The sequence below is a fragment of the Ylistrum balloti genome, unplaced genomic scaffold (genome assembly GCF_031769215.1).
Source record: "Ylistrum balloti isolate Yb309-2 unplaced genomic scaffold, AGI_CSIRO_Ybal_v1 Utg370052, whole genome shotgun sequence".
Taxonomy (NCBI): domain Eukaryota; kingdom Metazoa; phylum Mollusca; class Bivalvia; order Pectinida; family Pectinidae; genus Ylistrum; species Ylistrum balloti.
The window spans coordinates 422,017-710,374 of NW_026782104.1; the positions used below are offsets into that span (position 1 = coordinate 422,017).

The window sequence follows — 288,358 nt, forward strand, 5'->3', positions numbered from 1 at the left end:
AACAACAGCATGTATTTTCGGTACGACAAACCATGCACACTACCATAACTAGTTAAATAAACATTGACAATGATGCCCTTACTAATTAATCCAGAAAACGAAGTGCTGTGCCCGACCAATGGTTTCAGACAAACACTACTAATTTGTTCGTTTCTACTCGGCTGAATTTATAAAGACGAAAACATCAACCGGCGCCATTGTGGTTTTGTTGTGACGTCACGGATGGCGATCGCTGGACACGAAAACAAGAGAACCAAAACCACCGAACATCTTACTCCCGATTGAAAAGTCAAGTTTTCTGGGTGATTAATATTGGTAAAAGACACAGTCAATACAGCCTGCTCCATGGTGGTGTTCTGTTGCCTTGGATCTTTTATGAATTATTGTCAGTGGATAGCGGAACGGACATGAGATCCGCTTGACGTAGAATCATGTCGGAAAGTGAAAACGGTCATTGTATTATTCCATTTCGTCCTGTCTAGTTTGTTACCACACCATAAGGTAGCTTTGGAAAATATGCAGTTTTCTGTCTTATACAAAAATATCGTCAACCCGAATTTTTGTTTTAAAAATGATACAACACCCATGTCATGTAATATTAAACAATGGTCGGTTACAATTTTATGTGTTTGAGAGATATGAAAACTGTGAAACCTTAAAACAAGCGTTATATTACTAGCGACCGGTATTGATGATTTAGTTCAATTTTTGTTGTTAATGGTTTTGGTTTATTAACTGAAATTACATTTGCGATGTTAAAAAGCACGTGATATACTTTGTTTTTTTTCTGAAATTTGTCATTTGTCGACAAAATTGTAAGGTCACTGGAAGTCTATTAAAATCTTCCTTAAAAGAGGAAAAATGTTTCATGGTGTTACAACATTTTCCCTACCATAACGAATATGGTATGTTTTAAGTCAGGTATTACAATGTAACTGATTTCACAAAGGTTTGATCATCAATAAATAAACCAAAGCAATTGACAAGAAGTTTGATTTCAACTTAACGAAAAAAAAATCTGGTATCTTTGAGAAATTGCCTTTGACTAATGTTCATCACACAACAGAAATGATACTTAAGTACGAACCTGTCCGGTTTATGTCCTTTTCGTCCATTTTAAACGACTGGAATTGTTTATATAGGTAAAACGTCACATTTCAGTTTATTTCACCATTAAACGATATGAATTAACAACACGTTGAGGCATACACATTGTTCTGTCTAACTAGGATACGTTGCCTTCATGTGTATTGTACTGGGCTTTTCACATTGTACTGAAATAATCATGTTTTTCAAGAGGATGTTAAGCGCTTTGTTATATTTTATAACAATGTCATTTACTTAGAAAGGAAATTTTACTGATATTAAACATAGTTAATTTTAACTTCTTTTTCACAAGTTCATGAATTTGTAAACAAAGGTTAAGTTAACTTTACTCCGTCAGTATATCCGCTCCATCAATATAGGTTAACTCCTTAATATATATTCTTTAAGTAGGATCGTATAACTCAAAACGACCTGTTTGTTTATAAACATTTTTTTCTTTTTCCACTACCCAGAGGTAGACAAGTATGTATTGCTTTATCCAGTTATATCTCATTTTGTTAGTTTAAATGTTATATTGACAAAATTTTCAATGTTTATGGGTTTTTTTATTATTTGTTGTTGTACGTAATGTATATTCACCTATTTCTGTTCCCCTATTCAGTAGTATGTAGAGTAACCCACTGACACACCGACAAAGGTCCAAATCAGTTACGATCTTGTAATGCAATACACACAGAGAGAACTATAATGTTTAGTAAACGGATTCCGACAGATTAGGAAAAGCGATATTTAGTTAAAAGTATCAAAGGCCGATATTATCTGTTATTTATTGATGAGATTTTTCGTTAAAATACTGCTGATGTTTTATAATTTTCACAGCTATCACTGTTACATATAATATTACAAAAAATGTAAAGTAACATTATATACTTAAGCTAAATCTCGTCGCTGTTTTGACGCATATTGATATCATTTTCATGTTTTGGTTTTTACGAATATAGATTTTTTTATGAATCAGCTTTAACATAACAGAAATGGACAATGGAACGTGTAATATACTAACAGTATTAATGTTTCGAATATAATGTTTATAATGTAGCATTGGGATATTCTAATGGCTGTAATTAATTATTGTCACCGAAGAGGAGTTTTAATAACAAGAACAGCGTTACACCAGGAGGAAATGGCGACGATTGAGGATATTTTAGGTTTGGTACTTGGGGAACAAAACCATACCATAGAAAAAAGAGAATTCTCGGCAGTTACATCCAGTTATGTCGTTTAAGTTCACTGCAGATATAACATTTAATGTTTATTATAGCCAATAACGAACACCCCCTCCCCTTATATGAAGTACACATTGTCATATAAACGGGCACCTGCCACTGTCCATAATCAAAGCTGTCATCAGAAATCCAAATGATACATCGGACTAAGATAAAAAACGAAACTGGATCCGGAAAGCGTTTACCATCAATTGAGCGAAACAACAAAGCATATGGTAACTATGTGTGTGGTTAAGAGGCTCCCTACGGTTTACCGTCATTGTGGTTGTTTTTAGTATTAAAAGTATGGTATTCCTTGAATTATTCATTAAATAGACAACAAAATGTAAAAGTAAATTATTTAAAGTAGTATAACATCAAATAACATCAAACAAGGTATCAATTAGACATTCCTAAGGGATCTAGAAATGTGAAATACAGAGTAGCTCCCACAAAGACTTGGTAGTAATATCTGCGTCATCGGATGAGTACAGGGAGAGGACACAGGTAACACCAAACCCGGAGACTGGTGAATTACCCGGCTAATTAACCTCAAGTCAATGTGTGGCTCAATACAAAAATCTCTTTACACTTTATCAATATGATTTCACTTTCAATGAACATTGCTCTACTCGTTTACATAGCTAATATCAAAGATAAGGAATTGTGGAACCCGTGATTGTAATTTAATAATTGATGATCAGTGAAAAGCCTTAAAAGTCAACAAAAATAACATGACCGATTGGTATTAAACCGGTCATAAATAGCCTGCCGCAGTCAGGGTTCGATCTCATACAACCTCTCTCTCTTATCTTTCCTAATTTAATTTAGTAACGATGGAATCAGTTTCATGGAGAAATCGATTATCTCCCCTATTCACACAATGCCGGTAACGTTTTGTTTGCTCGGCTTGTGATAAAATTTCATCGTTTATTATGTAGTCGGTTGATATCCGATGTTTATCAAAGTCATTACACCCCTGGTTGGACAAACAGCAGTAGCTACCCCACTATTTGTAAATGATTGCCTTCTATATAGACGCTTCTTTTATAGTTTATTTGTTACGGTCATGCTTTAAAGCAAAACACCAATAAATAATGGTCTGGAGAAAATTGGATGTTGGCGGGGGTGAGGCCGATAATACGGTTATCACGATCACAGGCTATCATCACCGCCCTACACTCGCTCAGGTGAAGGAAACGACACCTCGAGGAATCCGTAAAGGCCTTGGATGCTGCATGCCTGCTGGCCTTGGATGTCACGTGTTTATTACATCCTGGACGGATACAGAGGCTGGTAAGGGAGAGCCTATAAGTACATGTGATACTGATACAGTACATTTACCAAAGTACAATCTAAAAAATAAGATTTTTTTATCTATATTTATCTAAAGTCCTGATCATTAGCTCATGCATTGTCTGCGCACAAAGGAAGGCATCAAAGGGCGCATATTCTACGGATTAAAGGACTGGTGGCCTCGTATTCATGTCATTCTCAAAGAGAATTCTTACCCGGAAGTTGGCTGGTATCTACAATATACGATGTTCATTGCATAAACAATGCGTCATTTTCGTTTGTTCCATATTGTTGCCTGCACTAATCTTTATACAACGGAAACTATTAATAAACTGTAGTCTTTAATCACGCCAGAAAGTTCAGTGTACATGAATCACAAATAGTTCATGCTATACTTGTTTATATTAACATGTTCTACAATGACTGCCCAAGTCCCTTCAAAAGTGGCGTTGTAGGGTTATTTAAGGTCAAGGTTGAGACAGTTTTTATTTTGTTTTTTTGTTTCAGACATTACGACTTTTTTGTGGGATATTTCGACTTTTCTGCGGGACATTTCAACCTTTTCTAATGGATAATCCCAACTTCTTCGCGGGACACTTCGATTTTTCTAAATTTCTATTATGTACGGGGTGTAGAAACAATAGGAATTTCTATCTAAACTTTATGTATATACCAATCTACCATATCGCCGTAGTTCTTTCTGAATGCAATATACAGTGCAAAAATATGATTCACTTGGGGTTCGGGAATAACAAGGGTTAAGTGAAAGGATTGCGTTGACAGTAATGATACCAGTATATGTAGTGAGTACGTTTGTCAATCACTATTCATGGTAGCGTGACGATAGCTCTGTTAGTTAGATAGACCGAACCCTTAATTGTCACTGATGTCATCGAAAAGGATTTGTGACAGAATTCCCAGTTTTCTGTGTTGAAGAGCTCTGATGTTTCAGACAAATAGAGTTGTGTTCGGCCCGGAGCATCGTCTTTTCAAACTTGGCTTCCACAATGACACAGAAGTTAGGTGTTACAAAGCTGTCCGCTGGTGTTTGCCTATGTAATTAGCGGTGGTGTAACGATCCGGACGGACCCTGTCATTACCGATAGTTGTTTCCAGCCACTATTGTCAACCACGCAAAGCACCCTACCGATCAAGGCACGCCCTTGTCATTAAGACGTTTGCAAAAGGGACAACGAGGTATTTACAAACGGACATTCGAACATAGCGCCTTTCCTAAATACAAAGTCACAATGACGAATATTCACAAGTAGAATGTTGGTTAGACTCGGTGGGACTTTATGAAATATAATTTCTAACAATGAGAAATCAACTTATCATATTACATCGTGGTAATTTTGGTGACACTTGAGAGCGTGAAAGTATTACAAACTATTTTAAAGGAAGGCGTGTCTGTTGTAGAATTTATGCAGTGTAAATTTGTTCTGGGGATTCGAGAAAATTGTCGATTGTGGGAATAATTGTTGTAGTAACCATAAACCCCTGCAGCACATCTAGCCCGAAATGTTAACACTTTGGTCGAAATAAAAGTTTTCATTTTCATAACAAACAATGAAGTGATTCTTTTGTTTTGTTATTCACTGACAGCACCGAATTGTTAAGTTTTTACTTGCTGAGCATACGACAGCTTTTTCTCTTACGGTAGCATGTTATAAGTGTTCAGAATGATATATAGTTTTCAATCATATATAATATATGTCATTTATTTCAATCAATCAAGGCGGTATTAGGCAAATATGTCAGGTATATTCTATTTTGTAAAGACAGTGTCAGTAAATGAAATTGTTATAGGAAAGAAACCGCTATATCAATGTCAATATGCGAGAAAGAAATATAATATTGAAAAACGGAACATGATTGTTCAATTTTACCTGTCCTAAAGCCTTACAATCTCATTATCAATGTGTTCGCCTACTCTGATTACCCTATAATATGAATTGAAGTGTAAATAAGAGAGTATTTGGTGCTGAAGTCAGTGTGCGCCCGGTACCACCCGATATCCGGCATCTACCCCTGCCCCGAAACTCGCAGATCCTGTCATATTAGCCGTTATCCAGGTGACACTATAACCCCGTATGTAAACATTACTGTCGATTTAAACTGGTCAAATTAAGATTTTCAAATTTGATAGGCTTTGTGTTGACATAACATACGTAATTATCGGTGAAATATGGAAAAAAGAAAATTGATTCCTTTATTTATATATCAATATAACATGGCGTAAATTACCTAACTTACATTTGTCAAAACGTTCATTGAGAATGATGTAGAACCGTCGAGTGCGATGAATAGTTGTGACCCGAAGGGTGGATTGTGCCTGGCACCAGGTGGACCATCGCTTCCCGTATCGCGGAGAACCGACGACAACTTAACCCCACACCGCTAATGACGTCACACATTTTCGGTACATCAGTAATATAGTCAATAATTATTTAATTGGAAGTATGCTTTCCAAAACGTTTCAGTTTCGACAAGAATAGAGGATTGAAATTAAATTTCAACGAGCAGGTGTCATGCACCAGGGTTCGATTCCTTGTCTACTTTTATTACTGCCGAATAAAAAATAAATATTCAGTGGAAAAACTTGTCAGATTCATTTAATATGAAAAAGCTAATGAAATATAAACCAAGCATTACATTATAAATGTAAGCACAGAAGAGAAGGATCATATTGCATTGCATGCACGACTTGTATTTTGAAGGTTACCGGAGATTTGCTTTTGGAAGAATTTGAATTATCTTCGCCTCATGTGGAATTTCTTTGTGAACTGTTACTTGTGTACAAGTGTACATATATTTTTTGGCTGGTGTGTACACCCTCTATGTTATTGTTTACCACTTAAGAATCAGCTAGAACAAATGATCGGATGAGTCTGTAATTATCATTTTTAAAGTTGACATGCAATGACCCAGCATTATTTCCATTAAGCCTGTAAAAAGTACACGTGAAGTGTAGAGACCCAAGGTTTGTATCAGAGTCCAAAGATTGGTATATTTGCTTGCTTTTAAGACGAACTCTTTACAGTACCACCGTATATTGGATTATAAGATGCATATTCACGAGTTATATTAAATGTGTTGGTTATGTTACTTATAGTCAAAACCAATTCTTTATAAATCCAATCACAGGAACGATGTATTGCCATGTACTCCAGCTGGTTAGCAAACTGTGGTTAAGATAGATTTAGACAATATTGCACTCTAGCGTGTATAAATAGCATTTTATCTCTTCAACAACTACTAAATACGTTCTAACAATCATACATACTGCTTTCTCATTCAAAACAAGTTGAATAATTTACGCAAGATAAATCTTGATGTCAACAATTTTCTAAATTTTGTAGAGTCAAGAATATCACCAGGAACATAATTTATGAAATATAAAAGGATATGCGATCATTAAATGACAATTTTAGATATACATTCTGGACTATACTTGTGGTAAGGATGCATTTTTGTTGAACAAGACTGTAACTATTCACTCTGGAATAGGTATAAGAATGTTACTAGTCACACTGGAATAGGTACAAAATGTTACTCTGGAATAGTTGACAGAATGTTACTATTCACTCTAGAATAGGTACAAGAAAATTATTAGTCATTACTAGCCACTCTGGAATAAGTACAAGAATGCTACTAGTTACTCTGTTAAAGGTACAAGAATGCTACTAGTTACTCTGTTAAAGGTACAAGAATGTTACTAGTTACTCTGGTAAAGGTAAAGGTACAAGAATGTTACTAGTTACTCTGTTAAAGGTACAAGAATGTTACTAGTTACTCTGTTTAAGGTACAAGAATGCTACTAGTTACTCTGGTAAAGGTACAGGAATGTTACTAGTTACTCTGGTAAAGGTAAAGGTACAAGAATGTTACTAGTTACTGTGGTAAAGGTAGAAGAATGCTACTAGTTACTCTGTTTAAGGTACAAGAATGTTACTAGTTACCCTGGTAAAGGTACAAGAATGCTACTAGTTACTCTGTTAAAGGTACAACTCTGTTAAAGGTACAAGAATGTTACTAGTTACTCTGTTTAAGGTACAAGAATGTTACTAGTTACTCTGTTAAAGGTACAAGAATGTTACTAGTTACTCTGTTAAAGGTACAAGAATGTTACTAGTTACTCTGGAATAGGTATAATCTGTGGTTGATCGATGCCCGGAAGCAAGTCAGCTACAGGCCGAAGTCGTGCCGCTGTGTAAGCCGGACACTCACGAAGATATAGTCCGAAGGGTTCTGACTATCTTTCCGCGATAATTTATTTTGTCTACGTAAAAATCGATAGGCAGCTTTCTCCTTGTGTAGAAACATAAAACTTTAATTATGCTTGCATGGGTCGGCATTCCGACAATAATCCACAGCCGTGCGAAAGTTAAACATCAGATATCGATAGAAAGAACAAATATTGTTATATCGGCTTTCGCCTGTGTAATCAAAACCATTGACGGTTATATCTTGTTTACTGAGTTTTGTTAAATTTACAACCAATCTCGCGAGTTTACTTTTCAATAGGTTTCTAATGACAACTCTTGCGAAAATTCAAATCGGCTGTTGTTTTCAAAAATGTGCTTGAAGCTTTGGTTGTCCAACAAAATTATGGTTATATATATAACAGAAGTGATTTCTATCAAACGGTAGCTAAACCTGCGTATTTTATATAAAGGGTATTTCGTTATATCGAACGCGACAATGACAAAAACTAAAATAGATCGTATAAAAATTGCCTTCTCGTGCAGTTTCGTGTTATATTTTCTGTCTTTTGAAGTTGTCGTTATTAACGTGTGGGCTTGAATTCGGATTCGCTGATCTGAGACATTATGGTACACGTTTCCTCTTTTTATTTTGGCGTGTACATAGAGCGAACTATAAAGTCGTAATTTCATCTTTGATTGTAGTTTATCAAGTGATTTTTTTCTATTCTTTTCCCTTTCTGTTTTTTCTCCAGATAGAGTAAGTGAAGTGAAGTTGTCTAAAATTGAAAAAATTGATTTGATGAGAAAGAATTTTTTTTCTGTTTTATTTCCTGCAAATCATGTGATAAATAAAACTGAAATATCTAAAAGCAGAATCATATCGAATCTATATAAATATTTGTCACTTAATTGACTTAAAAACAATCATAATGGATCCATTCCTTTGATAAACTAGATTCAATAAAAAGATACCAGAAAGACGATGTTGTTTTGCTGACAGTTATGGCGCGTTCGACATGCGCAGACGTTAAAAAGTATTTGGTCCTTTTTATTCATCACGTGACATGTGCTGGTAGGGTGTTCCCTTAGAGACTGGTAAGGACCCCGATCTTTCGCAGAAATCTCACAATATTTCATAACTGCAGTTCGAAGGCGCCAACAGAATAAATTGTGTCGGAATTTGTCCTGAGCATGCCACAACAGCATGGCTTAGTCTCGCCATTTCTGTGGTAAATGTTGTTAGCAGTGACGTTTCAAAAACAGTCTTTGCGTCTTGAAACAAACAAAACCTGATTAAATGTGAATAATCGCCCCTGGCATCGCTCTTTTCTGACGGAGATTGTTTTTGCTGCTTACTCATGCCTTTCTACATGCTCTGTGTTCCAGTTGAAGATAATAAATCAACTTATCTAAACAAGGCAAACAAAACACAAAACTGATAAGCGCTCGGAATTAACAAAAGTACTCGAATCAATTGATACAGTCACATAGGTATACATTCCTGTGCATCAATTTCTAAATTGATACGGAATATCATTGTTCTATCAAAGATGTGTGTTGCTGTTCGGAAGATGTCGCGATAAATCACAGTTCAAATCGCATTCTGTAACACAAATTGTAATAATAGTGGTTCAAAAATGATTAAAGTCATCGAGATTATCAAATCAATGTAAAACGGAATTAATTAATTGTTTTAGGAGACAAGTGATTGTAGAAGTTTCGGTAGTAACCATCAGCAATCAGAACAGTATCTACAGTCATGAACCTGTTCCTCTGAGATTTCGTCTATTTCATAATTGTACAACAGGTTGACAACACAATGATCTTGTTGTTCTCCAACTTTACACATGGCTGCCATCTGCTAAAATGTAAGTCTAAAAACGAACACTCCAGGTTAATTCAGACTTAGTTTTTGACGAATCTTCGAAATCATTCGATATATGAAAATTGTGAAATTTATCATGTATCATAGGGTTTATGCACCTCCTTTCTGGATTTGATATTTCTTTCGGCCATTTTTTTTCTTTTGTAGATATAAGCAACCTTCACCACATACGGCCCATAGCATCACTGACGAGTCCTAAAAGGACAAAACAGTTTTATTTATCGAATTCTAAATTTGTTTCGAAACGTGTTATTCTGTGTGTCTTCTGTACAAACCTCCGATTATTACATTGGATAAACATAAAAACGTCCCAAAATGGACAACATTGTTATTTGTTTACTTGAACGTTGGATTCGTTTGGTATAACTTACTGTATCTTTAGAAGCCATCTCCTGTGTTTCACTTAAAGTTAATTCATAATATTAATTCACGGAGCAGTCCGACACGTAATGTACGTATTACGGAGAACAGAACCTGAATACTCGAAGATGTTCTCTGTCTACTCCTAGATAGTAAAATTGTAATTTGATTAGTATATTGGTATGTTAGATCTACAAGATCATTTGAAAGAATTCCTTTCTTATTTGGAAAAGAATTAAAGTTGAAGTTCCCTTAGCTATCGGTTCCCTTTGTAACTGGGCATCCACCAAACATATATCATTGATGTCATTTATTGAAAATTATCAATAGGCAAGCGAATGAACGCAAACACAAACGTCTGACATTCATTTCATTTTTAAACAATCTGAGTCCGACAGGAAGGAGTGGTACCATGGGGCAATCGTTTCAAGATGCAAAGATTATTTTTGAAATCTCATACATGTAACTAACAACATATATATATATATATATAATTTTTTTTCAGAAAGCAAGTTATGTAGAAAATTCGAACTTTGCTGCAATATTTGAAATGCATGTCATTTTGACATATTCTTTGAAATAGGATATGAAATTAGAGGCAGCATGCAGTTTCTATTCGCCTGACCTTGACCCAGTATATAAGTGTACTGGTACGCGTGTTGCCATGGCGACCAAACCCGTCGTATCCATGTTCGTTTTATCTAACGATCAAGGGACAGCTTTTAACATCTACAGATACGATTTTGTTCCTTTGAAGAAGCAGCTATCTATAATTCATTATAAAACGAGGAGTAATCACTGTTGATCTACGACCAATGCATAGTAATGAGCAGAACAAATCTCTGGCTAATTACCGCGCACGTGACGCTGACCTTTTACACCTGCGCACTGACCATTTGTTTGCAGAGGAAGGCGACGGTGCGTGCTGACCTTCCTACATGAAGGGTTGTTCATCCGGACACCTCCCATGCTGCACGTGTTATACTTACCCCGGGGATATGTGTGCGTGTACATATGTTTATTGAGTTGTTTTAGCTACATCAGGTAGTACAACTGGAATAGATTTGAATTGGTGCAGGGGGGCCGGGGGTGGGGTGGGGATGGGGATGGGGATGGGGGCCGGGAGGAAAGGGGCAGGAGGGAACAGGAAAGTTCGGAAGATAAAGACAAAGAGGGTGGGCTTTAATCATGAATCATGATTTGTACCATGTAGCAGCCTGCATCGAACGAATGGTCTTAAATTGTGCAAAAAAGCTCAATATTACACAAAGGCATAAAAACAGGTCATCGTCGTATGCAAATGATCTACGGAATACTTGTCCTATGCAGAAGAACTGACGTGTGGTATCTCCGTGCGTGTTCTGGAATGTCGCATGTCCAGCCTTCGTTAAATAGTTGAAAGTGCAGGTGCGAGCGGTTTAAAGGACTCCACGTCTGATCTTCGGAATCAAGGACCAGCCTTGGTAGATTTCTACCTCGTACAATACTACGAACTATTTGATAGTAACTGTTAGATCCTCATCAGTACATGTTATGATAGGACAATGTTATGATAGGACAATGTATCCACAGATAATCATCCCGGGTGCATAAAGATACTCGCCTTTACATGTTCCCTATACCAACCGTATTTCATTTCCATCTTTCAGCAGCAACATATTTTTCTAAAATCTCGACGAACACGTTTGGTGTTAAGGATAGAGGGCAGCATGTCTGACGTATCTATATTAACCTATTACACAATTCCAAATCATGCGTCGAAATATATTGTTTGTTTGATGTACATTTTGTATTTGTATCCGGCTGAGGTTTGCTCTACCACGCCCTGGTGTACCCACCCAATACCTGGTATATCCTCCCCCACCCCACCCCCCCCCCCCCCCTCTCTCTCTCTCTCTCTCTCTCTCTCTCTCTCTCTCTCTCCCTCCCTCCCTCTCTCTCTACCAATGTCCATTCCATATACACAATAGATAATACACAGACTACAACTACTTTCTTTTTCTCAAAAATATATTTCCTCGGCAAAATGATGCCACGTTGCAAAAGGGCGATAAAATGTGGTGACTATGATATGCAAAGAAATATGAATTCTAACGCTAAGAGAGAGAGAAAGGGGGAGGGAGAAAGAGAGAGAGAATTCTAATGCTTATTCATTTTATCCTATATCATTTTACTGCCAGACCATACGAAAATCAATTTAGTTACATATTCTTGGTATCCAAACAAGATCTCAATGAAAACTGTTTCATTTCATTGCTTTTGCTGTAAAGTATCACACCACTACCAACCATCACATTGTTGTAACTTTAAACTACCTGTTTCAATCACATGGGAAGTTAAGGTCATTCATTTCAAAGCATGTATATCATTCTTCCCATTAATTTAATATGGTTGTAACCTTTTTATACAGGACTTAAAAGGTATTTGAATCGTTATTCTCAACTCGATCGGTCAGTCTACAGCATGTAGAACTATAAAGGTGTTTGGCGACATGTAGCTGAGACCAGGGTGTAATATATATACCCGGATTCTCGTTAATTTCTCACCTGACATTTAGCGGTTCCTTTGATCCCTTGATTTTTCACGGTAGCTATTGTTACTCAAAACATATCTTAACAACTAAAGCACAATATTAAAATAACCTGTATCGTTACCTGTGCAATATAGGTACAGTATTCAAAGCACAACGACTTTTTGACCGCTGGTCATCGCTACGGCCAATTGAGATACGGAAGATATGGAGTTCCGATAAGGTCCGATGGAATGTTGCCCGGGAGAATGAGTGTTTCATAAGAATGTTGGACACTGGAAAGACGCACCCCAGGGCACGCTTTGGTCGTGACTGTCATAGTTTTTGTTGTCTTTTCTGTGATGAACAATAAGTCAATTATCTTATTCCGATTAACTCGAATACATTCCAATCGATAGAATTTCAATTGTGAGTCACTACATGACTAAATGTCGTAATGTTGCCAAATACCGTTTAAACTTTTTGAGAAAAAATCAAAAGATTAACTATTGTGCTATTTTGGTGAGATCTTTACATTTCATGGTAGTGCATTGTTCGGCAGATATAAACGAGCTGTAAGGTATGTACTTGTCTGGCACTCGATACCAGTACTAAGGTGGGAACAGATATTTGTGGTTTACAGTTCGGCAAAAACAAAGATCTGTTGACAGTGAGACCAAATATTCCGCGACAGTGCGCCGTCTGTTTACTTCCTATTACCTAATTTAAAAACAATATCAACAAAAAACCTTAAACGCGTTTCTGTTTATGAGGATATAAGTATCATGTTACTACAAGGAAAATTGTGTAAGGAAAAGATAAGACTAGAGTAGATACATTTAATTACTCAGAAGAGACATTAGTATTACTAAAATGAAAGTTGTTTTACGGAATACGTTTAATTCAGATATGTTCACTGGCTAAGGTATATTCAGAATTGGTACAAATATTATTAAGTTATCTCCACATTAAATACCGGGTAGTTTTCCATATCTTAAACTTATAGTTTGCATCTATTTTCATTTCAGTTGTGATAAATTTTGTATCAATAGGACATATGTATGTCTACCGTATAGCTTGGATTCCCCTCCCACATACGCGCACGCGGATCTGGAATGAAACAAATAATATTTAGGAATTGTTTTTTTTATTCACTCACGTGCATCCAAGTGTATTATATTGTTTGGTTGTCATTGACGACACAATTATAAGAAAATGCAATGTAATTCAAATTAAAGCTATTGTTTTTATTTACTATACATTTTGCAAATAGATATACAATATAAAATCACTTTTTTAGTGATTTAGAAAATACACTATGTCAATCAGTGGCGTAGCAAATGTTTTTAAAGAGCGTATGCTTTCAAGAGAGGGTCCAGAGGCGAAGTCCCGGTGAGGAGACTAGAGGGCGAACCCTCCGTGAAGCTGTCCTGTTTTAGCTAATCAGAAATATCTGTTCTGTTTATACCAGCAGTATCCCACTTTGTCGTCAAAAGAGAACGACAAACATTGTCATCCTTCAGTTCATTTTCTGAAATGACGTTGATATCATAATAAGGAGGTTTATACTCGGAAAGCTGAGATTTTCCTTGAAATGTGTCACTAGACAAAGTGTTAGAAAGGCTGGTCTTCTTGTTTACTTCCTCAATTGTCTTGTGATCCCGAGACACATCCACGTGCCCGGTAAACGTTAAAAAGTTCAGCAATTTAACGCTGTGCCATTTTGGAAGTGTAGCTGGTAGAATACTTACAACAATAACCAGGATCGAATATGTTTAAAGGACTAAATATTCCGTATCAAAACATGTTCTTTATACGGAATAGAAATAATGGTTTGATGTTAAATATATACACACATGTATATGTATATTTATTGAACAAAGCAACACGATTTTAGAAGTAAAGTAAAAACCAAAAGTAAGAAAAAATATCACTTTGGAATTCGAGTGTATGCTTAAGTATACAAACATACATTATTGATACGCCTCTGTCAATAATGCTCAATTTGTTTTCAATTATAGATTGATTTGATATTTAAAAACAGACGATAAAAAATAAAAAGCCCAGATACAGAAATAAGTATCATGCCATGTATATAGATGTAGCTTTTTTCAAAATCAAGTACCACGTGCAGTAAACAAGTGTTGATTCTACGTCTTTTCACCGTTTGGAATCATTCAACACCAATCACGCTCTACCGCCAAACTCGTTCTACCACCAAAATCTTATTGGACAAAAAATGGCGGTTTAAAGAGGTTACACTGTATAAATGTATGTACATCAGCTATTGCAAAGCTGTCTTATCGGTCACATGTTCCTTATACAAGCAGTAAAACAAGCTTACGTGGAAAAATCGTTATGTTTACAATAAACAGTGTAAATGTTGCAAGAATTGTGAAATTTGAAATGAAAACGCAATTGAATCAATATCATATATAGTAATATTTAAGGTATATATATCATTACCTTTATAATCTTATATCGTCCAATAACTCTCCATAGCGATACGAAAATTAACTCCCGACTGATATATAATTTTTTGTCACTTAAAGAGTATTCTAGCGCTCCAATGAAATACTATTACAATAGTTGACTCGATTGATCCGCCATTATTGTTGTTCTGGAGGCGGTAAAGGAGCGACAACTCGAAAAACCGGCTGTGTTTTGAGCTTTAACATTAAAACCTCATTACATTAGCAATATGCAACATTAGAACGAAATCTACTGTGGTGATATGAAAATAACCTACACTGTACGCGCTTTATAATAAATTGATCGGCGGACAGTTATGTAGTTTTGTTGGTAGATGTCTGAAATGGACATTAATCATATTTTGAGAGATTGGAAAATGACAACTGATAATGTTATGTCTGGTGTTATCATAAACATGAGGTAACCGGCAAAAACACTGCTGATATATATATGATATATATATTTTATTCTGAATATTTACCTAAATTTAAAAAGTTATATGCTGTAGCATACGTACAAGTTAAAATGATGATAAGCGATTCCAATAACATTTCTTGATAATCTTTTTCTGTAATGAAAATAATACTAATAATATACCTGATGATACGACGGTCGAAACTTAAATATAAGTCTTAAATATATCCGGAATATATTTTTAAGTAGTGTTGTAGAGCTAAAAAAAAAAACACTACAACACTTTTTAAAATGTATACAAATAACATTTTGATTAAGTTTCAAGACCCTCATATGAAATAGAATTTCTTTTCTCGAATTTTCAGACTTGATTATACTCGGTTGTTGCCCATAACAAACTGGCATTAGGGCAAGTTGTTAACCATACAGACATAATAGTGGCACTAACTGATGATAACACCGCGGACATAGGATATAGATGGATGACTCTTGTCACGGGAAATTTCTTCCTAATATTTCCAGTCTCATCGCCCGAGATTTCACGCTATATTTCTAGATTTAAGACCTTGATAAGACTATTAATTTCGAGAAAACAAATCACAAAAGGGGTCTATAATGTATTTATACACTAGACTATCACATCGCTACTCGGGGCATAACAAATTACCAGAGACTAGCAGTAGAAGCGAAAGTGATAAATTTATACATATACCTAATACATACAATTTAATAACAAAAATCTAAGTCCGTGTAAAAATTGTACCTATAATATCAGCAATGACAAGCAATTGTGATTTGTTTGTTTTGTTAATTATGTACCATATATAACGTCTAGCCACAAAGACGTAATAATGAGGCTGTACAGTCTAAGACAAGAGGTGTCTCGGTAGGTCTCTCAGTAAATCTTAGGTGGTATTTCTCTATAATAATAAGAAGAAGAAAACAAAACACAAACAAGAAAAGCTGAATCCTGATATTGTAGCTTTGTTATTCAAGAGTTGTACAGGAAACTTGATTACTTCCAAAAGTTCGCATCTTAAATTAAATTTACCACTACAGTTTTATTTAATCTCATTACATGATATTCGTACGAGATACATTAGTACATGTAACGTTGTACGGGAGACAACTCCTATTAATGCTAAGTTATCTCCCTTCCCGAGGTACTCTTTAGTGTGCATGTGTATTTGTTATGCTTCACTCCGAGATCTAGGACTTGCTGATGCAACAAGGAATCTGCTGCAATGCTCTGAGGAGTTTTCGTCACCTTCAATTTTTGGTTAACTTTGACATATAATGATGCATTTTAATCATATCTCTCTAGACTTATTTCCACGTGAAGGTTTAAGTCTAACATTATTAGTGTTTGGTCTCTAAACAAATCTCCTAAAATGGACATACAAGATGTGTTGAACTGTACGTTTTCAGCGTGGTATCCCAAGTTCAAAGACGTAACGATTAAGAGGTTTGTTCCAATGCGTGATCCTACACTATAAACCCTTATTTTCATAACAGAGAGAGAACCGTTGTATAGAGAGTGGAGGATTTATTATTATTATTATTATAAATCGAGCTGCTTCTCCATGTAATACATGACATATACACCTAGAACGAAAATCTCGGTCTCAAATTAATGAAATTCGTAGCAAACTTATAAATGTTAATATTGAGATTAACTTCTCATTTTAGAGGCGTATTTTTTTTATCTAGTACAACCCCAATTTTAATGTGTATATAAACCCTGTCTTCTGATAAAATCATCTCATCTCTACGAGGGATTCTTATTCAGAGAGCGTTAACTTTACATCAATCTATTTCAGTTCCTTTACTTAATTATTCTTTCCAAAAGTTTATATGACTTTCTTTAGTTAGGAAGACAAAAATTCTTGATGTTACATGCTGTACACATATAATTGTTAATGAATTGTGTGTAAAACATGTTGGTCACCATATCAACTTTTGTCTTTATAGAGTGTCATCTCTAGTCATGATAATATCACTCCATAAAAAACGCAAACAATGAATTTTAGCACAACAAAAGTTATGAAAATCTGTATATGTGTGATCACTTTGAAAGATCAATGATATGTGAAGTGTAGATTTTTCTGTATGTTCTTTCCTCTGCACAAAATTATTTCTGAATTGTATTCTCATCAGTTACATCCTGCCTCTGCCCAAAGAGTTCCTGGACTATCTACAAGCGGACGGCATTGTTCTTCCAGAACAGTAGGTTTCCATGCAAGAATGGCCAGTAACATATTACATTCTGGCTCCATAATATCATACACATGTCCAATCTCAAACAGTTTCTTAAGTAAACTCTCTTGAAACTTATATAAGCTTATATTAATGATTGTTATTGTTTATAGATTACTTTATGAGATTAGCTAAAAGAATGATAATGCGTTAATTCAATGTTATGTTATTTTTTGATGTGTGGTTCAAGATAATATGCAAATTATCTTTTGAAAAAATAAAATGTGCTAAAAGATGACATTAGGTATACTGAATAAAAGTTGTTCATGTAAATGTCTTTTCTAATTTTAGATGTGTTGCAGCAGGTGGAAAACATGATGAAGATGATATTGAGGGAGAGGAGGTAAAAACCTAGTTCTAAATTATATATAAATCAAGTCCCATTCTAACAAAAAATATTCTATACCTGCATATACTTTACAGAATTGCAGTCCTTGTCTATGGCAAAAAAATGATACTGTTGTGATCAATAGATGACAAGTCGACTTTGTGTAAGTGGAATGGTTCATGTAAGCTCATCCCACAGGTGTTGTGCAAAGGTGTACTACAACACTCACCAGTCTATACTGCTGTGACATGTTCCACACACAAACAGTTCAGCCGCAGACCATGCTTGCCATTTATGGCATTTCATAGAATACTAAATACTAGTAGATTAGATCATAACAAAGCTCCAATACAAGAGAAATACCAAGTTTTCATTCATAAGTAAATTTTCATTGCTTCATAATAAAGATAATAAAAAAATGAGTCTGAAAAAAATCAGACTTGACTTTCAAAATAAACTGGGTCATTACATCATGACATTGACAAAACAATTAGTCTCATGTTAGCGGAATAGGATATCTAATCCAGTCTTTATAAAATTGCTGAAGTTATTTAAAAAAAATGAAAATTTTGCAGTTTATATATGGACATGACTTGAACACTATACTAGTTTACACTCTCAAATAAAAATGTAGGAATATCTTTATAACTACCAACACCTACACATACAGTTTCATTTCAAAAGTAGACATTGTATATTGGAGAAAAATGGTGGTGTTACCATATGATAGATGGTGTACTAAATGGTTGCTCAGTAGCTATACATAAACTATTTGTGTCTCTCCCCAGGCAGACTGTTGCAGTTTATTTCAGAAAGTTAAAACATATGTTTGCTTAAAACAACTAAACAGCTGTCTATTCAATTATGGTACTCCCTATTTTGTCATGAACCTTTCCAGGACCACAAACAAGCTTGTTTTTTTTTGTCTGGATTAATGCTGATTCAAAATCAGACATGGAAATTTTTGCTATTTTTTGTACATAATATGTGGTGTTTTTTTTTTGTGATATTTGTGTACTGATTTATTTTGTTTGAGTGTTTTTTGTTTTGGTTGTAGCTTGATGTTGACTGGGAATCTGCTGACATTTCCGAAACAAAAGTAAGTAGTAATATGAATTCTTTCAAGTGTAAATGTCTGACGACAACAATATATTCACTTTGTAATACTTTAACTGACAGATGAAATATATACTACTGTACTGATCTTCTAACTGCAGTTTTTTGTTACAAATAAGGAAATGAAACTTTTGTCAAAGACACAATTTGGGTTTTAAAAAAGTTGTGGAGGGTTGGGTGGGGGAGGTTTGGGGAAGATATGGAAGAGCAGTGAATTAAACAACTATTTTTTCAAGACTATAAATAGTAGTGTACATGTTGACTTTCCCAGCAAAAATGATTACAAGGGACATGTGCTTTTGAAGGACAGTGGTAAACAATTTTTTTTTAAACAATAAATTGATCTCTTTCTATGATTATTAATGGAATATATAGGTATTGCAGTGTATTTATTGTCACATTTTTCAGATGCCCAGTTTTCCTGAATTTGAGAGTTTAACAAAAAAAATTATCAAGAATTTGGGAGGTTCTGCTTTCCCAAAATTAAACTGGAGTGCCCCAAGGGTAAGGTTGTTTTGTTTGATTTATATATTGAATTGACGATTAATATTGTTTATTTAAATGCATTTGAACATTATTTGGACATTAATATTTGGTAATGAATTGTTTAATGATTGTTATTATGTATGTAGTCTATAGTTGAAATTTTTGGAATTTGAACATATACACTGTTTAAATGCGGGTGTAAACTGATTGTAGGTACCATATTTGACCCACTGAGTGTACAGAGCACTAAAATAATCCAAAATTAGAGGAAACTTGATGGGTCTATTTGTGAGTAGCGGAGATCAGAGTCATTCATGACAGAAAAGGGTACACTTTTTCACTAAGGATGTGTAAAGTTATAAAATACCAGTGATAATTATTAGTATTCTTCTGATGCTGGGCTAGCAGATTTGCTTAAACAGACTCCAAAACATTCTTGACTGAGCATAATGGTGATTACAAAAACTGAAATGAATGTTTTGCTAGATGTTTATAAATAGATAGATGCACATTTCTAGATGGAAATAGTCACACAAATGTCTCGGTTGATAGATCTGAGATCTGCTCCTTAAAGCAACTACTATGCATTATTTTTTGTTTTGTTGAACTAAATTTCTGATACTGAATATAATCACATCTCCCGTAATTATTTGCCTCTATGTACAAGGAAAATCCTTTTTTATTTTTATCAATGATATAACTGTGTTTCACTTCATTATGAGACATGTTGGTTGGTGACATTTTATGATTTGTGTTGATTGTTACCAGGATGCCACATGGATTTCCTTTGATAAGACATTAAGGTGTACCTGTCCTAGTGATGTTTACCTCCTTTTGAAGAGTTCAGAGTTCATCACGCATGATTTGACACAACCGTAAGTTAGATCTCAAATTTTTTTTCCTGTCAGAATTGAACATGAAAATGTAAAGCTAAAAAATGTTGATAATTTCATTATTCTTATACACCTACATGTTTTTGTGCCTTAGCTACCAAGTTAGAGGGAAGAATTTGACTGCCGTTTCCCTCTCATCCTGTTGCATATATATGTTGAAAGTTTTTCCTTTATGCCACTGATTCATTTGTGTTGGGGAAGATAACTTTGGCGTTACATACTTACTGAAAGACAGCTTACAATTTTACTTTGTTTTCCTTACTCTGAAAATGTCACCACACACGGAAGGTTCCTGTCATCATTTCTATACACTGAGGAAAGTCCGGAAGAAAAAGAATAAATTTCCTCTGCACAGCCTCATTATTGATTAAAAAAATCTCACCCGCATGTTAAAATAAGTGTCTGCGTCATACAAAGGTGAAAAATTTCTCTGACGCCAATCTAGGGTAAAGATGTATAGACGATGATTAGTTATCATAAAAACATTTATCTGGCATCATTCAACAATGGTAGTAAGTAAAAGACACTTGTATATCAAACAAATGTTTATATCTGATTAGATGAAAGATTTGTTTAGATTTGAGTGGTACTTCCATAATTGGGTTGTTGCATTTTACTAATGTGACATTTGAAAGTATGGGACTGTAATAGCTATGTCATTAAACCATTGGTCCACACATGGTGAAGATCCGAGGTGTGCAGTTCTATACTTCCTACCTGTGGCAGTTTATATGTTCCTCAGGAAGATGGGAAAATGGACTGGTCTGAGCTGTGATTGTGATGTCCTTTAATTTCAGTACTCTTCACCCCAACTGCTCTGCATGGCTTCATTTGTGTTATACATTGAGGTAACCACCAGATACTATAACCTTGACTGTTCACATAGCAAATGAATACATAAAAACAAACTTTTGAAAGTTAATGTTGTGACTCCATTAACAGTGGTTCAACAGTTTGCTTGCAAAAGTTTTTACTCAAATCAGGTTGATGAGAGGATGAACAGTTGAAGTGAAACTTTATTTATATGGTAAATCTGCCGTAATTTTGTTATAAAAGTAGTAATACAGCATTGTATTGTATTTACAGGTTTTCACATTGTAAGGATTGTGAGAACAGTAACAATGTCACAGTCAGCTACGAACTTATTCTAAGAAAGTGGCAGAGTCTAGCTTCAGGAATGGAATTTCGTTGTTTTGTACGAAATGGAAACTTAATAGGTGAGAACCATATATTTCATTCTTGTAATGAAATAAATATATAAACATACTTGAATTTTAAATGAATATCTTCAAAAAACAGGAATTTATTGATAATGAAGAAAAAATTGAAAATCAGTGAAGTTTCATTTCACTAAAGAAAAGACAGCAATAGCTCAGTCAGTGAAGATTTGAGATTCTTGATTTGACACTCTCTACCTTTGACAGTTTGTGTTTCTCAGGAAGTTAAGACACAGATTTGTCTGTTTATTTGGTTATGTCGTTAGGCAACATACTTAACCCTTATTGCTCTGGAATTGCATCCGATGGGCCTCCCATATGTCGTCAGTAATATAACCACCTCAGAATGAACCTGTCTGTTCACAGATTGATAAATCAAGCAAACAAACAAACCATTAAGTAAAAATTGTCTGTTACTAGCAATCTGTCAGCGAAACCACACAGAACATTATGAATTTATATCCAAGATGAAGGATGAAATAGTGTCGGATATCAAGGCCTTCTTCTACCATATGGTGGCTGGCAAGTTTCCTAGTAAAAACTGTAAGTTATGTTTGTGTTGGTCAGATATCAAAGAAAGACATAGAAAGAATAAGATTTTAAAATTCTATTAATGATTTTTTGGTGTATAATAATTTTCTGTCTCCAAATACTGGAAAAGATAACATCAAATGTTTGATTTTCAACTTATCAATTATTGTGATGTTTTTAAAGAAAAACAAATTAAGATTGCAAGTTTGTTAATTGTCAATTTTCCTTAAATATTTGACAAGTTCAACTATGATAATAAAGTTCAATTTAATCTACAGCGACTGAATTTGTTGTTTTAACTTCCAGATGTATTTGATGTGTACAGGAGAGACAAGGTGAGTTTCAGAGGCTGAACTTGAAAATGATCAGGCAGTGTTTAGTTTTGGTAAAGTGCATGATTTTTTTTAATGTTTTGATTTAATTTTTTTTCAAATCAAAGTTTTAATTTTAAACTTGTAAAATCAGCTGGGGTAGTTGAAATTATATACTCAAGATAAACTTTATGAGAATTCTCTTTGAACATCAGTCAGCATGATGATTAAGGTTGTGTTAGATTTCAAATTAGAGAAACATTTAATAAGAAGTAAGAAATGATTGCCATTAAGAGGTAGGTAGTCTGTATGTCAGTTCTTTTTATCATTTTGTGTATGTAGGACTTTTTCTTATACACATTTATCATGTCTACCAGGGATGAATTGGCACTATCTCATCAATGCCCGCACTAGTCTGAATGTACTGATCTATTTCATCAGGGGAAGCTACTCTTGATAGACTTCAACCCTTTTGGTGCTGTGACTGACGGCTTGTTGTTTACGTGGAAAGAGCTTGAGTGTTTGAAGGGAGACAAAAAGGAAGGACAACAGGGAAACAACCAATCACAAGATACCGCCAACGCAGCTCATCCCTTGGATACACCAGACAACGATCAGGTACTAAGACAACAAATACTATTGTAACTGTTTTTATACACTCAGACTTGATTATCTTGATCTCTGATACAGTCAGATTTAATTATCAGGATCTTTTAACAAGTTTGACTTTGTTATCTAGATCTCTGATACAATCACACTTGGTTTTCTGTATCTCTGATAAGCTTGAAATGTTTGGCTGATCCCCTAAGGATGGAGGGGTGGTGCCCAATGGGGAAAAAGATATAGTGTGTGTTGTGTTCTTGAAAATTAAGAATTTTTCTTTAGTTTTTGATGAAGCAATTTCATCCAAACAAAGCCATGTGATTAATACAGGTCCTAAGGGCCTCTTGATAAATGAGATGCAGTTGTGAAATTATCAATGAAAAATTACTTGTGATTTTTACCTCGACAATGAATATTAGTAATAAATAACTAGCTAAATATGTTACAACTGATGATAACTATTCACTCAAATTACTTATTATTTTAAAATTAACCTTGAAGATCCTGAAAGTAAAAAGACATAAAAAAATATAGTAAGTATAATGAATTTCTTTATAATCTCAATTTGGATAAAATAAAAAAATTGTCAAAAATTGGCACTGCAGCTTACATACCAGTGTGGTTTATATCCTGGAAAATACGGTATTGAACTGATTTTTCTTTATCAGGAACCTGTATTTAGGTTTGTGGAACATCCAGAGGGTGTGCAGCCTCATCCTTATTCTTGTTTTGGTATCCCTGAGGACATTAAGGACCTTACCAGTGGGGAGGATCCCTACAAACTCATGGACCTACTTAATCTGGTAGGTATATATAGTTTTATCACAAAGCATTTCATATCATGAGTGTTCAGCAAAAATAAGATACTGTGTTTAGGTATGCTAAAACGCATTCACATCAAATCTCTAGAAACAAGATTCTTGAAAGGTTTGTTGTACACTTATAACAAGTTCAAAGAAATGGTCATGTGGTTTACTTTCTATTTCTTTCCTTGTAACTAGCTGCACCATTGTGGCGAAATTAAATCAGTTCTTAATATTCCTACACTACCCACCAGGGATACTTTTAAGAAAAGATCCCCACATTTGTATACCTAGTCTAACTCCCCCAGGGACAGTGGTAACCCATGGGATATCAATTGAAGGTTTCCCTGTTTTTACCTGAGTCAAGACCAAAATTAATGGGCAATTCTTGTAGTATGATATTTAGGTCACTGGTTTTAGGTTGCCTTTTGTCCCAAGTCATGTGTCATAAATTCCTATCATTTTCAACTTCTTCTGGAAAACTCCTTATTGATTCAATAAGATTTTGTAGAAATCGTCCATGGGCAAAGGTGATGTATGATTGTAAATCATAAGGTCTCAACTCCCAAGGAGTCTGAGTGGTGGGACCAAAAAGAGATAAAATTTACTAAAATTCCAAAACAAAATCTTCTTCTCATCACCCAGATATGATAGAATCAAATGCTCTTAATGGATGGAAGGGTGGATCTTGAGGTATTTCTTTCAAAACTGTTTTCATGTTCTTACATGACCCCTTTATCTCACTTTAATTTGTGAATTGCATGACCCCAGGATCTGATCTTTTGCCGTGGAGAGGAGTACAGTTTACTATAGTTTTTACATGATAATTCCATTTTTAAACACAATATATTTCAAATCAAATTATTGGTCGATTGCAGTTACTGTAATGAATGGTTTACCTTTGCATTACATGTACAACGTGGTTGAAGTTATCTTATCTTTTTTAACAAGATCATTTCTTTTACACATTACAAGTATAACCACTGCATTGGGATTTAGATGATTGTTAAGGGCCTTGGACCTTTTGGATTGTATTCATTCCGTAGCGAAATGAATGCTTTTTAGGTTGAGGATGTGACCTCACATGACATCACTTACTGACCTAGAAGTAAGGGCTAATCTTTTTAGCACAAGTGTATGGGTCTATTTGAGTATAACTTTACCTTCAAATTAGCAATGTTGGCTCTCAACCACCACTGGAGTTGTTTGCTGAAGGATATTTCAGAACAAGCATGGTCAAAATGATTGTTAAAGTATGAAGATACTAAGACTTTAGTTTACTCTTCAATCCACCTGTAAATTGCATTCTCTGTACAGTTCCAAAAGATATCTCGGCCCATATTTGTCTATTTCTATATTATGGTGAGTTCAAGAGTAGAAGACCTACCCCTATCTATTTTCAAGCATAAAAACTCCGCTTCATAAAATATGCATTTGAATTTCCTTGACAACATGATAAGAATCATATTTGTATCTGCCACAGAAAATTCAACAAATAGGACAGGAGGAATCGTCTGACGAGGAGGCCAACTGACAAGTACTGATCTACATGTATTGATAGAAAAACACCTAATTAGTGTGATTCTGTTGTTACAAATGTGAACAGAGGCATCCCTAAGTACTTTAACAATTATGTTACTGGGGATATCTTTTGTTTGTCAATTGTTCAATAACAGGAGTCACCTTGGACATAGAAAGTTTTAATAAAGAAAATTTTGTATTAAATTTAGTTTTAATTCGTCCACTTTCAGTTTAACATCATCTTGTATGATAGATAAGTACATTCTGTGAAGGACATACTGGTATCATTTGCTATAACTTTATTCCTAGTCATATTCTTTCTGTAGCATAAGTTTTATAACGCTGAGTGATAAACTTTTTAATCATTTCAGGATAACTAGCATGACAGTGTTTACATCAAAATTTTGGTATTTTGTGTTATCTTACAGATACTAGGTTGTGTCTTAAGCATTAAACATCAGTCACATTGTTATGATAGTAACATACTGTAAAATGACGCCTTTTACTTTTATGAAGAGAAGTACAATGTAAAATTTATTACACATGATCACTATCAAGAATCATGCAAAATTATATATTGTTTTTATATATTATCAATAAAATGTTCACAATTGATAATTGAATTTGTTCTTTCTTTGTAAAGAATGTTTATACTAGTAATAGTAGAATAATGTTCTCACTCATATTATGCTTATGTTGTCTAGTTCTTAGAACAAGGGAAGTATGACTTCTAGCCTTGTTACTTGTGAAGTTCTTATTTCTAAATGATCTACTAAGTAGCCACTTAGTGCCTGTATAGATATTTAACTTACCTTGATTACTAGTCTGGCCTCAATTTCCTTATGTAAGTGTGGCTCCCATAATGTGGCGAACATGAATTTTCCTCATCTTGAAGAATTTTCCTTAACTTAAAATTGCCCATATGAAAGTATTACATTAATTCCCTTAACTTAAAACTGCCCATCTGAAAGTATTACATAAATTACCTTAACTGAAGTTTTTACCTTTATCTAACATAATGCTTCTTTATGGTAGATTTCTTAAAGGTAGATTCGTGAAACTGGAACAAGGTAACGTAATACCCCGTAGGGTTTAACTTGGCTATACTGCCAACCTGGTCTTACAGTATCATTCTTCATAAAGGGGTTACCTTAACAGCTACCCAGCTTCCGCAGCCCTAATAATGGTATTCATCTTACCTTCTAGTCTGGCGACTAGATTACATGCCAAACGTAAGACCACATTAGACATGTTAAAATGATTCTAGTTGGCATTAACATAATAAATGGAACTTAATGTGGCAGAGTTTGAGTATGCAATATTCAGCTTTTAAAAATAAGAATATAGCAAATTGATGATGTAGATTGGTAGTGATTGCGAGGATAGATGAAATAGCCCTGTTTTACTGTAACTTATTTAATATTGATTTTCAATTTGCGTCAGTCCCTCTAGATATCCTAATTGAGTTCACTTGTCGAGCAAGACCGGCATACCTGACAGTCTGCAACAGATCAGTCGATCAGACTGGGTGTATTGCAGTTTTACATAGATCTGTAATCCATCATCTGTTTTAGGTCCGAATCTTGTGTAATCTTTTAAATTCTTTTGTATACGTGACTAGCCGTCACTTGTAACATTTGCTATATTTGAGTTTTTGTTAACATGAAAAGTTTTAGTATAACTCTTAAAAGTATTAACGATATTTAACGACATGATGTATAGAATATTTTGTCAATTTAGGGGTTGTACTATGCTGTTTTTTAAGTGTTTTTTAATACATCGTAAATTATTTTAACGACAAAATTGTCATAAATGTAACACCGCTTTAGTGAACCGGAGTAGTCTAGCAACACCTTTATTATATTGTAGTTTTATGGTGCCAAGTAATAACTACTAGATATGACTTATTATTTCCTAATCTAAATATCAAAATCGTATCGATGAATCCAATTGTGGTGGTTAGTCGAACGGTTTATTTTAACTACCAATTAACTATGAAAATATGTTCGACATTATTGTCATGACAGATTATAACGAGAAATTTGTAATTAACTTTAATAACCTTACACATTGACGAAACTACATTCCAGAATTCATCTACATGTATATATAATGTCAACAGTAATGACTGTTACTCTCAATAAACCTGTCGTTTAGGCGATAATAAATTCGCCATAATTACCGGTATGATTTTATGAGTGTGGCATTGCACAGGTCAGGTCATATCATTTCACATAGAAACTGGTACATAATATAACAATTTATCTTTAGTTTGGGTTACAACGCTACAATAACTTGAGACAAACAATTGCTGTGATTGGAACAAAAGAAAACGTGTTATTAAGAGTCCGATGTAATTTTGGGTGTAAGTAACAACACAACACTCGTTTGGCAGTACACCATTTTTAATGTACATTGTAGATATGTGATATATACCATAAGCAAATGTACAACACAAATAACATACAACAAATGTTGGAACTGTAAACTTCTAATACTGCAACATATACACAGGGACTTGTTGTTTATACATGACATGCCATTTGGTAGCACCAACAATAATGTAAAAAGCATCAGCCAAATACACGTCTAACAATAATAACAAGCATTAACAATATAGCATAATAAACCACACATATACACCAGTCATTTACATAACAATACTGTAGAGGAAACCCTAGCAGTGCCTTATTTGATTTTCTTGATCTTTGGAATTCTGGTGAAGATTTATTTTTTGGCGTTAGAAAACACTGAAGTCTTTCCTTTATTTTGTATTTGTAAATCAGTAGTTGTAGAATCTACAAGTAATGACAGAGAGGAAGAATGCACCAGTATTGGGGAGGATAGTATTTGGGGATCACTAACACTGGTAAAGCGAATCTACTTACAATTCTGTAAGTAGGGCGAGAACAATAGGTAACTAATGACAACTTTCTATGATCTGTAACACTACTGACTGGGAGAAAAGGCCTTACTGAAGAGAGGTTGGGAGGTATCGAATCTACCGACAAGGTCCATGGTAATAATAGTGGAGTGGAAATAGTTCGACTGACAAGTCTACTGGCGGGATAAGTTAAAACATACAAGAACCTATTGGTAACTATAACTGCTAACTCAGATGAGAAAACAATATTTAATAAGTCCTTATTTAGAATTAAGAGTGGAAGGAAACGAACCTAGCGATAATAATACTGAGCGGCGAAGGTAGATCGTATCTAAACACATACAGCTAACAGACAGTAGAGCTATTCTTGTGTACACTTTATCTAAACATATAGGTAACTATACAGCTAACAGACAGTAGAAATTGTTCTTGTGTATAATTTGCTACCGAGTATGAGAGGAAATAAATCTACCGACAACTTATTTTGATTATCTACCGACAACTTGTTTTGATTGTTGGGAGAGTTTACTAGTGATAACGAATTGAAAAACATTTTTTACCATATGAACACGTTTTCTATGCAAATAATTTGGATAAATTTTCAAAAAATTATATAAATCACTCAACTTTTTTCTCGAAAACTCAAATTATGCCTGAAAAAGATGTTTTTGAATACGGTAACTGGAACTCCTAAAAAGTGTAATTAAATATCCAGTATATATCTTTGAAGAAGCCAATATTTATGCTTGACAATCAAAACACTAATTCAACACTAAACCATAAAGCTTCTTATTCACTGTATACTAAATGTTGAGATCAACCATTCAAGACATGAAGTTAAGCATACCCACACTTCCTATCTACTAAGTTTGGTAAAACATCCACTTCAACCGTCACCTTTATCATCAGAAAGACATTTACAATGTATGATGAAACTAAGCTAACTTGCATCTACAATAGTAAAAATATCTAAAGAAACACTCCATTATTTACAAGTATTGTATAGCAACACACTTCACATTCTGTTTGGTAAATGGTGTTAATGAAATTGATGTTTATATACCAGCTGTGTAAATGTAGGTGTCGATGATTTCCAATATCACAAGGCGACAATCTTGCGATGGTAGAATGTGTACATTTTCCACAGTTATACACTTTATCAAAGGTAGAAAACAATTCAAAGCAAACTTATTGCTGGCGATTCATATTTCCACGAATGATATCATGATTATAATACTCACTGTAATGTTCTTGGCGCTCGCAAAATTGACAACAACGTAAAATATATTTCGAGCAAAAAAAGTGAATTGAACTACCGATGAAAGCTCTATCTTTACAATATTGCATCAGAACATTGTTAGTGCATCAGTACATCCAAGTGACATGGATTTTGTTTTGTCGCAAATTTGTTGTCACCATTGTATTTTGGCACAATCAAAATGATCAGTGATCGGTTTGCTACACTTGAACTGAGGTCCAATTATGGAACAGTACGATACTTACAAAATATACCATTCAATGTACAAGTGATACAACACAAGTGACAAGACGCAAGGAATTCAGAATATTTGTAACTGAGTGGTACTTGTTACTCGTGTTCATAAAATGACCACTGCTTGTTATATTACACTGATACTCCACTCATCAGTACACCCATTGTACATATTCACAACATCTGACATGATTTTTCTTTCATGCTAAATTTCTACATGTCATAAAGGTGTATTTTGGTGTATTGACCGTCTAGAAGTTTTCTTTTACAGTCGAAATAAATCACATAGCTTCACTGGTAAACATCATATTACCAGCTAATATGGAATGCTTGGCAACAAATTTTTCATCTATATAAGCCAATAAAGACATTGTAAGAACGTTCATCAGAATTCGATTTAAATATGAAAAACAACATTCGTTTCCGTTAGCATGACTAATGTTATAAAGAAAATTCAATTTCTAAAATGTGTATTATCTTCGTCGCCTGGTTTGTATATATGACGTCATAATGGTCGCTGGCGGAATACCACAACGTTATAATAAATAAAAACTTCTGGATGCGGGCATGATAGAAAGGACAGTAGAACATAAAGTCGATATACTGTTAGTGAAAAGTATGGCGTATATATGCCCAGTTATGTAATAATACCATGATTAATTCCGATGTACTTTGTAAAAGATAATGATATCTAACACATCTACCTGGTTGTATTTTGGGGTCTACTGAAAGCCTCCGATGAAAACACTGACAATAGATTGACCAAAAATGTCTCCAGTATGAATTACAGTATCAAACTATGTATTTATTTTATGTGAAATTCTCGATGGAGTCATGCTTTCTAAAGCCTCTACATCAATTCTAAAGTCAATTCAATCTTACAATGGCTATCACCATTGCCAATGAATGGCTCAGTAGCACGCATAAAATCGGGTGGAAATTGCTGATACTAACCTATTGAACTCAATTTCAAAAATAAAATGAAAAGTTTTATAAGTTTTTTGACGACCTGAAAATATGACATGTAAAGGTTTTACAACACATTTCTTCCTCTGCACTATTTTGTGCATCCTTTATGACACACTACAACAAACATTAACACGACCGGAATATTATCAAACATTACATGATGCCGGTTCAGTGAACTTTGGCATCTGCAATATAAAAGAACCTGCTCGTCATAAAATCACAAAAATGAAATTCAAACTTTAAAAGTTCATTTCAATGAAAGTACAATAACTTAGAGAAATTATATTTAAAACATGTATGTAAAACAAAACCATACAACATAAGTAAAACAAATATATACATTTCCTGTATATGAAATATTAATCATAATTAATATGATGAAAAAGAGTAAAATCTTTACAAGTCAGTAATAAAGTGACAAAAAGAGTCATTGTACAATCAGATCAACCTGAAGTTGTTACTGCATATTTTCAAATTCAAATAATTCAAGAAAAATAAGACAAAATTGAAAACAATTCAACAAAAACTAGAACCAAGTCATTTTACTGTTGTTCATCCAGTCTCCTTTGTTCAAAATCCTCTTCCACTCAAATCTTTGTTTTCATGGTTTTATCTTCCCTTCTTGCTAACATTTTCTTAGCTGCAGAAACCAATGTTCCCATTGTTTTATTAGCCCCTTCGCTTTATTGCTTTATATTTATTAACTCCTTACTCAACATGTGTCATCTACAATTTGTGTGAAAGACAAAAAATCAATTTGTCTTTGTTTTCACTGGCTTAACTCCTTACTTATTCTCAAGTTGTGTATATTACCTATAATTTGTTGCTGCGTGAAAGACAAATAATCCATTTGTATTTATTTTCAATATCTCAAGTTTCTATGACACTGAGCTCTAGGTTTTTTAACTGTTAGAATCCCGAAAGTTAATAAAACCAGGTTCCATGCCCCCCTGTTCACTACCACCTTTCCTTGTTTTCCCCATGTATATCTTTTCCCTATCTCGTTCACTATTTCTTCTCCCTTGTTTATTGTGTATTGTTTATCAATGCCCACTCCTTAAATACCATTCATGTTATTCATTGATTACTATTGCCCCTCCCTTGTTCACCTTCCAATGTATCTTTGTTATTTTGTCTCCTTTCTTGTTGCCTTTTTAATGTTGCATGTTAAACATAGCCCCCAGACTTGTTCCCTTTGTGTTGTTTCATGTTTACCATTGACCCCTTGCCTGTTCTCGTATTTTCTTTAAAGTTTACCAATGTCCCACCCCTTTTTCTCTCTGTATTCTTCAATGTTTATCATTAAATCCTCACTTGTTCACTTTCTATTGTTTCATGTTTACCCTTGCCCCCTCCCTTGTTCACTTTGTATTGCTTCATGTTTATCATTGCCCCCTCCCTTGTTCACTTTCTATTGTTTAATGTTTACCACTTTACCCTCCCTGTTTCTCATTTTATTCTTTAAAGTTTAACATTGTCTCATCCCTTGTGTACTATCCATTCCTTCATTGCCCCATTGTTTAATTTGTATTGTTTAATGTATACAATACTCCCTCACTTGTTCAATTTTCTTTGTTTCATCTTCACCATTGCCCTGTCCTTTCACTTTTCCCTTCCATTGTTTATCACTCTTCTTATTCTTAAACTTCCTCACAACTCGTATTCTAACCCCTACCCTGCGCCTATTTTCCCACCTTATTTTTTACTCTATCTGCATTGTTAAGTCCTTTGTTCCCATGTTAATCACCCTTTTCTGTTAACACTTCCCCATGTAATATCAGCACCCTCTCGTTTGATTGATCTGCTAAAAACTTCTTCAATATTTGATCCATTATTTAAACTTTCCCCAGTTTTCTCCTTTTATTCACATATTATGAATGTACCACTCTTGCATTTAATCAATTGTGCAATTTCACAGTAGAGTGTAAATATTTAACCAATGACAACATTTAATTTTACAATTTAAAACCCATTGACAACCAAAACCGGAGGATCAGATAATAAAAGTGAAGTTCTTAAGCATTATGATCAAAATCAAAATTTGGATACAGTATCTATGCCACACCTACCAGACAAACATATATCATCAAAATCAACACAATGCGCGAGGACAGGTGATATTATTGCTCCTAACACGTGAAATATACACCATTCACTCGACTGCACAGATTATTAACTCAACAATGCTCATGGGAGATCAAATGCAAGTTTTTTCGAAGTAAGAAAATACATTATACAAATCTTATGTGTTGAAATTTATCAAAACATTAGGTCAGCAACAACAGACTTTTTTCAAAACAATAACTAAATCCCTGTCCCTTTACGTGCAATGACCAGAGGACGAGTATACCTAGATAAGGATACAATTAGTCTTTAAAGACAATTATGATTAGTATATCGAGACATGGAGTTGTAAGAGGATACCCGACTTCCTACCGATAAATTTTATAATTCTGAGACAGGTAAACAAAGTTATTCATTTGATGCTATAAAAATTGTCCAAGTATAAATTTAACCACGACCCCATCAACACAAGTGTGCTTATTAAGATAGTGTGAGATACCAATAACGCGATAATTAACCCAATTAATTATGACACGGATCATATAGACACATATGCAGGTGAATTACAACATTGGTCAACCTATAGCTAGCGTCTTATACCTAGTACGATGCATGTTATCATAATGTTTGGTCCTTGTCTCAGGTATACAAGCGAAACACGCGGTATGATTTAATGTTCTGTAAAGGCAGTGGTGTCATGACTGGAAGTTCAGAGCATTAGTGTCTATCAACATAGTATTGTGACTTGGGACTGTGTGAGGATGCTTGGACTAACAACGTAACTTAGTGTGACAATAGTGTCTGTGATATATTTTGGTATGTCCTTTGGTTATGCATAAAATATGATCGTTGCGTGGCACAAAGTCAATTTGTTTTGATGTAGTGAAATTATGTACCCGTAACTCGTAGTTATGGGCAAGATTTAGCCTGTGTTAAACTAACAGTAGCCCAAGATAATGTAAGTTGGCGATAAGACCTGGTAAAGTGGTATCATCACTGTTTCCATGAGGTCATGGAATGATGATTAAAGTTTCGTGGTCTAAAATGGTTGTGTTGCTGTGGTTGGACTTTGGCAAGGTCAGGGTATTGCCTTTGACTGCATTGCATGTTTTGGATCTGTGAGGTCGTTGTGTGGTCTATGGTTACACAGTATTTCCTATGGCGCTCAAAGAGATTGTGGTGTTGCCTATGGTTACCTGTTACTGTTTGGCTTTGTACAGTCATATCATTACCTATGATTGCGGGGTACTACATATTAAAAGGTTTTGTGAATGCATGGTATGATATGTTTCGTTGACGCCTATCTTGCGTTTTTTCCTTTGTGTTGTCCTGAGACACCAGCTTTCTGCAGGCGCTGGACCAACTGTTTACACGGAGGTGGGAGGGGAGAACCATCCCTCAATTGAAGGACAGATTTTTGCATGAAATTATATGTGTTATGGAGTGTCTTTGGATACTGCATGTTGAAAACCCAATATGACGCAAACAGTGTAGCAAAAGCTATGGTAAATTCTTCAAACTCTTGAACGATCTCTTCCTCAACGACTAGAACAAATTCATCACTGTGAAACAAGGGACCTTTGGACACAAGAATAGGGACGATTTTCCCTTTAGGATCCACAGTGTCCTCTTCCCCAATCTCACGCACCATTTCTACAAGGTTCTCCTTCAGGAGAAGCGGCACCAGACACAGCGCTGTCACCATGTCCCAGTACTGCTTTAATGCTGCATTCTGTTGTTTGATGGTCTCCGCCTGGCGGAGAATTGGGTTAGATCCTGACACGTGCTTGGCGATATCTATAATTGTGTTAGCATACTTGACACAGTATTCCTGTATGGTGTGGTCTATGTCTATATTGGTCACTCGTTGGAACTCAGCTAACATTTGCCTACCCTGAAATAATTGAGGGTAAGTCTCTTTTAACGTTGCCACTGTGGGCATCTCCATGGTTATAAATGTTCTCCGAATGTCAAATGTTTCCTCCATATAAAGCTGAATTTCCTCTGGACTCTTTTCTTCGCCAGAAGAGCTCGACTCTTCAGAGGAAACTTTGGCTTTCTTTTCCGGAGAAATTTCTATATTAACAGCTTCCTTAACAGTGCGTTCGAGCGCGGTCGTGGATGGACCGGGCACAACCTCAGCAGTCATCATGGCAGTCTTCCGCTTTGCTCTCTGGGACATGACCTTGACACGGCCTTTAGGATTTCAGTCAGGTCAAACGACCATCTGAAAGTAAAAAAAAAATGTGTTTCAGATTTACAATTTATAACGGATAAGTCGCTATATATGCCAATCCAGCTTTGGTCAGAAACATAATGATACCTTCAAATTAAAACAGAAATCGGCTCATTGCCGTTTCAATTAATGAAAAAAGGTTTTATCACATAACCGACCATTCTATTCAGGGATTGAATATATGGATGCTATATTGTTTTGGTACTCTCATAAAAAGATAACGAAGTGAGGCCATACTCTTGTGAATTACCCGTGTGTAAAATTTTGATTACGTAGCAAATGTTATCTGAAAGTCAATCAATTTATTCAAATTTTCGTTTAATAAAAAGCTTAACATACAACGTGCAATTTTTCCTCTCAGAAACATATATGCGTTTTAATTCTTTAATCTTGAATATTATGTTAGATCCTGCACATATGACTTTAAAACATTTGAGAACCGGATATACCTAAAAATGGCTAAAGATTATCTCAGCAATGATAACATAATTACTAAGCAAAATAAACCATGATTTTGGATAGTAATATCGTACTGTTTCAAAAAACCATACCAATACAGAATTTGTTTTTGTTTCTGTTTTGTTTGTTTAGGTTTTTTTGGTTGCTAATTATTATTTTCATTTTTGTATATTTTTTGTTTACTTACTTTCCTTTTCATTTATCTGCTCTTGTGGTGTCTGCCAATAATGGCTGAGGTATAGTGAGAAGTGTTCGGTAGGCCACTTTGTAATTTAATATGATTAACAGTTACAGAGCATGCTGCATGTCTAGTTTATTGGACTTCAGCGACAAAACAACAGAAATATGTATTCTATTCACACTCTGACGAATGTATATTGATATTACATCGATTAACATTTTTACAAAGGCGTTCCAAACAATCAAATACGTGTTCTTCAGAGTGGTACTAAGGCATTCTGTATTTACTTTACCATATCAGCAAACATCTGGACGAGAAAACCAGACATGTCCACCTGACAACGAATTTCTCATTAATTCAGATATGTTTTCCTTAATCTTTTACCTAAACGTGCATGAATCTTTATCACTCATATGTTTATTTTAGAACCACCCACTGATGTGTAGAACGCTATTCTTAGATAGTTAAGATAATACTAGTAGAGTTAAATTAAATTGAATATCAGAAAGTATTACAGTGTATAATTAATGTATTGTTCAAAATAAATAGCTCCTTCAAGCATTTCTATCTAGATATAAGAGGCCGTCTATTTCTATCTAGCCAGATTGTGTATTATGTGTATATCTCTCTTTGTCAATGTACATATCAGGTCATTTAATGTCACTTATTTCTATCTAGCCAGATTATGTATTATGTGTATATCTCTCTTTGTCAATGTACATATGAGATAATTTAATGTCACCTATTTCTATCTAGCCAGATTATGTATTATGCCTCTCTTTGTCAATGTACATATCAGGTCATTTAATGTCACCTATTTCTATCTAGCCATATTATGTATTATGTGTATGCCTCTCTTTGTCAATGTACATATGAGATAATTTCATGTCACCTATATCTATCTAGCCAGATTATGTATAATGTGTACATCTCTCTTTGTGAATGTACCATATATTTCTCTTTGTGAATGTACAATGTCTCTCTTTGTGAATGTACCATGTCTCTCTTTGTCTATGTACCTTATGTCTCTCTTTGTGAATGTACCATGTCTCTCTTTGTGAATGTACCTTATGTTTCTACTTGTCAATGTACCTTATGTCTCTTCTTGTCAATGTACATTATGTCTCTTCCTGTCAATGTACCTTATGTCTCTCTTTGTCAATGTACCTTATGTCTCTCCTTGTCAATGTACCTTATGTCTCTCCTTGTCAGTGTACATTATGTCTCTCCCTGTCAATGTACCTTATGTCTCTCCTTGTCAATGTACCTTATGTCTCTCCTTGTCAGTGTACCTTATGTCTCTCCTTGTCAATTTACCTTATGTCTCTCTTTGTCAATGTACCTTATGTCTCTCCTTGTCAATGTACCATATGTCTCTCTCTGTGAATGTACATTTGTTTCTCTTGTGTGTAACACCCGAAAATAAGCTGCTTACCTGTTATTGTAGGGTACTTATAACGCTAAAAAGCATACAGACAGGAAACAGAAAACGGTTAATATTTTCACATCGTTACTTGTAATACCACCAATGCCAGAAGTATAAACCATTCACAATATTTTATTGACTTTACACTGTTACCCGATAGTGTCCCAACAACCGTATCACTAAACAATATGTGGAAGATAAAATCAATCGTTCACTGCAACTAAAATGAACTCGAGACTATCAATCATTTAGTTAGATACAAAATACATACGGACAGTGCAATGGAATATAACTGTCTATATAAGCATATGCATCTGGTTTTGTCAAACCTGAGATAGACAAAGCCGATGACTAATGATCCAAGACATACTTACAGGTCAAATAAATCTGTGTTGAATCCAAATTAGTCCAAAAATACCTGATTTCCCTGCAGAAATCACATACACACTGTGTCTCTGACGACGACATATCAAACTGCGTAGTAGATTTAACACGAACGTCGAATGGTTTACGTTTGCGTTAGGTTGTCATTTGATTGGAGAATCTTAAACACGCGCTTCCAAAAATGTTTGGGGCAGTGTCATGGGACGTGTTGGTCACCTATTCATTAAGATAAATCAAATTGTCGAGAAAATCCCGAGTGGGCGTGGTCAATACCAAAACAAACCAATGATTTACACACATTTCACTTAATCTGCCATGGGGAAATGCTCTTTCAGTGAAACAAGGAATAGTGTCAATTAATTAATGCTTCATTAAATTTAGGATGAATTCTAACGTATATATATATATATATATGAAAATCTTATTATATTTCAATTTTCAAATATATTTAAAGAAACATATGTATAGTTTCATAATAAAAAAGCCACACAAACGGGTGTTCCGATTGGCATCCAAGTTTTGTAGTGTGCTTAGGTATACGAGCATGTGCGTACGTTAGACATATCCATGTATAGATTTTAAACGTTTGTATACTACAGATACACGTGCCCATGTTCTTGCTATAGTCGGTGCATTGGTACCATTGATTAATTGACACTTCTAAGACAAGGGGAGACGACCAAGACTCATACGTAGCAGACTTTAATATTCTGGTACCAGGATTCTGCTAAAGGCGCAGAAATCAATAAAATAGTTATTCATTGCAGCTGTGGTATGTAGGAGTCGCTTTACAGCTATGCCCAGGACACTGAGTGATGGTATGTGTGCTAAAAGGACAGATGTGGATATGGTCACTTCATATCCGTCCTAAATGCCCGGACGATTAAACGACATGAGGAACGGTCAATCCATGTTTTTGTCTGAAACACTACTACTTGTTACGGCCAGTGTTTTTTTCTGGAAACGAATGTAGCGAATGTGGGAAAGCAGCGGTCCATGTCTAAGTTCAGTGATAGAACCGTGAAAACCAGAAAGTATCACTGACCTTTAAACTGAAATAGGGTACATTGTATGTGTGACAGAGAGTGTTAGACCCTGTTAACGTCTTAACATATAACTGCATATCACCTTGCATGGTCTTTAGATGCCATTTGTGGGAAACCCGTCGAGAAAACCAGTGAAAAAAGATGTATACATTTTAGGAAAGTACAAGAAGAAGCTCATGTGATCCTGAAGAGTTAACGTCTACTGCTTCATTGACGACATTCGCCATGTAAATATTTGTCAATCCAAATATGTAGTTATAACAATGAAACCATAGGCAAAATGACGGCCATCTATATTAAGAAATATTAACAGTTCCCATTGTAATTGATTCTGTAGTCTGTAATAACGCTGGTTATCATTACACATGGATGATGATAAGTCTCTCTCGAGTACGAAGGGATACAACGTTATCTTTGAAGGACTGCCGTGTTACGTCATCGTATCAGGTTGGAACAGACACTGGAAATGTAAGTCCAAAACACTGTCCTGAACTTTATGATCCTATGATCCACGGGCAGATTAAAGATGTAAAATAAAAAATACTACTGGTTGGTGTATCTTGTTTTAATGACAATACATACGCTGTGTCATTATATAACCTACATTTAAATTGATATTCAAGATATAAATGAACCACTGAGTAGATAGCAGCAGGCTCCCAATGAACATCAGTTTGCCTTCTCTTCATTATAATGCTATTTAAATCCCGTATCAAGACAACCTGCCAAGAAAACAGACTGTTTACGTGTAGTGATACGTATGGCCAGCATCAATACATACACGCTGTAGTTCTGCAATGTATCCTTAATACAAATGTACTGTACATGTAGGTGTGTAGCAGCTCCAGTAATGAATGCATACAAAAAACCCACAAATCACAAAATTGAGATAGACAGGAAAACAAATGCAATTAGGACATGTGTACCGGAAATAGGAGATACAAAATTTGGTTACATATCCTGTATGCACCATACAGAATATTAGGTGTACACGGTCAAGTCAATTAGACGTGTTCACAGTTTAAAGTATGTAAAACCCTATCCTTTGCCAACATCAGAATCGATGCAGTACTTGTGATAGGCAAGTGTAAATGAAATTAACAAGCGAACATAGTTATGTTCGGATAGTAAAAGACTAGTTGTATTCTAACTATCCACTAATATTTCAGCACAATACATTTATATAATGATGTGTAAATCAGAGAAAGCGACAACATTCAATCCCTACCTTTGCCATGAGCATGGTATATATTAGCTGGTGGGTAATACCACCATGTACCACTGTCGTTTACCTTGCAAAATGGATTCTGTAAATACAGGTGGGAAAGGTCAGAATCTGTAACTGCTGAGAAGAGTGTAAATTTATCAATATTGGAATACAGTTCAGAATATGTCACTGCCGAGTACAGTGTAGAATTATATATGTTGAAATACTGATGGTACAGGTCAGAATATGTCACTGCCGAGTACAGTGTAGAATTATATATGTTGAAATACTGATGGTACAGGTCAGAATATGTCACTGCCGAGTACAGTGTAGAATTATATATGTTGAAATACTGATGGTACAGGTCAGAATATGTCACTGTCGTGTACAGTGTAGAATTATTTATGTTGAAATACTGATGGTACAGGTCAGAATATGTCACTGTCGTGTACAGTGTAGAATTATATATGCTGAAATACAGGTGGGACAGGTCAGAATATGTCACTGTCGTGTACAGTGTAGAATTATTCATGTTGAAATACAGGTGATACAGGTCAGAATATGTCACTGTCGTGTACAGTGTAGAATTATTTATGTTGAAATACAGGTGATACAGATCAGAATATGTCACTGTCGTGTACAGTGTAGAATTATTTATGTTGAAATACAGGTGGGACAGATCAGAATATGTCACTGTCGTGTACAGTGTCGAATTATTTATGTTGAAATACAGGTGATACAGATCAGAATATGTCACTGTCGTGTACAGTGTAGAATTATTTATATTGAAATACAGGTGGTACAGTAAGAATATGTCACTGTCGTGTACAGTGTAGAATTATTTATGTTGAAATACAGGTGATACAGGTCAGAATATGTCACTGTCGTGTACAGTGTAGAATTATTTATGTTGAAATACAGGTGGTACAGGTCAGAATATGTCACTGTCGTGTACAGTGTAGAATTATTTATGTTGAAATACAGGTGATACAGATCAGAATATGTCACTGTCGTGTACAGTGTAGAATTATTTATATTGAAATACAGGTGGTACAGTAAGAATATGTCACTGTCGTGTACAGTGTAGAATTATTTATGTTGAAATACAGGTGGGACAGATCAGAATATGTCACTGTCGTGTACAGTGTCGAATTATTTATGTTGAAATACAGGTGATACAGGTCAGAATATGTCACTGTCGTATACAGTGTAGAGTTATCTATGTTGAAATACAGGTCAGAATATGTCACTGTCGTGTACAGTGTAGAGTTATTTATGTTGAAATACAGGTGATACAGGTCAGAATATTTTCACTGTCGTGTACAGTGTAGAATTAATTATGTTGAAATACAGGTGTAACAGGTCAGAATATGTCACTTCCGAGTACAGTGTAGAATTATTTATATTGAAATACAGGTGGTACAGTAAGAATATGTCACTGTCGTGTACAGTGTAGAATTATTTATGTTGAAATACAGGTGGGACAGGTCAGAATATGTCACGGTCGTGTACAGTGTAGAATTATTTATGTTGAAATACTGATGGTACAGGTCAGAATATGTCACTGTCGTGTACAGTGTAGAGTTATTTATGTTGAAATACAGGTGATACAGGTCAGAATATGTCACTGTCGTGTACAGTGTAGAATTATTTATGTTGAAATACAGGTGGTACAGATCAGAATATGTCACTGTCGTGTACAGTGTAGAGTTATTTATGTTGAAATACAGGTGATACAGGTCAGAATATGTCACTGTCGTGTACAATATAGAATGGTCTTTAAACATTTTCTTTGTCCGCTCTTTTTGTTGTGTATCACGAGTTATATTTTCCACGATACTCCAAAGGTAAAGATCACTTACGTTCTCTGCACCCCTGTAATAGTTCATGGCAATCCTGGATGCACAAACGAGGTAATTTGACTGGTCTAGAGTGGGTTTCAGAAGGGAAAACTGTTTAATCACAGACGGAAGCAACATCCAGCTTCAAAGCCATTACAGCATACCGTTATGCGACTCCGAGATTCGTTGGAATCAAACTAGTCTGCTCGCCTTATCCTCAAAATGTCGCACATGGAACTTTCAATTTTGCCATAAAATGTTCCAAGTGTGCAGAGAGCGATAGTAATCGAAGATGCTGTTCCATGTTTATATATTACGTTTTGGGATTTGTGCTCTTTTGATAAATAAGTTAGTTTGATTCGCAGTAATTGACACAGATGCAAAATGTATTATAATCATGAGGAGCATTTTTAACGCTAATGGGTATACAATGTATATTGTTTACAATAGACGATTTCCTTGATAATGAAAATAAACAATGTGAACGAGAACTTGTTGGTAATTACATCACCCAACATAAATATCACAGGAGGAAATGTGATGTTTAACAACATTTCAATCCGGGCACACGTAGTGATTTACAGTAAACAAAAATTCCGAAGCGCCATTTCAGGTAACCTGCCTACTGCTTTTAGTACTTACACGTTGGTGATGTATCGATGATATCGGACCTATGGAGGCTACTTCGACATAACCGGAGGAAGCCTCTATTTATTATGGGCGACAGTCCGTTCCAGCGATCTGGCCAGACTCTGGTGACGTACCGGAGGGACAGAGTCATGTCTCGTCAGAGGTGGGGATAACACGGGACACCCCCTCATGCCTGCTGAGTACTGATAACATCGATTGAAGTGGACGTTCAACTCTTTAACCAAACAACCTTAAGCTGGTGCCCATATGATACAAGTTTTTATCCTTATTTTAGAAAGACGTGAAATATTCTCCATTATACTTATGGATTTATCGGATTAGTATCGATCACATCGGCAAGGAGTTGTTGCTTTACTAATCAACGCCATTTTAAGACAGGTACAGAAAATTTCTCCTTTTACCTCCTCGAGTTAATCCCAACATCTACCGAAAAACAATACCAATTCTGCTACGTCTACTAAAAATAGCATTAATCTCATCGCCACGACACACTATTCTCACCGCATCCACTAAAATCTAAAGGAGTCATCAAAAAACACTAATTCACACACACAAAAAGAAACGACGCTGATCCCGCAGCGTCCACCAAAACACAATTCTAATCCTATCGCATCCAGCAAAACACAACTCTAATTTCTAAACCCACCAGATCCACCAAAATGCAATACTTATCTACTCGTATCCACCAATAATATTGCATACCTCATAGCACACTTGTACATGTAGTCATTATAATCTGATATAGTAATTAATACATATCAATACTCATGATGTACAATCGTACGATGATATAATTAAATTAACTACACTCATGTCCTTAGTCAGAAAATGAAATTTAATCCCTCATTAACTAGCCATACAAATGGCATTGTTATATCATTTAAGTGACATGTGTCCAAGCGGCACTACAGTTTCAAACAAAAAAAACAATTATTTTTATGGTGTAGCTATGTTGCTGTAGCAACGGTGACGTATTTCAGCCGTACACAATTCTCGACCGTGTGGGAAATCCTGCTCAGATTCCCGGATGTTTTTAGAATAGCTAGGGATTTTTTATGGATATAAAACAGTATGTAACGGTATACGCAAAAGAGTGCAAATATGCATAGTACAGATATGTCTTTTTGGCCCATCACCGAACAATCAACATGAGAGCATACTAAATATACCACGCAAATTTCCTTTGTACCAACATAACCGTTAGGCGGGCGTGATGATGGACCGTAGTACATGTTCGACAGCAGGTGCGTGTAAGGCGTTAACACACCAGTCAACTGCTGTGTAGACAGGTGTAAGCTAACGCTTGATATAGAGGTGTACATAGAAGTCGTTGTATTAGTACCTACCCTCGACAGCGTCCAGCAAACTACGTATCCACGTACAAGTGGTTTGCATCCCAAACATCAGCAGTCGCCATTGTGGTTTTACCATAAGGAGCACGCACTGTAAACGTGTACTTCGATTCATATGCTGTATCCACACAGCATTGCTGTGACGATCGAGTGTCGGCTGTTGCATGGTGCATTCCCCAAAACGATTTGCATCATCGGTGAACGACTATGTTGGTAGATTTTTTTATATATTTTTTTTTATATTTTCAAACATAATGCCAATTCAACAACTTTTTTGCTTGATTTAATGCATTTGTTTTTGTATAATATATTTAACAACATATAATTCCCACACATGACACCTGATACACTAATAAATATATATACATTATCACATAAAAGGAGAAAGAAAACCAATAATGGAAACTAACAAACAAACACACACACAAACTATACACTGCTATATATTTTTATTATATCTAGTGAAAAAGAGAAAAAAATATATGTACCGGAAATGTATATGTCTCGTCACGCTGTGTAATCAGTATATTTTTATGCAGGAAAGGGAAAATTGATTAATTGTATATTTGTATAAATATGTTTGAAGTTATAAGTTTACAAGATGTTCCTAATATATACGTGTGTAGTGTTTATATGTGACTTCCAAGATGTAAATGTGATGAATATACTTCATACTATGGATACATTATTTCAAAACATATCTGATTTTATATTGTGATATTTTTAGTGTTTAAAAACAAAAGTAAGGGAGATAATCTAGAGGTAGCATGCTATCTTTGTAAACATTTAATACATAGTGTAGCTACAGATAACAAACCAGGTAATAATCACGGTACAACTTATAGAAGGGCGATATTTCAGTAGCATCAAAGGTTATATGTGTAATGTAACAGAGAGTTTATGATGACATGCCAAAGTACAGATGTGATCAGCGATTGTCAAACAAATAAATAAGTTTTGCCAACCTTCCCATAGTGTGTTGAATTTCTCAATATATATATATGTTTTTGAATGCCAGAGTGCGTTCATGATTAAAACTATGTAACAATATTTTTATATCGGTCATATAAAAACACATTTTATGAATTTTTTAGAGGTAAAATATTTAAGGAGTATATGCGAAATTCTGTGTATTTTATCAAAACATGTATTGGAAACCTTGACTGAAAGTCGGTTTTCGCAAAAAAAAAAAAAAAAAAAAAGAACTGACGGTAATTCACATCTATCTTTTTTCTTTCAATCTTTTGAATCCACGTTTTTTACTGCTGTCAATGGATAATGATTTCTGCTGTCTCTTAACATCATTTATAGATACATATTGGTATTTAAAGACAAAACAATGTTTTGTAACGTGTATTTAGAAATTTGCTCAAGAACTTTGTAATTCGATTTTCAATCCGTTACATCAATATCTGGATTTGAAAGTTATTTTAGTTCTGCCGGTTTTTTTTATTATTATTATTACTATTATTATTATTATTTCTTCTTCTTCTTTTTCAAATACTAAATTTTTATTTTGGTAAGCACTTAATATACACGTATACTACTGTATTCCTTACTTACGTAGGTGTACATGTACTGTGTTGATATAGCTCAGTGTAAAGAGTTTACTTTTAATATAGTCTGTATCGTTTTCAATTTTTCAGTCCTTACTGATTGATCCATTCCTCCATAAGATACATGACCTGATATATTTTTTATAGATTAGATAAACTTAAAAATTGAGATAGGCACTTATACAATAAAGTATTGTTACTATGATTTTTCCTCTCCATCCGTACACCAAATATTTTTTCCCAATATCTTTTTCTATATTTTTTGGCTGTTTATATCGCTTGTTCCCATATCTGTGTGGTTTTTTTTTTTATTTCACAATGAACTTATAAAAATTGACCGCTTTTTTCCCCCACGACCTCATTTTCTTTCGAATCGAAATTAATTTGAGACTATCCTCAAATTTATGAAGATCATTTTAAACCCACCATCCTTATAATTCATTAGTGCTTGCTAGACAACACAGAAGAATTTTCTGTTCAACATATAAATGTACATACATGAATCTGGGTTTGGGATTGAGATAAATAGCTTGTTAAATGTGGGTATAATAATCGATTTTAAAACACCAGAGTTCTATCAATAAGTGTAGGAATTCTTTTTTACCACTGAACCTTTGTTAATAAAATAACGTACGAGATTTTTCATAATTCAGATTTATCATTAACTCACGATTCACAGAAAATGATATTCCTAACAGAGTAACACTTTGTCTTTTTTTCCCGTTTCAATTTCCATCTTTATGTCTTACATTCGATACATGGTTACATTTATTTTGTCATTTTTTAATATAATTTATTTCTCCACAACAGTGTATCGCACTTTGAGCATTATTGAATGTTTACCGAGATCTAAGGTGAATGAAATATCATCTGCGATCTGCGAGAGTTTAAGTGTGCACAACTAGTCGACCTGCAGCCTGTGTCCCATAACTAGTTGACCTGCAGGGTGTGTCCCACAAGTATTACTTACATGTATTACGTCATGCTGTAAGGTAATCTTTCTCCTCCGACATGGATCAAATGCTTTCTGTCATTTTAATTTAAAATTTACATGTAGACTTTTACGGGCGTTTTTACTAACGATTACTGTGGCATTTTTAGTGACAAATAATATCTTTATTATGCATCATCTCAAAATGTTCTCCGACAATTTAGTGAACTTTCCATCACACTAGAATTCATTTTACCTCCTAAGAGAATAAATAAAATGACACATTTAACATACAGTCGTCATGTAAACCAGAACAATATGAATACACAAAGTTACTTTACACTTCAAAAATATGAAAGGATCAATTATATTAAAGTGGTACGTATTGTTTGAGTGTGTGATACAAAAATCTTCAACTTGCTTCTCTGAAATATTCAATATCATCATTAGAAATTTTATAATCTAATATATTTCCTTGTACGGTATTGGCTTACTAAAAATCTGATGGATTATGCAGGTTCGCTCAATAATTCATATCTAGCTTAATGATTAAATGACACCAAAATCTATCATGAAATCACAATGTAGAATGATATGTGTTGAAGTATTGATGTATAATATACCACAGTAATGACGTAGTTATGACTCATCATGCAAGCACGTGCACATATTCTACGATCAACAGATCTATAATACTGAGGATACATAAGGATGTTCTCATCTGAGCAGTGGAACCAATATTTTTTTTTCTGATGATGATCTTTTGAAAGGTTTGATTTTGGAAAGTAAGAAATCAATATGTTGTCTCACTGCTTCTTCCGCTACAGACATCGGTATGTGTGTAACAGGAAATAATTAATTTCACAGAATATTCTTATTTTCCCCCTGAATAACAGACATTTTCTGTTATTGTCGAGGCAATCTTTTTAGAACAAACTTTCGTCTATCATTACAAGGTAAGGGTATGATATGTGTACGTGGATATTTAAAAAAAATGTGAAAATGTCTAGTTCTCAGTTCTCATTTAGTTTAAACAATATTTTATTCAATAATTATCATTTAAATACAGACAGGTACATTTAATCTTATGGGATGGGAAAACAAGCTTAAAGCTTATATTAATTCCTTTCCCATGTACATACAAAGAAAAATATAAATCGGAAATGGAACACCTAACATCGACATTGGACGAAAAAGTAATATTTACACATAATAATATCTATAAACTTACGCACATGTGGTGGACAGAATTACAAAATGTAATTTCTAACTTAAGTAGTGGCATACATGATGTGCAGTTTGGTAATAAGAACTAAAGGACCAAAAACATTAGGTAAAAAGGTTTACTGAGCTTGATATAATTTTGCACGGTGAAGAATGTTTGTTCATTTTTCTGTTTAGAGTAAGTGTCGTTTCCCCATAATAGAGTTTTTTTCAGTTAGAGTAATATCTAGCTGAAGTTCTCATTTGATTTAAGAGCTATTAAAAAAGCGACGAAAAGATGAAAACATTTCAAAATACTTTAAATCAATGATATGACAAACTTCTAGTATTAAACCTTCTTAATACTGTCAATTTGGATGGAGAATTTAAAGGATACTTTTCGTGACTTTTTGATCGTGAGCGGTAGGGTGGGTGGGGGGATGTCTTTTGTGCTTTAATTTTGGCAACTTTCACCCCAATAGTCAGTTGTTAGAAGATCAAGAAACAAGCTGAACTATTTATTTTCGGTTTCTGACATTCCGGGAAAGTCATCAGCCAATTCGGATTTCACGAATGTGAAATCCTTGATTTATGATGATAATATACTCAAGTGAAGTTCCTTAGTAGCCATAAAACATGGAAAATGTTGACACTTTTATCAAATCACACAGTCAACTACACTGTCAAAATAATTAGTTAACGAGAGGAATTTCTTCAAACTGTCAGTACAATCGTCGTTTTTAAGTTTATAGTATAGATAGCAAAGTGTGTAGAACGCAAAAGTCCAAGATGTTATGTTGGGATTCATGTGTATTAGTAACAAGAACCGATATCATGAACTCGTCCTATAAGATTTAATTCGAATGCTAGTTTAGCTGAGCAATGGTGCACACGTCTGTTATATTTTTTCAAGGGTTTATTCAATCACTCTGACTAACTGAAGTGTGTAACAAGAGGTCATATATATATATATATGACCTCTTGTTACACACACACACACACACACACACACACACACACACACATATATATATATATATACACACATATATATATATATATATATATATAGTTAACATGATAAATGGCGCGTAATAATAAGTACAAAATTACAATATTTTCTGTAAATAATGATTATTTATTTTAGGCATGATTACATCTCAAGCCCTGGTATACATTGACAGCAATGTTTTGTGGTTATTGGAGATAGCTATTTCTCATATCCAAATAGAACGGGATTATATGCTTTTATTTAAACTAATTTAACAACAGTGAAAGGAGCTTAAAAAGGGATATAAAACCAATTTCTAACTTACAACGCACAATATGCTCTGGTAATTCTTTCGAATAATTTTCCTTTTCAATTCAGTAGTATGCCTACAGATTTAATTCATTCAACTACTGACAAAACATATTTCCAAAGGTAAATATTTTGTTCCTTACGTAAAATATGTTTATTAGAAAATAATATAATTTTATCTTTGGTTGAAGAAAATGGAAAACGCCATTACTTATTATAGATTTTACATATGGTAACATTTTCTTGTAAACTCTGAAATCTTATACTTACGAGGCACGTAAATGTTGGTTTGTATTGGTATATATGTATTTGATTTAATATCAACAATTCCTGCTCATTTTCCGCATGCTTCTAGTTCTTTCGATATTGCAGACAAAGATACACATACACTACAAAGATGATTCTGATAAGCAGACTGCTGTCTGCTGGGAAAGGTGTCTGAACATATAACTGGACGGATTCTACTTGATATGTGATATTAAACAGCTTTAATGATACTGGCAGTAACGTCATGTCCATATAACTTTGGTCTTTCTCATTGGCTTTTAATGTATTCTCTTTCATTTATCAAATTGAATAAACTTGATTGATGTTCAAACATCTGATAACTGCTATACTTCAGATCATCGTGTAAATTTTATTTATAAGTGTACAATTATCTGATAGATAATTCTAATTAATTTGTGTATTTTTTTTATTCGTCTCACAAGTAAACAATACATTGCAAGATACTGGTGGCAAATTATATAAACGCGATTTCGAAAAAAAACTTAATTATAAACATATGTAGTCTTCAATGGGTCATGTTTCTAAATGAATAAACGTCCTTGGCATATCGAAAGGTCAAATTGATTACACACTAAGAATGTTAGAGCGATACAGCTTTCGGAGCGAAATGTATTTTTTGGAATTTTGGTTCGAAATGGTTCAGGTGATGTGAATAAAATTTTGGGCGTAATAGCGGGAAACTGTATCTATCATCAAAGCCTACAATAAGACTGTTAGGAAAGACCCGGAATTAGATTTTTGCAGGTAACCAACTTACACTCTCATTATTATTTATCCTATGAATTCCTAACACCGGATGGGAAGGAGCTAGTTATGAATGATAATAGACTTGGAATTGTGACGTGTTCTTTGTGTAGTAACTTTATGCTAAGGCTACTTTGGCAAGAAGTTTCATTTATTAGTGTTAATGTTTTGATAGATAATTCTGATTGATTTGTGTAATTTTATGCTTTAATATACCTCACATGTCAACGAGTATACTTGGACTATCCAAGGTAGACGTTACACAAGAACAATGCTTGATAAGACTGTTGAAGTGTGTTTTCTCGAAGGGTGATGCTGTTGATTTTTTTCGGCAACTGTTCGTTTCCAGTCAGGGACCATCGAAACAATAACATGGAAAATTCCTCCACCTGTATATAAAGAAGTATATGATCATTTACATCTTTATTATTGCGCATGTGCATCGATTTCAAGGAACTCATCGAGAGAACTGTCAGGGACTTGTATGTCTTTCCAAGGATTGGAGAGATATTTGACTGCCTGACGACTTCAAGATACTTCAGCATATTGGATGTGACGTCTTGTAGCTATCATCAAATTGGTATAGTAGAGGGTGATAAGGAGACAACAACTGTCATTGTATGCCTGTTAGGGTTTTATGAATTTAACTGGGTCCATTTGGTTTGAAAACTATTCCAGAAACCTATCAAATATTGTTGGAGGAATGTTTAGGTCATTTGCATATGATAGTGTGTCCAACATAATTAAGAGACTTAACATCTGTCCCCGATGCATACAAAATCAAGAAAATACCAACATACGAAGAGCATCTGAGAAGAACTCTAACAGTATTCAGGTGGTTCAGGGAATATGGCTTAAAGTTAAGCCTGAAGAAGTGCAAATATTCGTTCAACGTAAGATAGTGTATTTGGGACATATGGTCTCAGAAATGTGTATTGATACAGATCCTGAAAAGGTTGCCGAATTTCAGACATGACCTACACAAAAATCACTTGAAGATGTTCGGTCATTCCTCAGGTTCTTATGTTATTGTCATGAAATTGTGAAGACCTTGCAAAAATAGCCTGACCATGGAGTGATCTCATCGTGTCCAATCGCCTCATCGGGGTCTTCAAAACGTTTACACAGTGTTGTGCAAATTGAAGCGTGTAAAATGAGGTCAGGTAACACACGGATTCCATAGCGTTGCAAATAGGATAATTTTGAACTTTTCTTATAGAGCACAGACAGCAGCATACATCAGGAATCTTTTAAGTCCTGTATGCTTAATCCAGAATGCTCGACAAAGATTGGTCAGTCAGAACAAATGCATTTATTTTCAATTTTCTTTGTGAAAGCTTTCGTTAGTGATGTCAATTATATTTACCGTGTTCTGTCTTAGTTCTCCAAATTGGATTAGTACAGATAAACTTGGATAAGGTCATTTCCTTCCTATACATAAATTCCAAATTTTATCGGCAAAAACGAAGTTATTTACGATACAAAAATAGCTTTAATTGGCAATGTTGGTCAGAAAATGGAAAATGTCGGTTGTGTTTAGAAATCCCCTGGCTCACACTTTTGGAAACCCCTTTGTCCACATAAAATATCGAAGATAGATAATCATTGTTCTGAAATTCTACAACCGAAGGAATCGTAATTCATATTCAGGTGTGTTCTATATACAAAAGTCATCATACCTAACATGTAATGATGCATATCTCAGAAATGAGAGGGAAGAGAGTTTTGCCAAAAGTAAAATATGAAAATTTATTCTGACTGGCTTATCTTTGTCGAGCATTCAGGATTAACAATACATATATTTGGAACGATATAAAGTCCGTTTCTTACCTGACCTCTTTTTTTTTACACTCTTCGACTTGTACAACCCTGTGTTTACATTTTGGAGACCCCTATGTGGCGATTGGACGCTGTGGATCTATTGCCAGCCTGTGATGCGAACTTCGAGCATCAAGCAGAGTTAGAGAAGGAGAGAAAACGGAATCACAATCTTTTAATGTTTAAAGAATATCCAGTATGTAAAATGTAACTTATCTGAGTATTATAATTCTTAAGTTTGTTTTCATTTTATACATATGATTTATGAAACTCTTCGGGAATTTAATGTTGAACTCACCAAGACTCGTTAAAAAGATTCGTTTCATAAAATCTATATATATGTACATATATATAACTAATAACAAGAAAATACCAACATGTCAACATGACCATAATGTTAACATATAAAATATGAACAAGAGAAAGCGTTAAACGGAGACTAATTTTAAAAAAATTAAGGAGAATAAGACCAGGTGCTCCAGAAGAGTAACTGTCTTCTGCTCCATCGACGATAGCCGCTATGTAAATCTTGGCCTATACGATTAATGATGTCACGTTTTCAAATAAGAACAATGTATACAACAACGGAACCAACAGGCAAGTCAACGAGTATCAAACATGTCCAGTTCCATATCAAGACGCAGGATATTTCTCATTGAAATCACTATGACGATCGAAAAACTACAATTTTCATCAACCTGCAACTTTTAAAATCCTGTGTAACGAGTTTGCACGTATGATGACGACTGTTTGTACAAAAACAAAAAAAAAAACCCGCATTATTGGGAACAGGCCCTTGAATATTGAACTGCGACATCTCACGAACATCATAGGTTTGGGATGCAGGTATGTTGCTATCTGTAAATGGAAACTTCACAATAGGAAAATTGAAATCATCACGCTTATCCTACAGTTTGGGCAAGTGGAAAGCTTTCTCCATGTTGCTTCTGTTGTAGGAAAATATCGGGAGAAGCGGCTTATGCCATGTGGAGAAAAAGGCTTGCTCAACTCTTTTAATATTCATGAAGTAATGACGCCAAAACATTTTTGACATCATCAAATATTGAGAGGCGGCAAGCATGAAAACGGGGGTCATAAGGGGGTACAAATAGATTTTTCTTTATTATTGACTTTGTATCCAATATCAGATATAGAGGTAAAACTAAATTTAATTTGTATGTCTTGCTTATCCTTGATTTCCAATTCTGATGGGTGTATACGATTTACACGATCAATACATTTCTTGTTATTCAAAGACACGACAATACGTCATCAATTTTATCTGAAAGTGAAATAAAACGACTTTTCAAGGTCTTTGTGACATGTTTTGATAAGTTCTTTGATAAATTCAGTCTCGCATGACGACAATAACAATTTTAAAGTCACCCAACAGAGGGGCACAATTACCATTGTACATGTAGTTCCCATGCCAATAGTCTCGGTTTGGATATCTTACCAACAAACTCGTTGTCAAACAAAAACTCGATCACTTTATGATGTCATCCCTTGTATATTTATTCTTTGATTTGGACGTATTTTTCACGAAATACACACCAGTATACATGCAGTCCACAACCAAATATTTGTATCTCCTGTCACCTTTCCTAGAAAAGAAAATTTTCATATCAATGGAACAAATACTTTCTTTCAAGTTATAATGGGGTATGGCGATGTACTGAGTGGGAAATCACATACACGATTTTTTTTGTATGTACGTGTTTATTACTTTACTTTCTAATTTATATTTCATCATATCAGTTTGTTGTATGAAAATCAGTATGACGGACACGATTTATATTAAGACAAAGAAAAATTCTTGTATGTATGTATATTTTTTATGGAATGGGCTTGAGCAAGTCTATTATTTGCGCATGGTTTACAGAGGCGTAAACTAATTTAGTCTTTTGAGGAAAACCCATCACACATGCGTAAACAATGGCAATTTTTACACTTCCTGGTGTCTAACATCCTGTTAGACAGGTGTAATACAGGTAAATATTCATTCGTTTTGTTTATTTAGTATGTAATTCCATTGAAATTGTGTCTCTCTGATTGATATGTAAAATAACATGCTAAAATATGCGATATGTATAGATCCCAAGTAACATGAATCTTAACGTGATCTTTCGGCTTCACTTGTTTGACGCAGACTGTCGCGATCGTCCATCGAAATCTTTTCAAACAAACGTACTCGATGCAACTTTTCCATCTGCTGTCTACATTTAGCTGAATATACGTCTACGGTGCTGGGTTTATCGCTGTTGGGATTCCTCCCTGGGACTCTGTTATACCGGACGTCTGTCATGTTGACAATTCGAAGAGGGACATCGCCAAACTTCCGATATAAATAAGTTACAAGGAGGAATACCACCAAAAAATAGGAGCTGAGTGAACTGCATTGACCAGGCTTGCACATGCGGTCATCACAAAGCCACGGGCAAATAGATGTGATTGTGGTTGGTTTGTGTATTCTGACTCGTCCCCCCTCCCCAACCTACCTCTCTAGCCATGCTTAATAAGGAATTACTGTGATTTATCTTGATATATAACATCTCCATTTATACGTCATAGATCGCAAGCTGGTAGACGAAGAGCACTAAAGTCGTGGTGCCAAATGTATACACTTCATACCAAGAGATCTATACTTTATACCAAATATAAAAAGTCGCCCTAACCTGGTGGTGTGCATCCCAAAGTTGTAATATTATCAGACAATGTCAGGATCTAATGAGTATCATTTCCAGCAAGTCATTCCAATCATGTTTGTTATAATAGCATTATTTAAGAAGCGTGAAATCATCACCATGAAAAGACTTTTTTTCAAAACTTTGAAAAGTTGTCATATAGCAGGTTAAGATAATTTCCAATCAGGTTGGGCGCAACCCCACATAGGTAGCACATAATATATAGACAACAAAAATCATCGTACATTTAACTAACTAATTGATTATTCAAAGCAGTAAGTATAAGTTTCCCTTAAATGTGGTACTGTTATCCTGATGTAGGTTAGGGGAGGGGGACCTGTTAATGATAGAATGAAAGTATGAGTGTTCATGTGGACAGGCCTTTAATGCTAGCACAATGTCACATGTGGCATTCTTCAGGGTTCTGTACTCTGACTCATTTTTAGCAGGCTCATGATTTTAGCTGCATCCATGAACAAGTGTTCTCACTAAGATGACAAAATACTTGAATGGTTCACAGTAAATAACCTATCGTAATTAGCTTTTAAAAAAGGATGACACCAAACTATACTGGTGCCAATGATAATGACTTGATATAAACTCTGAATGACTTAGACCAGGACTAAAGCAAAACAGCTATCTGAACGGGAAGTAAGTCTGAGACTTGTTCAATCACCAGCGAAAAAAACAACCACTTTGACTTTGATGAGTATATCAAAAGCCTAGTAAATTTAGACCAGGACAACAGGTCAGACTCAAACATAGACACTGTGTGTGGATAAGAGACCTTTGCATTGTTATTTAAATTGTTAGTGCAACCAGGAATGGATTATGTAAGCTTTTGTTGGGGCCCATACTTACAAAACATAGTATTGAGGATGTCCGAAGACATGCTGCAAATTAGATGCTTCTAGGATTCAGAGAACTAGTAGATTCAAATATGATGACAGACTGAAATTATGAATATCGATCTTGAAGTTTTGTAGATTATGTAAATCTTATAAAGGTTCTGAAATTACTAATTGGTGTGTATGACAAGATAGTATCCAATGAATCACTTGCACTAAATGGAGCACCAACATGAGACCCTTCCCTTAAAGCACATGGACAGCAGTGATGAAGAATGTTGTCTCCTCTGGAATATGAATTAAAAATAAAGCCAGGTTTACATCATGAAAACCAAGCAATGAAATAGACAAATCAAACAAAGCTACATATTTTCCTAATCCAAAATGGCAAAAGTAGATCTAGAATACAGAAGTACACCAGAACTTGCATTCAGAATGAACATCTTGAACGTAGGGTAACATTATAGGACCAGAAGTTTGTCATGGTGCAGTGGATGTTTCTATCAATTTCTTGTAATAAAGGTTATAACTCTAAACTCCTTTGTGGATGTAAACTCCATTTGGTCTGAAACATCCAAAGGGACTGACATTATCTTTTTATCATACCAGTTGGTAGGAGGAATTTTTCTATTGAATCCAGAGCATCATTTCCTAAATGTTTAGGAGTCCAGTTACAAAGCCATATAGTGGAATGTCTTAATTTTAAAAAAATCATTGAATCCAGAACTCATACATTTGAGTCCCAAAAATAGCTGGACATATAGTGTTTCCTATTTCTGTTTGTCCCATCATTGTATATTGTCAGTTATGTTTCAATAATTCTATGTACATTGTGAATTGTAGATAATTTTAAGCATGTAATGGGAGATGGTCTGAAGATGATGGATTCAGCGGTTTAGTACTAGCTAGCCCATAAGTTGTGTCAAAATGCAGACTGAGGACATAACAAGCAAACCATACTACTTCGCCAACTTCAGGAATACCACCGAGGTGAGGACAAAAAATGTCTGATTTAGCTTCAAAGTATGTGATGCCATATAACGTTGCACTTATCACATGCAAGGTGTTTTTTATAATAATAAAGTAAGTTAATGTATAGTTGTAGACAATTGTTATCAATTAACAACTGACCCAGAGCTGATAACTATCGTTGTAGACAAGACATACTTAGATAGATATAACACTTAGTATTATTACTGTTATTTATGGTAAGTACATATTTTGTGTTAATACATATAGGATAGTAAGTTTGTATGTCTATAGCTACAGTTAAAGGTAGATATAGGAGCAATTCTATATCAAATATGATTGGATGGGTGACAGGTATTTCATGGCCTAGAGCAGAGAATATTCAGGTATTTCATAGCTAGAGCAGAGAATAGACAGGTATTTCATAGCTGAAGTGGAGAATAGATAAGTATTTTATAGCTAGAACAGAGAATAGATAGTTATTTTATAGTTAGAGCGGAGAGTAAACAGGTATTTTATAGCTAGAGCAGAGAATATTCAAGTATTTCATAGTTAGAGCAGAGAATATACAGGTAATTTATATCTATAGCAGAGAATATGCAGATATTTTATAGCTAGAGCAGAGAATAACAAGTATTTTATTGCTAGAACAGAGAATAGACAGGTATTTCATAGCTGAAGTGGAGAATAGATAAGTATTTTATAGCTAGAACAGAGAATAGACAGGTATTTCATAACTAGAGTTGAGAATAACAGGTATTTTATAGCGAGAGCAGAGAATATGCAGATATTTTATAGCGAGAGCAGAGAATATGCAGATATTTTATAGCGAGAGCAGAGAATATGCAGATATTTTATAGCGAGAGCAGAGAATATACAGATATTTTATAGCTAGAGCAGAGAATATACAGATATTTAATAGCTAGAGCAGAGAATAACAAGTATTTTATAGCTAGAGCAGAGAATAACAAGTATTTTATTGCTAGAACAGAGAATAGACAGGTATTTCATAGCTGAAGTGGAGAATAACAAGTATTTTATAGCTAGAACAGAGAATAGACAGGTATTTCATAACTAGAGTTGAGAATAACAGGTATTTTATAGCTAGGGTAAAAGATAAGATATTTTTCCAAGGGTTTTTCCTTGGCCTGCAAATTAAGCATAAAGAACATGCATTTATTTCGGCTTTTCTTTTTCTTTATTCCACGCATTGATTCATTAAAATAATATTTCTCTTTTTTTAGGTTGCGGATTATCTGAAGCTTAAAGCAAAGGGTACAGTAGGGGTATTCCTGGTGCGACCAAGCTTTAAGAACCCCCAGAACCTTACTGTGTCTGTGGTGTAAGCATATTTTATATCTAGGTGTCAAGGAACTCTATTCATTAGTAATTACTATAAAGACTATATACATATTACAAATCAAAGAACCCGAAAACCTTATTGTGACTGTAGTGTACATCCAAAAAATATGTTATATTATCAGTATTTGTCTTAGTTCCATGGTTATCCCATATTAGTGTGCTGACATGTGTGAACGTCTTATCTATTGTGAGCTGAGGAACCAGTTTGTGTCTTTACACATAAGAAAATATTGTTACAGAATAATATATGCTTTCTCAAATGAGTGGAACAATGCCCTGACCTACCCCGGCCGGCCTATGATCATAATATTTAAATATCCCGGAGTTCTCGAAGATATCTACTTTAGTTAAAACTACCAGATTTATGACAATTAGTACATTTATGATGATAAACCCACTCCTTTTAATAATTTCAATTGTGTCACATCAAACACTCCACCTAGTATGAATCAGAGTTACAATATGCATTTTTGAAAAAAAGAAAGATATTTACAATATTATAACTTTTGTTTTACATACATTCCTGTGGTAGATTGAGAGCTCAGAAAACACAACAATACTAAATATTAGTCTTGCATTATATTGATGAGGTCATGTTAGCTACATTGATAGGAATTCAGTTTGTTTAAAATTCAACACTGTGCTTAACATATGATGACAGGACATTTATCTCTTAAGTAATATATCCTATCTGTTTATATAATTGTAATAATACAGCATTTTTCTGTTGAATTTTAATATCATTTTCCAATTTTTTATGAATCTAATTACATGTATTATAAGTTGAAATGTCAAAAAGTTAAAAGAAAAATTTTGAAAATTGGAGTCTGCAGACTCAAAAGTCTATGTGTCAAAAATCTCTTTCATTTAGAATTATCTGTATAAGGAATGTACATACAGTTATGTAAATCAAGGAGCCTGTGTGACTTGTACAAAGCGTTAAATAGAGTCTCTGAATGTAAAGATTATCAGAAGCTCAAACACTCCTTGTTGATGGTAAGTTCTGTGAAAAATGCATCTTTTATACTTGCATGACAAAAATGAAATCAAAGTATTAATGGCATTTTGAGGTATCAACACAGATCACAAATGTTAAAATAAACTTAAGGAAATTTGATAAGTGATAAATATGTATTTCTTTGAATTGCAGTGTGAAGGATAAAACAGTGCGCCACACCAACATTATAGTTGACTACAATGGCAGCACTCGTACCTACTATCTTGTGAAGGAGAAGCAGTTTTGTACGTTACAGGATTTGTTGGAATATTACAGAACTAACGATGTGAAGAATCTTGAAAAAGTGAATCATGTACGGTTTCTGAAACCAGTGATGCGGTCTGTCAGAGGAAGTAGTCATGATGACAGTTCCTCAAATTCTAGCAACACATTATGCCCACCACAAGCGCTTGCGCCTGTCCCTTTTGACAGACCTCCCCTTCCAAGCCGTCCTACTACCCTCCAACGTCGTCATAACAACAGCAGCAGCAGCCAGAACAGTTTGTTGAATTCAACTTCTTCAATGCAAGATTTATCTCCCATGGAATTTGCTACTGGGTCTTCAAGGGGATTTGCTCAAAACTACTTCCCTGACACCTTTTCTCCTTCCTCACCAGGATCAGTTGATGATCGCCCTCCAGCCCCCCTCCCTGGAGGTCACAAGACTGGTGGTCTGTATTACTCCACACCCAGGGATGTGGATGTTGATATCAGTGATAGACTTAAAGAAGTATTAAAACAGAATGACAGATGTGACTGTGGAATTCCTCGTGAAATGGCAGATATGCCTTTAGGTTGGACCGTTCACAAAAGTAAAGATCCAGGTACCTATGGTAGACTGTTTTTTCAAAATGTTCAAGGTGTTACGACATGGAAGATTCCCGCTGAAGTGCAGGCAAATATGACAGTGCAGCAAAACTACAACATCAGAACTCTTACTGAAATGTTTTCTAACCGTGAGCCTAGGCCGCCTTACTCACCTTCCGCCTCAACTGGGAGTGACATCAGTGATTTCAGACCAGATTCTGGACGCAGGTCCAACTTTACTGTATATGGTGGCCAAAGTTCAAATATGACCACAACACAGTTTTAATGATTAAATGGTGATCCATATATTAATGAAATTGGTGGTATGGAAAAAAATCAGTTTGTGCTGACTGTGATGTGATACAAGGAGAATCATGTATGATATTACATTTTGTTCACGGCAGTCTTAGTCATTTCCATGAATTGTGTTCCAGCAAGAGGTTGAATTTGTTATGGTAAATCACAGTAATGTAGATTGTTTCAGGAGGTAGTTTAATTGTGCAATGTGAAATTCACTCTAGATACGAAAAAAAATTTTTGCAGATCTTCCAGAAAAGGAAAATATGTTAAAAATATTTACCACATTAGAAAAATTCCTATTTTATATAATAAGAAAATGATACTTGCTCATTTGCTTTATGGTATGACGTTGCTTTTACAAGGAAAAAAATATATTGTTACATTATATAGTACCATCAGTACCCAGTTATTTTGTACCATTGATTGTGTCTAAATTCAGAGTTACTTCCCTTGGCTTACTTCCTCATTGAGGTTTGATATACAAATAAATATAAATTTAATAACTGAATTGAAATACAGTCTACCAGCATTCAAATATCACTTTTGCTTAATATGTATCGTATATTTATATATTTTTAGATTTTTGTTTAACTTTTATTGTATTTAGGTTGTATTTTAAGTTGAGTGTATGGTGTGTGGAGTAAATGAGTTATTTGAAGGATTTTTTCAAACATATCAATTTAAAGTTTAAATGTATCATTTTTTTGTTTTTTTTTTTGTTTTTTTTTTTTTTTTTTTTTATTAAATTTTTTTTTATTTTTTTTTTGTTTTGTTATTTTTTTTTTTTTTTTTTTTTTTTTTTTTTTTAATTTTCACAAAATCATCCAGGAAGAAGCTATTGATTACAGCTTGCTATCCAAAATACGACTGAACAAAGTAGATGTATGTAGATATAAGCTTGTCCATGTTGGTGTCCATACAAAACATGCAAGAGTTTTACATAATCATATATAGCAAAGAGTTTCCCAACTGAAGTTTGCATGGATAACTGGTGTCATGAGATATGTCAGCAGTAATATGTTATGATATATATTTATGTATATGCGATAAATGAATAAGAAGGATATAAAGAAATACACATGTACTTTTGAAAATAACATTCAGAAAAGTTTACACGGAGTACTGAAAGATAACAAATGGTCTATATAATTAGACAATATAAAATAGGTGGATGATATTTGCTGTTTTAGCAGTTCAGTTGCTTTTAGTTTTGTAGGCATTGTATGAACATTTGACCTATTGGTTCCGATAACTATTTCATTATCAATGTTGTATACAAACTACAGAATAATTCAATGTATTACCAGTATTCGTAGAAATTGTGCCAACCTAGCAATAAAAATATTGCCAACAAATACATATCTTAGTATATATATCCTTCAATGTATGGTTCTGTTTTATATCATACATATATATTGACACGGTGTTGGGAATCATGAAATACTTTTATTGATGTATTTACAGATAATGTTACTGTGACAGAAAGAAATCAATTCAGATTTTAAAGAATTTTTGATACGCACTGTGCTTGTCTGCATTTTTTTCTTATGATTTCTCAATGATACAAAGATGAATGAAAAAAAAAAACATTTTTTTTCTGAAGATTTTGTATTCTGTCAAGACCCTTGGTATACATTTACAAACTGTTGTTTATATCAAAAGATAAGGAAAAAATCAAGAAGAATCAGTATAAAATTGAATGTCTTTTAAGGGGAAAAAAAGAATAAAATGGATGAAATTTGCAATTATTATCATTTGAGATTTGATTCTGAATTTATCAAACTCAAAGCATAGCTCTGGATTAAAGGCAAATGATTCACAATATATTGACTCTGAAAACTTGAAATTTTATCGCATGTTAACAGAGAATGAACAATCCAAGAGCCTGGTAGAAATATTTTTTGATTTCATGTAACAAATTTTTCCTTCTTTTTCAGGAAAACTTGTGCATTCACTTACTACAAATCAATCTTTTTTTGGAAAAAATAAGTAAACACTGAAATGGAAATACATGTCTACTATATATAGCCAAGGTCAGTCAAATTTCTGTGATAAATAACATGCAACCTGTAAATATATATATACCAAGCCGAGGATATTTAAGCATCATCTTGTACATATGTTATTAAGTAATGATACAATGTCTCATTTTAAATTCACATTTTAATTATGATATGTACCATATGATTTAGATGTAATTTAAAAGGTATGTACATATGTTAGAATAGACATGTTTTTATAAGTTAAAGATTTTCTTATGGACGCCTTCACTATTCACGATTAAAATTGTTAGTATTAGATGCTGATTGTATGATGTATTATATGAATACAAGAGTAATATATATGTATTCAAATTGTTAACGGTATACCAGTAAAAAAAATTTTTTTCATATAAAGAAGAGGTTTAAAATCATTGTTCAATTTTGTTACCTAAAACCTTCACATTTTGTGTTGCTATTAATGATGTGTAATCTGTGCTCATTCCTATAATGAGATGAATTGATATCATTTAGTGACTTTTTTTGTTTTTTTTATTTTATTTTATTTTGCATATTGGACATAATAGTTATACAGTATTTAGTTATTATACCACAGATAAAAGAACTGTTTTATTTTTTGCATTAAGTAGCAGATCCAGACCACTTTTTTCACTTACTTTGAATAATTAGCCTTGTAGTCTGTATATCTGCCAATCCTTGTATCCATACTGAGGATAAACTACTTCATTTATAAACAGCTCAAAATAAAAATCACCGTGCGTCACTATTTTATCATACATGTTTTTAATTTTCTTCCTGCACTTTTTTTTATCCTCCCTTAACTGTTTGGAAATTTGATTTGTATGGAATATGGCTTGAATGCCTGAATACTTGATTAAATGTCAGCTTTTTTTTATTAGTTTATGAATTGCAGAAGAGCGATCAGAGGTAATCAAGATTCATGAAATCATCTACCCCTGGTAAATATTTAACAAAGACTACGTACATGGAACTGATTTATACAGAATGTTGTACATTGTATTAACCATTTTCTTGCCCAGGGTACTGATTTTGAATGTCTTCTCCATACCAATAGAAAAAATTAATAGCCCAGAGTAATGACTTAAATTATGTACTACATACAGATGTAGAAAGTTTATAGAACATGACAATTTATACTAGTTAACAGGGCACTGTTGGAAACATTGACAAGTAATTATATCAAGACGTCAGTATGTTGTGATATGTGCAGGTAGTTGTGATCCCATGCGTAACTGGGATGAGGAAGAGAAATTAGGGGTGCTGTGGATGTCGTCTGTCCTTTATTTTGGGTTTTGTTTTTTTTTTATGAAGTAATTTGACATTTTACAAGAGTATGGTCCTTGAGTTGTTGGAATGGTTAACAGTTTTAAACAGGCACAAACAGTTTTATTTAATGGAGCAGTGAATGTAGAGAAACAAATTTGCAATTCACACTAAGTTTATTGAAAAGATAAGTGAAAGACATTTTAATTCTGTAATGGACCAGATACCAGTGGGAAAGGATCAAACTATATAATAAATTGTCAAAATAGGTTTTATCAAAGGCAACTGTATAACTGTGAATTAGAATTATTGATTCCGTTTCGTTTCCTTTTGTGCAGTGAAGTACTACTTTGTAGTATATTTTCGTGAAAACTATTTCGAGATCTTTGACATGAAAAGGGAGATAACAAATCTACGTCTGATGGGGAATGTAGATTGTTAGTTCGTCATTGTCTGTCTATATGATCCTGGTTTTGTCGTGGTGTGGTTAATTTGGTGATTCTGGGTTTCTCAGCTGCTCTTAAACAAAATTTCATTGTAGCGAATGAGAATATGTTTTCTGTGGAATGTTGAAGATGAAATATAACGACTTATGCTCATTGCTTTGTTTTGTACATTATAAATATATATTTATCCACGTTGATTTGATGACAGATCTATAACAGAAGTGATATACATTAAAATTGACTAAACCAAAAATTAATTTCATGTTTGTGATTATTTCAGTAGCCTTTCAAATAAGCACGGCATGCAACTATGAAGAACACCAAATTATACACCATCACACACATAACATCTGACTAATATAGGAAAACTGGCTTAGGCGGTCTTCCCAGGCATTTATAGAAGATAACTTTTATTTAACAATCGTAAAGAATAAGATCCGTATACAATTATCAAGTACACTTAATTATACACTATGACGTCACATACAATTCTGATTTGCACGTTGTATAAAGGAAAACTGGTTTAGATTAGACCGCCTTCCCACGCATTAGAATAAGTAAAATGTATTGTTAAGTTGGCCTGTAATAAGAGTCTGCATACTTTGTTCCTCCACAACCAACCTTCATGTCACCTGTCGACTGGCTGTGTGTATTTACTAAAATGAGTCATTGGCGAATTATGAAATACGCAGTGTTCATTTCTAAATCTGGATCTACTGACGTAAACGTTATTTTAATAGAATGAGCATTATTACGACATCGGTGAACATGCATTATCGGTATCACAACAGAACGCTAATCATTTACTGAAAAGTGTCGATATTTCCGAATCATCATTGGAATCGGAAACCTAAATGGAAAGATTTTCAAATCGGGAAAATTAAAGTTTGAAACTGGCATTTTGTCAACTTGTTTGGTGTTATCTCTTTGGTGTTTTCAGTCGGCACGTACATTTGCTAACGAAAGGACCTGAATTACAGTTTCCGCCTCCCTAATGTTAAGATAAAGAGACTGCCTGTTGGTAATTAACATACCTTAGAATCCGTTAGCAAGTGTTCCTGTCGACAGATATACAAAAAGAGAGCACATGCTTCTTCGTCAAGTAGTTTTTAGACAGCGATATTATCAGAACCCTTGATGCTGAGGTTCTCTTACAAACGCGGTGTCCGTTTCCATTTTCATGTCTACAGAAGATATTTTTTTTATGTTGATGTGTAAAATTTCCCCTCTCCCGATCCAAGGATTGTCTAGGGGCCGTTTTGTGTCTTTTTAGATTGGTTTATCCAGGGAGAGTTGGTGAGTGGCACTCATCGAAATGAATTTTATGTTGATAGTGACCTTAACCTAAGATGCATTTTAACCTGAAAAGCCGTACAAAAATAGCATATGCAGTCGTTTAATACAGCAGTGTGGTTTGAGATAGATCGGTCCATGGGAAATCAAATCATTGAAGGACACCAGTTTCCGTTTACCGTCACTTTCAACCTTTCACGTCAAAAATACATCCCTAGCAAGCTATGTCGGTAGATTCGGTCCAAACGAACTTGAGTTATTGGGCGGTAATAAATTTGTACTGTATTTTGTTTTAGTACGAGTGGCCTTGCGTTTGACCTTTTGACTCCGAAAGCAAGCCCTCCCGATCTGGAAGCGGCGTGTGAAGTTTGTATATTGTCTTGAAATGGTGACGCGGACTGACAGCGACATCAGACTATCCTCTCCCGATCGTCATTGGTCTGGTGAATGATAAATTAAACAGCTATTTTTTCACTGTTTCTAGTTCTACATTTTATTGAAAGTTGCCATTCAGTTGTGTATCTTTTGCACGCTCATCTATGAGAGGGGTTATTTTATAAATGATACATTGTCTGGCGCAATCAGTTCTTGTGGTGTACAATGATAGCGATGAATGCCGACCTCCGCCGAATCTCCTTCTTTCAGTTAAATGCATTTTGTCTGTTAATAGTCTAGACCCGGAAGAAATAGAAGTGGAAGAGGGTGTGTTCGTTCGAACGTACACAAGCATTTAAATATCTTAAACAACACATGTTATCTACATGTGAGCCTTCCGATGAATTGGTTACGTCACTACGTCACCAGGGCGATATATCAACAACTGTATTTGTTCCCATTGTTGGTGTTCGAATTTCGGTACACGTATACTTGTAGTGTATACAATAAAACTACGCATGATAGCATAAATGTAATAGAGGATGTATGAAAAGACCGTAATGTAACGTGATAGGCCGAGTCAATAATTATGTCTCAATATATACATCCTGTTAAAGCAGACTTATACGCAGACCGTGTTTGTCAGGGAACCTTCTTAGGTATATACACTGAACGAAAAGTTACAAATAACTGGCATTATGATGAAACAGGATCATTTACGAATGCTTTGTCTCCTGCTTGTTTTCTTTGCTTTGCTCGTTTCAGGTAAGTTGTATTATTTCAGTCTCAAATTAGTGTTCTTTCCTGATCAATGATAAACACAGATATACTTGTAAAGACACTGATCATAGTTTTATCAGCTGTGTTAAATGACAAAAGTTGTTCACGGTCAGGTACTGAATGATTCCGTGCATAACGTCCACTTCTTTCGGTTATCACCATTTTTAAATCTGTAAAATCGAAAATTCCGAGGGCTAAGATCCTGTAATGCCCTAACCTCGACTAACGATCTTAGCCCTCGACTAAGATATCCCGATTTCCGCTTTGATTATTTTTGCGAGGAAAGATGTGAATTGTTTTTGTGATAAGAGAATTGTTTTATTTTCTATTATTACATATTAGAAAATTCCACGAAACAAAAAGACAGCATTTTTATGATAAAACTACCATAGGTTTTTAATTTCGGTCAATAGATTGTTTTAGACTTATGAAAAAAATATCAAGCGCGGACTCCACCTTCGGTCGATATTTCTTTCAGGTTGATAAAACTGTTTTTGGACCTTGTCAAAAGGTTGTAATTGTAGATGTATATTTCCAGTGTTATGCGTAAGAAAACTAGGATTTGCATAAAACTTGATCAGGAATATGTTTACACGTGTCTTTCAGTCCTTATTACCACCGAATTTTATCTGTGCACATACATTGTTTCAAAACTACATACATAATGCTATCAATTCACATAAAAATAGGAGGGAAATGAGTAAAATTGTAGAATGAAGATTAATCATTACGACGGCTGAATGTCCACCTACATGTTATGCATAAAACCAATACGGAAAAAAGTAGTTTTGTGAGTGTTGGCTCATCATTCTAACCTATTTCATTTGAGCATGTGATATGAAAATAAAGAACTCTCAATGTTATGCAAGCTACGACTGATATCATTATATACTCACACAGTGGAATATTAGATTGATAAAAAGCTTAAACTATTGTAAGTAAAATGGAGGTAAGATTTATTTATCGCATTATTCTTTATTTCAATGCCTTCATTTTCTTTACCAGACGTTGATGGTCGAACCGGACATCGGGCCGCACACTATAATTACGGTTCGTATAGTGGAGCTCCGGGATTGGCCAGCTCGTAAGTAATTATGTTCCCCAAACGAAGTGGGGGGACATATTGTGTTTGCTCCGTTTCTTATTATTATTATTTATATTATTCTTATTTCTTCCACTTTCTTCCGCCGGCGAGGTTTCCGACGCGTTTCTCAAAAACTATTGCATGGAATTTAACAAAATTTTCAACACATATTCATACATGCGAGGCGGAGTGCAGGCCACTTGAATTTTTCCAATCGGTCATCTGAGCGGTCAGCTGTGGTCAAAATGTGGCCAAATTTGAGATATTGTCCGATTCTCGTGAAAATTGGTATATATGTATTAGGTGGCACTATAGGAGCAAAATGGCGTAGTCCATGTTTGGCATGACTGCAGGTCTGATTATTGTGATCATTTACTGCTGAAGGGGTCGTTTGGGGGACATTTGTAATGGTCCCCATTACAATTAGTACTTGTTTGATTCCGATTTAATATCTAAGGCATCAGAGAGACATTTATTTCAAAAGCGTGGAAACGAATGAAATTATTTGATATATCATTTATTTCCACATACATTTGAATATACTGATCAGGGTTTGTCTTTGACTTAGACTGAAGAATTACTAGCATTACTTAGTTTTTTCTTCCTTTTATTTGGCTGGTGAAATTTTTCGCCCTTTTTCCTTTCATTGTATTCATTTTTCCACGATTTAATTCCATCATAGAGAACCAAGAGAAAATTAGAACCCCTCGACACAACAATCTTTAAGAGATATTCATAATCCATGTTTTGAAAGAAATTACGCTACAACTGATGTTAGAAGAGGACCATTTTGCGAGCCACTTTTGTCTTTCTGTCCCGAGCCAAAATATAGCTTACATTTTAAGATACTGGCCATGTTTTCTCTATATCTTTATCCATAACTAGTTCCAATGAACGCATAACGTATTTTTTGTGTAGCAGACGACGTCAGAGCAATATTTGGTACACATGACTGTATTTTTCAAACTGGTAGTCCCCGGATAAGACAATGAGTATTGGGATCGGGTGTGATTGGGGAATTTGGTATGGTAACAAATGACGATAAACAAACCTGTCCAGTGTGCTGAGTTCCTCTCTCTATTTGTTTTATTTCCTTTTCGCAACTTTTCATACAAGAGTTCCAATATAAGTAATACTAAATGCTGAATCGTACCTAATCCAGTGAGCGATGGAGCGATAAGACCAAGCAACTATCTCCCATCTCTTCACCCATTACATATACACAACACAGGCACATTGTGTCTTTGTTTAAAAAACAAAAACATTGCCTTTATGTATAAGATCTTTAAGCTCACCAAGAAGTATTTATGTCTAAAAAAGTGGGATTGACTTGTATAATTTTTATAAGATTATTAATTCACTTTAGATTATGAAGTTTGTTGTAATCTGCATGCCATTTTAAACTAGTGCATTATTTGAATACTGCCACGATTTAAAACACAGTATTCTTTTGAAATTAGTATTTATTGGAAATTGTAAGATGATTAGTTTATTGAATTTTTGGTTTAATGCATATCCTGGTATGGTAAGTTACATTTATTCCCATCAACTTTAGTTTTACTAATTTTTGTTATTGGTTTTAATAGGTTAAGCATCGCTGACGAGACCGAGAAAGAGACCACTGTGTGATACAGTTTGATTCCTTATTGATAATGACGTTAATGTAACTATTTCCTCCCTATTGGAAGGTGATACTCACTTCTGTATACAATGGTACGAAAAAAATATTTAGGGAATATTCATACAATATTGTGTGTTTTAGATATGGAGGGTTGTTCCTCGGGATTGTCAGCGTAATACTTGGGATGGCAATATGTATGCTGTACTTGCCGCCAAGAGTACAGATCAATCACACGTAAAGGTCCGATGGAAAGCAAATTGTAAGTAGACCGGCTTTTTTTATCATTAGACACATGGTTTAATGGGAATGTCATGACGGGACAAATCAAAATAAAGGATTTAAAAAAATGTTTTATCTTTGTGAAGAAAAGCATCCTGTAATACGAATTTACTTCATTTTATGGTCAATGTAGACTGGAGACCTGACGATTCCATGTAACTTCGTCACATACGGTTTGCATAGTGACAGGAGAAAGTAATTAACACCTTGACAGCTCTATTGTATCTTATTTGTTTTCTTGTATTACAAAGAGTAATTTAATGTGGAATCATGAAAATAGAAGCTCTCATGAAAAAAACTAAAAAAAATAAAGTCATATCAATCGGCATGATTAATAGATGATCAGAATCATATAATATATCAAGATTGACTTTCTCTTCTGGCGAGATATCGGTTGAATCAAAACGAGGTTGAAATATAAAGCCGGTCTTTGAAAAATCAGTACGCAGTGATTTATCAACATTAAGTTTTAATCTAATTATACAATATATTAAACTACGCTGTATATACATGTGACAATGATGTTGTTTCATATTACTTAAGGGATATGACTTTTTGACAGTTATATACATATGTCATTGTAAAACGGCGACATAACGTAAATACACTGTGACTCAACGATATTGATAGTAAAATATGCAACGATAAGGCATACTGTGTCAATAAAACAATTCCATTATCTATATATGGATATCTTAATTAGGAATAAGCTGATTGAATGGAGATCTTTCGAAACATTCGTTATTCTTATTTGTCTTATAGTTGTAATCCGAATGTTATCTTTTTATTCATTTCAGTATTTTTTTTTATTTCAGGCCCAGCACATGTAACAATAACTCCCGATAAACATTTATTCTTCCTGTGAATCTTTCTTCAATTAGTATTTTTGCATGTTTATTAACACCGAGTAAATTTTTTTTTTTTTTTTTTTTTTTGTGTGTGTGTGTGTTTTTTTTAATCGCTTTTGGTTATTAATACATTCAGCTTTTCAACGTAAGCGTTACCTTCAGGACAATGCTTAGAATCATTTGTTTTTGCAACTTTGAAATTTTGGGTACAGAGAATTTTCGAAAACAAAATCAAGATATCTACACATGTTACTTATATATCTTGTATATTGCATACTAGGCACAAATGCCTGTTATGATACAGGCTATATAAATCATATTGTCTTTTCCTCGTCGATACACAAGAAGACTGTAGTTTAACATACTAAACATATTTTATCTGTACATCTATATTTAACATATGAACGTGACGATATCCAAAATGGAACGCTACCAAAACTGGAACACTTCTCAAATATGTGATGCAGACTTATTATTTTGCAATATAAATGAATACCAAGTATTCTAAACAAGAAATAATGTTTTAATATATAATTTTATATTATTTATTAGCCTAGCCCGTGTCTTCTATGTTGCTTATCATCTCTTATTATCATTTAAAAAAATAAATTGTTAAAAAAATTCCTGGAAATGATGCCATGCGATAATACAATATATATGTTTCTAAACAAGGAACATTATTGTTGATAAAAACAAATTAATGTTTTTGATAGACAAATTCTGTGATAAACTTTTATAGAATGAAAAAAAAAAAACATAAAAGATTATGTGTGTTATCTCTATTAATAAACAGAATATAAGGAACGTTCCATTTTCGGTACTCCTAACTGTTGAACCACATTGTAGAAAATAGCATGCCTTGTTGCGTTCTATCTATAGACACGTGTGCTGCTGACTGGCAACCAAAGCACGGAATTAAAGTTGAAGGATCTTTTCTTTCTTAGTTTTTTGTTGTTGTGTGAAATATTAAGAAAAAATACACGATTCAAACACGCACTAGCAAGTCTTCTTCAAAACGTGTCTCAATTTGGATAGCGTCATGTTATACGTTTGTACATTTTCTGTTGTAAATATGACGTTGATAAATACCGGTGATAAAAAAATAGTTTTGTATTATTATCTATTTTGTTTTTATTTAATGTTTATACTTTCATAATTTTGAAAATATGCCATAAAATTGTGAACCGAATATGACAAGATATAATATTGCGATCTTAAGTAATCGTGCCTTGTTACTAGTTGATTTCTGTGTTTACATATACGGTATATCGCAATTAACTTTTAGCTAGTGTAGACCAGGGAAGTTACAAATACTAATGTGTCTGTTTACTTGTTGAAACAGTTTACTAAATATTTTCAGTTTTACAATCTTCATCTTCTTTTCATGTATAATTCTTTATATCAGGCATCTTGTGGATATGCCAAATTATTCTGTATCAGACAAATGTTGTAGTATTACTTAATTTGTTGTATACGATCAAATAAAAATAAAAATCCTTAAAGAACGATTATCTTGTTTGATTAAAAATCTACTGAATGACACACACACACACACACACACACACACCCACACCCACCCACACACACACACACACACACCATTTATATACAAGTTTCATATTCAAAGCTCCTCTGATCCCTGTTGGTGAAATCAAATTCTTTACACAGTCAATGCTAATAACGGAGGTATTTCCAACCAGAATAATGAACAATTAATGACCCCATTCCTACTACATGTACGCGTCTGTATCAGTTTGCTTATCCGTGCTTAAGAAGATACTAAATACTTACGTTAGTACAAAGATATAAAAAAAAAAAAAAAAGTACTATCGTTGACGTAAACTTTAAAACTAAGGTCATATTTGGATATTTTATTTCGCACTGCTTTAACGTCCAAGCTAGGACCATTTCTCAGACCAAAAGACTCATCTTGATGACATCAGGACCTAGAAAAATTATGTACATGATGTATGATTAATAATGTGACGTAACGATAACTAATATTTAGATAACGGAGCATATGTTATTAATTCATCAGCATTACTGAGCTGACCTAATTATGTATTTGTGACATTATATTTTTTCTCTAGTAATACCAAATTGAAACCTGTGATTAGTGACAACATTGAATTTTTGTGTTGCTATTTACTAGCAAATATCACATTGTACTCCTGTATGACATGTACTAATGCGACAAAAGGATAGATATGGAAGACACATGAAATCAGACACAGTATGAGGCAAAGGAATAAAGCACATAGAAAATTTTGAATTGATTAACCAACTCACCAGGAAAAAACTACAGACTTATTAGAAATAAAACCATTACAAATATAAGACAGTCAATGCAGTAAATGAAGAGGATGTCCAAGGACTCATTCTTAGGTCCAACGAGGTTTGTTCTACATTAATGACACAGCTAACTGTGTTTTTAAGTTTTACTGTCATAGTCTGATACATGATTGTATGCTGGAACTGAGGATAGTCTTGTTGAACTAGCTCAAATTCTGACTGATGATTTATCTAATATTGTACATTGGGGTAAGAGGTTGGGTCGGAAATTCATTCAAATAAACCAGAATCAGTGCTTTTAGGAGGTGCGGGGATAATAGCAGGACAGCAAAGATACACCTCTCTTGATATTTTGTATAAAGAATTATGCTGGATTCTCTAAGATTTCCGAAGAAAGCAACATAAATTAGTAAGATGTGTAGAATGAAATGCCCAAAACCTGAGCTGTCTGAAAGAACTTATTTACATGATCCAGCACTACCTAGATATCATTTCCGTATTGTTAGAACATTTGACTTCAGGTTTGTCGCACAGACACTTTCTTAAATTAATTATTGTAACAGGATGCACTATATCGGTCATACTATTTGTGATGGGGATGAACCTGATCATCAAGGCGGCAGACCGGGAGACTAGAGGACCCAAAACTTCATCAGGAATGCGAGTACCACCAAACAGAGGGTTCATGGACGACTTGACCATAACAACTACCACCCACGTGCAGGCGAGATGTATCCTGTCAGCACTCGAGGAAACAGTTGGATGGGCAAGGATGAAGTTTAAACCAAGGAAATCTCGATGTGTTGTGATAAAGAAAGGGAAAGTGACCAGAAAGTTCAAGCTCTCGATACAGCAGGAGGAGATCCCAACAATCGTAGACAATCCAATCAAGTGTTTAGGAAAGTGGTTTGATGCTAGCCTGAACGACAGCAAGAATATCAAACGTTTGCAGAACCAGGTGGAAGAAGGTTTGAGGAGAATTGACAAATCAGGACTGCCCGGTAAATTCAAATCGTGGATGTACCAACACGGGCTCCTACCACCTGTACGAGGTTACCACTACCACAGTGGAAACCCTGGAAAGGAAAATAAGCAAATGTCTACGACGTTGGCTTGGAGTCCCCCCAAGTTTCACCAGTGTGGGCCTTTACAGCACCACAGGCAAATTACAACTCCCATTATCATCGCTGGTAGAAGAGTTCAAGGTGGCAAAGGTTAGGCTGGTGATGATTGTTAGAGACTCCAAAGATGAGAAGATCCGGAATGCTGGAATTGAGACTCGAACAGGACGCAAGTGGTCAGCAAGCAGTGCGGTACAGGAAGCAGAGAGCAGGCTAAGGCACAGCGACATCGTTGGGACTACCTGTATAGGCAAACAGGGGTTAGGGTCAACGCGGGTGGAAAGGTGGGGAACAGCAGACACGGCTGGTAGGAGGAAGATGGTTCAAGATAACATCAGGAAGATGGAGGAAGAGATCAGGAAGGTTAAAGCTGTAGAAATGGGAGCACAGGGAGCATGGACCAAATGGGAGACAACGGAAAGACGTCTTACATGGGCAGATATCTGGAAGTTGGAACCATGTAGAATCCAGTTCCTCCTGCGATCAGTGTATGATGTCCTACCAACACCTACCAATCTTCACCGATGGGGGATGACGGAAAACCCCAACTGCCCACTGTGTGACCAACCGGGTAACCTGGCCCATGTATTGTCATCGTGCAACACCGCTCTGACCCAGGGGAGATATACATGGAGACACAACAAGGTACTGCGAGAGCTAGCAGACACCCTTGAGAAGGAAAGGCAGAAAAAGAGGAAATGTACCAAACATCAACCGTACATCAACTTTGTAAGATCTGGAGAGAAAACCAATAAGAAAGCAGTGCACCAAGGAGGGATACTGGATGGAGCAAACAGTTGGGAGATGCGGGTTGACTTAGGACAAAGACTAGTTTTCCCAGAGGTCGTCCAAACCAACCTTCGTCCAGATATCCTGCTATGGTCACAGCAAGGGAAGAAAATGGTAATGATTGAGCTAACTGTCCCATGGGAGGATCAATGCCAAGAGGCTCATGAGCGGAAGAAAGGGAATTACGCCGATCTTGCAGACGACGTGAGAGCAAAAGGATGGAGTGTGTGGGTCTTGCCAGTAGAGATGGGGTGCAGAGGGTTCCCTGCACAGTCCATGTGGAGGATGTTTTCTACACTAGGCATCCAGGGAAGAGATCGAAGGGCACCTGTTCAATGACTATCAACAACAGCAGAGAAGTCGTCCAGCTGGCTTTGGTGGAGAAGAGAAGATTTGAGCTGGAAGCCATCCATCGACGGGCAGTGATTTGGCCAATCACTGTCGACTCGCCAACTTGAGGAGGTTTCTGCAGTCTAGCGATTGTTTTAAGGTAATTATATGTTTCGTGAACTCAACAATATTGCTACAGATTAAAAAAAACAAAAACAAAAAAAGCCGTTCACTCACTTTCTCAATAAAAATCATCACCAAATCTGGTCTCAAACACAAGAATTACAGACGGGTTTAAAGTTAAAGTTAAAGTAGAGAAAGCAGAAACTAATATCATATAATGACAATTAAGAAACAGATGTAGATAATCTGTAGATAAAAACATTCTAATGAACAGATAATATTGCATGCGGTATCGCTTTGTTTCTGCTAGATTCGGAGGAAGCATTATGTTACTAAAATTGACTTGTGAGTGTATGACATAAACTGCTGATAGTTGTTTATCATAGTGTATACTTGTATATATCAAATGTATCAAAATCAATGTACATGTGCTGGATGTTTGTATATATGAGTGTTTGTGCGGGTAATTCATTCTATAAGTTATCTGTCTTTTTCATATATTGTAAAAAATCATTTGCACTTGATCTTGATATTTCTATAATGTTTTATTTCGTACAAGTATGGTTTACTTATATACATTGTGTTATTTTTATACTTTCTGTTAGTGGATTGGTTAGAATAAACCATATTAATCGATACGTGTGTTTATAAATAGTAATGAAAGCAGACTCATACAAGCACATTTTGTAATGGGAAAACTTTCAAATTTTACCAATTAAATACATTAAATGAAAAATGAAGCCGAATAACACACGAATATTTTGCTTCCCGGTTGTTTTGATGGTCATGTTTATTACAGGTAAATTTATCATTGTACTTATTTGGAATCTGAATTGGTTGGGTCAGTCAGTGACAAGGCTTCCGTAACAAATAACAGATCAATATTGTCATCTATGGAATTTAAACAAACGAATAAGGACTAGGAACATCTCGAATTCCACTGGTTCAATTGAGCTGAAAATCAGTGGAGACCTTGTGACTTTTTCGTTCAACAAAGCAGCCATGATGGCCTATTTATAACATGATTGCGCAATACTAAGATGGATCTAACCGAGCGTTCTTATTTTGCAGCCGTCCTAAAAACACATTTCAAACTTCTGAAGTTCCACTGGTGGTATTGGACTGCAAATTGATGGCGATGTTAGGAAAAGAAATCAGATAAAGCAGCTATTCTTCATACCATTGCGAAATTTTGTGGAAATATTGGAAAACTGAATTATGATGGTGACCTTGTAGTTATCGAAACGTGACACTCAAATATTCTATAAGTTGTGTAATAAGAACTTTAATACTGTTGGAATGAAGAGTTTTGTTCTCCTTCTTTACCGCTTTGCCGGTCCATTATAGTGATCACATCAAAGCTTAACATATGTTACAGACAGCCAAGCAAACAGGTTTACATAAACACGGTCATGGGTCACGAGACACGTGTACTGCATAAACTTCAATGAAAAGGCTGGTGTGTATTTATTTAATCGAGGAAAACAGAAAGCACCGGGCAATTTTCAATAATAATAATTTAAAAAAAACCAGATGGCAACAGACACAACATCGATTGTTTATTTTAAGGTCTTTAAAGTTGTCCGTCAAGACAGGATTCGTGTGTTTTAAATCTGCAATAGTTGGCAATAATTCAATGAAAATGAATAACTAGTTACTTAAAATTTTCAATTATTCTCGAGAGAGGTATATTAGCAACGGAAAACCGTTGAAAAGCGCAGAAATTCAACATAACGTTTTGTGAGTGTTTTGCGTGAAGTAAGTAGGATATTTTTCAAATTTAATCGCACGCAGGGGTTGCAGCTTAAACACGTATGTTTGTTTTCGATGTTTTGCGTTAAACATTGATGCAAAAGAAGTTGTCAAATGGACTTTTTATTTCTATTTCATTAAAACGTATTTTTAACTGTTTGTTTCCATCCAGGAAAAATCAACAAAAATCGAACCCCTTGATATGGTAAAAATCACTATATGCTAAGTATTCACACTTCAGAACATGAAATGAATTTTGCTACAGATGCTAATGCGATTCTCTAAGGACTGTTTGACGTCACTAAATGTCTATATCCCGACTCCTGTCAGAGAAAGCTATGGAAATATTCTTAAGATATAGGGTAGGTCCCCTTACAATTTTGATTTTGCCCGTTCGCTTCTTTTGTTTCAAGCAGTCCATCGGTTTAAGCCCTTATCATCACCAACGAGGCCTACAAGGAGGAAACCACGGTGTGACGCAGTCAGAGCCATAATTTGGTTTTATTCTATCTTACTCTTTACCATTTGAAGACACTCTACAGTTATGTGTCTTTTGTTCAATGTTCGGATGCGAGGTACTTGCCACTAGGAGTGCAGTACAAATAAAGATACGAATGAAGACTACGTAGAAGGCTGTGGTTATCCTTAGACACATTGCTCATTGAAAATGGCAAGACGAGACAAATCAACACAAAGCAAATACATAATATATATACACTAATCATCTTATCCTTTTTAAGTAATCTGTGATACGAGTTTTCCGCGTTGTATAGTAATAAGATACATATGACAATTTCATGTAAATATGGCACGTGATGCACATCTATAATTTAAATCAAGTAGAGGGATTTATGCGAAATATTACTTTACAGGAAAAACATCTTACAAGGTTTAAGATTTAAATCTATGTATTACCAATCTATTTTATGTCAGGAACACCATATCAGTAGTTATCACGAAAAAATCCTTTCCAATCAGCAGAATTTTAAGATGATTAGAATTAGAACCCCTTTCTCTTTATATAAGAGTTCGATATTGCCAAAATGATGAGGTAAGTGTGAAACCAGATGGGAAAAAACATTATTTACATCACAATGAGTCATTACTTATCAAAAGTGTTTTTGCTACAAACAGTTGCACAAATAAATCTATCCCACCATTGTAAGTGTATACCTTCAACAATAACTACTAATCGGTTAATAAAGGTTTGGCTTTTGTGGAAAATCTTAGATGTAATAGAAAACTATGTAAACATGTTGAAGAGAAATTAAATGGTAACAAACTGTCATTGTCATTATGTTCAGTCAAAAAGAGTTATTAGAAAAACATTAGTACACACTTGTTAAATACATCTAACTTGTAGATGCTATTTGGTAACCTAACGACAATACGTGAACATCTGAGCTGATCCAATGATCAACTGATCATCAATGAATAAAGATTTCTAGGGACACTCTTTCTGTGCTTGTCCGTTACACTACATACATAAGAATGAGCGAGTGGTCATTTAGCTGACTATACCATTGACTTGCAAAGTTTAATCGAGTCAAGACCTTGGTAGGATGATGCTTTGTGAATATGATTTTTTTTATATCCAAATAGATCAAGGGTAAACTTTGGCCTTTAAACTTGACCGATGATCACATAAACCTAATCAGTGGAAGACCTTGGTTAGGCTGTGAATATTATGTAAAACTAATAAGGTATCACTGGGGCGTCTTGTTCAAAAGGTTTCCGGATGGCTTTGACCTTTAATCTATCTTAACCAATGACTACCAAAAATAATCAAATGTTATTATTATCATGACATTGTTAACGACCCGTAAACACATAAAAGGTCATTAGAGCCATCAAACGGTAAAACACACAGCGATCCAAAAAGAAAATGACATCAAACAAACTAAATGGTAAAAGACTAATGCTAAAAAATTTAAAATGGCAAAGTCTATAGTACAGACCAACATATTTCAGTTAACCTAGAATTTTATTAATCTGAACAATTTCAAAAAGGGTCAATAAAAATGTTTAACGGTGAATGGCTCATCACATCCTATGAACTGAGGGTTATCTTCGCCTTTCAACGAATGCGTAAGGTATGTATGGCACACCCGAAGACGGGCAAGGGCAACTTAGTCTCGGTGGTTGTCTCTATAGCATGGAGACATGAAGACCTTGGTTGGATGATATAACGTTGTGAATAGGAATGGATTTTTTTGCAAAATACATCACACAAAAATTCAGAAATTTCAAGGAATTTGCTGTAAGAACGTACTATTCTAAATATGTAATGATATATGAGTATTGCTTAAAAACTTTTGCTCCTTCTTGGTTAGGCCATAAATATGTGTGTGTTCTGCATCTGAAAAGGAAAATAATACTAAATCTAACATATGTTAATCAGTGGAACATTGAACAAGGTGACTCATGCTATCTATGTGTTTTTGTATCGGTGCTTGGCAGTAGTATCAAGTATCGATCATGCTATGGACGGATTACATGTTTTAATGTATGTGCAGTGGTAATAAAAAATTCTTTCTTTGAACTCATTAAAAAGTATGTGGATAGGCCCGGGGCATTCAGTAACTGACTGACGCAATCGATTACATTCAGTCTGTTATGCTCCTTTAGATTTCTTGGTATGATAGAATTGCATACCAAGCGGCACGTATACGTAATACACACAGATCAATTTACCAATGACTTCGCGACGGTCATAACAACGCAACGACAGTATTTTATATACAGTCTTTCATATACAAGGCATTTCTGCCTAGTATGAAATATACGAGATACGTTAGTAAAATCAGTACTTGCACAAAATAATACCTAACATAGATAAAAAAACATTGTTTCTAGATACTGTCTTGAAGTTGAAAGTTATGTCTAAAATATGTTCAATTTTACAAAATAAACCATAGTTATATTGTGCCTTGTAGATGTAATAGACCTTTACAGTGAAACCTCACTTAACGACCACCTCAAAATTACGACCACTTTTTTCAGTCCCGACCATCCCGCTATTTCGTATTACGACCACTTCTCACAGTCCCAACGACCACTAATTAACGGTTATTTACCTCACAATTACGACCAATCTCTCACCAGTGATTAAAGTTTACCTGATTGGCAGTGAACCGCGAGCATGTGTGTCAATGTGGTAATGTTGTAGAAATTAGGTTTTGTAGAATGTTAACACTAAGTGTATTAGAGTGATCTCCCTTGTTAGACGATCAGTGCATGCAAGTAGCGTGTTGATGGGCCATGTACTCTCTTAAAAGACGTGTTATTGGAAGATTAACAAAAGACCACAGCGTATTTATAAGTTAGCAAGAACTATTGGATCTCCCAAATCGGCCTTGCGGCCAGACGTAATTATGTCAGGTGGGTCAGATCTGTCTGCTCTCTTTCAAGAGGATTTTGCTTCGGAGGAGGAGACTGACGAAGTTGGCCATTGTGAACATAGAGCAGGTGAAGTTGACGCATCATGGCACTCGCTTGACTCCTAAGTTAACGGAACAAGTACCAAGACTACCATAAGGTATGGCATCACCTTCGGCCTCTAAACATGAACTGGACGATTTGCCAGCTGAGCTTGCAGCTCTTAAAATGGAAGAAAAGAAACTTCAGCTAAAATGGGAAATAGCGGAAACAGAGTCACGGATTTAGCGCCAAGTCTTCTCGGTGCCTTCACGGCTACATACACGAGGTTACGAACGTGAGTATGGCTCGGACATTATTAATGTGTTGAAAGAGCTAGTTGAATACACATCGGACACGGAAAAAAAGAAAAAATCAAAACCCTTAAAATTAAATGATTTTGTGTTGGACGAGCCTCCGGCGAAACAGGACAATTCGGACACAATAACAGTAAGTAAGGCAATGTGTGTATTCAAAAAGCTAAGCTTAAAGCCCCAATATACGTAACATTCACCAAAAAATTAGTGTAGAATCACACATAATTATTGAGATATTCTCTAAGATGTAGTTAAAATTAAGTTATTCAAACATTAGTTACCATGACTTTGTGCATAAAGTATTGATATATGAGCAGTTGACACTCGCTATTTGTAAACACACCTCCATTTTAAACACGCGCCATCGAAATTACGATTGTTTCCGAACCACGTCGGAAAGTTCATGACCTGATCTCGCGAGAGTTGAGGTTTCTACTTATAGAGCAATCACATGCAGATATGTCTACGGTAAGTTTTTGTTTACAAACATTGTTTGCGAAGTCTTGTCGTAGACTTGATGTATTCCTGTGATAAACATTCAGTTTTTGGGAAATTATTAGAAGGAATAATTAGTTTAGAAACGATATGACGCACAATTATAACGTAAGAATTGAGAACTTGCCTGATGTATGATTGGAAAAAATGGAAGCGACTGGTGGTCGTCGGTACTGTGTCTGCCATGTTTACACACGCGGATATTGCGCATGCGCAATGTCATCGCTACGAGCGGTAATGTATGAATTAGTGTGGGTCCCACATTGTTTATTTTCCGATTTTTTTCAATTTTTATTTAAATTGAAAACAGTCAGTTTTATTTTCTTTAATTAAAGGAAAGTATTTGTTTTGTTACATATATTACGGGGAAAATAAGATAAAGTTTGTTTTTTTATAGTGATTTTTACGTATATTGGGGCTTTAAACCAAACTTTTTGGACATGTCCGTAGAACAATGGGGGTATGCTGCCTTAGCTATCTTATTTCACAATGTCGAGCACAAGGAAACAGATTTAGCCGGCATACTAGACTACCTGCGTTATATGCAGACAATATTTAGATTCTTCCATCGGTACACGAGTACGAGTCTTATTATATGACAAAGAATTCAGAGAATCGCGAGAGGGCTTTCCGTGGGCGTCCTCCAGACGCGATATTCAGGACTTCCAACTTTCACTCAAAACCCACTGTTTCGCAGATACAGGTACTATGAACGATAAAAAGCAACGAAGACGTGGACCGTTCTTGCCTAGCGGCAAAGAGATTTGCAAACGATTTAATGTAGAATCATGTGACAGCGAGCGCTTCAGCTACAAACTTGCCCATAGCTGTAGTCTCTGTTTTGCCAGCGATCATCCAGCTGTCAAGAATCCTGTACCGGCTGAAAAGTAGTCGTGGCCCAGGAGGTTACTCCTGTGGATGGACCATTAAAATATGAACATTGGAAAGACTTGCTTCCCGTGGACAATTTTGATAGAAATTATATTTTGTCGGGCATTCAATATGGTTTTAAGTTATTTGACCAGGATCCAAATTTGCTAATATACGTGGAATGTAACAATTATTCTTCATGTGACAAGTATCAGAATCTTGTTGAAAGTCAAATCCGATATAAAATAATACATGGTAATTATATTGTGACGGATTTGAAGCCAACAATTGTGAGTGCTTTAGGCGCAATCCCCAAAACCAATTCCAAAATACGGTTGATACATGACGCGAGTCGGTCACAGTCTAAATCCCTTTACGACAATATTTGGTCGGATGCTACAAAACACATCACCCAAGGCTGCTTCATGGCCAAGGTGGACCTCAGCAACGCATATCGCTCAGTGTCTGTCTACCCTTCTAACTACGCTGGTACCGGCCTAAAATGGGCCTTCACTGGGAAGGATAGCCCTACGTATATATATGATTGCCGTCTGCCTTTCGTGGTGTCTAAGTGTCCCCAAATTTTTCAGCGACTAAGTAGTGCTGTATGTCGTATTATAAAACAAAAATATGGCTTTACAGCAATTGCGTACTTGGATGACTTTATCATATTTGGAGATACTGTTGACCACTGTACACGTGCATTAAATACATTGATTTCACTACTACGTCACTTGGGTTTTTCGATCAACTGGTCAAAGGTGGAGGGTCCGTCTACCAGAATTCGGTTTTTTTGTGTAATAATTGACTCAATAAGTATGAAAATTGAACATCCGTCAGATAAATTGCTGGAGGTTTCAACCCTATTGAACTCTTTCACTGCAAGAAAACGTGTCCCTGGTTTTTCAGCCGCCTTATTCCCCGGGATACAACGTAACTGAATATGTATTCAATGTCATGAGACAGAGGCTTCGGGCAAATACCCGACTTGTGTCAGAATTTCTGGAACTTGCAGTAGTAAATGCTCTAGATATTCCGCCCAACCAACTTCAAAGTTTTTTCACATGTTGCGGATATGTATAATTTTCGATGGAAAGATAAAAAATAAAATAAAAAATATATGGGACCACAGAATTCCTTTACTTTTTAATGCAGTATGAATTATCGGCATATATCAGGAGGTCCCAGGTAAATCGTTATTCTTTGTTACATTAATAGAGCTTGGGCTTAAACCGAAATATTTTGAGCCAACCCTCCCCCCCCCCCCCCCTTTCAAAAAAATAAATAAATAAATAAAACTAGTACAGAATGACTATATGACTGTATTCACTGTTAAGATGTTATGAATTCTCCGGTCCCAGTGATCTAACCTGTTGATATATATTTTGTACGTAAATTAGTTTAGTACTGAGTAACTTTCGTTTTCTCGTTGTACCATCGATGGAAAAGCAAGGTATCATTGGGTGTAGAACGAAACAAATGGGACAACCCAATTAGGTCTGATCTGAAGCCACCTGTGACTTGGACTCTTCCAATTAACCTCTCGCGACAGTCGAGTGTTTGTAAAATGCCGATGTCTGCACAGTATTACTGGCTCCACCCACAATCGATCTAGACTTGGCTCTGCCAATCAGAGAGCTTGTTGCATAAATTTAAGGAATGGTGAAGTACTTCAGTACAATACTATCAATACTTTGTTCAGTAATACAGTACTTGAAACGTTCACACCTTCCCTTCATCGGTAGTAATGGCAGTCGGCAGTTGTTTGATACAAAACCAGTTACCTCCCTTCAAACTGATGCCTGTACTGAGGGTGCTGGTGCGAACTATTACGGTGACTTCTATTATGTCAAATGGAAGTGTGACATGCCTGCAATAAATGGTGAACAAATAAATGTCAAGGAACTCATAGCTATCTACCTTGCCATATTTTGATGGTGTGATCTTTTAACAGATAAACGTGCCATCATTTATACAAACAACAAGTCTACAGTTTCCTGGGTCAACATAGGCTCCTCCCGCAATGAAATCAGCATGTTTATCCTACGTATATTGATTTGGTTTTGTGCCTTTTATAACTTTACTCTAAAATATGTTTATATCCCAGGGTCTCGTAATGTTGTGGCATATAAGTGTTCACGCCTTCATAAACCTAATAACATGCTAGGTTTATATGACTTGTTACCTTCACTTTCACTGTTACCATTCAACCTGAATACATTGACTCGGCATACGTCTTTATTGTTTATTTTCTACAGATGATACAATGGAAGAAACTCTAGTGACAGTTGCCACGGGATTACAAAGAAAGGCATGGGCTGACTCTACAGCTTCCACTTATGCTACCCAGCTACGATTCTATACTAAATTTTGTGAATTATTGTTGTATGACCCTGTGCCAGCAAGCTCCAGGTATACATAGCATATCTGACTTTAGTTAAAAAAACACTATCAAGCAATATTTGAATGCTGTGTCACATCTTCATCATATGGCTGGTGAGCAGGATCCGTTGAGAAATGATTATTTGCTAAAACAGGAGTTGCAAAAAAGTACAAAAACTATACAGTTCCGTGAGAAGGTAGTGGAGGTACTCCTGCCTCGCTTACCTTCGTACAACATTTTGTGCCCTTCTCGATTTCTCCATCTTCTCCTTGAGCATTCCCACTCGTTGTTGACCACTCGGCCATTCCTTCCGTAGAGGAGGTGTTACATGGTTGGCAAAACTAGGAGTGGTGGTCGACATGATCAAGAGTATTGGTCTCTGGGCTAGCGACGCCGTTTATCGTTATATTGAATTGAACTTTGATGCAAAACTCAGAACAATGCAACAGTTCGGTTTGTCAGTGGCAGACGCCATCCACTAGAGATATTGCCTGACACGCTAGCATTTATGTGTCAACATTACTTCATTTTTTCACTATAATTCCAATTCCAATTGTTTTGCTAGAATTTAAATTCTTCATTACTATCTGCATAATGTCTCATAAAAGTTTATCTAAAATACTCCCTTAGTATACCAATATTAAATCTAAGTACACATTAAGGTTCAACGAACTACCATTGGGCTGGGAATTGTATTTTGTTTTAATTAATATTTTCTCTTATTATTTTTTTGTGTTGGAATTGGAATTGTTTATGTCATTTTAATTGATTAAATTTTGCCAAGCTGTAATTATCTGCCTTTGTTGACGTGAACATGATCGTTACGGATTACCGACCCTGCCACCAGGTGTTCTTACTCGATGTAAACATCATTATCGGATCAACTTGGCCTGTACCTGTGAAACTACATGCCAGATACGTTGTAATAACAATCTATTGTTTTCTAATTATGTATTGATAGGTCGATAGGTATGCTGTTAATCACTTTAGAAGCCCTGCATACCCTAAGTAAACTTATGGAATATTTTCGACCTAAATTCCTTTGATCGCACGAGAACAGGTTGTCGAGGTTTTTAACTGTTTTTGTGGCGATATTACACTCTCCGTATCGTTTGAACAGTCAAACAAACATGTATATATCGCTAATTTTTTACGACATATTTTCACTGTCCCAAAACTCAGATGAACTTTATCACGCAATGACGACACCAAGTAAAAGAAACGAGCTGTCGGTAAAAAAGAAAGTTGAACTTATTCAGTGTAGTAATAGCTGTAGTCAGGGACAACTTGCTGAACAGTTTTGCATTAGTGAAACTCAAGTTCAGACCATCTTGAAACGGAACACCGACATTTTAGAGAGCTATGAGGAAAACAAGGGAAACGACCCTGTGTTAGATCATCATTAGAGGAACTTAATGAACTCATGTGGGAATGGTTTCATCGGGTACATGCACAGCACATTCCTGTCTCTGGACCAATGTTGCAGGAGAAATTAATATTAATGGAATGCTGAATAACATTTATCTAAACAAAGCAAAGTGTCATTTTAAGTCTTGATTGACACAGGAGCGATAAAAAGGAAAGTATGAACATGATATATTTTGTAGGAACACGTATATCAAACGAATCTTTTTACGTTGATGTTGATGGTACATGTATGTGTCCTGCACCTGAAACTTAAAAATTAATTACTTAAATGAATTCAAGATAAGGTAAGACTACAACAAAAAGGAGGACTCATTAACATTATGTTTATTTATGCCACTTCATAGGTCGTTCATTCATATCCCTTACTCTTTATTTTGATATTTATAGAAATTTCAATTGTTGTTGTGGCACAGGTGTCTTATCATTACATATATAAAAATCAACGTCACTGTATGTATTACAATGTATTTACGATAATTCAACATTTTATAACGATATACCTGTATAAATATGTCCACGTGTATTATCGGGTAATAAACATTTAACTTATATGATAGATAAGCATTTGAAGAAAAGACAAATTTAACAATATACTTATCTTGATAATACAGAGGTCAACAGTGTACATTACTATATTAGATAACCTGATTAATATCTAACATTGATGAATCACCGCGTGCTTTTCACATTTAATGAATATACATAACTAAATATGTGCATGCATATGAAGTATTTATGGATGACTTTGGTATCATAGCTGTTTGAATGCATGGTACAGTGTTTTTATTTGTACCATTTCAAAAAGCAACCAATCAAAAGTCTGCATTAGATACAATGTACAAATCATGCGTTTTATTTGTAAATCGGCGAGGGGTAATCGCAAACATTTAATCTAATTCCTAAAACAGGCACGAAACTGACAAACCGGAGCGAACCAATTAAAACACATACAACACGTGTACATTACATTATTATCCAATAGACATCACACTCTAGGGTATCAAAATCACAACACTGAGCAACAAACGCATTACATCTGTAAATCACAACATGAGAAGTGATATGGAAGTGTTTATTGTTTTATTCATTTTTACGTAGATTGATTTTAACAAATTAACTGTCAAACGCATTACACATTATACGGCAAAGTTATTGCAACTTAATACGTCCTTCTCTTTATAGATAGTATACAGATACCAACATGGTAAATGAACATTCAACGTAGAAACCACTTTAAAGACGGTGACAATGTATCAGAACAACTCGAAATCCATACAAAATATAAAATAAAATATACAAAATAAGTTATGGAGGTAACTCCCTGACAGTCATCACATTCTACTGTTCTATAGTTCCAGTTTATGTTCCTGTGTTCCGATATAACACATGATTTCTCCTAATAATAATTAACTTACAATCCTGTATCAACCCCGGACCATTAGTCGGAACAAACAATGAATACTTCCGAAGTCTATGTTTAGATAAAAAAAAATGAAATATATTTTTTAGTTTAAGTTCGGGATAATGCTTAGAGAATAATCATAAACGTTGGAAATTTTACTTTGACACTTGGTATGGTCGTTATTCATTTTTTTTTTTTTTTTTTTGGTGGGGGAGTTGTGCGCCTTTTAACACAAAAACTCAGAAAAGCGACAATTTGACAGGTTTCTAATAAAAATGTGGATAACAAAATCAATTGCGGCAGCCATTTTATTGCACCATTTCCACTTCATGACGTAATGTAATTGTCTATCTGCTGGATTCACTCTGCACTATCACAGAAAACCAGTTGGATCATCTAGGAAATCACCAATACGTTGTAGAAGATAGGAATCCTTTACAGTAAGTTCATTCAATTTTCAGTAATCAATGAGGAACTTAATTGAAAATGTGCCTTCTTGACAAGAACTTTTGGCAAGTCTAAAGGTGATCTTGAGGGCGTTATTACTTTAAGAATGCGTTGAACTTCCTTTCAGAAACATCCTTCTTAATAAACTAATCTCTGAGGTGTTCCGCTGCAAATTCAATTGGTTGCTATTGAAAAACAAGGAGCGTTAAATGCAAAATTAACACTCAAAATATTTTATTCTGGCATTTCACAAAAAAAAAAAAAAAAACAATTTTGTTTTATTCATGTTTAAAAGTTTCCGTTAACCATCGTTATCTCTTACCAGGCTTTTAACAACCAGTGTCTATCTCCTACTATTTACCATCTCACTACCGGCTGATAGTACTCCATTATCTGACATTCGAGGTAGTATTTTGCTGCTTTACCATTCAGTGTGAATGTTCCTTTCCTATATCCGAAATGTAATTATTTTATAACCAATAACACTGAGACTGCAACATCAGCTATAAACATACGCTACCTGATGTTTTTATGAGATCTCTAATGTAAACACAGCTATTCTTATTTACACATTAATATGTGTCTCATCTGTCACCAATCTGGTAGTCTGTTTTCTGGTAACTCTAGGTATACCCTACTACTAAATACAAATATAGTCACCCATATATCTAACAAAGCATAGATATGTTTACTATAACTCATGGTATACATTTGGACTTACATCATTGCCTTCTTTATTACACCCCAAACCTTGAGTAAACACATGTCCCTCAGTTTAATCCCCTCCTGGTTTAAATTACTAGGATCCTGACCTACACGCTTAGAACCAATATTGTTGTGTTGGGAAAACCGATTTGATTGTCTCCTCCTCTGCGCTGTTATTTTCTTCGATTTGGCTGTATGCTTTACGTTTAAGAGCAGCATTCAGTGCCTCATCAATACTTTCTGAATTCCCTTAGCATATTGAATATTCTTCATCTCTATCGGTCTGAGCTTCTCTAAACCAGCTATATTTCATTCACATCTGATGGTGATGTAGATTAGCCTAATCTCACAAAGTGTACTTGATATCATGAAATTAGTCAAACGCTCACTCGTTTTCCTTGTCCTTGATATCATTTGGGCCTTCTTCATATCATTTATTTTATCAAACCTAACGGTTGAAATTTTAGCCTTAATATCTGAAATAATTCTTCTAGCTGTTTCAGTCATTGATGAGACTAACTTAAGTGTTTGACTTCATCTAGATATTAATTCATAATGAACTAGAAAGTCGGTCCAACTAGATTTCCCATCAGGTGTCAGGTTTATTGAATAAGCAGACTGCTGTTTGCTGGTATATCCATGATTGGTGCATTTGAACTGATAAACTGTTTCAGTACTTTCTTTGGCTGTAGCCTCGATTTGAGTTGGAGATCCATCAAACATACAATCAAGACACTTCTGATAAGGAATATTTTTACAGATTTAAACTGAACCTCTAGCTTATAATGAAGTTTAATCTTAGTTTCCTCTTGAGAATCTACCCTATAGATGACATTTACAAGATCTGAAAGCTTATCGTGCTTAATTAAAGATAATGCGGACTACGCCACCATACAGTATCATACAGTATAGTAAACAATATTTGTTTTTAAAAAAGAAAGAAAAATCGTAATTCAAACCCAAAATCAGTTGAATTAAGGCATTTTATGAACCATTCTAAGACACTAAAACTACAAGGAAATTTGCAACAAGTGTTCCGGAATGGTAAGCGTCTTCTACTTTAATGACATGGGTAGCATGCCAAACCTTGAAGTTGACCACACTTAATGAATTCAGGAAGGATGTTTAAAATTCATACAAGTGGGTATATCATTTATAGATTTTATGACTGCTAATAATACTGATTCTCCTAATTTTTCACTGATATTTACTGTTTGGATGATAAAGTAACCATGTGGATAAAAGAACTTCCAAGAAGTAGAGTGACACAAAAGAAGCTGTCATCTTCAGTCATCGGATTCTTTCAATTATCTTCATCTTCTCTACAAATAATTAAAACATCACTTCTTAGTCAGGTGAAACAGAGCATTAACTTTCGTGGCCTGTAATGCAATAGCATAACGTATCGCGTAGTGCTGTGTCACTGACTTAGTTTACTATGCCATGTAACACATAGAAAATTCCGATAAATAAAAATGACCTCGCACTGCTTACTTTTGATATTTTTAAAATTCATTCCATACACTTGCTTACTACAAACTTACATTTATACTTCACTTTTCTAATATTTGATAACCGTTGAAAAATGTTTGTATTTAAATTTTTTGAAATGATAACATTAGATTTAGATAGATAAAAACTCACCTCATCACTCTGACAACGCCGTTTTCAAACCCAATCCAAATATCATTGTTCTGGTGGATAGCTAATGACCACATGGTTTCCGTGAAGGTAGCGATAGATTTAAGTCTAGTGCAACAAGTGTTAAGGAAATGTATGGATTTTGAATGATATTCGGCAATAACTAAGTTGTTCTGACTGTCAAAATCAACATCCTCTACATAGAAATCACTAATTATATCGGCAGGATGGAAGTCTTGATCACAGCGGATAACTTTTCCATTTCCTAAATACCTCAGTTCGTAAGTTAGATTATTGTCCAACATAACGATATGGGAGGATTCAGTTCCAGTTTCGTTGACAACTAATATCAAATCGTTGAGTGTATTTGTCCGCACTCTGATGGGCCAATTGAAAAGTCGTTTGCCTTGACCGTCACGTTCAACAGTGATCACTTGTTTTCCGTCAACGGTGCACTTTGTTAGCAGTCGTTTGCTACATTCCGATGGGTGGTGATCGCCATGCTCTAGTAAGGAGACCAAAAGCATGCTGCTAGATAAACAGCACAGACCGTTGGGATGTAAATCTGTCTCAAAAAGTGTATCCAACTTGTCAGTTGGATCAATTTGGATCACACATTTTTCAAGAAACGAGGCGAGAAAAATGACACCATTTTGATAGGAAATAGAGCTTGGCTGAGACCTTATGGGTATAGATCGAAGAATTTTCCCGCTTTCATTCACACTTTTTATGACGTGTTCTGCCCAGCATGCAAGCAATGATTGGTCCTGTATAGAAGGACATATTTGTAAAATACCGGCTGTCAGTGAATGGCGAAATGAAGCTTTCATTTTCAGTTGTCGACTTCGTCTAAGAGATCCTAATATATCAGATGCTTTTTCCACATCATAAGGATTAGGTATCGGAATGTCGGCTATTTTAACTTGTCCAATAATGTTGCTAATATCGGACATGTCTTCTTGCTTAGGCGTGAATGAGGCTTGTTCCGGTTGTGGATAAATCGGTTTGTCACTGTTAGTCTCCATCAACACTTGGCCCTTATGAATAACGTCCAGCCGGTCTTCACATTTAAGCAGGGTATCAATAGAATTTCTGAATGATGTCACTACCTTCAACTTTTCTTTCAACGTGATTTCTCTCTCTGTAAGTTCAGACTGGGAGTGTTTATATTGGCTCTTACAAAGATCCGACATTTTCTGTGCAATGACGTCAATGGTTGATTTCAGTTGCTTGGATTTCGATTGTATAGTATTCGTTGTATCGTCTGAATCAGTATTCATGCGTTGTAATATAGCTGGGATATCGTCAATGTCTTTTTTAATGCTATCGATAACCTTGGCGTGTCTTCCATCTGCCTGTATCAGCATTGATTTCATTTTTGAGTATGCCTTTTCTATAGTTTGATATACATGTCCGTTGTGCTCACTAGATGCTACACATACTGGGCAAACTGCAGCGCGACACGTTTCACAAATCAAAATAAGGTTTTGTCCGTGTTCTGAACACTTCATGATATCCGTGCAATGGTTCGAGAAATATGCCGACTACGACAACCTTATAACAGTTTGCTATTCACCTACAAAGCTGTGCAGCAGACACACATTACATGACTCAATGGACCCATACAATGATCAACTAAATTTTGCAATACCCTTGTATAGATTGTGTTCTATATTCACATTACACGCATAACATAATTCATTATTTTGAAACGATTGTAGAGTACTCGAAATTGTTTTTTCCCATAGGATATTTCAAACCAGATAATAGAGAAAGAACACATGACGATCATACTTAGATACCTTGTTTGTAAATTAAAGGTCTTTCGTTATGGATAATTGTATTGAAGTTCTAAATATATCAGTGTTAGATAAGTGAACGTAATTTGTACACACGAATATTACTAGCACTTGAGCATACGTCTAAACTTGTACATTTCTTCTTTGCCTATCTTGCAAAAGGGCAGTAAGTAGTTATTACATTTTGACAGATGCATACTCTGATAAGGAATACCCAAGTTTGTTTAAATTAAGGATACATGTGCCCACTCTCAAATTTCTGAAAAGCTTCCTCTGCTTTTCCTAATAACCAACTGGTATAGGGTCATGAAATCTTGCAACAAAAGTCTTCTACTCATGAATATTTTCTACACAGGAGATATAGAACCATTGATCTTTTTCTCGATGCCCATAATTAATCATAAAGATTGAGACATATGTAGCGTAATATTTTGGCATACATGAGAACTAAATGTGCCTTTCTTTTGGCTGAAATGTTTTTTGTTTTCATGCGAGGCTGAATTTATCAAAGAGCTTATCAAAAAAAGAATTTGAAAAGTCATCTAACTCCACTTTCAGATATATTGATGACGCCCTGTCTATAAATAACAAGAAATTGATCGACCGTCCATCATATATACCCAACAGATGACGAATCAAAGACACTTCTACTTCAGCAGCTTTTGTCGATTTTTTCCTTCAAGGACACCAAAATGGACATAGAGTCCAAACGATGCAGGTTGATCAAAAATATGGGGAAGTTTACGATCGTTATAGTGATTATATTGCATTGCCCAATATAAAACTGGACATGTTTGATGTTTGTACGGTTGCCTATTGTTTGCGTTGTTGTATACCTTGTTTTCATTTGAGAATGTGACATTTTTTGCTTGGATGGACAAAGATTTACATTGCGGGAGCCAGCGATGAAACACATTGGTCTTAATCTCCTGGCATTTTGCCAGGAGGCTCCGTATAAATCTTGCGTTGTTCATATTATGCCCTGTGTTTATATTATGAATATGTTGACACTTTTTTTAATTAAAGAGCAATTACAGATCTTTGACAAGAACTGATAGTTTTGTGAAAATTTCAACTAGTTACAACTAATTGACCTTCACCAAATATTTCTTCATCGATGAATGTTTAAATCTGATGTCTGCTTGATTCTTCTTAAGATGCTGTCATAGAAATGGTGTCATCTTCAATAAATACCTGATCAGATATGGCAAGAAGAAATAGTCTAAACGAAGTATGAGTTAGAATCACAATCATCAAACCGGATGTTTACGCTTGTATCACTTTGCGATATGACAATGAGATATAAATACAATAAGATAGTTACATGACTCCATAACATATGATGTATTTGTAACACCTATGGTATCAACCAGATCAAAGTACAAGCGGATACATAGATACCGTTACAGCACTGATAGTAATAATGTCAGTATCTACTTATATCTTGTTACATTTATGTTCTATTAAGTTACATACATCCGTCAAATAACCATGTCATATATGTTCCAACCAATAATACATTTCTTTTTCATATTGAAATCTGTCATCATGCACATTTTTCACTTTAAAACATTAAATAGCCTTTACAATAACCGGAAATATCCTACATCTTTGTATGAACTGTGGGTGATAACCTTATCAGATCCTAGATAGATAAAGAGGTTACCCATCATATCATGTCAATTTCTACACAATCTACATGTAAAGGCGACCAGCTAAAATGGCGACCATAACATATCTACTACTGTTTGTTAGTGTACTTGTTGGTAAGTATTTTCAGTGTATGTAAGTGTATAATGACTTCTGTTGTATACTAAGTTAAGTGTACACGTCCCTACTTCAGTTAAATATCATAATCAATGATCAATTTGTTTATGTCTTTTCCATGAAATATTACCAACACATGATATCGAGAGACACACATCGTATAGATTTAGCAGCACCAAAATGCCGCGAGCTGGCAAACAAAGGATTACATTAAAATTCAAACGAATGAATAAAACCTTTCATTACAAATTTAGTATTAGTGAATAATATCTATTGACCTATTTAGGATTATTTACACATTAAGAATGAGAATGACTATTTAATCCACGACTTTATACGTTTACAAAATGTTTACTAGTTCAAAAACATCGTCGCTCTTTGTGAGTACTGTTTATCCATAAAATCAGGTATCAACGAAAAGATCTTTCTACGAGATTTGAGCCCCATGAAAAAAATGCATTTTACAGAACGGTATACAGTACTTAAATAACTGAGCTATTAGGTAAAACTACAAGCGATGCGATTGGTTTCCGAAGGTGAAGGTTTTAACGTTGATAAGTTTAAACAAAAGATAAGTCATTTTCACTGAAATAAGGAAATGAGCGAGGGCTTTATCGTTTTCTTCAAGTACTAGTAATATATTCTAACGACGGCATTAATTCATCTTCGTCATCAAACTACAGTCATCATCATCATCATCATCGCCACCGCCACTACCATCTTCAGCATCATCATACTACATTTATTATCATCGCCACCGCCACTACCATCATCAGCATCATCGTCATCATCATGACAACCCATTCATCATTATCATGGCATCAGCTCATCAACACCACCACCACCATTTCATAATCATTGACTGAATCATCATCATCATCATCATCATCATCATCATCATCATCATCATCATCATCATCATTTCCTCCCCCTCCTCCTTCTCCACTTCCTCATCATCATCATCCAATACATCATCATCTGCACACCATTTCATCATCGTCATCATCATTACCCCGATGCATCCACATCATCGTTCTCCTCCTCCTCATCATCATCATTATAATATCAGTACTACATCTTAAACACCAAAAAAAATGCATGCTCACCCTTCCACAACTACTCGTGCACGCACAACTATACAACACGAAGACAATTTCAGACCAATACAACAAGAACAAAATACTACACCATAGATCCCCGGCGTAGAGCTGTACTGACCTTGAATTATATAATTAAACATATACAGGGTATTTAAAGCAGTTTAGTTCCGCATAGACACAAATCACTATTTTCGGTCCAGGTACATAATATAATTTCAATACTTTGACTTGATTGTATTTCTTACAATTAATTAAAGTTAGGAAAGTTTTTAAGTGAACAAGGTTGTAAATTGTTAGTACCAGTATTGTTTCTGAAGCTATTAACAGCTGAGTAAATTGTTCTCCTATAACACTATTAAATTTATCATAGTTTAACCACTTGTATATTGGAAATCAGGAAACACAAAACGATTGTCAGCCATAATTGTTATCATTGGCTCACGTAATAAACGGGGGATTCGCATTTTATAGAAACGAAGTAACGTCAGCGCGATAGCAATAACGCATACACATGAGAGCATTGCTGAAATCTCCTCGACGGTATGCTAGTGGGTTCACAACCGTCAGGAAAATATGACTAAATTGTTAAACCTTGGCAAACCATGTACTCGACAACTTGATAACCTAGCTTAACCCAAAATACAGTGACTGCTTCTTTTAACAATACTTCATCTAAGGCAATCTACTAGCTCTTTATCTTACTCGGCACACTGATGACAATGTAGTTCTAACAGGTGTCCAGGCTGAGGTTTGTTGGTACTGGGACGATATCCTAGAGGAAGAGGACAGCATCATCTGCTACTCTGGCTGTTGTGGCGATGAGTGTTGCGATGACTATTGGTAAGTTAAATTTTTGGTTGTAACTTAAAATTGTCTGAACTATTCTTAATTATCATTAATATCCCTGTAACAAAACAAATAAGTTATTTTCATTTTTAAGACGAGTCTGACTTATTACAGGTCCGACGGAAGTATCGCCGGTGCAACAGTTGGTAGTATCATCGGTTTAGTTATCCTCCTCTCCATTTTCATCACCATCATAAGGATATGCTGCCGTGCGAACCAGAGGAATCCAAGAGTTTACAGGCGTCCTGTAACTACTCAAGTGGTCACTGTGGCCAGTACAAGTAAGTAATTCAAGAAGTCACTGTTGTTAATTGTGGTCATTACTTTGGAGCGATGGATTTCGTTGGGCTCTTTAGAATTTGTAGATTTAAAAGTATCCGTAAACAATCTTATTTTGAAATTCATTGATTGTGTGGACATTTGAAAATGAAAAATATTTAGTCATTTAATGAGAACAGGTAGACAAATTCCTTTTGATAAATCACAACAATGCTAAGTTCCTGTTTTCTTCTCGAACACAACTCTCATGTACAAAATTAAATTAAGAACCTAATAAGAGGAATCATATTTTCAAAACACACAATAAACAATGTAATTTGTTTACCAGGCATACCTTTATGAATTCGGAACTCATGTAGTCACCAGATATCACTTTGATATTGAAAAAGGAACTGATACGGTGATGAACTATTTCGAGATTTTGAGATGCGTCTGTAATCCTTATAAAACATATAAATATGACATTACACATTTTTTCACAATCAATCAATTTCTTTTGACAGACACATCGAATAACATGGTAGCCACACCCTATATGAATTACCCTCAGCAAACACAGATGACAAGTCCTGTTGCACCGCCAGCTTACGAACAGGTTGTTCAGGATGGTGCTCGAGGCGGAATTGTCAACCCCAGTTACCCCTACGGTCCTCCCAAATACTGAAACACCAAAGACATGGGTTACATCACTACACAATGTATTCATTTCTTCTTACATGACATTGTTCCTATATCCACAAGGTTCATTTCACATAGGGTTTAATAGCAATGTGAACGATGTTGTCAGAGAAATACGTGTATAATCAAACTGATGTAGAGAACACAAAATATGATATTTGTGTCAATTTAATGAGAATTCAATTATTATCAAGTCCAAAAATTGTGTTTTAAGTAAACTATTTGGATGATAATGATGAAGCTAATATTTACTTGCATTCTACACAAATGAAGTCATTATCAGATTTCCGTTTAAACTATTACAACCTATCACTGTGTTAGATAACACCTCATTCCCTGTTTTGTAGCTGCTGAGGATCGAAGTTCAGAATATTAAAATCAGTGCAAGAATCTTTAAATTCTAATAATTTCTTAATTCTTCATCTTAATGAAACATGGCAATTAAACCTGTTACTAAATCCTGACGCTTTCAGCACTGCTATGTTATTCGTTATTTTTCATGGATAGTCTTCTTTATCACATCCGAATAAATTTTAAAACATTTTTAATTTGATGGCCGGTTGACTAAGCGATGTGAAAATGATTACTCATGATAATTTAATCATACGAGTTATACAAAATGCACTTTTGTAAGCATAGGCAACATTTCATTATTTTTCATAGTCCTAATTAGGGACGAAATATTGTTGTAAAATAATATAATAGTTACATTGTCGTCTGCTTTACTAACCAGACTATTTATAGAAATAGTTTCAGGAAACACTTTTAAGGAATGACATACAATACGTAACAAAATCAGTGTTATCGTTCAAATGTTTATATTCATTATTCAGTGTGAAGGAAAATACAAGCTATTATTCAAAATAGTTTGTGAAAGAGCAAATTCAGTTGAGATATTATTGAATGACCTGTACTCTAAGCCGATTGGAACAGCGGTAGCTTATGAATGAGAAAATGAATTAATAGCATTTATAGTGGAACGGCTGTAATATCAACAAAATTGACAGAATGACCATCCAACTTATTTCATTTTGTTATGCAATAGCTACAATGACACCTACAATGAGATGCCTCTCAACAAGTTCCGAAACTTAACAAATCAAAATATATATCAGATTTCTCCAGTGTCAAGACACTGGGTATTTTATATTTGTTATAACTAACACCAACTGATGGGTTAATACTAAAGTAACATAAACTTAATACATGTAGTCACAGAAACCAGCAATATCCTCCAAAATGGATACAGTCGTAATGTATCTGTATAGAATGTACTTGTACTGTGTGTTGTAATTTGCGACACTCAACTAAAGGATGATTTTGATGGAGGTCATTAAAACACAGAAACCTACAGACAAAAAATGTGTATATATGTTTCACCATGAGTATATAAAATACTAGTACTACCACAAAAAGAAAAACACCGACATGTTGACAAAATTTCAATCCGTATTCAATGACATTGACAAAGAAAGTACAAGGAGAAAAGGAACCAGTGTTTCGGAAGATTAGCGTCTTCAGATTCATCGAAGTTGGCCAAGGTAAGCAAGATCATGTTCTGAAATGAGAATAAGTTAAACAATAACAATACAAATAAGCGTACCAACGACAATCGAAGACGTCTGATGTCGTATCGGGCAAAGAAATGGAATGTTTCCCAAGGGGACCTTGTGGTTTTCATCAACCTGCATTTCTCAAATTCCTTTGCTGTATATTTTTTCTCTCAGCTACATGTCACAAAATCTTAATTGCAAATCCCGATAATTTGAATAAGCCGTTGCAAAGTGCATAATATGCAATATGTAAACACAATATGTTTGGGGAAGTATGATTGTTACTGTCTAGAAATGGCAAATAGGGAAATCGAAATCATCACGCTTATACAGCTTGGTTGAGATTAGTACTTGTTGGCTTCTTTGTAGGAAAACATAGAAGTAAGCTGTTGGTGTGGAGGAGTCTGTAGTGACCTTGATTTTTAGTTCTGGTGGTTACAATATGTATGTCACGGGAGACATCGTTGGTCAATACATTTATTTCATCTGGAGACAGGATATCGTCGATATATCTAAACGTGAAATTACAGGAATTGATAAAGTCCTTGTGGCCTGGTTTGATCAGGTCTTCTGTAGATTCAGTCAAGTATGAAAACAAAAACATTTCAGATAACTGGAAGACAGTTTGTTCCCATGAATGCACTTATAGCGTGAGGGAAATTTGACCACCAGACTCAACAAAGATATTGTCAACTAGAAAGTGACCACTTCATCGGAAACGTAATCGTGAAAAATGAATACGCCTCGTAATTTTGTTGGTGGCATACTGGAGCTCTTAAGACTGGCTACAGACTGGGTCCAGATTCCAACAGCTCGCCATTGTATAAAAATGCAAATTGAGACGTTAGTACAAATACAGCATTATCTATATCTATTATCTTCTGGAAAAAACATCAATTGTCTTTTTTATATCATCCAATGGGAAGAGACATCATCATCAACGTTTCTTTGAGTTAAACATCTCATATCAAAACTTTGAGAATTGCTTATTTAAAGATTTTTAAAACTGATGACAATGATACATTAACCTTGTACATCACGAACTACGTCATTGACTATGACAATCTGCTCCACATACCTGAAACTGAAATCAATAATCATATCAGACTAAGTCCTCAACCTAAAATTCTTCTTTTTTTTGTAATATTCGGCATAAGAAAGTGCACATATATATATACAACTGTTTATAAAACAATATATACCACTGTACTGTCTGTAATTCTATTCATTTAGTGAGTTAATCCATTCATTGAATGAATGACCGTAAAGAACTTGACGAAGTATATCAAACAATATATATAGCTTTCAATCGATAAAATGCCACATAGTTCACTCTATTCCTAAATACCTGGACCATATCTAGTGCAAGAACTGCACGAGGTTCATCTTTGGGACCGACGTGGACAAGGAGCTAATGTAGAGCTGTTCGGGTTACGGCAAACGTATGGGTTAGACTGCAGAACGCACGATTGCATATAACTGTTAAAAACAACATTTTGCATTTCTGAAACTTTTCATATGTGCGTGTAATATTGACGTTTCCATTCTCTCGAAGATTAACTTGCACGTGGAGTCGTTACATTCTCTAATATCAAGTCTGCCTGTTACGCTGCAGGCGCAAAATCATGGAAAGCCATTTTACTATCAAGGTATTCACTTGTTCAAATAAATGATATCACCTAATAGAATAAGTGAAAGCATCCACAATAAATATATAAATAAATGAGCAAGTGAGATCACTGCACGAGATATAATTGGTAAAGTTATCATTCGTCTTCACCACACAACTTAAATTATATTATACACTAATGATCGGATGCACTATTTTTAACTATTTATTCTCCATCTTTCGCTGTACCGGAACATTTAGATCTGGATATCAGCACTTTCTAAAATTGAAATATGATTTATATATGCGAGAAAAAATATCTTTTATACCAATCAAAAATTGTTCTTTAATATCAAGAAAGAATTGGAGACGATATCAGGAAGTCGACTTTTTTAAAATTTGCTATTTGGTGATATAAGAAACATATATTCATTACTCGATTTTGAATACTCTGTCGTACAAAATGAAGTTTTCCACTCAGGCCGCGATTAACGTGTAAGCGCATGCTTGAATTTATGATGAGTGATGTTGAAAATGTAAATAATATTTAAAAGAATTTCATGAATGTGATTTTATCCTTTCTGATTACAAGATGCTATTCTGACTATTCCCGAAAACGTTCCTACCTTGCAGGGAAACATTACATTCAGGAAACACTCTGGTGTAAATAATTTTTGTTTTAATTTACGATTGTATTTTTAAGATAGTATATATTTTAGATGTCAAGCAATATTATATGGTGCCCAAAATTTGATAACAGATATTATTGAAGTGCGAGACCACGTTATTGAATATGTGAAAAATAACCACTTTTCCTCAAACAAATGATACGACTTTATTTCTGTTAGGTCAGTGACTAGATACATAATGTGGTAATGGACTTAAGGAGATTCAATGTACTGTATTTACATGGCCTATCAAAGGCATTTGATATTGTACCGCTAAAAAAGACTTATCAGTAAGCTACACGGTATTACCAGGGAAGTGATCTGGAGTGAAAGTTTCCTACTTACTGAAGGAAAACACATGCATGAGAATCACTCGTTCAGAGAACCCAAATGTCAGAACTCGGATACAAGATTAAGGAAAAAATACATAGGCGTTACAATAGACAGCAACTTGACATTTGAAGAGCACATTTGCAACAATATAAAGAAAGCTAACATCATGTTTACGATTATAAGAAAAGCATTTCAGCACTAAGATCCAGACCTGTTCATTCCTCTATACGAGAGCCAATTCAGAACTCATCTTTATTTCGCAAGTCCAGTATGGTCCCCATACAAGTTAAAATTCATAGGAAAAAATAGAAGTATGGTAAATATGAGATACACTGAAGACAATTTCCAAGTCCTCATATGGATGGTTTGAGATATGCAGAGATACTCGGTAAACTGATGCTATCAACACTTCAACCTACAGACTCTATGAAATAATTCACAACTTCTATGACCCAAAAGCAAGCGAAATTGTAACACTTTGGAAATAACACAACAGAACGGAAAGGGAAAAAATGTCAGTTCGCTGAAAATATATCCCCAACAAAGTCGTTCGGAGCTGAGGAAGAACTATTTCATCCTACGTACAGCAAATATATGGAATAACCTACCAAAAAAAAACCAGTGACTACATTTTCCAAAAATACCGTTAAACCAGGGTTGGACAGATAGTGGGATCCTCTAAGATAACTACGTAGTCAAATAATAATATGAGGTGGCGACACGAACATTATTTGGAATGAAAAGTCTGATAATGAGTACTAGGAAAGTACTGCACCGGAAACTACCTATAAGTATCGCTACATGTAATTATATGTCTTACAAATGTATGCGGTGGTGTGGTGGTGAAGTGTGTGCGCATGTATACATAGGAATTGTTCTAGAGTTATCTCCCGCACGCACTTCCACCGTCATTTCCTGTAGAATGGTAAACAACCTCTGTCTAACTTAAATTTTTCAGAGATGGTATTTAACAGTTCAAGATATCATATTTATTTATATATCAGTTATTATAATCTATTTTTTCAAAAGGTTTTTTGGTAGAGACAATAGAAAATATATCTTTTACTGATACTGTTCAATTCAGATTAGTATTTTTTCACAAATTTGTCAGCTGTCAAAATCCAGTCCACTGAACGAAGGGCTGGAGTTTTACTCGGGTTGTCTTAACTTTCAGATACATGTGGTTGTGGTCCTTTTTTGGTCACATATGGTCTCCTACATGCTAGTTTGTAATTATTTGTGTACATCATGTCTCTCGTTCCCCTGTTTTTATGTATGATTTCCTGTAGTGCATGGCCTAGTTTTCATACATAATGTAATTTTATAAGAACCCGTAGACACAAGAACTTATCTGTTTATTATATATGGATGGTCAGAATATATATACATAAGTTTACAATCAACTCGATTATACTCCGACGCTACTGTATTTCTCAGCCATGTCGACTGTTTTGGCAGGATTTCCTATAATTATGTAATATTAAAAAAAATTAGCATTGTCATATACAAAGTAGAAAGAACACTTGAATGTTATCTCTAAATTATGACAAAGCATCTGAAAATATCAGAAGATAAAAAGTTTAACAAAAAACAGCAAAAGCAACCATTAAGACATCTTTATGCTGGATAAAAATTTTAAATAAGATTAATTTTGATCATCTAAAAAGAATGATACTGGAAAGTTGAGTGTAACATACACCTATCCTGGATACTCCAGGAGTTACCATCAATTTCACTCTCTACACCCCAGGAACATTTCATGGTAAAATTCAAGGCATAAGTTAAGTTATTTGGTTGGTCAAGAGCAGGTTTCAGGCGAAAAAAATGACCAATCACAGACAGATATTCTCCTTTGATGATACAAAGGAGCGACACTTGATTTCAAGCCAGTACAACATTATGCGACCTCAGGATTCCTTTGATGTATATAAAAGGATAAAACTGGTCTTTTCATTTTATCCACAAGGTGTCGTACATGGAACCATGAAATGTTCCAGAGATGCTGTGAGCATAACCCCTGAAGTATCGAGGATAAATCTGTGAAAGTCTTAAACATACTGGAGATTATTGTGCTTGAACATCTTAATTACAACCTTATGTGCATGGATAAGCCAAACTTCAGAATAAAACACCTAACCTTTGAGTAAAAAAATATTTCATTATATGATATCTCCTTTTAGGAACCATTTTTTTTTTTTTTACACCAGAGATTGCAATATAATTGAAATTATTAAGTAGGAGTTGTATCATGCTTCTTCATGGTCTGAATTTCATTAGAGGACTCAACATAATTGTTAATTGTATTTCAGAAGTATGATGGTATCTTAGTTGGCTGCAAGTGAAACAAGTAGATACAGATGTATAGCTGACAGATGACAAACATGAAGACCTCCTTCACACACTGGGCGTTTGTTGGACCAAACCTCTGGGCCATTATATCACTGATCCTCATTCCACTAACCAGAGCGGGTGAAAGTACTTCAGGTGAGATGCCAAATCATTTTCCAGTTATCTTCATGACTTACCAAAGGAAATTAAGAAAAGATTTAAATATAAATCAATCAATATATAGTTCATTACATATTTGGGACATAGATAATTTTAACAACGACTGTGTCCTGGGATATGTAATATAATAAACTTGCATGTGTTGTAAAGTAAAAAATAATTATTTAAAAACAAAATATTAATTATTTAGTAGAATTTATATAGCAAAATTATGCATGTAGGCTGAAAGCCTCTGTGTCCATAGAAGAGAAATACATTCAAAATTATAAGTATAATATCAATGACTTCTAAATCAATAGAAGTTATAGTTCTAGAATTCATAGATTACATTTTGATAGGAATTATCCAGCAAATGTTCAAATTCGCAAATGGTATTAGCATTTACAATGTCTGTAGGCAGATGATTACCCATATCAACAACAATATAAAAAAGTTCTGTCTCAGTTGTTTGTGACAATGACATTTGTAAAGTTTAAGGTTGTGACCATGTGTCCTTTGGTTTGTATTAAATGATAATAGATTGGGAGTCATTTTTCTGTTTGAAATATTATTGATAGTAAGGGAACTCATCTAATATTATGAAAATGCTACAAGACTTGAAATAGACAAAAAAAGGCACAGTAACATTATTTCAATATTTGCTGGCCAATTGCACTTTTATGCAGTGTAAACCATGATTATATCTAGGCTAGGGTCCTACATGAGAAAGGATTGACTAATTGTTATCTGGGCTTGAGTCTGTCAAGATTTTATTCAGATCCCATGTTCAAACTTTTAAAATGATAAATATGAATTTCCTGTAATGCATACTATACAAATGTACTGTGTAGTTTTAGAGTGTTTAGAGTTAAAAGAAATATTGATCTCTGTATATTGTTATTGTTAAAGGAACATTGTTCATTTTCTATTTGTGCAGTCGCAAATTGATAATCATTGATCCATGTCTTCTGTATGGATTCTCTTTAGTTATTGATGCTAGATTTATAACAGATCAGCATGTCATTTTGTGAAACACCCTATTGGTTAAAATCAGATTTTGTGGCCAAAAATAATGATTGAGCAATTCTTTAATTTGTTTTTTTTTTTTATTTTTTAAGATTTACATAAAAGAAAAATGCATATATATAAAACAAATTGTGATTTTTTTTTCAGTGACAAGTGATAGCTGTGGTACGTACATCAGTTTAAAGAAAGAAACACATGCCGTACATTGGAAAGGTGATGTTCTAAGAGTTGACTGCACCATTTACATACAAAACGATGCTATGTATGAAAACACTCTATGTGCTAAAGCAGTGGAATATGATGTGAAGGATCAAGGGTTCATTCTCACCTTCCTGTCAGGGTCATCATACAATGAAGACACAAAGGTACATATCATATCTGACCTCTTACACTATGTCATTGACCATTTATTCTTAGAAAATATACATCAACATATGGGATCTTACATAAATTTCTCTTTGATTTATCCTTGATGACACCAGCTAAAGAATTCAAAATCACCTTGCATCCATGGCCCTCCCACGGCCATTGTCCATCCATCAGCAATACAATATTTCTTGAGAAGTACTGGATGGATATTTCTGAAATTTCATATGTAGGTTCCCCTTGCTCCTTAGTTGTACCAGTGTGATTTTGGGGCTGATAAAAAGGCGAATGGCTGATAGGCCATCTTGTTTGTTTCAACTCTTATAGGATTATTATTGCTATTTGTTAGAGGAATTTTCATGTTTTAAATAATTCAGAACAAAACCCGAGGAAAGAATAGAACAAAAGGAAAAAGATTAAACTTTTTAAGAATTTAATAATGGTGGGCAAAAGGAAAAGGAAATAATGGGAACAGATTCATCATTCACATATCAAATGAAAAGAAATTGAAGATCATTTTTTCACAACAATAATTATCAAGGCAAATATCACAGAAAATAATGGTAGACATTTCTACCAATAGTCTGCATAATTGCATCACAATGCAGTCTGTGACTATATGTGAAGTAATTTTATGTTCTAAACCTGATGTCATAGTAGGTTATAAGACACGTCTGGAACCCGCAAAATATTACACTGGTATAGCAAGGCAATCATGTTTATCAAAATATTGTTTAGCTGGTTTGCTCACTCGAATGGGGATTATATTTACTTTGTTATCATACATAAAAAACATTATAGGATATTTTTTTTCAAATTTCTCCACTCTTTCAATTTTGACAGTACTTTTAATTTGAATTTCAAAAGTTAAGTATACGACATGTAGGATACTTGTAAATTCTCATTTTAAATCTGTGTGCATTTAAATATATGCTATAACCTAAAATGGATGACACATGTATTGTTATCTGCTTTATTGATTTTCTTATGTACAATGTTTAACCTGAATGTTTCATTTGTACATAGGGGTAGGCAGTTTTCAGTCTATAGTTAGATATGTAATAAAAGTCTATAATTGTTGACTGCAGTACTTCACTGCTTCTGAAACCAAAGGCAACATATCCTACTGTGCTAGAAAAAGGTACACCCTGGCACTGCAATTCTCCACTGGTACCAGGAAGTCAGACTCCCACGTATACCTGAAGATAACGCAGACACCATTCAGGCCAAGTAAAAGTAAGTACTTACTTCTTTCACATGTACTGACAGCTAAATCTTAAGGTTAAAACATAAATGATAATTCTCATTGGGTGCATTGGGGTCATTTCTATAAATAAATTCTGAGAAAAAACAGCAACCAATGTTACAGGTTTGTAATTAAAATGTAATTGTTGGATCATGGACATTATAAGTACGGTGTCCTTACTACTGACTACTCAAGACATTAATCAAATGTTGTTAGCTGCATATTTCAAAGTTTTAAACCAATAAATCGTGTAAACCCAAGCATTATTACAGAGAATTTGTTTTGTGTGTGTGTGGTTTTTTTTGTTTGTTTGTAAACTGTTTATAAGTCAAATTCTATAAGTGTTCAAGTATTGTAACTACTCCTTGGACATTTCAAGCTCATGCTCACCATTAATTTGATTTCTGAATAATGTTGTTACTTATGTTAATGTCAAGTTTGTCTTTATATCACATTTCCTCTGACAAAAGAGAATTGATAGCAAACATGTTTTGCTGTAATTAAACATATAGGAAATTTTTTCTTGACAATGACTTTGTACAGTATTTAAAACATGTCTGTATACCAATCCATTTGTTCACATACAGATTCGAAATGTTAGTTAAAATCAATAAACGTGGCAGGTGATATGTGTATACAAGGGGTTCTCTGAGTACATTCTTAACACTGTGTTTCCAAAACCTTTTTTTCTGTACATATTCAAGAGTTCATTCTCGATGTTTTGCCTTTGCCTTAGATAGAGTTTGTATTCTGATATTTTCCATATTTTGCCTGATTAAAGCAGTCCTGTTAAAATTTGACTCTTTATTATACAGAGGCTGACCCGAGGACCTAAATGCTCACAGATCCCTCCAGATTAAGTTCTGCAGGTTGAAACAGAATTTGCCTCTTTGAAATTTCTTTGGACACTTAATCTAAATGACTGATTTCTTGTAACTTGTTTGATTTAAGCTATTCCATGACAATGTTGTAGTTGTCCCTATGGTGTTTCAGTGGGTGATAACGTACATCCTACTTATCATATATCAAAGTATGGTGATTTCACACTGTATTATCTACGAGAAGTAATGAATGTTTTCCTTGCATCTAGGTTTAAGACCCAACACAAGGGAACACTTACCACAGGTAATGTACAGACTGATGGGAGGTATTGGATCAGCCATCATGGTGGCCCTGATGGCTTCAGTCATTGTAAATCGACGTCGTAGATCTAGACTAGGTAGAGGTGGAATAGTTATCAGGCGAGCAGGCGAGACTGATCATGAACAGGGTGAGGAAATGGTTGCTTTCAACCCATCATCACGTAATAACCCTAGAACTTTCCCAGCGACAGGTGCACAAACTCGTTACAAGGAACCATCTCATGTGTACCCAACCCAGCAACCCATCCGGCCACCTGCCTATTCTGAAATACAAAGTAAGTAATAGAAAATTTTAAGGTGTAGTCAAGAAAGTTAAAACAAATAGAAATATTTGAAATATGTAAAATAATTAAAAACTACATTTCAAAAATAATTCATGGGTGTGGTCTTGCATTGCAAACAAACAAAATTTTAAAGGTTTGCACTAGCACATACTACATCTATGTTAATTGTGTATTTGTGATAACCCCCAACCCCCCCAACAAAATTGGAGGGGAGTAGAGGGGGTAAACTGGAATACGGTTTTCAGTCCATCTGTCCATTGTCCGTTTGTTTGTCTGTAGATGCAACAATGTACTGGCCCCTGTACCCCGCCCCACCCTTATGGAAAGTTAGCCCCTTTGGGAATGCAATGATGTAACGGCTACTCCTTCTATACTACTGAGTGGATTTCAATGAAACTTGTTGGCAATAATCCTTTTACATTTTGCAAATGTGCATAATCTACTGGTATATCAGGTTGAGTTATTTCCCTTTGTCACAAACTTGTTCCCTCAAAATTCTTCACATTGAAGGATTAACTTTTATGTTTCTAATAACCCGAATAACAAGATGTACTCTTAATAAACCCACAAAGTGGTTTATACCAAGAATACACTCCCTTTTTTGTATTATGGATCAATAACATTGATAAAAAGATAAAGAAAGTTAAACCTAATAATTTTAATCAGAGAGCGCAATATTTTTTACATTTATAAAGGACTCTTTTCTTTGGCTGATTGCAGTTGACAATTCCTTATACCACTGCCATCGGCCAATCAAGCATGATGTTGAAAAAAACATCAATTTTTTTATGTTATTGGGTGATTATGAAAATACTAGTCTCATGTAAGATTTTGTTAGGATTGAAAGGTTATCTGTTTACTATATCAATATCTGCATTATGAACCTCTTTTTTTTTCATTGTCAGATGATCAAGCTAATTTCAAGCAATACCCAGATTCAGCTCCACCAAGGTATGAGGACATCGCTGACTCAAAATCTCAGCCAAACACTTCCAGCATGTGAACTTGTTTTTGAGTCGTGTATTGATTTCTGAAGAGGCTTTTGGAATTAGTATCACACAAACAGGCAATCTAAAATTTCTTGTAATGATTTTAAAACTTACCTAAAAGTCTGTTAGTTTGTTGTATGGTGGAGCATCAGTAATCTGTCTGCCTATCGTCCTTTTGTCAAATTTGTTTTTTAAAGCTTCTTTTTTAGAACAGGAAGAGCTGGTATTCAGATGTCTGGCCAGTAGTATACTTTGAAATTTGAATGGAGTGCTAATTTTTGTTTTTTGTTTTTGTTTTTGTACATGATTTACATTGGTCTTCATGGTGTAGGGATTAGAAGTGTGTTCCAAAATCAGGACTTCCTGAAGCATCATCGAGATTAAAGCAATATATGGGTGTGTCATGTACGCAAGAATTGTAAATTGTTTTTGATATGTATGTTTAGATAAAGTTCAACTTTTATGTAATCAAGTTTCTGAAGGTCAAGGAAGTTATCATGCACTAGTAACTATATATACTTTCCTTAAATTGATGACTGTATTTTAATTCCGAGGTCACAACTGATCAGGTATAACATTTGGTACTACAAAAAATGTCAAAAGATAACAAAAAATGCAGACTTTAACGACCAGAAGTGGGAATTGTTTTGTTAGATAATGTGTCGAGAACAAATATTAGCTTTAAACAGTTGAGTTGGCATAAAGATTACCCTAGTAGTAATAAGATAATGGTAAAGAGCTGTAAGAATCAGTGTTACAATCTTAGTTACACACATAGGCATGCATTTTCAATTATAAAAGATTTTATCTCACATTCAGTGTCACTTGGATCCTTGGTAAATCATTTACATCTGTAAATGTATCAGATTCCAATTCCTTAATGCTGTAGCCACTTACAAGCTACTGTAACAGGCTTCTGACTACAGCTTGCTATTGATGTCAAACATGTTGATCATGAAATGAAAATTATCATTATCTCCGAAATGTAACAAAATACAACATCACAGCACCATGCTCTTCAATCTCATGGGAATCTGTCTTGTGAAATAATACTGAAACAATAAACTCCAAATTGATTTGTTATGTACATAATTGCTGGACATGAAAAGATTGACACACTCAGTCTCTTATAGTTTCTGCTATAACTCATAATTTGATGTCCCTTGATAATGTAATTCTAAAGTCATGAATTATCAATGTTCTCTTGGATAAGTGTCAGGTTATTTAATGTATAAGACAAAATGAATGCAATCATTCAGCTAGGATAATCAATGAGATCTAGCTACAACCTGGGGACTTATTCCCATCAAGAAACATACAGAACTGAAATTTTTAAGATCCTTGCCAATGAAACAATTGTACATAGATAAAGACATCTCGAGCTGGGTTTATTTCATATGAAGCATTCTTGCACCAATGGAAAGTAACTGGTAGCCAAATATGGAAAAGAAATTTCAAGATAGATTTGATCAGAAGATTTAATCATCATTGCCTAGGTCAGTACTTTTTTATTTTGGATTGTTGTAAATTTTGCACTCCCTGTTACATTTTGATAACAACGAGAATGATGCTACAGAAACGTGTCTGAAATGTTTAACAATTATTGAAATATGTATTATTTTTCATTATTTGTTTACATTGTTTTGTCAGTAATGGCTTTGATGTGCGTTGTGTAATTCATTGTGTTATCCATCCATGTTTCAGTTTATTTAATTGTTTACAGATAACTGTCAAATTATTGAATTCAGTGTATGTGTTATGACCATACTACATTTTAGTTTGAAAGTGTTGGCAACAGAACTCACAGGTAACAGATGAACTTATGGCAAACTCAATAAACATTTTAGGATGCAAAACAATATGTTGACTAATACTTACTTTGTTTATATCAACAACAACTGTGAAACAAGCCATCAACTTATATCAATCACTCTTGCTGGCCCAGATGGAAGCACGTAAGGGGATTTACTGTAGGTGGAGACCAGAGTACACAAGGAAAACAAAAACCCACATGGTCAGGCAGGTGATTCCATACCATGTCCATTCTAGGAACCAAACCCCAAACATCTAAGGGAAAGGCGAGTTATTACCTCTTGGCCACCCGACCACCCAATAGTATACCAGTTTAGTGAGAAAAAATGAAATAGGGCATTTTAAAATTTCGTTAATTTATAAAGCTGATACTATAAATATACTCTACATGTTTTTACATGACATAGCTTTACTTAGATTTACATGACATGTGATAATGGCAAATAATTTTTATAGCATGGCATGAAGCAGGAGACATTTGAATGCTAATTTGTTTTATCTGAAATAGATTATTTTTTCCCAAAAACCATTTCAAACTATATGTACAGTTTCCTAATCTATACCTGTACTTCCATCAGCAATTCTTAAAACAAGATCTGTAAGAGAATAATTAAAGAGATATTTAATTATATTTCAGGATTTTGCTCATGAAATGTCAACAACATTTGAAAAAAAATGAACTGAATTTTATCCAAAATTTGCATATTGATGAAATGAATCTGTCATGTTGATCACTGGATCTAGGTTTTCATTTCAGTGAATTATGAAAGAAAAAGCAGACACTGTATCATTATTGTCATTGCTTCACATGTCATAGACTCAGAATAACTGGATTTGTAGTCAATTAGGAAAAATCGAATGATATTTTTTGTAGTGATAAAAATCAGTTTCATACCATCTGCCTCCAAAGTAAGACTGCAAAAGTTTTATATAACAAAGTTATACAAGTACAGATCTCCTCATAAATCAACGTTTAAATTTGGCTGATAGAGTAAGGAACTAATTGATTTTTTTAAAAATGAAATTGAAGCATTAGTGATTTGGAAGCCCCGAAATATAGTTTTTCACAATGACACTGAATGTGAGACTTTGTGTCGAAACACTTTTTTGTTAATGTATATGTAATTGTGTATTTTGTCAGAAATGGAAATATTTAATCCTTCTTTTTGGGAGGAGAGGCTATGTACACTTTACTTACTAATATTTGCTGGAGAGTAGAATTGATGAGATAGAAAAACCTGAACTGTGTTCCAGGAAGTGTATCACAGCTGGTGTCATTATGGCAAATTGTTTATAATTAATTTTTTCTGATGTTCTATAATTTTTTTTACACTGACACCAGACTGATGTAAAACTGAAGAGAAAGTGTCAGAATAATTTGGACTTGATTATCAGCAGCATTGTTTGATTGTTTTGCTTGTTCTACTTGATGGAAAGTTATCTTTTATAATAATTGTCTATTGTCCATAAATTCCTCAGGAAGAAGGTTAATTTTTTGAGTAAAGAGCATAATCATATAACTGATAAGTACATTGTAAGTATAAGGTGAAAAAAATCTTAGGCTTTAAAAAGTAGATATAATCACAGGTAAATTCTTACTTGCATAGGTTATATATTTTATGAATGCTATGTATAAGATTGCTGATTTTTAATGTTCTAATATTTATCCAGCAATGAGCCCTAAGAGCTAGCATGTTTCACCTTACTATATAAGTCGGGTGATGGACTAATCATGAAAAATATGAAAGAGCATTTGGTTTTATTTAAACTGGTTTTATATTATTCGACATACTGTCAACAGCTTTGACCAGGAGCATTATTTATGGTTGGATATTACCAGACGTGGGTTTATTGTCAGATGAATAAAGTATAAAAAGGCAAAGCTAATTGTGTTAATGGTATACATGAAGTATTAAGTTTTGATTACTTCTGTGTTTGAGGAAGCTTTATGTAGGAGTTAATGTATTCCTGATTAGAGTTTAATCATAAAGTGATGAATTTGTGTCAACTTTGTTTAAATGTGTTCAATGAAATATTCAGGAAATAGTTAATGATATAACACATTTTTTTCATCAAGTTTGTAAGTTTATAAATATGAAACAAAATACAGCATGATCAACTTTCATGCGTCAATCCAAACATTGTTTAACAACTATAGTACATTTGGAATGTACAATGAAATTGACAAAAGTATTTTTACCATAATATTTATGTTGTAGTGCACAAATGCAGAAGACATGCTTACCATCTTTAAAAAACAGTTTTCACATACCATTGGTCTTATTAAGGTGTAGGGACAACACTATGGTAAATTTATATCATTGGTTGCAATTTGAAAAAGTCTGTTTACATTAATTCATGACATATACTAATTTGACGTGTTTCCAATGGAAGGAAACTAAAAATACACGTTATTGATATTTTCATATGATGAAACCAGAAATCATATGTGCACATATATACTTTCAGCTGACCATCTTAGGTGGTGGGCTGATAAAATTGCTGTGTGTCCTCCTATCTCTGAACAATTCTTGTTATTGCTATTTCTTGGTATAAGCTTAATGAATCTTTCTCAAATTTTATATATAGGTTTGCCTTTTGTCCCTAGTTGTGCCCTTAGATTTTGAGACTGGATTTTGAGACTGATAAAAAAAACAAAACATGGTTGAAAGGTGGCTTTGTTGGATTTGACTTTGAAAGGTAGCACTGAATGCATCTTTCTCAATTTTCATATGTATATGTATATATTTTATATATATTTCATATATAATGACAGAGTGGCAACAATCTTTGATTGGACTGGTGAATATTATTATTGATATTTCTTCCAAGGAATTCTCAAATTTCACTTAATTAAGGGAAAATAAGAGGAAAGTGAAAAGAAGGAATAAGATCAAACTTTTAAAGAACAAATGAAGAACAAACAAAGATTAAATGATGGTAAGCACAAAGATCCCTCAGGGATAATGTATTGTTTGTGGTTGTCTTTTACACTTTTATCTCTTTTGACTGGACTGCATGATGGTCAGTTTTACTAAAGTTTTATAAATCAATTTACACTAAATACATGTGATAGGTCTGAGAGCCTTGTACAAAGATACATTGTTTATGCTTTAAATATTCTCTCAGACATCTTACTTGTTGCTTTTAATAGAGTTTTCCCATACACATTGTACCTATCTGTGAGTTATCTCCCTTACACATACTCTGCGTTTTAGTTATCACCCTTAAATGCTAGACTGCGCGGAGTAATATATTGTACCAAGTGTTTATAGTTATCTCCCATACATCATTGTACGATCATTTGATCAACAGGGAAAGGTTTGTGTGTTAGTTTCATATATTCTTAAGTGTGCTTGTAAGGGCCATAGTCCTTTCACAGCATACTGTGTTTTTGTCAGTTATCTCCCTTACACGACCTAATGTTTATTTCAGATTTTCTCCCTGGCACATTGTACTATTTGTTATTTTTTAGGATTATCACACTTACACAGTTTACATGTGCATAGGATGTATGTTAGAATTACAACTGATGGTTGCAACACTGTTGTTCATTCTTGGAAATGGAATATGGCAGGACTTCACAAAGATTTTCAGGACATGTGTTGAAAATTTATGCATAGATCTGACATTTTCCTTTCAAATGTTAATCGATAAATAGATGAATGGTCCGTCCTCATAACTAGAAATAAATGCCCTTGTGGTCTTTGGCAGATTTTTTCCCCTCACAAATTTTATTGTATAAGAGTTATAACTCTTACAAACCATATTGTTTTGTACAGAAAAGAATTAGCAATGAACACATTTCCTTTTGTGTGTTTTATTTATTTTTTCAAAATTGTTTCAAACAGAAATGGCTAATCTTGTTGACCCCAATTTACCATACGAAAGGAAGCCTCAGTCAACTATAAAGAGATGAAAGCCTGGTTTACATGTGTTACCATCCTTATAACCAGGGACCTTACTTATGGACTGGATGCTTAATTCAATAGCAATGTAGTAACATTAAAAAAATGATGCTATCCATGATTGATGAAACTCCTACTTTTGACAGCAACAATAACATTAGTTTTTTGGCTGGTTGGGTTTATGTGGAAAAGTTGTCACAGTGTATCAGTTACCCTTAGTCAATAACAGGAGTTTCATGTTACATTCAAAACAAACAAAAACAAAACTCTGGTGTACAATTTCCAGCAGATGGTATATGTAATGTGACAATATATATCTATTATTTATTCTAATCCAGTCAACTTAACTTTGCACCTTTCTGAACTAAAGGATTTTTTTACTGTTAAAGGTATATAGAGTTGTGTAATACAAATAACACACCTGTTTATATTAACACTGTGAATGGATTTTTTTAGTGGTATTTTTTATGTGTTGTTGGATTGTGTTTCTATTTATAGATTGTTGACACCTTGATTAATAGATATTGTCCTAACCATTTGTTTTATCTAGTACCTCTACAAAATTTTCTTCTTATATTCTTAAACGTCTAGTTAAACTTCAGATTTGTTACTATCATATTTATAGCAGTTTTGTATCTGTTTTTAATACTTTGTGTGTTGGTTGAGTTTTTTCACTAGTATTATTGTGTGCCAATGTTTTTCACAGAGTTGTAAAGCCATGTTTCAAAATTGACCAATCCCTAATTGCTGTTGATTTGCCTTTATTTACTACAACAAGGTGTTTATATGTTGTATATGTTGTTATGATTTGGTAAGTATTTGGCTTAAACCTTTTCAAATTATTAGAAGAACCAATAGAATTGCTTTCCACAGGTTGAAAATTGTTAATTTTATAGGTTGATAATTTTCAAGGTGACCTTAGTTTGAAGTCATGTAGAATGATGTTTAGCTAAAAATTTGAACAGAGTCCCTTCAAAGGAATGATGTTCCAAAATGTTGTTGTTGTTGGAAATACATTTGCATGTTAATCATGGTGCAATGCCCCACTCCTTGCCTTCCCTCACCCTCACCCCCACCCCCCACCCCCAGATCTTGTTGTTTATGGAAATGTTGTAGTCCTATAACATGTTTTATAGGAACATACTTAATCACCACCAACACATTTCACTGTTAAAATCAATGTTATTGTTACTTACTAAAATTTGTGATGTTTTATTATCTACTCAAGGATTAATGGATATAATTGTCAAAATAAATATCTTAAAACAAATTTCTACATGTGTTGATTATGATTAATTAAAAACTGAAAGTATGTGTAATTGTGTATACATATAATTCCTACAACACTGACAACATATGTTTTTGTTTACAAAAAAAGGTGACATGCAAGGAGATTATTTTTCATCCATACTTTAATGTGATGTGGTGCCTTTTAAAGTCAAAATGAATGAAAACAAAAGTCAGAAGTCTAAAAATTGGTGTTTGATCTGCTTGGATAGGAAGAAACAACGATGTCTCCTTGCATATTGTTCAATGTTGCATTTTTGATGATTTAAGTATATAGACCTGATGTACTTATTTCAAGTAAGGTTTCCAAATTTCTTGACCCCATGGTTTTACTTATCTCTGGGGAGGGGGTAAAGTTTACCTTTGTATATATAGAAAAAATACATTTTGGAATATAATTTGTTTATTTTCTTTTGGAAATAGATCACATGTGGTTAGAATTGTGTAGGATGACAATTTAATGATATTCACATATTGACCCTGGCTGAGGGCTGATGCAATGGTTCGAAATGGGACAAACTGACTTAAATTTCAAAATCTCAATACCCATAATGGTAGAATCAAATACCCATCATGGGTCAAAGGGTCTTACAAACTACTTTAACAAAGTTTTGGAGTGTGTTGGGGAATTAAGCTTACAATAGTTTATTTGGTCACTAATTTGCCATAAAATTTATTATGTGTGACAACTTAACACTCATCTTTCAATATACATATAGCATTTTAAGCCCACCATCATCAGATGATGGGCTATTCAAATCGCTCTGCATCTGTAGTCCATCCATAAAAAAATTTGTTATCGCTATTTCTTGAGAAGTTCTGGACAGATCTTTCCCTGTGTCGCTAGTTGTGCCATTTTGATTTTGTTACTGATAGGAAATACAAAATGGCCACCAGGCAGCCATCTTGGTTTGTTTAATGATTTTTGCTATCACTATTTCTTGAAATAAAGGATGGATCTCTCAAACTTCATATGTAGGTTCCCCTTGGTCCCTAGTTGTGCCTGTTTGATTTTAGGACTGATCAGAAATACAAAATGGCCGACAGGTGGCCATCTAGTTGTGCCCTTTCGATTTTGTGCCTGATCAGTAACACAAAACGGTGAAAATGTGGCCATCGTGGATTTTGACTTTGAAAGTTTGTTATCGCTATTTCTTGAGAACCACTTTATAGATCTTTCTCAAATTTCATGTATATGTTCCTTTAGGTCCCTAGTTGTGCATGTTTGAGTTTGTACTGATCAGAAAAACAAAATGGCCGACAGGCAGCCATCTTGAATTTTGCCTAGTGAAGGTTGTTGTTGCTAATTCTTAAGAAGTGCTTACTGGATATCTCTCAAATTTCATACGTATGTTCTATTTGGTCTCTCATTGTGCTGGTTTGGTTTTGGAAATGATCAGAACAAATCAAAGTGGCTTCCAGGTGGCCATTTTAGATCTGGCTTTCATCGCTATTCCTGCAAAGGAATGCTCAACTGTCTTATCATTAAGAGCAAAAACAGAGACGAGAAGATGGAAGAAGGTGTCCTTTTAATGTACTTGTTTCTAGTTAACTAACAAATGTGAAAACTAAGATTCTTGGTCATTTTACAACAAGCCGATTATCTTATATGTTACTTTATAACTGGTGATATGCATTTTCAATGTTAATGCTTATGAATAAGGACTTTTACCCATTTAGACTTATACATTGTATTTTTCTTCTTTCTTCTTAGACTAGCCCTCTTTGATGAGGAAATCTGAATTTGATTTACAATTTTAATATTATTAAATTAAATAAGAAATGTTATTTTGATTGTTTAATTATTCAAATTCTACATGGCAACACGTTTTCTTATAATTGAATGTAAATGTGATTTTTTTAAAAATATTCGATTGCTTATATGATCAAATTTTATTTTGTATCACGGTTTAAAATACATTGTACTATTGTCCTTGCTGTTGTTATTGTGATCACTACACCTGTCCATTGTCCTTCAATCTCTTTATCCATAGCAAAATTATCATGCATTTTAACAAATATTTCCAGACATAATACCGCGATTGGTAAGTCAAAACCAGTGTGAGGTTCAGGGTCAAAGGTCACCATTGTACAATGTGGTTTGTTTCAAAGACATTTAAAAATCTATTCAGGTGATCGTGCACTACTAAAGACTTTACTATACATCTAAGGAACGTAGTTTATTTTTAGAATAGGAATGATTCTTCGGATAAAGTTTCTTTTATCCATCATATTTTGTGAAATTTCTATCTTCCTGACCTATTCAATGTTCTGCCAGACACCAGAACTAAGAGAGCTGAAGTCCTTGGTCAAATAAAAAATCAAGTACAGTTATATATTTGACGCAGACATGTCAGTTTTTATCCAATGTTTCTAAATTTAAGTGTCTAGTTTACCTCAACCTTTCAAATAATTAAAATAAAGTTCGGGGGCATAAATTTAAGTTTTTCCTTAGAAAATAAATATGAAGAAATCTTTGATTTTGTAATGAAAGATCATTTTTTGTTTAATTATAATTCTTTTACATAATGCACTTTTTATTATGTAAATGTGTGAGTTACTTTTCCTTCCTTTGGTAAGTTTTTCGGGGTAATACGAAGTCTTTTCGCCCATCCAGACAGAGGCATTCTGTTTGTGTCAGCTGGCGCGCTGTGTTTGTTAAATAGCATGTTGTAGTGTTTGTCAACTAGCTTGTTGTTTGTTTCAGTTGAAGTGTTGCAAGGTGTTCTAAAATCTTTTTTTGATAATTCTTAACATTAGCTTTGAACCAAAATTTACATTTTTACAAATATATCTAGAAATCAAATCAGTTCTTTTATCCACGAGCTTTCGAAATACAGTTGGGAGAGTAAACGAATTCAACAGAAATACTAGCTTGGTGGTAAATTTCAATTTTTTGGTTTAGCAACGGAACGGTTATGAGATCTCATTTATGCTCACCATAATATGCACAGGGCTATTCTGTATGATTTGAAAGTCTGTGGCGTATTGCTTTCTGCTAAGAAGCATCAACCCAAACGATCTTACCTCGGAAGCCTTTAAGTACAAAGATGCATCTTGTCTGATGAACCAAAAACTTCAATGTAAGCTTTGAACTTATAAATAATTGAGTATTTTTTAAAAAAATATTTTTGTAGATGCCACAAAAAATAATAGAATGATTTGAGATACTTGTACCAACTTAAAAGACATTGGATACGGAATAGTTAATATGGAACAAGACCACTCCTTAATGTGTTTGTTGCATTTTACCAATAGTGATTACACGACAGTGTTGATGCCTTGTATTTACCGATTTGAAATATACGATATCATGGCGAAATCAATTACTGTAGCCGAATAGTTAATAATCTATATCCTTAAGTACGTATTTTAAAAGAAATTGATACTAACAGAGCGCAAAGGTTTTGGAAAGATCTCTTAAGATTTGGTACAAATTAGGAATTAACATAATAAATCTATAGGGTATCAGCCGTGAAAGGGGTAACTTCTCTTAATATTTTCGAAGTGTTTATCAGTTCTTCACTATTCTTTACTGGCATATAACCAAGAACGTTTTGAACATTCTCGCATTCAGACTCTATCATCTTAATCTTTGCGAAATCTGAAGACATTTTTTTTCTCCAGGCATGGGCTGTCTTTGTAGAATTCATTTTCTTGGTGCAAAAGTTACATTTGCTTTCGTGTGGCGCCGATGTCATATTTTGAATGTGCGTAATAGATTCTTTTGTTATTGGCAAATTAAGAAATTTGTAGATGCGCTTTGCTGTCGAAATTGGATGTTCGGCCAACCTTTCATACAACAGAGTTTCCACTTGACCAGGATATTGTTGTTTCAACACCTTGTGCATAGCAATGTTTTCATAAATACGGGAACATTCTAATTTTGCAGTTTGTTGTAAAGGTTGATTCATCATGGTTGGCGTGTTTTCCGCCGAAAGAAGGCGTGGTCTTTGATCACGAAACAAATGGACCACTTTTAGTCCAGGAATCCTTTTGAGCAATATTTCAACTGTAGTCTTCATGTGTGCACGGATTGTTTTAACTAAACGTAATTTACTAGATTCACATTGCATTTGTAAAAGTTGTATACAAGTATTTAAAAAAGAATCCTTTTTGATACGTTTGAACTTTCTTAGACAGTTCTGAAAAGATGTTGGAATATTGTAAGCAATATTGATAACAGATTCCTTATCAAGCTGGTCATAGTCACAGGTTAGCCAAGAAAATAAAAAATCGGCAATCCAGACAGCCAAATGTTTGAATCTGAAACGAAAAGATTAATTTTATTTATACGACTTTTAATAATAAGCATGTTATACTGAAAGAGACAGAAACAAGGACAAAAAAAGGAGTGAGACTATATATGACTGTATGAAAGTGTATATATAAGTCTTTGCCATAAAGATGTCTTAAGGTTGATAAAACTATTGGTTTGGTTGTGTTACTATAAATTATTACAAACAAGCTATTATTCAAGAACGATTTTACCTATTCATCATCGTCGTATAACAAGTGTTTTATGAAATATATGCAGTTAGTATATCTCGGTCTCTGAATCACAAGAAATGGTCATTTCAACCAATAGAAACTAAAATTTACAAATGAGTTTAGGTTCTAAGGTCCAATATACTTGACTCTTTGTCAAAATAATGATATTTGTGGTAATTTTTTTATTATTATTTTATTAACATTCAAGAGAGAGGTATTGTTGTTGTGGAATTCTTTGGGCCTGCAGTGTAGGAGTGCGTACAGTTTTCTTCAGAACTAGAAGATGTAGCAGGGACAAAATGGCATCCCAGATCCTCATTAAACTTAAGATGGCTGGAGATGAGTTTTGTATGCAGCTGTCGTGAACTTCGATATTTCATATAGCTTTCAAGTCATCGTTTGTTTCTTACTATACTACATCCTATATCACAAAATCAGTTACGTTTATCATTGAAGCCGCAGAAAATCGTGTGACACGTGTTTATAATCTACATCACAGCCAACTCTTTTATGTTTATTGTGTTATAAACCAACAGACCATTTGATTGATCGCACACAGGAAAATGTAAAAATATCAAGAGTTGTCTTCATGCGAGATGAAATTTGAAATCTCTTTTTGTTTTTACTTACTCTGATACGACTGTTCCATTTATCAATTCAATAGGAGATCCCTTTTCCATTTTCTTAATAACGTTTCTCAATGGTTCAAATATGTAATACGACGATTCATAACTGTTTATGACGTCAGCCGTGAAGGTTGATCCGCTCCTCATGTAACTGACTATTAGGACGGGAACAGGACGGGTTTGTTCTGAAATAATATACATGTAGTTACTTTCAAATGGTGTTGAATTGCCAGCAGTGATGTGAATAAGAACAGAGAAATATATCAAGAAATATAGGGTCGCTTCAAGCATTAGAATATAAAAGATCCCTTCAAACATTGAAAACAGAGAGTGTGTCATTTCTGAAACACCAAAACACTTTGAGCATTCACAAAGACACAAGGAATAATGTCTGCTTTTCGAATATACTAACAAACTCCGGTTTCAGAAATGATGTATGATCATGATTCAGTATCACAATCACTGCCTGTGAATGTTAAGGATACGTACCTCTCCTGTTTATATCAAATTCCTAAACTTCACAATAATCCATATAAACAGCATTGTATTGCTGACTCGTCTAGCTGTTCTTGTTACCATATAATCAAATTAGAGTAACAGACTAAATGTAAGCATTTTCTCTCAAGAAGAGGAATAAAAACGTGGATTATGACGAGTCTTAAATGCCCCCTATTAACGACACTTTCTCTATTTGAACATTTGATTTTCCACTCTAGATTTCTTTTCCTAGAATGGTGAACCGCGGTACAAATATGTGGTTGTGAACTATACTGAGGTTTATTTCGTTAAAATAATAACTCCAAATTAAAGAACAATTATACAGAGGACGAATTCATAAAAAAAAATTTCCAACATATTATTGCCCTAGCTACGGGAACTGACTGTGCCCTTCTGTTGGCTGACCTGTTTCTGATTTCAAACAAGGCGGAATTAATAAAAGATCTGTTATTGAGAGAGATATATTGATGACGTCTTGTATTTAAATAACCATTTCTATCCCAGCAGAATTTGAAATCAATGACACGACAGAATCTTCTTTCTCAACCGATTATTCCTTTGTCTTACAACAAAGAAACCAACATGTACAGCTTTCTACAAAGCTGTATGATAAGCGTGATGATTTCAATTTTCCTATTGTGAATCATAAAGACAAACTTATAATGCATGGTTTTAAAAGATGAATTTTGTTGGAAACTTTGGAGAATTTTAATATATATTTCATCGAGAAACATTCTAGAAATAGACGTGTTTCATGCTCGTTAATTTGCCTGTTTGTGACGTTGCTGTCTACCGTATTCTCATATGGGACCGTTACATTACAGCAAAAGACACTAACTCTTTTGGAATTCCTGGTCTTCTTCCCCTTGTACTTTTTCATGAGTCTTCGTATAATATTTTTTTCTATTCTTTTGCACCAGTTTTATTGAATTTGTGTTTGGTTTATCATAATGTTGGTAATTTTCTTCGATGTCTAGGAAATATAGCGACAACCTTAAGAAATATATTTATAACTTAATTATTTAAAAAAAAGTCAGTGATTAGAATCTTATAAAGACAACACAGTAATCATTTCACCTTTAAAAACAGTCACAGTTTATCAACACCTTCATCTTTTAGAAACAGGTACTGTATATCAACACCTTCACCTTTAAAAAATAGTTACAGTATATCATCACTTTCACCTTGTAGAAACAGGTACAGTATATCAACACCTTCACCTTTAAAAAAAGTTACAGCATATCAACACATTTATCTTTTAGAAACAGGTACAGTATATCAACACCTTCACTGTTTAGAAACAGTTACATTATATCAACACCTTCACTGTTTAGAAACAGGTACATTATATCAACACCTTCACCTTTTTGAAACAGGTACAGTATATCAACACCTTCACCTTTTAGAAACAGGTACAGCATATCAACACATTCATCTTGTAGAAACAGGTACAGTATATCAACACCTTCATCTTTTAGAAACAGGAACATTATATCAACACCTTCATCTTTTAGAAACCATTACATAATATCAACACATCCATCTTTTATAAACAGGTACAGTATATCAACACCTTCACTGTTTAGGAACAGGTACAATATATCGACACATTTACCTTGAAGAAACAGGTACAGCATATCAACAATTTCACCATTTAGAAAAAGTGCAGTATATCAACGCCTTCACAATTTAGAAATAGACAGATCAGTCAAAACTTCCTTGTCTAGAAGCTGGGAAGGTATAGAAACAATTTAATCCTTTAGAAATATACAACCAGTAGCAACAATCTTATCCTTTTAGAAATAGACAGCTAGTTCGTCGTTTAGAGAAAAAGATACAGTATAGCAACAGTCTGTCCTTTATTACATACTTGGATTAAAATTTACATGGCGGATATCGACGATGAATCAGAAAACGCTTACTTTCTTGAAACATTTTACAGCCTTGTCATTTTAAAGGTCCTGCATATAAAGCTTTCGTCTGTTCATATTGTATTGTCAAAATTTAGTTTGAACTATGATTCTGTTGACATGTAGCTGTATATTGTTTACCGTCGTCGAGAAATATATAGACAATGTAATCATCAAAGTAATAAGCCTCTCTTTTAGAAACGTAGAATTATTACATCTACAAGTTTGTCTTCTATAAATATAGACATTACAGCAACAAATTAATTATTATAAACAGAAATACATTACAGCAACAAATTTATTATTATAAACAGAAATACATTACAGCAACAAATTAATTATTATAAACAGAAATACATTACAGCAACAAATTTGTCTTTTTTAAATATAGACATTACAGCAACAAATTAATTATTATAAACAGAAATACATTACAGCAACAAATTTGTCTTTTTTAAATATAGACATTACAGCAACAAGTTGATTATTATAAACAGAAATACATTACAGCAACAAATTTGTCTTTTTTAAATATAGACATTACAGCAACAAATTGATTATTATAAACAGAAATACATTACAGCAACAAATTTGTCTTTTTTAAATATAGACATTACAGCAACAAATTGATTATTATAAACAGAAATACATTACAGCAACAAATTTGTCTTTTTTAAATATAGACATTACAGCAACAAATTAATTATTATAAACAGAAATACATTACAGCAACAAATTAATTATTATAAACAGAAATACATTACAGCAACAAATTTGTCTTTTTTAAATATAGACATTACAGTAACAATTTGATTATTATAAACAGAAATACATTACAGCAACAAATTTGTCTTCTATAAATATAGACATTACAGCAACAAATTGATTATTATAAACAGAATACATTACAGCAACAAATTTGTCTTTTTTAAATATAGACATTACAGCAACAAGTTGATTATTATAAACAGAGAGACATTACAGCAACAAATTTGTCTTTTTTAAATATAGACATTACAGCAACATGTTTGTCTTTTTTAAATACAGACATTACAGCAACAAGTTGATTATTATAAACAGAGAGACATTACAACAACAAATTTGTCTTTTATAAATATAGACATTACAGCAACAAATTGATTATTATAAATATAGAAACATTACAGCAACAAGTTTGTCTTGTATAGGAAGAGAGGAGTTTGTCTGTCATAAATATCGGGACATTACAAAAGCAATTATTTTTGTAAATGTAGAGACATTACAGTAACAAGTTTGTCTTTTTATGAATATTGAGACATTACAGTAACAAGTTTGTCTTTTATAGATATGGAGACATTACAGCAAAAAGTACGTCTTTTATAGATATGGAGACACTACAGCAACAAGTAAGTCTTTTATAAAAATAGATACATTACAGCAAAATATTGCAGCAACAATGATGTAATGAAAATTAGACCAGTTGTTCCGGAAGGGGAGGCGTTAACTGTTTCATCATATGTATACAGTCAAACCTGTCTATAAAGGTCATCCGATGTAGCGGAGGAAAGTGGGGAACCAAAGAAACAGCGTTTATAGACAGATGGTCTGTGTATAAAGATGGCCATTAAAACAGGTTTGACTTACAACATGCAGAAATAACTTATATATATATATATACGTAACTGTTTACTTCACAACCACTTCCAAACAACCAATATATCTCCCTCCTACATGTTCAGTTATAGAATGTATGGTGCCATAGATCGTGAGTTCGATGCCGATGCCTTTATAGGGCACGGCTCAAACAATGTCTTCCTCCGTCAGATGTGCTTAAATAATGTCTATGCGTTATATCATAATACATGTAATGAAATAAATCATGTTCAACAACTGAATGCAGCTTTTAATACATTACCAGGGCTTGCTGTTTCTGTTCCATCTGAACTGAATCTGGTTAGAAGGCTGGTTTTATTTCTGGATTTTGATATTTCTGAAATAAACAATAAGATAAAAGCACAAATTTAAAGCTTGTTTATATTGAAATTTTTACAAACATTATCATCAGTGTTAGTATTCAGCGTTTAACCGATAAGTGCATATTAATTAACTACAACGATATAATGTACCTGGCCATGAGGTAAGTAGTAGAAAAACCGCTGTTGTCAGTAAGAAGAAGAACTTATTCCTTTTTCGCATGCTGAATTTCCACATACTAAACCTCAATTGTCTACCACACGTAATAAGACTATACAAAATCACAAGTTTCTGTCAATTGCCAGTGTACATTACTGACATATGCACTATTAAAGTTCTTATGACGAGACGCAGACAATCATACGGAAGACCGTAAGGGCCACACGGAGAAAAAAAAATAATATCGTTTTTTACTGATTCGAAATTTCGATTAGTAATTCGAAATTTCCATTTAAGAACTCGAAATTTTTACTTATTACTTGGAAATTTTGGCTGAAAATCTCGAAATTTCGACTTAATGACTCGAAATTTCTGATATTATCAATACTACTCCAATTCTTGCTCATTTTGGTTCATTTGTTGATATACAATGATAAACACAGAGGTTCCAGCATAATTTCTTGTAGGATTAAGTAAAAGATATATTGCTATGTTTAGCTGCACAGCATAGAATATTAATTAGCACTCGAACCCTTAAAAGGATAACCAAGAAGTGGCATTAATACAGAAGAAAACGTGATAGCTATCTTGTGGAAGCTGCAATGTTCATTACGAAAGAATGTGAAGGTTCTAGTCGTCTTCATGGATACCGTTGGATGCATTTGAAATGTGTTCAAAATGGAATATATATTTCACAAAATACAGTACGTTTATTAAAGAGTATATCAGATCCGGATGGTTAATAACAAAAAATCAAACGGCCGTTAGTAAGGAGGCAGTATCGTTGTTCAGGACCAAACGTGTTATGGCATATCCATTTATTGAAAATAGTGGGAGAATTGAGGGTATGTAAAAGTGTGAATTCTCGAAGACCGTCAATTGCCTCATGATGTTTATCAGATGGACTGGATTTAAGTGACTAGTAGGGTGATCGTGATATACAAATTTTCGTTCAAACGTAGGTCATCACTCGATAGCTTTCTAAGTACTGACAAGTTTTTCATCAATAGAGTCCTTTCTTTTAATAAAATTTTACAGGTACTGATATACCATGTCCTCCCCCCTGGGTCCACTTTCAGTGTGTGTGTTAACTAGTCAAACAGTGATTTTCATTGATAACAAGGAGGTCAAATTTTGTGGATTGTGATGTTTTATATTTAGTCAGAATATATCTATGTATGGCCAATTAAAGTTCTTACGGCGAGACGCAAAACACCATACAGAAGAGCATATGGGCCACGCGGGGAAAAATAATTGCGTTTTTTCATGTAAATAACTCGAAATTTCGACTTACTAATTCGAAATTTCGACTTAATAATTTGAAATTTCTACAAACTAACTCGAAATGTTGACTTATCAATTCGAAATTTCGGCTGAAAATCTCGAAATTTCGACTTGATAACTCGAAATTTCTACTTACTTACTCGAAATTTCGATTTATTATCTCTGATTTCAACCAGAGTTTTCTGAAATATCATAGAAGGTGGGCAATTAATTTTATAAACTCCGAAAGTTGATACGACCCCTCGGGAATTCCAGAGGGTCAAAATCTGACCCTAGATACTGTGAGCATCGTTTATAGTTAAGCAATGTAAATAAATTAGCATGTAAACGTGTTTATCATGGAAGTAACATTTATTTTTTGATACAGAAAACTTACTTATGTTACTTTATCTTTAGTATCATTATTTATGCTGCTTCAAGTGTTGATTTTACTATGATTTATAATACAATACAATAATGTGTTTGGGAACTCATAAAAATTAATATTGTTTACAATCAATTTTTGGATATGGTTATGAGAATTACACGAATTTTTTCTGAGGCAAAGGACTTTATTTAGCATGGCATGCATGGTTTCATGAATGCCGGCCCAGTTACTTAAAATAAAGACACTTTTTTGTCATTAACTGTCCAGAGCTACAGTCTATGTCTCAATTAAGTACTACATGGCATTTCTAATAAAAAAAAAAGGAAAAAAAAGTTATTGTAAAATAGTAAACTATACGTTCTTTTGATGTGGTACATTTCAACATTAAACCTCCATCAACTAGCTAAAGTAGAATTTTGTCATTTAGTGAATACATGCGTTTGCCCCTCTAAGTCAGAGTAATCTATCACATACTAGTGTTCTGCTTGCAAATCTATCTCTTTCTGTAAAGCCGTATTAGAATATGGTTTATTGCTTAAATCTATTCTACACTTTGAAACAGAGAGTCCAGTGGGAAATTATTTCACTGATATGGTAGTCATTGTTGTTAGCAAATGTCTCCCATTTGTAACTGTGTCAAGTTAAAACTTTCAAGACAAATCTAAAGATAAAGATTCCAGATTTAATTTCCTCTACACTTTATCAATCTTTTGATCATATAATACTCAGATGATCATCGAAATTGTTCAAAGTCATTCACACCAAATGATTAACAATCTATGATATTGGCAAACTCTTCATCAAAGGACATACACAAACATGTATATATTAAGAACATAAAGAAGGAGTCACATTAGTGATTAAAATTAATCATCACATTCCTTTATTGTTAAATACTTTGTTGAATATTGGGTTATTTCTATTACAGCGTACGTTTCTGATATCGTTTTGGTGTGTTTTAATGTAAGAATGCGCCGCGCGATATATAAATGTTGGGATACTGGAGTATATGTAGCCATGTTTTCATATAATTGTATATCCAGGTCTCGCCGAATATGATGATAAAAACTCCGAACATCCTTATTATGAGCAGATGTAAGGACAGACACCTGTATCTGGAAAATAAACAACTATATGTCCCTATGGTGTAAGACAATGGAACAGGCAGGGTGACGTTTTAAAGAACTAGGAACATTAATACGCTGTTCATGTTTATTGTATGTAATTCGTTAGTGCTTCAATTTGCAGATTTCATATGTCTGTTATTTTCAAAGAGTCTCGCCTTCTCATCCTGCTTTTTTTCTTTTCTTTTTTTATTTGCAAACGCATCCATCTCCCCTCTCTCACGGCAAAACGCTTCCATTTTGTTTTCGTCATGCGCACATTAACAGCAGGAATCTGTTAAAATCGTTGTCACCGTGCATCGTATGAGGATTTAAGCTTTCTTTTCTGAATTTCGACTTAAATTTCGGGTTATCAAGTCGAAATTTCGAGTTATTAAGTCGAATTTTCGAGATAATAAGTCGAAATTTCGATTTACTATCTCGAAATTTTGATAAATAAGTCGAAATTCTGAGTTACTAACATGAAAAAACGAAATTAATTTTTCTCTGCGTGGCCCTTATGCTCTTCCGTACCATCATTACCGTCAACCTTTCAAAACAGTGTTTACTCGTTGTATAGGTGAGTTCAGTTATGAATCGAGTATATAGTTAATGGAATTGATTACAAGGCCATTTAATTGAAGCTAAATATGCATTTATACTGCTCAGAACATATTCAAAAACAACAAACGCATCGACAAGCAATTAAATTCTCAAGTTACAGATTAATCGACGTTAAAGAGACATTTTACCGCGGACTTTAAAAATTATTTTTAAAACTGGAAGAATAGTTGTCATTGACCATTGATTTATTGACAGCTGAATTTACACATTATATTTGAAGAGAATCGTCTATAGTTCCTTCTGAATTATTTAAATATTTGTTTGATGACCATACTTTACCTAAACAAGTTAAATGTGTGTTTCAGTTACGATTAACATTGATCTGGGCGTATGAATACATCCTTTACAGATTCTGTTATAGAGAGGCCCTTACGTGTGTTTTTATGTTTTATAAATTTTAAGTAAATTGATAAAGATCATATATACATATATTGAATTGTGAATGAATCAAACTATGACATTATCGCATATTTTTAGCAGAACAGATTTGTTTTCTGTGATTTGATAGCTTCAGACCTTGCAAATGTTGTCGTTGCAAATGTTTGAGACTATACATATAGAGCGAACATGACCTCAAGTTTGATGTAGAAAGGTCAATTCACTTCTATATTTGCTTGAAAAATCGATTATGTCATCGAAAGTTTCTAAATTCGTTCTCAACTGATAAGTGATTAGTTAAACTCGTCACGAATTGTTCATCAATCCACGTATCGACTCGAACTTCATGTAAGCTCCTTGGTATCGATTTGAAGTACTATACAACAAATATGAATTGCGACCAGCTGCATATCGATATATAACACGATACAAAAATGAATGGTCCTCCTCAATGTTTATATATGACCGATGTACCAGTCATCTGATTGTTGTCCTTGATATATTAATAAAAAAATCTTATCCTAAACTTGAACGTTCGAAGAAATTCATATTTACCAACAAATATGTTATTGTTTTAAGAAAGCGTAAACAACCTTTTATCTAAATGCCTGAACGGACATAATGTGAAATTTTGAAGTTTGTCTTCTGATTTCGTTGGATTTATTCGATTTGTTGTCTCGGACGTGTTTTGACCTGGTTATGCCTGATGATTTGTACAATATCTTTAACTTATTTAACACTGTTGCTTATAAACAAGTCCGAATTTATCTCATGTGTTCTGTTGACCATTTTATACCAACTATTTTGAATATTTACTAATTTTACTACATATTTTTTAGCATAAATTCAAAATATCCCTAAAATAAACTAAATAAAATCCTCTCATCAAATACATGTTTTCAGTGTCTGATCAATCATTATTTAAATAAAAACGAAAATTATTTTGAAAAAAAAATAGCGTACTATATATATCTTTTTCAAATTCATCAGCTGTATTTGCAAAAGTAATTTTGTGCTAAGTAATAGTAGGATATTGTGATTTGAATGAATGTCTTGTCGATAAAAACATAAAAAAAATACGAACATGTCAACATAATCATAATCCTAATTCAAATTCAATAAAACTGTGAACGAAAGAAAGATTAACAAGGAGTTTATTCAATTTTATTTTAAAATTTAACGTCACACGAGACTATAATGTGCTGCGGGAGAATGTTCCTTGTATCGAGTATACGATAACTATGGATTTTTTTAAATACTGATATAGGTGTTAAAACGTATTTGAAATAATTTATGGGAGTTCCCTCTTGGCCTTGCTGTTACTACCTATTTGGAAAGTGTTCGCTGTGATTCTACTGTCACAGAACGTCTTTACAATTTTGAAAGTGTTGATTAGATTCCTTTTTGTGCGCTTATATATTAGAGTGTCGAATATAGTCCGTTTCGAAAACCCGGTGTAGTATGGTAAAGTGAAGCCCATTTTTTTATTTATGTGTTTATATGACTGAATGAGGATGAATTGCAATTGGTGAAAACAAATTAATAAGTAAAAAAATTAGTGAAATGCTTCACTTTACCATGGCCCAGCCCCACCCTAAATTTCCCCAACCCTTGTTATTTTTCAGTTTTATGTTTGGAGGAACTTACTAAATAAAGTGCAGAAACATCAACTGAAAACAAAATATAAAGTGGCCTCACTTTACCATAGGGTGGGGGGGGGAGTTCATTTCACCATAATGGTGAGGTGAACCGCGGTCCATTTCACCATTATGGTATTTTGACCCCGGTTCATCTCCCCATGCTTTTGGAAAGGAATCTTGACATGTGTCCATCAAAACAGGAAAAGAGACTTCGAATCACTCCCACTATACTTTTTGTTTTGTTTACGATAAGTTGAATGTGTGTTCTAAAGTTCTTCATCTACTGACACTCCGATGTCCTTCCCACTGGCCATGTTTAACGATACGTTAATAGGAATAGAAACTCGGATGGCCCCGGTATTGCAAATAACAGGATGCGAGAGCATTGTTTCGATGTCAGTGATTTCAAAGGGTAATAAATAATTCGGTCATTAAAACTATTTTAACATAGTGTTTATTCTATATACATGAATGTGAATAAGTCGTGTTTAACGATACGTGAACAGAAATAAAAGCTCGGCTCGGAGGTCCGATTGAAATACTTAAAAAAGAATTGGGCAAGAGTATTCACAGTAATTCTCTTTTGAATACATCATGAATACAAGCAATTTACAGTAAATTAAATCTTTCGTAGATATGGAGTGGGAGGGAGCTTTCAAGGATCTTACCACTGTGCTGCAATTACTTTCTCGGTTCTGTACACATTAATTATAGAGTTTGAAATGTCAATGTTTCCTCAAGAAAACGAACCCCGCATGTATCTACACTTATTATTTATGCTAATAGAATTTACTTTGGATTTGCCTTAGTGTCCTCATAGGCTTTAAAAAATTAATCCCGTTAATATCACTGAGGAGTGCTATAAGGACGAAACTTTTGTATGGTGCAATTTAATTCATTATTTGAATATACAATATGTGACTCTTAATTCTTATTATGGGTGTTTTTCACTTGTGTGTTTCTTGTATAATCTTCATAGAACCTACTTGTTAAAGGCTACAAATGACATACATATGTAATTTGGTAGGTAAAAAAAGATCGGACTGTCACCTTTTCGAAGGTCAACCATTAACAACTATTGGAAAAACCAAACATTTTACACCTGTGTAAATGTATTTACGGGTATTTAAATACGTTTAAACTGTACAATTTCATAATGCCAGATACCTGCAATTTGTCGTCCAATGATAATCCGTCACTTATTATGCATCTGAACAATCAGAGGGCACATGGTTCAACGAAATCTTAAATCAGATACGATCTATCTTCTTATGAAACAGTGGATCCTTGGCTGGATTAGCTGCATGATTCTTGAAACACAAAACATGTATAAAAATGTCAACAAAATAAAAACAAAACAAATGACATATGACATATATATATTAAAGATGGTCCATTTTCTATATCAATGACTAATTAAGCTGGAATCGTAAAAGATCGATATCATGCGTAGTTTTATTCCTCTTTTTACCAAAAACAAAACGATGGCAATGGGGCATTCAATCAAGGGACCTTTGGAGTTGAGAACGGAGAGCTTACCACTGTGTTACCGTTACGATACACTCGATAAAGTGAACAAATTTTGAAATCTTATAACATACGTAATTCCCTCCAAGTATTCTATGTAAAAAACATACCAGGAAAATCAATGATGACACTCATGTTTTCAGAAGGTTTTACAGATGTACATTATTGAATAATTACACTAACATCGCAAAAATTATGATATCGCCATATCATCAAATCCTGCAACCCACTCCCTATACTTAACATTCGCCCGAATAATATACGTTACACAAGTCTGATCTTTTAGTGAGGTGAAAAACAAATTTATTCGTGTTTTCTGTAAGTGAACGCTAAATGTTATTAGACAGATAACATCTATTACAGCATATAAATGTGTTTTACATTTTGTATGAATTATGTATAATCGTTACAAAGCTCTTCCTAGTATTGAACAATAATTAATGGCTAGTCACATGTCATTTGATGAAGTTCGTTTGAACATTGTACCGCGTTGTGAAGATTTAAAAAATCACTAGAAAGTGAAAACGTAATAGGTAAATCAGCATTTCTCGATGTTCCAGTAACCTGGAAATTAAAAAGTAAGCTTTCTCATCCCTGTTGATTACTTTTATAATGCCTAGTTCCTGATCAAGCAGAGAGTGGAAATATCGGGTGAAATCCAATTCTCATGTGTTGGCATATTAGAACACATTGACGTTTGAAGGTCTCCTTTCGAGGCAAAGACACGCCTATCGTCCTCCTTCTTTGGTGTATTTCTCATACGAGTTTCATGAAGTCACCTGTGTTGGTATAGAACATTTACATACATGGTGCTTTTTCACTTAAACTCCAGTGTACCTAATAATAACAACCTATCCAGAAATATTCATATTCTAAATAACAAACTACATGTATATAGAAATAGTTTCGCGAAAAAGCTGAAATATGGTGAGATTTTGAAGCCATTGGGTTCTGGTGTAGCGGATCTGTTTTACATACGTTTAATATAAGTTACCTATCCCGTGATGTACAATGACCTCATATAAAAATAATTAAATAAAATTAAGTTAAGAGAGGTGAAGACCGAAATTTAATACCACAATTTACAAATTGTAATACCCGACATTAATTCACTGTCTGATTTTGCTGGTATCCTGAAATTAGTGTATATCGAAATGAACAGATTTGAAACACCGCGTTTACGATTTTCCCTTATGCATATACATATGTATACATAAAATAAAAAAACGAGGATTAAACACGTCTTCAAAACGAAGCCAAGAGTGATTTTCCTTGCGGGCCTGGGTTGTCAACAAAACAAAGCTCATGAAAACAGTGTTTACCTTATTCTGTCTATGAATGTGCCCGTGGTATGTCCGTTACAGTATGCTAATTTTTGTTTTACACTCTTTGGGGTCATTGTGAACGCATGTTGACCTTGTCTTTATTTCGTGGTATTTAGTAATGAATTTCCGTTATTCTCTGTGCATCCAGCTATACTGCACGAGACGTGCGATTTAAACGGTTCCCTTTTCATACGCTTACTTGATGTTTAATAAACTGCTGTATATTGCATTCTGTTAATATGCTGTATGGTCTAGAGCCCCTCAGTATGATTGTCAGGGTTATGTCATTCCAGCTGGTTTATATAGACATATTTGATATAACCTCAACAAATTTGCGATCATGAAAAGTATTCGTTTTCACCTAAAAAGTTTAGATTTCTCGGACAGTGGAAGAAAGTTGGTATAGATCCAGGTTGGGACGAAACGTTACAAAGTTGCTAATCATCCGGCATTGCAAATAACAGGATGCGAGCGCATTGTTGCAATATCGATTAGTTTAAATGGTAATGATTCGGTCATTAAGTAATCAGATAAGACTAAATAGGCTTAGATTGAACACCTGTATATCTGATATACACAGGTATTTCTTGATGCAAAAGAAGTAAAACACTTTAATGAAAGTGTAATATACATATATGCTAATATAGCAAAAAATAAAAATTGACAGACTATGCTACTAATATAGTGCAAATTAAAAGAGAACATTTTGTCAATGTCAATATTATAAATAGTAAATAAATAAGACAGCAGATTATAAACCAAAGCACGAAGATAAACAAAATAAGCAAAAGCACTTAGAACAAAACACTAAAATGAAAATAGAAGATAAAAGCACACAGGTAGTAACACCACTGAACAAAGGGAGGAAACTCACATATGAACACACATAGAACACTTACAGTCCGAGCCATCCCACATACGGAGCAGTCTCCTGAATTCTTTGTAGTTCTCTACCTTACGTCGATCATTCGGGAGACTGTTCCACATGCGGGACGCCTCGTACCTGAAGGAATTCTTTCTATATCTGGTATTGTTTACCCTTGGGATGTGTGCCTTACCCTCTGCTCTGAAAGTATACAATGTTTCTTGTTTCGATATCAGACTACAAATGTAGTTAGGAGAAATCTTGTTAAAAAATTCAAAAACTTCACAAGTCATCAACTTCATCCTATTAATATGCAAGAAAGAAGTATTAGCATCTGTTAGCAGTTTTTTGAGGTTAGAGGTATAATCATTGAAAACAAAGCCCCTTTCTTGCACCTTTTCCATTATCCTGGTTGCCGGGACGCTGCAGAAATGCCAAACAAGGGGAGAGTAATTAAAATTCGACAATACAAAACTCTTGTAAATTAACATTTTGAAATATTTTGATAAAAATGTCCAATCCTTTTCAAAACTGCGAACTGTTTGGAGGCTTGTCTACAAATAAAAGAGCTATGTTTGTCAAACTTCAATAAAAAAATTATCTCAACACCCAAAAGTTTAACACTATCTTCACAAACTATGGTGGAATTGCCTATTGCGAAGTGATGGAGGGCTTTCTTTCCTAAATATATTGACTGAAGTTGGTCTGGGTTAGCTTTCATGCCATTCCTTTCAAACCAATCTATCAGTATTGCTGCCTCTCTAACACCTCTTTCAGACTTTTAAATAGCTGTAAATCCAGACAATTTGTATCAGTTTTTACAACTTTTGACTGAAATATTGATTTGTCAATATAGTTACAGATAAGACAGTGTGAACGCCTCAAATCAGAAATTAAAAGCCCGGGCTGTCAATATATATTTCCAATGCGCTACCGGACTGTGCTGGTCGGTCGGGATAATACCGGGCGGTAGCGGCTGTACTTATCACCCCTCCTTATTTGAAGAGTTCGAATACTCGGAAAACCTTTGATAGTTTCCATATACGATACATTTTTAAAGATGGCAGCTTCCTCCGAAAACACGTTGTTCCAGCTTGCGATTCAGAGAGTACTTGATAGTTGGACTGTTCTTCAGGTGAGAATGTATATCCATGTACAACTTATTCTTAATTTATCTGTGGTTTTTTAATCGTTTCAAGAAAAATATCAAATTAGACTGATTTTTAAATTGCGTGTTCATCAGCTCATGCCAATCAATGAATGACTAATTGCAAGTCACCACCGCCGTCTTCCGTCCACACTCCGTCGTCTATCCATACATAATTCTTGCTTAAATTATTTAATTACAAAAGGAATATTACATATATCTTTCTCATGTTTCTCGTATATCTGTATACCTGTCTATTTGTTTACCCTGTGACATGTAATGACAGCAATACAGACTCAAATGTGCTATAACTGAATGATTTTACATGCATGATGAGACATCTCTGCTTATCTTTTCCCAATACCAGTAACTTGTCTTTCTCATATCCCAATGTTTTCTATTGCCTGAAGCTTGGTCTTCCCTAGACCTGAGTATACCCATATGTTTTCCACTGCTAGAAGCTTGTTTCCTGTTTAAACTAAACTATGGGATTTGCAGAGGTTATTTATGAATGGGATCCATTTCAAATTGGGTCATTTTGCTTACAAAGATGGCATTCTGCAAAAGGCAAAAATAAAAAAAAAAGTCAATGCTTCAAAAGACTGAGGACATCTTCAATGTGTACATGGGTATTAGCTTGTCTCCCATAACTTGTTTGTCCCCAGCTCCCCTTACCTTTTCCACTGTTAGTACCTTGTTGTCTCCTTAAACCAGTTTGAATATGTATGCTTTCCAGTGTTTCCGCAGAACAGTTTGTCCCCATGTTTTCCACTGCCAATAGTTTGTCTCTCCCAAATCAGTTTGTACCATGGGTTTTCCACTTTGGTGTTGGCTTAACATGTTATCCGTGTCTGTCCAGTTCAAAATATCTCTCATAACTCTAGTGACCTCATTTATGAAGGAATATTGATCAAATTTGATGCAAAGCTACATTTAAGTATAATGATACCATAGATGTCAGGGTCACTGTACTGCTACTATTCATAAGGCTGCCACCTCTGTATTTATTTGTTCTCCTACGTCTTCCTCAGACCTGTTAGTACATATATATTTCCATTGCCAGCATCTTGTTTTCTCAAGCCCTGATTGTCAGTATCATTTCAGTTTGTATTAACTTGACTTCACAGTAAACTCAAAATCTACCATATTTGTTTCTCATACATTAGTATAATTATTTATGATGATGTTTGTCTTAGCTTGCTGTGAGTCACAGCTTTGGTGGGGCAGAGAGTAGAGAGAAAGCCCAATGGATGGTGTATGCGATTGACCAATGGTTCAAAGAAAATAGTAAGTCTTAAGATACCTTTAGAATGTCATTTTTGAATGCTTTTGATGAAATCAAAACCTTTATATTCTTTATTTTAATGCCTAAAATCTTAAATATTTTCTTATTTCTTTAATGTTTGGATAGTATTTATAAATTTTGTGTCATTTGGCTATCTAAATACAATGTAATTCGAAACAGAAGTGATTACCAAGTTCGTGATATAAATACTATTGTGATAACATATATACATATACCTTTCATTCAGAGAATATTGAGACATATGAACTAGAAGACTTTCTGGAGGATGTGATGAACCATGAATTTGACACCATTATAGATGATGGAAGTCTGCCAAGAGTAAGTTGTTATCTTTTCTGATCATCTCCAAGTCTTTATCTATATCACTTGTGAATAATAATAATTACTGGTACATTTTTTACATGTTTTAACTTCCACACTATGGCATCCGTTGTCTGTCAACTTTTACTATGTATTGCATCTATCGGTATTTATAAACGACTGAGTGGATTTTGATCAAATTTTGCATGAATGAAGCATTCCTGGGGAAAGGGGAACCAATTTTGTGTAAATGGTGGGTGCATATTGGGGAATCCTATATATTTGATAAGTTTATTTAAATATTTGTATAAATACAATTCACAAAAGAAAAGGATTTTCCTCAATCAATCATCCTCTATGCCTTGGATTAACTTACCCCTGTTACTTACACAAGATATCTGCACTGGTGTGTGGGCTGTATCGCCTGAGCTGTGAGGGTAAAACAGAAGAGGTACATGAGAAACTACAATCTCTACCCCGTGCTCAGTTACATCAGTGTGCCCGGGTACCTAATAATGACAAGGTATGTACATTTTTTGTCAAGGGTTATTAATGGTCAAAATGACCTTGGCTGTTCAGGGGACCATAAACCAGCAAAAACACAGGAACCAAAATTCAAAAAGAGCAATTTGATTCCCTTGAAATTTGACTGAAAATGATGATTTTGTTGGTCAACAAACATATATTATGTTGTTAAGAATTAAATCCTTCTACTTAAAACCGGTACTATGGATTTTTTATAACCTCCTTTCTATATCATTGCTTAACAGTGTTTTGAAAGTATGCCTCACTCAACTGTTGTATATGTTTGTTTTAACTGCAGGATGAAGATGATGATGATGATGATGATGATAATGATGATGATGATGATAATGATGTTACCACGGATACAGGAGGGGCTAGTGCTGCTGCTGCTGCTGCTCCTCCTTCACAACCTATCTCACAGTCAGGACAAGGAAGTGGGTCTCAATCAGGTAACTATGATTAAACAATGACAAGACAATTGTTCTTATCAATGTCGAGATGCTGCAAATACTTAAACGGTTTGAGTGGTTGCCTGTGTAAGTCCAGGTGAAGACCTGTGTGGTTTGACACTACTTCCAGTGTTTTTGTTTCTCAGGAATATGACCGGTCTATGCTGACATGGTTGTGTCTTTTGGCAAGACACTTTGCCCTAATTGCTCTGAGTGGCATGTGAATGCCATTTGTATGTTGTTATCAAGATAGTCACCAGTGACTTCAAGAAGACCTTGACTCAAACTGACCTTGGCTGTTTACAGGGCAATTTAACCAACAAACAAGTATCAGTGTCATTAATTGTGAATGCAATAGCCAATCAAACTTCTAACACGAACAACTAGGATAATTACCTTTTCTGGGCTTATCTTCTTTCTTATTTCTAACATTGTTTCACATCTTGTCATGTTATCAGTCATATATCTGGCCACATTGTGTGATTGGTTGACAGAAACAATGAAAAAATAAGACCTAACAACAACATATTGCATTTGTTTTAACAGCTGTTCCCATGGAGGAAGAGGAGGATGGTTGGCAAGTCGTCAGGAAAGGAAAACGTCGATGAGGATAAAACTACTACAGTGCAGTACAGAATGCTTGAGTCAACTCATGCTGAAGATCAGGTGATCTTCCAGGCCGGAACAGAGTGTCCTTGGGAACCTCAGGTCTACCCATTAATAGGACTTCATCTTACTAAGGCCAACTTGGTTCAGTGATTGTGGAACCATCCATCATTCTAACTCCATCATGTGCTTTATGCCCATTAAAAACATTGACAGAAAGAAAAAGAAAGGTGTAAACTTAAAGATCTGCAAAAGACAAGACAAATTTCAGAGGGGGAAACTTTTCTGATAAAGTAGTTAGATCTTCTGTTAAACCAGAGAAAATACGGATGAGCTTGTACCCCTTACATAATATATTTCATCATATCATTGGAACACTGGAACATCATTTCATTTATTTCACTGTGATATGCTAAATTGTCTTTGTCACATATTAATTGTATTGAATTTACTTTTAAATTCAAACTGGTGACAAAGCATTGAACACACTGTATGTGTCCACCAATAACTCCATGAATGGTAATAAGCCGTTATCACCAAAAGTGATATTTAATTAGCCAAACATCATAAGATGGTGGGCTATTCAAATCACAATTTCATGTGAAGTACTGGATGGATCTTTCTTAAATTTTATGGATAGGTTCCTCTTTGTCCCTAGTTGTGCCTGTTAACGTTTGGGACTGATCAGAAAAACAAAATGACAGTTGGTCCTCTTGTGTTGCCATGGTGACCAAATGAAGATCTCTTGGAGGAATCTTATTTGGACATCCCTTCCAAAACTATTGTTGATTGGGGAGTGGAGGTTACAAGTCAGCCATCCTAGCGACAGTTTTAGTTATCACTATTTCTTCAAAGGATTAATGTTCAAATTTCTTATCAATAAAAGCAAAAACAGAGAATGGAAAAGATCTAACATTCAAAGAACAAAAAAAAAGATCAAACAATGTTTGGCATCAAAATCCCTATAGAGTCTTGTGTTGTCCTGAAACAAGCCCACTCCTTACCTGGAATTTTTCCATGGGCCCTTTGTAGGATTGATATTAATGTTCAGTTTGATTCTGTTCAGACAGTATTTAATGATGTCGGGACCAGTTATGATTTACACACAGCATGACATCAGAATTTTGTGCTATATACATCAATGTAATCAATCAAAACTCCTTCAATTTTTTTCACCTTTTTATGAGACAACCATGCTCTGCTTCTCTGTTTTATCTTCATAGCTTTTCCTGAGGTTACAGAGGTACAATTTACCATTTAAAACATTAAAATGTAATTAAAGGTTAGACCACAAGTGTATGCAAGTAATCAGAGTGCAGCTCAAATTTAAACAAAAACATTTTTATGTCTCTGCTTTTGAAATCAGATGAACACCACACTTTGTCATTATTCTGCATTCAACAATCTACATTTAACTGTTGAAATGTCAAAAAGACAGAGAACTTGTTGTGTTCTATTTTAATGAACTTTAATGAAAATGATATTTCATGAATGTAACATATACACTTGAATTTAACCAGGCTTACATCCTGATTTAATATATAACAAACGTTCTTCATTACATGTAGATAACTTTATTGTTAACTGATACCTGTATCACAAAACAGTATTTATTATCTATCAATTGTTAATGTTTAATTACATCGTTTTATCTATGTACTTCAAAATAAATTATAGAAATAAATATCTGTCTCATTAATACATTGATGAATGACTTCTTTCATTCATAATACAGCTGAAACTTGTTATCTGACAATTAACGAGACTGTGGAAAAAATTTTGACAAAAAAATTGATGTTGACTACGAATGCAAAATACTCCATGGTACAAACAGTTTATCACCCTGTAATTTAATCTGTTATTTGAAATAGCAGTAAATAAACAGAAACAAATAGATTTCTTCTACAAATCGGACATAATCTGTTATTTTGTCTTGGAATTGTGGGGACTGTATTTTGTCGAAAAGTCTAATGGTTAAACGATTTTGTTTTTATCATTACTAAAGATGCATGCTACAAAGCTAACTGTATTCATGTCTTGTGTAAACATGCTACTTGCTTAACATAAAGGTAAGTCATTGCCAAGGATAGTGACACTAATTAAGAAGCCAACACTTGAATAATTAATCTGGTAATTAATTGTCAGAGACCAAGTGTTGTGTGTACCTTAACCGATACCAGATAATTAGCCATGTGTTACACACAGGTGACATGCAAGAGGTATTCATGTAGGTGTTGTGATTTCTTCAGAAGACATGCTGATGTTTTGACAATAATCATTTCGAGACAATGAATGACTTTTATGTTGCTTTACAAGTAAAGGACTGATAAATCCCAAAATTTCTTCTCAATGAAATTTGTGTCATCCGAATTAATGAAGAAGGAGAATAGTTGGGACTTTGTTATTTCGACTCAAACAGAATTTCCACTCACGCAATATTGAGACAACAAGTTTAAAGTGAAATATCTAATCTTGTCTATCTGAAGATAAGACATTCACAATGTTGGTGACATGTTCACATTGAAATATTGCTTTTGGTAAAACCAGAAATGTTCATTTCACATTCTGAATACAATTGAAATATCTTGCAAAAGAATTTGAATTACGACCAATAGATATTTCAGCAGAGTCCTCTGACTTCATCAGACTGGTGTTGAGTCAGTTACTGGTCATGACTTTGATCATGTGACCATATTGCTGTACTGTAACAGGTACACCATATCATAGCAAAGTCTTCCAACACAAAGTTTTCAACCACTTGTTCACTAGAACATCCGCCGTCCACCTAACCCTCCGCCAAATGGTCCTCTTCTGTCTCGAAGGCCATTGCCTCTTCCTGGTTGGAGATTGTGACCAGGCAAAGGCCCAACAGGGTCAAACCTTGGCTGGAATAGGGCACTGCTTGGCTGGCTTCGCTGTTCTATCAAGGAGTGAGGCATCAGCCTTCCTGTCAGGATACAAATCAGACAGGTCATTGAACCAAAATAAGAATTGAAAGGAAATATTAACAGCAATTTATTTTTTCCTTTATTGGTATTTAATGAAAATATTATCTTTAAAAATAATTTTTCAAATCCCAACCTGTTCTTGAATGTTAGCATACCAGATGGATGAGCTGCACAAAAGCAAAATATATTTCACATTCTGTACCTACATGAACATGTAATGAAATTTATATATATATTTACCAATTAAAAGCATCAGTAATTTATATATTATAAAGACTCACGATCATAATGGCCAAAAACTGGATCAAGGTCATGATCCCCGTTAAGAATGCCAGGGTGGAAAGGTCCAGGGGGAGGTAATCCAAAGGAAGGAAGCACCGGAGGACCGAACATCGGCACTGGATTCCTCTTCCATATTCGTCTGCGTTCCTTCCTTAGTCGATACTCTTGTTTGTACAGCTGGCAAAATGTTCATGAAAAAAATAAACATCACAATCCTTTATCACGATTTTCCATGAATTGCATCATGCCTATATTCAACAAAACTTTTGCATTCACACATTAATAAAATAACCTGAAAATTAATTTCATTCTTATCACTGATACAACCAAAACAAACTGTCAACTTAATTTGATACCTATATTTAATGTTATGCATTTTCATTGTGTAGGATGGAATTGACACTGACATGCAGTATACTTAAAAAGTTTAAATGATCTTTTGATACATGTAATGGTGATGAAATATTTACGTTGGTACATGATACCCATTTCATGAATACTGTTATTTATACATAATTAAACTTAATTTTATTTTTATACTCACCCTGCACCAATCTTGTGCCAAAGTGTTGTTATTTCGATCTAGAAAAATAAAATAATATTTTGATAACAGAAAATGAACATTCCAAATTTTCATTCAGGTTCCATCAAGGAATGATCTTGCATTCACTCTCACGTTTGGTATATCTTTTTTTTCTCCCCCTTTCAGTCATCAAATAAACATCTTGATTTTTTATTACATTCAATATGGAGCGGAGAGACAGACCAGTATGTGCAGAAATGGTTGGGCATTTGGGCTAGACATTACACTGGATAGCATGCAACGGGTCCTCACCTCAAAATGGCCCGGACTGTTCAGAGGACAATAAACCTACAAACAAATACATTCAACTTTCTAAAGGATCTCTTTCAGCAACAATGGAAATTTGCCCATGCACCAAATTATATAAAAGTGAGTGGTATTAGTAGCACCTTGAAAAAGGATTAAAAAGGTCCATAGGGCCAGTGCTATGACCCATTTAGTGTGGTAACCATAGGAGTATGAAAGGGTTAAGTTTTTCATCTGAAAAAGTATTAAAACCACAATGTACAATATCAAATGATATGCTGTTGGATAAACAAGGATCAGTTTGAATATGGTGGTGAATATGAATCAAAATATTCCAAAATAAAACAATCATCTCTTTTTGGGGTTTTAAGACACTGCTTTTTTCCTATATGTGGACAAAAAGATCGACAGAATGATAAAAAACCGTATCGTGTCTGGACATCAGTTCCAGACCTTTCTGTATTTCGGAACAGCCATATTGTGAAGGCATATCACATGCACTATTGACCTGAATGACCTCGCACCCTGATAAAGTTTGGTTGCTGTAACACGCCACACTTCCAGAAGGTGTGTCTTATATGTGGATGAAACAAAAACTGCTAAAAACCAGCCCTGTGGCTTAAATTCGGGTGTGCTTTATAGGCTGGATAATATGGTAAGTGAAAAAACTTACTGCCAAAGTCCTTTAGGTAAACATGTCTCCAGAGGTATCTGTCCTTGCACAATTGACTGAACTCCTTACAAGTCTCTGACATATTAAGCAAACCCACAACATCCAACATTCCTAAGATCTTCAGCTAAAGCAAACAAGAATAAAATTGTGAAAAAAAGTAATTTCAATTAATGCAGTAATTACAATGTTTAACAATGAAATGATAACCTTTTTGATACTCGTATGTATTGCAAACTAGAATATTGACAGTACCAAAAGCCCCAGGTATATCTGAACCCAATAATCAAGCTGACCAATGCAGGTACCACAAAAACCTTTTAAAGAGACAATATAGGTCTGTTGAATTGTCCTCTAATTCAAACAAACATTGTTTCATATGTGAAAATAAAATACTTGTCCGGTAAGAAATACAACTTTGACCTTGACCTAGTGACCCTCACTTTCAGTTTTGCTTGATTGCAACAAACTGTACCTCACAAAAGTCATAAAAAATTATTAAAATTGACCATGACTGGACATAGACATAGATGTTTCTTCAGCCAATTTTCCTGTCACAACAAACTATAGTCCCTGTGCTGTAACTTTAACTTCACCTGTAACCTGAATTTCACTTGTAATCCTTACTTTCACTGGTACATTCACAGAAGTGGTCAGATCTCTACTGCACTTACCTTCACTTCATGACTGACAGCAAATATCCCATAAAATGGAGGTAATCTTTGTCCTGTGAACAGAATGCCAATATTATAATGTACCTGTAGGTCTCTATGGGTCTCTTATATCCATTTAATATATAACAATCACTAATATTCATGTATCAACTAATCTAGACTTTGTAATTTTCTGTAGTAAGTTTCAAATTACAGGAGAAAATCCTTAGTCATTTATATAGTACTGTTTAAAACTACTTGACTTTTGATGCAGTGATACATACCTGTTCTGTAGTGTTGGAGCATGGGCAATGCTATAGCATCCTTGAACACACGAGATAATTTCCCCAGGTTTTGGTAGCAATCACCAGCTCCTGTCAAATATATAATTTATTAATGTATGTATTTAACATGTAATGTTTTATAGTAATAGTATAGATTTTTCAACTTAAGTTAAAAATGTAGTATTAGTAAAGTATTAACAAGTCAGAAAGTAGCCATTGTGTTCCTGGCCATATACAGTCTCTAATTTACAGATTACAAATATGTATACTGTTTCTCTATGTTAAGAAAATGCACATCCATTGAGCATGACCTCAGGATTGCAAAATCCACACATCTCCATATAGAAAATTTACTGCCAATGAAATTTCAGGAATTTGAGCACAATGATGACATCACACCTTGAAGTGGACAACAAAAATCTGATTATTTAGGTCCCTTGGATTCATTGTAAACATCTGTACTGTTACAGAACACTTATTCCTTGGGGCACTTATTTTCATAATATACATGCACCCAGTATATAACTTATTCCATGGGGCCCTTCGGATATCATTATAATAAACTTAAACTTAATACTATAGTATAGGAGACAGAAAAACCCACATGGTCACTTAGGTAGAAGATAAGTGTGAACCAATGTCTGTCCTCTGTCACCCACTGACATGTATTCAAATAATGTTACTGGTGTATAATAATTTCTTACCTTGAGGTGATGTTTTTTTGATGAATTCCTTTGTGTTGAGGTTTAAACAACATGACCAGTTGTCTTCATTTCCTTGCAGATGTCCTGAAACAATGTAACAGATAACATAATATGATTTTTGAAGCAGGATAAATATTAGATTAAACAAAGACCAAGAGAAACTAGATCATTCCCCTCAACATTTCAGTAATCATGTCAAAACATTCTTTCCATAGTGATAATACAATATGTTCCTCTATCTAGATTTGGTCAACTTAAATATCTATCATGTTATGCCCCCTCTCCCCTTCCCCCAGGGACAACTTTAATATCCAATTAATCTATAAACTTTAAATTAAAATGCAAGTGTTAAATATCGTTCAATATTGCATTCTGAATATAATTAACAAAAGTCATCCACTAGACATACAAAGTACAGCAAATGTTGTGCCCTTACCATGTACCACCAGCACTGATCCCATAGGAAAACAGGTTAAAACAAAACTCTGCTCTGTACAGCTGGGCTGTACATGCTTGTAGTATAGGCAGTACTGGCCTGGCTTGTCTCGCCATCCACCTGGCATACCTCTCTCAATTAAGGGACTATCAGCATCACAACTTGTAGGTAAAGTACTGTTATCTGGATTTGTCTGAGAGGCCGGTTGATCATTTGTTGAACTTGTGGCAGCATAGAACTTCTTTAATGAAAAAATATGTAATTAATTTGAATACATATACACATTTGTAAAATATATTTAGTCAAAAACACAATGACATACAATTTTCATCTGATTGTGATCAACATTTGACAACAAAAGTCTATCAGCATATATTGGCAAGTTAAGAATATTGTATACATGGAAAGTTTCACTGCAATTAAACTTTTGCCAATGAGTGAAAATAATTCTTGGGCTGAAGTTAACCTTAAAGCTTATAGAATACGCTTATATGTATTTCAACATTTTGTGAAATGGAACGGTTAATTTCAATCAAGGGAGTAAATAATCCCTTTGTGAATATTTTTCGGCATGCAGTGTTTTAACCAAACGAAGCATCAAAAATCAACTGTTTCAGTACACACAAGTAACGGTATATAACGGAACCAAAAAGTCAATTAAAAATGTTATAGCATGGAGCAACTGTACTTGTTGAAAGTAAAGTATTATCTTATATTAATTATTAAATACACAAAAATGTTACCTCATCTACAGTAGTGTAGCCAGTCTCCAGCATAAGGACATGTAGGACGGTACACATAGCCTCAGCAGAGCATGTGATCCCAGCATTCTGATACATATCACTTAGCACAGCTGGCACAATATGTCCATAACTCTCTCGACACAACATGGGTTCATTCAAATATCTATTGACCAAAGTCAGATCTATTTTTTCAACTGTGGAATCTGTTATTTGTTCCTCTGTGTCCATTTCTGAAATCACCTGACCATTAGAAGTCATCTCTGATGCGTTGGATGCTGAATACTGGTCAAGACTTGTAGGAGTGTCCACTTTATCAGAATTTGAGCATTCATGAGACAGCTGTGCAGCACTGACATGTCTGGATTCAGTCTTTGCATGAGAGGAATGAGAAGCAGATGCTGCTCCAGTGCGCACAGTCTGAGTTACATTACCTTGACTACCTACTCTTGATGTCTGCTGCACTGAATCTGACCATTCCTTAGACAAAAGTTGAGGTTTACAAACAGGTGCCACATTATCTACATCCCCTGAAGTTACTACATAGACGAGATCACCAGACACAATTCCGTGGCTAACCAGAGTTTTGTCCACTTCCAAAGTATCTTTCTTATTAAGACTTAGCGTAAAATCACTGAAATAGAATAAAAAAAAAGTATGTTACAAAAACAAATATATACTTATTATAATTTATAGTGGTATATCAAAATCATATTAACTTAATCAAAAGTAAATAGTGCTATTCCAATTAATCAGTTTAATCAATGATTATTGCTATTTTACCACCATGTTGCTAATACTTAATCTAATTAATTTATCAAGGAAACAGAGGCTAGTTATTTTCATCTCAAAAATATTGTTTGTATCATGACAACATATTGGTTGTCTAGTTATTTTAACACAGAAACATAGCAGACATATTGGTAGTTAGCTGCAATATTCACAAAAACTTTTCATTTCAAGAGCTAAATAATAAAGATTGTTGACCTTACAATCCAACAATTTTATTATATTGTTTTATGGGACAAGACGTTAATATTTTGATACTTCACTATCAATACATCAGCAGCAATGATGCATTAGTCAGACTCTACCAGCTTTTTCATAAAACTCACAGCTTATACCACAAAACACTATAACATACTACACATTAGAATGTGTGATATAAGAAGTATCTTTCAAAAATTGTTTAAAGGTAACATTAATCTATTTTTCTTTCTTCTGTCTGTAAGTCCTGCACATGAATATTGATAGCTTGAAATGTTTTGGCTATTCTGAATCTTAAGAAATAGTTTTTAAGAATTATGGTAATAATACACAAATAAAAACAGGTTGGGACCATCATGTCAGTGGTTGTGGTGTTCAAATCATCTCATCTTGCCTGATTTCTCCTTCTGCATAGTGTGACATCAATCCTGATGATTTATCACTGAACATTGGTTAAAAGTTCACATAAACATGATTTTTTTCTTGGTTAGTTTTATAAACAATAAAAGGGGGAAAGTCTTAATTTAGAGCTGTGAGAAAGAGGAAATGGTGAGAGGACTTTAAAGCATCAACATTGTCAATAGGAATGAAAACTGAGGAAGCAAGTTCTACAGTGTGATATTTCTGTGAAAGAGTACAATGTACTTATTAATTGCAGGCTCTGAATATGTCCTGATATGTTTAAAGGCACATGCTGTGGTGGTTTGACAGAGTGTAGGGGTTTACAGGGATTCATGATGTCATGCATGGTTGTGTAATATAGGGGAAGACCAATTTGAAGTTCGCAGAGCTGGAGCCGCAGAAGTTGTCACAAAATGAGAAATATCTGGCAGTTCAACACTTGACTTTCTAATGTGGTTGATTTATTAGTAGGTAAACATAGCAGTCCCGCACTTAGCAATGTATTCTAGTTCGGGATTAATCATATAACTAGGTTTTTTAGGAATGATCCTTCGAGAGTAATTGATAGAAATTATCACATCCAGTCAAGACGCGAATCATGTACATCTATGAACACCCTAGATATATTTCGTACCTCTATATATACATGTAGCTAGTATGAAAGACATTTGAAATTTGTCATTATTATTGTCGGTCAGGACGAACGAGAGAGTGTAAGGTTATTTGCACTAAGAATATACGCAAATGTTACATGTATAGAGTTTTGATAAGGCTACTGCGTGGTTTGTTATTTTTAAATGCTATTGAAATTGAGTCTACAAATCTGATTGTAAACATTATTAGCAAGTATCTAAATCTGGTTCAATTTTTACCATTTTAGTTGTGGAAATATTTCACAAACTACGACATATATGCTTGAAACCAAACATGTTTCATCTAATTCTCGAACTTTCGTCTCCCGACCTAACTTCAAACGAAGTTTCATTTTCATCGGCTGTCTGTTGAATTTTTTTTTGTTTACTTCCGGCAAAAGACAGGAGAGGATAACTCTGTTAGGGTCGCGTTCGCGTAAGCGGTTGGACCAGGCTGAAACGCCCGATCCTCGTCTAGATATCTAATACAACTGATGTATCTAAATTAACAGTACATTAAACCGATCATTTGATAACACAATGCATTTACACATGTTCATTATTTATTGGACTTCTCAATGAATCCACAACTCGACTTTTTCTGTGCTGAAATATGAATGGCAAATGTTAACAAAATCATACAGGACATACGGTTTTCCACATCCCGTTCTCCATTGGTGAAACTATATGCACTATGTCACATCAAAATTCCCTCCACGTGTAAATGTTGTTTCATTCGTGCAATGTTAGCCCAGAACAACTTAAATTCTTTCCATATATGGGTTACACAAAGACTACGAACCCAATTTTAAATCGGTGTCTTGAGCATGAAATCAAGACCAACTGAAATCAGCATCCGAGCCCAAACAGCGTCCTGAAGAACCTACTGAAAATTTCCCAGAAACACTGATTGGCAGTTCTTCCTAATAAGACAGGGGGAGATTTCTGTCGATGTTTCCCGGCTCCTTGGAGTGGGAGATAAAATGCTTTATAAACGAGTAAAACTGAAGTGAATTTAATTAAACATAAGTCGTACATACCCTGAGTATTGTTGCAAAAGGGGAAACGAGCAATTTTTTTACAGATATCAAATCAGCCATACCGCTTCGCTTTAAACAAGGGACTGTTGAAGCGTAAAGAACAAAGTATTTGTAAAATGTGTATCGTTACAAAATGTGGTTTCGATATTAGTGTAACTCAGATACATAAGTCAATAATCTTTGACTGACCGGTTGATAAATTTTATCAATAAAACACATTTAGGTAGTTCACAGGGGTGTGGATAATTACTTGCATATGTACACTTAGGTTGGTGTAGTCTGGGCCCCGATAATCTTATTAGTGGGAGCCAGCCAGATGGACAGTTCTAGTATGAGTATATGAACTCTGTATGTTGATGAGATGTTGCTTTTGTACATGTAACATTATTAATATTCAACATGTAATAAACATGGCTATTACCAACAAGTACGTGCGTTTACGCCTACTGTGTTACAACCTCATATCAGTTTTTTGTGTGTTTAATTTCCAAGAGTGAAGACACATCCGTGACTCTACCCCATCATGCCGCGTTCAGTATTTTTAAATTATCATTAAATGCACAAACATAATTTCATTTAGACTTACTTGTCTATAGAAGTTGTAAGATGTAAACTGTATTTATTTCAGAGCTACAACAGCGAAAAAAACAACAACAAGAAAATACCAACATGTCAACATAATAATCCAAACCAAAATTCAACAAAATAGGAAAAAATAAACAAAAGAGAGATTCACACGGCGACTCATGAAAATGTACAAGGAAAATAAGACCCTGTGTTCCGGAAGAGTAAGCGTCTGATGCTGCGTCGACGACACCCGTCATGTAAACCAATCCCAGCAAGTAATGTCATGTTCTCAAATGAGAACATATCAAGGTATACAATTTGGAACCATCAGGCAAAGCCACAAAGACATCAACACACGTCCAGCCCCATATCCGGCACAAAGAATACAATATTTCTTAACGAGGTCACTATGACGACCGTAAAACTTCCCTACTTTTTGATCACTTCAACCTTCATCTTTTTAAAACAAGTTATCCAATTTTTATTTGTTGCCGCACAGATTGAATTGAGCAAGGTTTCGCATTACGGTATATATATGTACTAAGTTTTCAACATAGTAAAATGTACCGTTTATTAACAAAGATAGTACATTTTGTATCAAGGACACGTGTATTTGTCTATAGCACTATCTGAAATATATCTCAAACTATGTCTTTCCATGTCATGCTAGAAGTTGATCACGATGTATACCTAAAACATTTGGCTCGTTTTGATATATTATTCAGTTACCATGGCAACGTGGAATTAAGAAGCAGGCAATGCTTATTCTTGATGATTAACGAAGGAAATGCGTGGAATATGAAGTTGTTTGTACATAAAGAGGTTTTCTTTATTAATTTCTATTTACTGCATTTGTAGTTTAAATCAAGGCTAATTGTATACTATTGTAACAGAAAATAAAGATACATTTTGAATGTACATTGTATATTTGTAGCACGTTGCATTTATTTATTTCATTATTTTTGACTCTGTGGATTTCGTAATATCCGAGGTTTATATTGAAATATATGTTGAAGACATTTAGCACTGGCGACTGGCCAGAAAATCTTGTCAAAAATAGATTTAGCAAATATAGCCCAAATGTTCTTAATGTCTATTTTCGATTCGATCTATAAAGAATTAACAAATCGCGAATGGATAAAACTTTATTTTGATTCATTTGAGTATATCAGTAATGGGCGATTTTTTTTTCGAAATATCGTAAAAGTTAGAATAAATTCCGTGGTTATTCTAATCGAATGAAAATTCAAAATGTGAAAAGGGCTCTCCATTCAATGTATACCTGATAAATATCACTTTAATTGGTTATATAGATATTATGTATAAACTGATTTGTCAAAATTGCAAAAAAAAAAACGGAATAAAAACATGAAAAAGAACAGACATGAACATTTCTAGACAAAAATAGGTAGAACAATTGTATCTTGAAAGATAGGGATACGTTCCGAATAATTTAGGTCTTGCGTTCATCGTCGTCAGACGTTTTTCACACACATACACTCACCCACATTCAAATCGATCGAGCACCAGAATTTGTAACTGATGACATGGGTTATTCCCCTTCGAAGTAGCTCTTTAGCAGCCGTTGGTAAGAAATAATTCCGTAAACCTTTGACCCAAACTTCCTGCATAGCAAATTAGCGGCAAGTGCTTGGCAGCAGTGTCAACGAATGGTGGAACGAGAGTGAAAAATTACTGAAAATGTCGACAACTTACAAGGAAAGCATGTCTTACCACAAACCGCCTGCATAGTGAATGTTCCGTTAAGTGAAACCAAAGAACAAGGGGTATGAATGGCGCGAAGTGGATCCGAATCACTATTTAAAAAGAACACAAAATTAGAAAGTTATTTGAAGCGAAATCTCACAGACGAAGCTTTTGAGCGTGTACGAGCATACGAATCATGTATAGTTGTTTCCGAAAAAGAAAACAAAGCGTTCAAATATGTGATCCTGGGTGATGAATCCATATATCTTACAGAAAACCCCCCTAAAAATCTTCAGGAAAGTGTGCACTTAAAAGATATCGTCGCCGTTGAATTGGTAAGTCAAGACTAGTGAGCAGGTGTTGTTCAATTGTCTTTGGATCTTTTGTTATCTATTGGTTAGGTCTGGACATATGTTAAGGCCTTCGCCTTAAGGTAAATACAAGTTGATCAAAGTCACATTGTTCTTCAACGTCAACTATTTATATGTATCTCTTTACTGTTTAAATGCATCAAGTAATGCAAACTGTAGAAAAAAATGTTTTGATTAGTGATATTTCAGTCATTACTCATTTTAAGTCACTAAACTCTGTTATCCTCCGAGAATTTACTTTGTCTATTTCCGTGTTAACTATATAAACATTTTTGATAGACAAGACTGAATACCAGTAATCTTATACTTGTGTGCACCTAATATAATGCACACTATATATGTACAGTGTGTAATCAAGCTCCAATGAATTTGGGGACAGATGTGTTAATAGTAATTAGACCATGAAATATTTGTGTTGAAATCCTTATTGCTGCCAATTCTCTCAACATTTAAATGAATGTATTTACCTGATAGCAATAACAAGTGAACCGATTTTATTTATCAGTACCTGAAACAGTAATTGTCCAATTATTAGCTATAACCACCTGAGTCCAAATTGTTCTGATTACCTTTTCACAATTGTCGAAGACCATGACAAAAACTAAAATTGTGAAAAAATGATCAGAACAATGCAGACTATATATATGTGTCAGACTATCATAACTGACTGTCAGCTCACCTTTAAGTTGAAGATATATAATTGTATTGTTGTAAGTTGACAAACTTGTAATCTATTATCAAATCAATATCTATTAATCTTAAAGTTCAATTGCTGAACTTAGTTTTTACTATTTGTAACCAAAGAAGAACTACCAAGTGTATTATCTAAATATTTTATGACTTTGTCAGTATGGAACTTGTTAACTTATCATTAGTGTATTTCTACGTTGAAGTTAAATTAATTATGTCAATTGTGACATCTTTTTATTTTGATGACCCCACAATTATCTTGTGTTTAATTGCAGCTAAATGGACATTAAATTAAACCTCAGATAAGTCAAGAATCAAAATTTTAAATGCAATAAAATTAGATGAGTTGTGTGTTATTTGGATGGTATCAATTTTTCCTTTTAAACCACTTTTTCAAAACCAAAAGGTCAAGGATTTTTTTGTTGGGACTGTAGCATGCTGGAATGATGGACTGCTAAGTCTGTTCAAATGAATGATTTTCACCCACTTTGAAGATCACTAGGGTCAAATGCATTCAAATAATGCAACAGTAGAATGATGAGGAAAGGCTGACAAAGTGAATGCCATTTATTTTCTTTCAATATCACAGCCCAGGATTAAAATATCTTTAAGAACTTTGAACTTCTTTTCAATAACCAATAGATGTGGGTCTTGACATTGATGCATGCTTCAAGAAGGTTTTCAAATTTTGCAGAAATTATAAGTACATGTAAGTCTTGGTGGAGTTTTCTATGTAAGCTGCAGAACAGATGAGTGACTAATTCAGAAATATTGGACCTCTTCTTTTATGAGCTGTAGGCCTACTGATATATGATTTCAGGGTTTAGCATTATTTTACAAAAACTACCACTATGATTTCAAGACATAATTTTATAAAAAAATATATATATATTGAATTTGTAAGAAATTGTCAGAATATGATCATGACTTGTAAACTGAATTTTTAAAAAGCTGTCACTTTAAGACCATTGAAAAATACAAACTCATACATAAATTTATGGTTTAACTACAGTGTACATTGAGAAATCTTTAACTCTTAGAAAGTTTACTTTTTATAGTTAAAAAATATTGATAACAGTTGGATAGATCTCAAATGACATGACCTTTCATGAGAAATTTTATTCAAATTTAGGTTATAGTTTAGGACGCAACGAACCATTCAAATGCTGTTTAAGTTTAGTGTAGAAAGTCAAGGATTATGTATGATCTATCAGAGCAAACTTTGAAATGATCACACCTTCCAATATTGTCATTTTTTAAATTGGGACGGTGGTTTGGAAATGTTTTGATCTAGTCACTGTATTAAAAGCATGATTTGATATTCCTGAAGTAACTTGAGCAGGTGAAGTTATAGCATGGTTTTAGTAATCTTAACAATAATAGTGATACCAGAAGGTAATAGGTATTGGTAGTCAATAGATAAAGGAACAGTAAAACACGTATATGATACTGGTGTCATTCTACTGTGGCAAAAACACTTAGTACCAATTGAGACCTATTAGTGACTGTCAGCTAACCCTCTATATATATGTTCTATTACAGGTGAACCAATATTTATTCAGTACCATATACACATGTACTGATATACCTGTATACTGCTGGCGTTTATGGACAACTTGACTGCTAGTATTTAATTTCTCCAATACATTAAGCTTTTTCATAAGATTGTCCTGGACCAGCCAAACCCATATTTCTTAAACACACACATATATTTACCAGTAAAGTATTTATTTGTAATGTATGTGTAATATTGAACACTTGTTGTATATTTTATACTGCGCAAGAAAAACAAACAACTATGTAAATATTAGCTCAATGAATACCCTTTTTTGACTGACGGTGTTCAGAATGGGACAATAGTCAGTTGAAGACATCATGTGTGGGATCAGATCATGTACCACTCATTACCACAATCCAGTATTTTAAAAATCCTTTTAACTACAGACTGACCTGCTGTAGTAAAGGCCAAGGGAGTTAATCTACAGAGTTCAACTGGTAGACGCACAGGATCACAAAACTGATATGTTCAAAGTTCTTCCTTCAAGTATTGCAATGTGTCTTTTGTTGACTGACTGTCTTATTGTTTTATCTGCATGTTCTATAAATGTAAAGGTATTTATCTAATTGTACAAACAGTCATTTTTGGGACTCAAATATTTGAGTCCTGGACCCATACTTTTCCTGTGGGACTCTATCAAACTTTGAGCATCCACTATATATGTCTTTGTAACTGGACTCACCAAAAAATTGGAAATAGTACTCTCGACTCACAAGAAAAATCCTACAAAAATGACTGACACTTATTTTTAGATCAAGGTCTAAATTTAAGTCTCTAGATTAAATCACATGTAAATCAAGATAACCACCTGTACAGTACAGGACATTTCCAAAAAAAAACAAAAAAAAAAAAAAGCAAAATATTCTAAACCTCTGAATTTTAATCTATTTGAAGATCATTAATTGTTGTAAACAGACTGAACTTTAAAATAGACAATGGATATTATAGCATTATTTAGACATTTGTTAATTATAGCTTTTCCTATGGCAGTCAAAACTTTGGCAAGAAATATAATTGTATGGCTTTGTTCTTCTTAAACCGTGTCTTGATAGCTTCTCACTCTGATTTTAGTCTTTAAAAGTTGCAGGCATTATTTTCATCATATGCACTTGTGTTTTTTGATAACATATATTTCTCTTTGACAATCTTTTTCACAGTCTTCAGCTCTTGTTGTTTTTAGTTTGTTTTAACATCTCACCCAGAGTCTTGTTACTTTCGTTTTTCAGTCTGTTTTTTTAAAACTTGGTACATTGTGTCTTTGATCATATTGCCATAAAGCATTTATTTCTTAATATCCATATTCTTTTATGTTATAAATGCATATTGACACAATATATTGAATTTTATTCAAGCATATGTTATGCCAATATTCATATATGTATATACATATTCATTGTATGTATCAAACTCAGGTGTAATTACGACAGTCATTCAAATCTGAATAGATGACTCTTATGAACTTTAACACTCCCTGAAAGTCTACTAATTGAAAGAATTTTTTTTTATTTTAATATTCCCGATTTTACCGTAGTATCTCATTGCATTATAATAATAATAAGAAATTGTGTTTATGGAAAGAACTGTAGATTACATTTTGTACATTGTATAACTAACTAAAGTGTTGGGAATCATCTGATAAATCAGTCAGTCAGTTTATCAAATGTTTTCCAAAATCATGATTGATTGATAATTGATTAATCTCCAGATAGAATATTTTGGCCTGTTTATAGTATCCATTATGATGTATATAGTTCTGACCAGAACAGTTTTGTTCTAAGACATCTTGTCCACCAATTTCTTTCAAAAAGTTAGAGAATTAAGTAGTTGTTTTACCATATGAAGTTTATATTTAACTCATGTGACTCATCCAGTTAATAACAAAACTGGCTATAGAAGACATATTTCTTGAAAATGGACACAATGGATGAAAAATATCAAAATCGATTGACATCAGAGTTTTTCTGAATTATCAATTATCATTAGCCTAAAATTGAACTTTAAAAAATTAAGCTGTATGATTACTGTATTGTGTTCTATACATGATATGCAAGGAATTGTAACTGTTTTTATAAATAACATTACACAATGTTTGCTTGAAATGTGTTAACATTAAAATTGATGGTACTTTTACCTTGCTTAAGTTTCACATTATTGTGATCATTTCAGCTTCATTTAGTTTATTGCAAAACTGTGCTTGGACTGAAAATTCTAATTAACTATTTTTGTCAATGTGCACTTCCATCAGGATCAAATTTCAAATGTGTGCAGATAAACCATGGCCTATATCAACAGATCAACAATTGCCTTTTGATAGTGTAATTCTCTAAAATAAAATGCATTACGACTGAATGTCCTGTTTACCCAGGATACACATAACAGCAGTGTGATTTCATTAGGAAAACATTTAATTAAATACTGGTAGTTTACAGCATATTGGTATCTGTTAATAATCTCACTTCTTTTATTAGTTGTTGTGAGCTATTTTCAAGAGAAAAAATTAAAAATTGATCAAGTCATTTTCGTTCTGCTCAATGAACAACATGTAGTTTAGTGACACCCGGATATAGCTGTGGCTTCATATGGATTCCATGTCACACTCTGACAGAATAGATAAAAGAAAATGAAGATAAATATTGTTGGTGTCGTTATGGTAATCTGTGTAAATGTCACGACAGCCATTAGATCAATTGGCTGAATCTGTCTGTATTCATTGGTGTAAATGCCGACATTCAATAGAGGTATCCTGCATGAAAATTAAAATGACAACATATAAGTCATTTTATATTTCCCATGTGCTTACAACGTTATTGATTTGAGGAAGCTGTGAACTAGATAGCGGAATATTTGATTTCTGAGGGTGTCACATTTCATATTTGTACACATTTGTGAAATGTGATTTTATTTGACATTACTCAGAGAATAAGCGTTCTATTGGCAAATCTTTTCTACCTTCAGTACACCAGAGACTGTGCACAAGAATTGATTCCTTATTTGAATTTTTCATTTTTGTTTTTTACTATGCAATCTACATTTTATACTTGTACCCTTCCTTTCTGAAATTTTAGATCCCCTTGCACATTTAGGTGCTAGCATTGTAGAAATTGTGTTTAACTGAACATACTGGTTTACATCTACAATATATAGAAACATCTTTTTAATTTTTGTAACTAAAGTACTTGCTGTGGTGCCAGAATGATACAGCATAGAGAGACTACAAAACTTACAAAGTGACAGATGATACCATTAGATATAGTGTTTCTTATGGGAAGTTACAACCTGTTTGTAGCTTTAGACTTGTCCAAACAGCTGTTGTTGTATAATTTGTATTATTATTTATTCAGTAATAAGACTAGCTCTAGTAAGTCACCAGAGGCAGGCTTATTACAGGACCTTGGTACAGAATGTTTTGCATGTCTTTTTCTGTCAGTGTTCTATATGTGGTTGTCGAGTATGGGCTTAGTTATATGTACTAGCAGCAAAAATGAAACGCAAGTTCGGTTTTTGTATTATAACTTTTATACACGTGGACGAATTTAATTCAATTTGACACAGAGCTACTTCTGTTCACTGTGAAAATGGTCTTCAGTTAAAATTTAGCTGGCCGTGACCACGTTTGACACTGCCTGCTTTCAGCACTATATGTGCTGGTAAATTATTACAAATCAAACATTGGGGCAGTACAGACTAGCTTCACAGCATTTCTTTTTGAAGTGATTGTAGAACGAAATGCAGTGATTTAGTGAAATCCATAGGGGTAGGGCTGTTGCTCTGATAATCCAGGGACATTCACAATGTCATGTAGCCCAGCATTATGGGATACATGAGACAACAGTATTGAGTGACCATCCCAGGAGTGAATGACCGTGCATTATATTGTGATGTCAAGATAGAGGTATTGCACCAACCTGATTGATTTCATATGGCAACAGAGACAGCACGTCAATTTGTTGGCACTGATGGTTGGACATTGGGTCCAAGAACAGTTAGATATTGGTTGGGGGAGTTCTATTTAAGAGTGCTAATGTATGGGCATGGATATCACAAGGCATGAAAACACCTCTTGTGGTTATTCCTGCCAATCTTACAGCAGCAACATATCAGGATCTTATCTTGAGACCACACATCCTTCCTCCTATCCATCAACATTGCCTTACGTTGCAGCTGGACAATGCGAAATCCCATGTTGCTAGGGTTTGATGCGACTTTCTGGCTCAAAACAATGTCCCAGTTCTTGATTGGCCACAATACAGTCCAGATTTGTCACCAATCAAGCATTTGTGGGACAAGCTGGACACGAAGGTTAGGAAGTGCGTCGACGTCCCATATAACGTCGCTCAACCCACGCAAGTCATATTCAGTAATGGAATAATATCCCTCAAATAAAAATAAAAACTGTGATGGGGTTAAGTAGAGTCAGTGACTGAAGCCAGGGGAGGGTACATACGGTACTGTCTTGGATCAGGAAACAGTGTAAGGTACCCTTGTTTTAACACCTTTTATGCAAACGCCATCTGTGATAGGACAACAAAAATCATCAAAATGATAAAGTATTGAGAAACCCAAACAATAAACTAATCGTCAGTGAATCATGTAAAATAATAACTATCGAAAATAAACTTTGGTTCCCTTTTTCCGCTAGTATATGTTGCCAGACGAAAACCATACATACAAATACTAAGTTAGTATTAAATACTTGGACAATAATGCATCCATTTGAAATTTACTTTTTTGTATTGTATTTCTAAATACATTTATGGTACATGCCAATATATGCACATTGCAAAAGCGTTAAAGTTGAATCAGTTGGAACTTTTTCATTGTTTAGATTCCTACAGGACACATAATTCAAAGCCTTATATAGCAAACACACTAAATGTCATTCTAATATATTTTAAAATATAGTAATTACATTTATTTGATTCCACTACTGCATTTTCTAGAGTACAGGTGTCCTTTATACTAGTAACCTTGACAGTGTCTGTACCGTGACTGGTACAAAGTCAATCACATGCAATGAACTGTGTTAAAAAAAAACCTCATTTTCAACAGCTGCAGTTGAAGGCTTTCTTTTATACAACGTACTTGAATACAGTTGCTTTACCTGGAGAGGTAAAACACATAACTTCTCTTCGAGAAACTATTCCATTCCCTTAATTGCAATACAAAAAAATGTTTTTCAAAAGGATTTTGCAATCACTGTTTGAATAACCAAGTGAGTGTTAAAGTAGCCTCTAGGCAACTCGTTATAATAATTAACATTCAAAATTTTCAAATGTGAGGCAAAGTATTTTTCATTATTTATGATTTTTTGTTTGTAATTTCCCTAGAAATTTGGTTCAGATAAATTAATACCTGCCGTAGATATAAGGTATAATGAATACTGTAACTCAAGGGACATTCTTTATAATTTCATGGTTGTGTAATAGAGATAATTAGCTACATATTTTGATAAACATCTGATCAGATATTGATTATCGACAAACAGCAAGATGTATGGCAAAGTTTATATCAATTATGTATTGCACCCTCTTAAACATTTTACTTTGAAGTGGAGTATATTTGACACATGGCAGTTTATATTTTAAACTCATGTCGAGGCAGTTCTGCAGTAGCTCAAAATGAAATTGGTTGCATCAGGGTCGTAAAATCATCAGTTCAAACACAAACACCTACAGATAGGTACATATATATAAAAGTCGCTAAATCTTTAGAAACACATCATTTTTGCTGACTTTACATCTACCAAATGGTTTTTTGCTTTGTAGGTTGAGGTTAAGGGGTTTTAAAAGGACTCTATCACTAGGGGATCTGATGATGTATGTTATATATACATAGACTTGATGGCACAGTTGAGGATAATTATCTTTTAGAATTTACCTAGACCATTTGTAACAACAAATCAGGATGTTTCTTTTTGTTATTTTGTTACCATGGAGATACTATATAACTATATATACCTACTGGTATAATTAGGGAAGCCCTCATTAGATTGTTGTCAGGTTGCCATGGAAGTGTAAATAGTATCACCGTGGTAATAGTGATAGTTATTATGACCTGAGTAGCAGGTGATCCTGACAGTTTTTTTAGATATTGATCAACGATGGACAGAAATAGATTCTGAGATGTCAATATAATTAATGACGTCTATTTCTATCTGTGGTCATGGATGCTTCAACAATCTAAAGTAAAAGGCTTGATGTATATTTAAACTTTGTAACAACAATTTTTGTACAGTGTAATAGGAATTGAATATAGTAGATTGTCAAAAATAAAGAATAAATGTTCTGTGTTAGGAAATTTTAAGTTTTATCAAAATTTTTAACTTGGGTTGTACTGGAGCTGATATATGTGACATCTATATAAATATGTAAGATATGAATCTATGTACTGTATATGTATAAGGACTTAAAGTACATTATTATCAACATGCTAGAATGATATTCTCAATAACTTGTTTTTGTAATTGTGTTTGGATGTCATAGTCGTAATTTTAATTTTCTGTTCCCTGATGTATATTTAAGATTAAATTTACATTTGTTTGAAAGAAAATCATCATATGTTTTATTCCTTTCTGCAGGTAAATGATTTCCCAGAATTCCTCAGTGGAGAAGAAAGAGAGAATACTCAACATTTGGCCGTAACATTTTGGACAACCGAAGGTGGTAAAAGGAGATCTTTAAGAAAGGGACGCAAATCTCCACGATTAGGTTCTGTATCAGATCTCCATGGCGATCGGTCAAATGCATCAACACCCCTTGGTTATATTTCCTCACAGGAAAGTACAAACTGGTCAGAAGACTATGGCTATGCAACTCAGAGCATGTCGAGTTTGCAAGTCAGTCGTCCAGACAGCCGTGGGTCCGTTGGATCAAACGGTAAACCGAGTGGTATCAAGAAGAAAAAGAATCGTTTAGTGCTAGGTGACAGTAATGATGAAACACTGCTGAAATCTCTCAAGGAAGAAATGGAGGAGGAGGATTTAGAAGACATCGAAGAAAACAATGGTCTATCCAACTCCTTTTCCTCCTCCCTACAGCGGACATCTTCCAATAAAAAGCGAGAATTACCTGATCCTACGAATACAAAAAATGTATTTACGAATAGGGATAGTGACCAGTCTAGTCAAAGAGGAGTCGGTGGAGAGAATTTAAGTCTGTCTGGGTCAGTAAGATCTAATCGCCCCCTCCCACAGATGGTCCCTAAAACTGCTTTTGAAAATCTTACCTCCCCACCATCTCAAACTATAATAAACGGTACTAATGAGGAAAAATCAGCTGTTAATATAGGTGAAGACCATAGTAACGATACAAGGGTTATTGGCACTGTGGAAGTTGATGATGAAAAGCCAACTTTCTGTTGCTCAACACTTAACTGTTTCAAAAACAAAAAAAATCTTATTTTTCCATTCTGTAGTAAAAAAGATACAGCACTTGAAGAAAGTGTAAAAAGTGCTAATATGCTGGACAGTAAAGAAGTTCAATATCCTGAAAAAATCCCCCTTCCTGATATTACACTGGATACTAGTTCGCAGGAGATTTCGGCTTTAGGGTCAAAGGGTCAAAGGGGTTCTGTTCCATCCTTGCATGAAGCCACCCGTTCCCGTCGTTCCTCTATCACCAGTAACCTGCGACCTCCGTCGCGGTCCGGTACACCTGCACTGGAAAGCGAGCCAACCTTCACTAGAAGTGTCAGGTAGGTGGTTCCTTTTCACACTTGTCACTCGTAGGGTTTGGTTGGCTCTCTAGGACTTTGTTTATGATCACTCCAATCATGATCAAAGCAACTATTAGTAAACACATATGCACCACACTTTTGTCATTTTAAACACCAGTCTTGTGAATTAAGGGGTGAATTCCCCTTTAGAATTATAAATTTTCATTAAGTAAACTTTATAAGTACACAAAACAGACATTTAAATACGTCTAAGCTGTAGCTATTTCTAAAATATTTCAATGTATAAACAGTGATGCCTTTTTTATTTTGAGAAATCAGTCATTTTCTTTGATCCTAATAATTAGATAAATCTCTCTATTGGCTTTCAAGCTCCCGTGTTCATGATTTTCCAGCATTTACGGATGGACTTGGAACATAAGCTAGATCTCTTAATTACATGAAAAGTACATGATGTATAGGTAGATATCTAGTATCAGATTACAATTACGACTAATTTGCTGTATCAGATGATGTAGTGATCAAACTTCATTAATTATATACACTATGGTAGTAATTATAATACAATCTTTCAACCGGAAATTCACTCAACATTGGCTTTTGTTGTATAAACAAAGGGCTAATAACTTTGATAAGTTTAAGGTAATTTTTGATAAAATAGTGATAAATTTCTCCCGTTAAAATCAAAATACCTTATTTATTGGTCCAGTTTTAAGAGATGACTTAAGCACATGTATTGCCCATCAATTTGTTGTTATAAAGTTATGTGTGATTGCACAGTCTAAAGATGTACAGTTAATGACTGACTGAACTTAAGTAAAATTATTATAATGATATGCAGATTTGTTGACAATTTTAGATATATCTGTTTATATGTAATTATGTGAACAAAGAAAAACTTAATGTAACATCCTTAGACATGATGTAAAGTCATGCTGATGTATTAAGTCACAGTTGGTGTGACAAAGTCCGAAGTTCAAGGCAAAAATAATGATACATGATCATCACCATTTTTTACCTATGTATGGCTTCGCATTGTTGATGCAATACTCCTTCTCGGTATCAGTCATGTACAGTATCAAGCTTTTGTCCTTGAAATGAACTTTTCCTAAAATAGTGTTAAATACAAGATTGGAACTAGTCCTCTTTAAACTTTGAAAATCTGTGATATTATCAAGCAAGACTTTTAATCATCAGTTAGATCACTTTCTAGCGCTCAAAATAAAGTTTCATGTTTTCTTTCTATTGAACACAAGATATGTTTAACTATTGTTTCCAAGTATATAGCAATAAGCTTCGTCCAGACAACTTTCCGAGATCAAGACATTAGATTTTAATAGCAGTGAAGCTAGATAAAGTCTTACAATCTTTATAAGATAATCAGCAAGTAACAGTTTGTGTCAAAAATGAATTTTAACATAATCTTTATAATTAAGTGTTCAAATTTATGATGATTTTTTACAAAAACTTAGGAGAAACTACAGCTAAACCCCTTAAGAAAACTTTGATATAAGGTACTGTGCATATTTAAATTTGAAAAAGTAGCTTGATTATGTTGCAGATTAGATTATTTCAAGATATTATAGATGTAGATCCAGGTTGACGAGGCAGTTTATATTTTAATTCTTATCTGATATATGATAACAATGCTATAAAAATGACTACAGTGATATAAATTTTGATAAATTCTCGTGGTTCTTTATTTTTAATATCTACCCTTATCAGGAATTTAACTTGTAATACATGGCTCATGAATAGTGAAGATTCTCTCCTACACAATTGTTTCCGTGGGTGTGGTATACCATTTACATTTCGTGTATAGTGTTGAAAAGGAATATTTCACTCTTGATTATTATGCATGTTACGAAAAAACAGCCACGAACATATTCACTATTCTGAATCACCAAATACACAGTATCTATATTGCATGAATATGCATGTTGTATTTATGCAGAATAACCATTAACGATCATTGATGATGAAAATGTCGCCATTCTGATCAATATTTAGGCAAACATGATTTTTGTACAGTCTATCGTAAGATAATTAATTCACTCTGTGTTGAACTTGATTGTGTTTTAATTGTTATTTCCCAGGCTGTTTCACAGAGATTCCACATATCTTGGGTATATAATTATGCAATATAATTTTAAAATCCTTGATACATAAACTCTACTTGGCTTTATTGAGGCTGTTGGTGTCTATTTAGCTCTTTATACTTATCAGTCCCTTCTGCAGACTTTGAATTGATGTAGATTCAATGCATGAACTTCCAGGCCTGATATTTATCATCTATGTATGTAGTTTAATTCCTAGATTAGAGCTATATATAATATCTACTATAGATACATACAGATAATGGCTTTCTGTTCCCTTCTGCATTCTAACATAATTTCGAGAACTCCCACCATCACCTCCATCATATTTATGGGATCAATTATAAATTCTGTAACAGTAATAAATGTCACCATTATTAGTCTTAACACCTACAATATCCCTCAAGACTAAAAATATTGTAATTTAGCTCTACAATAAATGAGCTCATATTAATATTTAGATGAAGTATGTGTATCCAGAATTATATATTATGTAAGCTGTAATAGGAATATTTTATAGTTTCGTGCTGGTATGAAAAAAAAAACTGATTTAATGCCTTTGACTCCTCCCATCATTATCAAGTCAATGGAGTTGAATTTTTGTTCAGTGAGAAACAAAGCCAGCATTTTGCATACAAACATTGAAAAATTAATCATTCGATGATTCATAGACTGATTATCAAAATTTAAAATATTTAGGAAATATGATATCTACATGTACAAATCAATAAAACATCCTTTTTCTGTAGCCTGTGACGAATCTACATTCAGCTGTTAAAACATAACTGTTCTAGGTAAATTAAATGTGTGAAAACTTTTTAGTCCACGGTACCTAATACTTAGTTTGTTAAAGTTGTATCAATAATGTCCGATTGCCAGAAACACCCTGTTAATATAAATCAATGTGACTATTTGATAATGTCTGATTCCCAGAAACACCCTGTTAATATGTAACAATGTGACTATTTGATGATGTCTGATTCCCAGAAACACCCTGTTAATATGTAACAATGTGACTATTTGATGATGTCTGATTCCCAGAAACACCCTTTTAATATAAATCAATGTGACTATTTGATAATGTCTGATTCCCAGAAACACCCTGTTAATATGTAACAATGTGACTATTTGATGATGTCTGATTCCCAGAAACACCCTTTTAATATAAATCAATGTGACTATTTGATGATGTCTGATTCCCAGAAACACCCTGTTAATATGTAACAATGTGATTGTTAAAGGTTTTTACATTGTATTGATTTCACCTTTCATCATCATCATCCACAGTGCCATGACCCAATTCCATTCTTGTTGATGTTGTAATTATTGATGATCAGGATCCCAAAACTTGTAAATACATTTGTACCAATTAATTAATAATTGACAGTTCTGAAGTCCTTTAATTTCATGTGTTTGATCCATGTATTGTTGTCAAGACCAACTTACTATTACCAGTGTTATGTTCTTATCAACTTTTGACTCAGTTTTGACGAAGTTTTAAAAGGCATTGTCTTGCCCTGCTTTTGACATTGTCCTTACAAGTTCTTTTTCCTTTGTCCTGACCTCTGACCTGTAATATTTGGACATTTTGTCCTCACCAGGTTTTGAAATCATCCAGTTTTTGCCATGTTACCATATTCTTCAGACCCTCTTCTGACATATGCTGACCTGTGAGATTTTACATGGTCCTGTCTGGGTGTGACATTGTAATGACCAGTTTTTGTAATGACCTATGAGATTTTACATGGTCCTGTCTGGGTGTGACATTGTAATGACCAGTTTTTGTAATGAACTGTGAGATTTTACATGGTCCTGTCTGGGTGTGACATTGTAATGACCAGTTTTTGTAATGAACTGTGAGATTTTACATGGTCCTGTCTGGGTGTGACATTGTAATGACCAGTTTTTGTAATGAACTGTGAGATTTTACATGGTCCTGTCTGGGTGTGACATTGTAATGACCAGTTTTTGTAATGACCTTTGAGATTTTGACATTGTCTTGCTTAACTGTTGACATCATCCAGAGTAAACGGTTGACATTGTTTTGGCTAATTATTGACAGCATCCTGGTAAACTGTTTACATTGTCCTAGTTAACAATGACATAATCCTGTCTATCTGTTAATTGCCTAGCCAACTGACATTGTCTTGTCTAACTGTTGACATTGACCTGTCTTAAATGTTTATGTTGTCCACACTTAAATGTTGACATTGACCAGTTTTAAATGTTGACGATGTCCTGCTGACTGTTGATGTTGTCCTGGCTGACTGTTGACGTAGTCCTGGCTGACTGTTTTGGCTGTCTTTTTATGACGTTGTCCTGGCTGTCTGATGATGTTGTCCTGGCTGTCTGTTGATGTTGTCCTGGCTGTCTGTTGATTTTGTCCTGGCTGACTGTTGACATTGTCCTGGGTGTCTAAAGATGTTGTCCCGGCTATCTGATGATGTTATCCTGGCTGACTGTTGACATTGTCCTGGCTGACTGATGACGTTGTCCTGGCTGTCTGATGATGTTGTCCTGGCTGACTGATGATGTTGTCCTGGCACATTATCTGGCTTGTGACTGGCAATTTTAATACAGATTTATTGATTTCAGATGTTGTGACTGTTGACGTAGTCCTGGCTGACTTGACGTTGTCTTGGCTGTCTTTTTACATTGACCTGGCTGACTGATGATGTTGTCCTGGCTGACTGTTGATGTTGTCCTGGCTGACTGTTGACATTGTCCTGGCTGACTGATGACGTTGTCCTGGCTGTCTGATGATGTTGTCCTGGCTGACTGATGATGTTGTCCTGGCTGACTGTTGATGTTGTCCTGGCTGACTGTTGACATTGTCCTGGCTGACTGATGATGTTGTCCTAGATGACTGATGACTTGACGTTGTCTTGGCTGTCTTTTTACATTGACCTGGCTGACTGATGATGTTGTCCTGGCTGACTGTTGATGTTGTCCTGGCTGACTGATGACGTTGACGTGACTGACTGTTGACGTTGACGTGACTGACTTATGATGTTGTCCTGACTGACTGTTGACGATGTCCTGACTGACTGTTGACGATGTCCTGACCGAGTTTTGACGTTAACCTGTCTTAAATGTTGATGTTGTCCTTGCCACATTATCCTTGTACTCAATTTGAATACAGATTTATTTATTTCAGTTTGTCACGATATTCTTCTTCTATCTACAATTCCAACCACATACAGTTTCTGTATATTTTTTGTGTTTTTAATATTTTATATCGTTTACTTTGAAGATGATTTTTTTTCTGCTTTTAAGACACTCAGATTGTTACCTTTATCTAGTATATGAATACTCTACTTCTGACAGACATTATCACATACTATGTTACATATCAATTTAGTATTATTAGATCTTTCCTGTAAAATGTCCATCCTTTCACCTTTGGTATCAGAACTTCAATTAACACAGAACAAATTTATCTGCATTGTGTTATCACAGAGGAAAATGTCTTTAAGAGATGCTATTGCCTGTGTCTTTCTACAATTGTTGATGTCAGAATTAATATTTTAGACTCAATGACACACAAGAAGACATTTTTCCCAAAAATTTGCAGCAACCATTTGTTATGTGATAAAGATCTTTAGATGGTCTCTCATTGGTTTCCACATTCTTTGCAATTCTCAACACTTCTTGCAAAATTTAAAGTTTCAATATTAGCTTGCTAAAATAATTCCTTAACTCGGTTCACTAATCTGCTATTAACAGTATTGAAACACTTGATTCCTGCTTTCTATTCTACATTTATTTGCTCTGTAGCATTCTATCTCAGGCACCTTATAGAGTTTGTTTACTCGTTAGTGAACTTCCCAGACTTTGACAATATTTATACCAGAAAGTATAATTTGAATCATTTATCTCAAACGATTTATAAACTTAAAGTTATAATATTAATTTTGTTAATTTAATACTTACATAAAGTTTTGTTTTTTGAAAACTGATTTAGAAATATTCTCAGGGTATTTTGTATTTCAAACACCAGAGTTCTTAGTCGATTGTTTATGTGTTATTGATAAATTAAACATGAAGTAGTGCCATCAAAGCTATAGAATTTTTCTTTTATTATCATCGTTTAGCTTTTATATCATTTATTTTGTTGTGAACTGTTTTCTGGATATGTTACATTATCAGTGCTTTCTCACATTGAGTATATTTTATATAACATACACAAATACCTTTACCAACACATGCTATTTTATCCATCTCTCTAAATGTATTCTTACAATACTTTTTAATTTGTATATTCATGTTAAGAATTTTGATTACGCAAAACATGTAACATGATCAAAATCCAAACTCAAAGTCAATAAAACTAGGGCAAAATTTGATCAAAAGAAATATTTACACAGAAATTCCAGAAAAACATTCACATATAATTGTGTATGTTTCCGGATTGTAGTAAGTTTTGGATTGTCATATTGATTACTGCTTTTTTATATATGAACTTTCCTGCATGTGTTTATGCTTCAAATTTGTATTTTAAAAAATTCAATTTCGTTATTTTTCTCTTTTCATTTGACCAATATCTATCATATATATATATATATTTCTTCTTGATATTATGTCCTATGCTCAATTCAGGATTTCTTTTTCTTTATTAAGATTTCATGTTCAGATAGAATATTTAGAAATTTTTAAGAAAGAGCATATCAGTTTATAAACCATTGAATAGATTTTCAGCGAACTTTCTATAAGAAAAGTTAACATATTGAATGGAAGCCTTTAGTTGTAATTGCATGTATTTCTTTCCTGTGAAATATTTTCTGAATGATATATATATAGAAAATCTCTACCTGTTTGTCTCCTACAGCAGATCATTTGATTACTTCCTGTATATGAGTAAAATGATTTGATTACTTCCTGTTTATGAGTGAAATGATTTTATTACTTCCTGTTTATGAGTGAATGATTTGATTACTTCCTGTTTATGAGTGGAATGATTTGACTGCTTCCTGTATATGATTTTTAATATCATTGTGAATTTCCATGTACATAGCTTCTGCATATATTCTACATTTATCTTTCTATAAGAACCCTTATCTATGAAGTGTACCTTATCTGTATATCTCTTTATCTATATTCCCAGTCTAAGACATCCCTTTGACCCATATTTTAAAAAAATAGATTTAAAAAATGGGTTGAGTAAAGTTGCTATAAGATATTAAAGATGGCTTAACAATAATCAGAGAACCATTGGACTCTTGACAAAGCAGGAAAGAAGGTGTTTAAAACATTTTAAAGTTTTATACATTGTGTAAATGACATTGAAATATAAATTTTTATTTTGTCTTCATTTTTAGCAATTTAGCAAATGCATCATATTCTGATTTGGGAGGTTCTGTTAATGGACTCTCTGCTGTGGGATTGGAAATTCCTGAAAAGCGAAAGACAGTTCTAAATATTTATTTGCTGAATCTACATTCACCCATGTTAATGCTCATCCGAAGTGCCTGGAGTAACTACCTTATTGTGAGTATACATTGATGTATCAGTTCAGACCTAACATGTGACCTGTAGCTAGTCTGCGAATCATCCCAAACATAAACATTACTTTGTCTTCATGTATAATACATGGTATACTGGCAAGATATCAGTAATTTCTGATTAAAAGTTACATTTAGTGTCAATGCTCAGTGAAAGGTATATCACAGATTTATAATAATCTTGTAAAATGTAGTTTATCATATGTATGAGTGAAGGTTACATTGTAGGTTTTCATCTGAGTGAAGGTTACATCATAGATTTACATCTGAGTGAAGGTTACATTACAGGTGTCAGTGTGAATGAAGAGTACATTAATATTGTATGTTTACATTGGAGTTCTTTTGCTTTTTTTTTTTTCATCTTAGTGAAGGGTTCAACGTTGGTTTTAATACGAGTGAAGTGATTTGGTTCAGGATAATTCACAATCGATGCATAAAAAATCTCACATATAACATGTCTATATAAACTGGAGGTCACATTAGTGCTTTGCAGTTAATTGAACATTGATTAGTGAATGAGCAATAGGAACCGATACAAAATGGCTTTCTGATAGACCATTATATACACTGTGTTTAAAGAAGGAATATGATACACTTCTAACACCATTGATAAATCTACAGCCAAGTGACAGGTTTATTTGCACACTCCTAAATCAGATGGTATGTTAGGTAGACTGTGCTATCTTATATTATTTTGACTACCGGTAAACATGAACTAATAGCCCAACAAGTCATTTCTTATTTATTACACAATGTCTACAGGGATTGCTCAGAGACAGAAATGTGAAGAAGTTTATGGGTTTGGCCTTTTGAAAAATACATTTCATTTGACATCAAACAGTTCTGAGTCACAAGGAAATCATTAAAAGCACTGTCTTCTTCATGTTGTCATGACTAAATTTAGATAAAACAAGTATATACTTAGCTGTCCTATACAACAGGACAAAAGTCCAAGTATTGCTAATATAATATATACAGAAACAGAAATAATGCTGTTTTAAGGCTCACGTGTACATGGGCACACAGGTTGGAAAGTTTGTTATATTTATCATAAATAGTTGAATTTGGATTAGATTTTTTAAAAGGTGTGGGGTTTCAGTTGTATCAGAAAAAGATGGTAATGTTGGAGTAATATTAAAATGTTTTTGTATCATTAGAATTAATTTACTGATGTCAAGTGCTTGTGTACTGAAAATGATGATCAACCTAAAATATGTTTATAGCTTGTTCAGACTGTGTAAGCCACCCTTATCTTAGAGGATTGATTTTGAACTGTCTATCTTTTGACTTCATGAGTTATACTGCTACCTAAGTGTGTCTGCTGAAAAGGCCATATAAATCATGTATTAGGAATATTGGCAGAATAAGATTAATTGGCTCACCATTCCAGAATATATTGACATGTGGTTTCAAAATTAGTCATACAACTCGTACTGAAGACACGGAATCATGGAAAGTGTATTTAACATCATCCTAGCCTTTACATTGTATCTAAAGTATTGTACTGATGAGAGTATGTTTATCTATAAGGAAAATATTTATTAAAGATAAAAAGGGATTATATCTAGTCACAGATTTCCCTAAATGTAGAATGAAAGAGAATGTAAATGTTTATAAAAGTATACCTCTGTATATGAAACAGACAGCTTATGCATATTAAAAAACATACATAGTTAAGCTATTTAAAAATAACAACTTATTAAAAAAAGATATTGAAATTAAGAACATTTTTTAGACTTAAAAAAGGTTTTTAAGTTCTAAAATATTCAAATCCATTTTTGCTGAGTCTTCAATCATTTCTTTTGCTGTCAGATTGTTCAAATCAGATGTTCAGCATATTTCTATCTAACCTAATTCAACAGTAACACATTTATTTAACTTTAAAGAACATTATCATTGAAACTGTTTGAAGTTATAGAAATAAAATTGGAATAAGTAGTAAAAGATATAAACATAGCACTAATATATATGACAGTTAAAATCTAAACATAATATAAATTATTTTAATTACAAAAAGTTGGAAGTGTTAACTTCAACGAGAAGTTTGAAGATTAATCCCAGCAGGGAGTTTAAATAGAAGCATGCACTGTCATTCAAGTTCACAAATTCAAAAAAAGGTTCACTGACTGAAGAGATCATCTATAAGATCACTTAATTCTGAGTGAGCTACGACACAAAGAACAAAATGAACATGACAGACAGAAAAGTTGATTTAAGTCAATAGAGAGGAGCTGCCTCTCTTTCAAAGAACCACATTATTTGGTCCTACTACAGCTGGGCAACAGTACTCAAAGCTGCTATTCTTGATATTACAGTCAATACCATTCAGAACTGAAGACTCTGAGTTACTCTTGTAACCACTTTATATAAACGAATTATGTATGTGCATGTTTTATCATTATTTAAACTGAATTTATGACCAAATTTCAACTTCTTTTTATATGATACATGATTGTTGGGTGGGGAATTCCCAGGTTGTGCTATATCAATGATGTCACATTACATTTAAATGAAGCTTGAGTTTATATCAAATTCCATGAGACATAACTCCATGAAAAAAAGGTGATCTTAACAAAATCCAAGGGGCATAACTCTTCAGCAAAACATATTTATAAAAGTACATAAACTTACCCAAGGAATGAGATATATGTACAATAAAAAAGAGCCATATGAAATAGCTGTGTGACAATACCATCAGATCGTCTTTATTTTTTCCAGCGCCTCACAATGATGCAAGATTCTGAGTATGAGAAAGTTTTTAAATCCAGTGTTGTACGAGGTCCCCATAATCAGAGGTGAGTTGTCTGCCTTTTGTGCACTATATCTGTTCTTCAAATGACATTGATCCAACTTCTCCCAACAATCACTTCTGGAGACTGCAGGTCATGGTTATTCAAGCAACACCAACTGCTCTGCAATGGTTTGTTTCCAGAAGAATTTTGGTCAATGCATGAACTGTTAATAAAGTACATTTTAAGTGCTGTCATTCCTTGATAATGCCAGCTTAATCCGATATCAATTACTTTCACTTTAAAAATCATGTTGCATTAACATTTTTTTTAAGATTCATTGTTCAGATTTCTCATATGATATAGAATCTTTATCACAGATATGAAAGAGGAATTGCATTTTTATTGTGATTTGAAACTTATGTCATTTAGTCCATGAGCCATATCAAAAACAAAGGCTTAGATAACAGTAAATATTTAACTTAAACCTAGCTCTTAAAGATAGTTTATTTGACCTGGAACTGTAGGCAAAATAGACAACTGGTAATTATTTATATGTGTTAGAACACCTTAAATTATGTAAAATATATTATACATCTTTTATTCGGCAATAGACACAAAGGTCAACAATTCCCAACATTTAATCTCGGTCTCGGGTAAGAAAATGGGCTTATTACAAGATAATGAATTAACTTTCTTATTTGCGTTTCTTCAGAACTGAAAAAATTAGGTTGGTGCATGGATTTATTACCATACATATTGTGATAGATACTGTATACATGATGTTAGATTTTACTCAAAAAGGATATGCATGTATACAACAGACTTACAAAATGCTTACAATATTCTCCATATGTGATAGTTTAAAATGGTTTAGGTGCATTAGCTAGAATAATGTCTGTTTGAGGTGATCTCAAAAGGAGGTCATCACAACTGTAAAACATTAACTGTACATTCCTTAAATTATCATACGCCAGTATTCTTAGGACTAATACACTGCAGTTATGGTAAACCTTCAGAACTTTGCTTAGATTTTTATAAAGATATTTGTTGTTCCAAGATGTTTTAAAACATAATGATATTCCTTTCAGAAAATTAATGAAATAATTGAACGTCATAAAATTAACACCATTTTGATAAGTTTGTTTCGCATGTTTTTTCAATTTTATATATCAAGTTACATTACATATTGTGTAAATGAAATTGGGATATCAAAATTTTCGGATATTTACATCTGCCATAGTCAATAACTGACACAAAAGGTTTCATATTGAATAAATGGTGATTTCATGTCATGCATGACTTGATACTTATGAGATATAGTAAACAATGCAGAATCGACCTTGGCGGCGGTAAGAAATTTTAACTCTATGAATACGCTGGTTCCTAAAAATATCTGTTACCTATTGTTGTATGTTTGCAATAAAGATTTAAATCACAAGCAGAATAAATAGCAAGGACTTTAAGTATAATCAAAGGTTGTTAGGAACAAACATGCTAATTAGCATTGATTCCAGAAAGCCATGAAAACATATAAAATTGATACACATATTTCACCATTTTTATAATTTTACATTTATGACCGATACAGAAAACATGCCTTATTTTTAAGTCCCATTTCAACCTTATTCAGGTATCAAAATTCACCTGTTCTCAATACTATAAATTACATTCATTTAGGAAAGCTCACCTGTAAAGCTTAAGAACGTATTACAAGTTTAGGCTACTCCACCTGTCCTTTAGAATCCGTTGAAGGCAGTGGAGGATGTCTATTATTTCAGATGATTTTACCTTGTTAGAATTCAATATTTTATCTGTTCTATCCTCAAAAACAGGTAGTTTCATAACTAAATTGATATTGTCTGAATTTGGATGAACAAGAGACTGTATTGATTAGGAAGTACCGGTTGTTTTCATGAAGTGTTTAATCAACCTCCAGTAAGATTTTGGGTCAGAATTGGAATAATAATCAATGATACAACTAACATTTAAATTAGGTTCATCTTCATAATTAAGGATAGCTCACCTGTAAAGCTTATAGCTTATTATAATGTAGGCTACCCAACCTGGCCTTTGGAATCAGTTGAAGACAGTAGATATACATTGTTTATGATGGTAATATAAGATTTGGCAACAACAAAAATTGCTTATGAAAAATATTGTGGATGAAAATAACAGAAAATATCTTGTGAAATATCAATTACTTGCAAATTTTCATTTTTTTATTTCCTCATTCATTTTGCTTAAACACAGCCTCAGTATTTTTAATTGCAAGGTTAAATTTACAGACATCTATTAGTGTAATGTTATCTGTCTGCATAACACTTAAAAAATATACTTTCTGACATCCATGCATATGTCTACACCTGTCATATATGTCTTTCCAAGTATCGATCACATTTTTCCATAACCAGCTGTTTTTGTTAAGAAATCTCACTGATTTGTTTAAGTGGCAATAAGTCAATAGTTTAGTACTACAGAAGGATTCATTTAACACAAGTACAATATGACTTGTATACATTTTATACAACAACGTTTGTTTGTGGCAAATGTCCTCGATGTACATGTAATTTGGTTAATTGAATCAATTTCCCTCGGGGTTATACAGTTTTCATACTCTAGATGTCATCAATATTGTCTAATGTAAGTGTGATCGCGTGATGAAATTGTTTTGACTGCAGACAGATAGGCCATTTCAATTGTAACACCAAATGCAACTGCCATATATTTCTAATGCATTATACAGTTATATCTGTAGTGGTGTTGTATAAGGGAATTAACTCAGCTACATGTCATCTTTATTGTTCTATCTTGTAGAATTTGTGTTGTATAAGAGAATGCCAGGTTCCTTTACATCTTATACAACTTCTCATTTATACCTATTATCCATATGTATATAATATAATATTGAAAAAAGAAATGTGATTGTTTTATATAAATCATTGAGAAGATGTAAAGACTGTATTGGTTTTATGTAAGGTGTAACACAACATAACACACCATGCACTATGTGATTTCTACCAAAGTCAGACTGTCCAAAACCAGATAGTACAACTACAATCTTACCCTTCCAATAACAATGTGGAGAGTTCTAATCATGGAGAGACAACTCTATGGAAAATTTAAATTAAGATTTGTTAGGTTGTTAACTAATGATAATTATTGCATATTTGATTTCAAGTGTTTTGGTTTTACAATTAACACAGGTCGGAGAAGAAAAAGAAAAGGTGTGTTACTCCGTGCACATTTTCATTCTTAAAAAGTAGTCTTGTCTTTATTAATATGGCTAGCTCAATTTAAATCATAATGCTCTACAGTCGTACACTGTCTGCTTTCATTGTAATATCTTAATTATAGGTAGGAATTTTGTATGCACATTAATTATAACCATATCTTATTTTAGATATATTGATATCTAGATACTAATAATGGATTTCCATACTTTGATTTTATAAATACAATATAGATACTAACATGTACACTTGATTTTCAGAATTTGTAGTTTTGTAAAAATATCAACAGATTTCTTTTTCCACTTCTTTTAAATTTCTATTAGAATAATTCTGGTGCTGTTTGCTGAGAAGTGCTACAGTTCTTTTCATTAGCAGCACTACAAACACATGTGATAATTCATAAAGTCACATGTATCATCCTGTCTATTTGGGAACATGGTTACAATGATATGTCCTGACTGTACTTGGACTTTTCACCTTAGGATTATAAGAACACGTAAAAGTTTTCTGAGTGGTAGATACACAATGTGCCAGTTTCCTTTTGTACATTGTATACAGAGTTAACAGTGATACAACTTTATCTGAAATCCAGAAAATTTACTTTAACAATACAATTTTTTAAAATTAAGCATTTAACCTGAAACTGCATGCTGCTTTTATAGCCAAGTTTCTGGATTAATATTTGCGAACGTTTGGTCCTGTTCTATTTTCACCTCATCTGTTTGGATCTTTATGAAATTTCCATCCAAATTAAATTTCTTATAAATTCTTTATTAATTTTTTGATTTCTTAAACAATATGATATATTGTTTCTTATTTTATGCAACTTGATATCAACATTTTTGATTTTCAGCAAAAATTACTAAAGATTTCATCCCTTGCTTTCTCTCTTATTATTTTCCTTTCTTTGTTTTTTCTGTTATTTTTGTTATTCTGCAGGTGGTTTAACAAAAAAAAAAAACAAACAAAAAATGAGAATGAAGTATATACTTATAGGTAAACACAAAGATGCAGATCTATTCATTGATGCTTAAAGTACATGTTATATTTTATACATTCAGCTTTTTGAAATCACTTTCTTTTCTAAACCTAGAAACCTAGACCATTCAAGTTTCTAGATCTTGCACTTCTTTGCATATATTTAAGTATTCAGTGTAACTGTTTAATGCTGAGGACTGGTTACACAACACAAAACTCCAATTAAATGTGCCCCATGATATTGTAGATCATTTTAAGATTAAGAAATATATAATGTATAATATTTCAGAGAATGGACTTGTCTTTACATGTTTTAGATCTTATTTTTATTACATTATTTTCACTAATAACCATAACTTGTATGGATTGTATGATAAGTGTGTGTACACAATGTACACAATTGTAGGTCCGTTACCTATATGATTGTGATAGATGTTTTGCTGTTTTGTTTGTTAGACTTTCCACTAGTGTAACAAGCTATAGGTATGTATCTTCACCAGTTAATTATTGTCCATGTGTGTTTAGTCATCAATGATCTTCTCTTTTCTATGTTGTTGCACCATCCTTTCAGGGGCAGATAACTTCTGTCACACAACAGTGAACAAAAAGAGGATCTAGAATGCAATTTTCTTTCTATTGTTGGTAGATGTTTTATAAACAAAAAGAAAAGTAGAAAAACAAATACTAACAATCATTCCTAATGAAACTAGAATTAATTCAGTGTCATAATTTGATTAAATTAAATGTCAAATTTTTGTACAATTTATTTCATTATTGCATCTTAATATATTTTTTTTTCAATTTCTTCAAAATTCTAAAATTATCATGATTAGTCACTTACATAAATGATTATAATGTAAATATATAAGTGATTACATGGAAAACCCATGTTCTTTTTTTGCAAGATTTACATGTTATAAAACGGTAATACCAGAATAATTTCTATACTTTTTCATGTTATCATTGTGAAAATAAGAAATATGATCTGTGTATGGAATATATCATAGGGAAATATATATAACAGTTGAGATAAATCCTTGATAATTAAAATATTGTTAAACTGTCATTTGAACTGCATATGAATAAGCTAGACGATTTTGATAGAAAATCTGTGACACACCTTTATTGGTAAATAAAGTATGGATTTAAATTTAATACTTTTGAATGTTATCAACTTCTAAAATTTTGTACCTATATTTCTCAGTTTTAACCTCAGTTTAGAATCAAAATCAGTTTAAGACCATACAGATGAAAGGATATTGGTGGACATTTTCTTTTCCAAGCTCATTGAAACCATCTCGTTAGATTTCATTGTTATTATCCTCTTTATTGCATCCGAATGAAGATTACAAAAGACAGGGAACATGTAATACAAGACATTCAGAACATATTAACATAATAGACAATACAATTATACCTTACATACACGTGTGTACATACAACGTATCAGATTATAGAACATATTAGGTCGCAATAGTGTCCATATACACTCATTTTATTGTAATGAGACTATTAAATCGACTTTTTATCAAAATATATCTAGAGTACATGATGGCACATAGTGCAGAAACATTACATCATACATAAGTAATGAGACTATAAGTACTATGTGTACCCGCATATATATATTATACATACATTATATTATAATGAGACTAACTCATCACCATTGTAGTTAAATTTTCATAAATATATGTTTCTAGAGTACATACATATACATATTATATATACATTATATTATAATGAGACTATGAAATCAACATAGTAATTAAATTTACACATCATAGGTAGTATAGATTCACTGCGGTTTGAACTTTGAAGAGATAATGTGGCTGATTGGTAATTAGCCAATACTACTGATAATACACCTTCAACATTTTGTCTATAGCTACAACTGAAATTAACTGAATTCATTCACATCTTTATTGTTAAGTTTGTAAATGAAAGGTCCCCCAAGTAAAACATATGTTTGTTCATTATCAGACAGGGAATGAAGATACACACTAAACAAAAAATCTGTATCACTAATATTAGCTATTGAACACCACAACTGATCTCGTAGAATAATGATGTGGCTTCATTTTAATACAATATGGATTCAGGCATTTTGATGCATATTTCTACATTTATGACATAGCTCTGTACATTCATTAAAATAAGAAACAACAATTTTCATAACATAATGTATCAATTTGGTGTAAACTGGGTATTTCATTGCAAACTTTAATAACATATGCGGCTCTATTTTTTATGTTCAAGTTTAAATCTGTTAAATTCACGACTGATCTACTGTAAAGTTTAAACGAAGAAGTCCGTCCATTCATTATCTAAAAACCCCTTAATAATGTATTAAGATAACAGTAGATCTGGTTCATATGGTCTTTGATATAGTCACAGTTTCTAGAAACACAGTGAATTTTGATACTGCTGTCTTAAGTGACACTGGATAGAAAGATAAACTTGATCTGATTTTCCTGACATTTTCACATGGATGTTGTGGTCTGTGTTTTCTAGAAGCTTGGATGTATTGTGATGGTAATTGCTTTTCAATATTTCAAATTTTGTGGTAAAAGTTTTACTCTCTTCTTTCTTTTTCATCAGTTTGCCTTCTGATATGATAACTTTGCACCATTTGGCTTGGAGGCACATGCTTGTGATAATAAATTTATTGTCAGTCAGTAATCTAGACAATATTTCCGATGACATAATAATGGTTAAGGAACATGTACTAACTAGACTGATAAATTTCAGCAAATGAAAATAATATTCATTGTTTAGAATTCAAATTTAATAAGTATAATTTGCATATGCACATGTACATTAAGTGTTCATTGGGGGAGCCAAACAAAAATGACTATAAGAACAAGAGTGCTTTGAAGTAACCTAGTGGGTGGTAATGTCCTGAATACCAGTTAAGGTAGGAGTTTTAATCCTCGAAAGTGTAATGTTTTGTAATTTCTAATAAGCTTGCCACAGATGATTGCAAGATGTCTCTGTTTAGAATGATTTTTGTTAAGCTTGTTGATTAAATGACCAGATCAATTTACAAACATTTGATCAGTGATATGTTTTCCCTTGAATTTCCTTTATCTAGTTTATCAGAATCATTCAAGTGAACAATTGTAAAATTTTAAAAGCCATTGTCATTATTAACTTTTTATGTTAAGGATGTATGTGTAATGTTTTGTGCTGTTGATTTCAGCTTGAATAAATCTGATATTTGTGTAGATATGCTTGTATGTCTCACCTTAAAGCTCTGTATGTACGTGTCGTGACAGGTAAACAATGATTAAAGTGATGTGGAAAGGTATATATCATAAAAACTTCAGTATTTCTGTTTTCATTTGGGTTAATGAGCTCATCATCCGTTTAATGTACTCTAAAAACCCCACAAAACATCATCCTAGTAATTATATACCCACAAATGTCTATTCATCCGAAACCAATTTACCATAATAATGTTCTTTTGACTGGAATTATAAGTTTCTATAAATAGATGATCACATCACCGTTAAGCTTCGACACGACAGGGCAGTGATATTGAAATAAATGGCTTGGTATTATTCCCCTGACTTCTCCATGGTTCAACTGAAAGGTTGGAAATATTTGTTCATTTTATTTTAAAGCAACTTTTATATGGCATATGAATATTTAAACGTAAGTTAATTCAGCGATGCGATTAAAGATTAGACCTGTGTTAGAAGTCAGACTATAGAGATTACCCATACATACATAAAATTCACTGATAACTCTTGAACTGAAGACAATTTCTTTTAATATTTCATACTTTGCTATCGATCCACTACCAGACAAGTATCTAATCCCTGTTTGAGCTTTACTGAAGGCCTTCAGGTCAAAGTTCAGATGGATTAACTTATTTCTGAGTCAAAGATTTGAATCTGCAACCAATTTGTGAGGCAATAAAACACAATGAGATATACATATTTAATTTAAATAGTTTACTGTGTTGTAATCTTGCCTTTGGTTTAAACTTTAGTGAAGTGTTGGAACAAGAATGTTGGAGAAGGTTAAAGGATGGAATGATCATTATATGTGGTGAAGTGGAAGACACTTTGCCTTACATTTTACAATTGTACATCACCTGCTCAACCAAATAGGCTATCCCCTGGTACTACATTGCTGCTCCAATACTTCCAGGACACTATATATAGTTTTGCAGGCCAACAAAATTGACTAGTGGACATAAATTTTGTTATATATTTTAAAAAATTCTAGAATACAACATCGAGTCTCCTAGCAGTAAGATAAAAAATACCTAAAGATTTAAAAAAAAATTAAAATTATTTTAACATATACTTGAAATAGAAATAAGCAAGAACTGCTCTGATGAATCTTTATGCCTTTATGCCTGGATAATCGGAATAATTTCTTTTTAAATGTCAGATATTTCACCTTGTTCCTGAAACCAAATATTTGATATTGGTTATTGGTGTTTTCACCTTAGAAAAGAGTGTATTGAAATTATCTTAGATCAGGAAGTACATAATGTTTTTCTTCTGCATGAACAATTGCTATAACATCACAATGAATGACTCGTCTGGAAAATACGTGACAGAAATAGGAGAGAAAATGTATAAAATGGTCATAGATATGGACCATGACTTTTAAAACAGTTTTAAACGTGACAAATAGCCAGTGATCGTGATTGTTTAAGTTAAATACACTGAGACCTGACATACTTGTGCTAACATGTTCACTGCTGTGTAATAATACATATGGAAGGGTGAATGTTAAGTCATTGGGGATTTTCAAATTTTGTTTTAATATGTGATTTTCGCAGGTGATATCTTTTAAGTTAATGTTATTGTGTATGTAGTGATGACAAGTTCGTGTTATTTTCTGATAAATAATCTATACTTCCTCTTTACTGCCGGGACCCAGAACACGAACCTCACTGTGAATATGACTTTCTATCTAGTCAATAACACTGCTCATTTTATCAAAATTAAAAAAAAAAATTCTTATTCATAACAGATAGATGACTTAATGTTTTAATCAAAGTTCTCCTTAATTCATCATGTAATGTCATACATTTATAGGCATGAGCTATTTTTATTTTCATTCTTGTAAGTTGACATGTAAGTTTTGTCATGGTTATTTAGTTATGTGCCAAGATGTTTTGGAACAGATAACCTGGATTGAATTCAGTTTTTACAAGCCCAGGTTAAGTTTATAAAGCTCTTCAAAAGAGCACTTAACATATCAGAAGCTAAACCCGTAAAACCTTGAAGTAGAAATTGATTTATTTTGTTATCTGTCTCAAGAACAAAGTTCACCTTCAAAACTAGATTGCAATTTCAGTTTAATTCACTATTTCTCGGTGAAATACAAAGTATTAAATGGTGGTTTCTTTCAGTTTAATTCACTATTTCTCTGTGAAATACAAAGTATTAAATGATGGTTTCTTTCAGTTTAATTCACTATTTCTCTGTGAAATACAAAGTATTAAATGATGGTTTCTTTAAGTTTTATTCAATACTTCTCTGTGAAATACAAAGTATTAAATGGTGGTTTCTTTAAGTTTATTCAATATTTCTCTGTGAAATACAAAGTATTAAATGGTGGTTTCTTTAAGTTTATTCAATATTTCTCTGTGAAATACAAAGTATTAAATGGTGGTTTCTTTAAGTTTATTCAGTACTTCTCTGTGAAATACAAAGTATTAAATGGTGGTTTCTTTAAGTTTATTCAATATTTCTCTGTGAAATACAAAGTAATAAATGGTGGTTTCTTTAAGTTTTATTCAATATTTCTCTGTGAAATACAAAGTAATAAATGGTGGTTTCTTTAAGTTTATTCAATATTTCTCTGTGAAATACAAAGTATTAAATGGTGGTTTCTTTAAGTTTATTCAATATTTCTCTGTGAAATACAAAGTGTTAAATGGTGGTTTCTTTAAGTTTATTCAGTACTTCTCTGTGAAATACAAAGTATTAAATGGTGGTTTCTTTAAGTTTATTCAATATTTCTCTGTGAAATACAAAGTATTAAATGGTGGTTTCTTTAAGTTTATTCAATATTTCTCTGTGAAATACAAAGTATTAAATGGTGGTTTCTTTAAGTTTATTCAGTACTTCTCTGTGAAATACAAAGTATTAAATGGTGGTTTCTTTAAGTTTATTCAATACTTCTCTGTGAAATACAAAGTATTAAATGGTGTTTTCTTTAAGTTTATTCAGTACTTCTCTGTGAAATACAAAGTATTAAATGGTGGTTTCTCATAGTTTAAATTAATTTCAACTAATCAGTCAAGAAGCCAATGTAAGATAGACTTTATCAGTCTCTATACTTGTCTTTCTTTTCTGAAACTTCAATAAGTTTGGAAAAACTGTAATTGTAAATTTTCTTCCTTCTATCAACTGAAAGTGGTTAAACCCATAATGAAATATGATAGCTTGTGTACCCATACTGAATAAGACCAATAGTAATCAAGAATCATTACATTCTAATGTTTATTTTATAAACAGGTTTTTAAATGTTGTGAACATTTATATAATGGACGTAAGAATTGAATTCTAGGCGCTGGATAAGATTACCACATAATAATGTTTGCTTATTATTAAAACCACTAAGGCTATAGGGGGCATCATATTTTGGAAACAACATTGGCCCAAACATGTCAGAATTATGTTTGAATGGATCTTCCTGGTGCATAATAGTAAAAATAGTAAGTCTTTGAAATGTGTAATTTACTATGTTAAATTACCAATTAGTTCAAACATAAGTTGGCACAATGGTTCAGTGGTTTGCAGTCACTTTTTGAAAGCTTATCTCCAGAATTTGGACTGATTGATTCAGTTTCAGTATCTGGGTTATAGTATTCAGATTCAGGACCTGGTCTTTTTACCTAGTAGGTAGTAATGGTATACCATTCAGATTCAGGACCTGGTCTTTTTATCCAGTAGGTAGTAATGGTATACCATTCAGATTCAGGACCTGGTCTTTTTATCCAGTAGGTAGTAATGGTATACCATTCAGATTCAGGACCTGGTCTTTTTATCCAGTAGGTAGTAATGGTATACCATTCAGATTCAGGACCTGGTATTTTTATCCAGTAGATAGTTAATGGTTTACCATTCAGATTCAGGACCTGGTCTTTTTATCCAGTAGGTAGTAATGGTTTAACATTCAGATTCAGGACCTGGTGTTTTTATCCAGTAGGTAGTAATGGTATACCATTCAGATTCAGGACCTGGTCTTTTTATCTAGTAGATAGTTAATGGTTTAACATTCAGATTCAGGACCTGGTATTTTTATCCAGTAGGTAGTAATGGTATACCATTCAGATTCAGGACCTGGTCTTTTTATCCAGTAGATAGTTAATGGTTTAACATTCAGAATCAGGATTTGGTCAGGAACTTAATGAGGTTTAAGTGATTGGTACACGATTATAAAATAAGGTATAGTACCCAATTTCAGAGAATGTTGTTACCATATTAAGGACAGGTGTCAATGAAGTGTTTGAATTTAACAATTAAGAGGGTGGGGGGGGGGGGGGGGGTGGTTTAGAAAGAACACACAAAAATAACAAAAAAGGACAATAGCCAGAGAAAAACTATCTTACAAGAAGGTACTTGTATAAGTATGAGTTTGTTTTCCATTGTTTTAACTGTGTGTGATAAAGGGACGGTAACGAACCTCAAAGATGCGACTTTCTTGTGATAGCAGTAATGTTGGTAGCAGCATACACACAAATAATGACATAGTAAATCGCTCTCTTAAGTGTGAATTTTCTGTGAAATAAAACTCATTTTTCAGAGATTTTCCGGAGCTAGATTTTCTTATAACTTTATATACACCTCAATGGATAATGTATTTTTATATCATATTGTTTCATTTCTTTTCTGAATGTTTGTATTTCGGGTCTAGGGATTTAAGTGATAATGGAGGTCAAGATGTGGTTCAATAGAATTCTTGCTTAATATTTTTGAAAAGAAAACTCTTTTTAATTTTTTTTAAGATCTTTAGCAGATGGAGTACATATTTTGAAACTATCAGAAAAAAAATATATAATTAACTATGATCTGTTTAGAGAAAATTAACTAAGAAGTGTATTTACAATGTAGAATATCTACAACTTTTTGACCCAGGTTGTGTCAGTCATGACTCAGTATAAGGAGCTTACATTTATAATTAATCATGAATACCAAATATGACCTTATGGATAATGCGGCCGCTGTTGTAGCGTATTACAGATCTGAATAAGGTATTGCATTGACAGACTGTAGCTGTGGATAATACTGGCACTGTAATAACAACTACCTGTTAAGATAAGCTCTTTAATCTATAATAGGGTGAACACAAACTTAACCCGTACATGCCTGAAATTGGTTGAACTAGATGACATGAGATTGAGATCTACCTACCAGTAAATTCCCTGATACTTACATTAGGATAAAGACAAACTGTTTGAAACTGAAAACTTGTTCATTATGGGGGAGAGGGAGGGATGTGTGCATACAGGATAACCCATGTCTGTCAGTTCTATCCCACGTCCTGTCATGTCCCCTTCTGAATTTGTTTTATGTGTGATATTTTGTGATCCTCTCAACAGATTTGGTTTGTATCATGACATCTGAAGTTCTACACCTGATCAGGTTCTAGTTTAATGGGCATTAATGTCTTATGTTACATGATCCAGGGCACCACAGGGTTTATAAGGGTTTTCATGACCCAGAGTATCACAGGGTTTATGAGGGTTTACATGGTACAAGGTAAAAGACTTTTTCTACTTCGAAGCTTAAATGTTAAATTAATTAATTGGACCAGTCAAACCTAAAAGAAATTGATGTCCATGGCTTTATTCGTGGAACTTGATCATCAGATGGCGTTCTACAATAGAGTACCATTTCTTCACAATATATTGTGTGGTGTTCTTGTTTGTCAATATTAATACCATACTTGAAACAAATGTCTCAAAATTTGTATCATAAAACAATACAGATAGACTGATACTTACAACGTTATACAAAAGCTAACAATGTTGATGTAAGATGGTTTTGAACTTGTTGTGTTGTATAGCAAGCTTATACAGAGTTATATCCCTTTATTTAACTTAATTTGTTCAAAATATGTAGACCTACAGTATAGTTTTCTCCTGAACCTTGAACCCATGATTAAAACTTTTCATGGCATCACTTAGATTAGGTCAACAAGTTTGCCGTGTAATTTCAGAAGATGGGATGTCACTCTGAGTACAAATAGTAGAATTTATCTTTTGAATCGTATGTCATAGATCTCCAGGCAAAAGGGAATATGTCTTCTGTGAGTACGCAATATGTTTTCTGACAGGAAGTTGAATATGAACATATACATATTCTGTGACAACATGTATGTTATATGTATTCTGACATGGAATTCTATGGTTTTGTATTATTCAAGGCGATGAATATGTAATGTGTATTCTGACAGGGAAAAGATGGAGATGCTCTTTAGCCAGCTCAAAAGAGAATTGCTCAACCAAGAAAACACTATGGAGGATACATTTAAATTGTTAAATGAATTAAGGGTGGCAACTGAACGTAACTTTGCCCTCAAGAAAATGTTCTGGAAAGTAAGTTAAACCTAATTTTCCACATAGCAGCTATTTAACACTTTAAAAATGACTTCAGAATATGAAGGCTTAAACTTCTTTGTAGATTCCAATGGTTTTCTTGAAATCAAGATATCAATAACTTGTAATTATGTCAAATGAAAGCTGAAAAAGACAAATCTGAATTCTTATTCACTGATTCCCTATCTTGAGGGGTGTGCATCATAAATTATTTATCTGTTACAGAACTCGGACATGTTTTTATTCCTGGTGAGACAACTACAGAGATACTTACCCAAATCTCCCATCAACATACAAACCGACCACGGCAAGCTTCAGAGAGTCGACGAGTTTGAGTAAGTACTGAGCAGAGGTTGTGGTGTTTATGTTAGTGATAAAGAAAGTCATGGCATTACCAACTGCCTTAGGGAAAGGATTGGGTACACTTGTATAATATTTATGTTAACTTTTTTTTAATATCATCTTATAATAATCTTATTGGATGTTGTATTTTTGGAGGCCAGTCTTTCATATCCCAGATGTAGGTCACTGAAACCTAAGTTTTGTCCTTAAACCTTCATTAAATATATATGTGCATGGAGAAGATCCATATAGAAATTTAGAAATAAAAACAAACTAATGACCAATTGGAACAAATGGCTTTCACCCTTCTGAGGGATATTCAGTTTTATTTTTGAAAAGACGATGTATATTTATCTTTACTAAAATTTCTTCTTGCAAGGTTTTTGCCAAATTTATCTTATGGATGTATATATCCTCCATCTAAAATCAACATTTACAAAAGTGACATCGTCATTTCTTTTAGCGATTTATTTTATATAATTAGAGTGCACATTACATCCACTTTCTTTAAGAAGGATCAAAAGTAATTTCCGCTATTTTTGTTAGTAATTGATTACAAATACCTTCTAATAATGCAAATCTGATATGTCTTGGAGTGGGAACATTTATTCTTTACGCACAGTTTCGAGTTTTATAATCTTAATGATCTTATTTCTACAATTAAAAAAATATTGTGCATGATAAGTTTAAACCAGAAAAATGGTGCGGAGACAAAACCTATGTATAGTTCTAAGATGTTAGTATGGATGTATACAAAACATACACGGTACTTACGTTTAGATTGTCCTTGATTTATTTAAATCTTCCTGATAGATATAGATAATTGATTTGTTGGCTGATTAACGTAATTTATTTTCCTTGTAGACTTGTGATACTGCTGACAGAAATGCTTAGTTTGATGTTCCGAGAGTCAGAAATCATCCCTGCTCGCATCCAGACACTCAAGGCAGAGAGGTAATGAGCTCCTTCAAAGCTCGCCATCAGGTGACTTTGTCACTTTGTTACAAAGTTCACCAACTGGTGACCTGTTGACCATATCACTGTGTTACAAATGATGTCAGACACTGAATAACTGATACAGACTTGCTCAGGTTTTTCTACAAGGTTTTTGAAATGGCTATGAAATTTAGACTTTGGTATTCGTAATAACGTTGTGGAATGCATGAATGGACTGGTCACTGATCATGAGAACAATAAGTCACAAATAACTCCCTTTAAAATTTCTGATGACTACAACTGTCTCACCAAGCTCTGGAGCTAGGTGCAAAATGGTTGGAGTGGTAAGCTTCCATGTAGTACATGATAACCACTGTGACAGGCATGGTTCGCAGTTCATGTCAAGGGAGATAACACCTATGAAATATAATATCAATATCTTAGAGAAAATTTTCAGTTTTGATAGAAATATTGCCTTGGTAATGATTTTTTATCAATTTGTTGTAAATCTAGGGGTTTAGTTCCATAATTATTTGATGTTGTGTTTTAGATTTTGATAAATGATAAATATTTATGTCAGTATTCATAATTAATAGAGATGTTGGTCATTTGACTTACTTTTTTTAAAAAGATTAATATTTTGACTTTCATATGTACAGAGGGAAGTATGTGCTAGACCTACTGATGGTGCTGACATGTTCACCAGAGATTCCTAACAAATTCTCGGTACCTTCACGGAGCACCATGTCTGTTGGAGGCTCATTCAAAGGGGGTGACAGCATGAGTATGGATGTGGATGCAGAGGTAATGAGTATATTTGTTATCAGTATAAACAAGGTTATAGAAGAACTGGCACTAAACATTTATCTTTTGATAAATTGTTGGTCGTTAGAAATTGATCTCATAGTTGGAAAATGTACTGTTTTGAAAATAATTCCTGACCTATAGCCATTGTGTTTCATCTGTCGTGCACTTTCTATTCAAATGACTTCTTTATAACCAGAAGGCTCAGGGTACTGATATTGGGCCTGTAGCATGATTGGATAATGGGCTACCAAGTTGTTAATATGAATAACCTGGACCTGCTTTCAAGGTCACAGAGGTCAAATATGATGAACTTCAGGGTACTGATATTGAGCCTGTAGCATGATCGGATAAAAGGCTACCATGTTTGTCAATATGAATAACCTTGACCTGCTTTCAAGGCCACAGGGGTCAAATATGTTAAACTTCAGGGTAGTGATATGGGGCTAGCTGTAGCATGCTTTTTCAACAAACAGTATGTCGCGAGTAATAACATTTGTATATTGCATGTATAAAGAATATGATTTCAAGTTTGCAGAAAATGTCTTTATAAACCATACAATGTTTTCTATGTAAGCTGTAGTGAAGTTGAGCAATTTATTTTAGGCCTATTTGGCCTCTTTCATATATAGGTCTTTATGGTCAGATGACCCTTAATGCCTGTGGGCCTCTTGTCTGGAAATCTATTCTTAATTTCCCTGAGCAAAGAGAGAAGATATACCCAAAAAACTCTAAAATAAGACCAGCTTATTTTTTTCAATAGTAAGCAAATCTAGGTTTACTTATATAAGAAACTACAGGCATATTTTCAAGATAGGCTTTTCTTAAGTTGACTTTTTTAAGTTTTAAGGGTATGTAATTGATCGTAAGTCTGTAATAAAACAAAAATTGTAAAATCTGAAGGCTGGATGCATATAATGTATTTTGCAGATTGAGAAGCAATTAGTACAGTTTACAAAAACAGGACTTGCCTCAGTCTATGAACTTTTCCTGATGGCGAAACAGGTAAGCAAATTGTGTCCCAGGTAAAATGTTAGTTATGCTACTGGTAACCTGTCGACCGGTCAGTAGGCTGAATTGTAATATACCAGGCTATGTATTCAACCCTCTGTGTGGATGACTGAAACCTTAATTTGTAAGCTATCAAGAATAATTAAGTGACCTACAAAGACATAAGATGGCCAGATGTTCCAGTAGCTATCTTGCTTCATATTTATTAAATCATGGCGAGGAAACAATGTCTGGAAACAAAGCTTAAACCTATGAACATGTTTTGAGGATTTCTTGTCAGATATTAATGCCAGGAAAGTTGTAACTTTTTGTATATAGTAAGAAAATTATTTTATGATTATAATGAAAGTTTTCAGTGCATTTATATATGAATAAATAATTTTTTAGAAGTAATAATTTCATATAAATGTGATGATTGTTTTGAAATCATACAGAAATGTTTGAAATCTTGTTCAGGCTAACTGGGGATACAGCGAGGGTAATTTCTTCAACATTGGCTGGATGGTTAAAGTGCTGGAGGAGATTCGTACAACGGTTTGTATCAGTAGAAGGCATTCATTTTAAGTTGTGAAGGTCAGATACAGTCACAATTCTTAGTTTTTTTCCTATGTAGACTGAAAGTGTGAAGAAGACACTATTTATAATATGATATCAACATACAATATTACTTTCTGTTTTAAAATCCGATTGTCTGTGATATAAGGAATAAATATTTGATATCTTTGTAGGAGAAGTTTGTGGATCGAGTTATCCAGCAGATGTTGAAACTGCTAGGACCTGGTCGCCGTGAACCTCTTGATCCCTCGGAAGGTGTTCTCCTGTACACCCAGTTTTCTGTGCTACAAACATTCTTGCAGTACAGCCCACGCATAGCCGCATTCATACGCAGCAACTACATGGAGGAATTTAAGTAAATATCTTCGTAGTCTTTTCTACTGATTAGTAACTCATGGAAAGTGCTTTGTCTCTGATTAACAGTTTGCCTCGTTTGATTTATTATCATATGTGAATTAAACTTCATAGACCAATCAGTTTGACTTTTTTGTAATATTTTGGTGAGTACAGAGCCAGCTTTTCTAATCAAAAATTTTATATTAAAAGATGATGATGAACTGATCACTAGCTCAGGTAATACAAGATAAATATATTTTGATAAATTATTTATGAAATGCTGAAAATCTTAGATTGAAACTAACCTTCTAAAATAAAACATATCATTTACAGATATTTTGTCCAAATACCTGCCGTTGCTAAGAAGCTGCCTGTAAATTACCCGATCAGCGTGATAATCATGCCTTTGATAGAAGCAGTGATGTTGAAGGTTCTTGAGAAACCCACCGTTGCCTTCCCCAAGTCGCCTAGGGAGTAACCTAGAACAAGATTGAACCAGGCTTGATATTGATGTGTATTGTGCCTGAACTCCCGAAGTGATGAAGAACTCTAGGTTCTACTGGCCTTTGTCATGAGAAAAGAAACTGTTCTACAGCAGAAATGGAACTCAAGGTACTACTGGTCTTTGTTGTAAGAAAAGAAACTGTTCTACAGTAGAAATGGAACTCAAGGTACTACTGGTCTTTGTAGTGAGAAAAGAAACTGTTCTACAGCAGAAATGGAACTCTGCATTCTACTGGTCTTTGTTGTGAGAAAAGAAACTGTTCTACAGCAGAAATGGAACTCAAGGTACTACTGGTCTTTGCCGTGAGAAAAGAAAACTGTTCTACAGCAGAAATGGAACTCTGCATTCTAATGGTCTTTGTTGTGAGAAAAGAAAACTGTTCTACAGCAGAAATGGAACTCAAGGTACTACTGGTCTTTGTTGTGAGAAAAGAAACTGTTCTACAGCAGAAATGGAACTCTGCATTCTACTGGTCTTTGTTGTGAGAAAAGAAACTGTTCTACAGCAGAAATGGAACTCAAGGTACTACTGGTCTTTGCCGTGAGAAAAGAAAACTGTTCTACAGCAGAAATGGAACTCTGCATTCTAATGGTCTTTGTTGTGAGAAAAGAAAACTGTTCTACAGCAGAAATGGAACTCAAGGTACTACTGGTCTTTGTTGTGAGAAAAGAAACTGTTCTACAGCAGAAATGGAACTCACAGTTCTACTGGTCTTTGTATGGAAAAAAAGAAAACTGTTCTACAGCAGAAATGGAACTCACAGTTCTACTGGTCTTTGTAGTGAGAAAAGAAAACTGTTCTACAGCAGAAATGGAACTCACGGTTCTACTGGTCTTTGTAGTGAGAAAAGAAAACGGTTCTACAGCAGAAATGGAACTCTGCATTCTACTGGTCTTTGTAGTGAAAAAAGAAACTGTGCTACAGCAGAAATGGAACTCACGGTTCTACTGGTCTTTGTAGTGAGAAAAGAAACTGTTCTACAGCAGAAATGGAACTCAAGGTACTACTGGTCTTTGCCGTGAGAAAAGAAACTGTTCTACAGCAGAAATGGAACTCTGCATTCTACTGGTCTTTGTTGTGAGAAAAGAAAACTGTTCTACAGCAGAAATGGAACTCAAGGTACTACTGGTCTTTGTAGTGAAAAAAGAAAACTGTTCTACACCAGAAATGGAACTCTGCATTCTACTGGTCTGTGTTGTGAGAAAAGAAAACTGTTCTACGACAACAGAAATGGCACTCTGCATTCAACTGGCCTTTGTTGTGAGAAAAGAAACTGTTCATCCTCCTGTGATTGACACCTACTCATCAATAATTGATTGCTCACTTACCCTTCCCAGTAACCCTTGACCTGCTGACTGACTCTCGACTTATAGGCCCCTCACTGAAATTCTGCACCTTACCCATCAACCCTAGCTTTTACTGACTCCATCTTAGTGAGTCTAACCTGAACCTAGTCTGACTCTAACGATCCCTTATCTGATCTGTCTTCTCACTGAACCCCTATCTGCACATCAACTTGACCTGACTGATCCCAAAACCTTGACCTCTAATCTAATCTGTTCTCTCACTGAACTCCTATCTGCACCTCAGCATGAGCTGACTGATCCCAAAACCTTGACGCCTAATCTGATCTGTCTTCTCACTGAACACCTACTTGAACCATTACCTGTTTGACGGATCCCGGAATAATTGACACTAAACCAGATCTACCTGCTGACTGAACTTTTACATGAAACCTTACCTGAGCTGACTGAACCCGGAATAATTGACACCAAACCTGATCAACCTTTTTATATTTTTATTTAACGAGCTTTACATCTGCTATCATGAAATTTCAGCAGATGAAACGATGATCTACCTGGAGACCGAACCTCTACCAGAACCCTGACAAACTCTGTAAACACCGACCCCTGACCAAACTGTTGATCAACCAAATAGCCCCAGATATTACCTACTTCTTACAATTAAGGAGATTAAACTTGTTGTTTTGGATATCGATTCTCTAATTGGTCTGACATATATTTGTATGGCTATGATAGTTAAGAATTTATTGAAATTCATGAGAGTTCAACTTCTGAAAAGCATCAGATGTATTGGGGCATTTTTATACATTCTGTGAAGTTTAAAGTATATTGCATTGCAAACTGGACTATTGTCAGTGTCAAACATTAAGAAAATTGGGAAAATGTCTCATTAACACTTTGATATTCTTTCAGAAGTCTACAAATAACTTCAGAATGAACTTATATGTAGAAAAGATCTCATTGCGTTGTGCATATCATATTTCTTTTTCAACTTGTATCATTCATATTCTATATTGTTAATTTCAAAGTATTGTGCCAATTTCATAAGAAAGAACATTTTCCTTATTACAAACACAAAGTATTGAGTTTACATTTATAAAATAAGGGTCACATTTTATTTTAGTTATTAATATATGTATTTTTTTCAGCACAAGAATTTCATATTACATAACTGCATAATATTACAAGGGAAACTTGTGCATCAGATTGATTCAAAATATCAATACTTTTTTAACAATTCACTTTACGAATCCGTCCCAAGATATATTTATTCTAATGAAATAAAAACATATTTATTTATAGGAATCAACATGATGTAATAACCTCATTTCCATGTTATTTTTACATTTTAATTTCAAATGTCAAATGTGAATTATGGAATATGTCCAAATGATGATGATTTCAATAGATGTTTTTGTGGTTGCTGGTTCAAATGTAAATATTATAGCCAATAGTTCATACAAGAGAATGATGTCTGTATTAATATTTTACATATTTAGACAATTTCCACTTCCTAGTACATACCATTAAAGTTCATGAAGATTAATCATTTGAACATCAAAACTTAAGAACAACAATGATAATACATGACATGTCCCTATCGGTAAACAGGCTCCCAAAAACAGGATACCTTCAATGACTCAGGTCCAGTGGTCCAGTGCCCATACACAGAATTTGCATTTGCCTACCACTGTCCCGGCCGGCCTAAACAGCCAGTGTAATTATGAGACTATGGTTGCCACTAGTCCTGCTGCATTGTGATGTCACAATGCTTTTGCTCGCCATTCCATTCTTTGACTGCTCTCATATCTTGATTATACAGGACTTCATTGAAGGTTTTCCAAAAGGCCATATTGCAATTACACAGACTATAATTACATTCAGAAAGCCCTTGATTATTACCTACACAGGTATGGTATACGTGTAAATTCCGACACTATTTGTGACTATGTTGAACGATGTCCTTCATCATTATAAAATGTAAAGCGCCTTAGAATTGTTTTCCCTGAATTATACATAGATAGGTCAGAGTATTGATATAAAAAGGATACTTGTAGTAAGTATGACTAGCATACAATGTATATATGTTGTCATCATAGTGATAAGCAATCTCAGTTTGTTAAAACAGGAGTATAATCTCATATTTAGTTTTGCACGTTGTGAATTTATCGAAATCTTACCACACTTTCTGATAAAATCTTCTTCTCACATCTCCTTGTGTCCAAGGTCTTTACATCATTCCATATTCTTTGGCCCATATAACTTGGTTACTGACATGCTTTTCACAAGGGATTTGTATACCAAATATATAATTTGTACGCTGATGGTGATAACACCCATCTACCACTTTTTCATTCCATGTCATAGAACTATAAAATTCACGTGCCTGTTACATGATGGCAGAATTTTGTCTGTAATTACAATGCTATTTATGAAAGCGATTTTAAAATGCTACATATCATTATGTGTTTTATCATTAAAATGCTATACATATAAAAATGTTACAACATAACAATATTATACACAACAAAATTGTTATACATTACAATGTTATATCAATTAAATGTTATGCATTACAATGTTACGTCATTAAAATGTTATACATTACAATGTTATATTATTAAGATACTATACATTACAATGTTGTAAAAGGTGCAGTGTGCGATCAGGTGGTTTGCAATGTATATAAAACAGTCTGAACAGCTAACAAGGTAAAAACCATAATCAAAAACTACTGTCAGGGATTAAGATTTTTAGGTCCTCTGATCTAAAGGGTCAAGATGACCTATAGCCATCTTGCTATGCCCATTGTCGTGTGTAAACTTTTTCTTTAAAATCTTAATCCTCTTTCATACCTTGGTAAATTTTTACCAAATTTTGTCTGATGCATCATTTGGTGAGGGTAATTATTTGTTAAATTCAGAAATTTTATTTGACCCCTAGAACGGGGCCCCAAATCCTGCTCCTCTATTCTGCCTGGATGGATTCCATAGCTTTGGCCTGCTTCAACAGTTGGGGTAGGCAATTATTTCTTAAATTCAGGAAGTTGATTCGACCCCAAGGAATATTCAAAATTTGAATTCATCAGATTTATCAGACCACCATCAGCGAATGCTATGGTTTGTCCATCCATTTGTTGATTTTCAGATGACCGTTAAGGTCCCATGACCCTCTTGTTTTACATAATTATGTTCTGTGATGTTGACACAATAGTGGAAATAAGAATTTTGGTACACACGATGGTGTAATAGTTTAATCCTCTGCATTCTTTACAGTTATTGGTAGCAATTCTTTAACTGTAAATATACCTAAAGAAGTATTCAATGTCCTGTTTATCAGCAGTCAATATTGAGTTGTGGGCTTTTCACATAGAAAAATAATCATAATTCTACAGTATTTTGTTATGTTATTTTAGCACAATTTATTTATTTTGAGTCCACTAAGTTCATTTTAGTTTGTTATGATGTTTTTTCTGTTTGTCTGTAAAAGTTAGATTAATAAAATTACAAGTAATATGTTTCACTTGACATATTTAGATACTACTCATTACCCAAACATTGTTGTACAAGGAGATGAATAATGAAGCAATTCTTTGGCAACGGTTTCACAATCTGCAATCCTGTGTATGCTGAAATGTGCTTATCTGTGAATGATCAACACCAAAATTGCTAACAATGATAAATGTATGGAATGTGAAAATGAATTTCGCTAATGTGTTTCATATGTTGATATCGTTGGAACAATTTATTGTAAGGGGTGAAATTCAATGTACGACAAACGAAACTTCTGCATAATTTGAAATAACGTATTATTCATATTGAATACAAATTGCATGTTGCCAAAACTTGTTCCCCTTATCGAACATGTAAATGAATTTTGCATAACAAGCACCTATATTGGTTTGTATGTGTGTTATTCAGATTTTTTTATCACGTGATATCAGTGAAAGTTTTCCTATTTCTTAGGTTTGTATTCTTACCTCTTTTTGTTCTTTGCAATGTGATAACTTAGTATAGGTTCTGTTAGAATAACATTCAACGAAACATTTCGTCAAACGCATGTTGAATTATATGTAACTCATTGTTTTTACTTATTTAGTAGTATAACAATGACATCTTACTTCCATGACAATAAAATAAGACTATTCAGATTAATTGTGTGTCATTGTCTATACAAGTTTTCAGAAAAAATACACATCAAGTTCCGTCTTGATCAGATTATCAGAAATATGAAAAGGAACAATGCTCATCGATTTTGTGCTGCGCGAATTCACCGAGAGAAACAACAAAAAGCATTGCTTGATAACGATCTTTCATTCTCAGACAAAATCTGTCGGTCTGATTTTCATTTCGGAGTACTTAAATGAATACTGATGTCTTTTCCATGGATACCACTCAATGCCGGTCCCGTCCATGGATGGCTGACCCCAGGACTCGCCATATATGTGATTTCCTCGAGGCTGAGACAAATAGGGACCATTCAAGTTGGAACTGAAATGTCAAAATGTAATGGTGTTGAAGTTGAAATGTCCTCATGTAATTAACGACAATTAATACTCAAGATAAAACTGATGGAGACAACAATAGTTCGCTGAAGCAAATGTATCCCATCAGCTGGATTTTCAAATTTAAAACTTGTCGATATGTATAACTGTTAATTATGATCACTAACGGACCGACCTTGGAAACACGAGACTGAACTGCAGCAACTGTAAACCCACTAGTTGACAATGCCAAATCGTATGCCATATTAATTCTTTTGTCCGCATATTCTGCAACCGTCTGTATTCAGCCAATGTTTAGCTACCAACACCAAGTCTGCACAGACTGCAGCCCTTCGCCACATTACTAATCTACGTGATATATTCTCATTGTTCACGTGAATATCACTTTTCTACGGTAGTCGTTTACTATCTTTATACCTGTAACAACTGTTGAACCACCATCCGGACTTAAGGAGACGTCCACAATGTTGAAAGTTGTGATCTTCGTCACGGTCTGGTGTACTGAATTTCATCCCATCATGACGGAGGAGTGATGAGGCAGGGTAAAGGAAGGAGTCACCTTGGTATATACAACAGTAATACTTCTAAGAAAATAAAAAACAGAATTCTGCTCGCAGTAACATCTAAAGTTAGATAACGGTATAGGTGTAGTGTGCTGTGTGCTTACCTGCAGTTCCTGTATACTTTCCTACACCAAGAGTGTACCCGCTTCCTTCGTTGCCAACTTGGAAGTCCTTGTACTCGGCCCACTTCCTTACTCCGTCCCAGTCTTCTAACTTTAAGTACAGTGTCATATGACCCCGACTTGTCAAGGCATGAAGAAAGTCGTTGCCGATCCAGAAATTTTGAGAAATATTTCCGAAACCGCCTTTGTAGTCATTCCAGTTCCTCTCGAAACTTTCCGATTCATCCACACGTCTCTGTATTGTAGTCCAACCACCGCCATCGTAGTCCATGTCACAGTGAACGTTGTATGTCCTGGCTGGAATTATTTTTTCAATAGAATTGTATTAAGTTTAAGCTATGTCGGGTGTAGGATTGGGACGTGTCCTCCCAGAAATTGTCCTGTCTGTTATTATCAAGCTTACAGTTTTGAATCCCAGAAGAAAGCTTTATCAATTATATACTTATACTTAATTTCGCTTAAAGAATGAGAACATGCATTCACTCTGAGATTACAAACAAATAATAAAAAAATATTTTATAACGAAATATGTTTTACCAAAGCATTTATGCGCAGATTATGCACAATTTTATTATTTTCGTTTAACGATTTCCTATAAACATATTGAGGTGTAAAGATGTTGAAAAGAAACAACCATGTACCTGAATCCTGAGGCTGTACGGTATATACTCCACTCTGTACAGAACCCATTCTCTGGGCATGGGCACAATCTGTTGGAATTACTCAAATATGAAACGAAAAGGGAAAACTATCTGACTCGATGAGTTATAGACATCATCACCTTGTAAAAGGCATAAAATATGGTAAGTTTTACTTACTGTTTTATCTTTACTGCGGACAAAACTAAACATCGAATAAAAAAGAACGTTACAATAGACGATCAATTTCCTGATACCACATAGAAGATATGGGTTGGTTTTGTTTACCCGCTAAATCCCGCGAGCAATATGCAAATATCCTTTATGGTATCGTAATGCTTAAATGTTAAATCTGATTAAATAATGGCTTTTTGCACAAGGATACCTCTAGGTATTTTGGTAGAAGTTGTTTGTGGTAGAGTAATGTGGTTTGATGATGTTGATATAGTATTTGTCGGCGATGTCGGTAAGGAAACGTGTTGAGATGAGCCACCCATGTTCATCTGGCCACCCATGTTTGTCTGACCAGCATGTTGCTCCAAAGCCTCCAGCCTGGCTGTCAAATTCAGAACTACAGTCTTCAACAATCCATTTTCCTGTTTGACGTCTTCGTAATGTTGTTGAATATTGGTACATGACGTGGTCAAATTCAACACAATTTTCTCGAGTGCTGTCAATCTAATATCGTGATCGTCCAGTTCCTGGTACAAGTGAGTTTGGCCATTAACTAGGTATAACAGCAGAATTGTTGGAATGAACAGAAATGACCAAATGTTGATCATTGTACAAAAATACTTCGAAGCAAGTTTACAGAATTTATCAGTGATTTTTCAAGTCTTTATAAACAGATAGAAGTCTACATTTCCTTATCTACGTTATAAATATTGAAATAGGGCACCGCTCAGAAGGTGTCACTATGTAGTGCGTTGCTCACATATTTGAAGAACTATGGAATGTTGAAGTTGTTATATACTAACAATAATGCAATCAGAGCACTCTCTATAATATTACAATGGTAGTAAACCCAGCTGACGATAATACTACAACGCTCACAAGACTATATTTAAGTTATTCTCCTATATAATTGACTGCTTCTTATCCCCATGCAAAATTTTCAGAACTGTATATCAAGATCTCATTTTAGTTACAATCAATTCAATAGATATTTTCCCAACAAAGTAGGGTGATATAACATCCGTAGTTCTACGTTAGAGTGATATAGCATCAGTAGTTCTATAATAGTGTGATATACCATCCGTAGTTCTACAATAGTGTGATATAACATCCGTAGTTCTACAATAGTTTGATATAACATCCGTAGTTCAAAGAGTAATATACCATCCGTAGTTTCACAATAGTGTGATATACCATCCGTAGTTCTATAATAGTGTGATATACCATCCGTAGTTCTACAATAGTGTGATATACCATCCGTAGTTCTACAATAGTGTGATATACCATCCGTAGTTCTACAATAGTTTGATATAACATCTGTAGTTCTACAATAGTGTGATATACCATCCGTAGTTCTACAATAGTGTGATATACCATCCGTAGTTCTATAATAGTATGATATACCATCCGCAGTTCTACAATAGCGTGATATACCATCCGTAGTTCTACAATAGTTTGATATAACATCCGTAGTTCTACAATAGTGTGATATAACATCCGTAGTTCTATAATAGTATGATATAACATCGTAGTTCTACAATAGTGTAATATAACATCCGTAGTTCTACAATAGTATGATATACCATCCGTAGTTCTATAATAGCGTGATATACCATCCGTAGTTCTACAATAGCGTGATATACCATCCGTAGTTCAACGTCAGAGTGATTATAATACCATCCGTAGTCCAACAGTAGGGTGATATAACATCCGTAGTTAAATATTAAGTTGATATAACGTCCGTAGTTAAATATTAAGTTGATATAACATCCGTAATCCAACAGTAGGATGATATAACATCCGTAGTTAAATATTAAGTTGATATAACGTCCGTAGTTAAATATTAAGTTGATATAACATCCGTAATCCAACAGTAGGATGATATAACATCCGTAGTTAAATATTAAGTTGATATAACGTCCGTAGTTAAATATTAAGTTGATATAACATCCGTAATCCAACAGTAGGATGATATAACATCCGTAGTTAAATATTAAGTTGATATAACGTCCGTAGTTAAATATTAAGTTGATATAACATCCGTAATCCAACAAAAAGGTGATATAACATCCGAAGTTAAATATTAAGCTGATATAACGTCCGTAGTTAAATATTAAGTTGATATAACATCCGTAGTTAAATATTAAGTTGATATAACATCCGTAGTTAAATATTAAGTTGATATAACGTCCGTAGTTAAATATTAAGTTGATATAACATCCGTAGTTAAATATTAAGTTGATATAACATCCGTAGTTAAATATTAAGTTGATATAACGTCCGTAGTTAAATATTAAGTTGATATAACATCCGTAGTTAAATATTAAGTTGATATAACATCCGTAGTTAAATATTAAGTTGATATAACATCCGTAGTTAAATATTAAGTTGATATAACGTGTAGTTCAAAAAAATATTAACAAAAGTTGATATAACGGGTTGTAGTTAAATATTAAGTTGATATAACATCCGTAGTTTAAATAAGGATGATATACCACGGGTTGTTACAAAAGGATGATAACCATGGGTTGTTTTACAAAAGGATGATTCTACACGGGTTGTTCTAGTAGGGATGATATACACGGGTTGTCTACAAAAGGTATTTAAATATTACAAAGGATGATATACATCCAAAAGGATGATATAATCAAAAGGATGATACAACGGATTGTTCTACAAAGGGATGATATACCACGGGTTGTTCTACAAAATGATGATTTAAACGGGTTGTTCTACAAAGGGATGATATACCACGGGTGTTCTACAAAAGGATGATATACCACGGGTTGTTCTACAAAAGGATGATACACCACGGATTGTTCTACAAAAGGATGATATACCACGGATTGTTCTACAAAAGGATGATACACCACGGGTTGTTCTAGAAAAGGATGATATACCACGGGTTGTTGTACAAAAGGATGATTTACAAGGGTTGTTCTGCAAAAGGATGATATACCACGGGTTGTTCTACAAAAGGATGATTTAAACGGGTTGTTCTACAAAGGGATGATATACCACGGGTGTTCTACAAAAGGATGATATACCACGGGTTGTTCTACAAAAGGATGATACACCACGGATTGTTCTACAAAGGGATTATATACCACGGGTTGTTCTACAAAAGGATGATTTAAACGGGTTGTTCTACAAAGGGATGATATACCACGGGTGTTCTACAAAAGGATGATACACCACGGGTTGTTCTAGAAAAGGATGATATACCACGGGTTGTTGTACAAAAGGATGATTTACAAGGGTTGTTCTGCAAAAGGATGATATACCACGGTTGTTCTACAAAAGGATGATACACCACTGGGTGTTCTACAAAAGGATGATACACCACTGGGTGTTCTACAAAAGGATGATACACATCGGGTTGTTGTACAAAAGGATGATATACCACGGGGTGTTCTACAAAAGGATGATTTATCACGGGATTGTTCTACAAAAGGATGATATACCACGGTTGTTCTACAAAAGTATGATACACCACTTGTTGTTCTACAAAAGGATGATATACCACGGGTTGTTCTACAAAAGGATGATACACCACGGGTTGTTTTACAAACGGGGTGTTCTACAAAAGGATGATATACCACGGGTTGTTCTACAAAAGGATGATATACCACGGGTTGTTCTACAAAAGGATGATACACCACGGGTTGTTCTACCAAAAGGATGATATACCACGGGTTGTTCTACAAAAGGATGATACACCACAAGTTGTTCTACAAAAGGATGATATACCACGGATTGTTCTACAAAAGAATGATACACCACAAGTTGTTCTACAAAAGGATGATATACCACGGGTTGTTCTACAAAAGAATGATACACCACAAGTTGTTCTACAAAAGGATGATATACCACGGGTTGTTCTACAAAAGGATGATATACCACGGGTTGTTCTACAAAGGGATGATATACCACGGATTGTTCTACAAAAGAATGATACACCACAAGTTGTTCTACAAAAGGATGATATACCACGGGTTGTTCTACAAAAGAATGATACACCACAAGTTGTTCTACAAAAGGATGATATACCACGGGTTGTTCTACAAAAGGATGATATACCACGGGTTGTTGTACAAAAGGATGATTTACAAGGGTTGTTCTGCAAAAGGATGATATACCACGGTTGGTCTACAAAAGGATGATACACCACTGGGTGTTCTACAAAAGGATGATACACCACTGGGTGTTCTACAAAAGGATGATACACCACGGGTTGTTGTAAAAAAGGATGATATACCACGGGTTGTTGTACAAAAGGATGATTTACCACGGATTGTTCTACAAAAGGATGATATACCACGGTTGTTCTACAAAAGGATGATACACCACTGGGTGTTCTACAAAAGGATGATACACATCGGGTTGTTGTACAAAAGGATGATATACCACGGGGTGTTCTACAAAAGGATGATATACCACGGGTTGTTCTACAAAAGGATGATACACCACGGGGTGTTCTAGGAGAGGATGGTATACCACGGGTTGTTCTACAAAAGGATGATATACCACGGGTTGTTCTACAAAAGGATGATACACCACAAGTTGTTCTACAAAAGGATGATATACCACGGGTTGTTCTACAAAAGGATGATACACCACAAGTTGTTCTACAAAAGAATGATACACCACAAGTTGTTCTACAAAAGGATGATATACCACGGGTTGTTCTACAAAAGAATGATACACCACAAGTTGTTCTACAAAAGGATGATATACCACGGGTTGTTGTACAAAAGGATGATATACCACGGGTTGTTCTACAAAGGGATGATACACCACGGGTTGTTCTACAAAGGGATGATATACCACGGGTTGTTCTACAAAAGGATGATATACCACGGGTTGTTCTACAAAAGGATGACATACCACGGGTTGTTGTACAAAAGGATGATATACCACGTGTTGTTCTACAAAGGGATGATATACCACGGGTTGTTGTACAAAAGGATGATATACCACGGGTTGTTGTACAAAAGGATGATATACCACGTGTTGTTCTACAAAGGGATGATATACCACGGGTTGTTGTACAAAAGGATGATATACCACGGGTTGTTCTACAAAGGGATGATACACCACGGGTTGTTCTACAAAGGGATGATATACCACGGGTTGTTCTACAAAAGGATGATATAACACGGGTTGTTCTAGGAGAGGATGGTATACCACGGGTTGTTCTACAAAAGGATGATATACCACGGGTTGTTCTACAAAAGGATGACATACCACGAGTTGTTCTACAAAAGGATGATTTGTAGTTCTACAATAGGATCATATGAAATACTATGTAGTATAATTGAATCAGGCATGCAACAGTAAATAGGTCTGGTAAACAGTGTATCTCTTTACGTAGTAAACATCGTTGATGGCAGATGCTTCATTTGTTTTTATTATTTCCAGACATCTGCCAGAGGAGACTGAGGTTAACATCAGAGCTAAGTGCTCGATATATGTAGTGTGGAAATTGCCTTTTAATGTTACTTTCTGTCATTACTATCGTTTATTTTGCATTGTCCTTTTTCCTCTAGAGATCCTGTTTCTGTAATTTAATGCTCGTTTTCTACATAATTACGTCGAAGACCACAATGCTGGTTTATTTGATTGACGTTCAGATTGTCATAATTCTCATTTTATAAACTGACTCAAAGTTCATCTGAAGTCGTGTCATGTCAAACTTTGACTTGAAATTGATAAACCGAAATGTTTCCCAGGTCTGTTTTTAAACCCATATAATTTGCTGAAGTGTTGATATGTAGTTAAGGGAAATACTAACTAAGCTTAATTGTCGGATTGATTTAGAACAAAGTCCTGCGTGATGTATATGATACCGAACAAAATGGACCAATTTTATGAACGTGAAGAGAATAGGGCCCAGCTAAACGACCCTTAATCTGCAGCTTTTAAAGTTGTCATGGATATAGGATGGGTCACGGTATTGACGAAACAATACGACCGACGACAATTTGGAGACAGTATATATAACAATATGTCTAGTCATTTAGATATTATAAGCTTGTTTATCTCCAGGCATAAGCAACCAGTTTCCGCCGTGCATTCTAACCCGACTGTTGTGTTATTTATAAATTGGATTGTGTTGGTGGCCTTGTGATTATCATTAACAATTTTAATATGAATTGTATTTACCTTATATCAATTGTGTTTTGCTTGGCTGGCTGGCGAAGTACAGGTAAGTGGATAATTGTAAGGAAAATAATGATACTATCGCAAGTTGAAATGAAGGTAGCGTTAATGTAAGTTTAGGTGTCTGGCCAAGTTTATACTTTATGAAATTTAACTTTTGTTTTTAGGTCAATGAATATCTCATGTAACATTTTCCTTTCACCAACGACCAGGAGCCTCTGGCCCCCTCTCTGAGGTATTGAAAGCTGAACTTGACAAGTGGAAGACTAGGGAAAATATGTGGCAATCAAAAAGAGCCGTTTTCGGGATGTTACAAGGGACTCAGCGGAACATGTACGGGAAGTCACACACTCGACGGGTCCATACTGGTGCTAATGATCACTGTATGATGGCAATGATGTGCCCTTCTACTGAGATAATGTTTCCCACTGGAAATATCGGGGCTGGGCTCCATTTCGGAGAAGAGACTCTGGATTCAGTTTGCAAGTAAGTAAGCTATTTACACAAGTGGCTATTTATCGGATAAAAATTACGGAAGTGAAAGACATAAAGGTTAATAAGAAGAAACAGAAAAATGATGAACTCCAAATTTCCAGATAAAAAAAACAAACAAAAAAAAAAAAAAAAAAAACAAACAAACAAATACGAAAACAAAAAATCAAAAACGAAAACCTAGAAGTTACCAACATGTCAACACAATAATAATCGAAACGATAAGACCGGGTGTTCTGGAAGTGTAAGCGTCTTTTGCTCCAATGGTGACATCCGCCATGTTAACCGTACTGAACTCTGATTTTTTTTCAAATTCATATAAAATTTGAAAAAAAATACACTTCACGTTTCCTTCATGTTTCTCTCTACAGTTTATATTGATATATCCTTCAAGATATAGAAGTGTTATATTTGCACTTTATAGTCATACCTTTTTGGAATTTTGGAATTACGATGTTCAAGATACTGACAGACAAAATCACAGCATAAGGTCTCTAGAAATGCAGGTTGATATAAATTATGGTCGTCATAGTGATCTCATTTAGAAAATTTCTTCGTGCGATATGATGCTTAACGTGTTGATTAATGCTCGTAAGTTTGCCTGATGGTTCCGTTGTTGTATACCTTGGTTAGGCTCGTGACATTGCTAGTAGTTACTTTGACTCCTGACCAAGATTGACGTGACGGGTGTCGTCGATGAAGCAGAAGACACTTCCGGAACACCTGGTCTTATTCTATTTGTTCTTCAAAAGCCTACTTTTTGGTCATTTTTTATTAGCTTCATCACTTTTTTAACAAATGGTCATTCTTTAAGATATTTTGTTGTTTGTGATTTACTTTACAGTAACTGTCATGAGAAATGTGATTTACTTTACAGTAACTTCCATGTGAAAAGTGATTTACATTACAGTAACTGCCATGTGAAATGTGATTTACATTAAAGTAATTGCTATGTGAAATGTGATTTACTTTACAGTAACTGCCATGTGAAATGTGATTAACATTACAGTAACTGCCATGCGTACAGTAACTTCCATGTGAAATGTGATTTACATTACAGTAATTGCCATGTGAAATGTGATTTACATTACAGTAACTGCCATTTGAAATGTGATTTATATTACAGTAACTGCCATGTGAAATGTGATTTACATTACAGTAACTGCAATGTGAAATGTGATTTACTTTACAGTAACTGCCATGTGAAATGTGATTAACATTACAGTAACTGCCATGCGTACAGTAACTTCCATGTGAAATGTGATTTACATTACAGTAACTACCATGTGTACAGTAACTGCCATGTGAAATGTGATTTACATTACAGTAACTGTCATGAGAAATGTGATTTACTTTACAGTAACTGCCATGTGAAATGTGATTAACATTACAGTAACTGCCATGCGTACAGTAACTTCTATGTGAAATGTGATTTACATTACAGTAACTGCCATGTGAAATGTGATTTACTTTACAGTAACTGCCATGTGTACAATAACTTCCATGTGAAATGTGATTTACATTACAGTAACTTCCATGTGAAATGTGATTTACATTACAGTAATTGCCATGTGAAATGTGATTTACATTACAGTAACTGCTATGTGAAATGTGTACAATAACTTCCATGTGAAATGTGATTTACATTACAGTAACTGCCATGTGTACAGTAACTTCTATTCTATGTGAAATGTGATTTACATTACAGTAACTGCCATGTGAAATGTGATTTACTTTACAGTAACTGCCATGTGAAATGTGATTACATTACAGTAACTGCCATGTGAAATGTGATTAACATTACAGTAATGTGAAATGTGATTTACATTACAGTAACTTCCATGTGAAATGTGATTTACATTACAGTAACTGCCATGTGTACAGTAACTTCTATGTGAAATGTGATTTACATTACAGTAACTGCCATGTGAAATGTGATTTACTTTACAGTAACTGCCATGTGAAATGTGATTAACATTACAGTAACTGCCATGCGTACAGTAACTGCCATGTGAAATGTGATTTACATTACAGTAACTGCCATGTGTACAGTAACTTCTATGTGAAATGTGATTTACATTACAGTAACTGCCATGTGATTTACATTACAGTAATTGCCATGTGAAATGTGATTTACATTACAGTAACTGCCATGTGTACAGTAACTGCCATGTGAAATGTGATTTACATTACAGTAACTGCTATGTGAAATGTGATTTACTTTACAGTAACTGCCATGTGAAATGTGATTAACATTACAGTAACTGCCATGCGTACAGTAACTTCCATGTGAAATGTGATTTACATTACAGTAATTGCCATGTGAAATGTGATTTACATTACAGTAACTGCCATGTGTACAGTAACTGCCATGTGAAATGTGATTAACATTACAGTAACTGCCATGCGTACAGTAACTTCCATGTGAAATGTGATTTACATTACAGTAATTGCCATGTGAAATGTGATTTACAGTAACATGTGTACAGTAACTGCCATGTGAAATGTGATTAACATTGTGATTTACATTACAGTAACTTCCATGTGAAATGTGATTTACAGTACAGTAACTTCCATGTGAAATGTGATTAACATTACAGTAACTGCCATGTGTACAGTAACTGCCATGTGAAATGTGATTTACATTACAGTAACTGTCATGAGAAATGTGATTTACTTTACAGTAACTGCCATGTGAAATGTGATTAACATTACAGTAACTGCCATGAGTACTTCCATGTGAAATGTGATTTACATTACAGTAATTGCCATGTGAAATGTGATTTACATTACAGTAACTGCCATGTGAAATGTGATTTATATTACAGTAACTGCCATGTGAAATGTGCCATGTGAAATGTGATTTACATTACAGTAACTGCCATGTGAAATGTGATTAACATTTACTACAGTAACTGCCATGTGAAATGTGATTTACATTACAGTAACTTCCATGTGAAATGTGATTTACATTACAGTGATTGCCATGTGAAATGTGATTTACTTTACAGTAACTGCTATGTGAAATGTGATTAACATTACAGTAACTGCCATGCGTACAGTAACAGCAGTGTGAACTGTGATTTACATTACAGTAACTGCCATGTGAAATGTGTGAAATGTGTACAATAACTTCCATGTGAAATGTATATTAACATGTGAAAGTAACTGCCATGTGAAATGTGATTTACATTACAGTAACTGCTATGTGAAATGTGATTTACTTTACAGAAACTGCCATGTGAAATGTGATTAACATTACAGTAACTGCCATGCGTACAGTAACTTCCATGTGAAATGTGATTTACATTACAGTAATTGCCATGTGAAATGTGATTTACATTACAGTAACTGCCATGTGAAATGTGATTTATATTACAGTAACTGCCATGTGAAATGTGATTTACATTACAGTAACTGCTATGTGAAATGTGATTTACTTTACAGTAACTGCCATGTGAAATGTGATTAACATTACAGTAACTGCCATGCGTACAGTAACTTCCATGTGAAATGTGATTTACATTACAGTAATTGCCATGTGAAATGTGATTTACATTACAGTAACTGCCATGTGTACAGTAACTGCCATGTGAAATGTGATTTACATTACAGTAATTGCCATGTGAAATGTGATTTACTTTACGTAACTGCCATGTGAAATGTGATTTGCACGGTGTATAATTTATCATGGAATTTGTTTTATAGCTACACCGCACAGTATCTCGAATGCTATGACATGCTGTCCGGATCGTTCGCGTGTGGTGAAATGTCCACGTTAATGGCTGATGTATTTAATGTACTACAGGACAGTGTCTGCCATAAGCCAAGGACACCAGGTAGACCAGAATAAAGTGTTCCTCGGGGGTACTCTATGATAATGTGGTACTCATCATCATCATCATTCTTTATTCCTCAAAGCTGAGAGTACAAATCTTATCAAAAAATGTATGAAACAATGAAACATCATTTGATTTCACTTCTAATCAGTGTTCTGATAATTGTGGATTGTTTAGTTATTAAATCTAAATTTCCATAGCAATTTAATTTGATTTAATACGAGGTAAGGATTTTTTTTTTTAATTTTTCATTCATTTTTTAAGATCTAAGATTCAGCAAAGTTGTGGAATGTTCTATTACCTAAAAAGACAAATGAATTAGATTAATGTAGTTTTTTCTAATATGCTATGGTTATAGGGTCGCTTATGTTTATGTTTTAAATTAGTGTTTTCATTCCATGTTCTATCGAAAAAAAGAAAACAAAAAGACAAAAAGAAATAACATTTGCAACAAAGAATCACGCTTTATCTTCCTTTTTAGAATAATTCGAAATAAATCTACTGTGAGGTGGAAAGTATTCATGTTTAACCTTTTTTTAAAGTTTTTAATATAATGAGCTACGAGAAATTCCCACGTTGTATTCCTTTATACAGTTCCAAAAAAAAAATTATAACATTATATTTCTGTGATAAAAGGGTATTATGTCTGAAATTTCAAGACCTAAATCAAAAGAAGAACTTTAATTATTCGTCAGACATTGCTCTCGTCGTGGTACAGTTGATACTGCAAATAGAACAGATTAACCATGCTTGGTGTCAAACATAATAATAGGTAAAGATCCTTTCATCGGGATGAAAGCACCTGCTGAGAGTTGACCGACAAACTCAGACTGATTTACGTTGTAAAAGTAACATGTCTTTTTCAATTCTCTGTAAAAATTAAGCACTGGTGATAGACCATTTTACCTCACTAAACTTTATGCCTCAGTTGGTGTATCTTCAGAAGCGATCTGTGTTGTTTTCAGAAATCCTTTCATTACTACAGTGCATGAACAACCGAGAATTGCAGGTGACAATTTTTGGAGAAATCCAGAGATTGAGTGGCATTGCTACGGCCTATCATGAAATCGGAATTCCCATAGAAAAACAAAAATCGAGCTTATGTCGGTAAGTATAGATGTGTTTTGATCAATATTGTCCAAAAGTAATTTTGTGTCTACAGCTCAACTGAGAAGATAACTTAAATACACTGTAATTACGACTGCAACAACTAGTTTTGACGTTACAATGCTCTTGTCGGCCGTTCCAATATTTCGGCTGTTCCCATTTCTGGACTTACTGTGTCGTATAAGATAAGGTTTCTTGTTTAATATAAGTGGTTATTAATCCTCATTGCATACTGTTGGTAACATATTTACAAACAAAATATTGCTGAACGAGATTATTTTCGTTTTACATGTACTTATAAAGATGTCGTTCTCGCTAATCCAAGTGGGTTTCATAGGATTTGCTAGAAAGCCTCTCGACTATTTCAAATAAAAAAACGATTTTTGATTCCATTGAACACGAGACAACTGGCTAAATAAGATAAGTGAATATCCCCAAATAAGGAGCATTCATATTGCGGCGTCATTTTCATTTTTCTCTTCTTTTCTGATATACATATGTACTACTCAGTATATGCATTAAGATATCTTTCTTATTTATCAGCTGACTATTCATTGTTTTTGTCAATGATTGTTTAGTATCATTGTTCTTTGAGATGCCCACTTTTGTAAAGCGATTAGTTGTATGTGTATCTTTCCATTCAGATGGCAGTTCTCCTCCTTTAATGGATTGATGCAGCATACACGGTCCATCTGTGACGGTAACGTCTACGAGACGATCTGTGATATTCGTTCACGACTAGATCCTTACATGGACGCCATGCTAGCAGCAACAACCAATGACGTTGAATGTCCGAAAGAGACATTCAGGTGTGCAGCGTAGTGGAGTCTTTGATCAAGTCACAATATCAGCGAGTCTACGTGGTTCACCAGGTAAAATGTTTACTGGTTTACTGTATTAAATAGAGATTTATAACAAGGAACATCAGTCCTTTGATACTCTAAGTATATATTCCTAAACTGTACATGATGGATTGTACGAAAGACACTCGAGTGAATAGCACATTTTAATACAAATTTTGAGTTAGATGCAGGAGAAGCAATCACTGAATTAAGCTGTAATATACAGCCATTTCATCCCTCTAGGAATCTTTAGTGACGCTGCATCATACACCTGTTTCATTCCTCTAAGAATCTTCAGTGGTGCTGCATCATACAGCCGTTTCATTCCTCTAGGAATCGTTAGTGATACTAAATCATACAGACGTTTCATCCCTCTAGGAATCAGTGATACTGCATCATACAGCTGTTTCGTTCTTGTAGGAATCGTCAGTGATGCTAAATCATACAGCCGTTTCATTCTTCTAGGAATCTTCAGTGATGCTGCATCATACAGCTGTTTCGTTCTTGTAAGAATCGTCAGTGATGCTACATCATACAGCTGTTTCATTCCTCTAGGAATCGTCAGTGATGCTACATCATACAGCTGTTTCGTTCTTGTAGGACTGCTAAGGGCCTAATAAGGTCAAACCTTGTGGAGATGATTTGATTATTCCAGCCTTTGTCTCCATTACACAATTGACATAATAATAGTTCCAGAAATGGTTATGTCAATACAGATTCTGAAATCTCTCTTGATTCTTTTGAATAACGAACAGCAGGACGGTTCAGAATATACACACGCACTTGGCGTTCCATCTAAAATAATCAACAATCGGATATGAAGTTAAATGATGTTTTGTATTGATCACTTTCCCATTTATATCTTGTCTTTCATTTCGGCCACTTTTTATTTTCCTTGGTCAGCTTAATTTGGATCAAAGTGTCGATCTGGTGGTTCTTACAATTTCTGTAGCTCAGGATGATATTGATATTTCGAATGACATGTGAATACTTCAGTCATGAAGGAATCACGTAGATTATAAGTACATGGCATACTATTTTCATATGTCGACGAGGTGTCAAACCATTGCATATTTCAGTAGCATTTGTAATTAATCTTACTAACCTACTCAGTGCAATTTAGAGTTTTGTAATTATATGAGAAAAATCTGCACAGTGATCATTTTTCCTTTTTCTTACAGCTGATGCTTTCCATAGTAAAGGGTTCCTGGTTGATCTTGTCGTTGGAGCATTGATTTGGTAGAACACCAACATTCTATGAACATTTGAAGAATATCGTACCGACTATGTATCTCTTATGATGAAGTGATGTAAATAAACTTCATAAAGAATCATTACACTTATAGTCATCATCTTTTTATTTCTATCCCTGTTTTATGTTTGTGCTCAACTGGCCTACATCCATATCTCATATATTTGATGTGCGAACGCTTAGTATACATTGTGAATTAGGGCGTTATCTATCCAATTCACAGTCACTCGATCCTATTTTTTCACTTTTTCCTATAGTAGGACATTACCTACGCATTTAATTAATCACTTACGTTATCTTGTTAACATATGGATATAAAGAGTACCAAATAGTGTTGATAATGTGTCACGTGATAAGGAAATATCTCTGAAGAAACTGGGTAGGACAATGGGAAATGATATTTCTGTTGTATTTCACTGCATGTCGTAAGAGGCAATTGATTGTAGATCGGATGTAGTATCCCCGATGTCTTCCGTAAAGTGAACAACGGTTATACCAAGAACACGGTCCATGACATTCCTCAGCCTGATCACAGGAGGCAACCAAAATTGGGGCCCCTGCAGAATCGATGCTTTTATTTATTTATTTTTTCTTTCTACTTACAGGACATTGAAGAGACCAAACTAGACCTATTGCCCAGTGTAACAGTTGAGATGTTAATTCTTCCTTTCTTTCCTGTCTGCTCTTTCTTTCAGTGCTTGTTTTAACTTTTGATGTTCTTCTTTTCACCCATCCTTATACGATTCTGACTGTGGCAAGAACATTAAAGTCTGTATAATTCAATTCAATTTCCTTAGTATAATTTTCTTGTAATCAAATTTCGGCCCCTATGGTTTAAGTTTGATTGATCGTTGATTTGCGTCATATCAACAGCCATGGTCGTTTAAGAACGTACCAACTTACCAAAACAGAGGCGTATGCTTTGATAAATATAAAATAACTCAAACATGGGGCGGAATTTGGAGAGACCAGAATGATTTAAATAACTGGAGACAAATCATAGAAAAAACAACTAGAAAGACAAAATTACAGTTAATCAGATGATAACATTATCACAAAATTAAGATTAGGCAAAAAAATGAAATCGAACATTAATATTATGATGAAACATATCACCAAATTGTGAGTTCTGTAATAATGTGGAAACAATCGATCACATTTTCTTCTTCTGTCCCAAACATTTAACAGTTCGGACAGGCCTGACTGTAATAGGACTTAAATATTAATTAATTCCCTGTTATTTCAACCAATCACATTTTATCCTTACTTAATAGGCAGGGCATTGTCCAAAACATATTAATTATGTATTTGAAAACTAAATATTTCTACACCAAAATATAACATCAATCACAATACTAAACACTAAATTGCAAATTGCATTGGTGCATACTGACACCTCATGAGGTATGCAATGTCTGATTTTGTGCCCCAACCCGCATTCACGTTTGTAAAATAGTTTACACATCCAGCGAAGGCAGTTTTGTCCCCCTGTGGGTTCCGAGCGGAATGCTCGCTACTGAAACTGTACACATTGATAAAACAACACACGCACAAGGAAACATGCCTTTTCAAATATCTAAGGCCCTTCGTCCAGTATAGATTAAACATAAAGGGAACCTCGGGGTACAACGGTCATGGAGTGATTTGCAGTCGGATTCGGGTTTCTATCCTGGCTTGTAGCGTATGGAATCCTGTTAGGTAAGGCCAATGAGGATAAACAGTTTTCGATCATCTTTATACAAGAGTTCGGAAGAGGCATTATTAGGCACTGGAGCCGTCTACAAAAACTAGTGTAATCAAACGATCACCGCTACAGACGGTTCTACCCCACTGAGGGGGTGCAGGTCGCCCCCTCACGTCGCCAGAACACTGACGTTCGTCGGTGAGACGATATCCGGAGACGGAAAGCCTGTTAATGAATGAAACAATCAAGAAAGTGCGAGGTTTTTGTTGTGGTGGAAAGCCGGAGAAAAATCACCGACCTGCGGACAGTACCTAACGACTGCTCTGCGTAGGCCTCGAACCAGCGACCAAGGCCACAAGGCCAATATGGGACAACGAAGGAAAACGTACCCATTACCAAAGAGTAGCCAAAAGGACAGGTTGATACACATCGTTATTGAAATAATATTTCTCAGATGCACGTTCATATTTTTATACTAAAATTTCCATACTTTAAGGTTTCTTTTGTTTGAAGGTAATTTTCAATGTAAGCCGTTTCTTTTGACAAGGGAAACACCTCTTCTGAATGCTCTTAGTGAAAATCAATACATTACCACATTAAAGATATCAAAATCGTGCTGCAAAATCTGTACTTTCAAAACTTATTTCTAATAACTTCTAATACGAATTTACACAACTTAATATGACATCTCATTGATTGAAATAGACGGCATAATAGTTAATCTAGATGAAGAGTTTTGAAAAACAACCCCATATTCTGGAACCCTTAAGGATTACTGGATAAATATGTCTGATCAGAAGGTTAAGACTGGTTTTTGCAGATGGATTTTAAAGATATACAACAAGAATGAGACCAGGTGTTCCGGAAGAATAAGCGTCTAATGTATCATTGATGACGCCCTCCGTCTCAAACCTGCTCGAAACCAACTAGCAAAGTAACGTCCTTGCTACTTTATATGTGAGTGAGGACTGAAGGTATACAGCGTCAAATGAGTCCGCAAGATTGTTCTTATCTTACACAAGCCTGGACTAAAGTTTCTCCCTGTCAAAAACCAAATTTTCAGAGAAACGCGGTGGCCGAGCGGTTAAGATGTCTAACCGTCTTTGTCACTCGCCCTTCACTTCTGGCCGCGGGGGCCAAGCGGTTTATAAGTCTAACCGTCTTTCTTACTAGACATCCACTTCTGGGCCGCGGAGGCCGAGCTGTTATGACGTCTAACCGTCTTTGTCACTAGCCCTCCATTTCTGGGCTGCGGTGACCAAGAGGTTAAGACGTCTAACCGTCTTTCTCACTAGAAATCCACTTCTGGATCGCGGGTTTGATGCTTACATTGGAATCCGTTTTAATGGATTCCAAAAGGACACAACTTGATCAACACAGACCGGTCCTGATATAGGTTATCCAGACTACCACACATAACCGATACATATAAAGTGTGTATACATTAACGTTGCACCAACATGTATTGACTAGCATAAGAATGTAAACAAATCTACGCATCAGTGACTTCAGTACAATGCGTAGTGTATTCTGTAACACATCTTGGCCGCGGTGGCCGAGCGGTTAAGACGTCTAACCTTCCTGGGCCGAGGTGGCCGAGCGGTCAAGACGTCTAACCGTCCTGGGCCGAGGTGGCCGAGCGGTTAAGACGTCTAGCCGTACTGGGCCGCGGTGGCCGTCTTTTTCACTAGACCTACACTTCTGGTCTGCGGTGACCAAGCGGGTAACATGTCTAACCGTCTTTCTCACTAGACATCCACTTCTGGACCGCGGTGGCCGAGCGGTTATGATATCTAACCGTTTTTGTCACTAGACCTGGCCGATACATATAAAGTGTTATACATTAACATTCCACCAACATGTATTGACTAGCATAATAAGAATGTATTATACCTTATTTAAATCATGTGCTTTTCTATTCATAATACAATTGGTTACCTATATAACCACAAGTTTACGTGGCACTGTTTATTTACAAAGTAGCAAGGTCGTATCTATCTTACGTCATTAACTAGTGACAATACAAACAGGAAGGATCAATACCAAATTGGTGTAATGTGTAGGCCTACATACCGTCCTTTTTTATTTTAATTGTTGAGTGAGGTGAGAATGACATCAGCTATGATGTGTAATTACTGGTGATGTTGAGGGAATGACACAAGCTTGTAAAATGTGAGTATTATTGCACTCATAAGTACTTTTCTGATCATGAAATCATGTAATATACATTACATGAAATATGCAATTAGGCAACACAGAATGAATGAACGCATTGTAATTTCCTCTGCCAGTGTTAATTTACGTTTCTTAGCTTTGCGGCCCATTCAGGTCATTAATTGCTACAAAAAGTTAGATATCGCACAATCACTTACTTATGCCACTGTCAGTAAGATTTTTGCCCGTAGAATACATCAAAAAGCTTGTCGTTAGCCATAAGTCTTCGGACTTCGGACTAGTACAGGTAATCTGCCTAGTCCGCCATGTTTTTCACCTTTCTTTTTCTTCTCTCTTTTGAAGTTTTTTTGGCACTGTAATCGCCCGTCATTGTCTTTTTGTCTCTAGACAGGAAACAATCTGTTTATAATCGCTGAAGAAATATTTTCACCATTTTCGTATAGACATGAAGATGACGAGTTCAGTTAGGAGTACTGTACTGACTTGAATGTGACATCCAGTAATTTCGAGACAAAAATATATATATATATATATTAAAGACTAGGTGGTAGCTAATTACATCGGACCTGCCTACATGTGGCACCCAGTAGTCTTGTGTCGGGATGTAACGAGGAGATAATATGATATCACTGATATTGCTAAACTCGATGTGGTCTCAGCGGTGATTTCACCAGGTACATCATGATAGGAAGATATAGTTTCAAAGTAATCAGAAAATAGGGCAGAAGTAAGTTACATGCTGGTTTGATATCACATTGAACAATATGCGAATTGTTGTTTGTTTATATTATGATAAACATGTATCAAACATATGCATATTACGTAATTTGTTTGGAAAGCACTACGCGTACCACTTAGATTTAAGATAAAACACTTACTTGTGAATACAGGTTTTCCGTTACACAATCTCACTGCACTGACAAGACGTGTTTCGTCCTTGTACGACTCATAAGTGATGCGAAGTATACTTTAAAACAGCTGTGTCTACCACCTGTATTCACAAAAATTGTACAAAAGACACACATTATAAATATTATGAAACGTGAATTATTGAAAACTAAACGTTAAAATTTATATTTCTTATCATAGACAAATCGATAATTTTGTCTTTTTTCGTGGTGATATATTTTGAAGTAAAATTATTTTGTAAGGCCATTTCAAATCCAATTAGCTAACGTCAATAGAATGTACAGACATTTCCAATCACCACGAATCCTTCCTTTACAACGTTTTATCTTATGTTTACCAATAACAGATATTCCTGCCTGTGAATCTGAACAGTTTTTTCGGCCTCAAGAAACCCCAGCATTGGGTACGTCGAAGTAATGTCTTTTTATTATTCTAATTCTCAGTAATGCTTCTACTTCGAAAATTTTTGCTGGAATAAGATTCGTCAATGATGTAAATCGTAATATCGGTCTTCGTTTCTACAATTGGTATATTCAACATACCAACAAAAACAAGGCAAGTTAATTATGTACACAGTTCATACACTTGGTATTTCGACAGATCTTGCCAGCAAAAATTAAAATGGACTCCTACCGACGATATTGATTTTTAAAAAGAAATAGTTTGTTAAGGAAGTCACAAGGTATTTATGGTTAGAATAACTGTCGAAAGTTTTACTGAATGGAAGGTGAAAAAATGACTCTCGGGACTAACTAATTCTAGCGTTCAGAATGCAAAACTTCCTTTGAATTCAGATTATTGGCCATGTCAATACCTTAATGAAACGGACTATACATTCAAAAACGCGTATACACACACGTAGAGATATGCACATAAAGCAGGCACGTGCATACACAGAGTTAACATCAGCCAGTACAAATACAATCCAGATCATTCTGTTGGTTTTAACTTTGCTATACACCTGCAAATTGATTCCGAGAAGGAAAGACAATAGTTTTACAAGGAAAACCGAATACCCAGGCACAGTCCCATTGGTGAACGGTTCCGTGCCGCTTATCGGACGTTGTCATGTTTGAGGAAATTTGTCTGCCAGAGAATCACGTGAACGTAAGTAAAACTGCTCTGTTGCTATAGTAATCTTCTCCTAATTCTCATCGATGATAAGGTGGAAAGAAATTACAAAACAGCTGTTAGTGGTTTTTATTTCATCACTTTTAGCCCTACAGATTTGCCGTATCCTGCATTCCATGTATAAATTCATTCGAATAGCGTCACGGGCGTATACGGTATACTACAGGACTTAAGTCACGGGAGAATGATTTCCAAACTAATTCCTCTTGTGTCACTTGAAAATAACCATACAGTTATATCCTGAAGTTTAATTCCTCACTTATCAATAACATAATCATGCAGCATTTGTTGCCAAATTGGCGATCCTTTAAAAACATGAAGATTCAAGACTGGTTGTGACGTATGTTACCAGTTTACATACTCCAAGTAGAAATCAAGCCCAAAGCTAACTCGCTATCGTAAACGCTACCACCAGGTGCAGTTTCCAGCAACTCGTAGGGTTTATTTTCCATGTCTAAATGATAACAAATCTGCTTCTTCAACCTGTGTGTTTGCATGCCACTGTTGATCAATAGTAATGGCTTATACCCAATATCAGGATTCTCCTAAAAAGAAGATGTTGACTTCCGATATACATACAACACAGGGTTTTGAGAAATATGGCCGCCATCAGAATCTAGTATGGGGTGGGAGGCACAGAAAATTCACTTTCAATGATATTTGTGTGTAATGGAAATGGCATATTACAATGGCCCTTGTACACATCACTGATCATTCAAGAGAATCTTTGGTAAGATAAACATTATTCGTCAGGGGTACAGTACTAAGGAATGAGAATCAATTGATTTGCAAACGTCCTTTGATTTATAGCGTAAAGGATGCAAATGCTTCCGTGAATATTTAAGTTTCAGACAATGGTTCATTTTTATCTTTTACAGTTAAATTCAAATGTACGATTTCCATAGTAGGCAATATATATGATTCAAGGAAACGTGACCCTGTCGCCTATCTATGACAATGTTTACAATATTCCAATACTAACAAAATAAACAGTAAACATATTTTGGTTTTCTGATTAAAATAGTTATAAATTTAATCATAACAGTCTTGTAATTTATCAAGCAGTCGATGAGTCTTCTATAATCATCTATCAAAGATACGTAGCCTTAGCTGAAGATCCAAGGTCCGGGGTTCGAAACTCCCTACCTGTGGCGGGTTGTGTTTCTCAGGAAGCTGGGAACCAACCAGTCTGCGTTGTCGTGGTCATGCCTTGGCCAAGACTCTTTACTATAATTTCTCTAGATAAATGCAGCACGTCTTCTATATTTTCTTTACCAAGATAGTTATCACTTACTATAAGGTAACCCCGCCCAAAATATGGCCATGTGTGTCCAACGGGCATTAAACCAACCATTCAATTTTAAATTTTACAAATCTTAAACTCGGCTGATTTTGTCTACCCAATTACAGTATATAATGAGAGGAAACAGTGTACGTGTTAAATATGCGAGAGGCGACATGCAACGAATAAAAAAATATATATATCCGTAACCGATCTCGTGCAATTGCTTTGTGCGGACTATCGATCTGACTACAAGCTAATGCGGACACATGTCGGTGTTTTGTTTCTCCATCAATACTTGCCGTTGAAGATTAAACAAAAAGGAAAATTGAATCCATACCGATGTATTATTTGCTCGGTATAAACGCGATTGTTACAGAAATAGCAACAGACAAATAAACGATGATGTCATATATTTTATCGATTGATTATGTCAACATGGCGGCGTGCTTCACGGAAAACATACTTCAGATGATGTGAGTTAGATTAGATGCTGATTGTCATGTTATCACTGATAAAGAACGAAGGACAAGCGTTAATAATTGACGCCTGTGATAACGTACCGACTGATATCACACTTCTAGGTTAGGTATATTACACAGTAGGGTGTGGTATCTCTTCTTCATTTCTATGTTCCGTGTTCGCTTCTGCTATGTTTACATATGGATTTTCTCCTGCTGTTTCGATATATTAACACACCATATTCTTTTTCTTGTTGCGTTATATCGACACATTGTCTTTTACATTTTTAGATGTCTACGCATCGATATCATCTAACCAACAAACAACGATATTATCCGACTGACTAACATCGATATTATCCAAATGACAAATATTGATATTATCTAACCGACAAATATAGATGATTTTTGCTTTTCCTTACAACGTTTCAAGATATTTATCATCACATGTTTTCTTTACAAATCAATCAATTATATCAGCGTTTTCCCCTACTCTTATTGATCTGAACACTATCCCTCTTCGAGATAACACTGACCCCTATCTGTTCCCCGAAGATAACACTGACCCCTATCTGTTCCCCGAAAATAACATTGACCCCTCTCTGTTCCCCGAAGATAACACTGACCCTATCTGTTCCCTGTATATACAACTGACCCCTAAATGTTCCCCGAAGACAACACTGACCCCTATCTGTTTCCTGTATATAACGCTGACCCCTATCTGTTCCCCGAAGATAACACTGACCCCTATCTGTTCCCTGTATATAACACTGACCCCTATCTGTTCCCCGAAGATAACACTGACCCCTATCTGTTCCCCGAAGATAACACTGACCCCTATCTGTTCCCCGAAGATAACACTGACCCCTATATGTTCCCCGAAAATAACATTGACCCCTATCTGTTCCCCGAAGATAACACTGACCCCTATCTGTTCCCTGTATATACCACTGACCCCTAAATTTTCCCCGAAGACAACACTGACCCCTATCTGTTCCCTGTATATACCACTGACCCCTATCTGATCCCTGTATATAACATTGACCCCTAACTGTTCCCCGAAGACAACACTGACCCCTATCTGTTCCCTGTATATACCACTGACCCCTATCTGTTCCCCGAAGATAACACTGACCCCCTATATGTTCCCCGAATATAACACTGACCCCTATCTGTTCCCCGAAGATAACACTGACCCCTATCTGTTCCCTGTATATACCACTGACACCTATATGTTCCCCGAAAATAACACTGACCCCTATCTGTTCCCTGAAGATAACACTGACCCCTATCTGTTTCCTGTATATAACACTGACCCCTATCTGTTCCCCGAAAATAACATTGACCCCTATCTGTTCCCCGAAAATAACACTGACCCCTATCTCTTTCCTGTATATAACACTGACCCCTATCTGTTCCCCGAAGATAACACTGACCCCTATCTGTTACCTGTATATAACACTGACACCTATATGTTCCCTGAAGATAACACTGACCCCTATCTGTTTCCTGTATATAACACTGACCCCTATCTGTTCCCCGAAGATAACACTGACCCCTATCTGTTCCCTGTATATAACACTGACCCCTATCTGTTCCCCGAAGATAACACTGACCCCTATCTGTTCCCTGTATATAACACTGACCCCTATCTGTTCCCCAAAGATATCACTGACCCCTATCTGTTCCCTGTATATACCACTGACCCCTATCTGTTCCCTGAAGATAACACTGACCCCTATCTGTTTCCTGTATATAACACTGACCCCTATCTGTTCCCCAAAGATAACACTGACCCCTATCTGTTCCCTGTATATACCACTGACCCCTTAATGTTCCCCGAAGATAACACTGACCCCTATCTGTTCCCTGTATATAACACTGACCCCTATCTGTTCCCCGAAGATAACACTGACCCCTATCTGTTCCCTGAATATAACACTGACCCCTATCTGTTCCCTGTATATACAACTGACCCCTATCTGTTCCCCGAAGATAACACTGACCCCTATCTGTTCCCTGTATATAACACTGACACCTATATGTTCCCCGAAAATAACACTGACCCCTTTCTGTTCCCTGCAGATAACACTGACCCCTATCTCTTTCCTGTATATAACACTGACCCCTATCTGTTCCCTGAAGATATCACTGACCCCTATCTGATCCCTGTATATAACACTGACCCCTATCTGTTCCCTGTATATAACACTGACCCCTATCTGTTCCCTGAAGATATCACTGACCCCTATCTGTTCCCTGTATATAACATTGACCCCTAACTGTTCCCCGAAGATAACACTGACCCCTATCTGTTCCCTGTATATACAACTGACCCCTATCTGTTCCCCGAAGATAACACTGACCCCTATCTGTTCCCCGAAGATAACACTGACCCCTATCTGTTCCCCGAAGATAACACTGACCCCTATCTGTTCCCCGAAGATAACACTGACCCCTATCTGTTCCCTGTATATAACACTGACCCCTATCTGTTCACACTGACCCCTATCTGTTTCCTGTATATAACACTGACCCCTTTCTGTTCCCCGAAGATAACACTGACCCCTATCTGTTCCCTATATATAACACTGACCCCTATCTGTTCCCCGAAGATAACACTGACCCCTATCTGTTCCCTGTATATAACACTGACCCCTAACTGTTCCCCGAAGATAACACTGACCCCTATCTGTTCCCTTAAGATAACACTGACCCCTTTCTGTTCCCCGAAAATAACACTGACCCCTATCTGTTCCCCGAAGATAACACTGACCCCTATCTGTTCCCCGAAGATAACACTGACCCCTATCTGTTCCCTGAATATAACACTGACCCCTATCTGTTCCCTTGAAATGACATAGATCCATATCTGTTTCCTCGAAATAACACAAACCCCTATCTGTTCCTTTGAGATGACACCCACCCCTACCTTTTCCCTCGAGATTACATCGATATTTGCGTGTTCCTTCTAGATGACACTGATATTTGCGTGTTCCCTCGAGATGACACTGATATTGACATGTTTTCCCGAATTTACACTGATATTGACATGTACCCGCGATATGACACTGATATTTATGTGTTCCCTCAATGAACATTTATAACTTCGTGGTTCCTCGAGATGACACTGATATTTACGTGTTCCTTCGAGATGTCAATGATATTTTCATGTTCCCTCTAGATGACAATGATATTTACGTGTTCCCTCTAGATGACACTGATATTGACGTGTTTCCTCGAGATGACACTGGTATTTACGTGTTCCCTCGAGATGACTTTGATATTTACGTGTTCCTTCGGGATGACACTGATATTTACGTGTTCCTGCTAGATGACACCGATATTTATGTGCTTCCATGAGATGTCACTGATATTTACGTGTTCCCTTTCATGACACTGATATTTACGTGTTCCCTCGAGATGACACTGATATTTACGTGTTTCCTGAAGATGACACCGATATTTATGTGTTCCCTCCATGGATATTGATACTTGCGTGTTCCTTCGAGATGACACTGATATTGACGTGGTTCCTCGAGATGACACTGAATTTTATGGTTCTATCGAGATGACACTAATATTTACGTGTTTCCTCGAGATGACACTGATATTAACGTGTTCCCCCGAGATGACACTGATATTTACGTGTTCATCGAGATGAAACTGATATTAGCGTGTTCCTTCGAGATGACACTAATATTTACGTGTTTCAACGAGATAACACTGATGTTTATGGTTCTCTCGAGATGACACTGATAATTACGTGTTTCTGCTAGATGACACCGATATTTATGTGCTTCCTTGAGATGACACTGATATTAACGTGTTCCCTCTAGATGACACCGATATTTATGTGTTTCCTCAATGGATATTGATACTTGCGTATTTTCTCGAGATGACACTGATATTGACGTGGTTCCTCGAGATGACACTAATATTAACGTGTTCCCTCGAGATGACATTGATATGTTCGTGTTCCCTCGAGATGACACTGATATGTATATGTTCCCTCGAGATGACATTGATTTGTACGTGTTTCTTCAAGATGACACTGATATTTTCGTGTTCCTTCATAATGACACTGATATTTACGTGTTCCTGCTAGATGACACTGATATTGACGTATTCTCGCGAGATGCACTGATATTAACGTGTTCCCTCGAGATGACACTAATATTAACGTGTTCCCTCGAGATGACATTGATATATTCGCTTTCCCTCGAGATGACACTGATATGTATATGTTCCCTCGAGATGACATTGATTTGTAGGTGTTTCTTCAAGATGACACTGATATTTTCGCGTTCCTTCAAAATGACACTTATATTTACGTGTGCCCTTGAGATGACACTGATATTTACATGTTCCCTCTAAATGACATCGACACTTGCGCGTTTCCTCGAAATAACACTGATGTCCATTCCTTGTGGTTTCAATTAACTCACATCTTGTTGGAACTACAACAGCTATAAGACACAATTGATACATGTTGTTAGTGAAATCATATTTAACATTATAAAGGTAAATATATGTTTCCTATTTCAGAAACCTGTTGACATGACTAGCAGCCAAATACACTCTGCCGCAAGGGAAGGCAAGCTGTCTGATGTTAAAAAGCTCGTCGCCGAAGGAGTACCACTGGGAGAAGGTGACGTCACAGAGGATGGGAATACACCGTTGATGTCAGCGATAAAGTATGGACACCGCGAAGTGACAGAATTTCTCACTGGCGAGATGTCAAGTGAAACCCTTGCCGCTGTAACCACATCCACAAAATGGAATGTTCTTCACTGGATGGCTGGCTATGGACGGCCTTGGTTAAATGTGTGGAAGGAAATAGAACGAAAATGTCCTCAGTTATGTACACAAAGAGACGCAAATGACAAGCGACCGATAGACAAGGCCAGGGAACACCGAAAACGGAGTCGCCGACACACTGAACTGCATCAGAAGTTAGGTAGGTATTGCAATAATATAAGACTGTGGCTCGTTTTCATCGGCTCTCCATCACAGATTTGTAAAGACTGAAAAATTTATATACTATTCCTTCAGCAAATTAACTATTCTAATATTTTGTAATCATCATATATCGGGAATTTTTTTGTGGGTATCATTTTTTTGCGAATTTTGTGATTCTTTCAAATCGCAAAATTTGCATGTGTTTTTTTTTTTTTTTTTTTAACGCATGAATAATACATACATCTATAAACTTGATGTACCTACAGGCACACAAATACTTTCCAGTATATGATAAATGAATTCTAGTCGGTATTTAAATCTCCTATCTGGTATGATTGGTCCGTTAGATCTCCAGTTGAGGTAAGAATCTACACTAACGCCCATTATTTAGTCTTCATAAGACGCCTTCGAAATTTCTGAGAAATTAATTCGCAAAAATAGAAACAAGCAGATATTGGAAAAGGTACAAATTGAGGATCTTTGTAAAAATTCCACGCAAAATTATCCCGATATACCTTTTTTTATCCCAATATTGTACATTTATTCATTTCGGTGTTTAAGTATGACTTTGCACAGATGTGAAAATAAATATATATTTTCAACTTGATATAGATATTGCAGGAGTAAAACATGTGCATTGGATGACTAAGAAGTTTTCAATTGCTATATACTGTATCGCTTGTTTTTTGTTGTTTTTCACGGGTGAATATTTTTGTAGTAAAACGGGCGGATTATATTTCAACGGATGGAAATATCGCGATCTGGATGTAAAAGGACATCTAATGCACAGGTGTCTCATTATTTTACTGAACAAATGTTCGCGATCACATTAGAAGAACCTCGAAACGGCGAAAATAAGCTATACGGTATAATTTTTAAATGTCGACTTTCTTTTCAGAGCATTTATTTACCTTCGCACGCGTTTTGAACCGCCTAGGTACATAGAATTTCTTCGTTTTTATCGAGTGAATTTTGGTGTTCGTTTCAGAAGGTGAAATTCAGGACGAGTACGTCAAAGGAATTTCAGAGAAAGTTGAAAAGAAATGCAACATAACAATTACATTTGTTGGACATGAAGGAGTAGGTAAAACTTGTCTTGTGGAGCAACTCAGAAACAAAAATATCCCGCCGGAAGGTCCTCCCTCCACAGACACGGCAAATATATTCATCAAACACATGCTGTTTGACCCGGAAACATCTGAAAAAGAGGTTATTGAAGAGGGGTCAGAACTGACAGTCGGAAACCAACGAATACGGCGTGTTTTAACAAGCTTCAATGTGGGAAGCGAAAAGAAAATCGAAACAGATTCTGCGACAATAGTTTATGACCGACAAATATCAGTTCAGAAACTGCCCTCTACCGATGGTGAGATATATAAAGTATGTCTTGTAATGTAGATGACTGTGGTACGGACAGAAAAGCTTTAGTCTGTGTTGATGATACAGTATATCACATGAATTAATCTGCTTTACCACGAAATGTAAAAACAAATGTATATCATGAAAGTCTTTTTATTGGTGGTGAATTTCTTTCGTTTCTTGTCTTTCCTGTCGATGTTTCCTTAAGTATATTGTTTCAATAGCAGTTACATCATGAACTGGCGAATGCTATGATAAAGTAATACGATCTTTAAAAGTATCCATTACAGTGAGAATGTTGTTCTCGTTATTTCACAGCAAATATGCAGATGCTGGACATGTCATTGACACCAGACCAACAGAAGGAAATACAGGACTATCGTCAATTTATGACGTGGCGTGATGAATGTAGGACGCAGACAGTAGATTTATGGGAAGAGAACATGAAAAAAGAAAATTTCTCCACAAAACAAAACAGGGTAATGTTTCTTATATCGGGTTGGTAGTAGGGAAAGGCGCCGAAGCGGTAGACTGATTAAGACATCGACAGTCTTTGTCATTAGCTCTCTATCTCTTGGTCGCGGGTTTGAAGTCTACTTGGGACAGTCGCCAGATACTGGCCTCAGGTCGGTGGGTTTTTTTCCCCGGGAACTCCGGCTTTCCTTCCATATCAAAATCTTGCACGTTCTTAACTGACCCTAGCTGTTAATAGGACATGTTATGCACGGACTGTTATGGTATGACGCACGTGTAGCACTGTAGTAATGACGTCATAGTTACGCCTTTTTCGCGGTTGTAAAAATAACAATAAAAAAAATAAAAACTTTTTTCTTCGGAAAATTATTTCCAGGCTCATGCTTTTTTACTTTAATCTAAATAAAAGGTAAAATTTTAAAATTGTGCTGATATTTAGTGGAATCAATTAAACAAGTTTATATGTAGTTCCCGTCAAAATTTGTGACATAACAAATGAGTTATTTCAAGTAACAACTTCCATGTCACATTAATTTCAGATCTGTTGTATGAGGAAGGGAGTTTAAACCAAATCGATATTTAAAATAGAATAACAGTCAGTATTATATATTAACGATATAACTGCAATATTAGGCAATATTTTACGTCCCAAAAGACGTGATATCGTGGCAGGCAAGACTTCAGTTGAGTATTTATACTCTCATTGATCTATTTATTCCAGCTGGTACGGAAGTTTCTTACGATCTTTTCTCAGCCACTGAAAAGGAAGAACTATTGTTCCTGTTGTACGGAATTCTGTGGAAAGCCTTGGTACCGGTGTCTGGAGTGTGTCGATACTAATGTGTGTAGCACATGCTACTCTAACGGCATTCAACCTGAGAATGAACATGATGAGAGTCATGATACAATGGTCTTGACAGGGTGAGGATCATGTTGAATTATCATATAATTTTCCTGTTTGTAGTATCCTCTATCTAGCTGTTCCTGAATACAAAGATTTGCTCTCTTGCTATAAAGCATTTCATATGACTTGCGATCCCGCGTGTTGTGGGGATATAAATATAGACATTTCTCAATCAATTAATACAGGTTCATTAAAAAATTCTTTCCAACCTTGCAGAAGTTGTATGAAGATTCAGACAGTTTTACTATATTTGGTATTGTTCTAAAAATATCTAAATTCGTTCTTTATTTGTTCTCTCACTTTTTTACTTTGCGACCATGGTGAAAAAATTAGGCAAAATATTAAATATTAACTGAAATGAGATGATGTAAAATGTAATATTGTTTTTAGACATGCTACTGATCGATACCGATGTAGAGGCTGCGAAGGAATGTGTCTGGAAACATATTTTCAGTGTAAAGTATGTAAGGAGTGGTACCTTTGTCTAGGCTGTTACAATTCAAGCCGTGTCAAGTAAGTTTTTTTTCAAGTATCACTGACAGCTAAGACGTTTCCTTAAAAATTATGATGTCAAACGTTGAAAATATAATGCCCAATCAGTTACCATGCAAGCAGAGGTTCATTAAAGTACTTGAACGTTTCTATACATTCCCTGTTAACCTTAATGACACATTTTATTTCTTTGCTAAGTCTACAAAGGAAACCACACAAGAATAGCGCATTTGATTAACTTTATTGATAAATAGTTATAACATGTAATGACTATCAGTGCTTTATACAAATGTTTCATACTTATAGAACTCGCAAATGATGTGAAAGGTGTAAAGTGTGAAACTTTAGAAAGTGATTGACGAAAATCAAAACCGATAGAAATAGTAGGGGAGTAACTCTTTCATTTGATATATTTTATTTTAAAAAATTGCTTTGAAAGAGTGTATCCTGAACAGTGACACTATCTGTTAGAAATGAACGACGTCAGTTGGGCCGTTTTATCATAACTCGTGGGCACACCCGCTCTGTTGGGATTTATAATTCTCTGAAGGTGTCATACCACTGGATCTGGTCTGTAGGGAGGGGGTTAAGTTATTCGCACTTATATTTGTGTATACCAGAATAACAGGTTGCTGCCAAAGTGGTGATTTGATCACTAGAGCATTGTTCTGTCCTGCGCTAAAAATGCTGGTTTTTCATTATTGCTTGATGATTATAAATTCGGACTATATGTGAGAGTAAAAATAATTTAACAAGTCAATATGGTATATTTATAGTAATGAATTGTGCATTTTTAATACGTAAAGAACTTATGTGTCATAAATGGCTGAAAAGTAAAAAGTAAGTTAAAGACAAAGAAAAATATACACGCACGATTGATTGACAGGTAAGTTGCATTATGTTTGTATGCAAAGACAAATGAAATGGACCTTTGTTATATTATTTTCACGTCTCTACAGGCTAGATTTTCAAAAAAAAAAAAAACGTTTTATAACGATATGGCATCATGCTGTTGGGAGACTACAAATATTTAAGAAGAACAATGTTGATGTCTTGTTGATAAAAGGTCAGTGTTAAAGAACATACTTTTCTCATTCATAGGCACACAGACCAGCATGATTTGGTTAAAATGGTTCGGGTAAAATGTAAGTATTCCCGAATGGTATGTTTTTGTATATTTATGTCAAAGACTGTGAATCCATATAAACAGTTATATATAAAAAGAAATAAATTATTTCATGATATTTCAGATATGACAAAAATGAAACAAATATATTGATTTCTTATCGGATAACTAAATACGATTAACTGCAGTCTCTTAATATTATTTATGAGAGTTCGACAGAATATTTTCGTCAAAACATAGATGTGTCAGAATCTAACCACGAAGCAAACGTGTATGAGATACATTGTAAGAAAAAAGTGAAATCAATTGTTTTCCTTTGTTATCACCATTAACTATATATAACCACGAGGTTTGTCTCTGGGTTGAGAAAAGGTGATCCACTGTAGTGTGTTTAAGGTCAGAAAAAGGGGATCCACTGTGGTGTGTTCTAGGTAAGAAAAGGGGATCCACTGTAGTGTGTTTAAGGTCAGAAAAAGGGGATCCACTGTAGTGTGTTTTAGGTAAGAAAAGGGGATCCACTGTGGTGTGATCTAGGTAAGAAAAAGGGGATCCACTGTGGTGTGTTCTAGGTAAGAAAAGGAGATCCACTGTGGTGTGTTCTAGGTAAGAAAAGGAGATCCACTGTGGTGTGTTTTAGGTCAGAAAAAGGGGATCCACTGTAGTGTGTTGTAGGTAAGAAAAGGGGATCCACTGTAGTGTGTTCTAGGTCAGAAAAAGGGGATCCACTGTAGTGTGTTCTAGGTAAGAAAAAGGTGATCCACTGTAGTGTGTTCTAGGTAAGAAAAGGGGATCCACTGTAATGTGTTTAGGTCAGAAAAGGGGATCCACTGTAGTGTGTTCTATGTAAGAAAAGGGGATCCACTGTAATGTGTTTTAGGTGAGAAAAAGGTGATCCACTGTAGTGTGTTCTAGGTAAGAAAAGGGGATCCACTGTAATGTGTTTTAGGTGAGAAAAAGGTGATCCACTGTTGTGTGTTCTAGGTAAGAAAAGGGGATCCACTGTAGTGTGTTTTAGGTAAGAAAAGGGGATCCACTGTAGTGTGTTCTAGGTAAGAAAAGGGGATCCACTGTAGTGTGTTCTAGGTAAGAAAAGGGGATCCACTGTAGTGTATTTTAGGTCAGAAAAAGGGGATCCACTGTAGTGTGTTCTAGGTAAGAAAAGGGGATCCACTGTAGTGTGTTTTAGGTAAGAAAAGGGGATCCACTGTAGTGTGTTCTAGGTAAGAAAAGGGGATCCACTGTAGTGTGTTCTAGGTAAGAAAAGGGGATACACTGTAGTGTGTTCTAGGTAAGAAAAAGGTGATCCACTGTAGTGTGTTCTATGTAAGAAAAGGGGATCCACTGTAATGTGTTTAGGTCAGAAAAGGGGATCCACTGTAATGTGTTTTAGGTGAGAAAAAGGTGATCCACTGTAGTGTGTTCTAGGTAAGAAAAGGGGATCCACTGTAGTGTGTTCCACTGTAGTGTGTTTTAGGTAATAAAAGGGGATCCACTGTAGTGTGTTTTAGGTAAGAAAAGGGGATCCACTGTAGTGTGTTTAGAGGGGATCCACTGTAGTGTGTTCTAGGTAAGAAAAGGGGATCCACTGTAGTGTGTTCTAGGTAAGAAAAGGGGATCCAAGTGTGTTCTAGGGATCCACTGTAGTGTGTTCTAGGTAAGAAAAGGGGATCCACTGTAGTGTGTTTTAGGTAAGAAAAGGGGATCCACTGTAGTGTGTTTTAGTGTGTAAGAAAAGGGGATCCAAGGGGATCCAGTGTAGTGTGTTCTAGGTAAGAAAAGGGGATCCACTGTAGTGTGTTTTAAGTCAGGAAAAGGGGATCCACTGTAGTGTGTTTTAGGTAAGAAAAGGGGATCCACTGTAGTGTGTTTTAGGTAAGAAAAGGGGATCCACTGTAGTGTGTTCTAGGTAAGAAAAGGGGATCCACTGTAGTGTGTTCTAGGTAAGAAAAGGGGATCCACTGTAGTGTGTTTTAGGTAAGAAAAGGGGATCCACTGTAGTGTTCTAGGAAAGAAAAGGGGATCCACTGTAATGTGTTCTAGGTAAGAAAAAGGGATCCACTGTAGTGTGTTCTAGGTACGGAAAGAAGGAGATGAACTTTAGTGTGTTCTAGGTAAGAAAAGGGGATCTACTGTAGTGTGTAAGAAAAGGGGATCCACTGTAGTGTGTTCTAGGAAAGAAAAGGGGATCCACTGTAATGTGTTCTAGGTAAGAAAAAGGGATCCACTGTAGTGTGTTCTAGGTAAGAAAAGGGGATCCACTGTAATGTGTTGTAGGTAAGAAAAGGTGATCCACTGTAGTGTGTTCTAGGTAGGAAAAGGGGATTTACTGTAGTGTGTTCTAGGTAAGAAAAGGGGATCCACTGTAGTGTGTTCTATGTAAGAAAAGGGGATAAGAAAAGGGGATCCACTGTAGTGTGTTCTAGGAAAGAAAAGGGGATCCACTGTAATGTGTTCTAGGTAAGAAAAAGGGATCCACTGTAGTGTGTTCTAGGTACGAAAAGAAGGGGACGAACTTTAGTGTGTTCTAGGTAAGAAAAGGGGATCCACTGTAGTGTGTTCTAGGTAAGAAAAGGGGATCCACTGTAGTGTGTTCAGAAAAAGGGGATCCACTGTAGTGTGTTTTAAGTAAGAAAAGGGGATCCACTGTAGTGTGTTCTAGGTAAGAAAAGGGGATCCACTGAAGTGTGTTCTAGGTAAGAAAAGGGGATCCACTGTAGTGTGTTCTAGGTAAGAAAAGGGGATCCACTGTAGTGTGTTCTAGGTAAGAAAAGGGGATCCACTGTAGTGTGTTCTAGGTAAGAAAAGGGGATCCACTGTAGTGTGTTCTAGGTAAGAAAAGGGGATCCACTGTAGTGTGTTTTAGGTGAGAAAAAGGTGATCCACTGTAGTGTGTTCTAGGTAAGAAAAGGGGATCCACTGTAATGTGTTCTAGGAAAGAAAAGGGGATCCACTGTAGTGTGTTCTAGGTAAGAAAAGAAGGGGACGAACTTTAGTGTGTTCTAGGTAAGAAAAGGGGATACACTGTAGTGTGTTTTAGGTCAGAAAAGGGGATACACTGTAGTGTGTTCTAGGTAAGAAAAAGGGGATCCACTGTAATGTGTTCTAGGTAAGAAAAGGGGATCCACTGTAGTGTGTTCTAGGTAAGAAAAGGGGATCCACTGTAGTGTGTTCTAGGTAAGAAAAAGGGGATCCACTGTAGTGTGTTCTAGGTAAGAAAAGGGGATCCACTGTAGTGTGTTCTAGGTAAGAAAAGGGGATCCACTGTAGTGTGTTCTAGGTAAGAAAAGGGGATCCAAGGGAAAAGGGGATCCACTGTAGTGTGTTGTAGGTAAGAAAAGGGGATCCACTGTAGTGTGTTCTAGGTAAGAAAAACGGGATCCACTGTAGTGTGTTTTAGGTAAGAAAAGGGGATCCACTGTAGTGTGTAGGTAAGAAAAGGGGATAACTGTAAAAGGGGATCCACTGTAGTGTGTTCTAGGTAAGAAAAGGGGATCCACTGTAGTGTGTTCTAGGTCAGAAAAAGGGGATCCACTGTAGTGTGTTCTAGGTAAGAAAAGGGGATCCACTGTAGTGTGTTTAAGGTCAGAAAAAGGGGATCCACTGTAGTGTGTTCTAGGTAAGAAAAGGGGATCCACTGTAGTGTGTTGTAGGTAAGAAAAGGGGATCCACTGTAGTGTGTTCTAGGTACGAAAAGGAGGATCCACTGTAATGTGTTCTAGGTAAGAGAAAGGGATCCACTGTAGTGTGTTCTAGGTAAGAAAAGGGTATCCACTGTATTGTGTTTTAGGTAAGAAAAGGGGATCCACTGTAGTGTGTTTTTGGTAATAAATGGGGATCCACTGTAGTGTGTTCTAGGTAAGAAAAGGGGATCCACTGTAGTGTGTTCCACTGTAGTGTGTTCTAGGTAAGAAAAGGGGATCCACTGTAGTGTGTTCTAGGTAAGAAAAGGGGATCCACTGTAGTGTGTTCTAGGTAAGAAAAGGGGATCCACTGTAGTGTGTTCTAGGTAAGAAAAGGGGATCCACTGTAGTGTGTTCTAGGTAAGAAAAGGGGATCCACTGTAGTGTGTTCTAGGTAAGAAAAGGGGATCCACTGTAGTGTGTTTTAGGTCAGAAAAAGGGGATCCACTGTAGTGTGTTTTAGGTAAGAAAAGGAGATCCACTGTAGTGTGTTCTAGGTAAGAAAAGGGGATCCACTGAAGTGTGTTCTAAGTAAGAAAAGGGGATCCACTGTAGTGTGTTCTAGGTAAGAAAAGGGGATCCACTGTAGTGTGTCCACTGTAGTGTGTTTTAGGTCAGAAAAAGGGGATCCAGTGTAGTGTGTTCTAGGTCAGAAAAGGGGATCCACTGTGGTGTGTTCTAGGTAAGAAAAGGGGATCCACTGTAATGTGTTGTAGGTAAGAAAAGGGGATCCACTGTAGTGTGTTCTAGGTAGGAAAAGAGGATTTACTGTAGTGTGTTGTAGGTAAGAAAAGGGGATCCACTGTAGTGTGTTCTAGGTAAGAAAAGGGGATCCACTGTAGTGTGTTTTAGGTAAGAAAAGGGGATCCACTGTAGTGTGTTCTAGGAAAGAAAAGGGGATCCACTGTAATGTGTTCTAGGTAAGAAAAGGGGATCCACTGTAATGTGTTCTAGGAAAGAAAAGGGGATCCACTGTAGTGTGTTCTAGGTAAGAAAAGAAGGGGACGAACTTTAGTGTGTTCTAGGTAAGAAAAGGGGATCCACTGTAATGTGTTCTAGGTAAGAAAAAGGGATCCACTGTAGTGTGTTCTAGGTAAGAAAAGGGGATCCACTGTAGTGTGTTCTAGGTAAGAAAAGGGGATCCACTGTAGTGTGTTGTAGGTAAGAAAAGGGGATCCACTGTAATGTGTTCTAGGTAAGAAAAGGGGATCCACTGTAGTGTGTTCTAGGTAAGAAAAGGGGATCCACTGTAGTGTGTTTTAGGTAAGAAAAGGGGATCCACTGTAGTGTGTTCTAGGTAAGAAAAGGGGATCCACTGTAGTGTGTTTTAGGTAAGAAAAGGGGATCCACTGTAGTGTGTTCTAGGAAAGAAAAGGGGATCAACTGTAGTGTGTTCTAGGTAAGAAAAGGGGATCCACTGTAGTGTGTTCTAGGTAAGAAAAGGGGATCCACTGTAGTGTGTTCTAGGTAAGAAAAGGGGATCCACTGTAATGTGTTCTAGGTAAGAAAAGGGGATCCACTGTAGTGTGTTCTAGGTAAGAAAAAGGGATCCACTGTAGTGTGTTCTAGGTAAGAAAAAGGGATCCACTGTAGTGTGTTTTAGGTAAGAAAAGGGGATCCACTGTAGTGTGTTCTAGGTAAGAAAACGGGATCCACTGTAGTGTGTTTTAGGTAAGAAAAGGGGATCCACTGTAATGTGTTCTAGGTAAGAAAAGGGGATCCACTGTAGTGTGTTCTAGGTAAGAAAAGGGGATCCACTGTAGTGTGTTTTAGGTCAGAAAAGGGGATACACTGTAGTGTGTTTTAGGTCAGAAAAGGGGATACACTGTAGTGTGTTCTAGGTAAGAAAAAGGGGATCCACTGTAGTGTGTTCTAGGTAAGAAAAGGAGATGAACTTAAGTGTGTTCTAGGTAAGAAAAGGGGATCCACTGTAGTGTGTTCTAGGTAAGAAAAGGGGATCCACTGTAGTGTGTTCTAGGTAAGAAAAGGGGATCCACTGTAGTGTGTTTTAGGTGAGAAAAAGGTGATCCACTGTAGTGTGTTCTAGGAAAGAAAAAGGGATCCACTGTAGTGTGTTCTAGGTAAGAAAAAGGGATCCACTGTAGTGTGTTTTAGGTCAGAAAAAGGGAATCCACTGTAGTGTGTTCTAGGTAAGAAAAGGGGATCCACTGTGGTGTGTTCTAGGTAATAAAAGGAGATCCACTGTAGTGTGTTGTAGGTAAGAAAAGGGGATCCACTGTAGTGTGTTTTAGGTAAGAAAAAGGGGATCCACTGTAGTGTGTTCTAGATAAAAAAAAAAGGGGATCCACTGTAGTGTGTTCTAGGTAAGAAAAGGGGATCCACTGTAGTGTGTTCTAGGTAAGAAAAGGGGATCCACTGTAGTGTGTTCTAGGTAAGAAAAGGGGATCCACTGTAGTGTGTTTTAGGTCAGAAAAAGGGGATCCACTGTAGTGTGTTCTAGGTAAGAAAAGGGGATCCACTGTAGTGTGTTCTAGGTAAGAAAAGGGGATAAGAGAAGGGGATCCACTGTAGTGTGTTCTAGGTAAGAAAAGGGGATCCACTGTAGTGTGTTCTAGGTAAGAAAAGGGGATCCACTGTAATGTGTTCTAGGTAAGAAAAAGGGATCCACTGTAGTGTGTTCTAGGTAAGAAAAGAAGGGGACGAACTTTAGTGTGTTCTAGGTAAGAAAAGGGGATCCACTGTAGTGTGTTCTAGGTAAGAAAAGGGGATCCACTGTAGTGTGTTCTAGGTAAGAAAAGGGGATCCACTGTAGTGTGTTCTAGGTAAGAAAAGGAGATCCACTGTAGTGTGTTCTAGGTAAGAAAAGGGGATCCACTGTAGTGTGTTCTAGGTAAGAAAAGGGGATCCACTGTAGTGTGTTTTAGGTCAGAAAAAGGGGATCCACTGTAGTGTGTTCTAGGTAAGAAAAGGGGATCCACTGTGGTGTGTTCTAGGTAAGAAAAGGAGATCCACTGTAGTGTGTTGAAGGTAAGAAAAGGGGATCCACTGTAGTGTGTTTTAGGTCAGAAAAAGAGGATCCACTGTAGTGTGTTTTAGGTAAGAAAAGGGGATCCACTGTAGTGTGTTCTAGGTAAGAAAAGGGGATCCACTGTAATGTGTTCTAGGTAAGAAAAAGGGGATCCACTGTAGTGTGTTCTAGGTAAGAAAAGGGGATCCACTGTAATGTGTTTTAGGTGAGAAAAAGGTGATCCACTGTAGTGTGTTCTAGGTAAGAAAAGGGGATCCACTGTAGTGTGTTCTAGGTAAGAAAAGGGGATCCACTGTAGTGTGTTCTAGGTAAGAAAAGGGGATCCACTGTAGTGTGTTCTAGGTAAGAAAAGAAGGGGACGAACTTTAGTGTGTTCTAGGTAAGAAAAGGGGATCCACTGTAATGTGTTTTAGGTAAGAAAAGGGGATCCACTGTAGTGTGTTCTAGGTCAGAAAAGGGGATACACTGTAGTGTGTTCTAGGTAAGAAAAAGGGGATCCAGTGTAGTGTGTTCTAGGTAAGAAAAAGAGGAGCACTGTAATGTGTTTAGGTCAGAAAAGGGGATCCACTGTAGTGTGTTCTAGGTAAGAAAAGGGGATCCACTGTAGTGTGTTTTAGGTCAGAAAAAGGGGATCCACTGTAGTGTGTTTTAGGTCAGAAAAAGGGGATCCACTGTGGTGTGTTTAATGTCAGAAGAAGGGGATCCACTGTAGTGTGTTCTAGGTAAGAAAAGGGGATCCACTGTAGTGTGTTCTAGGAAAGAAAAGGGGATCCACTGTAATGTGTTCTAGGTAAGAAAAAGGGATCCACTGTAGTGTGTTGTAGGTAAGAAAAGGGGATACACTGTAGTTTGTTTTAGGTAAGAAAAGGAAATTCGGCCTAGTGTGTGATTAGAAAAGAAGATCTTCTGTTGTGTATACTATGCAAAAAATGGGTTTTGTTTGAAAGAATACACCGAAGAGTTTCAACATAAAGGAATTGTTTATACAAAACATTATTCTAGTAGTAATAGTATACAGTGTATGTTTTGATGAAAAATAATTTGGATGGGAATATGTAGAGGAAAATTATGTATTTGCATAGAGTTTAACCAGCTGTAACGTCATATTTAAGATGCTTATCGTTTACCATCTGATGACCAACACGCTGCTGCGAAGGATGTCATAGAGATAGGGACAAATTCCAAAAACAAAGGACTTGTGACGATATATGACTTCGGTGGAGAGAAGATATTTTACAACACCCATCACTGTATCTTAACAGATGACATGGTCTTCATTCTTGTTTTCGATGTATCTATATGTCAGGATCAGAATGAACAGAGAAAAAAGGATGGATATGGTAAGTGTAATTCTTACATATCATTTTTATACTAGAGAAATACAGAAGTGAAGATACCAATGGATTCCGTTGAAAAGTATGCCAGATAATGAATAAAACGAGAACATGGTATTTGGATTCACTTTCAGAGTTGGTCAAATCCATTCAGTTAATGATTCCTAAAAGATAAGCAGCTTGAAATCTTAAATGAAAACAAAATACAGGTCATCGTTCCTGATATTAAATCCACATTTCAAGATATATATGACAGGTGTGTTATTTTGCCTGCAATTAAGGCATTCAATAATTTGATCCTTGACATAACACTTCTTGCATACGAAAAGAACTAACGTTCTTAGCACTGTCTGGGTTACAGTCTTATCGTGATAGCCTTCACTTATTAAGTGGATGTAATAGTATGTGGATTTTAAAAACGCTCCAAAGGGCGTTTGAGCAATCTTCAAGACCCTCTTCTAAAAGCATTTCCTCTACCAAGACATTTCATTTTTTCAACTCTGTACACCATCGTATCCTATTTTAATCTGAAAGTACGTCATCGCTCTCGGAATATGGAACAAAACCGTAAACAAATGTGTGATTCATTGGAAAAAGTATAGTTGAAGCAACAATTGTTCGAAATATCTTCTTTGATAGCATCTATATAGTATAATTGGAAAACTATGGTGTTTAAATGATATGTAGTAATAATTCCTTATAATCCCTGCTAGTAAAACGGAGCAACTCGTTAGATATGTTGTTTATGCAAGACGATAAATACCTCACGATTTGTAGTTTTTGAGATAAACTATTTGAAACATTCTTTATTAATTTTCGATTTTCCAAATCCTGGAGTTCCAAATACATTCAATGATTCATTCATTAATTGTGTGCAATCTTTTTTGTTTTATATGATATCTTGTTACGGAGAACTGTTTTTCAATACATTTTATCATTGATTAAAAGTTAAAATATTTTCAGCATTTTCTCAACCTCACTGCTTTTGACCACTTCATGGACAAGGTGTGCTTCTTACCTTCTTCCTGTGTATTTTCTGTAGATAGAATAGAGTTCTGGCTAAGGTCCATTGCTACGTGTGCAATTGATGAGGATGCGAAGAGAAAAGGAACTCCACCAATCGTGTTGATAGGATCACATATGGATCTAATTCCTGGCAGCGTAAGTGATGCCATTTATTTTTCACTGAATCGGTTATAATTACGAAAACGATAAAAAGTCGAAACAGACACGTTCTTATATACCCCATTTCATTGAACACTGTTTTTATTTATATTTTTTTATTTTATTTATGCAAATCATTTTAATTTGTGTTAGATTTCCTCTATTAAATTCTGACCGAAGACTTTTTATATTTACCTAAATTCCATTAAATTTCGATTTCGTGTCATTCTTAAGGGAGTGGCGTTATTAGTTTGTCTTTCATTCATTTACAAGTTCTGCTAACAGGCAATATCGTTATCGGTAAGAAAATTCATATGCGTTATTTCATAACGTAATTTCTTCCTGTTTTTTTTTGCCCAGTTTTTTATTTTGTTTAATTTCTCATTTCTCAACGCATACTTAGCCCAAATGCCGTATTCATATGTTTATTATGTTTGGTAACCAATGTTGTGTAGCTGGCGTCTCAATTCCTAAGTTTGATGTTCGCAGATGACGGTAGATAATTACAACAAAGCGTTCACGATATGCAGAATGAAGATGATAAAAGCTCTAAGGTCACCTCATGAAGTCATTCAGGACCATTTATATATATTTTTCTTAATATTTATTACGACGTTATCCCTGATCTTATTTTGAGAACGTGACATTAATTGGGTTTACATGTTTACAAGGCGGCCGTTATCGATGGAGCTTATCTTCCAGTAAACCTGATCTTTATCCGCTGATAATGTTCAGATGTCATTCTGATAATTTTGTCTTTCATTCCTGTATTTGCATTCATTTATTTGGTTTTAGTAATTGGTCATTTGTAACATATTTATTACTCAATTGAGGGCATTACTGCCAAAACAATTTTCGTTTGATTACTTAAATTTGTACTTTGCTTAGCGAATCTATCTTTATTATAGAAAAGCAGTTATGTTTATTTATATCATAGTTTTGTTAATATTAATGTCACCTTTTGGTAACGAGTATAGAAAGTAGAGAACTGCTTTGCAATTACCATATCAAAATATTTATAATGATCATAACACAGCTTTTAATGTTTTGTACACAGGAAGAGGAGAAGGAAACCGTTTTCACAGATATCATAAAAGGATTGTGTTTCAATCCAGAAATCAAGTTTGTCATTCGGAAACATGTGAAAGCAATGTTTCATGTTTCAAATCTCAATGATTCGTCCATTAACCGAGAAATCTACGACAAAATCTGGCGAGCAGTCCTTGAAGCAGCCAAGTATCAGTCCCAGTGGCAGAGAGAAATCCCGGCCAGATGGTTAGCACTGGAGCAAGAACTTATCAAAAGGAAAAAAGCGGGAACCAAAGTCATGAAATATCAGGATTTGAAAACTTTGAACAATGCATTGGTAGTTCCACTGAAAAACGCAGGTGATATTAACGCGTTTTTGAGGTAAAACAACCAATTAATTGTACATGTTTCTGTATTTCTTGGTACACACGATTATCGTAAATTGTGAAAAGCAAAAGAGAGACAAACATAACCGATCTATAATGATAATGGTGATTGCAAAGGTTATGACAACGATTACTGTAAACGTAAATCAATATTTGATATTGGAGAATGTATTGCATGATAAATAGTAATATGTGAAATGGTAATATTACAGATACCTGAAAACAACAGGGTATTTCCTTTGTTTTGGAATTGAAGAGTGGGATGAAGGCATCCAAGGTGATAGGAGACGCAGATGTGAAAACCGATTCTTCATTATCTTGGATCCACAGTGGATTATATCCGCCTTCAAATGCATCATCACAAGTCCAAAATTTAAAACAAACCTTTCAATTAAGGAAAAGGAGGAATGGAAAGCATACGAAGAATCTGGAGAACTACCAGTAGAATTTATGACATCATTAATGGGAAATGAAACTGGTCATAAGTTTATGGAGAATTTTCGATTCATTTGCATTGTGATGGAGACTCTAGGTCTCATTTCAAGTCCATTGTTGGACAGTGATGAGGAATTAGAAATGTACATTGTCCCTTGTATGTTGAGACATGCGACTCCAGAACGGATCCAGCCGATCTTGGATGACCCTCATACTATCCAGACACCAGTTCTCTGTATCAAGTTTGATAAAGATTTCATACCAAAGGCTATATGGGACAAAGTTATTGCGAAATGCATACACAGGTTTAAACCACTGAAAATGTCATTGGTACAACGAGGATTCGTTTGTTTGTCAATGGATAGCTTGTGGAGCTTTGTCCTTAACTGCTCTAGAAATGCAATGAAGATTCTTCTGTTTACAAAGCGCAAACCACCGATTCCTCCAGGGAAAGGGGTGGAATTCCGAAAACTTTTGGAATTCTTGATCCAAAGAGTACTTGAAATGAATCATCAAGGTCATTTCCGGTACAGATACTACCTCCACAATGATTTTGAATTTTCTAAAGATGAAGAAATGGTAAAAGCAGACGACGTCATGGAGTTAAGTCAGCCGATATGTGTAGGTGGAAAAGGAAACAGTGTCCTAAGTCCCAATGACTATTGTATTTGGTTCAAGGACAGAATGCAGGTAAAATACCTAAAACAGGTGTTTCTCTTATTGCCAAAATGTTGAAAATTTGATTTTAATCTAAACATTTAGCAATTGGAGAGGATGTAAGTTGTTTTTACCATGCAGGTATGGGTAAATTTGACAAGCGGCTGTTCTTGGAAGATATTTCAACAAATTCAACAAATTCAACTGAATAACAATGAACTGGTGCCGTCAATTGAATGTCAATGTTTTATTTTCATTTCATTTTAAATCATATGATACACGCTATATCTGATAGCGTCTGATGACTTTGATCGATTTAATTGGGAAATTGTTAATTTCAATAATTTCAAAATTTCAATATATAAAGACAACATACATACACGAATAATACCATTAACCCTTTAATTTAATGATAATAATGAAAAGTACGTTATGTAATATTAACACAATTTTTATATTTTTAGATACGGGCTATGACTACAACAGGTAAGACTATAATTAATGTAAGTTAAACAAAAAAAGAAATTGATTATATGATTTTATATTGTCGCGAAAATTCAGATTTATATGAAATATCAAAATGTGAAATGTTTGTTTCTAGATGATGCACTCTCTGTTGACGTACCAAACAGAAAGCCATCACCGAAGGAAATAGGAAGAATCAGCAGGTTTATCGGAAAAGATTATCTATCCTTTTTTATGCAGCTCGAATGCCCAATTGCATTAGTAGAGCAATATCTTCATGATTACCAGGGATTTTCCTTTCGAGTTATAATTACCAAGATCCTTATTGCATTCTTCAATTCCAAGCCAGATGCCGGATTTCCACAGATCGCTTCCGCTATGAAAGAGGCTGGCCTAGATATACAGCTACTTGAAACTGTTCTGGACACTAACCGGAAACTCCAATTTCTAGGTACTTTTCATTTTGGTTTTGCTGAACCCATTTCATCTGAAATCCGACTACTTCATTAAACCAATGATTACTGTAACGCCTGTACACTTTTCATACAAATCTTCTTGCACTGAAAAAGCGTGCAAGATAATATCAATCCTCTTATTATTATTATTTCTTTACACCTTGGAAAAAGACATTAAACAGCTTTGATTCTCGTGCTGCTTCAGCTTCGTCATATATTTCTCGATATTATAGTAAAAATGGTTTACAGAAACTATATATACACGTCTGTCATTTTTTCAGAGACGAATTTTCCGCATGATGATTTACAACAGTCTTTATCTGTGGAAGATGTGTTGCATATATCCAAATATATATCTCCAAAGCTCAGTTTTATTCTTTTCCTTGAACTTGACTTGGACGTGCTGTCGATAGAAAGAGAAGAGGTTCAAGTGAGAAACATCAGCGAACAGATATCGACACTGATGAAGTTTTGGATCAATCGTGAAGGTCGTCTTGCAACCGTGAACAAACTCCTGCTGGCAATGAAAGAATGTGACATGGACCGAGATGGTCTTGTAAAGGCATTGAAAGAAAATAGCAATTGCATATGAACCCAAATAAAGAAACCGGATATTCAAAACCTTAATTAGAAGACGGTTCAGAGTAATTTCTTTGTCTAGGTTATTACTTCATGCTAAATATGGCGTATAGGTATGTTGCCAGAATTATTTATTTTACAGAAGCAAACACAGTTTAAAAATGTGGTAATTGACTTTGTCAGAGACATGATTTTCATCCTGTGGATCTGATTTCTGAAAACGTTTTTGTATTGCTATTTATATTTGGTATCACAGATTTTTCCTGTCATTGTTGGTATCTGGTTTCTGAGGTAACATTGACGGTCGTTTTAGTGATGTCAGTGAGAACTGTTATGTTTCTTTGTACGATATGAAGCTAGACATGTTTGATGCTCGTTAGTTTTCCTGATGGTTCTGTTGTTGTATATCTTGTCCTGCGTTGATACCTTGACATTACTTATTTGAATTGGCCAAGATTTACGTGATGGGTGTCATCGGTAAAGTAAAAGACGTTTACTCTTCCGGAACACACGGTATCTTTTCGTGAGTCTCGGGTAATTAGGATTATGTTGGCACGTTGGTGTTTTCTATTTGATATCTAAGGATGTTTTCGTAGAATCATTCTTATCTGATTTCTAGTAGTGTTTCCTACCATTTTTATTTTTTCTTTCTTTATTTGGTTTTTCATCTTTTAATGTCATTGTTGGTTTTTGATTGCTTATGTTTCCTTATTATTGGTACCTGATTTATGATGTTGTTATATCATTTTGGTATACAATTTATGGTAATGTTGTCGTATCATTGTGGTATCTGATTTATGATAATGATTTCGTATCATTTTTGGGATATGGATTTCAAATTAAACTTTGTTCAATGCGGATGAATTCGTAGTTGTATCCATAGTATCTATTCAATAGCCTAAAACGAGATTTTGATTTGAATAATTCGTATTCTAAAGCCAATATTAATTTATATTGGTAATGTCCTGATTTCTCTTGTTTTGTTATACAATTTTAATATTGCATGCACTCAATTATAGAAGAAAAGTAATAGTACTTTACACATAGTACCTTCTTTATTAGATACAAGGATTTAGCAATACCTAGACTATGTTCAATCTAAGATCAACAGTTTTATTGACAAAGTTATTTATGTAACGCCAATGGTCCAATATACGTGAGTGTATGCAGAACAGGTAAAATTATTTGTATTTAATTGTCATTTAACCAAGTTAATCAACTTGTATAACATTTGTATTTTTGAACATATCTTTATATATTATTTCCTTTTCAGCTCACAGGATCCGAAGGGGTCGAATGGGCTTATCTAAATGAGGAAATATAGTAAATTATTCAAATGTCTACTCCCTTTGTAATATTGAATGGATTTTACCGAAATCTAGCATGAAACATGGTGGGGGAGGAGGGGGAGCGGGGCGGGGGGGGGAAAGAAATCAAATTTGTCTAAGTATTGGTCCTAGCCACCTAGAGGCCCTGAGGAATTGGGCTCTGTAGAGGGAATACAGTTAATTCTTCAAAATGTAGGCTGGAGTATTCTTCGATGAAAGGGAATGACTTCTGTGTAAACGGGAAACTCTTTGAAATTCTATTTCCGTACAAGGATATTGTTCAAGTTTGGCCTCAAGTACTTTCAATGTTTGATCACAAGACCGGTACCCAATTGGGAATTTATTTCAGAAACTAAAAATAACTATATAAAGATAATATATAAAGATGACTTAATGATTAATCCAAAACTGAATCATGACGTTTGGCTTGTTAGGTTCCTGCTGTCCTAGATATTAGTTCATATTATTCTGACGCGCGGGAGTCGATGTAAAAGAAAGCTCTCCTGTTATCAGTGTCATTAACAATATTCACATTAACTCCGCGATGATTACCCATGTGGAAGCACGATTTGTTACGGCTGGAATCTTCATTGTTTTATTTGTGAGTTCGCTTGGAGGGGAATTATATGTGAACATACTTATGTCACGTCAGATAGCAAATTCATGGTGTGACTTGACTGTATTTTTGTATATTCACAAGTATTGATGTGTATTTGATTATGTTTATGTGATAAAAAAAAAACTACAAACATTTTATTTAAAGTAAAATGTTGATGTCAGAACCCTTAATGCAAGTATATTGACACAGGTGAGTGAGAGTGGAATGTAAGGAATGTGTACATGATTACTCTTCTTTCCTAGACGGACAATTTCACTGGACAGTGCTAACTCTTGCATGATTTTTATAAACTTTTCCTCGGCTACTTCTTTTCTGTCTGCAATGCAGATCACTTCAGGTTTTTAGCAATTACTGCAGTATATGTAATTTTGAAGTAAAAATCTTGTGAAACATTATCATTATTATCATTTTTGAGTATGGCATTGAAGTAGTTAAAGTTTACTTCGAAATACTTTTATAGCTACTTGAAGATATATCTGATCACACTTGTCCGTGTTCAGTTGTTTGGTCAATACTGTTTCAAGCAATCCAAAGTCATTCAGTATATCGATGTGTGTAAAATGCCATTTTACATTTCAATTTAGTAGAGCTGTATTTAAAATAAATTTACTTTGCTTACCGCCGGAAAGTGAAAGTCCCGACAGCCTCTGCAACATTTGTAGAGCATTTAGATATAATTGATAATATGAATATTATGCTGTTTTTATTAAGATGACTTCCTCTTTTTGTATGTATAAGAAATAGCCTTGCATTGATGATGATGTTAAATTGGTGAGTATTTGATTGAAAGTAGGGAAATTATCTTGTCATATTAATTATAGTATTGTATAATGTATTTTAAACTTACAGGAGTTATGTCCCTTTAATAGTCAGGCGTTGCACGTGTTTGTTCGATGTCAGCATATGTGATATTATGAATGAATTCTGTCTTTCGTGTTATAGGGTTTCTGTGATGCAATTAATTCGTTTTAGAAAACGATGTGTTTTGTCACACTATGAAGTAGTGAACTCCATGTAGCAACGGTCCTACGTCCAAATGTGACTAGAATTCATATTTCATATCAACGCGTAAGTTGTCATATTGTAACGGCTCTTTATTAATTGATAAACATTGATATGCAAATGATTTTGTCTTTGTACTTGTCAATAAAATTGAACAGGAATGCATAGACAAGATCTGTCATTTTATGTACTCTAGTGAGGACACGCAAATGAAAAATCAACTTTCAATACAAATTTAGAATTAGATACAGTACAGAGCTTGCTAACTGTTTTCGGTTGACATTCCTGTCTTTTTCGTGTTATTTTTTCAGTTACTAATGTTACATCAAGTTTTTATAGTTGAGAATACTTCGTTTTACAGTAAACCATTTAGTTAGAGGGATTTTCAAAATGAAATTAAATAATCAATAGTTCGACATATTATTCAGAATCTTGCATCTTGTATATTGTAATTGATAATTGGGACTATATTCTCTCTTTGGTTCTGTTAATATTTTTAATCAACGCGTCCCATATAGACTACAACAAACGTCGATGTGACGTTACATCAAATGCGACATCGTTACAAACTTTTTTTAAAAATAAATAAATATTTTTCATTATTTACAACATTTTGCCATATACTCAAATAGCATGCATAATGAAATTACTTTCGGGGAGTTAATTAATCCAATCAATATAATGCCCCAGTAATCTATTGTGTGTGATGTCATAATTAGCTCAAATTACATAAGCGCTTAGGATTTTGTCTGGATTATGTTCAACTCCATGCAATTCTTTATTACCTCGGGCTTTACAGCTCATCAGTTCAAAATGACATACAGCTTATACAGGCATGAAAAACAATGGAACACAAACTTTCTTATCCAAAACACACACCAACAATTAGCAGTGTAGATGGAATTCAATCATATAATCTATGTACAATTAAAGCTCTTCTTTTCATGTTACTCATTATCAGTGGCGTAGCCAGGGTCTAAAGTTGGGGGGGGGGGCAAAAATCTGGCAACGCCGGCGAAGCCGTGCGTCGCGAGCGCCGAAGGCGCGAAACTTTGGCGAGGGGTCTGGGGGCCCTCCCCCAGAAAATTTTGACTCCATTTCCTGCATTTTGAGCGTATTTTGAAGGAAAATGACGACACAATAATACAGGGATAAGTCGATATAATGTATTGAAAAAGTTAGAAAAGATACAAATGGAAACAAAATAATGTCGGACTACATGTACATAACAATCAATAAGAAATATCAGTAAATGACAACATACATAAACATAAAAAATCAGCATAGACTACCACTCAGGTAAAAAAAATGTGTTTATACATCATTCAGTGCTCATTATGAGCAATTTCTTTCCGTTAATAGATTTCATAAGTTTGGTAAATTTATACATACTTGGTCTTTTACAATAACATTTCTAAATGAAACGTTTCCTTAAGTCCTCATATCTTTCCCATTTAACTATAACATGAAATTCCTCTTCTATTTCACTACTGTTACATAAAGTGCAGATTCTATTTTACTTTCCTACATCATCATACCTCCCAATTTCAACATTCAATTTGTGAGAAGACATTCAGATTTTTTGCTTTTTCAGTTAAATTGAAATATCCTATAGATTTTGTAAGAAAATTTGAAAACAAAAGTCCTTTCCGATATATTTATTCATTTGGAAGATGATCTACTCACTATACTCGAACAATCGAACAATCTAGTTTTGATCATGTTTATAATATTATCAGGTGTACAAGTATCTTCATACTGCCATATGTACCCCTACACCCAAACAGTCATTCGCTTCCGTTTTATGACATCTTGGTAACAGGCTTGTGAATACAGTTGTTTGAATGCTTTATTTCATCCAATATTTAGAAATATTAATGTTTCTGATAATTTCCAGGGGAACTCTTTATGAAAACTCTAAATCTCAGACCCATAATCTAATACACTTCAAACATATGTGTCAAAAACGTGAAGTTTTGTTTCGAAATTAAAGTGATTTTCTTTACAGACAATAGATATAGAGAACTGTGCCTTTCTTCCTTAAATAGCTTTTTCGTTGTGGTTAATCAAATTTATCGTTAAAATGAAGTAATACTCCCAAGTAATTTAATTCGTTTACATCCGTTTCTTCCTGTCGTAACTTACCACCATATCGAAATACCATCACTTTTGTTTTTGACGCATTTACTATAAGATTCCATTTATTTGTGTACAATGATAACGAATCTAGCATTTTCTGTAACCCTCAGCTCTTTCCACCAGAAGTACCTTGTTACTATTATTACCTTGTTACTATCATTACCTTGTTACTATTGTAACAACCAAGTGGTATAACTCAACCACTAATCTTGGTAGCGCAGCTGACTGCTACAAAGAAGTTTGAATAATCACTCTGATTGATGCCAGTTCATTAAATAAAACTCTTTGACTTTGTTAAATAAATGTTACTCCATAATTGAATGTGTCTTTTTTCATCTTGGATCCTTTCTTCATCCATCTAAAGTCCGCAACATTGACTTATACTTGTATTTCTGATAATGACATTTGCCGAGAACTCGGTCCCATACAACTGAGGGATAGTTCATGCCCAGAACTGAACTCCAAAGAGTTGTCTGCCTTTTGACCATTAACAGTGACTTGAGACCAGAATGGCTTTAATCAAGTATTTAGATAATCAAGCCACAATCACTATCCCCGGGACAGCGATTCCACTCAAATACAACCAAGAGTAGTATAAAGTTCAATAATTCAATTAGGAATTCTTATTTCATATGACAAATTATAATCCAACCTAGCACTCTCACACCTCATTCTCACTATAGCTTACAAATGTATAAATGGTATTTACAATGGAAGATGAATTTCTATATTAATAGTTTAATCATTCCCGGAATAATAATGAGAATAAATATACAATAGAATAAATAGTATAAGTAAAAACCCTAGATCCAGCAAGCTCCAGCCTAAGAAAACTCCCCAAATGATATTCTATAACTTATGAATGATAGTGATCTAGAAACATAGTAATGATTTGAATTAATAGTTCTCTTACAAAATCCCATCATTTACAATGTTCCCTAACCAGTCTTTACATCCCACCCAAGAAATTAGGATTACGTCTACAGTAACCTAAGTTTTCCTCCCTACGAAATTCCCAAAATAAATCCTAAATCCCGCATTTAACACAAGAACAGACATACAAGACAGGACAGCCGCTTTGGAGTTTGAGGAAATGGCCTCTTTCACCCTTAGCGGAAAATACAAAGAGAAACATCACATAACGCAACACCCACCTCTGCTTCCAAAACAGAAGTGACCCCCCCAAACCAATGTAACCGATCTCTGCTGGAGCGTTGCTGGAATTACCATGGCAATCACGTGAAATCATTCTCCAGCTGGATTCTTGCTGGAATAAGTTGTGTACACAGTTTACACAATTAACTTTATGAGAATATTTAATATTATATTTACATACCAAATTAACTTCAAACACATTTAACCACGATGTACGACTCCCAAAATTCTTACTCGTACTAAAAATAACATTTGTTTACTACTCATCTGGCGTACTACGTCACTTCCGGTTCTCGCTCCCGTCAAAACATCTACAAGACCATGCTTCCACAGCTCGCCGACTATTTCATGTACAAACAGATAATGCTACATAACGCTTACAGGTGTAATTAATGTAATATAATTAATGTAACAATGAATAGATTTCTGCGTAGTTATAACCCTTTTTCGCCATTTCCTCACATTATAGACGTAATTACATAAGTTTTCCGTTCATAATATACGCGTTTCACACCTCACCACCCCATCCTGTCACACTATCATAACCTTGTCACTATCATTACATTGTTACTATCATTACATTGTTACTACCATTACCTTGTTACTATCATTACATTGTTACTATCATTACCTTGTTTTTACCATTACCTTGTTACTATCATAACCTTGTCACTATCATTACATTGTTACTATCCTTACCTTGTTACTATCATTACATTGTTACTATCATGACATTGTTAATATCATTATTTGTCACTATCATTACATTGTTACTATCCTTACCTTGTTACTATCATTACTTTGTTACTATTATTACTTTGTCACTATCATTACCTTGTTACTATTATTACCTTGAACAAATATATTTTTCACTTTTAAATCTATAGTAATACATATTGGAGAATGGTCTGAAAATTATTTAAGATTCCACTCTCAAAATGAACAATATTCTGAAATAGGTTATTACATGTCAATACATAATTAATCAAGCACGATCCTCTACCATTTAAAAAATATTTTATTACCGTTAGGATCGTCTTTATGGCGTCCATTCACAATTCTCAATAAAGAAGTTTTACAAAGAGAAAGGAGTTGTCTTCCAAACTGATTACCACTAGAGTCCATGTTAGAACGTGTTGGCGGTACAGAGCCTAGAACGTGTTGGCGGTACAGAGCCTAGAACGTGTTGGCGGTACAGAGTCTAGAACGTGCTGGCGGTACAGAGCCTAGAACGTTTTGGCGGTAGAGAGTCTAGAACGTGTTGGCGGAGTCTAGAACGTGTTGGCGGTACAGAGCCTAGAACGTTTTGGCGGTACAGAGTCTAGAACGTGTTGGCGGAGTCTAGAACGTGTTGGCGGTACAGAGCCTAGAACGTGGTGGCGGTACAGAGTCTAGAACGTGTTGATGGTACAGAGTCATTTAAATAGCTTACAACATGCGATATGATATTCACAGTGTTGTGTTGGCTAATTTATGCCATCTCGCGATGTTCGGTGGGTTTTCGGGTTATTAATTATGCAAAAAGCGACGTTCGGCGGTGTTTTTTTTTTTTTTTTTTCCTTTTACATTACGCAAAAGATATTTCTATTTTTATTTTACGCGAAAAGACTACGGTCGTCGGGTGTTCGGGTCGGTCATAACAACGCTAAAAGGCGAAAACGCGACAAAATGTACGCGAAATGGCGAGTCTTTAACAAGTATAAAACGACGCCTTTTCGTGTCTGTTTGGCGGAGTTTCGCCTTAGAAACAATGTGAAAAGGCGAAAAGGCAGAAATTGTATATTTGTATTATCATTAGCTATAAAGCCCTCTTGGATACCATTCCTATTGTTAAAATCTCCAAACACAATCACCTTCCCTAACACTTTTTAGTGACATACCATCTCTTCTAGACAAATAAATATGTCTTATTCACATGCTCGGTAATCCGTGCTATAATTAGATGGGAAGTAATGTAACGTGCACCCTATGGTAGCGCGCGTGCACGCCGGGTCTCTCAATTTAGACAGAGCTACCTGCTCCGGAAGCGATTGGGATTCCTCAGCTACCTGGCTGAGCAGTTGAACAATTACTCAATTTAATAAACAATATATCTATACACTACAACAGAGAAGGACAGTACCTCTGTCCACCATGTCACCATACACGAGCCAACAATGTGTCCGCGGTACGTATCACGTCGCCTAGACGTATGTTGCCCAACAAGGCTACCACACACCGCAACACTAACAGACTGTCAGCACTACAACACTGCAAGCACGTCCCTTATTACTGAGCCGACCACCGTACAGCTCAAATCGCCTGCCAGTGTCCTGTTATTATCACAGTACAAAGTGTTGTGCCAAGTACTGTATCAGTAGTCAGGCGTACCAGAGTAGCCTTTGCAGGCAACCCCTTTTCAGGAGATTCTGGCGTACCTGACACGTCAACGTACTGGCACCGACCACACGTAACAATAACTGTTACCAGAGCTGCCTTATTCAGGCAACCCCTTACTCAGGAGCTTCTGGTAACAGTATAATTGAACTGTGTGCTATAATACTTTATTACCTGTGATATAGCCGACCTTCTTCCGTCTGTCAAAATCTTCCTTTTGTTTACTGGTTTCAACCAGTATTTACATAAAATCTTATGTATTATTCTGGGTGTCTCCAGTATTTTCCTTCTCAATTAATACAGCACCAAAACCCACAAATACGCAAGACAAATGTCTTTATTTATTTATACAGGTATGATTACACATTTAGTAAACACTAGTTTCATGAAAACATAAGTCAATCATCGATAATTAAAATAATTAGGTAGGTGGGGAATGATACAAAACAGGACGTATACAAAACGTTACATGAAGGGAGATAACTCTAACTGAATAAAATCGTCACAGTAACAATCTCGAGTCAAATTGCTAGGTATTTTCAACAATATGATGTTATCATTTACATTATCAAGTACACTACAGAAATCACAAATCAGTTAAGATCTTTCTCAATCCAAGTTTCGTACAAACACATGACTTATTTATAATATTTACAAACTCTTCGGTGTCTAATTTATCCTTAATAGCTCTACAATTATTCCATGAGATTATGGAAAGTCCCTCCACACAACCCAAATATGATAATTCGAGGTTAGGTCCAGTCGTAATACTCCTGCCCATTCCACTTTTTTCGTAGCACGTATCTAAATGTGGTCGTGGCTGATGACGTCCATGTCCGGTGGGCGTAGACAAGTTACAATCCCTTTTGTAGCCGCGTCCTCTGTAAGGTGTACTGGTATCAACAAAAGTCTTCTTTGGGGACGATGAAGACTTCTGTTGAACAGTATCTTTAAAAATCGCTGATTATCTTACTTTTGTTCACTGTCTTCGCGATGAACATAAAATTCTCCATCTATATATAGTCGATATCATTTGAGTTTAGTATGGTGACCAGTGCGTTTGTAGTGTCTTAATACTGCTCGTTGATACCAAATCTAGTACCTTTGAGCTTGTTTCCATGATCTTAGACCTCCTGTTTAGCATCGTAGTAAAGGAATAGACCACCACTGGTCTGCATTCACCTTGACCGTATCCCTGGAAACGATGCACGTTCGCGATTTCCAAATGACGCGTGACTTTTAGTTGGCATTAGCAAAAATCCAGTACTTTATCCCTTATATTTTTAAGCCGCTGTTCTAAATATCCAGTCAGCACGAGCTGATATTCCATGCCCTTGTCTATATTATAAGAATAATCTCATTAATGATAAAAAAATTATTTGTAAAGACGCCTGCCTGATTATCACCGTATATCAGTAAAACTTCATCATAATGTCACACGTCATCGGCTGCATAACAGGTGGCATGGTTTTCTCCATACCTCCACATAAATTGCCCTATATCGTTATAAATGCGATGGTATTTGTCAAGATTATGAAGACGTTTACACATCTGACAGAAATTTTCCTGTATTACATCCATTATTCCATGAATGGAATAATGCTTTCTCCATTCAAAATATTCTCGATATTTTGTTTCATTCTTCCCAACACGTAACAGGAAATTAACTAGTTCTTGTGGATTCGAGAAGTCCTTGGTATGGATAAATGATCCGGGCGGATGAAATAATGAGTGATTGACTCCGTCACGAATCAGCGGAATGATGTCACGACTCATAATCAGATTTAGTGATTTTTCGGTCACATAATCAACACAAAGCGAATTTTCAAATGAAAGGTAAAATTTGTACTTTGTGTTCAACACATCAAAACATTCATTTCTAGCGCCTGAAGTGTTCCATGATGTCTTGTGTCTATTGTCACCACGACATTTTAAATTTCCACATTTTCCAAAAATATCGAGATCCATACCCTTATCTCTAAGCACCTGGACGTAATCATCCCGTTGTGAATTTGTGCGACAATTACTAATAAATCCAACAGCACTTTTTGTTTTTGTTCTGATCGAAGTGTTCAAGCGTTTTGAATCATACACATCTGATCTGATTTTGAAGTAGCCATGTACTAATGTGAAGTCAGAATCTCGTCTATAGGTGAAGGTCCAATTAAAAATGTTTTTGTGACAAAACTTTATATTTTTACCAGGGGGGAAGTCGAAACTCATAGGAGATTCATGTTCCATTAAAATCCAGACCTGTCCAACTTTCCGTTTCTTTAGACACCCTCTCAGATCGAAAGGTCTAATCACAACAGCATCACTTTCATGAAACCATTGTTCATCCTTTGTTAACATGCAATTAGAAACGGGACACTTCTTAAAGATATCTGATGTATCCCAAGCAGTCCCTGTCCAATCATCTAACCAATGGGCAGGATTATTAACGAAAATTAAAGACACGTTTTCTCCCCTTTTTAAGATGCTTCTAATTTGCTTTTGATGTCGCTCAAAATGTTTGATAAATCCATAATTTCCTTCCAGGTTACCGGGTTTTATTGTCTTTAAAAGAATGAAAATAACACTCCATCCTAAACATATTAGCAGAACGGTTCCAAGGATTGCTTTCTTCTTTAACAGCAACATAGCTGCAATTAAAAAAAACACACAAAACATTATTCCCTTCAAAAACATCAATCAATGAAATGTCAAGCTTAATATATTTAGATCTGAGTTTGTAAATACTGACTGATACGTTTATCTTTAATTAATGTTTATCGTAGAGGTTACTTGCTTTTTATAGAAAAATAAAAATCATTTTATTGTATCGATGAAGCAGATTACGATTACTTGTCCTTTTCGAGAATTTTGTGTTCAAATATTTCTTTTGTTCATATATTACCTTTTTCATAACAAATTTATTAGATGTCAACAAAAGCACGTATGTATACAATATATGTCCTCATGCAAAAGGGCTCTCACACACCGCACATATACAAATTGTACACGTACACAAAGCATTGGAAAAGATATCAGATTTTATTTTGAAATACAGATTCGGCGTGGATAGGGAGTAGCGAGAACCGCCCCACTAACAACCAAGTTCCAAGTCGAATATGTATATTCACAATACCATTTCAACTTCTAAAGCAGAATTTTCGTAGGGTATGTAGAATTTTTGAAACTTATGTTCAAATGTTTGATTTATAATACTCTATCATTTTAGATAGTGTACAGGTACACGTACTGTGTCGTGATGCTATCATATATTACCTTAGTTCATTGAATTTTGATTTTAATTAAGATTCTGTGGATACTGCTAGGACAGCTTTATTATCGATTATCTATTTATTTTGGATATTGACAAAACTTCATAATTAAAGTTCATATCATGCGCTTAATTGAAAAAGAAATGTTTATTAATTTGCTTAGTTTCATAATACGAATTTATGGTAGAGATGATCCAATCAAAATGCAATATGTGTATCGGTTTGGCAAATCTAAACTCACCCATCATTCTGACATAAACCAGTTCAATTGGTTGATCGTACCATCGGACGACTGTTCCTGGAAAGCTAGGAGTGTCTGCTGAAGTTCTTTTGATGTCGGTTTTGTATCTAAAAACAGAGATAGTGACTACTGCTGGTATAAGTGTGAACAAGAATATCTCATAAGTTGATGACTTTCTGATGAATACTTTTGTAGCTAATTTAACTATAAATATATGTTATTGGTCTGATGGGATTGCCGATGTAGGGATTCTGTCTTACTCGATAGAGGGCTAGTGTTGTGATTTCGATTAAAGACGTAATGAGCAGCTCTTCTCACGACATATTATATCTGTTAAATATTGTTATTATTTGTTGGAAAACATGGCATTGCAGGTGCCCGTATGTCCTAAATGTATGGTTCTTATTTATTTTATTTTAATTTTTTATTATCTATTATTATCATCTTTGTTTTCTGGGTCTATTTTTAAAATCCTAAATACTAGTTATTTGGAAATCATAAAATGTATATATTAGTCTTATTTCGATTTGCCTGTAGTGTTACACCATGATATTTTACAAGTGCGCAAGTTTGGATTTTAGTTTGCTAAAGGACAGCTGTTTCGTAGTTTTGATGCTAAAAACCTATATTGCTGAAATCTGAGATGGTAACGGAGACCGTTACATAAACACCGCAAGCTACACCTGCTTTCTGAAAGAAATACTACTGAATTAGGAAATAATTCTGATCAATAGCTATGCCTATTTACACCATAGCCTGACACCGGACCTCTAAATACCAACTCTAAATCAGAGAGGCATGACTCAGGTAAACAGACGACAATGGACAATATATAGCTGATATACCTTTAAAATGATTATCAAAATAGAAAAGAATCTTGACAAACACCATTAAACATATTAAGTTTCTATTTTTGAACATTTTTAGAGTCCATGTTTCTTTTTTTCAATTAAAACACTGACTGCACCGTTGCGATCCTTTAATTAGACCACACTGTTTTAATTGTCAGCAAAATTGAACAACATCAAAATTTCACTTTCTGTGGCGGTCATCTCAAAGTCTCAAAGAAATCTTGACATTTTCATCAATATAATTTCAATCTGAGTTATATAGAGTTATAACCTGTTATATTTTAACCAAGCAGAGGCACTTCGCATTGACATCTACGCTCATGCTATATAACTTCAAACAAGGAAGTCAGTTATGACTTAAGTTCAAAGATCAGTCAGGAAAGATTTCTTGATTATTTATTTATTTTGTTTCATTTTAATTTACTTATTTTCTCGAGTCTAATATTTTTTTATTAGGAAACTGGTGAAAACCAAATCACTTACATCGTTTCCCTGCACACAGGAATTCTCTGTGTTTCACCACGACCGCTGTATCTTGTGTCATAGGACCCCTTAGCCGATTTTTGGGTACTTAAAAAACTTTGCTTAGACACATCTGCATTTTAGGGACATGAATATGTAAACACTTATTAATAGTGAGCTTGTTATACCAATGATATAAAAAATGGGGTAAGCTTTTATGTAATTACACTAATTTCCATACTACTTATCGTACTATTGTATTACAATTGATCTGATTTGATTGAGCTGACCTGATTATCTGACGAAGACATTGTACACGGTTCGTTTGCCACAAATATGGGATATCCAAATTTCAATACTTGCTGTCTGGAGCTACCTTCCTTTAACAAATGTTAAGTAAACGTTTCATTTATAATGGATACCAATATTGCCGATTATGAGATGAAATAGACCAAAATCAATATGACCATATTTAAAATGTATTTTTACATCATTTATTTTATCACGTTGCAAGGCGTGTCTATGCAAATAAGCCAATCTCTGAACTGATTTAGACAACCTTTTAAATTGGCATGGAAGAAGAGATTTGGGTATTGTGAACATATTACCACTGCATTAATAAAACAAACGGTTTTGATATTTTATTTTTTATTTTTGTTTTCATCTAAACATGGAGATACAGTAATACATTGTATATAAATTGCCGTTTACCTTGTAACTTGTACTTAAGAAGGAAAGGGGAGAACACAGGAAAAACCATGTTGTCGGGCAGATGGCCCCAATGCCTATTTAAGTCTGTTCTGGTAAAAAAATCCCCGGATACCTCTGTGAAAGGTGAATGCTTCACATATTTTATATAAAACATGGTATTATCTAAACAAACAGTACAACCAAGTACACCGGTGCGTGTCCTGTCTCACGATAATTCTAACGCAAACACTGATCAATAGCTTGAATTACATAAAACCTTGTCGACGGTAATATTTTTTAACTACACGGGTATCATGTTTCTTAATGATCAATTGGTATTTGAAAGCAGCATGCACAATGCATTTCCGTTGAGCACACCGCTTTTCAATATTGCACAAAGGATGGTGTAAAATATACGCAATACATACAAGTAAAAAAGTACCTTTTAAAAACAGTGTTACACCATGATCGGGAAAGGAAAAAAGTAATTCCGATCCCAATGAGATTGTAATGACTATAACACTATGACACTTTCCTCACTCAAACTGCATACATGAATCTCCTTTATATATCAAAGAAATAAGTTATTGAAATTGAAACACCTAGAAATCATAGAATATTGCTGCCCACTATTGGTTGATTTTTATATTTGGTCTTTTAAAGTTGGATGTTTTCTCTTATTTTTTTCTTCTGCTTCTATTCATATAAAATTGGGAAACATCCTTCTAGGAAATGATGATGATGATGACAATCTCTGTCAAATCCAAGAGCGTCGCCTGTCAGCTACATTTTTTCTGATCAGCCCCAAAATCAAGAAACGATAGGAAACCTACATAAGAAATATGAGAAAGATTCAACTAGTCCTTCTCCAGAAAATAACGATAAATTATGACTGAATAAAAAGATTGTTGCCTATCGGCCATCTTGGATTTCAGATCAGTCTCAAAATGGACAATGCACCCCAAAGAACGCATGGATGCACCTATTTATGAGATTTTAGGAAGACCTTTGTCCACTTCGTCTCATGAAATAGCGATATCGTACTATTACAGTTTTGTCAGATCAGTTAGGGAACAAGGGGAACTTACTTCTGAAATTTGAAAAAATGTTCAATCCAGCACCTCCGAAGTCTAATGAATTGCGTTAAAATATAGTTATAAACGGACATACTAGATTATAGGATGGTCAAACAGGCAAAATACGGTAATGCAACACGTTAAAAAAACAAAATAACTTATTGAAATTGTCATAATCGATAGTCGATTTATTTTGGAAATCAGGAAAAATCTCCGTTAGCTACGAGGCAGAATAACATCTCTACTGCGTTCTCCTTCTTCGCTTCGAACTGGCCGACGGCCATTTATAATTGACATGGTATGTGATAATGACCCTTCTCGGTAGCCAAACTGTCTATGTCATTAAGAACTAAGTGAAAGTTTGGTAGTTTCATTAAGTTTAACTTAAGCGGAAACTTTTGGTTAAACTATCAGGTAATTCACATAGTTAAGGTATCGGGAAGTTCAATAGTTATGGTATCGGGAAGTTCAATAGTTAAGGTATCGGGAAGTTCAATAGTTAAGGTATCGGGAAGTTCAATAGTTATGGTATCGGGAAGTTCAATAGTTATGGTATCGGGAAGTTCTATAGTTATGGTATCGGGAAGTTCAATAGTTAAGGTATCGGGAAGTTCAATAGTTATGTTATCGGGAAGTTCAATAGTTATGGTATCGGGAAGTTCAATAGTTATGGTATCAGTAAGGTCGGTAGTTATGGTATCCGGTAGTTATCATAGTTATAGTGTATCCGGTAGTTACTATAGTTATAGTGTATCCGGTAGTTACTATAGTTATAGTGTATCCGGTAGTTACTATAGTTATAGTGTATCCGGTAGTTACTATAGTAATAGTGTATCCGGTAGTTATCATAGTTTTAGTGTATCCGGTAGTTATCATAGTTAGTGTGTCCGGTAGTTATCATAGTTAGTGTGTCCGGTAGTTCTCCGAGTTAATTTATCGGCTGGTTCTCATTGCTAAGATATCGGGTAGTTTCTTATAGTTAAGGTTTTTAGTAGTTCTGATTGTTATGGCACCGAGTAGTTCTCATAATTAAGATATCTTTTAGTTCTCAATGTTAAGGTAATTGGTAGTTCTCAATGTTAAGGTAATTGATAGTTCTCAATGTTAAGGTAATTGGTAGTTCTCAATGTTAAGGCATTTGGTAGTTCTCAATGTTAAGGCATTTGGTAGTTCTCAATGTTAAGGTATTTGGTAGTTCTCAATGTTAAGGTAATTGGCAGTTCTCAATGTTAAGGTATTTGGTAGTTCTCAATGTTAAGGTAATTGGTAGTTCTCAATGTTAAGGTAATTGGTAGTTCTCAATGTTAAGGCATTTGGTAGTTCTCAATGTTAAGGTAATTGGTAGTTCTCAATGTTAAGGCAATTGGTAGTTCTCAATGTTAAGGTAATTGGTAGTTCTCAATGTTAAGGTAATTGGTAGTTCTCAATGTTAAGGCATTTGGTAGTTCTCAATGTTACGGTAATTGGTAGTTCTCAATGTTAAGGCATTTGGTAGTTCTCAATGTTAAGGTAATTGGTAGTTCTCAATGTTAAGGCATTTGGTAGTTCTCAATGTTAAGGTATTTGGTAGTTCTCAATGTTAAGGTAATTGGTAGTTCTCAATGTTAAGGTATTTGGTAGTTCTCAATGTTAAGGTAATTGGTAGTTCTCAATGTTAAGGCATTTGGTAGTTCTCAATGTTAAGGTAATTGGTAGTTCTCAATGTTAAGGCAATTGGTAGTTCTCAATGTTAAGGTAATTGGTAGTTCTCAATGTTAAGGTAATTGGTAGTTCTCAATGTTAAGGCATTTGGTAGTTCTCAATGTTACGGTAATTGGTAGTTCTCAATGTTAAGGCATTTGGTAGTTCTCAATGTTAAGGTAATTGGTAGTTCTCAATGTTAAGGCATTTGGTAGTTCTCAATGTTAAGGTATTTGGTAGTTCTCAATGTTAAGGTAATTGGTAGTTCTCAATGTTAAGGTATTTGGTAGTTCTCAATGTTAAGGTAATTGGTAGTTCTCAATGTTAAGGCATTTGGTAGTTCTCAATGTTAAGGTAATTGGTAGTTCTCAATGTTAAGGCATTTGGTAGTTCTCAATGTTAAGGTAATTGGTAGTTCTCAATGTTAAGGCATTTGGTAGTTCTCAATGTTAAGGTATTTGGTAGTTCTCAATGTTAAGGTATTTGGTAGTTCTCAATGTTAAGGTATTTGGTAGTTCTCAATGTTAAGGTATTTGGTAGTTCAATATTTAAGATCATCATATATGTAATGGGGGTTTCAGGGCTCACCCTGAACCAAAATTATCAGTAGCCAAAAAAATAGCCAAGTGTGATTTTTAGTAGCCAATTTCTTCATAGAGTAGCCTTGGCATATTGGCGTGTAACATTTGATTGAAGCCCTTTCGAGAAATTGAATCAACTATATTTAATTAATCTTACATTATGGAAAACACAAAAATTTAATTTTTTAACTTCTTTATTACAAAGCACCAATGAATAATACTTTACAATACATAACCAATATAAATAACAAAACAATTTTACTTTGATTAATAATACTCTCATTAAATAAGTTACACTTTTCTGTATAGACACTTTTGAAATACACTAGCTGTCCTTTAATTCATTTCTGTATTTGCATTGTTCTTGTGCGTACAGTCTGCAGGTAGTAGATAGGCCTACTCACTTCGTAACGAAAAAACACGCGTCCTTTGGGATAATTAGTAAGGCTGTGATTTCTAACACCGTCATTACCCATAAAAGCCAAAAGCCGGTCGTTTTTATCTGTTGTGACACCAGAAACAATCATCCTATCGCAGATTTCTTCGCCATGCTTGTATCATTCTGAATCATTAAAGCGCTTTTACGGGTTGGCTGAATACACATATTCAAGCGTTTAAGTGACATGTGAATGTGGGGAATTCCCACTCGGTTTTGCACATGGACCGATGGCCATGTGTTATCCAATTTTCTCCCACCTCTGCCCATGTAGGATAGACATGTCCCATGTGGAACAACCATGAAGGATAAATCTATCCCACATGACTGCACTCGGTGACCTCGCTCGAGGGACTATTTTTCTTTTGTACAAAGGGAGACAACTCCCGGGATCGTCTGCTCTAAAATCAAAATGGCTGAGAGATTTTAAAAAACTAACCTCTTTGCAAAAGAATAATAATTCCCAAACACAACAACACAACAGCATATCCATGTGCTCTGATCCAACTGATGTTACACGGTCCAACTTTAACATTCAAATCCACAACCACATGTTTCGCACCACCACCGTGCCACAGGCTCCTGAAATAAATTTGACACGTCGACGGCCTCGCGTTATTTACGACAGCGATAGTGACGAATAATTCTTCTGACCAAACTTCAACTTGTTGAATATGTCACGCATCTACCTGGCGATGAAAGACTCGAAATTCCCCGCCATGTGCACCAGTCGCGGTCGGCTACACTGATCACGACCTGTAACGTACGCTTTGAAGTGACAGGGAGAAAAACGACTGTTTATATATGAATGTGGTATATATAGCATATGTTGATCGATCTATTGATATATAATATCAGAAATACTATATTGTAAATGACTAATTAATAAATATCATTGATTTTTTTACGATCTATATTATGTTGCGTAATGATTTACATGCATACAGTGACGTCATGAAACGTGAATGGTGATATTCAGGCGCCATTCAGACACTACCGTGGGTTTTTTTTTTTTTTTTTACATCGTGGCGGAAATAATGGGGCGGGAGAAAAGTAATCATCCCCTACACTCAGAGGATGTGACAGAGAAATCTCCAACCCTCGGGGTGATTTTCTTGTAGTCTAGAGCCTCGGGTTAGACAACAACAAAAATCACCCCTCGGGTTGGATATTTCTCTATCACACCCTCAGGGTAGGGGAAGAGTCTATTAATCTCAGCCATAAAAAGTTTAACACCAAATATAACTAGAAATTGTTGTTAACAATTTGGCGGGCTTTACACTTCTTTGGCGACAAGTTGACCGGAAGTTGACATTTATCCTGATAACGATATATGAGAAAGATTCCTTGTTTGTTAGTCTCTACAACATATCCAAAGATGAACTTTGAATCTTGAAACATTAAGGAGATATAACTACATAATAACGAAGAAATACACTTTTTAAAGGTTCAAACATATTTGATCCCTGTGACCTTGAATGTCGGTCAAGGTTATTCATATTTGCAAGCCTTATAATGTAACATCTGATGATCAATATATCCCCAATATTAGTTCTCTAGCCCTTGCGAAACTTGACAAGAAGATTGTTGAACACTGGTACCCTATTTTGTATATTTGAACTTTGACCCTTATCAGAAACCGGAAGTTGACATTTTGAGGGAAGTTTTCCTTATGACAATCACTAGGAAGTCTCTACAGAAGGTTGATAATCAATTTTCATCATTGTATGCTTTCTAGCAATTGAGAAACTTTCATTTAACGATTTTTAGTTAATTGACATCTGTGACCTTGAAAGTGGGTCAAGGTCATTTATGTTATCAAACTTCGTTGCCAGTTACATATGCTTCATATGTATGAAATATAGAGCCTCTAGGCCTTTCAGAACTTGAGAAGAAGTTTGTCAAAGTTTGTAACTTAAAATAACACTTTTGAACTTTGACCCTTACCGAAGACCGGAAGTTGTCCTTTGATCCCAGTTTTTTTCTTGGGAAAAGTGTTTTCTTATTATTTTACATAATATGATTAAAACTGAGGTCACTAGCTGAAACAGTTCTTGAGTTACGGCACAGCCTCTGCCGGATAATGTAAGCCTAAAATACACCCGTGGACACGGAACTACACCGACTTCACAGAGTGCTTTTGTGGGCTTTACCGTATCGTATTGTTTGTTTGTTTTTTTTTTTTTTTCTAAACCCGCAGTAGCAAATTTAGTAGCAACCTTGTATTTTGAGTAGCCACCGACAGCGTGATATAATCACTGGAAATGTGAGAACCACCGCTTTTAAGTGGAATACGTGCACTGATCAATGTTTGGTTACTGCACTATTCCTTTGATAAGGAGTTTAGGTAGACAGAGTCTACATATGTGCATTATCTCTAGTTGGTTTATCTGGTGAGTTTTCCCTCAGATTTGTCAGTGTTGTATGGAGCTTGACATCGAGTTGAATGTAAAAAAAAACAACGAATAAAAAAAAAAGTTTTTTTTTTAAGATTCCAATGAAGATATTTACAACGTTTTCGCCGCTCTCAGTTTTTTTATTGCAAGAATTGTAAAAAAATTAATGTGATGTATTTTGTCAGAATACAGAACGATAGTAGAGGTTAAATAAAGTTCTGACAGAAGTTATTGCATTTGCATGAGAGACAAAATTATAAATATTTAACAGTGTTATAACGTACATTGGTATCGTTCAATTTCAATTTCAACAAATTTTATTGACAAAAGGAATTGGACATCAGGCATTGCCTATTTAAGTCCTCTCCTTCAGGTGACAACCTGTGGTAAACAAACAAACAGACATATACATATATATATATATATATATACAATTTTGTTAAAGAAAGACATAATGGGAAGTAACTCCTTATTGTAAACAAACTAGTTCAGGATTATATTGGGAAGTAACCCAATGTTATGTCTACTAATTTGAGCATTAATCAAGATGATCACGTCTGAGATAGTTTCATGTTCTTAATTTTGGCTTGATGAGTTCAAATATTTGTTGAAATTAGAATTTTCTCCCAGCATACAAGGCCACACAAAGTCCTTATGCACAACACACTGGCCAAAACTGTTTGGGTTTTCAACAAATAGATGTACATAGTTTGTAAGTAAGGTGCTCTTTATAATATGAAAATTGCTTATCTAAATAAGAATGAGTTACTTCATATAGCTACATATGTGAAAGTAGCCATCTTAGCTGCCAAGACCAGACTTACATTGTATGTAAGAGATGATAGTTCATAATAAGACATCAGGTATGTGTAGTCCTGCTATAGAAGTAGTCAACCTGGGGGTTTAATTGATAAATAGGAATTAATAAAGGCACATATAAGATGTTTACAATACTACATTCAATGAGATAATTCTTCGTTGTGGAAATGAAGTCATGCATCATTGGGATGATTGTAAATTAAGCATTAAAAAATGGGAATCTCCTACAACGTGAAATAAAATCTGAAACATTAGATATGATGACTCTATTTTGTATATCATTACAAAGAACACAACCATGTAATAAGACCTTTACACATAAATGATTAAGAGTATCGTGATTCAAGTTCTGTCTTAAGGTCGGTCGAATATCGGTATTTCTATTGCACTCAAAGAAGAAGTGTAGGGTAGTTTCAGAAGATTGAGTGCACTCACACATTGGAGATTCTATTAGATGATCTTTGAATCGACCATAGTTAAGATTACTAGCGTTATTTTTTTAACTTGCACAATTTAATGTTTGTATCACGATTACCTAGAAATATAAAAGCATAATTTGTTTCAGAGTCTACATATTGATTCTTGTTCAATAACCTTTTCAACTGAGATGTGGAATGGATAACACTAATATCTGGGGCAAGTCTATTAATCTCATTAAACATGCATGGAAAGAAACTTCCACAATAATTTACTGTGCGACACAATGGAGGATCAAAAATTATATTTGTACGAAAGGGATATCTGTCTTGGGTTTCATCATGTATAATATGGTTGAATTATTTCACTTCAGTAATCTGGAGTTTCATTATTTATTATTTTATACATTAAGATAAGTTTATGTTTATATCTTCTGCTACTCAGATAATGAATATTTTTAAGCGAAAATAATATTTTTTTATAAATAAGAGAAGTTGACTTGAAATTTTCTAGTTGTGTTGACAAATTTTTAGGGTTTATTTTAGATTTTTTTTCGTGTTTTGTAAAAATAAATATCACAATTATCATAATAATGATGATTTGGGGTAAATTCCAAGTATTACCATAAATGGAAATCAACTTCATCCTGGAATAAGTTCCAACTACCAAAATGGATTAACAATAATAAAAAAGAAGTTGTTGAGTGATGTTAATGCATTGGTTTGATTGCCTAAAAGAGGACACAATGCACACAAAGGCTCGATAGGCCCATTACTCTCCAAGATGATGGCAATTAAATACCTTTTGGTCATGAACAATGTCCAAACAGGCAACACCAGAGGATGTGGGTATTGTTGTAATTGCATCATACTTATTAATGGACTGTATGTTTTATCAGTATAAATTGATAGCGTGATAGGTTTTCGTTCGATCTGGCAATAGGTGATCATTTTTTTCTGGATTATCTTATATACTCTTCAATGAAATCTGAACAGTGTGAACTATGGTACGCACCCTGAATAAGTAATAGTAATTCTTTAATATTAAATAATTCAGATTTTCTTCGGGAAACTCTTATAAAAAGGCTCCAGAACCAAAACTGTATCTGAAAAAGTATTCTTACATCAATTAAAATGAGGATGTTATTAAAAAAAAAGACTTTTCGATATTAATATTGTTTGGACCCTCCCCCACCACTAAAAATGTCTGTCACTGCTCTTTTCTGTTAAAGTGGGCCCTACTGATCAATTTGAGGCTAGTTTTAAGTTGTTAACCCATGAGGTGAGCTAGCTCAGCTATAGGGCGTGGTACTTTGGGGTGTCTGGCTCAGACCCCCCACCAGTGAAAATGTCGTCACTGCTCTTTTCTGTTATAGTGGGCCCCACTGATAAATTTGAGGCTGGTTTTAAGTTGTTACCCCATGAGCTGAGCTAGCAGGATTTTTGGGGGCCCTTTTTTGAGCTCTGGCAGGGGTACCCCACCACTGAAAATGTCTGTCAGTGGTCATTTCTGATAAAGTGGGCCCTACTGATAAATTTGAGGCTGGTTTTAAGTTGTTACCCCATGAGGTGAGCTAGCTCAGCTGTAGGGCGTGGTACTTTGGGGTGTCTGGCTCAGACCCCCCACCAGTGAAAATGTCTGTCACTGCTCTTTTCTGTTAAAGTGGGCCCCACTGATAAATTTGTGGCTGGTTTTAAGTTGTTACCCCATGAGCTGAGCTAGCAGGATTTTGGGGCCCTTTTTTGAGCTCTGGCAGGGGTACCCCACCACTGAAAATGTCTGTCAGTGGTCATTTCTGATAAAGTGGGCCCTACTGATAAATTTGAGGCTGGTTTTAAGTTGTTACCCCATGAGGTGAGCTAGCTCAGCTGTTGGGCGTGGTACTTTGGGGTGTCTGGCTCAGACCCCCCACCAGTGAAAATGTCTGTCACTGCTCTTTACTGTTAAAGTGGGCCCTACTGATCAATTTGAGGCTAGTTTTAAGTTGTTAACCCATGAGGTGAGCTAGCTCAGCTATAGGGCGTGGTACTTTGGGGTGTCTGGCTCAGACCCCCCACCAGTGAAAATGTCTGTCACTGCTCTTTTCTGTTATAGTGGGCCCCACTGATAAATTTGAGGCTGGTTTTAAGTTGTTACCCCATGAGCTGAGCTAGCAGGATTTTTGGGGGCTCTTTTTTGAGCTCTGGCAGGGTTACTCCACCACTGAAAATATCTGTCATTGGTCATTTCTGATAAAGTGGGCCCTACTGATAAACTTGAGGCTGGTTTTAAGTTGCTATCCAATGAGCTGAGCTAGCTCAGCTGTAGGGCGTGGTACTTTGGGGTGTCTGGCTCAGACACCCCCCCCCCCCCCCCCCACCAGTGAAAATGTCTGTCACTGTTACCCCATGAGCTGAGCTAGCATGATTTTTGGGGCCCTTTTTTGAGCTCTGGCAGGGGTACTCCACCACTGAAAATGTCTGTCAGTGGTCATTTCTGATAAAGTTGTTACCCCATGAGGTGAGCTAGCTCAGCTGTAGGGCATGGTACTTTAGGGTGTCTGGCTCAGACCCCCACCAGTGAAAATGTCTGTCACTGCTCTTTTCTGTTATAGTGGGCCCCACTGATAAATTTGAGGCTGGTTTTAAGTTGTTACCCCATGAGCTGAGCTAGCAGGATTTTTGGGGCCCTTTTTTTAGCTCTGGCAGGGGTACCCCACCACTGAAAATGTCTGTCAGTGGTCATTTCTGATAAAGTGGGCCCTACTGATCAATTTGAGGCTGGTTTTAAGTTGTTACCCCATGAGGTGAGCTAGCTCAGCTGTAGGGCGTGGTACTTTGGGGTGTCTGGCTCAGACCCCCCACCAGTGAAAATGTCTGTCACTGCTCTTTTCTGTTAAAGTGGGCCCCACTGATAAATTTGTGGCTGGTTTTAAGTTGTTACCCCATGAGCTGAGCTAGCAGGATTTTGGGGCCCTTTTTTTAGCTCTGGCAGGGGTACCCCACTTCGAAAAAATTCTGTCATTGGTCATTTCTAATACACTTTATCACGCTTATTACATATTGAGTTGTTTTTCTTTGTTACTCACGAAAGCTAAGCTAGCTCAAATTTTCCATGTATTATCCTGCCCCTGAGGACCACACCCACCAGCAGGGGACCGGCAGACTTTCATTTCTTTGTTTGCCCAAGTATATAGATCCTTGCTGTGCACAACAGATTTTGTTACCTTTCCAGCTAGGGTGACCCCTGTGGGCTCCTGCTTTATTTCCTTCTGTATGTATTTTAAAACGTATTGGGGTAGAGGAGAAATTCGCCTGAAAAGGGTATATAGAAAAAAACTTCCCTGAAACATCATAGTTAATCATTGAATGCAAAAATACATACTCACATATTCCTTTCTGATTATTTATAAGAAAGGTTTTACTTCCTTCTTACGTTTAAGCAGAGTTACCAACAGTCTATTGTGTACATACCTTTATTTGGCTGCAACGTAAACAACGATTCCTCAGCGACTTGAACGATAATGGTTTGGTTGTGAGTATAAAATTTCACTAATCAACAATTAAAACCGTAATGTGTCCATTCATGGATAATACATCATTCTTGATACGTCTCTAACCACCACCTCAGTTTGTGATTCGTCGCCATTAACGAGTCCGCTCTGGGGTTCTCATTGGTCTGTTTATTAGACATATATTATTACGTCATCAACAGACGACAACACATACATACACTTATGTTAAGTTTAACTTGGTCACAACGATGCCTTTTATATTTTATAAATAAATATACTGACGTAATATAGAGCTGTTATATCTCATACAAATTGACTCGTTATTGTAAGAAAACTTGATTGCTTTCCGTTGCCATCTACAGTTACCCATGATCAAAAACGAAGGTTTGAATGACGCAACATGAAATGGCTGTGGTGTACATATAATGTATGGATAAGATTTCTTAAATACTTCTAATTTTAAGCTTGACCGACTTCAATTGAAAAATCAAATATTTAATCATCTACTTGTCTAACATTTTATACTATTGATGATTAAGTGAAACAAAGTACTACCTGTACTGAATTAAGTGTTTGTCACGGGATTTGAAACAGAAAGCAACTGAACAAATCAAAGACTGCTATTATACAATAGCAAAATATTCTCAGAGTCACTTCCATGATTTTGTAGGTTTTATTACTTCAGGTAAATGAAAAAAGATCTAAAATGTCAAACAGCTTTCGATGGATTTTACTCTACTCTGATAGTCTCATATTAGGACGTATTTTCAAAGTGACCTTTACCCTCAACACACCATAGTTGATTTTTTTTTTCGATTGATTGATGTTTATTGTTGAGGTTTGTCGTAATAACTCCAAAAATGTTCAAAACTGTCAAAGTTTTTTTTATAATATAACAAAGTTTAAGAATATAATTATTTCAGTCAGAAGATCTAAAAAATGAACTTTTTTTTTTCAAACGAAGTTTATTTAATAATGTATCAATTTCTTCACCAACATCATCTTCTCTCTGTCCCTGTCACTGCAGCGTTCGACACTAGCGGTGGACCTGTGGCCCGAGACCATCAAAAAAGTGGAAGGACCACCAAGACGTCCGTCATAGGTGGTCCGTCGGGCTAGCAAAAAAAATCCGTTGTCAATATATTTTAATCGTTGTTAGTATCTTTATTCTGATTCTAGTCTCGACATTACTCGCCATGTCAAATGTGTATTGTAAAAACACGCCACCAGTGATCGCCGAGGCTGTCGGAACTCTCTGGTAGCAGTACACAGTATAAAGGTTTTAATTAAAAATGAAAAAAAAAATCCTTGCTAAAATTGGTCCTGTCATGTTTAAGTGGACAATGTGGGGTTTCATTTTTATCTGGATAATATTATTTTAGCTTTGTGTTGGAGATTACTATTTGGGCAGTCTCGAATCTGTGTCTACGCACCAAAAACTAGCTTTACAGGAAGTGAAATTTTCATAGTGTTTACATGTGGTCATGTTATGAAAAATTTACGGGATGGAATTTGCTGAAATGTAAGTACTTTGTTACCAAGACAGTGTTGTTGCTTGTAAGATAGGTGTTTAGAATTAAATTTCTTCTAGAAAGTTGTAGTGTTAGGTTGAAATCAGCAGTACACACATACAATAATACCATAGCGTTGTAATGGAGGTAATTCTAACAACTGGATGATCATACTATTGCAGAAATTATCAAATTGACTTTTACATATACAGTGTTCCAAAGAGCAACAGCTATTATTAGTGGAATTTTCTGATCCCAGTTTCCATTCAATTCTAGCTGTTGAAGCCATGGCCAATAGCAGCCAATATACAAAAAATATCAAAATCCAATATACAAAAAGTATCAAAATAATAAAATAACATTTTACTTAATATTGCTGTGTTGTCTTCTATTTGATAATTGACTGTATCATACAGCTGTTTCGTCCTTCTCGGACTCGCCATTAATGTGAAGGGCTTGAATTTTGAAAGTTAGGAAGCGACTGAGGAAAAACCAAAATTGATGGGAAAAAATGTCAAAATTTAGATGATGAGGTGCATAAGACCCATAATTTTAAAAATCATATCTTTTATCTTTCGGATAATTTCTAACGAATCACAAGGACTTAAAATTCATCATCAGTGTCTACCACCGACAATTCAGAAGTTGGTCGTAAAAGTGATATCACTGAGAAATATTCTATATTATATCTGCTCTTGTGTTTTGATAATGAGAGTGTCACCTCCATTGGCCTCGGTTTACAAGGATCTGTCGTTAATGAAACAAAAGACTAGTATGTTTTCAGTTTTACCGTTTTCTTTTTAATGACTTTTATGTTCATATTTTGTTCAAGGTTTGATGGCCTTACTATTGAGCAATATCTACATTTCTTCTTCATATGATATAATTACTTGATTTGTATTACATTTGTATTTGTCTGAATGTATTTTAAATAATTAGTAGTCAATGGAAGACAAAAACATAAAAAAAAATAACGAAACGATACAAGTAACAACAAATCTGAAACACTTTATATTATAGACAACGAATATTTTCTGTGGAAACATTGTCAGTTTGTCTATTCGAAAATTATGGTGCTCGTATTATGGGACATCCATATCTACTGCAGTTACAACAACGATAGATGTAGATTGAATACATTCGCCTTACAAATTTCCCTGTCTTCGGATTGTAGCAGTAGATCGGAATTGTGTATATTCTGGATCCGTCCAGGCGACAGAAAAACAAAGGTCGATTGACGTAACGGCACGAAGGACTAGAAAGAGATCATAATAAACATCAATTAACGTTTAATGCAATCTCATGTGGTCATGGAATATTCATTTAATACAAACACTCAAATAAAACGTTATAAAATGAATACACGTACTCGTATATGAAGAGAACGTAGTGTTTCAAATGACTGATGTTTAAGGATGTTTTAAAGTCATAACGGTAAATTTATTGATAAAAATATGAGAATGTTACAAATGTCTTAAGGTTTTGCCGGTGTCACAATATTCATCATATGTATTTAGAATGGACTTACGAAACACACTGAACGGTTGGGTATCGGTAATTACGCCAAGGAAGAGGTGTAAAACAGATCTGCCCACCAAGCATAAACCACATCGGAGGCTGGATATAGGTAACCCTCTCTGGACATAGGTCAAGCCATGCTGACTTGACAACGATCCAGCTAGACGCATTTCTGTAATAGAGGAACATACTTTTTAGTTTTCTTACCATAACTCCGAGTGATATTGATCGATAATTGAAACGCATTAGCTTAGAATAATGGTGGTGGTAAAACGAATCCTTGGTGGAATCCAGCTGCAACATATGTAGTGAATGACAGTTTGTTATTGATGGTTACTTGTTGACATTGAATAGGTTAGCGACAACTAAATAACCTGTGAAGATTTATTATTGTCTTACAAATACCGCCGAAGACAGGTTACTTTACTTCTATCTAATGCTGAAAAGTATAATTGAAAATAGGAACAAGTTGATTTAAAGTGAAATTACCACATCTGCAGCCGTTTAACATTGACAACAGCAAAATAGGAATTACCTACATTCCATTGATTGTCGTTTTAATGTAGCTCACCCCCATGATGGGAGAATACAGATAGTAAACGAGTGATTCATTAAAGTTTGAAGTCTACAGTCATGAGAGTAAATCATGTCGATAATACCTTGTCGGGATATAACAATGTGTGAAGGAAAATGTGAGATTTGTATAATCGTGAAGGTCAACATAATCAATATCAACTTTTGAACTGTAGAAATTGCATATAGCATGTCCCATTATTTCGACTTTTGTTTAAGAAGAGGCAACCGACTGACAAACTCGTAATAAAGGGATTCAAAACGATACAAACTGATGAAATATATGGGGAAGATTTACGGTTGTCATTGTGATATCTTGGAGAAATATACGGTTTCTTTGTGCGATATGAAGCTGAACGTGTTTGATGCTCGCTAGTATGCCTGTTTGTTCCGTTGTTATAATCCTTGTTCTCATTTAACAACGTGGCATTATTCACTCAGATTGACCAAGATTTATACGACGGTTGTTGTTGATGAAGTAGAAGACGCTTACTCTTAAGGAACATTTGGATTCCTGGTTTCATTTTCCAAGTACTTTTTAGAGAGTCTCCGAGTAAATCTTTACTTACGTTGCAGTTGCTTCCTTGCCTTCTTTAATGAGTCTTTTCGGGGATCGGAATACCCTTTAAAAATAGAGATATGATACATGCATGTTAGATGTTGTTTCATTATTGTAAGTTTCATGAAACAATCACATGCTATTTTTATGTTCTAATTAAACAGTGATAATGATTATTTTGAAGCGAGGACGAAGAGAGAGAAGATATTAGACTGTGGTGTCAAAGATAATTTTGAATTCTGTCTCAACTTGATAAAACAAGGATGATAATTATGTGAAAGCCAGGACGTAGAGAGAGAAAACACAGGACTATAGTATCAACGATAATTCATAATTCTACCACACCTTGATGCAACAACTGATAAGAAATGCGTTGAATTGAAGCTGATATGATAACCTTTGAGATATATAACATGTATATACAATTTTTTTTAATTCATTAAATATTCAAAATTATCATAATTGAATTTTGGGGCTTATGCACCTCTCCGTATGGTTTTGACATTGACAAATATGAAAATTCCTCTGTCACCTTTTAGATTGCATACCTATGAATTTGGAAATTCCTTGTCATCTTTAAGATTTCATACCTAGCATCACTGACAAATTTGGAAATTCCTCAATCGCCTTAAAGATTTCATACCCAGCATCAGACGGATTTGGAAATTCCTCCGTCACCGTTAAGATTTCATACCTAGCATCACTGATGAATTTGGAAATTTCTTGTCACCTTTAAGATTGCATACCTAATATCACAGCCGAATTCCAGAATGTCGGCACGTTTGTTTAATGTAGTTTAATTCGTTTGACTATACTTTTCTATTTTCTGTGTGACCTATCTTTTATATTCGATACAATGTATACAATAGTAGATACATAAAGAGACAATGCTGACACTTCAACACAGACGTGTTCCCTTGAAATTCTATAATGCATTTTTCTTTATGCTTATCAAAAACAATCATTTACATTCCTCACTTTTTAGTACAAAAAGGAATACATTTCACTACATTATGCTAGAGTAGTAACTTGTTCAACAATATTCGCTTCCAAGCATAGATAAAAACAATCTGAAGAAAACAGAAGATTCATTTACTTTCTAATTACCTGGTAGTCAGTTTTAGAATTGAACGTTTAGGCTTGACCATTGCAGTTGTGTTAGGTGTAAATACCGTTTGTTTTGACCGCAGGGCGGCTCTGGGGACTTCACATACTGGTGGGTCTTGTCCCCATACAACAGCCACCAGACCAATGATCACACACGTCACCTGACGGTTAATAATACATGTCATAAATCCCGGATTTACCACCACTAGACACTGACTAATATGTTACAAAATTTCTCGTTCTCTCTTTTAAAACGGAACTGGCAACAATCTTCACTTATGATTACGAAATAGGTCGTTTATATGGGATTCCTACACTTCACTATGATCCATATAAACAGCGTTTCATTTCTGATCATCTGACTATTCAATCAAACACTTGCGAGAACTTCTTACTGCCATTTTTAGTGCCATCGAATCAGGGTTACAGTCCTATTGTGATATTGTTTGCTCACGAGTTGGAATTAATTGTTTGTGGATTTCAAAGAACTTTACAGGATTTTTTCCCGTCAATCTTCTATAAAAACATCATACTAGTCCATAGCACACCACAATACCACATTCTAAATCGAGAAGGAGCGCCTTCGTTCTCTTGCAGTTAACATTTTTTCGAAGAACGTTGAACGGCGGTACCGATATATGGTTGTGCTTTACATACTGAAATGTCAAAAGTCCAAAGCAAAGAAGATTTATAAGGAGAACGAAATAAAAAAAATATCCTCACTCATCGTCCAGTTTTGTGATCAGATTTTCCATCAGACTGTCGATATATCTATGGGAACAAACTGTAACCCCCTCTTGGCCGACTTGTTTTTATTCGAGGGGTTGATCAAAACAGGTCACATAGACCTGTTGAAGCCCTTCAATTTCACATTCTGATATATCAATAGCGTTGTATCTTTAAATGCCATGTTGGCCATGTCCATCGCAATAGCAACCAGATTTAAAAGTGAAGGTTACAATAGACTCATTTCCATCAGTCGATTTCTTTCATTTTTTCCTTCAATGAAAGCAATATGGACAGATTTCAACTAAGGTGTATGATAAGCATGGTGATTTCACCTTCCTTAGTGTAAAGTTTGTGGTTCTGCAGAGCAACCTCCCGGCAGCTCCAACCTACACTGTTCACTTGTCACAGTAGGTTCGATAGTCGTATTTTTGTTACCAGGATGATTACTTTCAGGCGAATTATCGACAACTGACAGACAAACTCACCACACTGGATTTCGACGGATGCAGTTTTATGAAAATTATTGGTCAAATTAACAGTCGTTATAATAATTATATTGATATGTATCTGGATCTATTTGCTTTAATCTAATTATAACAATATTAATATATAACAAAAAGAAATTCTCTGCAGTAGCGCAAAATATACTCAAAACAATGACGGTTGATGAAGTGATTCAATTCAACAGATATGTGATTTCAATTAGGACATGCTTCAATAATTCAATGAGTTTATACTATTTTAGCACATGAATAATGACGTCATCTTGATTTGCTTAATAATGTATAACATGAAAAGTACTAAATTTGGCGCAATAAGATTTCAAGACATTATCACGCTGACTTTATTCACCGTAGATATTTTGTGTGTGTAAACTAAACTACATGCGGAACAGTCATACTTTAGCACAAGGATTTAAGGGGAAAAAATTGCGAAAACAAAAACAAAATCAAACAAACGAAAAAAAAAGTTCTTCCTCCGAACATAGATTACATAAATGCTAAATACATCTAATTACCATGTACTATATATAGAAGACTCGCTTTAATAACACCGACACGATGCTTTTTGGGGACATTTTCCTAACTGGTGAAATTTAGTAATATGTGTCGGTTACATACTTTACACTTTTTAAATACATTGAAAACGAAGAAATAAAAATGATAACAAATTGAACTTATACACAGTTGTAAGTTAATTTATAAAACATAATGGTTGGGAAAATCTACTGTATGAAGTTAGAATATGAGCTCAAATTACATAATATCATAAAAATAGAAATAAAAAAAATTTAATGGGGTTCTTAGAAGTACAACTTTATAATAAGTATGGAGAACAATTCGGCCAGGAAAAGAAAAAAGATCTCAAGGAAAATTTTAAACGATTCCTCGATGATTGCTTCATACTGTGGAAAAAGTCTGATGATGATTTACGAAATCTCTTCACAATGCTAAATGAACTCCATCCAAAAATACAATTCACGATGGAAAAAAGCAAGATAAGATTACCATTTTTGGACATACTGCTCTTCAAAGACAACGAGGAACTTTGCACAGATATCTATTACAAATCCACGGACACACACCAGTATTTGAATTTCCTTTCTTCACATCCGAGGCACACAAGAGAAAATATCCCATTCTGTCTAGCCCGACGAATATGCACAATTATAGAAAAAGATGCTTTAAGAAGACAAAGACTTGAGGAACTAAAACAGTTTCTGATGGAACAAAATTATCCACAGTCCCTGATCAATAACGGCATCAGGAGAGCCTCCGAAATTCCAATAGCGGAACTCAGAACACCGAAAGAAAAAAACGATGAGAAGGTACTGCCGCTTGTCATGACATACAACCCCAGTAACCCTCAAATCAAAGGAACGGTCAAACAACATATGAACATTTTAGATGGCTCTGAGCGAATGAAAAACATTATGAAAAATACCAAATTTATCGCAAGCTACCGTCAGCCAAAAAAAATTGAAAAAATATTTAACACGTGCATCACTTTCATCAGAAACAAAGTTACCGGAAGTCAATACTTGTCGAGAAAAGAGATGTGGAACGTGTCAACATATCATAACAGGGAATTCCTTACAATTAAAAAGTGGAAAGAAGTGGGAAGTTAAAAGCAGTATGAACTGTAAATCAAAAAACGTGATTTACTTAATCCTTTGTCCAAAATGTGGAAGTTTCTATATAGGACAAACAGAAAACCTCCGCAAACGCGTAACATTACATCGCGAACAAATATCCCACGAAAGATATAGACATCTACCAATCAGCCGACACATAGCAGGATGCAACGACGGCTTTTTCCAAATCTTCCCCCTGTATACTTTTTCATCTGAAACCAATCGAATACAAAGAGAAGCCAATGAGTCAGAAATTATAAACATTTTAAAACCAGACTTGAATATTAATGTTTAACCGCATTGTAAAGTTTGCAAAATATAATTATGCCCCTTTTATATTATGACGTCATCAACAGATAACATGTTGTGACGCCACACCATTATGTACAGTTACTTTGCACCTGAAGATCTAATACAGTGAAAGCGCTAGTGCAAAATGTAACGTCTTTCTTCTTTTGTCAAAAATCATTTATATATATATATATATATATAACTATATTAATGCCACAACAGTCGTTTTTATTGTAGTAAATCCAAACGCAAAGAAAAAGTCTGATTGCATACGCAGCATGGGAGACTGCAGAGTAATTTATCATCCATCTAAACAATGGATGTAGCTCAGTGCAAACCCCTTTTTGAACATCTTTACGTTTTGTGGCAATATCCAATTACACTTTCAGTTAAGATATTTTGAATAGACCCAATAAAGAAGGTACTTTAACTAGATGACTTTCACCAAGAAAATGGACATTTTTTTCTGGAAATTCGAAAAAAAATATTCAGATACATAGCCGATGTATTAGCTAGAAGGATGATTTCTAAGTTTAGAGTTCAACATCAAATATTCTAGTGAAATGTATGGCCAAAGGCATGACCTTCGTTACTACAAAGAGGACTGTCTCAAATGGACAATAATAATTAGGCCGACTAATAGGGAAACTTAAAATTGCTCGAAAACTCCTCTCTTCGAGAGCGGAATAAAGAAGAAAATCCGAATGAAGAAAGAAAACGATTTCCCATTTCATGACTTCAGCAAAAACTACCGTATAATCTGTTATTTTTGCGGGGATCATATCTTCGCTTTTTCGGCGTACATTAACATTGTATTTTTTACATACAGATAACGAAATTTTCATTCGTTAAAATTAATTTCAATCGTTTTATAGGAAAAATCGCGAAAGTTTTGACTCGCGAAAATTACCAGCTATACACTTTATCCATTTTAGGCAAACCGAAAAAATAAGAACCAATGAAAAAATGTACGAAATACTGACAAATAGCTGACAAGTTAAGGACGCTTAAGGCAAGCTTGTCTCTGTAAAAGCACAGATCCAACTTACCACTTTACTTTGACAAGTGATAAACACCAAGGTAATAACGCGGATAGCGGGTACAATTCTTGTGTCTTTCCCATAATACATAACCACTAACCTGCTTGTTAATCAGAAGACGCTTACTCGTTCGGTACACCTGATCTTATTCTCCTTTTACGTTTTCAATAGCCTCTGTTTAAATATCTCTGTTTTCATATCTGCCCCTAGTTTTATTGAACTTGAGTTTGAATTGTGATTATGTTAAGACGTTGATGGTTGTTTTGTTTTTTGTTTTCTTTATTGTCTGTTTTGTTTTTTGTTTTTATCGTGGTAGTTAATTCTCAAGGCGACATAAGGGAGTCAAGCAGCAGTAAATAAATCGCATGGTGTGTGTGACGTAACTTTACACGTACGGCATTTGAATTTTCTTATGGATTTATTCTGACTGATTTGTTAAGTATCCTCTAATAACACCACATGTCCTTGTCTGTTTCGATTTTAAACAATAATCCCCTTACGATACAGTGATACAGTATATGACGTCTAGTTCAACAACAAAGCATTCTCAGTTGCTCCTGCGAAATTCCAGTCACTGTCACCTTGTTTACAAAAATAACTAACGAAACTCCAATAACTTACCCAGTATATGAATCCCACAGACCTAAATATTCCTAAACAGAGATAAAACACACGTGTTTGCTTTATACAGGTGATTAGCTTTTAGCTTATCTGGTCCATGGTCGGCGACATGTGTCCGTGTACTTTTTACCTAAAACTGTTACTAGTCATAACCAACAGAACAGGTTTAGGCCAACTTTTGACTATTCTTGGGGAAAGAAGAACCAAGTTTGTTAGAAATATTGGTTCTCGGCCCCCAATTTTTTACAGTCCTATTCCTTCTGTGGTAATGAATGGATATTGCCCAAATTTGGTCTGAAGCATTTTCGGGCGAAGGGGAATCAACGGTATATAGACGCTTGGTCTCACCCACTAGGGCAGAAAAGGCCGGCCCAATAAGTTAAAAGTAGTAAAATCTTTAAAACCCTACTCCTCCTATAGGGATGAATGGATATGGCCCCAATTTATTCGAGGTATTCTTGGGTGAAGGGGAATAGGTTTTTTGTATAAAAGGGTCCAAGCGAGGAAATGCAAAACTTCTTCCGTACAAGAATATTGTCCAAATTTGATCTGAATAAACTTTTATGAAAAGTGAACAGTACCTGGCGACTGTCCCACGTAGGCCTCGCACTCGCGACCCTAGAGGTGGAGGATTAGTGATAAGAACGGGCAGTCACCTTCAAAACTCGGCCACCGCGGCCTCGTTGTATTTTCACAAAACTCAATAATACACAACATTTCTCTGCCGAATGTCGCAAAATGTTGTCCTCTGTGGTGTCCGGATGATCGTTTTCTGGTCTGTCGCGGGGCAGGTCGCAAAATGTTGTAGTCTGAGGCGTCCGGGTGATCGTTTCCACATCCATCGGGGGTCATGTTGCAAAATGTTGCAGTCTGAGGCGTCCGGGTGATCGTTTTCTCGTCCGTCGCGGGGCAGGTCGCAAAATGTTGTAGTCTGAGGCGTCCGGGTGATCGTTTCCACACCCGTCGGGGGTCATGTTGCAAAATGTTGCAGTCTGAGGCGTCCGGGTGATCGTTTTCTCGCCCGTCGGGGGGCAGGTCGCAAAATGTTGTCCTCTGTGGCGTCCGGGTGATCGTTTTCTCGCCCGTCGGGGGACAGGTCGCAAAATGTTGTAATCTGGGGCGTCCGGGTGATCGTTTTCTCGCCCGTCGGGGGACAGGTAGCAAAATGGTTTAGTCTGAGGCGTCTGGGTGATCGTTTTCTCGCCCGTCGGGGTCAGGTCACAAAATGGTTTAGTCTGAGGAGTCTGGGTGATCGTTTCCACGCTTAAGGTCGAAAGTGCTCGGGTGATCGTTTCCTTGTCCACATTTCAGACAATAGCAATGAAAACATTACCTGCTTCTGCACTTGTTTCCAACGATTATTTTTACATGAGATTATATTCATATTCAAACATAATGTCTTCATTTCTCTAGCTTCTCATCAGAATTTCTTAGAAGTCTTCGAAATATTATTCCATACAGCAATTTGCATATTTTACCCATTTCCTCTTATGAACACTAAAATATTTAGATTAGAGTTACTGTTCCTGATAGAACTAAATTCTGTCTAACTTTATTCAACAGTGTATGTTTTGTATATTTTTTGACATATCAGAAGAGTAAACTCCACTGACAGAATTTAGTTCCTCAAGCTTTGCAGTAATCCCGCGTGCACATTGATTTCAAAAGAATGCAACGTACTCATGTACACTAAAGAAATGTATTATGACTTTTTAATGACTCCGTGAATCAGACAATATGTCCAGAAGGATTGAAAATTATAACCTCGTGGAACTGATCAAAGTACACAATGAGGAATGTTCTAGTAATATCATTTGCAGATGACACGGTTCGTACGTTGTCCTGCTGCGAGATAACATTTCATTGGCAATAGCGGATAAAAGGAAGAAAGAGATGGATATAGATTGTTGGATGTAATTGGGGTCACATACACACTCATTTCCTCTGCACTGAATAACTAACTGATCATAGATAATATTCACATATTTTCTGTGATTTTCATCTGATATCATGGTCACGCTTTAGGTTCAGCTTGCATTGATCATTTTGTAGATGTATTTGTGAAAAGCGTATAATTTCTTCACAGTAAGGAATATAACTCAAGCTCCCTTCCACTACAACAAGACAAGTCATTCTACGTGTCACGACACCTCTCCAGACCATAATACTTTCACCACCGAACTGAAAACGCTAAATTACACAAACTCTACACCCGAAACGATCGTCACTACTATCGAGATGAAGTCTGGATTCCTCCGTGAGTAGCACTTCAGACTAGTACCTGTTGGCAAATCGAAGACGTATCCTTACTGCATCATGCGTTTTGCGCAACTATAGATGTCGAATTAAAACTGGACGGATAGCGGGACGTCGGACGTCGCACTTTGGCCTCTAATAATCTTTTTCGTACGGTTCTGGAACTGATCCATCTGTAGAAAGCTCTGGTCATTGAGTATCAGGTTTGTTAAAATAAAGAATCAAGACCATGTTTCAAGGTCAAGGGAGTCAATTATGTCAGAACATATTAAGAGGTACATAGGTCTTAACGCTCATCTGACTATAAAGACCAATACATGGAAAATTATATCAAAACCGGCCAAGGTCAATAATATGAACATACCTAGCAGCCCTTTATCTCAGCATACAACAATCCAAACATCAACACTCTTGGTCTTTTGGCCGTTGAGGTGAAGTTATTTAAAGAGTTTGACATATTTGACACCTGTGACCTTGAAAAATGATGCAGGTCAATAATGTGAATAAGCTTGGTAGCCCTTCATGCCATTATACCTCCATACCCAATATTTTGCTTATTGAGAAGAATTGTTTAAACATATTAATACCTTTTCCACCTGTGACATTGACAGTTGGTCAATGTCATTTATTTTTACAAACTTGGTAGCCCTTCATCCCAGCATGTCAATGTTAGCCCCGTTGACCTTTAGGAAATTGAGAGGAAGTTGTTAAAACACTTCAACACATTTGGTACCTGTGACATTGGAAGTGGGTCAAGGTCATTCATATCAACAAGCTTGGTAGCCCTTTATCCCAGCATCATACAGGCCCAATATCAGCACCCTTGGCATTTTGGTTATTAAGAAGTCATTAAAATGGAATATCTATAGGACATCCTGACGTTTCAGGTCAAATGACGAAACTTCTTCTCGTCCTGCAAGATCTAGAGCTTTGATATTTATTATTAAGGAAGTTCTGGTTATTGACTTTGTTGTAATACATTACCTTGACCCAATTTTAAGGTCAAATTGGTTCATTTTGTGAAAATCTTGAAATAGCTTCTAACCCATTCCGAAGAGGCACAGGGTGACGATATATCATCATTTGCATACTGGGACTAATTGTAAGAGGAAAATTGTATTTAGTCGACTTCCGTTTTCCGGTAGTGGTCAAAACTCGAAAGATTTTTAAGGTACATGTTTTGAAAAAGTTCTCAAGTTTCATAAGATCTATAATCTTGATATTTCACATGTAAGATGTCTGGGTCATTTGATATCAGGAGTCACCTTATCCCACTTACAAGGTCACAGGGTTTTTTTGTTGTTTTTTTTTTTTTTTTTTGTTAAATGGTTTCTTTTTAATAACCAAGGGACACGAGATGATAATATTTGATCAGTCGCTTACAACAACAAATTGCAACAATTGCAGAACAAAATAATTGTACTTAGTCAACCTCCGGTTTTCGACAGGGATTAAATTTTGGAAGTGTTATTTTGGTTAAAAAAACTTTACAAGTTCAAAAAGGTCTTGAACCTTGATATTTCACTTGTAAGATTTCCCGATCGTGAACTATCAGGATTGATAATATGAATGACATTGATCCACCTTGGATGTCACAGGGGTCAATTCTGTTAAAATTTTTGATCGTTTGCGATATTTGGTAATTTACATATTGCGTTAAATTGCTGTTGATAGTAGTATATCATGCCAAGAGTCAACTTTCGGTTTTCGGAAGTGATCTCACTTAGAACGTCCTTTCTTAGTTGACACAAATAAAGCTGAACAGTGTAGTCTACTTATGTAATATGTAAATTGCTTGAATGGTAAGCTATCATGTTTGTGGAAATGATTGCCCTTTAGGTAAGAGGTTGAATAAAGGTGAAAAGCCCGTTAATTTTTTTAACAATTTCTACTTTAAATTATATTATAATTCAATTATTTAAACTAGTTGAAAGAAGCAATACAAAAAACAACACATTAGACGATTGAAGATGCTTTATATAATAGACAATTAATAATTGCTATTAAACCAGTTTCTGTTTGTGTATTTGGCAATTAAGGTGCTTGTTCAACAGTCAAAGTATCAACTCTTGGACATCCATATCTACAGCAGGTACAATATCGATACGTGTAGATTTTATACAAGCGTTTTGTGCGCTTTCCTTTTGAATCGAAGCAATATATCGGAATGGTATACGTTTTAGGTACATCCGGGCGACAAAAGAACATGGGCCGTCTGACATATTGGCAAGCACGACTGGAAATAGAGATTGCATCATCATGACTATAAATCCAATTTAATGTTTACGGAGGAAACTTGGGAGGTCAGAGATAGATTTTTCATTGAATACAAGCAGTCAAGTTATATCTTATACAATGAACATATAAATGATGGTTAAAGAAATGTTAAAAAACAGCTGTTCTTGAATAATGTTTTAAAAGAGAATTCGTAATGACAACGTTATTGGTAAATCGCTATGAGAAAGCTAGAAATGTTTTTAAGTTTTTGTCAGAGGCATAGTATAATGTACTTCGAATGGACTTACTAAATACACTGAATGGTTGGATATCGGAAATTACGCCAAGGAAGAGGTGTGAGACAGATCTGTCCACCATACGCGAACCATTTTAGTGGCTGAATATAGGTAACCTTCTCTGGACACAGGTCATTCCACGGTTGCTTGGAAGTGATCCAGTTTGACGTATTTCTGAAATGAGTAATATTCATAATAATTCAAAAGATAATCTTAACGCATTACTTTAAAATAACAAGGAGACTTGAATTGTGAATTAACACAAAAAGGAACATAAACTAAATTAGAAAGGGAAGCTGAGTTTGCAAAGAGTACGATTTATTTAGAATTATCTCTGTTTTCGTGTTTTGGCTTAAAGAATAATTTTCAAAAACAACAAGAATATACCAACATGTATAACCATAATCCAAACTCAGATTCAATAAGGCTAAAGCGATATTTAAGACTCCTGAAAATGAACAATGAGGAAAAACCAGGTGTTCTAGAAGAGTAAGGCTATTTCACTTTACCGACAACCCACACCATGTAAGTCTTAGTCAATCCAAGTGTTCAAATGAAAGAAGGCACACAGCAGCGGAACCAACAAGCAAACTAACGAACAACATTCACGTCCAGTTTCTTATCGCACAAAGAAATGGTGCATTTCTCAACGAGATCACTTTGAAGACTTTTTATCAAACTTTCGGAGCCCTGTGTTATGGGTTTGTCTATCAGTGGACAGCATCTTGCAGAAATATCGTGCCATCAGAAACAGGATCTTGAATATCGAAACAAATTCGGCAGGTAACACCATATATGGGATATATGTATATATATATATATATATATATATATATATATATATATGGTGGAAAGCTGTCCATGTTGATTTCGTTGTAGGAAAAAATATTATAGTTAATCCTTAGAAATTAACCATAGATAAAAAAAATCATAAAAGGCTTCTTTAGCAATGTCCAATTAAACTTGACGTTACAACATAATGGCAAATTTTAATGTTATAGGGTGATAACATAAAAAAATTGCCCTGTGATTCAACATACAACCATTTAACACAATCAGTAAGCATATTATTCTTGGGTCGATGTCTTGTTTGCTGCTAAGTAGATACCAACATTTTTATTATCGAAAACTATTCAGTTATCAAGGTATTAACTTAGTTGCTTAAGTAAATCAAAACCTGATGTTCTCAATGGTAACAACAAAGGATATATTTTATATACTATAATACTTACAAAGTGTCATCATGAAGTATGGTAAGATATTTGTTACACTCTGCAGGACGCTGTGTTTAAACTTAAATGTCTGATTGTCAAGAAGATAAATTAAACTCACATAAGTCGTTTCCGACAACCATATATGTAATGTATATATAGTATATTTGAAAGGATGTGTATTTTATGAATGTAAAATCAAATTGTGATAAATGTATAGCAAACCCTTTTCAGGATTTTACATCATAGACAAATTACACATTAACAAACACCAATATTTCGGCAAATTGTCAGCACATACGGGCTTTCTTCCCCACACCATATTTACGGACTTTCTGGCACACATGTTGTTAAATGTTAATTTCTAAACATAAATTTAATACTTAGAAAATTAGTATCACCAAAATATTTACTTACATTGCAGTAGCTGCCCGACCTTCTTTAATGAGCTTGTTGGGGGTTCGGAATTCCCTTTAAAATAGAAACAGAAAACATGTATATTAGATATTGTATAACTTTTGTAAACGTTAAACCAACGCAGCGATGATAATTATGTTGAAGCAAGAACGTAGAGAGAGAAGACATTGGATTGTGGTGTGAAAACTAATTCTTGAAAAAAAAATAACCTTACAACAACTTTACAAATATAGCGAAACCTATATTAATCACTCCTGTTGACCGAAGGGAAGCGCGCAAGGAGTCCTATTGTGAGAGGAAACCTGAGTACCCAGGGAAAACCCACGTGATTGGATTGGTTACCCAATTTTTTTCACGTCCGTGCCGGGAATCGAACCCTGGACGCCTTAGTGAGAGGCGAGTATGTTACCAATGCGCCACCCTGTCACCTAAATGCTCAATCCGACCACCCTCTTAATTCTGCTATATCCTGATGCAATAACAACTGATAAGAAATGCGTTCTGAGGTTGATAACCATGAAAATATATCACACGTATATATACAAAATATTTTGAAATCATTCAATATTGAATTTCGAGACTTATGTAGCTCATTGACTTTTTTCACATTGATTACAACCAATTTGATTTTCCTCCGTCAAACATCTTAAAGCTAAACTTTTCTTACTCTAAATTTGCATTGAATGGTATAAGGAAATTACGAATACTTTCCTTTCTAGAAAATATTAAGATATTCTGAAATGTATATTTTTAATATTTTTGTCTATTGTACAATAAATGGAGAGTTCACTGTATGTTAACATGGTACAAAGTTATTAAACATCTTCTTTTTTCAAGTATAAACCGTAAGAAGGTCATTGTCAGAGTCTGACAAGTCTATATTTGGTAATGATTGTGGTGTTTCAGGTAAAGCTCAAATATCAAGACACGTGATGTTGGTTATAGGCAGATAATTAATAACATTAAAACATTATTTTTCCCAAGCACTTTATTTTGTTCATAATGATAAAATACCACTAATTAAATAAATCGTATTTTAATAATTGCTTTTTAGCATGAGTTTTAACTGAACAAATGGTAAGGGAATGAGAATTGGTCGAATTGCTGGTGGAGCAAGGGGAGATAATACAAGCTTTTAGTATGACACACCAATTCGTTCACCAGCTAGAAAGTTCAATGAAGAATAATCTCTGATCATCTTTGTAGGTATAAGGAGTGTACATTCAGTGGAAATGTAAATATTCTACATCAATATAGTACAAACTTTTAACCAACAACATTCTTAAGAAACAGAAGAGGTATTTTCTAGTTACCTTCTAGCTAGTTTTAAAACACTACGTGTAGCTTTGACTTCAGTTGTGTTAGCAATAAACAGCGTTTGTTCTGTCAGCATGTCACGTCTTTGGATTTCACATGTTCTATTCAGTCTTAGAGGTGCAGGTTCCTGGCCCCAAACCACAGCCACCAGACCAAACATTAGACACGTCACCTGAGGATTTGATATATATGTCATCCGTGCCTTTCTTTCCACGAGATGTATTTAATACAATTTATCACAAAAATCTCCGCTCTTTTACATCATAAGTAACATTAATCTTTGAATAATGAAAGCCAGATATTTCAATATTGTTTGTCGAAGCACAAAAAAAAACAAAGTGCTATTAATGAGGATGCACACTGACTATTGATTACACAGACTTTACGTATGAATGAAACCTGAAAACATAATCAACTCGGTATCTATTAAATATGTTTAAGAGAACCAATGATACCCCACTAAGATTTAACGGAGCACGCTCTGATGATGTTAAGCAACGTTTAGAGATAAGTGATGACATTCTTATTCAATCAGTTTCAAGTAATCATTAAAATTTTAAAAATTAACGAACGTTGTTGGATTGAATATCTGTAACATTAATGAAATAATATTTTATATTCAAACGCCAGAAAAGCAAAAATGGCATGACATTTACGATTCATTAACCTAACAGAGCAAATTATCATAAGAGGATTTCCCAAACAAATAGCTTACAATTTATCCAGTTAGGTAAACTGAGTATGAATCATTTGATTAAGATTATTTCTGTCGCCACGTGTTTCACATCAGCAGAATGATATTTTTAGACTTTTGTCTGTAAAGGAATTTTAATCTACCACTTTCAGGCGACTGGTGATTTATATCGGTTAAAGAAAAAACATCAAAAAATTACCTATATGACAACAAAATCATAATCCAAACTTAAATTTCTTGAATAAGACCAAAATCTGAACAACTAAAACCGAAATTTACATATAGATATATTTATATATAGATATTTGAAAAGTATAAGGAGAACAAGACATGGTGTTCCGGAAGAGTAGGCGTCTTCTGCTACATCGACGACACCCAACACGTAAACATTGGTCAATCCAAGTAAGTAATGTCACGTTCTCAAATGAGAACAAGGTTTACAAGAACGGAACCAACGGGCAAACTAACGAGCATCAAACACGTTCAGGTTATAGACTAGATTATATAGAGATATATATTCCAATGTATTTTGATCCATCAAAAAATACACGAAAATAATTACAATATATCATATGTTATCTTTTCTATAATTTCACTCAATATTTTACTCAATAATTTTACTGAAAGCAATCGAATATGATAAATTTTACTTGACCTCGACCATTCAGAAATGAAGACCAAGGCTAAAATACCAAGAATGATAGCGACTGGGTTGAAAACAAACAGAGTCATCATTTAACCGTTTGTTGAGGACTATTCCTTATTATATGCTTTACTTGAAACGGTTAGTTTAACTGACAGATATAAAAACTTGAAAGTGTGATTAATGATCTACTGTTCATTACTTCGGCTTCATTTATGTTGATTTTTACATACAGCGTAATCAACAGATATGTCTTACGTTTCAGATTGCTGGTATTAATTCACATGATGTAAACTTTCCATTTCTAGACTGTAACAAACCTGATTCTAGTATGTGCGATTTGGTATTGAAAGGCTTGTTCTATGACAAGTCTGCTCCAGGCAATAAACATATCATGCGGTGTTTTAGTGAGACAGTAAATGAAGAACATTTGCGAGATATTTGGTTGCCATGACGATATAATTGGTAAATCTTCTATTTTTGTATTTAATCGTGCTATGTGAAATGCGATGTGTCAGATTTTTTTCTCCATGTCTGGTGTTTTCATTTAGACTCTTTTTTTTTCTTTCGAGAAGTTGGCATGACATAGATAAGGCTTGGATTTGTTTGATGTCGTCCATGACCCGATATTATTCTTCTACGGTTATAAGGGTTACTGTGTTAACTATTTATTTCCTATACCTGTATGTTGTCCTCCTTTCGTCAATAATTGGCTCAAATCAGTTTTGTATACAAGTTGGTATTGTGTTCCAGTAGTGCAAAGAGTTGAGGTCGATGATGTGACGAACTAATTTTTTTACAATAAAAGTCCTAAGACGTTGGTGTCCCCAGATGATTGAACCTCTCAAGAGAGCTTTTGAATACTGATGTTTCAAATCCTACACACACTGACACCAGTTCATTTTAGCTAATACGAGGATGCAATGAAGCAAATAAAATCATATTTTGAAAATCAAACTTAATATAAATAAAACAAAACCACATAAATAATATCCTTTGTGTATCAAACAAGGTAAAGCCGAGAAAATTGGAACAAAAAAAAACCCCAACAATATGTATATATATATTTAAATGAAAATTTAAAAAAAAAAAAAGAAAAAAAAGGTAAAAATTAAAATATACTGACAAATATCTCCTCACGTTAGCTGAATGTGATGTGGCAATGTAGCAAGTATATCTCGGTCAAAGAACTCATAAACTCCTTCTCATTGGCATACAGTCAACACTAAGTCAACACTATGCACGGTACTGCAAAGTGTCACATTAGGAGGAAAAAACTTTTTCAGAAGGAAAATAAGACATATTGATCTCAGATTTTGTCACCTTTTACAATCATGCAATAGGGACACCAGATACAGTTCTTGTACCTTACACGTTGGACAGGAATTAATATCAATTCGCCCCCTATTAATAAGATTTTATCGTGCTGCTCAATTCAAAGGTCATTTGAAAGTCAAGCAACAATGCATACATTTTATATATGCTAAAAAATGTATTTGTAGTGTATGCTTGAATAGTGTGAATGTCATCACATTATCAAGTGTGACATTTGAACTCTGACATGATTTTATTCCGATAGAATCAGCAGGTATCCTAGTTTTTTCGGTTCAGAAAATTCGTGTCAGAGGTTTTTTTTTAATCCCCTTACGTTACAATATGTTACGGCTAGATCAGCCTCCAAGCTGCTAAAAATCAATCAAAGTCGTGATATATAATAATCTAGCAGCCCGCTGTCACCTTGTTTACAAAAATATATCACGGAAGTTTCATATTTTGCTTGATGTATGACTCACACGGACCTAAATGTTTCTCGAGCCAATTGATCTGATATAATAGGTCTGAATGCTTGATTTATTCACGAGAGCAAATATATTAATGTATTTTATAGTTTGGGGAAATTTTGTTTCATTTTTCTAAAAATTGAAGAAAACTTAGTTTGATTAACGAACATGCGAGGTTCAACGAAAATAACAATAATAGCAAACAAGAAAATACCAATGTCAACAGAATCCAGAAACAGCAAACGTAAATTCAACAGAATTAGACCAAAATTTGAACAACAAAAAGAGATTTACATATAGACTGTTGGAAAAGAACATGGAAAATAAGATCAGGTGTTCCGAAAGAGTAAGCGTCATCTACTTCATCGACGACACCCACCATGTAAATCCAGGAAAGTAATATCACGTTCGCAAGTGAGAACAATGTATACATCAATGGAACCAGCAGGTAAACTAACGAGCAGTACATGCGTCCAGCTTCATATTACACAAAGATATAGAATATATCTCAATAAGATTTCTATGATGACCTAAATGTTCCTCGTAAATTTCATCAACCTGCATCATTTGAAACCCTGTGCTACGAATGTTTTCGTGAATTCAAGACTTCTGGGAATGGTCCATTGAATATCGAACCAACGGCAACACGAAACAACATGGATAGGGGATGTAGGAATGTCGCTATCCAGAAATGGAAAATTCAAAATATGGTCAAATTGAAATCATCACGTTTATCATACACCCTAGTGGAAAGCTGTTCATGATGGTTTCATTGTAGGAAAAAATCGAGGTAGGCGGCTGAGGTAGAAGAGTCCGTCGTGTCTTTGATTTCCAATTCTGTTGGGTATATACAGGGAATGTGGTCAATACATCTATTGATATATCAACACTAAGGTCATCAATATATCTGAAGTGAAATGAGACGACTTTTTAAGGTTTTGTGGCCTGTTTTAATAAGCTCTTCGATTAATTCAGTCTCGTATGAAAACAAACAGAGACACGATTAATTCCTATAGTCTGTTCTTACCACCATTCATATTAAGCAAGCCTAGTTCTTCGGGGGGGTTTTTTATGCAGGAAATGAAATGATGTCTGCAGACAAGGATTAATTTATTGGACGCTCTGTCTACAGTTACAGCAACCCACCTGTTATTTAAATTTTGAAGTGCACAAATTACAGGGGAGGAACCTCGCGGAAATTAAACTGAGTTTACTCTTACGCTATCCTCGATACTCGAACAAAAGCCATCATCGAATACAGTTCAATGGAATTCGGATGAAGCATGTACAGTAACTGAAAATAATAGGGCAAGGTGCGCCACTTCTATTTGTTTTGTTCAAGCAGCCGTATGATTCAGATTTCATTTATTTATTTGGTTACACTCTTAACATATTCTTGATTTGTGTAGAAAGATTTTATCCGCTTGTGTCTTCTGTTCAATTTTTGGTTTTATTGATATAATTCTAAGTTTGAATGGAAAATGTTTATCACTTGTGTGTCTTCTGTTAATATTTAATTCACCAACATTATAATCTGCTATTGACTTGTAACTTGTGTAATACCTTGGTGACCCCGAGTTAGTTCCAGCGACCTTATCTCTAAGCAGAACTACGTCCACGGAAAGTTGTTACATCCATGCATTTATATCGACCACGTTTGGTTTCCAGGTTTATGTACCGTACAGTGACTGCAATGAGACTCTTTTACATCAGCCGCTGACCTCGACCTTTTCCTGCAATGAAACCAGCTTTCCACTAAGCTGTATGATAAACGTGATTATTTCTGTTCGACCTATTTTTTTAATTTCCCAGTTCACTTCAACACTTCAGTGAATCCATTTTTCGAGAGTTTGGTATAAATGACAGATATCTTTCACACTTTCTGGGTACATCAAGTGATAACGTAAGTAAATACCAGGATAACCACAACTCTAGGAGTGTTTTGTTTTCATTTCATCACACTTTTCATCTCGCCATCGTCATGGTACTTTGAGTCGCAAATCGAAATAATTTATTTTCACCAAATCTTATGTCTTTCAGTTCAGCCTTGTTGTCCGTTATCATGACAAACTTCGACCTGTACACGTCCCTGCTTCGACAAATAATTTTATTGTAAATATTACACATCGTATCACAATCTGAACAAATTTCATATGTGTGCATATCTTTCACGGTCTGACAGGCATATCGCATCACTGGTCAAGTTTCCCTTC

General features: G+C 34.8%; 14 protein-coding genes and 1 long non-coding RNA gene across 15 annotated transcripts; 10 read left to right on the plus strand and 5 right to left on the minus strand.

The window, feature by feature from the left end:
- Nucleotides 1–16,664: 16,664 nt before the first annotated feature.
- LOC132549284 (cell division cycle protein 123 homolog) lies at nucleotides 16,665–26,139 on the plus strand. The gene is made up of 12 exons (XM_060213205.1): nucleotides 16,665–16,921; nucleotides 17,614–17,682; nucleotides 18,004–18,055; nucleotides 19,098–19,139; nucleotides 19,565–19,660; nucleotides 20,411–20,517; nucleotides 21,622–21,752; nucleotides 22,173–22,295; nucleotides 22,590–22,618; nucleotides 23,036–23,212; nucleotides 23,866–24,000; nucleotides 25,484–26,139. Exons 1-12 carry the CDS (start codon nucleotides 16,848–16,850, stop codon nucleotides 25,532–25,534), a joined length of 1,086 nt encoding a protein of 361 aa, XP_060069188.1. The 5' UTR covers nucleotides 16,665–16,847; the 3' UTR covers nucleotides 25,535–26,139.
- Nucleotides 26,140–31,218: 5,079 nt separating this feature from the next.
- On the minus strand, nucleotides 31,219–43,775 carry LOC132549281 (uncharacterized). The gene is made up of 2 exons (XM_060213201.1): nucleotides 43,708–43,775; nucleotides 31,219–35,157 (listed from the first exon to the last, which is right to left on the minus strand). The coding sequence occupies exon 2, from the start codon at nucleotides 35,110–35,112 to the stop codon at nucleotides 34,231–34,233; it is 882 nt and encodes a 293-aa protein (XP_060069184.1). The 5' UTR covers nucleotides 35,113–35,157; nucleotides 43,708–43,775; the 3' UTR covers nucleotides 31,219–34,230.
- A 12,166-nt stretch (nucleotides 43,776–55,941) lies between these two features.
- LOC132549296 (uncharacterized) lies at nucleotides 55,942–60,119 on the plus strand. The gene is made up of 3 exons (XM_060213218.1): nucleotides 55,942–56,075; nucleotides 57,299–57,396; nucleotides 58,567–60,119. Exons 1-3 carry the CDS (start codon nucleotides 56,013–56,015, stop codon nucleotides 59,504–59,506), a joined length of 1,101 nt encoding a protein of 366 aa, XP_060069201.1. The 5' UTR covers nucleotides 55,942–56,012; the 3' UTR covers nucleotides 59,507–60,119.
- A 5,465-nt stretch (nucleotides 60,120–65,584) lies between these two features.
- LOC132549241 (uncharacterized) lies at nucleotides 65,585–69,582 on the plus strand. Its single transcript, XR_009554175.1, has 4 exons — nucleotides 65,585–65,683; nucleotides 66,704–66,782; nucleotides 68,545–68,662; nucleotides 69,498–69,582. It is a non-coding gene; the product is annotated as an uncharacterized LOC132549241 (long non-coding RNA).
- A 3,466-nt stretch (nucleotides 69,583–73,048) lies between these two features.
- Nucleotides 73,049–74,071, plus strand: LOC132549259 (uncharacterized). The gene has a single exon (XM_060213177.1). It carries the CDS (start codon nucleotides 73,049–73,051, stop codon nucleotides 74,069–74,071), a length of 1,023 nt encoding a protein of 340 aa, XP_060069160.1.
- Nucleotides 74,072–89,041: 14,970 nt separating this feature from the next.
- LOC132549260 (uncharacterized) lies at nucleotides 89,042–90,418 on the minus strand. The gene has a single exon (XM_060213178.1). It carries the CDS (start codon nucleotides 90,416–90,418, stop codon nucleotides 89,042–89,044), a length of 1,377 nt encoding a protein of 458 aa, XP_060069161.1.
- A 2,143-nt stretch (nucleotides 90,419–92,561) lies between these two features.
- On the plus strand, nucleotides 92,562–95,497 carry LOC132549247 (uncharacterized). Its single transcript, XM_060213161.1, has 4 exons — nucleotides 92,562–92,607; nucleotides 94,443–94,548; nucleotides 94,669–94,835; nucleotides 95,337–95,497. Exons 1-4 carry the CDS (start codon nucleotides 92,562–92,564, stop codon nucleotides 95,495–95,497), a joined length of 480 nt encoding a protein of 159 aa, XP_060069144.1.
- A 6,492-nt stretch (nucleotides 95,498–101,989) lies between these two features.
- Nucleotides 101,990–114,204, plus strand: LOC132549246 (uncharacterized). Its single transcript, XM_060213159.1, has 5 exons — nucleotides 101,990–102,158; nucleotides 103,335–103,552; nucleotides 104,642–104,789; nucleotides 105,890–106,216; nucleotides 107,131–114,204. Exons 1-5 carry the CDS (start codon nucleotides 102,047–102,049, stop codon nucleotides 107,226–107,228), a joined length of 903 nt encoding a protein of 300 aa, XP_060069142.1. The 5' UTR covers nucleotides 101,990–102,046; the 3' UTR covers nucleotides 107,229–114,204.
- Nucleotides 114,205–117,370: 3,166 nt separating this feature from the next.
- LOC132549261 (carbohydrate sulfotransferase 5-like) lies at nucleotides 117,371–133,093 on the minus strand. The gene is made up of 4 exons (XM_060213179.1): nucleotides 133,027–133,093; nucleotides 123,641–123,715; nucleotides 119,343–119,523; nucleotides 117,371–118,487 (listed from the first exon to the last, which is right to left on the minus strand). The coding sequence occupies exons 1-4, from the start codon at nucleotides 133,091–133,093 to the stop codon at nucleotides 117,680–117,682; spliced, it is 1,131 nt and encodes a 376-aa protein (XP_060069162.1). The 3' UTR covers nucleotides 117,371–117,679.
- A 934-nt stretch (nucleotides 133,094–134,027) lies between these two features.
- On the plus strand, nucleotides 134,028–138,957 carry LOC132549240 (pre-rRNA-processing protein TSR2 homolog). Its single transcript, XM_060213155.1, has 6 exons — nucleotides 134,028–134,106; nucleotides 135,315–135,405; nucleotides 135,651–135,742; nucleotides 136,119–136,247; nucleotides 136,548–136,698; nucleotides 137,245–138,957. Exons 1-6 carry the CDS (start codon nucleotides 134,032–134,034, stop codon nucleotides 137,304–137,306), a joined length of 600 nt encoding a protein of 199 aa, XP_060069138.1. The 5' UTR covers nucleotides 134,028–134,031; the 3' UTR covers nucleotides 137,307–138,957.
- Nucleotides 138,857–147,240, minus strand: LOC132549239 (F-box only protein 7-like). Its single transcript, XM_060213154.1, has 10 exons — nucleotides 147,112–147,240; nucleotides 144,854–145,484; nucleotides 144,111–144,351; nucleotides 143,675–143,758; nucleotides 142,971–143,060; nucleotides 142,708–142,760; nucleotides 142,037–142,160; nucleotides 141,079–141,116; nucleotides 140,534–140,711; nucleotides 138,857–140,251 (listed from the first exon to the last, which is right to left on the minus strand). The coding sequence occupies exons 1-10, from the start codon at nucleotides 147,228–147,230 to the stop codon at nucleotides 140,070–140,072; spliced, it is 1,740 nt and encodes a 579-aa protein (XP_060069137.1). The 5' UTR covers nucleotides 147,231–147,240; the 3' UTR covers nucleotides 138,857–140,069.
- A 3,031-nt stretch (nucleotides 147,241–150,271) lies between these two features.
- Nucleotides 150,272–189,048, plus strand: LOC132549299 (uncharacterized protein C12orf56-like). Its single transcript, XM_060213221.1, has 14 exons — nucleotides 150,272–150,520; nucleotides 159,382–160,496; nucleotides 162,572–162,601; nucleotides 167,890–168,058; nucleotides 170,791–170,867; nucleotides 175,469–175,495; nucleotides 184,445–184,586; nucleotides 184,812–184,921; nucleotides 185,793–185,882; nucleotides 186,524–186,668; nucleotides 187,599–187,673; nucleotides 188,136–188,213; nucleotides 188,408–188,589; nucleotides 188,904–189,048. Exons 1-14 carry the CDS (start codon nucleotides 150,272–150,274, stop codon nucleotides 189,046–189,048), a joined length of 2,634 nt encoding a protein of 877 aa, XP_060069204.1.
- Nucleotides 189,049–194,697: 5,649 nt separating this feature from the next.
- LOC132549262 (fibrinogen-like protein 1) lies at nucleotides 194,698–196,988 on the minus strand. The gene is made up of 5 exons (XM_060213180.1): nucleotides 196,592–196,988; nucleotides 196,210–196,278; nucleotides 195,551–195,865; nucleotides 195,301–195,442; nucleotides 194,698–194,869 (listed from the first exon to the last, which is right to left on the minus strand). Exons 1-5 carry the CDS (start codon nucleotides 196,986–196,988, stop codon nucleotides 194,698–194,700), a joined length of 1,095 nt encoding a protein of 364 aa, XP_060069163.1.
- A 3,042-nt stretch (nucleotides 196,989–200,030) lies between these two features.
- LOC132549263 (eukaryotic translation initiation factor 3 subunit A-like) lies at nucleotides 200,031–201,659 on the plus strand. Its single transcript, XM_060213181.1, has 2 exons — nucleotides 200,031–200,471; nucleotides 200,718–201,659. The coding sequence occupies exons 1-2, from the start codon at nucleotides 200,031–200,033 to the stop codon at nucleotides 201,657–201,659; spliced, it is 1,383 nt and encodes a 460-aa protein (XP_060069164.1).
- A 5,114-nt stretch (nucleotides 201,660–206,773) lies between these two features.
- LOC132549249 (uncharacterized) lies at nucleotides 206,774–208,802 on the plus strand. The gene is made up of 3 exons (XM_060213163.1): nucleotides 206,774–206,873; nucleotides 207,839–207,980; nucleotides 208,625–208,802. Exons 1-3 carry the CDS (start codon nucleotides 206,774–206,776, stop codon nucleotides 208,800–208,802), a joined length of 420 nt encoding a protein of 139 aa, XP_060069146.1.
- The last annotated feature ends 79,556 nt before the right edge of the window (nucleotides 208,803–288,358 follow it).

Bases quoted from the DNA above. Each gene is read 5' to 3' on its own strand.
- LOC132549284 (XM_060213205.1), top strand. From the start codon at position 16,848: ATGGACATACAAGATGTGTTGAACTGTACGTTTTCAGCGTGGTATCCC. The intron at 22,619-23,035 runs GTGAGTTTCAGA...CTATTTCATCAG, and splicing joins ATGTGTACAGGAGAGACAAG to GGGAAGCTACTCTTGATAGA. The intron at 23,213-23,865 runs GTACTAAGACAA...TTTCTTTATCAG, and splicing joins ATACACCAGACAACGATCAG to GAACCTGTATTTAGGTTTGT.
- LOC132549281 (XM_060213201.1), bottom strand. From the start codon at position 35,112: ATGTCCCAGAGAGCAAAGCGGAAGACTGCCATGATGACTGCTGAGGTT.
- LOC132549296 (XM_060213218.1), top strand. From the start codon at position 56,013: ATGCAGACTGAGGACATAACAAGCAAACCATACTACTTCGCCAACTTC. The intron at 56,076-57,298 runs GTGAGGACAAAA...CTCTTTTTTTAG, and splicing joins ACTTCAGGAATACCACCGAG to GTTGCGGATTATCTGAAGCT. The intron at 57,397-58,566 runs GTAAGCATATTT...TTTGAATTGCAG, and splicing joins AACCTTACTGTGTCTGTGGT to TGTGAAGGATAAAACAGTGC.
- LOC132549259 (XM_060213177.1), top strand. From the start codon at position 73,049: ATGATTGTTAGAGACTCCAAAGATGAGAAGATCCGGAATGCTGGAATT.
- LOC132549260 (XM_060213178.1), bottom strand. From the start codon at position 90,418: ATGAAATCAATGCTGATACAGGCAGATGGAAGACACGCCAAGGTTATC.
- LOC132549247 (XM_060213161.1), top strand. From the start codon at position 92,562: ATGGCGACCATAACATATCTACTACTGTTTGTTAGTGTACTTGTTG. The intron at 92,608-94,442 runs GTAAGTATTTTC...TAGTTCTAACAG, and splicing joins GTTTGTTAGTGTACTTGTTG to GTGTCCAGGCTGAGGTTTGT. The intron at 94,549-94,668 runs GTAAGTTAAATT...GACTTATTACAG, and splicing joins GAGTGTTGCGATGACTATTG to GTCCGACGGAAGTATCGCCG.
- LOC132549246 (XM_060213159.1), top strand. From the start codon at position 102,047: ATGACAAACATGAAGACCTCCTTCACACACTGGGCGTTTGTTGGACCA. The intron at 103,553-104,641 runs GTACATATCATA...TGTTGACTGCAG, and splicing joins CATACAATGAAGACACAAAG to TACTTCACTGCTTCTGAAAC. The intron at 106,217-107,130 runs GTAAGTAATAGA...TTTCATTGTCAG, and splicing joins TGCCTATTCTGAAATACAAA to ATGATCAAGCTAATTTCAAG.
- LOC132549261 (XM_060213179.1), bottom strand. From the start codon at position 133,093: ATGTGGAACAGTCTCCCGAATGATCGACGTAAGGTAGAGAACTACAAA. The intron at 123,716-133,026 runs GTATGTGGGATG...TGTTTATTTCAG, and splicing joins AGAATTCAGGAGACTGCTCC to AAATATCAAAATCCAGAAAT. The intron at 118,488-119,342 runs GTAAGTAAAAAC...TTTTCGTTTCAG, and splicing joins AATGGAACAGTCGTATCAGA to ATTCAAACATTTGGCTGTCT.
- LOC132549240 (XM_060213155.1), top strand. From the start codon at position 134,032: ATGGCAGCTTCCTCCGAAAACACGTTGTTCCAGCTTGCGATTCAGAGA. The intron at 135,406-135,650 runs GTAAGTCTTAAG...CCTTTCATTCAG, and splicing joins CCAATGGTTCAAAGAAAATA to AGAATATTGAGACATATGAA. The intron at 136,699-137,244 runs GTAACTATGATT...TTGTTTTAACAG, and splicing joins AGGAAGTGGGTCTCAATCAG to CTGTTCCCATGGAGGAAGAG.
- LOC132549239 (XM_060213154.1), bottom strand. From the start codon at position 147,230: ATGAAAATGAAACTTCGTTTGAAGTTAGGTCGGGAGACGAAAGTTCGA. The intron at 143,759-144,110 runs GTAAGGGCACAA...ACATTGTTTCAG, and splicing joins ATCAGTGCTGGTGGTACATG to GACATCTGCAAGGAAATGAA. The intron at 143,061-143,674 runs GTAAGAAATTAT...TATATTTGACAG, and splicing joins CAAAAAAACATCACCTCAAG to GAGCTGGTGATTGCTACCAA.
- LOC132549299 (XM_060213221.1), top strand. From the start codon at position 150,272: ATGGCGCGAAGTGGATCCGAATCACTATTTAAAAAGAACACAAAATTA. The intron at 170,868-175,468 runs GTGAGTTGTCTG...TTTGTTTGTTAG, and splicing joins CGAGGTCCCCATAATCAGAG to ACTTTCCACTAGTGTAACAA. The intron at 185,883-186,523 runs GTAATGAGCTCC...TCATATGTACAG, and splicing joins CAGACACTCAAGGCAGAGAG to AGGGAAGTATGTGCTAGACC.
- LOC132549262 (XM_060213180.1), bottom strand. From the start codon at position 196,988: ATGATCAACATTTGGTCATTTCTGTTCATTCCAACAATTCTGCTGTTA. The intron at 195,866-196,209 runs GTACATGGTTGT...AAATAATTCCAG, and splicing joins CGTACAGCCTCAGGATTCAG to CCAGGACATACAACGTTCAC. The intron at 195,443-195,550 runs GTAAGCACACAG...GTATATACCAAG, and splicing joins AAAGTATACAGGAACTGCAG to GTGACTCCTTCCTTTACCCT.
- LOC132549263 (XM_060213181.1), top strand. From the start codon at position 200,031: ATGATACACCACGGGTTGTTCTACCAAAAGGATGATATACCACGGGTT. The intron at 200,472-200,717 runs GTACAAAAGGAT...GTTCTACAAAAG, and splicing joins ATGATATACCACGGGTTGTT to GATGATACACCACTGGGTGT.
- LOC132549249 (XM_060213163.1), top strand. From the start codon at position 206,774: ATGCTGTCCGGATCGTTCGCGTGTGGTGAAATGTCCACGTTAATGGCT. The intron at 206,874-207,838 runs GTAGACCAGAAT...TGTTGTTTTCAG, and splicing joins CCATAAGCCAAGGACACCAG to AAATCCTTTCATTACTACAG. The intron at 207,981-208,624 runs GTAAGTATAGAT...CTTTCCATTCAG, and splicing joins CAAAAATCGAGCTTATGTCG to ATGGCAGTTCTCCTCCTTTA.